The 265646-nt window shown below is 42.3% G+C and overlaps 5 protein-coding genes and 2 long non-coding RNA genes across 15 annotated transcripts; 3 read left to right on the top strand and 4 right to left on the bottom strand.

The window, feature by feature from the left end:
• The first annotated feature begins 43872 nt into the window (after positions 1–43872).
• TRIM71 (tripartite motif containing 71) lies at positions 43873–108971 on the top strand. 3 transcript variants are annotated; one of them, XM_075083315.1, is made up of 5 exons: positions 43873–44110; positions 45003–46649; positions 87244–87411; positions 98347–98481; positions 101241–108971. In XM_075083315.1, the coding sequence occupies exons 2-5, from the start codon at positions 45735–45737 to the stop codon at positions 102690–102692; spliced, it is 2670 nt and encodes an 889-aa protein (XP_074939416.1). In that variant the 5' UTR covers positions 43873–44110; positions 45003–45734; the 3' UTR covers positions 102693–108971. The 3 variants fall into 3 exon arrangements, with proteins under 3 accessions (XP_074939416.1, XP_074939415.1, XP_074939414.1); XM_075083314.1 differs by having other exon boundaries at positions 44998–46649; XM_075083313.1 differs by having other exon boundaries at positions 44932–46649.
• Positions 100277–111452, bottom strand: LOC142052753 (uncharacterized). Its single transcript, XR_012658967.1, has 2 exons — positions 111106–111452; positions 100277–102734 (listed from the first exon to the last, which is right to left on the bottom strand). It is a non-coding gene; the product is annotated as an uncharacterized LOC142052753 (long non-coding RNA).
• Positions 111453–113650: 2198 nt separating this feature from the next.
• On the bottom strand, positions 113651–175728 carry CNOT10 (CCR4-NOT transcription complex subunit 10). 5 transcript variants are annotated; one of them, XM_075083305.1, is made up of 20 exons: positions 150378–150556; positions 144962–145053; positions 143069–143252; positions 142068–142229; positions 141391–141541; positions 140286–140431; positions 139337–139423; positions 138430–138513; positions 137310–137427; positions 135435–135584; positions 134351–134553; positions 130248–130369; positions 129342–129518; positions 126641–126721; positions 121620–121733; positions 119637–119767; positions 118825–118860; positions 118610–118737; positions 115504–115579; positions 113651–113949 (listed from the first exon to the last, which is right to left on the bottom strand). In XM_075083305.1, exons 5-20 carry the CDS (start codon positions 141518–141520, stop codon positions 113795–113797), a joined length of 1938 nt encoding a protein of 645 aa, XP_074939406.1. In that variant the 5' UTR covers positions 141521–141541; positions 142068–142229; positions 143069–143252; positions 144962–145053; positions 150378–150556; the 3' UTR covers positions 113651–113794. The 5 variants fall into 5 exon arrangements, with proteins under 5 accessions (XP_074939406.1, XP_074939407.1, XP_074939402.1 ...); XM_075083306.1 differs by lacking the exon at positions 143069–143252 and adding an exon at positions 148868–148921 and having other exon boundaries at positions 150378–150546; XM_075083301.1 differs by lacking the exons at positions 143069–143252; positions 150378–150556 and adding exons at positions 148868–148921; positions 149819–150230.
• A 27-nt stretch (positions 175729–175755) lies between these two features.
• On the top strand, positions 175756–202242 carry DYNC1LI1 (dynein cytoplasmic 1 light intermediate chain 1). Its single transcript, XM_075083307.1, has 13 exons — positions 175756–175979; positions 176267–176340; positions 186775–186891; positions 188557–188787; positions 192038–192207; positions 193433–193526; positions 195160–195295; positions 195987–196098; positions 197417–197476; positions 197603–197647; positions 198521–198641; positions 198825–198983; positions 201288–202242. The coding sequence occupies exons 1-13, from the start codon at positions 175822–175824 to the stop codon at positions 201398–201400; spliced, it is 1590 nt and encodes a 529-aa protein (XP_074939408.1). The 5' UTR covers positions 175756–175821; the 3' UTR covers positions 201401–202242.
• LOC142052751 (uncharacterized) lies at positions 200518–209657 on the bottom strand. Its single transcript, XR_012658966.1, has 3 exons — positions 209576–209657; positions 208266–208311; positions 200518–200605 (listed from the first exon to the last, which is right to left on the bottom strand). It is a non-coding gene; the product is annotated as an uncharacterized LOC142052751 (long non-coding RNA).
• On the top strand, positions 209136–222626 carry CMTM6 (CKLF like MARVEL transmembrane domain containing 6). Of its 3 annotated transcripts, XR_012658965.1 has the most exons (5): positions 209183–209408; positions 215419–215595; positions 216461–216559; positions 218787–218994; positions 220233–220372. XR_012658965.1 is itself a non-coding variant. In XM_075083311.1 (4 exons), exons 1-4 carry the CDS (start codon positions 209286–209288, stop codon positions 218934–218936), a joined length of 549 nt encoding a protein of 182 aa, XP_074939412.1. In that variant the 5' UTR covers positions 209136–209285; the 3' UTR covers positions 218937–222626. The 3 variants fall into 3 exon arrangements, 2 of the variants coding, with proteins under 2 accessions (XP_074939412.1, XP_074939411.1); XM_075083311.1 differs by having other exon boundaries at positions 209136–209408; positions 218787–222626; XM_075083310.1 differs by lacking the exon at positions 218787–218994 and having other exon boundaries at positions 209180–209408; positions 220233–222626.
• A 7732-nt stretch (positions 222627–230358) lies between these two features.
• CMTM7 (CKLF like MARVEL transmembrane domain containing 7) lies at positions 230359–262213 on the bottom strand. The gene is made up of 5 exons (XM_075083312.1): positions 261935–262213; positions 240054–240227; positions 237115–237213; positions 233896–233977; positions 230359–233538 (listed from the first exon to the last, which is right to left on the bottom strand). Exons 1-5 carry the CDS (start codon positions 262088–262090, stop codon positions 233525–233527), a joined length of 525 nt encoding a protein of 174 aa, XP_074939413.1. The 5' UTR covers positions 262091–262213; the 3' UTR covers positions 230359–233524.
• Between the last annotated feature and the right edge of the window lie 3433 nt (positions 262214–265646).

Below are 265646 nucleotides of genomic sequence, written 5' to 3'. Positions count from 1 at the left end.
GTGTCATTCTCTCTGTCTTTCGGCATTTCCTCCATAAATACAGACAATCCTCTTTACATACACTTTAACAGATTGCAAATCCCACTCACAACACTTACAACCTGAGCAGTGAAATGGGACATCTAAGGAAAGGAAACATTGATTTGTGTGGGATCATCTGCAAAAGTAAGTACTCCTCCGTGAGAACAAGGAGTTTGCAGTAAGGCAAATGCGTGGATCATGGCTGGTACTTTATTCCTTGAAAAAAACGAAACGTGAGTGTGTGTCAGCATTTTTTCATTGTAATACATGCCAAGATGCGTTTTGTGTTTAGGTTACTACTTTGCAAAGTACTGTTTGAGAAGAACCAACTGCTTAACATTTCTGGACTTGAATTCACCTATAATAACTGGCAAAAAAAAAAAAAAAAGAGGAATTGTCAAATGCTTATTTGCTTTGTATTTATATTTGTATTGAGCAGGGAAATTGTTGTGGTTCTGTTTTCTCCTCTTCAAAAGGCTCGGTGTGGAGCTGTTTGTTGTATTGCTCAACTTAAAACAAAACCCCCTGCTGAGATACCAAACATGTCCATTTTAAAACATTGAGACAGAAGCTGTGACTTTCTCAGGCCTTTAATTCAGCTGAATTACTAGCAATTCCTGTATAGTTTCTGAAGATGACTTAAAAGAAACTATCAAGTAGTTAACTTCTATTGCACATTACTTCCCCTCGCTCCATCTAGCATTGATGATACTGTCCGTATCCCAGTCGTGCTAAGCGAGACAGTCTTCAGTCGTAGCCTGGTGATATTCCCTGTAATGGCTCTTTGAAAGTGTCTTCAGGAAAAAAAGCTGAGTGTAGTAATTTTTTTTTTTTCTTGCTTGAATTGAATGACCTCCTACAGTTTGACTGTCGAGGAGATTAAAAAAGTCTGAGGGAAGGTGAGTAGACACAAATGAAGAGCCAGACGTGATACTGTGAGGACTGATGCTAATGTCACAGAAAGCAGTGACTAAACCCAGAGGCCTTCTCTTTGTGGCATACAGAAGATGACTAGAACTGGCTGGAGGAGGACACGTAAGCTGTAATGAGCTTTTATGAAATAGAGCATGGGATGTTTCTGGAAATAAAATGGGGCAGTGGAGACCCTGACCTGGAATGGCGATCAGAGTAGGCAGGGGCAGGCAAGAGGGAAGGTGAATGAGCTTAAATGTGGAAGCAGTGAAAATAGTTGCTGTTAAACATTTCCAGTCTGGGATAGATGTGAAGATTCTCACCATTCCTTCTATGGGGAAGTAGCCAAAATCCTCTGGCAAAAAGTGTCAGCCCTCAACAGGTGGCACGGCAGCCTGCTTTTCTGGCGGTTACCTCCAGGCGGGGGTCTTGGGTCTGTGCAAGAAGCCAAGAGTTCCAGTCCTGCTGCTGTCCCACCAGAGAGGTGGTCAGCTCAGGTGCCACGGGGGTGGTCCTCTCCTTTTCTGTTAGGTTTTGGATTTTGTTTTCCTGAGTTCTGAAGGAGATGCATGTCAAAATCGCTAAATACAGTTATTTTGTAATGCACTTTCTGTAAGTCGTTTTTTTACTGCAGGATGGTCAAGTTGACGTGCCAAGCATATAGGCCTCCCAACATTTTTTAACATATTTAGAAAAGCAATGGGAAAATCAAAAGGATAAACTTAATGTGCATGTTGTAGGTATTTATTTTGACAAGTTTGAGTTACTTTGAAGGCTGTCTCAAAAGTAACAGAGAATTGTCTATTTAGGTAGATGTGTATGGGTTAAATCTGTCAATTATATTTATTTTCCAACATTTTAATGAGATGGGGGAAAAAAAAGGCTTAGAAATCTGAAAGCCTTTTGTCACAAAGGCACTGTGGAAATGGGCAATGATTTGCAACTTTTGTCTGTTTTTAAACTGCACAGAACACCTCAAATTCTGTTCAACAGCCTGTACTATCAGCTCATTGTGGAAATAGATTTGAGTGAATATTAACATCTACTGTAGTTTTTATTTAGTACAGAATTCCTGCTTGCTTTGTGGCCAACAACCAAAAACATGCTTGGTATAAAGTTTCAAAAAGCATTCTCTTGAAAAACAAATCCTAATATTAAATTAGATGGAGTTGATGTCTTGCTGTTTTAGTTGTTATTGTTTGGCTTAGGTCTGAGTTTTTATCTTCCTGTTTAGAAACATGGAACAAACATTTGAAAGATAAGTAAGAATGCCAGTGATCAAAGGCTTGAAACGTGTGCTGGTCATCTGTCATGAGTCAATAAACCGTGATGCCCAGATCGTGTCATTCAGCCTCTGAGAATGGTTTAGTATTTTAGTGCAGCTGCCAGAAGGAAATTCAATGCTAGATTCAATGCTAGAATAAGAGAGACGGGGACTTAAGACAAAATTTATCACCCTAATGCATTATTTTGGTGCTGTTTAATACTGTGACCTTGAGATGCGCGTATTAGCAAACAGCCGTTTCCATTTGTCACGTGTCAGCGTAATGTTTTACAGTATCAGTTCTGTATGAATTCCTGTGTTATGGGCTCCTGCCTGGGTTTTATCAGCTTGATATGTGGCTTTTATTCTTAGAGCTGTATATGAAAATTGTATGAAACTATGTGAAATAATGCCCATTTTGTTGTTGTTTTGGCTATTAACTGCTGTGATACAGTCTCAGGGACTAATAGGCGTGTATTTGTGTTTTCTAAGACATTAAAAATCTTGATAATGAATCTTAAGAAAGACTTAAAAAGGGAAAATCTTCCAGAAGGTCAGAGCTGATGTATCAAAGCATATCTAAAATTAATCAGAACTTTTCATGGAGAACACAAATCTCATCTAGTTTGTGTACATTTCAGCTAATAAACTTTGAGGAAACTGTAAAATTTTAAAGCTTATTAATTTAAAGTTGTCTTCCTGAGAACATACAGTATTTGTCTGAAGAGGGTTATCTGCGATTCCGTGGACGTATGCATGTACTGTGTGTCTGTAGTACATGTATCCAAAGATGTAACTTTCCTAATATTTCTTTATAAGCTTAACAGTATACATATTGGTAAGAGAGCAGGGCAGGTTTGGGTTTTTTTTAAAAAAAAATAGCAGCCTAGCTGAAAAAGAGAAAACATAACTGTAAATACGGTAAAAATGTTAATTTAAAAAATTCAGAGGTGGAGATCCTGCTTTTCTGTTGCATATAAATACTAAAATAATTTGACTTAAAAAGACAAGATTAAAACCTGGGATCTCGATCCTGTGCATAGAAAAAATGTTTAGCTATCTCCCTGGAAGGCCCTGTTCAAACTACAGTATGTACTGAAGTAACAGAAAAATAATCTTGTTTTGCAGTTTGCCCTTTTCAGCTACGTATTCCTTACACGATTGCTTAAATGCTGAATAATTTAGTACTTCATTTTTGCTAAGTCCTCCGATGGGCGCTGTGTGTCTAAGTAGCCAGACTGATTGATTATGATCTCAGTGATGTCTTTAAAACAAAAAAGCTTGTGAAGATATTTTATTTATTAAGAGCTGAAATTTGATATTTTCTTGCCAGCTTTTATATTCTCGAAGAGTCTTTTCTATGATCTTCTATTTCCATAGCTTTTGGCTATTGTGTGTCCCATAATTTAGCAAGTTTAAATATTTTTTTAACCCTTTTGCTTTTCCTAACACCTTTACCAAAAGAACACAGGCTTAAATTTGCCCCATCTATGCTGTGGACTGCTAACTACAGAACCCCTCCACAATGTGCCTTACAAGGAGGTTAAGCAGCTGAATTTAAACTTCTCTTGGATTTTAACAGGGAATAAGATTTCAGAAAAGTGAGAGTGGCCAAAGTGTGTGCCAAATGTAATGGCTCCAACAGCATGAAATGGTGTTTAACACCAAGGTTAGATAAAAAGAGCAGGGTTATAATTTTCTCCTTAATTTAGTTCCATCATCCCTACCTAGCTGCTCAGGAGAACAAAAGGCAATTTGATGTAGCTTAAGATACCAGTCAGTTTTAATTTCTTTTTGATTGTTTCTCTTTAATCATCTGCTTTGTCATTTGATTTTTATATGCTGCAGGGGCATAGTTGAGCAGTCAGCTAATGCCTGTGGTAGCTGTGTGCACCCTCTCTCTGTAATGGGATATTCTGGGACCATTTACTAAAAGCATCAATTGGATGAGAACCTGATGTCCTCCCTCAGGACTGCTCTGTGATCTGGCAGCCACAGTTCAAGATCAAGGCGTTTCCTTGATAGTGCTTTGTCCAACCCACACGCGATTTTACCCATCAGTTTGTCATGCTCCTGGGAACATCTCGGGCTGGGTTGGTTTTTTAATGGGATGTTTCAAGTTCATTGAGTCAATGGGTCATAGTTGTAGACTGAGTTTTTGAATCCTGCTTATGTTATAGTCCAAGGGCCCGTGTAACTCCTGTTTTCAGCTTGCATTTATTTCAGACAGTCCATTGAGATAAAGCTGTAACTTCTACACAATCACACAATGCTCAAAAAAAAAAGAATTTAAGAGTAAATGTAAATCCCTCAATTTCACACTTAATTAAAATTACTAGAAAGTACTTAACAAGGAGCACTACCTCTAACTTTAATTTGATTTCTCTCACTGATCTGCAGCCAAGGCAGCATTGTACAGAGCCTCCATTGTTTGGGGTTTACCGTGCTAGTGCAGACCTGAGAAGGTGATGTTGGCTCGGAGAAGCAGAGCTACTAAGGGTGAGTCAATGCCATCTCTCCCTCAGGTCTGCTGACGCAGCCCCACAGGAGGACATCCCATCACAGCAACCTCTCTGGTGGGGTGGGGTGGCCTGAGGAGCCCTGCTCATTTAAAAAAAAAAAAACAAAAACAAAAAAAAAACCCTCCACAGAAACAAAAGTGAAAAGTGGGGAATGTTTTTTCTGAAACTGCTACCTGGTTTTGTAGCAGTGTTGAGAGAGTTAACAGCTCGTGGTGTTATAAGCAAATTCTCTGGTGCAGTTTTTCACATTTCAAATAAGGGGAGATTCCTGAAGGATGATGCTACTGTTTTCAAAATGGACAATCCCTCTAGCCAGGTGATATTTAAACACAGGGCCGTTGGTGTATTGCATGATCAGATACACATTCCTCTCTGTTTAATCTTTGAGCTTGCAAGACCTTTCTCCAAAGGTCACAAAACGTTAATCTAAATGTGACTGACCAGTTTACAGTGGTTTTAGCAACAGGGAATCTTGTCTTAGTATTTGTAAGATGCCTGGAATAGCTGGGTCTCTTGCACTCTGTATTATCACTAAAAAAATCTCAAATTAATGAATCAGAGTTTAAAAGCCTGTATGGTTGCAAATGGTTTTTTCACTGCTCAGATCTTTGAAGTCCTGGTATGACAGACTTTGGAGGGAAAACAAACTGTGCTGTAAATTAGGGGGAGTGTACGTGCGTTGTGGTTTTAGCCAGAAATCTGTGCTGAAGATCCCCATCTCGATTCTGAGATGGTGAAAAGTGGGTGGGACCAAAGGCCCTTCAGGTCTGAACCCCTCCTGGCCAAGATGAGGACTTACATACATATATATATTTTTTTTTTTTTTTTTTTAATCTTTCTCACTGCTGTATGGTTCTTTCCACTTTCACTGGGTATGGAAACCGTAACTGTAATCTGGCAAGAACCAAGGTTTAGGATTGCTGCAGCTTGGCACTTAGCTTTTGCCCACCTCCTTCCTAATGCAGTTTGTCATTGCCAATACTGATCTTAAGAGCAGGTTCCAGCTGAAATTTTTAGGTAGAATTTAGTAGCATATCACTATCTCGGTGGCAGCCCTTTGAAAGCCATGGAGATCTTACTGCCTTTGCAGGTATCTTCAGATGTCTTCAACAAGTCCTAATACACCTTCTCAGCTCACAGGTCTCTCTTGGAAGCCTTGAAACTTAATTATGTTTTAATCTGAAAAATCACTAGTCTTCTAGGTCCTCTCTCATCCAAGTAAAGCTGTATAAGGCTGTATAGCGAGGGTAGTATGTCTGCATAGCTGGTTGGCACTAGACATTTCTTTTGGTTCTGGCTAGGTATGTGCGTCCTGAATTTCTCTCATTGGGTTATTCATGGTAGGTACAAACGATAGACATGTTTATTCTAAACGTCTCTGTTTAAAAGTGGTCAAGAGGAGACCACGAAGGGATTTTGTGTTGAGCACATCTGTCTTCCTCTTCCCTCTCTTCCATTTGTCATCTGAAGCACTAGTGCCATTGCACAAAGGCTTTCCCACCCTGAGTGAGCATGGACCATTCGCTGCGACGGTGGCAAAGTTTGTCAAGAAATTACAAACCAGGGTTTCCAAAACCGCTTTCTGCTTCTAATGAAATAAAAGCTTCGCTGGGTATAGGCTGTCACTCTGCATCTTAAACCCACATGCTCCATCATAGAGTTACAAAATGTACAGTACGCTACCTGCATTCAAATACGCTCTAGCACGCTGCTCATCTCGGTGGTCTGTAGAGAGTCTGTACAAATACTGAGTCATCCACAACACGGGATATTTGGTAGCTCCTCTGTTCTTTTTTCGTTTAAAGTTTGTGCTGATTTTGTAATTCTTTGATTGTTACCTTCTTTTATGATGTTCATTTTTTCCAAAGATAACCCTGTCCTCAAGAAAGGTTGGTTTAATGTTAGGCGAAACACTATAATGCAGCAATTAATGGAAGCCTACAAGCAGTTAGCAATTACTTAAAATGGGCTGGATTTCCTAATGATTACTTTGTTCTGTACAAATTTATTTTGCAGACAACATTATACTGAATTCTTCTTGGATAATGAACTTGTGAAACATTTTCAGCATCACCCTGAGGCACTGCCAGAAATTGCCTCCTCATTGACCATGTATGATAAATAACTAAAATGGCTAGGAGCTAGGATCTTGCACGGACCGTGCACGCTTGAAAGGCCCACATGATTCCTAGCTTTTTTTGGGGATGTGGGGGGAGTGACCGTATAAGTGAGGAGAACTGCACTGGAGAATTTGAGCGTTATCGTCATGGTGCACTGTTAAAGACATGGAATACATCTTTAGGTAAGAGGCATAAACAAATTATATGTGAAAAACAAATTGGAGTAGCTGTAAGCTCTCCTAATGTTTCCCCTTTCTCTTTTATTAGTCATTGTAAACCTCCTGCTACCCGGGTTATAACCTTGGGATTATTCTTTATACGATGAGCATATTTAGAGTGAAATTTTTTGTCCCATAACTTTAACCATAGCATGCGTTATTAAAATTTAATTTAATGGTCCTCTAGGATCCAACTCTGGAGGTAGCAAACAAGCATCTCGGTTATATATTGTCTTCAATTATTTATTAAGAACTGTGGGGATTTTCTAGAACATGTCTCTAGCGAAGCTCAGAGCTGTTCTCCTAATGCCAGCAGCAAAGCTCTGCTACTTAGTTTAACAGAAATGGACATGATTTCCCTGTTGGGTTTCTCTGTTTGAACCGTGTAGTATTTTATCGCATTTAATAAAGTTTATTACAAACATGCCTTGAGATGAGAAAATTCCTGGTGGTGAGGCTAAAGCATCATTTAATTTTCAGTGGACATTTTGCCAACAAGAATGTTAATATATCACTGTGTGTGAGCATAATAAATAGTTAAACACTCAAATTGCACAGCATCAGTATGGATAATCTTCTTGTACACTGGAGCCAGTTTCTCAGCAGTTTGCACTCCCGATCCCGTATCTTCTGTCTTTCTAACCAGATATTATTCTGGTTTGGACTTTAGTTGTTGCCGATTTTTTTTTTTAATCAAACCTGTTTTCCTCAAAGAAACTGCTTAATTGTGGACCTGCCAGTGCTGCATCCTTGCTCTGGGAAGGGCTCTCATTCTACCTTGTGCACCAGACACACAGTTGCACAAATGTACAAGGGTCCATGGGAAGGGTGTATCTGGGAAAATCACCACTTTGAGAGACAGAGTTGAATTCAGGGTTGTTAAAATAGCATAACCTCTTGCGTGGATACTTGTTTCAGTATTTAATTTTCTTTTTGGTTGTTGTGTTTCCTTAAATTTCTTAAATATTCCTTAGCCATAAGTAAACTTTATAAAGTATATGAACTGTTCCAGAAGTGAGTTCCCAGTGGAGAATTACACCAGAGTTACCCAAGTTAAACGTACATTTATAATGCTATCACTTTTGTGATGACAAGCCCTTGTGTGGCTTCAGTGAAGCTGTTTCTGATTTACACTGCAGCTGATGTGTTTTAAAATATTTTCCCATTCCTTAAGGATTGCATTGGAGTTCAGTGTTTCTGTAATCCCTGTTGGATGCTTTGGATCCAGAAATTCAAACAATAGTGCACCAAGTGTCCTGGATTTCTTTTTTGTAGATTTTCAATTCCTGCTATGAACAGGTCAAATTTGAGGAGGGGGGGAAGCACAGATTTGGGCGGGGTGGGTGGGAAGTTTTTTTCCTCAACATCCTATTTTGAAGGGTAGAGCTTGCTTTCTGCCATAATCTTACTGCCCTAACACGAGGACAGAGCACCGGGAGAGGTAGGTAGGGAGAAGATAGCTTGGTACAATTTTCAACACAATTATAATTGAACTTTCAACAAAAGCAATGTGACTTTTCCCTCCCACTGGAAGAAGGTTCAGCAGAGAATACCAAACCACAAACCTCGCACCGACAAACTCCCTCTCTGAAAGCAGGCACTGGTGTTGGAAACCTTGGCAGTCACTTGACCGTGCATTTTCATCGTGTGGAGATGTGGCTTTCCTGCAGGATTCCTCTTGGAGAAAGGTGCTGGCCACTCGTGTTCCCAATGATGTGCTGCTTCCATGGCAGAGGGGCTCACAACAGCCGAACACTGAACCCAGCCCTTTCCCTTTGTGTCTGCTCTGGGTATTTGCTTGACGATACCTCCAAAACCAGCCTAGCTGCATCCCTGCTGGTATGTGCGAGCACCTGCTCCTTTCCCAGTGGCACGTGTGTGACCTGGAGGGTGAGCGACTGGTGACACTGTATTGCAGGCTTCAGGGGAGCTGATCAACCACTGTCTTCATTGATGCAAAGGCAGGAGGGCTGGGTCAATGGCAGGGTGTGACCTCCCCCAGCAGCTGGGGGGGACCTTGAGCAGCTAGAGGTAACGCTGGTGTGGTTCCTGGTTAACTTGCTTGGGTGGATTTGCTGGGAGAAGCTCTGGATTTCTCAACCCATATTTTCTTTAATTAGCCAGGTTCATATCTGACATCGGTGTGATGCAAGACAACCCCCACCACCACCTCCCTTGTGCATTTTTTTAAATTGGGAAGGAGTTTTTAATCTTCGTGGCCAGACTTTGTCCCTTCCAGCTCCTTCCCTTTGTGATAGGGGCACTTATCACCTCCTTGGATGGTAAATGTCCTGCTAACGATAGTTCCTGTACTTTCTTTACTTGTGACTAATTCATTAATATATTTTGAGATAAAGCCATCACTTTTAGACCAAGTGGAGCATCCAAAGTACTGCTTTTCCACACACACTTTCTAGATTTGTCTTTATATTCCAGGTATGAGTGAATATGCATGTATTTATTTGCTAATCGTACCTTACAAAGCCGTGCAACAGGAGCAATGCATGCATGGAGCAGGCTCCTATCGCTCAAGGTGAGGAAAGCTGTGGACCAGTCTCTTTAGGGACAACAGGGCCCTTGGGTGAAGTGAACACCTTCACATACACAGTCCCCATGTATACCCTGCCTATGATTTGTTTCCAGACCTTCTGATTTTGAAAAAGCTGGGTCCTCTGCTAAATTTCCAGCAAACAAAAGATGAGTGATGGTATTACGTGATATGGCAGGTCAGAACAGTTCAGAGCCCACAGCCAGAGGGAAGCACTGTGAGTACACAGGCTGCGCTGGGACTGTGGGGACCCCCAGTCCTTCCCTGGCACCACCTCTGTTCTTCCTGCAAGGGGGAAGATTTTGATGATCCTTCAGTCCGGTCCTTGTGGGAGGAGATTCATGCATATTATTGAATTTCCCAGTCTCTATCACCTTTGCTACCCCTGGGAGCAACATGAACCAGCATCTGAAGGACCTGTTGATCTGCACAGAAAGATTGAGAAAACAAAGGCATTGCCAGTGGCTTCTGACCATCATGCAGGTCATCAGCTCTGGGGATGAACAGCGCTTGGTCCTATGATGTACATACGGTGGGGACCAGGTAAGGATCAAAGTCTGTCTGCAGGACTTGTGGAGACCTCAGCGAAAGGAGAGCATTTCAGTGGTCCTTGCAGCAGTTTGCTTGCAGGTCCCCTTCAGACAACATGAGGGACATTGCTGCTTGCTGGTCGTGTTGGTCATCTGCAATTAGGATGCTACATCTGTTGTTACACCTGCAGCTGCTGAGGGTCATGGGCCAGCAACACCTGGGGAGCACAGGAGCATGGGGACCCACAGTGAGCAGATAGGTCTTTGTGGGGTGAGGGCTGTGGGCAGCTGCTTTGCACCGTGTTGTGTGATCTGGAGAGCTGCATCCCTGAGGAAGCTGAAGGCTCAGGACCAGTGCCAGGGATGCCGATCCCTTCCTAGGGTGATCTAGGGCACATGGGATGGCCAGGCTCCTGCTCACTGCTTGTAAAAACCATGTGTCAGTCTCCTGGAAATGTTTTTTATAATGGAAATGCTTAGGTTTGGTATGGGAAAACTATAAGAATTGTAGTCATCCTGGTATGGAGGGGGTCGTACCTGAAAAAACCACACACTTCCAGCCAGCCTGAGTCTGCCCCAAGCTCTGGGGACAGGGCTGCTTGTGGGGCAGAGTGGGGTGAGGATGCTCCCCCCCACTCGCTCACACTTTATCTTCATAGGTTTGCCTTATCTCCAGGCCTTACAACTTGCTTTTCCTTCCCAACTAAGGGCATTAATAGTCAGCAGCCTCCATCCCTAAGGTGCTACTGGTAGAGGACAAAAGGGTTTCAGAGAAAGCATGCTGCAGCAGCAAAGCTGGATGTCGAGACCCCGACACACTTCTCCACTGCCCATCAGGCACCTCTCAGGATGGGCTGAACACCCCATGTCTCCATCACTGCTACGTGCTGTGCTCCTAAAATACAAGGCAGCAGTGCCCCAGAGCACAGCACCGTGCTCCCAACACCTTCGTGCACTGCCAAAGCCACATCCCCCTGGGAGTATGGCCAGGCCTGTCGGCTCCAGCCCCTTAAGTTGCAGTGCAGGACATGCTGTTTCAGGCTCCATTAGCCAGTAAAATGTGTCTTTTTTTTTATAGCGCATTCAAAGAGAGAAATATCCAGGTTATTTGTATATCTTGAGGGTTGCATTCAGTCTGTCTGTCCAGGTAAGCTCTTTGGGTCTTCTTTTTAATACAAAATAGAAAATGTCTATTTTAACTTATCTATTTTAAACATAAATATACTGCGAGGTGTGGTCTAATGCAGAATGAATCTCTAAAATGCTTTAACAAAGGGGAGGAGGGTGTGTGAGACCTGGAGCTCTGTCCTGCCAGAGGAGCAGCCCCACCAGCGTGATGAAAAATATTCCACTGGGGGATTTCTGACACACGCTGCCCCTACATTTCTGGAATTTATTATAGAGGGAAGGGAAGACAAAAGCTCAAGGGAAAACAAAAATCTAGGTCTGCCTCAGGTTATTATAAACTGAGAATTGATAGGCAGTCTCAATTGCCTGTTGCTAAGCAGCCAAGAGAATTGGTTGACCATTCCCTGGGCCTTTAAAAAAAAAAAAAAAAAACCAACCCAAAAACCAAAGCAGAAAGCTCTGTCTGTGTGTGGTGTGCACATGTGTGCGTTAGGGGTATATGAAATAATGTGTAAATATCATATTAGCATAGAGCCCAAATATTTTTATTGTTGAATCTGTCTGTGAGATGCCGGTGCCCGGGTGATGTGAAACAAGTCAGGCCATGGGTGGACAGGATAACCTTTGCTTTGCTCTAAAATAAAAAGCAAAAGAGGGAGAAAGAGAGATTCTGCCATGTCAGCAAGGCCAAGCAGCACTTTCTTATGTTTTGAAGAGTCCCTTTAGGACATGACCTTGCACCCCCCTGAAAAGCGGTGGGCTGATGGTCATGGGGACCAACTCCTGGGAATCCAAGTCGCTCTTCTCCCAACCACTGTCACTAAAGTGGCCTTCAGCACTATTTTTTTTTTCAAAACACTGATGTATAAAACAGCACAAAGCACTGGAGACCGCCCTCATTCCTACTGGCACTGGTCCTTGCTTTCTTTTGGCCAGAGCTGTGGGAAATGCAGGATGTAAAACTCACTCTGGGTGAAGTAACACCCACTCACCAGGTACCAGCAGCCCCCACTGCTGCCCCTGGGGAAGGAAGGGAGAGCCCAGCCCTGCCTGGAGACACCCCCCATGCTGACAGGTCCTGCTCAGGTCCCAGCTTTCCCCTTTTGCACAGCCAGGTACCTGGAGTGGGAGAAGACCAGTGTCTGCCTGGCAAAATAGTCTGCCAGAAGGTTATGGAGTTTCTTGTTATTTTCTTATTGCTCAGCTAAGCTAAAATGGTACAATAGACATTATGCTTGGTGAAGGGGATGTTGTCTTGGGAGCCAGCTTTGCTATCACCACCCATGATTATTTCACCCCCTTTACTTGTTTCTGCAAGTGTGATTTTGCCTGTCTTAAATGAAAAAAAAACCAGAGCCTATATCAGTTTGAAATAATCAGTCTCTAAATCCATGACTTCTGTGTTCTGCCTCTGACATCCCCAAGTCCCTTCTCTGCTCTGGTATCTTCCCGGCAGTCCCTGGCTCACCAGCAGCACGCACAGGGTTATCTCAATAAGGAACAAACACCTGGAAGTGGCCACACTCCTTTGCACCAAGCTTTGTCTTTCCCCTACCAGCCAGACCAAATCCCCTTGGAAGCTGCTCCCTGTCCAAACCAGCTGTGGCACGTGCTCGTTTTCCTAGCACACACCAAGCATGCAGGGTAGACATCATTTTGCAGGTGATTTGGGGTGGTGAAAGCACCCCGATACCAAACCCAGCTTGCTTAGGGACTCGGAGTGTGCACGGGCACGTGGGGCCATTGCTGCGACGTGCTGACAGGGGCACGCACAGGGGAGGGAAAGCAGTGGAGCCATGCTATCGGGCAGGGTCAGGCCACCCCTGCCCCCCCCTTCCCCAAGCACAGGCCTAAAAATAGATGTAATCAGGTTTCAAAGAGGAAAAGAAATGAAAAGGTCAAGTGTCATGACCTTAGACATGCTCTGAGGCTGCTTTTCTCCCCGCGTGGCTTGCCTTTGCTGGGCCTCCCGCCGGCGTTTCCGGACCAGAAGCAGCCGGGGCGCTTGCCCTAAGCACGGCCATCAGCTGTGGCCTCTGGTCAGGGGGTTCTTCCTTTTTACCCCTCCCCGTCCGCCTTCCTGCCGCCTGCAACCAGCTCCTTCCTCACCTGGGGCAAAGCACTGGCAGGCGCCTGGGGTTCCATCCCCCCTTCCTTGCTGCGGTTGCTTCATGGGGCTGACACGTTCCGCTGGGGTTTCTGCCAGTGCTGCGTTGATTTTGGGGTGCTTGAGCCCTGCTCCGTGCCAGGTGGGTGCAGAGAGGCACACAGTATTTTCCCTTTGCACACCCACAAGTGTCAGGTCTCTGCGGCCTGCCTGCATGGCTGCACTGCTCCGTCTGATTTTGTTCAAATCATAATGGAATAACGTGGCGCATTTGTTCTGGGAACTCAAGACCCGGAGTGGGGAAGGCAGAGGATATGGTGTCTTTGCAATTACGGTCTCATTTTTCCCAGCTGGTGAGAAATCCTTCCATCCTCCTTTGATTTTCCCCTGCTCAAATAACATCTGAAATTTTTGGATAATTGTATGTTCTCTGTGCGGGTACGAGTCAGGACTCATGCTTTGCCTTCTCTTTCCTTTTGGTGCAGTGAGGAGTGCACAGTCCACCCTCCAGGTCAAACCAAAGAGCAACATAGACCATCCTCTGTGTCCGCCAGCAGCGAGTCTACCCCAGCACTCTGCACTTACAAAAGCTGCAGAGGAAGACACCATATTTCATCATTTAACAGTGTGTACTGGGCCGGCCAAGTAACAAAAAACCTTTCTTGTGTTTTCCATTTGCAGATCTTCTTGTTTCCTATCAGGAGCATTTTACTCAATGGTTTGATTTTTATTGCAGCAGGAGAATGTAATAGCGCAGCAAAACCAATCCTTGGATGCTTTCAGCTCAGCACATCCCAGGGGCAGACAAAATCTGCACCCGCGTCCTGGCCGGTGCCTGCCGATACAGGAGCTGGTGAAGTTCGATTGCTGCAGGCAAAGCCCTGATAACACATCTCTTCTGCAGAGAGGAGAGGAGGTGTCTGGATTTCTGGGGATGCCATGCAGCATCAGCGTGGGAGGAGAGCCCCTCACTCTCTGCCAAGCATGCAAAAGGTTGCTGTTCCCTCCTCTCCAGGGCTGGGGGCAAGAGGGCAAAAAAAGGACATATTAAATAAACCTCAGATTTTCTGAGGTGTGAATGATTATTCTAACCACTTGCAATATTCAGCACTGTAACACTCTGTCTTCAGCACTTTGCTGTGCCCTCGCTTTGTCCTTGTCCCCTGCTTTTATCCTAAAAAGCTCCAGTGGCTGTATTCCCAGCGCTTCCCTCTCGCTTGCCTGTACCTCAGCCTCCTCCTGCATCCTGCATACCTGGGATCCTTCCTTATAAAGTGCAGCGGAGGATTTCAAAGCCAGTTGTCTCCATACCAGTCCACCCAACCTTGCCCAAGATAACCGTGGCACACGTGGAGGTGGTGACTGTTGTACAGAAAATAACTCTTTTCCAGGAGCAGTGAGTAGCCGTGCACACACTTTGCACAAGCCATCCTGCCAGCAGGTTGTGTCCCAGACAGATGCACAGGGGTCTTGCCAAATTTCCCCTTTTCCTTGCCCCTGCCAGGGCTCAGCTTCCCACACAAATCCCTTTCCCCACACAGAGGTCTCAGCTCCACTTTTACATCCTACACTGCTGCCCCCATCCTCTCCTGCCATTGCACTAAAGCTGAATGAAGTTCTGTGTAAGTTTATAAAGAAAACAAAAGTTATGTCGTATAAGAAGAGGTAGTGGAAAACAAGAATAAAAAAGTTAAGAAGCTGGTAGGCTAGAACTGAATTTGTGGCTGATGAGTACAGGATTGATTTGTTCTGCTTTCCAACTAAATATTTTTATTATATCGATACAATAAATCAACATATCAATATACCAATACACAGATCATATATAACAATATAGTTGATACTTGGTTAAAATCCAAAATGTTACTACTAGAAAATCACTCTGAAAGTGTATTTTCAGAACAATACTGATTTTTCTTTACACAAGAAGAAATACTTATTAAACAGGCATATCCTCTGCTTTCAGATGTTCATTGCTTCAGCATTTTTCTGCTTCTGGACATTTCTATCTATTCTGGGCACACACCTTCCTCCATAATGTTGTGTGGAAAACCTGGTGCATGTCATTTTACTGGTTGCTTCATCTGCTATACCAGGATCCCCCATCTGAAGCAGGATTTACCTTAGGATCCTTAAAAAATGTTAGCTTGGCAAATAAATCAAAGAGCTGCTTTAAAAAAATTAAAAACAAGCCCTTATAGTAGGAAGTTTCCCTGTCCCAAATGGGATCTGCCATGCAAACTGATGGAAAAGTTTCTGTAGGAGGCTGCCTCAGCCCAGGCGGTGGTGCCAAGCGGTACCTGGAGATGGCCGGTGTTGCACAAGCTCTCAGCATTCCTGGTTAAACACAAGGAAGTTCATGGCCATGGGCATCCTCAGTCCTGTAAGGTGTCTCCAGGCAGCAGGTACACCTGCTTGGTGCCCAAAAGAACGTGTGTGTGCCATCACCTCCAAAACATCCTACGTGACCTTGTGGAGGAAAGGCGAGGCAGTGCTATGAGACAGCAGGTTTAATGTGCTCGCACCCTCTTGACTTGAGGTTTGTAAAATGGGATCCATTGATTGTTATTTTTATTCTTCATACCAATCAATCCTTGCTAGAACTATAGATGCCAATGCTTTTTTCCCTCGTTCCCCCAGATCCACCTCTGGGACATCAGAAATAAAACCGCTCAGTGCCAGACCACGTGTAGTCCCAGGGAAGGATGTGGGGGTTCAGGGGGTGCCATTCCCATGGGGCTCCCACAGACCATGCCTCAGCTGATGGGGACATTGGCAGCAAGACCCCTGTGGGCTCCCGGGACCCCCTCAGGGACAGCAGCACCCCAAAGACTTTGATGACTGGTTTTATGGTCTTGGGTGCTGAGTGTGCTGCCTTAGCAACCCCTGGCACAGCAGCCCCATGCCAATGGTGAGCAGGAAATGCTATTTCGGGGATTGAAATCTTGTTCTTACCGAGCTGGGGGTCTGTCACAGGCTCACTCTTCCCACTGGAGTCGGGAGGGGTTATCCGCCAAATTGCATCTTGTTGGCCACATGACTGCCAAGTGTGTGGGGCTGTGTCAGTTCTGGGAGTCACAGGATTACCTCGTGTCTGGTCAAAAAAAAAAAAAGCTATTAATTTGTACAAGCACAGATTGCAACTTGTCCTGAAAGCTGATGAAAACTTTTCCTAAAAGCTGGCTTGCGTGTGCAAGGAAAACTTCCCTCTACATCTGTCTTAGCTGAGCATTTGGAGCAGCTTGAACACAGGCACTGAGCCTACCTGAGGAGGCTGGGCTCAAACCCCATGATGTGCGGCGTGACCTCTCCAGGCAGACAAAGAGCTGTGCTGGTGAGCTGAGCTCCGGATATTTTTCTCAAGGTTTTTTTCCACAGCGTTGGTTGACCTTGGCCAGACCCTCAGGTGTTTATGCACAAGCAGTGGCAGCATAGCAGAGCATATGTCAGGGGAACAAAAACAGGGCAGCAAGCAGTGCAGTGGGTTCTGGTACACAGAGCACCAGTGTCAATCTGTGTCAGGGCTTCTGACACGTTCAACAGAAGCCCAGGATGCTTGTGCCCCATCTGCTTCGAATTTCTGCTCCAAGTGGCACAATTACATGCAGACAGGGTCTGTGGCCTGAGCTATGAATTGGCTCGGTGTAGCCTGTAGCTCAGCCCAGGGCTTGTGCCATGAGATTGTCCCACCTCCTCTTACTCATCCTATGAAGGAAAATGTGTGCTGGAAGTTAAAACTTCCTGAGAGAAGCCTGGTTTAGACAAGACTAAAAATACTGAGGGATAAATCACGCTGGCTAAAGGAGAATTTAGCTCACCTCAAAATATTTCATGTGAAGAACACTGATTCCTCATGCCATTTTGGCATGAAGTCCTTAAGCTCCATCAGTTTCCCAAGCCACGAGTTTTGCATCAGCTGTCCTCGAGAAACTTCACATCCCAGCAGCCGAGTGGTGCTGCACAGAGTACAGCCATTGCCGTGGCAGGTGGAGTTCCATTAGCTGATGTGTTGCAACCATGATTTTCATGCTCCAGCTGCCTTGCACCTTAAGCAGGAGGGTCAGGAGCCATCAGCCCGAGTGCAGTTTCCCTACTGAACAGTTTGCACTTGTAGAGCAGCAAATTAAAAGCAAACCTCTGGGGCCAGAGGTTTGTCTTCCGAGGTTTAGTCCATACAATGAGTGGTTGCCAGTTGAATTCCTCCCGGCTTGTCAATCACACTGCTAATCCCTCTACGCCTACTTTTACCCATAGCAAATATAATGTATCATACTTCCCAGTCCCTGGCTAGACTGGTTTTTCTCCCTGGTGGGGTTGTATGAGGCATGTCCATGAGTACTTACCAAGCAGCAATACCCTCACAGGTAGTTTGGCTGTGTTTTCATGCCCTCCTGAAGGCGATAGGGCTTTCCCATGTACGCAGACCCTTGTGTACATGAAGTTAAAACATGACTTGGTGTACTTCGTTCCTCATGCTAGATCACTGGTCGAAGGGTGGAAAGGATCTGGTAGTGAACTGTGCTTAAGAGAGGAACCAGGGAGACATATCTGTTTTGCATGGGTAACTCTTCCCCATGCTTGATGGGAGGAGCATGGTACCTCTGAAACACGGAGCTCATGTTTCTTTCTGCTTCTTTGCCATTTGACTTAGAACTAGGGGACTTTCTTCCAGCCTGCAGAAGTGGGGTTGCCCCTGCTAATGTCAGGCACCCAGAGGACAGCACTGTTTACCTGAGACTGTATAAGCAGTGGAGGGATCTGCTCTTTCAAGGTACCCCTCAGGACCCAGCACCTTTGCTAAAATTGAGAGCCAAAGCAGGGTCATCATGCTCTGGCCTTTTGACATGGACACATTTGTAATCTACAATAGAGCAAACTGATGCCTCCAAGGTGGGGCCAATCCAGCAAGACAGACCTGATGAACTTTAACAGAAGCTTTTTATTGCCCTTTGGGTAATACTGATTAATTATCAGAAGGAAAACTTCTCAGCTAGGCATTCTCAGAAGGTGCAGAGCAGTGTCCAAGGAAGGTGGCAGATGAATCTTGCTGAGCTGTTCAAAGTCAACTTGGGTTAAAAAATGCAACAATACATAGCAGAAAGTAAACGAATGGCAATAGGGGGTCAGATCTGGTGTGTCTTCTCACCCCAAACCTCCCTCCAGCAATAAGTAGCAGACGTTCAAGAAAAGATGAGAACAGGGTAAATACAAAGTGACCTTCTCTTTTACTTCCTGCTGGCTTTTGGCACACAGCAATTTGGACAAAGTCCCAGGGAAAAATCACCTATGAGATCTTTTTTTATTCTTATTTCTGCAATGCATGATTATGTGATTTTTGTGCTGAGTCCACATGAGCTCATTCAGCCACTGAACAGGCTTTTCAGAAAGACAGCATTATCGCAATAGCCAGATCTTCTACGTGGCTTTCCGCATGACTGCTGTGGAAGGGCAGCCTGCCAGGCTATCTAAATCCAGCCAGGAAGCCTACCAAATACCACTCAACAAGTCACGTCAACTCCAGTTTCCTAGTGGTTACATTAATGGTTGCAACGCTGACCACAAGAGGAATGGTGTATACTCCTCTGCGGCGTGAAAGCAAGGCCACAACATTGTGTTGCTCAGTCCTCCAGGGCTAAAGGGCCATTAAGGTCTGCCGGGGGGGCTGCAGCTTGGTTGAACATCCCAAAGTTTTTGTGGAGAAGGGAAATGCCTAAAAACATAGGAAAGACTATCTTGTCTGTGCAGGAGGCTCTACCCGTGGTCTGGTGGATAGGTTTTGAATAAAATGGGCTCCTGGGAGCCAGTTAATGTTCACCCTGCACATGGAGCAGGGAGGATCCCTTTGCAAAATGCTCCATTTCAGCCCCAGGCTTTGCACAGCAGAGGACAGGGTGGGTTGTGAGTCGTAACCCCTAGAATCTCCCGTCCCTATGCCCTCGGGGCATCCCAGGGTACACCCCCAGGCACCAGCCCCCACGAGCCACTTGGAGAGTCAGTGGGGCTGTGGGTCAAGGAGAGGATGTGGCCACCCCAAGGGGCAGTCCCAGGCTGTAACCCACACTGGAGACACCTGCTCTCTTCCACAGGCTGAGCTGGTGGTAGGAGAGAAAGGGAAAACTTGGGGCAGCCTAATCCAGCATTAAAGTCCTCACTAATTCTCTCCTTCCTGAGGACACCTGAGCCCCAGGGCTGGCATGGGGGGGGCCGGTGGCTGCCGTCCCAGTTGGTTTGAGCAGCTGCAGCCATCTGCAGTACTTGTCTCCAGCAAGGTATGGTTTCTGTGGGATGGACACCACAGGGTCGGATTTCTGCTCCTCAGGAGTTGCCCCAGTCCTGGGGAGGGAGGGATGCAGCTTTCTGGACAAAAGGAGAGGGGTTATTTCACATCAACATCTCTGGTGCCAGGTGGGAGATGCTAAACCTCTGTGTCTCTCCAGTAGAGTTGCTTGGGAGGAGGGAGAAGTGGTTGCATGGAGCAGAGCTCTCCCCTTACCCCAATAGTTGGACCTACTGGAGGCCAGGAGAAACACAGATGCTATACTGAAAACCCTGCAAGGGGCAGGCAGAGAGAAAGCAGGGAAGTCCTATCCCATGGAGGGAATAGGGCAAGTCACGTTGTTAGCAGTTCATCTAGACATTTTATCCCCAGTTGCTGCCAATGACAAGAGAAATTGTTGAGTCTGTGAAAAAGCGAGATTAAAAAACTCGAAGTTGTTCTTAAATGTATGCTTATAAAGTAGCAATGATCTGTGAATTGTGGCTTTCTAGCCTTGGATCTTTATAACGTGGCAATGCACACACCCAGATCCATACTAACAGTAATATAAACTGACTTGAAAAAAATTCAGTCAGACTGATGCAAAACCTAAAAAAGAGAAAAGGTGTAAGAATAACTTGCTTTGCATTTCCCTGTCCTTTTGGGTGTGAGACCCACTGAGGCTGAAGAAACTTTCAAAATCAAAGAACTAAAAATAACACAAAATTATTAACTCATCCAGCTGTATATTCACAAGTGACACTAACTTTTAAAATAAAGGATCAAAACTGGATTTTCAAAATCCTTGCTATGTTATTTAAGTGCACCATAGGCTGTGGTGAGTATACATATCTATATCCTTCATTGTATTTGCTTTCTACCCTCCACACTGATTCTTTTTCCTCCTTGTCTTTATTTTCTGCTGCTTGGAGAATGAAATCAGCCTGGCCAAAGAAGCTTTCTGGTTCTTCTGTCCTTGCATGAAGTGGCTGGGCTAGTCCTCACCAGGGCATGAATATCCGTCTGGGGGCTCTGATCAGCCCAAGGGGCAGGAGGTGAGGTTCAGCCTGGAGGATGCTTGCATAGGGCAAGGAGAGTAAGCGGGGCATAGGAGCGACTCCCACAAGTTCGGGTACTGGCTCAACTGCAGGATTGCTGAGTGCCCTCTGGGAGGTCCTGGGCTGAGTCCTAGGCCACAGTCCCACATCTGTAAAATGGGGATAATGTTTTCAAAGCTTGCATGGCTTTTGGCAGGGGCATGACTATTAATGGTCGTGAGAAGTTCCACCATGGCAGAGCTGTGGACCTTATAAGGGCTGCTGTCTCTCTCTTGAGAGAAAAGGCTTAATTAAAATCAGCTGTCTCCACTGGTATTAAAATTGTTATCACTGTTTGACTCTTGGCTGCCTTGGTGCAATCTTCCTCCATTTAGAACTAAAACTGCATTTTAAAGCTTTAAACTGCCGTTTGACCTCCACAGCTTGGCCAGATTCCTTAAAAATAGGGGTTGGAGCTAGCTTTTTTATTTTCTTCTCACACTCCTGGCCACAACTGGGCTTGAAAACATAAATACCAGCCATCGGCATTCAAATAAAAATGACTCTGGAGTCTGAGGAAAAACAGTACCATTATTTGGAAGCCATACTACAAACTGCTGGCAGCCCTTCTTCAGAGTGATAAAATATGGATAGTTTTAGTAAGAAGTAAAATTAGGTCCTGAGTTTCTGGCCTGAGTTTCCCACCCCCGACTGCTATTCCAGACTGCAGTTTAATTCAGCTGTTTATGTGAAGATGCTCTATTGGGATAAGGCAGTGAATCTAGCCAATGTTGCAGAGATGAATGCCTTTATTCTTCTTGAAATAAAAATGGTGTCATGGGATCTTTCATGCTTCCCCGCAGACAGAAGCTTGATTTAAAATGTCATCTGAGGGATCACATCACTAGAAGCACATATTACTTCCTAGCTCAGTGCTAGGGTGTTGACAGAAAGCAATAAAGTGTCCTCAGCCATGACATGCAGTTAGACGTGCTCTGAAGTGCGGCTGAGCACCCAGGCACCTGCACTGCAGTGAGGGACAGTCAGGCTCCTTGGTCCCTGGACCATGCTGGCTGGACTGCACGCCTTCGTTGGAGATATTTTTCTATTTGATTCGGTATAAGTATGGCTTTGTAAAGAGCTAATGGACTTGAAACATCCCCACTGCAGCATTTACTCAGCTCGGCTTTTGACAGCATAATTTATTTTTCCCCATCCACACTGCTGTGTTCAGACACAGTTTGTACTAGTACGTCAAGTGTAAAGATCCTTGCTAAGCAGAAACTTCCCTGTAATTTATCTACTATTTAAACCATCCCTTGAAACGTGTTTGCTTAACAGTGTCAGCAACCTCCATCTGACGTCACTGGACATCACAGACCCCCATCACAACCTGGAGGAAGGCTGGAGCTGGGGCACTGGGAAGCATCGGTGGCTGCTCCTGCCATCAACTGGGACAGGTGGAGCAGCAGGCACCACCACACCTTCATCCACCCACTGCTGCAGGACTCTCAGTCCAAGCATCCTGACCCTGCAAAGAGCTACAAAATCTCTGGGAGTCATTTCTTTTTGCCATGGTCCCCACAGAGTTTCTCAGTGGGAGGAAAGAAGAGAAATATTTTGTGCTTAAGAAAGTAAAAGGGGCAGCATGCAGAGGAGTGAGGCTTCACTGGCTGGAGTGGGATTGCCCTGAGGAAAGCAGGTCTCTGACAGGCATCCAGAACATGCCTGGAGATGGAGGGCAGCCCAGATATGGCCCACCTGGAGAAGAACTTTGAGATGAAATGTGCTGCTGTTAGCGGTTTGTGACTCCCCAGGCTTTGGTAAACAGCCAGGCTGAGGGAAGGGAGTGCATTTCGTGGCCAGGTACACTTGCAGGAGTGACATTTTCACTGAAGTTGCCAGAAAACATTTTGACGTCCTGCCCTTCTTGTTGCCCGGTGTGTTTAGGAGAGGCAGGCAACAGGCAGCCAGGGCATTGCTTAACAAAAAGTTGGTCATGAGGTTAAAAGCTACTTTAGCCACAACATGAAAATCTCCATTGCACCAAGGGTACTACTGCGAGTAGAGCTGTCTCACCACCACCATGCAGCATGCTCAGCTTTCTGCCCCAGGAGCCCATATTCTCTGGAACAAACCCCTGCTCCTGCATCCATCCCCGATGTCTTTGTGGTAATTTGCTGTGTTGAACACCACCTCAGGACTACTTTCTTGGCATGGGGCCTCAGAGACAGCTCTGCTCTGTGATGGCTTCCTCAGGTGACCTCCAGAGATGGTTTCAAGATGATAAGTGAGCTGAAGAGATAAATTGCCCTGGAAAAAAAGGTATTCTTTGGTGATTTGCTGTCTTTACCATGAAGGCAAGAAGTAAATTAAAAAAGCAAATGGGCGCGTTTGTGAGGCCATTAATCTGAGAGGGAAGAAGATGAGCTGATGATGGCAAGAAGAATCCTCAAGCATTTATCACGTGAATAGGTTTAATGGCATGGCACTAGCTCCTCAGCGCATGAAATCTGGAAATCTCGTTTCGTTCCTCAAATCACTGTGTTAGTAGGCGTTGACCTGCATCACTGCTGACCATTTCTGCAAGCAGGGAAACCTGCTGGGCAGGGAGCAGAAAACTCTCATGGCTTTTTGCAGCCAGGCTAAGACAGACACCTTCCCTGCCTCTGCCTGCCCCTGCGCAGCATCGCTCCATCCACAGGAGCAAAAGGGCAGCTTTTCTGCTGGGTCAGGTCACAGGAACAGCTTCTGAGAATGGTCCCAGAAATAACTCCGTGCAAAGCATGCCGGCAGAGGCTGAGGCAGTATGGTCCCCTCTTGCACTCCTACAACTGCTGCTGTTGAAACACAACCCTCATTTTAAATCAGCTGCAGTGGAACGGAAAGCTTTGAGAAAACAAACTCCCTCCAAACATATCCTTAACTTCATTTCCTCTGGTGGCCCTCCTTTCTGGGCTAGGTTTCATGGGTCACTTTGTATTTTATTTTCTTCTTCTTCTTCTAATTTTAATTCTTGTCCCACCAGGGGTTGTTCTTTCATAGGATCCCAACCATGAATTCTCAGATGGCAATGAGAGCTGAGATGGGGACTTGCCTGTGTTCTCGCTGCTTTTTTCTTTTCTCTTTTTTCTAGGTTTTAAGCTGAGCTCTAACATAGCCCATATTTTATTCATTTAGGGGGATTCTTTTACACCATAAGAAAAGTAGATTGTCTGCCCGGTCTGTAATCATGCTAAAAAGATTAGAAACAATTATAAATACAGTTTTTTCTTAACATATTTTTTCCACCGAACTCCACTTCTGTTGAAATGCAGCCATTTGAGCACCATTTATTTAGCACGTTTCTAAAACCACAGTTAGATCATCCTTACCAACAGCCTCTTCTTACAGAGACAGCAACATCCAACGCCCTAAATGGGTAGGGTTAAGATGGTCTTGCCCGAGGAGTTCAGCTGGAGCAGAACCAGCAGAGCCTGGCACTATTTCTCTTGGAGCTGTCTTCTGGATAAAGACTTGGAGGAGGAGGACGAGTGGCAGGCTGCCCCCCACTCTCCAGTTAGCGCCCTCCTGGGTGGGCTTGGTGGCCCACGGGCTCCCATGGCTGCATTGCTCCGGCTGCTTTCCCCACCTACAGCAGACACCACCCGCGCTTGCTGTGGGCTTTGGGGCTGGTTCACACGAGCGTGCAGACCATTACTTGCTAGGCAGGATTAATGTGGTCTTTGTTACCCTAAGGCAATGGATTAAATTATTTTTGCCAGAAGTCTCTTCTTAAATGCAGTACTCCCAACCCAGGCGCTCTGGCAGGCTCAGCAACTCCACCGAAATGCCACTGACTGGGACTGGCGTTAAACCTGACAGATTTTCATCTCCCCTCCCATTTATCTTGCTGGCACAGAAAGTTGTAGTTCGCCTCTTGCAATCCAGCCCTGAAACACCGCTGTCCCCATCCTGAGAGGACTCCCTCGGGACAAAACAGGTGGGTAGAAGAACTGCTCTCTGATACTTGGAATAGCAAGAGAAAGGTCCCAAAGTAGCTCGCTTTTTTCCTCTGGCACCGCAGCAGCAAGCCCAGACCTCCCCTCCGGCTTCCTCAGGCCTCTGCCACTCCTTCGTGTGTGTGTTTTTAATTAAAAAAGAAAAAAAAAACACCAAAAAAAGGCAGTTTGCAAGTCCCTCCCGAGGCTGAGAGCCCTGGGCTGGAGCCCCACCTCCAGCCCGGCGGTGTCCCCGCCGTGTCCCCCGCCCGCCCCGCCGAGCCAAGCCCGGGCAGCGCTGGCCGCCGTCCCCCTCCGCAGCCCGGGGACGGAGCGAGGGGATCATCGTCACCCCTGTGATGGAGTCACCAGCCGCTGGGTGCCACTCTTGTCCTGCCAAACGCCGCCGAAACCGCCGCCGAGGAGGGAGCCGCCGGCAGCCGCCCTGCCCGGGGGGCTGCGGGAGCTGCCCCCGCCCGCCCTCCCCCCGGCTGCCCGCCCTCCCCCCGGCTGCCCGCCCGCCGCCACCTCAGCAAGCCAAACTGCGAAACCGGGGGCAAAAGCAGCCCCTTTCCTCGAAAGGGTGCACGGACAAGCCTTTGCGATGTGGGGAGGTATCGCCGGTCGCTGCCCGGGAGCATCGCCGGCTTCGCACCTTGTGTTTTCTGTTTGCGTGTGTGATTTCTGCCTGCCAACCAAGCCTGAGCGCTGTGCGGTCACTGACCTGCACCGCGGTGGAGGCCATCATCTCCCAGCCCCACCGCCGGGGAAAGGTACAGGTGGCTCTGCCCAAAGACCTGCAGTCGTGGTCCCTCTTTTCCCACCGTTTCCCCATCAAAAATGCAGGCTACGGCACTAGGCGGTGGTGACCAGGCCATGTGCCAAAACCCTATCAGGGTTATGCACAGTGCAAAGCTGGAGACTCTCAGACCAAGATTTTACAGTAGTATTTAGGTGCTTCACTCCCGTTGGGTTCAATGAGAGTTTGCCACTCAAATATCATGGTGGCTCTGAGCATTACATTACACCAATAAAAGGCAAAAGAGCAAGAGAATTAGGCTAACGCAGGCTTTGAAGCTCTTAACTTGGCAGCAACATTTTACGGTATATTCTTCTAAAGTGAATTCATTTTATCCCGCTGGTAACACCATCTACTGCATTTTTTCATGCTTTTTATTGAATGGAATGAACTTTTAGATGGAAAACACTTAATTGTGTAGCATCTGGATAATACTCTAACATCTTTTCACATTACTCATGGATGTTTATTTTTAAGCTGGCAAAGAGCAGATGGGCAACTATCAACAAACACAGGATAGTGGCAAGAGCAGCTGGACAATGCATTAGCTCATCTCTGTTTAAAAGTACATAATTGGGACTTCAATATCAGAAGTCAGTTAAAAACGGGAAGCAAGTTCTTAGTGCAAACATCAAACAAATCTTCCTGTGATCATCATTGGTGAAGTTCAGCAACTGATCGTACTCATGGGCATTTCAGTCTATTTAGAATATTAACACCGACATTTTCCAAAGCGAATAAGAAGCAGGACATGGGAACCGCTCAGTAAGTACAGACTTCAGATGTAACATCTACTGAAAAATTCATGAAGTACCTACCTATCTGTTTGACCCCAGGCCCATTAATCCCAGAGTGAAAGCTCTGACAGCTACCTCGTGGTGTGGGCTTTCGGAAATGTCTTTCTTCTTGATCCACATGCTCCCCCCACAAAGGAAGCCCCCATCCTGCATGTGCACAGCGGCCATATCCCTGTGTGACTTTTATATCCACTGGAGATTGATGGACCTGGATCTCCACTGACTTGTGGCCACTAAGCTCTGACATACCTTTCTGTGTGGCTGCCAGCTACACTCAATCAGAGAAATTCCTCCTGGAAATGTGTATATTGAGGGAGTGAGGAGCATATGGGATTTTATATGCTGTGGGATTAACCTTTACTCAGCCTATATGTCGGGGACAAGGATTTAAGTGATGTGCTGGAAAATGTCCCCTGAAGATACTAATTTTTCTCCTTTCTTATTTCACTTTAAACCTTCTTCAGTAAATTGCTTGTGGTTTAAAGGTGAGATCTCTGATCTACCAGCAAATATATCTCCCAGGGGCCTGGCTCTGCATTTCATACAGAAAAAACACTTTAGCCAGCTCAGGTGTCTGTCAAAGCACCAGCATGTAAACCAAGGTAAAGAAGAGATGCAGAAAAGGGAGAAATGTGCTCCTGGAGCCATGGCAGATGAAAAAGTCCATCCCCAGGACTCAGCAGGAGCTCTGAAAACCTGGATACAGCACTTGCGAAACAGTTTGAATGGCCAAAGAAACAATGATTCACCTGAATGAAAAATTGTTGAATGTTAGGCATGCCTTTTCTTGAACAAAAATGTATGTTATTGTTTGGGTGGTTTGGATTTCTGATACAGTCCAAATATAGCCTGAGTGGGAGTTTGGCCATTTATCGCCCTGGGAATATAAATCAGACCACAGACTACCCTCAAACTGCTCATTCTTGTAGGGCAATTATGAACATGAAACAGGTTTATGTGCTTCAAAACTGAGCAGCCAGTACTTAGCACGGCAGGCTAGAGAGCATTTATTGTCCCAAATCCTGCAATGAGCTGTAAAGATTTCAGTTGCATCCAAAACATATCATTAGGCCTTCTCCTGATTTTTGGTAATTAGAATCTTCCCAAATATCTCTAAGCCTTTTCATTACTTCGTAAATTTTCCCCAAATAGTTTAGACAAATTATTTTCAGCAGATGGCTTGTTATGAATAGCTTGTGAATTTTTCGCTTTGACATCTGTACTGTGTTTACTGGGTGGTTTAATCAGTCCCTGGGCTGAATGACTGAAATATTTGCAAGGGAGGAAAAATGAACACAGGATACTAAATAAGAAACAGTGTGTTTCAAGGACAAACATATTCAGCTGACTGTATTCACAAACACTTTCAGAGATTTCCAGCGATCACTGACTACCCTGTGGATGCTGGATGCCATGATGTCTGTACACCTGCAAATCAAACTCATCTTACTCAGCCAAAAGCGTAACCGTGAACCTCTTCTCATTTTTTAGCAGCCATGTTATGTAGTCAGAACTCGCTAGCAGAATTTTTGCTCCAACAGGTTATATTTTAACCACATGCCCATTCCTGACTGTCTCGACACTGATGTGGAGGTATTGTTAAGCAGAGCTGCATGTCCAAACGGGCTACTTTTATCTCCTTGCTTTGTCTTTCTCAAAATAACATTGGAAGATAAGGTACACTCTTTCTTTGATCACTAATCTCCGACTCTTGGATGGTGACCACAAAGGATAAGTATGCATTGAACAGAAGTCCTGATGATCAGCACATGATTACTGTTTCAAGGAATGGGAAAATTAAAACAGAAAGCAAAAACCCCAAACATGGAGGAGGCTGGAAAGGAGGGAAAAGGGCCAGTATAAAAAACTTCAAATATCATCAACAGAGCAAAACCATGAAACAAGCATATGTGTTTGCTGATGAGAATTAGCATAGTCTTGCTTTAGCAGTGTCCTCTTCTACCTAAAGATAGTTTAATTAATAAGAAAAATGCAGTAATAGGGAGAAAACCATTGGGACAGGGATTGTCCCTGCGGTATGTTCATATGGTGCATGGTACAAAGGGGTCCTGGCTCCTAGCACTGCCATCGCGCAAATATTAAATAAAAATAGCATTGGGGGGAGTGGCAGGAGGTTGTGAGACTGCAGCACCAATGGCAAAGCCATCTGCAGCAGCGCAGGCTGCAACACGCTCCAGGCTCCAGCCGTGCCTTTTCTCACGCCAGATGCTGCTGCGCCCACCTCCTCGGCTCACCCCTGTGTCCCCAGCAGGTCTGGCAAGCCACAGCCAGCCTCGGGTTTCTTGAAGGCTTGTGATTTCTTGTGCTGAGTTGCCATCCAAATGGTAAGTAATAAACACTTTAATAATTCATAACCCGTCAGTAATATCTTAAATAATTTAAGAAACAATTTGTCATCTTTCCTTGTGATAGAAGATGCTGGCTGAAGAGTGGCTGAGAAAGGTTTCATGTCCACCCCACCCCGCCCCAGGAGGGGACTTTGCCCCAGCCCAAGCTCAGCCAGATGGATGCAGCCTGCAGGGGAGCAACGGGAGCCCACCCCAACCTCGGGACGTGCCAGCACAGACCTGCCAGTTAGAGGAATGGGGGGAGCCACGTTCAGCAGTCTTCTCCTGTAAATGTTTGGTATGCTCAGAGACAATATTTCTGGAGCTGTTCTCCTACCCACTGCCCTCAGTGATGAGACACTGAATTCCTGTCTGCCTTGTCCCTGCTTTCCTCCTGCAGAACAGAACAGATGCTGGAAGCCACAGCTCCTGCTTTGTCACTCAAGCTACTAAAGGATTGCAGCAGGTCTAAGGCAGGCTAGCGAGTCAAATGGCCCTTCATTCCCATGCGGTTTAAGCAGCAAGTCCCAACAAGATGGATGTTATCTTCCAAAGGCATGGATGAGAGGTTGGAGCAACGCTCAGTTCAGCGAACCACCTCAGAAGATAAAAACCCAAGGAAAATAAGAGACCAAACACACTTGAGTCAAAAATGGTAGTTTTACCTGGTTAGACGGTAGCATATACCTGCAGCACAACCCTGGCATCGCATCAAACACAATCAGCATCCAGTGAAGCCAGCCAAGCTCTCCAGGTGCTTAAAATCATACAAGTGCTTAAGATTGCAATTGAGCAAAGCATGTAAGGAATACAAGTGCTGTCAGCTTTGGCATAAGGAATATGTAATAAGTCACAGAGAAGGACTCTTTTCACTATGCTTTAAAAGAAGTCTGTGCTCTTGTTTCCAAATATTTCCAATCCTGCTGATGGATATGATGTCCTGCACACAGGTTTTTTAAGGAGAAGATGTTGCATTGGCTCCAGTGAAGTTATGCTGGTAGAAAATGTGGTTCCCTGCAACTTAGCTGTTCCCCAAAACGCCCTTTAGCTAAGGCATTTGCCATATCTAAAAATTTATTTTCATTTAAGAGGTGTATTTTCATGTAATAGGGGCCACTCTGCTATTAAAAGCATTTAAGATGACCCCAACCTTGCTGTGAGCACCAGGCTAGAGCAAACAGGCAGACAGCCCACTGGAGTGCTGGTGAGCACTGAGAAGGATGGCAAGGGAAGCTGGACAGAGCAGCAAAGGGCTGCACTGCCCAAAAACCACACCAGAAGGAAGCGTGACCTGTTCCTCTCACCACAGCATCCATGCTGTGCTTTGCGGGTGAGAGCTTAGGTGTTTTGCTGGACCTGCTCCCAGGAAATGGTCAGGCCAGGAAAGCAGGGGAAACTCAAGCATCGTCATTTTTACCCTGCAAACATGTCTGCATGGCACAGCATTTTCAAAAGCACCAAGGTGGGACTTAGAGGCTTTACCCATCCCCAAAGAGGTGTAAACTTCTACACATTAAATCACTTTAAAAATTCCCTCTGAGCTTAAAAGTAATTTTGGTGACTCGTGACAGGGAGCTGCTGTTTCTGGGCCTTTTTAATGGCAAATTCAGGAGAAGGGAGAGCAGAGGGAGACAAGTTTTTCCTTGCACGGGAGGGTGCTAGTCCACAACCTGTGGGGAGTCTCCTTGCACAGAGACACTTTTGCTGAGACCTGGAAGGTCCCACGGACCCCTGGGCTCCTGGAGACAGGCCCAGCCCAGCAGGAAACAGCCAGAGATGGCTGGCAGCTAGGCTGAAATGGTTCTGGAGATTTCTTTGAACCCAAGGACTTGGACTTTATCCTGTAATACCTTTTCCGTAACGAGTGACATCTGAATTACCTCTCATAGCAGCTAGTGTGTGTGTCAGTGCTGGCTCAGTGCTGCCGTTTGCCAATGAAGAGAGCTTCTTTGGGAATTTCTAAATGGTCTCATAAATATGTGCCCTTGCTCACAGGTCTGCTCACCCACAAACACCAACGCAACACTAATTAACTTCTTGGAAGTGCTCTCCCAGCCCTCAGTTCCTGCTGTCTTTCTCCAGCCCAGCAGATGTTTCTTCTTTGCAAGATTTTACTGTGCTCAGGAGAATCGCAACATTGCAGGCAGCGCATGACAGCAGGGCTGTCCCAAGAGTCACTCCCAGTTGCTGGTTGCAATAGTTTTTGACTTCTTTTTGAAGCAGCCCTTCCTCCACCTTACAGGTTTTTCCCCTCAATAACCCCAGAACCCTTTTTGAAAAGATATAAGCTGACACAGTTGATGTCAGGAAAACTGTCAGTTACTGTATGGGCAGAAATCAGCCTTCTGGGAGACGCAATACATTATTCATCATCTTCCGAAGATCATCTAAAGGTCAGGCTATTTTGGCCTCAAGGTGGATAAGATACGTGTTCAGCCTTATGGGCTGGCTACAGTTCCTATACCTGGAAGCCTGAGGTATTACGCAAGGTGCTTGCATCAGAAATCTGAAAAGCAGAGATGGCTTCACAGCTTTGCAGATCACTGTTGCCGGGATCAGATAGCTATTTAGAGGTCTTGGAGACACCCTTGGCCTACCATGTCAGGAGAGAACCAGCACTCCAAGCTTTGCGAAAAGATAGCACTTTTCTGTTTTGCTGCTGAGGAACTAGAGTTTTTACCAGTTCTTCTAATTTTTGGATCTGTGCAGTCAGAGAATAAAAGCCCAATAAAACTTCTTCTTAAAAGACAAATATATTAATTCATTTCAGAGCAGTTACCTGCCAGGGCCAATGTGGCAAGGTGCCCAAGGGCAGTCAAGGCAGGGCAGATGCTGCCTCAACTCTCAGCTCCTGCTGTTGGGGTTGGGTGTTTTAATTTTTTGTGAGATGCACAGTTTTGCAGGGGTGCTCAGTGCTCTGGGAAGTTTTTTTATCAGTCATGTAGCCAGTCATTCAAAGTATCTTTGGAAGGTGTTTAACATTACAGGAAGTTTAAAGCATTTCTGTCTTAAAAACAAAATATAATTTCCCAGTTAGGTGAAAGCTTTTAGGGTGCTGTGTCAAGCAATATCAAGACAAAATACCAAATCAATTTTTTAAGTTTTCCATATCTGGGATTTAAAAAGAATGCCTGAAAGAAGATCAGGTCCAGTATAGCTGTTACCAAGTAGAAATACCATTTGCATTCAGGAAATACAAAGCATCCCCTGGTACCTCCAGAAATACCACGGTATTCTCTACCTACCTTTGCTTTTAGTGATTACGATAGCCACATTGGAAGGGCTTAAACTGAACCAGATTCTCATTTCCAAATTTGTATGTCTCATTTACTCTGGAATATACATGCAATTAAAAGGACTAACAAGTAGAAGTAGAAGCTGAAATAGAAACACATAAGGCTACTAACTGTAGCAATGGTGTAGGACAATGTGTCATCTTCTTCCGCTTGAGGAACATTTCTAAACAAAATACAGTGATTTCCTCAATTGTTTGAGAAATACTATAACACCATGGATTGGTCACTGGCAAAACTGCAAAAGTTCTGCGATTTTAATTGCAGTCATTGACTGTGCAATGCTTGCTGTGATGCTGTGAGCAGTGGCTTCTGCAGTTGTAGCTATCACGCTGCACAGGGCTCTTCACTTGCTCCTTTTATCTTACTCAAAGGCTGCTTTATCCATCCATCAGCTTCAGCCAGGTCTGTGTTTGATCTGCCAATTGATGCCCAACTCGAGGTCTGCCATTAGCGTCAGCCCATATACTGTCTTGTTTGGATTTGGTTGGTGAGACATAAAATGTGATATTGTTTTGGTTCTCTGCTTGGATAAGTGCAAAGCGCACCTGGCCATGATGGAAAATGCAATACACTTGCACACACACCACTGCTGGTGAAGGGCATTAATCTGTCCTAAATCCAGACTTAGAAACATGCTGAATAGCTTGGAGTTATGCTGGGGACCACTCTGCTGTCCCCCACCAGCAGGTGCGGACAGTAAGAGGGGGCTGGGTGCCAGGGGGACACCCATGTAATGAATTTTCTGGTGCAGAGTTCAGGTAGTCAGGCAAGAATTGTAATGAGCTGCTCTGTCTTTTAAATTACATCTCATTTTCTGGCTTGCATATGGGGCAGGCACCAACCCCACCAAGCTGTGGTATGCCCTGGCACAGGGTGTCCTACCTAGCTGACACCCAACAATGGACTTGGAAGAGCCTCATTCAGTGCCTTCTTTGCCTCACTTTTACTGGCAAGGTCTCAGCCCAGTTCCACAGACTGGGGAGAGAGGCACTCCCCACGCTACAGGAGGGTCAAGCTGTACTGGGGCCAGAATTGATTTACACTAATATCGCCAACAACGTGCACAATGGGAGATCCCATCCTCAGCAAGTTCACTGACAGTATCCAATCAGGAGGTGGTCATTACCCTGGAGGGCAGGGCTGCTGCTCAGAGAAACCTGGACAAGCTAGAGAAATGGGGCAACAGGGACTTCATGAAGTTCAACAAGGACAAATGTAAAGTCCCGTGCCTCATCTGGAATAACTCCCTGAAACAGTGGGGATCTATTACCTGGGCAGCAGATCTGCAGAGAAGGACCTGAGGGTCCCAGTGAGCAACAGGTTGAACATGAGCCAGCAGTGCACTCCTGCAGGGATGAAGGTGAACCCCGGACTGGGTTGGAATGGCAGGTGCATAACCAGCAGGTCAAGGGAAGTGATCCTTCCCTTGTTTTCAGCACTAGTGAGACCACACCTGGGGTATTGTGTCCAGTTTGGGCTTCCCAGTGCAAGAAGACATGAATATACTGAAGCAAGTGCAGCAGAGGGTCACTAAGTTGGTTAGAGGACTGGAGCGTGGTGTGTGAAGAAAAGCTAAGGGAACTGGATTTATTTAGGCTGAGAAGACTGTAAGGACTGTCACTAGTGGTGTTCCCCAGGGGTCTGTGCTGGGTCCAGTCCTGTTTAACATATTAATCAGTGACCTGGATGATGGGATAGAGTGTAACCTCAGCAAGTTCGCTGATGATAGCAAGCTAGGAGTAGTGGCTGATACACCAGAAGGCTGTGCTGCCATCCAATGAAACCTGGACAGGCTGGAGAGCTGGGCCAAGGGGAACCTCATGAAATTCAACAAGAGCAAGTGCAAGGTCCTGCCCCTGGGGAGGAACAACCCCATGCACTGGTACAGGTTGGGGGCTGACCTACTGGAAAGCGGCTCTGTTGAGAAGGACCTGGGAGTGCTGGTGGACAACAGGCTGACCATGAGCCAACAATGTGCCCTTGTGGCCAAGAAGGCCAATAGTATCCTGGGCTGCATTAAAAGGAGTGTGGCCAGCAGGTCGAGGGAGGTTATCTTCCCCCTCTACTCTGCCCTAGTGAGACCACATTTGGAGTACTGCATCCAGTTTTGGGCCCCCCAGTTTAAGAAGGGTGTGGAACTGCTTGAGCAAGTTCAGTGGAGAGCTACAAAGATGATCGGGGACTGAAGCATCTCCCTTATGAGGAAAGGCTGAGAGACTTGGGTTTGTTTAGCCTGGAGAACAGAAGACTGAGGGGGGGGTTTCATAAATACCTATAAATATCTAAAGGGTGGCTGTCAGGATGATGGGACTAGGCTCTTTTCAATAGTGCCCAATGATGGGACAAGGGGCAATGGGCACAAGTTGGAACATAGGAAGTTCCACCTCCATATGAGAAAAAACTTCTTTCCTGTGAGGGTGACAGAGCAGTGGAAGAGGCTGCCCAGGGAGGTTGTGGAGTCTCCTTCCCTGGAGACATTCAAAACCCACTTGGACGCATTCCTGTGCCCCCTGTTCTAGGTGTGCCTGATCAAGCAGGGGGGTTGGACAAGATGATCTCCAGAGGTCCCTTCCAACCCCTACCATTCTGTGATTCTGTGACAAAAGGCAGCAGTCACGAGTTGCAGGAAGGGAAAAACTACCTGGATGTAAGCAAAAACCTTTGTTGTGAGAGATGGGTCAGAGACGGGAGCAGGGGCACAGAGAGGCTGGGGAACCTCCACCCCTGAAGATTTTGAAAACCACCCTGGTAGCATTTTCTCTGCCTGCTACCAATGCAACAGCCACTCTTGCAGGGACTACAAGAAATAAACGTTTTTACTTGTCTTATTCCTAAATGCCTTGCAGGAGCCAGAGCAACACAAAGTACCATTTACTGAGTGAAGACTTGAACACCTCTTAGGAACAGAGATGCTGTGACTGGCCCAAGGGCAGTGTAAGGGCAGGAAGGTGAGTGCCTGGGGCTGCGGCAACACTCCGTCTCATCACCTTGGTATGGGACTTCATGAAATGATTGAGAAAGCTGCTAGTGGCCACAGTTTAGCTGGAATTTGGCCTGGAGTGAAGTCAACAAGAAAGAAAAAAGGCTCTAACATCAAAGCTCTCCTTTCAGGGTCAATTTACACTCTCAAATTATCTGTTGTCTGAGTCAGTCTAACAGCTCACTGCTGAACAGGGAGGGTTTGCTTACCTCCAAGGACCTCAACCCTCTCCTGCTTGTCCAGCTCCCTGGTCCCACCACCCCCTCTGCTCGAGCACTCATCAGACCCTGCTGTCAGCTGCCCAGAGTGTCCAGAGATGAGCAGCAAAGAACAGAAGCTAGAGGAAAGGAGCAGGACTTGCCCCTTTCTGAAGTGTTGAGCTGTTAGATTGGCTCAGCCACCTCCTGTCACCTCCTGCCAAAGGGCTGGGTGGGAGGGAGAAGGGCTCTCTTGCTGCAAAAGAAAATCCTGCCGCTGGAAACGCACAAGACCAAATTTCCTTAACCTATTACTGGTGAGATCACTTGAAGAGTCTCAGCACAGAAGAGATTCTCTGGTACATGGTGGCCGCAGATGTAGCAGTGGTCCTCCCTGAACACTCACCTCACGCTACTGGCAGTGGCAAGACAGCCACTGGTTGCCCTACTTGGTCTCTGCGCAGGGGATTGCAGGGCATATTTACCAGCCGCAGAGGGGAGGTCACCAACACTGTCCCCTCAAGTGCCTGCAAGGACAAAACCACAATGGCCAGATGGATGTTCTTCCTCCATCTACCTAAGGCTAAGAAAGCAGGATCTGCAGCTATTCAGTGTTGCCTGGCATAGAGACTGGCGAGAGGAGATTACTGACTAACCATTTCTTTTTACATAAAAGAAGCTAGCAACATGCATGGGTCAAATGGTCTTTCTGCTTCAAGCACCACAACCTAGAAGGCTGCTTTCCTACCACTGCTGCAAATCAATCCTTCAAGAGTTTCCTGGCTCGGTCTCCAAATCACTTATCTTTGATTATTTCTAGTACCACTGTACAGTGCATTGCATCTTGAGGCCATGGGACAAAAGCCAGGACTCCTACAGTGCAACTGCTCACTTAATTCCTTGGGTGTCTTCCCTGCTGATACATAGCAGAGATTGGCAACTAATCTATATATAGTACAGCACCGCAGCTGAGACACAATGGCTGCATTCAGCGTGCATACATGATGATGTCAGCAATGGCTGTTTAATTGCATCATGGGAAGTAAGGGGAGAAAAGAATTGGAAGAAAAAAGAAGAAAGGGGGCCCCTGGCCCCTCCACTTTACATAATTTCCTTCACCGCCAGATGGGAATGCATGGGAATGCTGGCCCTGCATCTCAGGAGCTCCCTCCCCAAAGCCTGGCACGGCCACATCTGTTTCCCTGATTTCCTACACTTCTGATCTTCTTCACCTGCCCTGCACCCCACCACCTTGGGTGAGCTTCCTGAGATGCTGCTACCGCCATTTGATTTGGCTTCCTGAGGCTCGCTCCCTCCTTCCTTATTTTCACTTCTCCAGCTTGCAGTAGCATCCAAAGGCCGGTAGCTGTGAAACACTGAGGAAGGGTAGGGTCTGCACTGCGGAGACCACACAAGCCCCTTGGCTGCTTTTATTTAAACAAATGAGCATCTGTACTGCCAGGCAGTGGTTCACAAAAGGGGCTGTCAGGCTCGATGCAACTCCAGTGCTCTGCGGCTAGCAAACAGAAGATATACAAACTTCTCTTCCCAGCAGCCATCCATCATCGTAAATGTACATGGGTTTTATTTGAAAGGAGAGACAACACCCTGCTTTAGTAAAGTGGAAAAGGGAAAAGATCCTCAGAGAGATCCTCAGAGTGACATTGTTCCCCTCTCTGAGACCTACAGCATCAGCCAAATCAACAGCTTTGAAACTTCCTGAATCCCTGCCTTCCCTTTAAAGTTCCCGCTCCTGCAAACAGTACCCATGGTATCCTCCATTTTAAGAAAGCTTCCCTTTGTCTTAGCCCCCAGCCTATTTATAGCTCCTGTGGCAGAGGTATACTGGGAAGGATTTACACCAGCAGGCGCAGGGCCCTTCTGCGCACAGAGAGGAGGCATGTTGCAAAGGGACATTTAATAGCCTCTGAGAAACACGTGGCTCCTTAGCGTGTATTTTCTGGGAGGAGGCTCTCACCCAAAGGGTTTCAGCCATGTTTTCCCAGTGGCATGTAAAGGTGAGAGGGGCTTCGGGCTGTGACAGGAGTGCTGGGTTGCTTTTGTAAGTCCACTTTTACGAAGGTCCGTAGGGATGCCATCGGGGTCTCATGTAGGAGAGGAGACAGCCACCTGCACCCACTGCCAGGGAGAGCTGCCCATGCAAGAGCTTCTCCCCTCTTGGATCCCTGGTAGAGCAAGAGAAAGGCCTCTTCATGTTTCCAGAGACTTTGCAGAGAAGCCAGGATCTAAGACTTCAACCTCTTGCATGTCCTGTGAGTGTGCAACAGCCTCATCCTGTAACCTTAGTCTGGAGGAACTGCGTGATGCAAGGTAGCAAAAGCTTCCTCTGAGTCCATCTTACAGCTTTCCCTACAGGAAACACAATTATAACAACCATAAGTACTCACATGAACCAGAAACTTTGATTATCAGCCTGCATGGCTGCTTGCTTGTTCATTCACTCTCGTAAAGGAACGTATTCCCCTTGCATGTACGGTCCCTGATCAGTGGCAGTTTCAAGATATAAAACCCTAAACATTTACGGTCCAGATTACCTCAGAGCCTGTTTCCTTCTAAGGGCAATGCAGAAATAGCTCCACTTTTCTCTCTCAGCATTCAGTTCATACTCTGGAACTGACCTGCCTTGATCAGTGCGACTGTGGGAGAGAGCAGCACCTGAATGCTGCTCAGGCTTAGTGCTGCACATAACGCAAAATCATCTGAGGACATGTGCCACTTTCCGAGGGCTGCGGTTTGCCGATGCTCAGGGAATTACATTGCATGGCTCTGAGGCAGAAGCAGTCTGCCCAGGTCTCCCGCGGAATGATGAGGAGGCAGAAGGAGACAGGCAGCCCTTGGATGCAGATAGCATTAAGATGTGGATGATGTCTCTTCACAACCAGCCGAAGAGATGGAAGATACTAGTGTCCCTCTGAACAGGCTGCACAGCGCTTCACCCTTCCCAGCACAAGGTCAGCCATCGCGGTGCTGCAGCATGTTAGGGGACACTCACACGTCCCAGTTTAAGGGCTGAACTGGGTGCTGGTAATGAATAGCTGAGGGTGCCAGGCTTCCCAGCTCCTGCAGCCAGATCTGGAGGGGAACAGCTGCCCACGCCCGGAGTTTACACAGCTGTGTGGAAGCATTAGCAGCTGACAAGCCATTCTCCCTTAAGCATTAGCGTATACCACCTCTTGCAGTTAAAAGCACTCCCCCAGCTGAGTAAAAGGATCTTGCGGATGTGAACAAGAATGAAGGCAGGGTGGACTTTTGAGTTACAGCCGAGTTAACTGTGCGGAGAGGATAAGTGCAGGTGAGGTATCGGAGCAGCAGCAGTGTCAGGAAACAGGACGCTAATAACAAAACATTTGCAATTATTAGCCCATAATGTTGGCACCTGCTTTCTACCTCCAGCTGCTCGGAGCTTGTATTTCTTGACCTGCAGAGCATGGCTACAAGACGTGGCTATTCTGGCAAGCTTTTCCTGAAAGGAAGAGTGATCTGATGGGAGATTTCACTGAAGGTGAGTTTGAGAACCCATACAATTCCAGCATAAGTTTTTGCATGTGTTTTGTAAAGTCCAACATCCAGACAGTGAAGTCACTCCCTTGTGGGCCAAAGCCTGGATTTAGGCCATTGAAAGCTGTGACAAGGTTAGAGCAGAGCCAGGGTGAGAAGAACAGACATTTGTGTCTTCTGGCCTTGAGCCCATCCTGGGGGGCAATAGGTGCACTGTCATCATAAAAGATTAAGCCCAACACAGGTACTTAGCCTAACAAGAGATCTGATTGAACAGATGGTGAATAGAGAGAGATTTGAGAATTCTGGAAGAGGAAACTAGTTTTAGAGATGCAGAAATTGGGAGGTAAAGGTGCTAAAATTCCTTGTGATACTAAATCCCACTATGTGGTTAGGAATGGATGGTTTTCAGCCAGAATTTCTGAAAGGAAGAGGGAATTAATGTGGATTCACAGGAGGAAAAGAAAAGAAAGGTAATTTAGTTTCCTTTCAGATGCATACCAAGTAGTAGGAGAGCTAGAGCAAGGCTTAAGCAGAAAAAGTGCTCTGGGACACTCTTATCAATATAAGTGAAAAAAACCCCTTTCTTTATCATGTCCAAAAATGACACCTTTGCATCAGTTGCCTGAAGAGCTCCATGTTGTAAGGCAAGACAGTAGGGGTTTACTTCTCTCTGGGACCGGAGAGCGTAGGATTGATCCCTAAACCTGGCTGTGTCTCTGGGGTTAAAAGTAATGCCAGCTGTTTGAGTGCAAGATCCCTGCTTTCCAAAGCCAGCCCGTGAAGGGTGTGAAGATGCGAAGTTCCATGCCACCAAGATCTATAGATTTCACTTGCACATGTGTATAGGGGAGGCTATCTCTGTTCTCCTCTGGATCCCATCACGTCCTAACAAGCACATCTTTAAACTCAAGGTGACCCTGCTGTAGGGGAGATGGATGGGTGGAGGAGGGGGTGTCAAGAGTTTGAATGAATATGCTGAGCAAGCCAGTTCCTAATGATTTATACCATGGGGACAACACTTACAGCTCCTTTGCTCCCCAACCCTCCACCCTGCTCAAGATCCAGCATACCATACAGGAAGCTCAGCAACACATGCAGAAAGTTGAACTTACTACTGTACTTACTAATGGATCCAATGACAGATATATGGTTGAGCGAGAGTCAGTGTGCAAGAGCAGGCATGGCAAATTTGGAATCTGAGGCAAATTTAGAAGTTTGTGCTCGCAAGAGGAAAAATGAGGAAAGGAGGGGGGAAAAAAAGCACAAATCAGCGCTAAAGTGGCTGGTCTTAAGTGGCACAGTTGTCCGTGGAGTACAGTCATGGTGAAAGCCAAAAAAAAGATGGATAGTCCTCTGAGTGTAATGAATAAGTTGCTAACAGTGAGCTGAAAAACAACAGCAAAACCTTCCTCTTTTGTTTACCTGGGACTGTTTGACGAATGTGAAATCCTCAAAGACTACATCAGCATCCAGGTCTTGCCGGAGCCCTTCACTGTGGACAGACCTGTTGGAAGTGCTCCCTTCATACATTGATTTACTGGTCGAATTCTTAAGCGTCAAGGGAAAGATCCAAGCAGGATGCAATGCTGTGTCTCTTTCCTCTTTGTAACAAATAAAGAAGGAATGGGCTTCTCAGGTGCACCAGGACAGGAAGAGTTTTAGGTCTTTATAATTGCTAGAAAATATTATGCAGAACTTGTAGCGATGAACCACTGTCTTGGCTTTTTACGTCTGCGGACCTCTTTGGTATAGCAATACCAGAGACGGAAATGTTTTCCGGTTCCTTAGGCACAAAACAGTAATAACAACAGAATTTCAGCCCTATACATTTGTTACTACCTGTGCACATTCAGGGACTTGCATCAGCTACTTCTGTTCACAAGCCCTGCCGACCTTTGAGGCTGCACACTGCCTTAGCGCTCAACATCACAGGGCAAACAGTATCTGGCTGCTGGACCATTTCACGCAGGTGGTATAGGGGAGAGCTCCTTATGTGAATGTTTGCCTCTAAAATTACAGTAAAATATCCCCAAACCCACAATTACTGTACCTGGTTCTATTTAACAAAGCTTTTAACCTCCAGACCCCTGGCTTTTCCAGCTGTATTGCTTTTGGCAGGAACACCATTCTGTTTGTCCTGTAGTGCTGCTGGTGGAAAGCAGATGCTTTCCTTCAAGCAAATGAAGCTTCCAAGTTCGGACAGTGGAAAGCACATCCCGACATTGGAAGCAGATGCTAGAGAATGACTCAGGTGCAGTCTTCTGCCCCAGCGTCCTATTTTCCACTGAAATAAAAGGGCGAAAGGATAAAAAAAAATTATGTATTTTTAATGTATAGTTTAGCTGCAGTGGTTGGGCAGTTAGTCAAGGACAGACTAATGTTGCCAAATAGAGATTTTCCAACTAGGTGGAAGTCACCCTGTATCTTCAGAGCTATTTTGATGCTCGTTGGGTGACTCTGAAGGTCTGGCCAGTCATGCCCAGATTTTAGCGTTGTTAGAATGTTTTAATGGTTAATGTTTTAACATAATGTTCTGATGTGATCTTGACGCAGTTAGGATTTCAACACGGTTTAAATGATGGGCTTGCCTTTAGTATAAACTACACCGTTTCAAATTCAGACCAGCAACAGCATATGAATGGAGGACAAAAGAAAGATGAGAGGAACGGGTGTGAAAAATACTGGAGAGAAAGGAATAAATGCGAGAAACCTCAGCAGAGCGACACAAAGGAGAACGAGCAGAATGCAGAGAAATGCCTCAGACGCTCACGTAAGCAGTGAGATTTCATTTATTTGGCACAGAGGGACAATAGCCCCCCTAACCAGGATAGCTATTGTTCCTTTGTTTTTAAGAAACAAAAAGGGTAAATGCAAAGCACTAGCTTCCCAGGGAAAAATCATAAAAATAAGTTCTCATCTTGCTGTCTACCGAGGAACCAGAAGCTTCTCGTACTTCACCTATTGCCCTCGCGCTGTTATTCACCCACGTGTTTGTCAGCTTAGAAAACAAATGAAATGTATTGAGGCCTCGCTCTATCTGAGGAGAGCTGAGGCTTTTTTTTTTATAGCAGGACAAGTTAATTGGATCGAAACCCCTCAAATCAATGCACTAAGCAGAAAAATGCATGGTGCTATCTGCCGTGGAGTTGAGGACACAAGCACTCCAGCAGCTAATGTTTCAGAGCGTAATATTGGTGCATTGCCTTTATCTTTATTTCAACGTTTCTCATAATGGAGACGGAACGCCATCCACAAACAGAGGAAGCCTCAAAATGTTGCATTCCTTTGGTGGTGGTGGTGGAGGGAGAAGAGAAGAAGGACTTTGATTCAGAAAGACAGAGGTGCTCAAATACGAGGATGACAGCTGGGGAATAAGGACCCACTGTTCAGGGACAGTGAATTGCTTACAGCCTTTTACAAGCTCAGGGAGGGTGTAAGTTATAAACGAGGTTTGGGAGCTTTGGCACAAATACAGTGAATCCTGTCAGCGAAAAGGACCTTCTGCAGCATATAGGTAGTGAACCCATTAGAGCCATTTGAAGCATGGACGCGCAGAATTCCCCTCTTCAGCCGGTTAGCTGGAAAGCAAACAGCTGTCACTGAGGAAGGCAAGGGTGTCAGATATGCCTGGAGACATGCATCTGGGAATTTCTGCCCAATTAAAATACTTCTGAATGCAAAAGATGACGGTTTCTACTGAGGGAGCCTAGTGGAAAGCATTATCTGGGAAACCTCAACAGATCAACCACACGTTTGTTGTTCGGGGAGTTACTGCTCTTCGCAACTAACTGGCTTCATCTGGAAAAGGACAAGCTCCGGAGCATCGTAACCCTCTGCAGCAACCACAGGACAAACAAACAGAGCTGAGGCAAGGCTTGATGATTTTTTAACCTCTGCTAGTCAAAGCTGTGATGGGTTTCACCTGCGCGCTCAAATGTGAACATATGGATACGTAATATAAAGAACACAGCCCCCAAGCCAAATCCTTTAGTGATACATAAGGCAAGTTCCCAGCTGAATGTACTACTGAAGGGCAAAATAAATATTCATGCTTGTTTACAACTTAATGTACATTTTTTGCCCCATGGATTTCATCAGTGGTTCCCATTGCTTGGTCTTGCATAAGGACAGGAGCGCTCTTGAGTTTGTCGGTTCTCTGAAGGGCTTTTGGCAAGAGACCTTCACAGTCATGGATCATCGCTGTGTTTAGTGCCCATCAGCAAAATACATTTTTATTCTTAAGTAGGCAATTTAAGTGAAGTGTTATTTGTGTGTCTGAGGCCTAAATAGTGTTAGTTGTTTGTGTGTCTGAGGCCTAAACATAGGAGGAATGTCATCTGAGCTATTTTAACAGCCTGTTTTCTGTGGTGTTTTTTAAAAATTTATTATCATTACTTAACACGAATTTGTTTTGAGTTTATTTTGCTCGTTTACAAATGCTTTCATTCGCAGTTCTGTATGCACCTTTTCCAATTTTTATTCTTTCCCCTATTTTTTGGCTTTCAAATCCCTGAGTCTGTTTCACATTTTAAAACTTTTCAGCATTTCCAGTTCCCTTGTGAAGAGTAAAACGCCACGTGCCCTCCCTTGCCAGTACAAGCCCCATGAAAACAAGAGGGTGGCCACTCAGCTGTGCTCCAGCTGAAACTCTCCTTTTAGCAGTTGCTGGTTGTGAAAGCTTTTTCACGGAAACGAAATAATTTTTGCGTTTTTATTTAAGTTTGGTCCGCAGCACTGCAAATGGCATCACTGGTGATTTTTTTTTTTCCCCCCTAACTTCATCGCGTCAGTTTAAAGGAGAGGAAACGTCTGCCCCTGGCTAGCAGCAAACCTCGGGCTCGCCCTCCCGGGCACGGCAGACCCGGCAGCAACCGCAACGGCGCGGAAAGGAGCCAGAGATCACCCTTAGACCGGGCGTAAGAAAACAATTAATCGAGCGACTTCACGTTTAAAGCTGCGTTAACGCCCCGATGCTTTCAAAGAACGGCCCCGCAGCCCCGCTCCCATCTCAAACTGAAAAAGGGGGGGGGGGGGGGGGGGGCTGGCAATCGCCTGAATACGTCAAATTAAGAAAAAAAAAAAGGGGGGGGGGTGCCCGGCGACGAAAAGAGCGATATTGAAAAACCGCGGGGGCAGTTGAGCGGCGGGGCTGGATGCGGGCGGATGGGGGCAGGTCGGGCAGGAGGAGGGCGAATGTTTCCTGCCCGCCGCCGCCGCCCCCCGGCCGCCCCCCGCAGCCGGGCGGAAGTCAGCCCGCGCCGTCGGAGCTTAAAAGGCTCCCGCACGCCGCGCCGCCCCAGTGCCGGCGGCCGCAGCGGGGCCGGAGCCAGCGCCGCCGCCAGCCCTGCGGGCCGAGCCGCGCCGAGCCGGGCCGGGCCATGCGCTGCCCCCCGCCCTGAGCTCTTCCCTCGCCCCGAGGGCCGGGCCGCCCGGCTCTGCCCCTCCGCACCCCGCCACGCAGGGGGAAGGCGCCCGGCGCGATGGCTCTCCCTGGATCCCACGCCGCCCGGGACGGTGCTGCTGCATCAGTGAGTAATTCCTGCTAATTCACCCCCCAACACACACACGCCCCCGGGGCCGGTGGGCTCCGGCGCGGCAAATCGCGGGGGAGGCGGGCGTTTTGGCTTTTGCCTTTTTTTTTTTTTCCCGCTCCTCCCTCCCCTTCTTCGGGTTTTATTTTATTTTTGTTTTCTCAATAAAACACCACGCGAAGAGGCGAGATGACAAAGGAAATGTGATCCTAGGCGCTGCAGGGGCTCAGAGCGAGCGAGAACCGGAGAGGAGGAGGAGGGGGCGAGCGTAGCGCTCTCGGATAGCATTGCACAGCGGCTCCAATTTGTGCGAGCGAATATAATACACCCCCCATGAATAATTCAGGGCGGCCGGCGGGGACCTGCCGCTGCTCCTCTGCCCGGCCGCGGCTTGTGCGAGCCGCCCGGAGCCCCCGGCGCTGCTGACCGGCCTGCCGCCGGCCGCGGGGAGAGCCGGAGCCACCCGAGCCGCCGGGCACCGCGTGTGGCGGGGCCGCTGCGGGCCCGGCGCTGCCCTCCGCGGAGGACCCCCGCCTAAAGGAGGGGGTCCGGCGGGAGCCGGCGCTCTGAGAGGCGAGAGGGGGATTGCTCTTCCCAACCCCCCCCCCCCACTCCCCGGAGCCCTTTTCTTCTTCCTTTCCCACCTCCTCCTCCTCCGTGTCCCGCCAGCGTGAGTCTCTGCCGGTGGGGTGGGCACCAACGCCGCCCTCCATCCCCACCCCCCAGTCATGCGGTGGTGGAGCAGGCGTCGGCGGGGGAGGACTGGAGCCGGAGAAGTCTGCCTGGCCACTGTGTTTCAGTGCCTCTCTCTCTCCTAGAGCTGCTCTGGATTGCAAAAGTGGAGGGGGGAACTGAAACGAAATTTCCCCTTCCCCCCCGACAAGCACAGGTTTAAAGGAAAAGCGGAAAAATCCCAACGCCCCAAGAAGAAAGAGCGAAACTTGAGTTAAAGCCCTGCTGCCCCCCGCCCGGCCAAGAGGGACTTGCACTGCCGCCCCGGCGCCCCGACCCCGTCCTGCGGCCGTGGGAACCGGAGCCGAACCCCGGCGGAGAGAGGTCCGGTCCCCGCTGGATGCGGTGGGGATCGGGCCATCGGCGCCCATGCACTTTGTGTTTAGGAAGAAGACGAGTAACCAAACCACGTTGTCAAACTGCTGACCCAAGGGGGAAATGAGAAGACTGTGTGAGGTATTGACCAATCGGGGAATCGATACAATTTGTCTAATGCAACGGGGGATCGGGGGTTAAGTACATGTGAGGGAAGAGAGGATCCATTTGCTGAGACAGAACGGGACAGCTACACCTTGATACCAAAAATACCCCCCGCCCCGCGGCAGCGAGCCCGGCAGCGGCAGCAGCGAGGTACGAGGCGAGGATCCGGCTCCCTGCAGACCGCCTGATCGATGACACCGTATTTGCAAAACCGGCCAATCGATCCCACTTGGCAAAACTACTGATCGATGCCAGCTTGCTCGTAAAGCCGCTTGCAGAACTACCTTATCCAAACGCCCCTCGTCTCCTCTATTTTTTTTTTTCGCCCACGCTTTTTTGTGTGTGAGGAAGGGGAGATTTATATACATAATTTTTTTTTTTTTTTTACACACACACCCGCCCATCGCAAATGGCTTCGTTTCCCGAATCCGACTTCCAGATCTGCCCGCTCTGCAAGGAGATGTGCGGCTCGCCGGCTCCCCTCTCCTCCAACTCCTCCACCTCCTCGTCCTCCTCACAGACCTCCAGCTCCTCCGGGGGCGGCGGCGGCGGCTCCTCCTGCGGGGGCCCGCCGCGGCGGCTCCACGTCCTGCCCTGCCTGCACGCCTTCTGCCGCCAGTGCCTGGAGGCGCAGCGGCACCCCGGCGCGGGGGACGCGCTCAAGCTGCGCTGCCCCATCTGCGACCAGAAGGTGGTGATCTCGGAGCCCTCGGGCATGGACGCGCTGCCCTCGTCCAACTTCCTCCTCAGCAACCTGCTGGACGTCGTCGTCGTGGCCGCCGCCGCCGACGAGCAGAAGAACGGCCGGGCCTCCGGGGCCGGTCCCGCCGCCGGTTCCGGCGCGGGAGGCGGGGGGGGCGGCGGGAATAACCGCCACCACGGCCGCCCGCCGCCGCCGCCGCACCGCGCCGCCGGTTCCTCGCCCGCCGCCGCCGCTTCGGCCGCGCCCTCCTCGACGTCGTCGTCCTCCTCCTCCTCGTCGGGCGGCGGCGGCGGGGGGTCGGCGGCCCTCCTGCTGCGGCGGCCCCACAGCCGGCAGGGCGAGCCCCGCTGCAGCTCCTGCGACGAGGGCAACGCCGCCAGCTCCCGCTGCCTCGACTGCCAGGAGCACCTGTGCGACAACTGCGTGCGGGCGCACCAGCGCGTCCGCCTCACCAAGGACCACTTCATCGAGCGCTTCGCCGCCGCCGCCCCCCCGGGCCCCGCCGCCGCCGCCGGCCCCGCCGCGCCGCTCGCCCTCAGCCCGCCCTACCCCGCCTCGCCCTACAACATCCTCTCCGTCTTCCCCGACCGGGCCAGCTACTGCCAGCACCACGACGACGAGGTGAGCGAGTGCGCGGCGCGGGAGGGGAGGAGGGGGGCGGTGGCGGCGGGGCTCCCGCCCCCGGCCGGCGCCAGAGGGCCCCCGCCCGCCGCCTCGCACCCGGCGGGCCGGCCCTGAGGGGCGGCGGCGGGGACCGGCCGCGGCGCTTCCTCTGCCCGCGGCGGCGCTGGGGTCCTGGAGCCCCGGGGGGCGCGGGGGTGGGAGCCGCTAACGGGACGGGGGAGGACGGGCGGTGAGGAGGCGGCGGTGTCCCCGGGCGCCCCGCTCCGCGCCGCCGCCCAGGAGGTGGAGGTGAGCCGGGGGAGGGGGGAGTCCCGCTGCGAGGTGCGGGAGCCGCTGTCCCGGGAGGCGGCCGTCGGCGCCTCGGGCCGCCCGTGCGCGGCGGGAAGGCGGTGCGGGGGGCGGCGGGCGCCGCCTCTCTGAGGGAGCTGGTCGGGCGCCTGCCGAGGGGTAGGGAGACCGCGGAGGTGCAAGCGAGGAAGAAAGTCTGGAGTCCCCCCCGCCCCCCAGGCCTCTAAGATTCCCAATGCAAAGCTAAATTATTTCGTGGAATCTGCTTTGTACCGCGTGTTCGGTGTGTAACGCATTGAAAAAAGAAATAAATGGGGAAGGAAGATAACTAACGAGGAAAGGATTCTTTTTTTTTTTTTTTATTGAAGCTAGTCAGAAAGCTAGCAAAGATGTTCACCCTTGCCTATAGCAGCTACATCTCCTGCTTTTGGCTAACATTTTAGCTTGCCCCTGCGGCGCAAACTGAGAACTTACGTGAAAATGGGAGCTTGCTTTACACGGTCTTCATTTAAAACGCTTTGCGGGCAAGTTTTTTTCTGATAGATCCTAAGTGTTGGTTCACAGATCTGAAAGGCTGCGGCTTCTTCAAAACGTATTGCAAGTGTCTTAAGTTTCATTGGGACATAGTTTCTTGCTGTGATAGTTTGAAACTTGATTTTTCATCTGAAACTGGAAAATGGCGGTTTGCTGTCCCCCCCCCCCCCCCCCCCGCCCCTTTCTGCTCTGGGGGTCAACGCAGGGGATTTCGCTGGAATTTTCCAGTAACTTCAGTGCTGGAGGTGGTTTCTTCCCAGTTCGAAATCGGACAACACAACAAACTGCTTCAGGGGAAAAGCCTGCCTGAGGACAGGGTAGTACAAGAGTGTTCTGTGGGATGCTTGCTTAACTGATAAGTGAAGGCACCCAGCCTAGTGAAATGCGGTGATGCCTTTGTCTTCAGTTCGCAAGGATGTGTTGCTTTTCCTGTTCTCCCCTAATGCCACTGCACCTCTGAAATTTCTAGAAAGCTCTGGAAGAACTTTTCTGGTTTCTTAAAGTTGCTAGTGTCGGAGGACAGAAAGTATGAGTTTTGTGGAAAAGGACAAAAATTACATTTGGGGGGTGGGGTATGCTGGTGGAGCTAGGAGTTAAAAAAAAAAAAAAAAAACCAAAAAAACCAAAAAAAAAATCAAAACCCAAACAACCTAAACTGCCTTATTGGCAATTGGGCTGCTTACAGCTTTTTGTGGTATCTAAGTATCTTCCTGCTAGTGGGCTTCCTAAACAACATGTATATAATGCTGAATGCCGGAATGAAATGAAGCACGGTGTTCTTAATGCACTGAAAAAAGCTATGTTTCTGCCTTCATTTTGGAGTATAACTCTGGACTTGTGGTATGGGCTAAAAAGCTTCTAGTTCTTGTGTTCTCAGTATTGTAAAGCTTCTTGTTGAAGTGTGTAAAATGAAACAATGGAGGGCTGTTGGCTGTTGTGTAGAGTATCCAGCTTCTAAAGCAGATGAATTCTCTACCACTTGGTGAAGAGTTGCTGGGACAGGAGCTCCAAGGTATTTTGTAGACTTGAAAGCTTAAGTTGCAAAGGGAAGAAAGACAATCTAGCCTTCTTTAAATTGTACAGTTTTTCTAAAGTAACTACTAAAAGTTGTTTGTTTATTTTAAATAACTAATATTTTGTTTTCAACAGTGTGCTTTGAAAAGAGTACCTGTCTCTCAGGGTTGGTTTTGGGTGTCCTTGTGTCCTGTAGATCTAGAAATTGTTTTAAAACAAGTGAGCATTTTCAAGCCTTTGGCTCCTGTTGAGAAAGGCTTTTATTCTGCAAATTAATGATCTACTACTGTTCTTGATTAGTGAGTTTTGGTGGTTCTTTAATGTGGGTGTGCCAGATCAGTATTTGCAAGTATTTATTATTCACTCAAGGGGAAATGTTTGGGAGAATCTATGACTGTTGGGAACAGCTTATACCACAAGTCTTTCTCACTTTCGCTAAAAATGTGGGCGAGGTGTACAGTTTTTTTTGAGAAAGGGTGGCTGCAAAACTGTGAGGGTTATTGCTTGTTTAATTCTAAGAATGCTATTTACAGCCTCATAAAAGGAACGATAATAGACAGGCAGCCTTCCAAGAGAGTACTTAAGTGATGCACTAAGTACTTTGGCTGTCTAATAGTGTTAAAACAAGCCTAAAATGCAAAGCTGGAATGGCAGCTTGAAACCTTAATATTAGTAGTTATAAACTCCAGTTCTGCTCAGTATGTGAGTGGGAAAAGCTGGTGACAGAACAGGGATAGTCCCACAGACTGATGTCATGCAGGTAAGTTTTAGCACAGGCAGATCTCAGCTTTAGTTTGGCTGTGGAGTTGTTCTTCCCGGGGATGTATCCTCCTCACCCTGTTTGAGATGAGTTATAAGGAGTTTGACTCTAACCTTACCCTGTCCCTGAGGCTTTTCTGGGCCAAAGCAGCTGGCTCCCTTATTTTCTGTCCCCTTGCCTAGAACATGATACCCCTGTCCTTCCAGCATTGCAACTTCACTTGTTACCTTTTGGTTCAGTTTCTCGTATTTCTGTTCCTCCTCCTGGAAAGTGCTGTCTGTTCCCCATAATTTTCCTTCTTCCCCACCCCCATTTTGAGACTCCCTCAAGTGAGGAGGGAAATAGCACTGTGGGTGGTTACTTACTGGGTGTCCCAAGTCTCAAAACAAGGCTACAGATAAGCATTTGCAATACAGGATCAACGTAGTTGCTCATCCTTTCAGTGCAGAGAAATGCAGATTTCAGCTCTTTGCCAGGATGTCTGGAGCAGCCTCTTTTTAATAGAGTTGGTTCTGGTCTTAGTTGAGCTGTTGACTCATGTAAAACAGCAGTAATCTGTTGAGTGCTAAAGAAAGTGGAACTCTAGGCACTACTTTCAGGGTGGAGAGTGCCTGCAAATACTGCAGCGATGCACGAAAGGAAAGTAAACTTTTCCTGTAAAAAAAAAAAAAAAAAAAGCCAATCTTTCTTTGTCACAGAGCTGCTGTTGAAACCCAGTATGGTTGCTTACCACTTGGAACCTTGCTGTCTGATATAAAATGTTATCAGGGAAGCAAGGAAAATGGTTCATCTGTCAGATGCTTCAAAGCATTCTACTGATGTAGCAATATTTGTGTTGCAACCCTGAAAATTTTCTCCTGTGTGACCATGTTTGTTGTATGGATAGAATTATCGACATTACAATAGTAACTAGATGTTATTGTCATAAAAGCCACTAGAACAGGACTTTAAACTTGGAAAATGTTTATCTTAGTCTTACCCATAATTAAATCAGATATACTACCTGCTATGTCAAAGTGTGCTTGATCGCCTCATCTCTCAGACTGAAAGAGCACCTCTACTTTTCTTTTCATAGAATTCTCTATAGCCTACCAACCAAACCAGATACTTAGAGTGTCGGAACAGCTGTAGGAAACTTGGCTTGTATAGATAAACTACCTGATTTTGAATTACTTTGCTGTTGCAGAAAGTGGAAAAGGCCACAAGCCTCAAGTTAAATAATGTGAGGTTTCCTTTATGCCAACTCTCAGCTGCTACACGCTTTAGTATCGCTTGGTGATAACAGTGGCGGATGGTCAAAACACTTCAATAGCAGACTTCTAACACTTTCTAGGGAAAGTGCAGAGTTGCCAAATTCAGTCAACTTAATGGTCTGTGACCCCTTAGTTCTCATACTGCTTTACAGATTCCATTTTAGAAATAGTTCACAGACTACAAGGCAAAACTCTGTAGCTTCCCCCCCACACTGCAAGAAAGGACTTTTAAAGCTTTCTCCCCTTCCCTTAAGCCACGCTGTTCCTCCTTTTGCTTGCTTCCAGATACTTCATTGATCAGATGAATTCACAAATTCAGAAGTTTCTTGCCAGATCAGTGAGTTGAAATGGCTTATGGGGTTATCAGTGTATGTGGACAAGACTGGCTAAAATTAGATTGCTATATTGAATTCTGGAGTTGTATATATTCCTGAATTTATTGTAATTTTTCTTTGTAGTCTAAAAAGACACTTCCCTTTATTTTGTCTCACAGACTCTAAAAGATGCAGCTTTGGAAAGCTTGTGTATGCATAGGGGAAGGCATTCAAACACAACTCTCAGATGAACTGAAAGCTACTTATCTGGTACCTTGGCTAAATTTGCTGATTGAATTTATACCTAATTTATACCTTAGCTGCTCTAATGTAGGGAAGACCTCTGGTTTCACAGTAAAGGAGCAAGCTGTCCTAACATCTTGTGGCTACTCAAAGAGGCAATCTCTCTTCCTCCTCGATTCTCACCAGCCCTGGTTGTGTGCACTCAGGAGATGCTTCTGTGAGCCAGTTTAACTTGCTTAATAGGGTAGAAAACTTTCTTCCCTTCCTCTTCCTTCTAGCATTGGTATAAGTTTATTTGAATTGCAGGGGAGTCTGGCCCAAACTGAATTGTTATGAGGGAAGAGGAGGAATAGTGTGGCTAGGAAGGAAGGGTAGGTTAGATATGGTCCCTGTTGTGTAATGGCTTGCCATCAGTGCCGAACACTGAGCTTGGTGCTCTTAACGCCATCCATCCACGTGTCTCACCAGAACAGTTGGCTAGCACAAAGGGAGTACGCCTGTGTCCCCACTTGTGTGTCTTGCTCAAAGGCTGTTTATATGAAACTGCAGTGTGTGATACAAATGTGATGCAGGCTCTGTTCCTTTTACTCATCATGAGTGTTTTTACCTCCTAACAAAAATTATTAAAGCTCTTAGGAGTGCATCCTGGAGGCACTGGTTCTAGTATGTAATACTTCATTGTGTTGCAGCTGTTGTGGCTGCTAGAGCTTCAGCTTTATAGGAGAATGTGCACATGAGCTAGAGAAATACATGCTTCCAGTATATGTAAGAAACTGTGCATATACTTATTATACTGATACATCCTTCATTCGTCGTATTTACTGTGTCTTTTGTGGTATCAAATGCACATGCAGGTATGTCAGATTCAGTTACTGACACTTGTGTTTTCCTTTTTAATTTTTTCCTGGTGAAGAAAGCAGGGCAGTGAGTTATCTTGTTCATGAGTAGTCTATGTAATGTGGACTTAACATCTTTGGAATGAAGGGTTGTAATCTCTAATTTCACACTTTTTTAACTTAAAATAATGTTCGGATATCTGGTGTCACCTCTTAGATTACTCTGCCTTAATTCCCTTTCAGCTGCCCCTTCCTCAGCATACCTTGAGCTCCTGGCTCTTCTCTGTATGTAAAAGTGTTTTATTTAACTGCTTCTGTTTTGAATGAGAACTTTGCTGGGCTTGAAACAGATTTAAAACCACACTGGGCAGAATCAAAACCTCCCCTTCTTTGGGGTGACTAATGTTCAGATACTCTCAACATCTTAGGGTAAATATAGCAAGGTTGGTTGTCTGGGTTTTTTGTCTTCCTGGTGATAACCTGATATCATTACAGTACTGGCCTAATTAAACATGATTTAGTTTCTGGTGAGGAAAAACTGGAAGAAACAGAAATGCCTTGTCTATTCAGACAACTTTCATGGACTGTTTTTAGTTTGAGAACGTCTTTGAAAAAAGCAGTGGTATCAACAGAGGAGAAACTTGCAGGCTGCAATGTAGACTCATGAGGTTATAGGAACTTCCTTGATGTGCATACGGTAAACAGGCATGAAACTAGTCTATTGTATACTGAGAACTTAATTTTATTTAGCTTCAGTTTTAGCAAAACTGATGTCTTGAAGTGTATCTCAGAACTTGGAGAGTCTGATTGAATTTTGCTTTGATTTAGTTAAATCTTGCATCATGTGTAGAAGTTTCTTCTTTCGGCTAAATCTTCAGAGCACATAAACATGCTTGCTAGACCATGCTTCCTTAGAGGAAAACTACCTAGTTCCTCTCTTTTAAAGTTAGGAAGGTATCATTCCTCTTTCAATACTGTCTTGACCCCATCTCTTCCTAGTTCTCCTCCCATACTCTCTTCCTTCCTGCAAAGTTGTTGGTGTCTTTCCATCAAAGAATCATGATGTGTTGAGAGCACAGATCTTAAGCTGTACGAGCAATGTACCAAATGCAAGACTAATGTTACCACAGATGAGATTTCACAGAAGGGGTTTATTGTCTTTAGCTGTAATCAACTTTCAACAGAGCAGTTACAAATATAATCTTGTATCACAATTATATAGTACATAATTTTTAGTAATGCTTTTACCCTAAGTCTTAATTAAAAAAATGTAGAAATACTGGATGGGAATGGGACTACTGCTTGGTAATGCAAGTATTGGTTAATGTAATGAATGGATGTCCTTGATCCTAAAATATATTAGGCATATGTCCTTGTCTTAGCTGAGCCCATTACAATAACAGCTGTAGTTCCTTCCACAGGCTGTTGTCTCCTTTCCCTGGCTGTGCTTGTTGAAGTGCTGTGTGGGTAGGATGGGTTTGGTCCTCTTGCCTAACAAATTATTGTTGTGCATCCAAATCAGTTTTGAAAGTCACAGGAATAGAACAAAAACATGATAAAGAATGGGAGCAATACTCTCTAACAGTGTTCTAACTTGAGATCAAAAGCTTCTTTACTATGCAGTATCCCTTTGGACAATTTTTATCTCTTCCTCTTCCCCTTTTCCCTCCCATCTTAAAGAAGAGAAATTCTATGTGGCTAATAAAGGATTAGTACTTTCTTAAAGTTCTTTTGACTCTAAGCTACTTCTTCCTCTTCTTTATCAACACTTAACAAAATAACAAAAATTTCAACTGAGTCTGTAGTTAGTAAGATTATTTAGAAACTAACGGTGCTGACCAGCTTTGAATACTCTAGCTGCTTAATATGAGAAGGAATAAAACTCAGTACCCACAGATGAGGCTCACAAATGCATGCTGTGTATTGTCCTACTGTGCTGCCTCTTAGACATGTGTGCAATACTGACACTTCCTCACAAGAATTAATTCATAGTTACATGTTCAGCTGTAAGAAATAACAGGACTGGAACTCTTATTTCACTTGAATGTATGCAGTGTGCTTCTAAAACCTCAGATGGTGAACTTGTTGGATAGGATGGTGTCTGGTCGGCAGTTTTGTTACATATGTAGGTGAAATACTTTTGAAGTGACTAAGACTTGAGCTGGAAACTCTAAATGAGAAGCCTGTTGTTTTATGATTCTGTACGCTTTATGCTATGCCTCTGCACTGGTGCTGACTTGGAGAAAATGGCTTACCTTCCAGCAGTAGGTAGGCAAGCTGAGGAAGTGTTTAAAACGCGTCTCACTAGCAATGGGTAAAAGTAACTTCTTGGGGTTGATTAATATTTTGGGGACAGGGAGGTATATCTTCAGTGCTGTAGTGGAAACGGTCTCTGAACAAAGAAATGTGAAATATCTTAAACTTTTTTCTGAAGTGAACAGATTAATTCAATCAAAGGCTGTTGTCCTTCTGTTTTTACCTCAGTAGTTATGTTTTACTTCTGTTAGTTACCCTGGTACGATCTTCACTAAGACCACACAAGTAATCCCCAAGGCTGCTCTGGGTACCAGTACTTTCTGTGGGACTGTCAGAATAGCAACTGCCTGCCCTTGGATCTCAGTGCTTTGGGGGGAAGAAGAGTCCTTTAGTGAGCTAAAGGTAAAAGCTAAACTTGCGTTGCATAATTTTTTCCTCTTTAATCTTGGTCTCTATGCATAACAAAAATATTTAAAGGTATTTTGTCAAGTTTGCTAAACCTTATCTTTTCTAGTTGCTTGCTTGTGTAACATGCCCATCACATACATTTTGTGGATAGCCAATGTTGTTATAAACTATTAGCTACTGTAAATATTTTCTTTCTCTAAGGTATTGTAAATGTACAGAACTACCAAATGCTGTGTTTGGCTGGATTAAAAGACTGGCAGGGACCTGAGATTCGGAAATCAAACTTCAACAGGATTCTCAGATGGTAGTGTTAGAGCTTGTTGCTGTATCTTCCCCTCATCCCATGTTGTCTTGGGGTTTGTGTGTTCTGTTTGCCTGTTTAGGTACTCACTGTGCAAAGTGGCAGGCATATCCTAAAGACAAATTTTATACAGCCTTTTGTTCAGCTGCTCTTGGTTAACAAAAGGCAAACTATTATTTAGGGGAAAATGTCAGCTATCAAACTTCAAATCCTCCCACTTTCCCTCTCCCTCCGCTAAAGTGGTTCTTACTACTAACGCCATTCACAGTGTCGGACAGTTAAGTGTGCAATATAAAAATATCTAGCCTTAAACCTTTGGTGCAAGCAAAGCTTGAGCTGTCTGCATTATGGATGTCTCTAAGCTTTGTAATCCATCCTACTGCCGTTTTGAGGGACTAGGGAATGCTGCTGTCCTATACGAGGGTTGGTAGTGTGGTCTGTGAATTGCCAGTGAACTAGTTGGTACTGGTCCCTGTTGCCTGACAAGGTTACTGTTCCTGATCATCTGTAACCTTGAGTAATGCCATGTCAGGTGATTGAGGGTACAGGAGATAAAGATCAGGTAGCTTTTAGGGGCTTGCGATTGCTGTGTCTTTCGGTGGTTTGGAAGTCAACTATATAGTTCTAAAATGTTTTAGTAAGTGCATGTATATGTGAGGCAGAGTCAGTCTGTTACTTTGAGGAAAAACTTGTTAGAGAATGGAAAGAATCACCATGCCTCCAAGCAGCCTTTTTTCCTTTAAAAGTAATGCTGGGAAAGAGTTAAATTTCACCCCCCTGCAGCACACCCCGCCCCCACTGCTATATATGGCATGCCCAAAGGCACTGGAGGTTTAATACATTGAAGTTGGAGCGTGAAGGGGGTCTGCAGGCTGCTAGACAAAGTCACTCAAATTTCAAGAATACTTGATCCATACAAGGATGTTACTTGAGAAAGGCATGACTTCTCTGTAAGAAACTGGTTGCCAAATGAGCCGGCTGAGTGTGTCCTAAAAGCAGGTTTTTTGTAGCTAGATGAACCACGATTGGAAACCAGATTTCCTTTTTAATTGATGACTGATAAGTAAGCCAGCCAAAGTTGTTGCAAGAACCATCTCCCTTCAGAGAATGATGGTTATTTGCAGAGGAAAAATTACAATTGTGCTTCTCCCATTGAAGTGCTTGCAAGTTATATAAATTATCGTGCAGATAACCAAATTATCTGTTGAATCAAATTGACTGAGCACTAGACTGAACAAATGGCAAATATAACTTTCCCCCCTTCTAGTTACTGTAGATGCAGCTGTAATATCATAGTGGTATCCCAACACAATTGGTGTCAACTTCTGTTAAAGGCTTTTAAATGGATGGGCAAATACTTTTGGGAAGAAGGGGACTGTTTATTAGAAAAAATTCAGAACTGGAAGTGTCAGGCTGTAGTCTGGAGTGGATTCTACCCTGAAAGAAATAACAACCAAAACTTCAAATAACAACAACAAAACTTCAGGGAACTGGAGAGGGTGAAATACAAAAGAACTACTGGAATACTGAGGTCCCAGTTTTCCCAGTGCTGCTCTTGCACTTAATATAATAGTAAGGGAGGGAAGATGTAATACTCTTACTGCTTCCTCCCCTCTTGTATTTAATACAATTGCAATCTCGCCCACACCACCCTCCTGAATATCATGGAAGCATTGATAAGATCAGAATTGGGAATTAGGTAAGGGTTATAAATGGTGACTGTTGAGCGTCCCAAAAGGTAACAGCATGCCCCCTCTTAGGAAGGTGTCATCTACTTTCTCCATTCTAGACAACATATTTTAATTGACAGTACTGTTTTGTGGTAACTGTTGCTGTCTTCCAGCACTACTTACTTTCTCAAGGACTCTGAGCCTCTTACTAGGGCAGAGAGAACTAATGTGTGATGCTTGAGCTTTCTGTTGCTGAAGCATGGCTCCCTTACTTGAGTTACCCTGTATGGCTGTTGGTGAGATGGTTAGTATGGAGGTTAGCAGGCAGTCTATGCAGGCTGGTGTGAGTGGAAGCAAGGCTGGAGGGCCTTCAGCCGATTCCCTCTGCATAGCTGGCATGCTGCTGGAGGGCTGTCTACTCCAAACCACTCTTGAGAGGTGCTCTTCCCAGTGACAGACTGTGTACAAATGCATACAAATTTTATATACTTTCTGGGATAAGTTTTAGACAATTGTCTTTTTAAAACAAACGTTATTTTATCTTCATGTTAATGCATTTCTGGCAAAGGTGATGTTATCCCATCTTTCCATCTTGTCAAAAAGTAGTTCAGTAAGTACCTCTGAACCTGAACTGTTACTCTCTAAACAGTAGCAGCTGTGTCAGGCCAGCCTAATGTCTTTGTACCAAAATCAAGGGGAAAACCTCTCCAGCAATATTCATGTGAGCCTGAAGTGATGGGTGGGGCAGCTTCCATTACAAGTGGCTTACTCTTGAAATGATATTTTCAGGGAGCCAGTTGTAGGCTTTGATTGCATGTGATGCTGCTAGTTAAAATTAAAACTTCTTGATGGTCCAGGAAGATAGGCCTTCCAGACAGCTATTGGGGAGATTCTGCTGGAAGTTCTGAAGCACTGCAATTAAAATTAACACAGTGTATACCTTCATTTCCCCTTGTGTGAGCCTTTGGTATTGACTGGATATAGGTAAGGTCAGGAGCTCTCTGAAGATTGGAGTAGTTGGGTTCTCTGGCTGGCCACTTAAGCTTGTAGTGGCATAATATACACTTAGGCTTGGATTAGATCTAAAAGCTCTTCTTTCACCTGGGCACTTCCTTGTCAGTTCTTCCATTACTTTTCCTATGCCTCTGAGTCAGTGAAGTAAGTTCAACTAGTATGTGCTAACTAGTGTTCCTAGCTAGGTCTCTTGGCAACAATGCCAAAAAAGCTTTCTACATTGAGAGTATAAATGGAAGAACCTTAATTTAAAAGCGCAGGTGTTAACATTAAGCTTACTTTTACAAACTGGAACAACAAATACCTGAAAGAATGGTTCAAGGTTAATAGCTTTATTTTCATATCTTGGTCCTTAGATGCTGCACAGCAACTTTAATTGTATTTATCTACAGAAAGAACCATAATTTTTATAGTTGTTGAAGTCATTTAGGGTGTTAAACTATTCATAACTTGGTTTTCTCTGGTTTTCAATTGGATCATCTAGCCACAGAAACTTTGTGGAGGACATAGTCAACTGGCTCATTCAGCAACCAGCTTCTTACAGAGAAGTAACATCCTTTTAAATACAATTCAGAGTTAGCAGTTTTATTCTGTATATAGTGTCACTTCTGAAACCTATTCTTAATGCCAGCGTATGCCATTCAGCAAAGAACAGGGCTGGTAAAGGAGCTCAAGTTGATGAACCCTTCAATGGAGGGGATTCCAAGCAGGGTCCAGGCATGAAAACCTGCATTCATTATGGGGGGAGAGAAGTGATAGTGTTTGATATGCAGGCAAAGCAAGGTGGCTTACACAAAACCCAGCTAGTTGCCTCACTGTAACTGGGCACGGGTGTATCCCTTGTCATCCAGATCTATTTCCTTTTCTGCTTCAGACAGTCTGTGTTCTGTATCTGATCACTTCACACATTGATTAGCAACAAGTAGCTGGGTGAACTGGCTTAAATCTAAGAGGAAGGAAGCCAGTGCCTGGCTGGCTGAAATGATTAGACAATGGAGGTAGCAAAACCCTCAGCAGAAGATACTGTAGGGCAGAAGGAGGAAAAGTACTGAAGTTCCCTTTCTCCTGTCCAAAGGTGTTCACTACTTCTTCCCGGCTCTGCCTTAAATCTAATAACGCAGACTTTGAAAGGGAATTAAATAACTTGGATGCTTTGAATGAATTTCTGGTTGAAGCCATAGTTCTGCTTTTCATTATAAAGCATTCTTGTGACCAAGCATCTCACTTATAAATTAAGTCTTTTTTGCTAGTCTGTGTCACTGTCTAAACATGGAGCATGTGTTCCATTCCTCTCAGCTGTTTAGTAAGATGCCTTTTCTGTTGCTATTAATTTGTCTTCATTATATATTGTCAGTATACAGATATAAACATTTTTATATAGTATTTATGAGGGTTTGGCTAGCATAATAAGACTGACTTTATTTTTTACTAAATGAAAGATAAGTCTTGACAGTTAATCAATCTAGGCATATTGTATTGAACCAGTATCCTGTCAGAACTTCTGTGTTGTCTTCACCAGTGTTCAATACAGCTGCTTCAGGGAAAAAAAAATCTGGTAGGCTGTATGGTATGTAGTTCTAGAGCAAATGGTCCACAAGGTGTCTTTCCATTTTAATTTATATCTAAAATTATCATGAGGAAGCCTTGAAGGTGTCCTGTCTTGCACTCTTTAACATTAGTTTTCTAATATAAGCATCAGAAAAAACACGGTCTCTACTGAAAATACCATATAATGCACGAAATGTAGTATTATCTTGGCTAGAGAAGACACTATTTTCATCAGTGTTTTTACTGTTTGAAGTTTAAATTCATTTTTATGCCATCCAAGGAGGAAACAAAAGGAAACCCTTCTCATAAGCTATGGGATATATTGGAAAGAGGGAGTGTAGCAGGTTGAAACAAACACCACAATAATAAAAAAAGAATAGTGATACCTCCCAGCTGAGATTACTGTGTGCTATCCAAATGTTATCGGCAGGTGAGAGACTCACTGAAGTGTTAGGCTGTCTTGGAAATATTGTTTACTGTTCCAGGTATTCCTCAGCATGTGAGAGAACAGTGTTACCTTCTTGGAGAATTCAAGTGCATTTGTATATAGCTTACCTTGGGATGGGAATCTGACAAACTACTCGTGATACTGAGTATATGCTCATTACAACTCTATTCTGTCAATTCCCCAAGAACAGACAGCTAGAATTTGTTTATTCCTTGCTTTGAGAACAATTACATCATTCTGTGTTGTAGCTTATGGTTTTACTACAAAGCTTGCTGGTATCAGTTTTCCTAAGGTGTGTGTAAAGAAATACAGTTGCCACCTCTATTAGTGGAGTCTCATTTTGGAACTACATTGGTAATTGTCTATTTTGCTCCTGTGGCAGAGATACATTGATAGACAGCTTATATAGACCCTTGCCTGAAGGAGGCGGAAATAATCCAAGGTGACTTCCACAGCTGTAAATCTAGTAACTTGTTTTAGATGCACATATTCTAATGAAGTAGCATGTTTTTGAGCAGCATGATGTGAAACTATATAAAATACTATACTTGTGATCTAAGAAAGGAAACTCCTCTTCAGAGACCCCTGTCTGACCCAGGCAAACTGCTGCCAGCAGTTCACTAGGAGCAAATGGCTGTTGTTGAAAGATACTCTCCTAAATCAGTGAGAGTCAGAATATCATGGTGTGTGGGTTGTTTTTCCCCATTTCATGTATCTGTTTTTCTCCAAGCAGGGGGGATAGTCCTGCCAAATATGCGTGCCGTGGCTTTTTCTGCTACAACTAGGTAGAAATGCTTTCAGAATGAAAGATCTTTATAAATCAAAGCTTAAACAAACAAAAAGAAACAAAACCAGCCAAACAAATTCTCAAAACACCCAGCTCTCATGTGGTCAAAGAAGCCACTTCTTGGAGTAAGCTGACTTGTTTCATGTTTGATCCCATATGGAGTTACGGAGGGAAACCATTCCTTGAGTGCTTTTGTTAAATAAAGCTGTTGCCATGAATTAAGCAACACTGCCCTGGAATGTTTCTGATCATGGTCTTGCAGAGCTTGTGACCTTTGCACTGAACATGTGAACTGAAACTTCATCTTCTAGTGTTCAATAACCATGTTAAAAATTCAGAGGTGAGGCAGTCTTGGGATTTCCTTAGGCTAGCTTAAATGCCAAGTGAAATTTAAGTACTGATCTATACAGTTACTCTTCCTTTTTTGTAAATCTAAGTCAAATTGAAAAAGCTAAAATCTCTTTTGCAAAGGTGAGAATTCTTTGTCAAGTTAAAAAAAAAAAAGCCAAACCCAAACTGCATAGACAATCTCTTATAATGCTTTCATTTATTGGAGCCTACTAAACCACTAAAATATTCCCACCTTCTTGTCTCGAAGTATCTAGATTATTTCTAATCTGGATGTTTGTAGTAGTATACCACTACTGCTACTTCAAGCAATTGCTTTTAACCAAGAACTGGATGTAGTGCCTGAAGAGACTTTTCAGTTTAACTGGGCTGCAGCTGTAAGGGAGAGAGGAGTAGCTTAAAATCTGTGCCTCTTGCAGTATATCACTGTTTGATGCCACTGGACTTTCTTCCCTACTAGAATGCTATAAACAATTGGTGTCTGTCTTGTTTACCAGGTAGAGACACTGCCACCTCTTGGCTATTCATGGTCCTGACCTTTTAAAAAGTACTTTTGCTGGTTTCTTATGATAATTTCTGATGCTATGTTTCTGAATAATGATGTGGCTGTGTGGTGAAAGTCTTAATATCATGTACTGTAAACGTGAGATTTTGTTGGAAATCTTAATCATTTGCTCATTCTACCCTGGAACAAAAGAAAGAAGGGGGTATTGGTAGGTTCCTCCACTCATTTGACCCATGTCTGTGTATATCTCCCTTTAAAAAATACATACTAGGCTAAGATGGGCTTCTGTCCTTGCTAGATTAGTGTCCAGACAAATTGGCAACAGTGCTGGAATCTGTAAGTAATGTCTGGCACAAGGGGATTCAGCTTTTATGCCCTAAAAAGGGATTGATAAAGTATTTCCTACTGATCTTAGTTTTGACCAAATTCAAACAATGTTGATCAAATACTGAATTCTGAATAGTTGGGGAAAAAGAGGGTCATGTTAGTTTCTGACCATGTATCTGATAGCGGTTTTAGTGAAGCTGGCTTGAGGGGTTGTTTAAAACATTGCAGCTTCAGTATTGCCTATATTGTGTGGGGTTATAATAATTAACCCTTAATTCCAGAAGACTTCCCAGTTGAGAGGAAAGTTATGCTTCTACCCAAATGCCCTTTCTTGCTGTAAGCAGCCTTGTCTTTTCCTGTAAGCATCCAGTGTTGTGCTGGCCAGGTGTTGGTCTGGTTATGCAGTGAACATTATTCCTGAGAATGCATAGAGAAGGGTGACTTCTTGAACCTAGCCTTGAGGAACACCCCTGATGCTGGTTCTTACTCTAACAAGCCAATCCGATGGGGTGCTGGGAAGACTTCCTGCTTAAAACCTGCTGGAGGGAGAGAAGTCTGACTTGCTGTTTTTCTGAGGACTTTTCCCATAGACCAAATCTGGTGGAAAGCAGTAACGCCCATATCCCAAAGGGCTGTAACACCGGTTAGTGCAATCCCCACCCCAAGCAGCAAGTTTTGGTGGAATGCAGAAACTTGAGACAGAGACCAAGGTACTTATAGAACATGAGAGGACTTCAGTGGTTGAGTGGGATTGTCAGGATGCTAATAACATCCTGACTTCTATATTAGCAAATGGAATTGATTTCTTGATGTGTAACTTAAGCTCCATGATGGGGATAGAGGATCTGGGTTTCCAGCATCTGTTCAGAAGTTGCAGCTCAAAACACTTTCCCAAAGGTAGTCTCCTTCTTACACCTCCCACCCCAGCCCCTTCAAGTGTGGGAGGTCATGGTTGGAGAAGTGACTTTGCTCTGTTGTATCCCTATTGTATGCACCTCTCAAAGGTGAGTCAGGTGTAAATCCAACTTCCTGTGAATTAACTTTCAAGTCTTAACTTCTGGGATGGTGGTTTGGTGTATCTTGTGGGAGCTGTTCAACTTTATAGAGCAGGACCTGAGTGACTGGCCCAAGAGAGCAAGGATGAGCCTGGCTTCCTCATCAATCGGGGGGGGGTGTGTGTGTGTCTGGGGTGCCAGTCTGTGCTCCAGTGGCTTCATATCACCAAATTCTTTATCCTGAGTTTTTTTTTAAATGAGGACTTTTGTATTAACTGCAGTATAAACTAGAAAATAAGCTGGAGTTGCTTAAAGATGTACGGTAGCCATAGCAAATAAGGTTTTACTGTGTAAGCTGTATGCTTCCTTTTTTTTTAGAGTGAGGAAATAAAAAAAGGATGAAAGATACTATACAAGCTTTCCTAAGCCTTCTCTCACATCTTGACTTTTTGTAAGCACCATTAGTTGTCTAGCTTTGAATCATAAGGTTTAGAAGAGCTCTGAAGTGTCAGTCTTGGATTTAAATGGCAAGTAATATGAGACAAGTAATATGACAATCCTGGAGGTCCCTAAAATTTTTGTTTAGCAGCAAAATAATGCCTATGTTGTGTTTAGTTTTGATGGCATACAGATTAAAGGTGTATTGTGCAGAGTGCTGATGCTGTGTCATCAATGAAATTGCCATTTAGTGTCTAATTTCCAGCATCCTTATTATTGCAGAGTCAGCCATACTATATAAAGAGTAGTGACTGATTTTTAAAATAGAGGTTTGGGAGGAAGGATTTGCAAATAAGGTGCATCTGAAAATTACTGGAAAACAGTAATGTTCAGAAGTGTGTTCTTAGTGGCAGATTCATTAGGATAAAGTATTAACGAAATAGTTCTGGCTAAATGGAAATTTCGGAATTGCTTACAGCTATTATGATGGGCAAAGTATCTTGAAAGGAAGAACAAAAACCTACCTTAAGATTGTTTTCAGGCTTTTTGACAAAGCTTAAGACTTTTAACATCTCAAAACATGTTTGACCTCCCCACCCTTAAGCCATTTTGACACTCTTTACCATTGCATTTCAACAGGAAAGAAAGATCCTTTTTATAGCCAAATGGCTTCCTCTTCTCTTCTCCCTCTTTTCCCTTCCACCCCCCACCGCAGAGTGCCTTTCTAGTGCTCAGGCTTCAGCTGCTGCCTGGATACTGGCTACATCTGTCTTGTTTAGATGGTCCTAAGGAAAAACAGCACAGAATGTGACCGGAGGGCCAACAACAAGATATGTTTCTTTTCAAATTTGAAAGGAAGCCCTGCACTTGCTTCTGCCTGTTTCCCTAAACTGTTTTTAAATCAATCATGGCTACGGCTGGTAAATGCTGTCTCTTCCCTCCCTCCCTGAAATGGTCAAACTCCAAAACATTTGAAAAGTCTAATGAGTTAAATATGGTGGTGTTCACAGGACTGTTTCCCCTTGTACAACTTCCAGTTCGATGAAATAAACTCTTTTTATGGGCTCTTTCTTTGAGACAGCCATTGGGAAAAGTTTCAAAGAGGATAGTGTTGCTCTGGGTGGAATTTGGAGGTTTGCAACTCCATAAAATGCTTGCATTGACAGCAGACTGGGCTTTTGTACTTGCGTTAAAAGGGACAGCATTAAAAACTGATTTTGGGTCTGAGCAGTGCTTGATGTTTTGTGGGGATTGTGGTGTAAAAGATGGTGACTGTCAAGGCAAGAATAATTATGTGGGGCAGATAGAGGACAGTGTGGTTCCTATTTCGGGGGAATTTTCTGCTGTTTTAAGTGCAGGATGAAGGTTGGGACAATGACAACCTATGCCAGTCAAGACTGGTGTTATAATCTTGTGGAGTGGTGGTTCTGTTTTTTAAAGGTTAATCAGCTTGGGAGGGGTGGGGGGAAATGGAGAGCAATGTGACTTGATCCTGTTTATAAAATTCAGTCTACAGTTGAAATGGATTTGTCCTTATGATGACAGTATCTTGTTACACACAAAATAAGAGGAGACTGTCTTAAAACATCAGCATGTTCTCATGCATTTACATCACAACCTGTGTGTGTCTGGCTGTTCTGAGGTGCTGGCTTTTGGTTAGCAGTCCCTTTACCACCCCCCACCCCGGGTAATGTGTATTATAATGAACTGCAGGGAACAGAGGAGAAACAAATAACAGCAGAAGAAATAGCTCTTGTAAGAACTCATGTTACCCCTCGTTTACCCCTCGTTTTAATAATGGTTACTACTAATTTTATCTGTCTAAGAACTTACTAGCCATTTCATTTTTTAACAAGCTTATGCTGCAGTGATGAATTGCTGTAGATTTATGATCTCTATTGTTCATTGTGACCTTTTAAAGAGTCATGGAATAAGGACAAAATATGTAAGCTTAGGAGATGCAGCCTAAATAGTCTGCATATTACTGGTGTGGCAGAGGTGTCCTTTTAATTTTGTGGAAACGTTGCTAGAGTGAGACTCTGGGTTTCATTTCAGTATTTCTTCTGTAGTACCAGTGCTTGAACTTTGGAATCCACTTTCCCGGCTTTTGTGTGGGGAGGCAGAGCAAAATGGATGTTTGCACTGAACTTAGCACGTGCACTGAGCTTCAGATAACAATTATTTGGCTTTTTAACATCCTTGTATATGGCATGTTCAACCAGCCACACAGGGTTCCCCTGTGTATTGGCACATGAGGCGCAGAAAGTAACCTGGTCAGTCTGCAGGAGCTTTTGCTTTCATTAACCATGTGTTGCTGAAAACTGGCCTGTGATTATGTGCAGAGATGGATAACATAACCTGGTTCTGAGGCTGCATTGGCTTGTGTTGGGGAGCAAGGATTTTGCAGCATGTGTCTAAGATGTATTATAAGGACAGTCTCTACCTCAAGGCAGTCCCTCTTGATACATGTTGCAGAACTTGTTGTAGAATGGGTAGCTTAGGCCTAAAACTAGAGTGCTTTTAAAATGTGTTTCTCTCTGAAAATGTGGATTAAATAGGGAAATAGACTTGCAGAACATGAATTTAATAACTCTTGACTCAATTTCTTCCAGACTTGAAGGGGGAAATTTCAGTTTTATTTACTGATTTAATAAAAAGTATTTGCCTAACATCTGATCTCTTTTCTTTTTCCTCCCCAGCAGACCTGAAAGAGGTCACAAACTGGAATAGGCTGCGCCTGCTTAACTGCGCCTGTACTGGTGGGATTTAAGTGCTGGCATAAACTGATGCGTACACTAGCTGGGTTTTGTCATAACCACAAGAGCTGTGGAGCCCACTGAGTCCAAAGGTGCTTGTAAATAAACTGTAGCTTTGTCTTCAGACTGCTCTTGAGAGGTGTGGATTTCCCTGGCTGAAATGACCTGCCACTGCCAAAAACCCTTCCTATTTTGAAAATGTGTACTGTTTTACAGCCTGTCTTTTCCCTGCAGAAAAATGTGGGTGGGGGAGGGGCATGCAGATTAATATAATAAAATGGTTAGCCCTTGCTTTCATTTTCAATTTAGTAAAAATGGAGAGATTTTGAGTTTCTGACTTCCCAAGATCATGCTGTGAGGACTGGTCTTGCTGCAAAAATCCTGCACTTAGCCCATAGTGCTGTGTGCAGTGATGGGGTGGGAGGACGGCTCAGTGCCCAGGTTACTGGGGAGGTGGACCTGAAGGATAAATGTCCAATATACTCAGAAGTAGCATATGACTGGGGGGAACGCTGCGGGCATTAGCGATAGCCTGCGATGGAAAGCGCTAATACGAATCTGCCATTTTTATTCCTAGTCATTGGAAGCTGATGTTTGGCCTCTCCAGACTGCCCTGAATGCCTCCAGCTCCTCAAAATGGAGGCTGTTTGCTGATACAAAGGCAATCAGCAATGCTGCCGGAGGGCGTTCCCTCCCCACCACTTTGCTCCTTCAGGCTGTGGTTCTGCAGTGGCCCCAGCGAGCGAAGTGCATGCTGCTGCTGCGGGGAGGAGGGGCAGCCTGGCCCCTCTTACTCTCCCGCTGGCTGTTCCCACCACTTGCTTTTACATTGGCACCAGCTTTTACACCTGTAGTAGTATTCCTAGCGCTTCCCCAACATCGGTACAACAAGCTGTATTAAGGAACTGAGCTGACTTGTGAGCAACTTTATTCTTCGTAGATTATGGACAAGTTCAGGGTAGTCTTCAGCTGGATCAGTTCTCTGATGGCACTACAAGGTGCTAATGCTTGCATGAGGGAGTTGACTAAACCGGGGGGGGGGGGGGGGGGGGGGGATGTTGATGGGTTGGTGGCTCTTTAATGATAGGAGGGTTTGCTTGGGCCAGCCTTGAAGCAGTTGTGAAACCCCTGCTGCGTATTTGCAAACACAAATCTGTGAGGTCGTACTGAGTGCTGCATCATGGAGTCAAATGCTTTATATAAGTTGGTAATCTCTTTGGAAGTAGAGCTGACTTGCCCTGACTGCTTCCACAGTGCAGCCCTGGGAACTTGTAATGCTGACTAGTGGGGAGAAATGGTGTGGGATTGGGATAACTACCTGAAGCTGAGAATCTCTCAGGATTGCATTGCTTCTGCTTGACACCATGAAACCACAGTACTAAACAGCTATCTCTTACAGTAAACCTTGAACGAAATGTACCTTCAAGTCCAAAGTATTACCTGCAGTGAATTTGCTGGTTCTTTTTTTTATAGCACATTGAACCATGCTGCTACCAGAAGAGCAGTCTTTATCAAGAAGAGGCATTGGTCCACTGCATGAGCTGAGCACAAAGTCAGTGTTACAACTGAAATCTGTAATAGTGGGTTCTTCCCTCCTTCGTCAGTTTACTGAAGACTTCTGCGAATACCATCTTAGAATGGAGCTCTTAACACTTTCAGGGTTGTTTGTAATCCTTTGGCTCAGACTTGTTGCTTGTGTCCTGCACCAGAGCTTTTCACCTGTCTTCTAATTCAACACTTGTTTTTTTTAATCTGGCTTTAATGAACAAATGTAACTTTGGTTAAGGGAAGAATATTAATGTACAGTGTAACTGGGGCTTCTGTTCACTGTAAGGGTCTTTTGACCTGCTTATTAGTGGGGGCATTGTTCTGGTAAGCCATTCCAGGACCCATCCTGCCAGTCTTCTGCGCAGGATTAATCATTTCCTCTTGACCTCCTGCTCTCTTTTCCTAACATGTTGCATTGATCAGAATCCTTAACTCGCAAGTTTGCTCCTGTTTTTTAAAAATGGGAGGAAAAGGAGGGGGGAAGGAATGCAAAGAAATTAGATACAATGTCTGCTGTTAACATTCTTAGTAAGCTTTTTCCTTTTTTACTTCTTGACTCCTCCCTTCTCCCAAGAAAAGAAATCCCTTCCTGGTATGTATTAGCTCCAGATCTCAAGCATCTTGAGTGCCTCTGTTTCACTGGAATTACTTTTTCAAGCATGCAACTTCCTGCAAGATCAGTTTTGCTCATAAAGGTCACATTTAAAGCTTTACCTAACTGAGGCTTTCAGCTACTGATCTACCAGATTAGAGCACTATATTAATCTTCTTGATCTGCAGTATTTGCATTGTAGGTAAGGCAGTGTCAAGAATACTGCACGTGACTCTTAATTTCTCCTTTTTTCTGCCAGCAGAGGAGGATATTTGAGATCATACATAGTACCTCCTAATAGAGAAAACCCCATGCTTGTCTTTACTGACAACATCTTTGTTATGCCTTTAAGGGAGCTGTTGACTTTAAGGTACAAGGGTCTGTTGCCAGCCAGTCCCAGATTATATCAGCAGCAGAAAGGAATACATGTTCAGTTCAAATCGCCCATGGGTCCCTGTATTCCCCTACTGCCTGTGGCTGGCAGCTGACCTGAACTTCCCAGGAGCAGACATATCTAGACTTCAAATTTCACTTCTGCCAGAGCTAGTTGTTCCGACCCACTGCGTCCCAGTGTGATGTGGATTTTGAGAAGGCTGCTGTGGCTTGTGCTTCCTCTTCTAAGCTGTTAATGGCAGCTCTGAGGGAGAGAGTTAATCTGAAGAAAGCCAGTGGGATAAAAAGCAAAGGTCTGTTTCCTCTTCTCCTAGAACCTCTTTCTGTGAGGCTGCATGTCAAAGGTAATCTTCCATTCTTGGCCCTTGCTTTTCTTCAAGCAGGAAAGACCAGAGTAGGACTTAGCATCTGGAAATAAATCATTTAACCTGCCTTGTATCTCTGAATCTGTGATGCTGGCTGATAAGATGTTCTAGGTTCATGGCCTTGCTCAGATCAGAGGAATGCCAGATGTTCCCTGTTCCCAGGAGCACTTTGTGGTACCCTGGGCTACTTGGAGAGTCATCTTTGCACCCCAGATTAGGCTTGGAATGGTTCCAAAGGGGACTGAGCCATGTGACTGACAAAGTACAGACCTGAACACATTTCTGAATAGCAGAAATGACAAAGGTAGAAGTAGACCATGAGCTGGAAAGTAAAACTGGATGTGGTTCTCCTATTGAAAGCAAACAGAATGGAAGCTCTGCCTCTGGTGAAACCCATAGTCCCATGGAGTGAGAGAGTGGACTAGAAAGCCCATCCACTAAGCCCATGGAGTCAGACACAATAGCCTTTTGTTCTTGAAACTGTGGGGGTTACTGGCTTTTGTTAACTGCTGTTTTGGAGGCATCTCCAAATTCCTTTTTGTTTCCTGCCCTGAGGTAGGGTTATAGGATCATCTTCCCAGTAAGAAAATTATGATGGCTAGTAATGTCTTGTCACTTCCCAGAGCAGCATGTTAAGGACCAAGTAAAAAGATCACATCCCAAAAAACACCTTGTTGTTGCTTTGTGTGCATCACAAAGGATTTGGAGGCAAGAGGGCCTTTCACACAAACGCCTACAAGCGGGCATGTTACCTGCTTGGTAATAGACAAAACAAACTACCTGCACTGAAGGAGGATTCAGGCTGTAAGTTCTGGCACTATGCATAAGAGGTCTGGGGCTAGGTGAGGGGGTCCATGTGTGTCTCCTGCTTCTCCTCTCAGAATGTATGGTGGTGTAGGGGTGCTTTCAGCCATCCCCAAGACTTTGTGTTAAGTAGTTGTTTTTAGCTGCTATTGGCCACCACACCCAAACATCCAGGCTATTGTCCCTTGCTTCTGCTGCTGGCTGTTGTGCTCTCCACTGGCTCCCCTAGCATCTGGCTCTAGTGATAAGAGACGAGCAGCAAAGATGAGGAGGAACATACAGTCCCAGAAGGGGGCCTCTTGGTTGCCCATCGTCTAACTCCTAAAGGTCTGTCTTCCTTCTCCCTAACCTTCACTGTAGAAGGATACAAGGTCCCTTACTGTCATTGGGTGATATCAAATGGGCCCCTTCAGTTGGGGTGTGGAAGGGGATAGTTGCATAACACTCTGCCCTTTTCATGTGTTATCTTGATGGACTCTTTTGGCAGTTATTACCCTATTCAATTAAAAAAAAAAGCCTATTGACTTATTTCTAAAACTTCAGCTGCGTGGGCGTATGTAGGATTTTCATCATTGAGACTGGATGCTCACATAAATCATTACATAGGAGTTTCTTGTGAATGGTTTAAAGTGTTATTCTCCTGTAAACTTGAAGTCCTGGTTCTAGTTCATTTACAGAGATTAGAATGGAGGTCTAATGGAAAAATAGTTTTTTCTAGTATAAACAGAAAAGATATTTTTCAGGTTTACATGGCAGAATAAGGCTGAGGCAAGATCAGGGCAAGTCAGTCACCTGGATGATTCCCATCTTGTTCCACTCCCATGCCATGCCATGTTGAAGAGCAAATTACTACCTTGTAATGCTGGTCCAGCATTTGGCTGCTGGTTATGGTCCAGAGGGTATACTTGAACCCCTGAAGAGCTCTAGGGCATAGTCTTGTCATATTTCTAGCTCAAGCAATAAACAGAACTATCCTTTCAGGAAAGGCATCCAAGTAGCTAGATTTCATAAGTTTTTGTGGCAGAAGCTGTGTCAGTGTAGTATCCAATTCCAGAAATAGCCTTACCATCCAGTCCAAAACCAATGTCATTTGGTGACTGGCATGTTTGAGAACTACTTATTTTTAAACTAGAAATGTGAAGAACAGCTATTTTTAGTAAGGTCTCTTTTTAGCCTTGTGCATCTTATGTCCTCTTAAGACCATGGAAGGTAGTGCAGCAACAACTGTAAGTTAATTCAAATTGGAGCTTGCAGACCTGATGCAAGCTTTGGTCTTTCTCCCTTGGAGGGAAATTTGCAGTGGTAGAACCTATCTTCTATCTGGGAAACTGTGGGCATGTGCAGACTGCATGAAGTGAGGGTAACACTTCCATGGTGTCTCAGTAGTGAATTGGAGTTTGTGCTAATGTGAGTAAACCAGAATATTAACCAAGATTTTTTTTTTTCTCTGAAAGGTCTTGAGGAGGAAATATGTGTCTCCCAAGTCTCTGTAGTAAAAGGCTTCTTGATACTTGTTTTGCTCCTTCAGTGCTACCTGGGTACTTGCAGAATGGGTTAATATTAATTGCCCATCTGTATATCTCTGATTTGCCAACTGGATGAACTTTGAAGTTGCTTCCTCTAAGAAATGATCAACATGGTCTTTCAGTGTTCTGTTCTGATTGTATTTATAACTAAAGCAGACTTAAGTATTATTTCACTAGTGCAAGCATTATAACATCAAGCTCTTTGGAGAGAGAAGTCTTGCTTCCTGTGGTTAGTGCTCTGACCTGTATATAACAGTCTGTATGTTCAGAATGTGTTATGTTTATATTTGCTGTGTGATCTTGAACCTTTCCTAGAAAGAAAGGGTGTGGGAAGAGAAGTTGTTCTGTTCATCCTTATTCACTGACGTATTTGTTAAGGGTGGCGTGCTTTTCACCTTGCCAGTGAAAATACTGATTGTACTTAAAAACAAACCAAACAAACCTGACCCAACATGTCCAGGTGGCTAGCAGCACAGTTATGTATTTTACTCAAGTCATTAATTGCCTAATTGCAGTTTTCTGAAAATACTATTCCTCCCCTCCCACCACCACCATTAGGGGTTGTGGGTATATGACTCGGTCCATGCCTGAAGTCACTTCAGTGACTCTCAGCCTTAATTTCTTGTGTGAATAGCTGGTAGTAACTAATACTAGAACACTGGGGCATAGGATGGGCAGAGGGCTCTTCATGTTCTGTGTGGACAGCTTGCTGCTCTCTAAAACACAAAGGAAAGCAATAGCACGCGTGGGCTGGGTGACCCTTTTAGACCACAGAAATAGCTTGAAATTGCCTAAAGATGCATAGAAATGTCTTAAATACACAGACATTTATTAACAGCTGATTGCATGCAAACTGGTTTTGCATGTGTGTGCACGTGCTCAGCTACTAATGGAGGATCAAACATGTTCTTCAAATGTACCTTGGTTACTTCGGAAACCCCTTTGATACCTGTGCTGATCCTTTGCCAAGCAGCAGTAAAACCAACCCCTTTCTAGGAACTTGGAAGCAGCCAGACCAGAATTCCGCACGTACAAGGCAGACGTTCATCAGGGCAGTTTACAAGGACCAGTCGGAAAATACTACCAGAGGGCAGTAGCAGATGAAATTTAAGATCATGGAGGCTAGAGAAAGGCAAAACAAGCTTGGCCTTTGCTTTCTGTCTTTGCTACCTCAACTATATAAAAAAGTGATCATTAATGAGGATACAAATATGCTAAATGCAGTGTTCTGGTCATTCTCAGTCTGAAGAAGCAGGATATCTGTCTCAGATGTATTGTTTCAAAAATTTGCAATGTGGTAAACTGCTTTCAACTGTAATTTCTGAAAGCTTAAATCATTCCAGGAAAGAAATACAATATTCTAGTATTCTCTGATGTACATTCATTATGTTCTTAAATTCTACTTGCGCTCCCTGCTAGATGAACAAAAGTTACTCGAATGATTCAAATGCCTGAGTGTCTTTGCTTTAAAGTTGATAATTTAATTTCATTTTCATTATTTGCACTTACAGCTTCACAGTGCAAATTTGGTCTGGAGAGATTAAAGAGTTTAATCTTTGCCTGCAAGACCTTAAACTCCTCCTTCCCTCCCACCCACCCCTTTCAAGGATAATATTCCACTGTGCCAGATTGCCCATATTGCCACCAGAAAATTGCTTGGACCACTTCTTACAAAATCAAAGGTCAACTCCATGCCTTGGTGGCAGCTGGGAAACTAATGATTTAATGCTGCTTTGACCTTTGGCTTCCTAGTCCGTTTGAGTCTGACCCAATGTTTTAATTTTCCAATACTGCTGGGCAGTTTGCTTTTGTCTGTTTCCAGATGTAACTTGCATATTGAGGCCTGTTACTGAAGTGAGAACAAAACAACAAAACAACTCGGCCTACAAGGGGAAGGAAAAATAACAGCACCTAAGGTTTTTTTTAATGCTACAAAATACAGCTGTCCAGTGAGACTGACTCTTCTACAGCTAACAAGGTCAGGTTTAGAATAACAAAATGTGAATATTTGTCCAGCATTTGCATCTAGATGTAAAGTATTTTAATGGCAGTCTTGCTGAAATGGTGCGCTTTTTACAGCTCTGTAAAAAGTAACAGAGCAAAACCAGTAGCTCTTTCCCTTTCCGCCCTGTTTCTCCAAATCAGTATTTCTTCTTTTATTAAAAGTCGCATGTTTGATCTGATACTGGGAAACATCAGAAAAATAACCAGCTGGTTCTTGAAAACGCACGTGCTTGCTGTTGGTGGGGGAATAAGTGTAAAGTGAGATGGAAAGCAGTGGTGGATTGTGCTTTTAGTGTGATTAGGAAGTTCCTTTTTTTCCTAAAGCACTGTAACATTTGCTCAAGAGTACTTTGTCATGGATTTTTGGTGCATATACAAGGTGAATATTGCATTAGGCTTTTGCACCGCCGCTAATTTTGCAATCGTTGCCAGTACAGTTTGAATTTGCTATTAATGGTGTGATAATGGTGGGGAAGGCACCCTAAGGTGGGTAGCCTTTTCTTAATGAAAAGACTACTGATTGTTTGGAAAGACTCCCCTTGAGTACTGATGCATATGGAAACTCCTCTTTGCCAGAAAGTGCAAATCTCCCGTTTTGTCTGGTCTGCCCATCACAAGTACCAGTCGGGCTTGATTCCTGCCTGAACTATGCTGCAGCTCTCAAAAGGTCAGCTCGTACCCCGGGCTTGTGTGAGAGGTTAGTTTTGCAGAGCAGATGGGCTCCTAAAACTTTTACGGTCTCCAGTCAAATCACCTCAAGCTGTAATCTCATTAAATCTTAAGTGAATCAGTGGGTCTGGTTATTACTTGAAAGCAGAGTTACAGGAAGCGATGTTCCTGATGCAGTAGGTCTGTCTTGCTGGTAAGCTACCAGAGGTACTTGCCTGTGTGTGGCTCCTTAAAGCTGCTCTGTTACTTTGATAGCAGAAGTGGTATGTGGGGTGCAGCAAGCTAACCTTTTTTGGTAGAGGGCAAATGTAGAGAGAGCGCTTTTCCCGAAACCCGTATTATGTTAACTTAGAGTGTTAGTTCTTCCATGCACTTTTGATCACACACCTATTACACTCTCCCAATAAGCCATTTGTGTCTTAGAATCAACTAACCTAATAATTTATTTAGGAATCATGCATAGCAGAGCGCTTAGCACTGTGCACACAGCTGCTGAAAGAACTGCATGACCATGCTGTCCAAAAGCCTATCTTTCATCTTTTTTTTAAATTCAGCATATTGTCTTTGGGAGTTCCTGTGCTACAAAACACTACATAGAAGAATATTCTAGAGGCAGGCAGGTAGCTTCCTCGAAAGTCTCTTGACTGAGCAAACTTGACTCAATAGGTTAATTGTCTTGTGCTTGGAAATCTGGTTAAACATGTTTTGTTCTTCTGCTTGGATTGCAGAAAGTATTTTCTTCTTTAGAGAGAATAAATCTAAACTATGACCTCCTCAAACTTTCTTCTTAGCAGGCAGGGGATGTATAGGACTTGTTTGGCAATACATAAAAAAATTAATGATCAGGGCTTAACGTGTAAGACTTGTGTATACACAGGAGTGTTCCTAAAAACTTTTGCTGATTCTGCAGAGATAACGATTTCTTCTGCCTTGCTGCCTTGTCTACCTGCTTCTTCCCTGGGGGGGTGGGGGAAAACAAGGACACTGTACCTTGTGTAAACCCAGCCTTTTGGTAAGTTGGTATACCCAAATGGCAGTCAAACTCCTGCTGGTCCTTGCCAGAAATAGCATATTTCTAATGTACGTGTTCATGGTGCACTTTCATGTGCTTTCACTGTAAGAATAGTCTCTTCCTTAGAACTGTATTATGATAAAATATTCGCTGTCTTGTCATATATAAAATAGCTTTTAAATAGTAAGACCAGTGCAAGGATTTTTAACCTTCTTGGCCTTCCCTTTTCCCTTCTTCCTTTGGTAAAGTGAGTCACATTTGACTCTTCCCCTCTAGTTCAACCTGGATAGCTTTTCTTCCCTTCACTGATGATTGAGCAAGCCTTCTATATTTACATTTATCCTGATTCAAAGCTCAGACAAAGCCACAATTAAGGTTTATGGTAAGGCTAACTTGCCTGCACAAAACGTAAGCAATCTAAAGCTAATGTTAGGTAGAATGGTTGATGCAGCAATTGAAAAGGCTGGTGCTTTCACTAAAGGATTTAAAGTATTTTAGCACTTTTAAAAATTCAAAAGGCTTTCAAATTCTTAAAGATCCTTGAAACCTTTTTCAGAAAAAAAAATACTGAACCATGACAGGGCAGCACCAAACCACTGTAGTTTGGATAGAACAAAACTGTGATGCTCTACAACAGAATTTATTTGGCACTGTATACTTGACCCATGGGAGCCCACTGGAATGGGTTAAATAGAGTGTGTGTATCAGTCATAACTTAAACCTTGATGGGGTAGAAGATTGTCCTTACTGTCCCAAAACTGAACCTACAACTCAATAATGGTGTCTATGAAAAAATGACAAAGTGCAGTTGTTAGTGTTTCTTATTCATTGTCTGTAAGCATGTCAAATCTACCCTGCAGTTTGAAGGAGCAGTAATTCTGCTCTGCTTCAGTTTTCACTTAATCGACTATTAATCCTGGAATGCTTATCTCTTCCCATCTCTCCCAAATTCAAAAAAGGTAGGCAATCTGAAGTCCTCTCCACGAGGAAAAGGGCTATTATAGTAGGACACCACAGCACTTAAATCTATGACAGAAAGGCAAAAGCTGCCTTTTGTGGTAGGTTGTGGGGTTTTATTGTGTGTGGTTTTTCCTCGCCTGGGGGGAGAATAAAAAAACTCCACCATGGGGGGTGGGAGGCGGGGGTGGGGGGTGGGGTGTGGACATAGACTTTACATTTGCTTGTACCTGTATTTCACCACTTTAAAAATAAGTGTGGGGCAGGTAAGTGATTAATTTAGAGTTCTGGTACTTCTGAGGCCTTGCTTCTACTCTGTTGTCAGAGGCAAACAGCTAGAGATATATGAAGACATACTTAAATTGTCCATCAGGACTTGCCTTAAATCTTGAGATAGAAATAAATGTCTCTAATTTTGTGTTAATGGCTTGTAAACAAAGGTTTATCTGTTGGTCTTACTGTTCTATAATGATGAAGAAAAAATTATTTTGAGTAAATACTTCTGACTTCCCAGAGCAGATCTCCTTATTCTTAGATATTTTTTCTTTTATGATTTACAGTACATTTTCAGCAGTACCTGCAGAGCTGTGTCACTCTATGATAGATGGACAAGAATTTACTCATTCACTTGCAAGGGATTAAAGAGTAACCTGCAGTAATGTTTGTTATATGATTATTGGAATGCCCTGTGGCTGTTAAGACAGCTAGGTCTTCCAAAACAAACATTAAATACTAGAGTTCAGTTGGAAGTAATAATGTACTAGCACCCATAGGATAACACTTCCATGAAGAATCTTTCATGTGACTGTATAATCCTCCTTAAAATTAAGAGGAATCATAACAAGTGTATTAATCTGACAAATTTAGCCTGGTATTCTACTACAAGCAGCAAAGCTTTGATCATCAAGGACAACATTGCTTCTCTCCAAATTAAATGTGCCAAGTCTTATGCTGGGAGCAGACAATGATTATTTTTGATATGGATGGTGTTATTTGATGGTATTAACTGAGGATACAGTGTGTATGTAATACTTTTAGAAACTGCTGCCTGCATCTGGAACAAACAATTTTTTTCTTTCAATGCAATCCAAATTTCTTTTTGCTTAATTAAGATTCCTCATTTATGAGGAATCCCAACCGAAACCTCAACATGTTGTAATTTTTCTTCCTGCTCTGAAACATGTGTACTTAAGCTAGTAAAAATTTTACACTTGCATATTTTAGTGTGTGAGCATTTCAGAGGATGATGGTATATAGAGAGAGCTTGAATGCTTTTTGAAAATATACCTGCCAAATGTTCGTGTTAGCCATTTTTGGGTTTCAGTAAAGAGAAGTTCCTTCAAAGGCCTTATTCTGTAAGGACTTGGTACGTGGGTGTATAACTCTTGTAAATATAATTTTTTGGACTGAGTAAGGCAAGAAGAGCAGGGAAGGCAAAGAACGGAGTGGGACAATTCAGTGCTGCCTTTGTGCTTTCCACAAAAGCTGTTCCACATAAGCAGTAACTAAAAACATTGCAGTATAAAACACTTGGAATGGGTTTATATGTCAGTTTTCCCAGACAACAGTCTTGCCAGTATTTCCTAATAAAAGGCTATAGTTGGTCATATTCACTTTGACCTGAGTTTGATGTGCATATGGCACTGGTGGTAACTGGACTTGGTTAATAGGCATGGATTGTTTCACAATTAAAGAAGGGGGAAAAAAAATTAACAGCTCCTGCTGTGGGGGTTCAATACCGTGGCTGTTCCTGTTACAGCTTTCCTCTGAAGACAGAAGTGCAAGGCAGAAGTGGGAGGAACAGCAGAACTAACTGCACTGTTCCCATCCGACATCCAGGCTGCAGTAGTAGCCAATGCCTAGTGCTGGGGTGGTGGCAGGAGGAGGAGAGGAGAGAAGGATGACGCTTTCTTCTTCCTGTCTGCTTCACTCGCTTGGCCAGCTGGGCAGTTTCCACTGAGCAAGTGTGTGAGGAAGGAGGAATTCTGTCCTGTAATATCCCAGGTGATCAGCTTATGCCCTAATGCATTAATTTATTACTGTTCTTTGTTTTTACTCCACATAATAGTTCAAACTGCCATAGGATCACTATGGTTCTGTTTCTAAATTTGAACTGATAGAGGTATTTAATTTTTTTGTGTATGCAGGAGCCTAAGTCTTATCACAAGAAGTCACTGCAAGCGGCCTTATCCCTTCAGTAATTGCTATCTCTAGTGACATTAGCTTGCATAATACTAGGCAAATCTCTGAAGAGCTGATATTGGAAATGGGGGGGGGGGGGGGGGGAGAGAGAGAGAAGATAGATGGGGGAATGACAGGGACAGTGTCTAGTACAAGTATGTGGGCTGATTCGCCTACCAGGCTATTATGCAAACTGGAATGATCAGTCTAGTAGTGGTGGCATTAAAAATCTGAATTGCTTCATTTTGCTTAAAGACTTGTTAGTCTAAAAGTTGATACATTTTCCTTTTTCCTAATGTAAATATTCCTTTAAAAAAAAGTGTAGAGATGCCTTTTTAGTTCTGCAGAGATTATGCAATGTTATTAAAATGATTTAAATGAATAATTGGTACAGAGACAAACCTCACTCAGAGTATGCACTTGGAGATATTAAAGATGTTGAGCTACTGTATACCTCTGGTTTTATATTAATGGTACCTCTGTATAAAAATGGCTTTACCTGAAACTTACTACTTTGAGCACTGTTCTCTAGTTTTGGTTCTGGGTTCTTTGGCTAGTTTTCTCATACTTAGCTTTCTAGTCTTCTCTAGCTACTGCAGTGAGAATTGCAGGTTAAATGTGGTGGTTAAACTGTCAGAGCTTTCAAATGTCCACTTTCAATCTTTTTCTTGTAACAAGTAAGTACTAAATGATGTAACCTGAACCATTACACTATGAAAGAATAAGCACACACTCATGTTCTAAAGAATATTTTTTCTGAACCAAAGTTTCTAGTACTGCTTAAAACAAAAAGGGGGAGGGAGCCACAAAAACACCAACCCAAAAACCCTACACAAAACAAACTCATGTAGAGCCTATCAGAGTTAAAATAGGTAAAGCCACGGTTTCTCTGGATAAATGTATTCTTTCTACTTGTACTCATTTTTCCCTAACAGTTGAGCATTATGAATTCAAGATGCCTGGCCTGATACGCTTTCTGACCCCCCAGAGAAGCCCTCTAAAAATATTAATGGGAATCTTGTTGCACCAAAGAAAATTTTCTTAGGGTAGTAGGTGGTTTACTACAGACTAGCCCTGTGAGGAAATTAATCCTACAAAACTACAAAAGACCTGTTTGTGCTGGGATCAGGAAACTGCTCTGGCAAACTGCATGCAGCCCATCAGCTTAAGATGTTGTTTCTCAATTGGTGTCAGCATTGGCTTCAGCATGAGGATTGCTGGCCCTTGAGTGAAATCTGGGAACTTCAGGGTTTGCTTCTCTTGCTGCTCCCTTTCCCCATCAAATCACAAGGAGTAAGGTTTTTTCCAGTATACTATGAGACAAAATGTTTTCTAGCTATTTGTTTGCAAGGCATATAATAGCATCCTTGCTGTCAGCTTTCCATGTGAAGGTCAACAGCTGCCAAGGGCCTGACTGGAGGTAGTGTTCTCTGCAGTGGTGTAGGAACATCAAGGAGTTGAGGAATATGGATTTGAGAGGTGAGGCCTATCCTGATATTAGTCACAGAGCAGGATGCAGTGGCTTTGAGTGTACCTTGACTCCTGTTCTAACCCTTCCTGCACATAGAACTTCAAAAGCTCTAATGCTGAGCTGTGCAGGATAAGAGAAAATGTGTTAAATAAGGAGTTTGTAGGGATGTTGAAGTTTGATTCTCTCTAAGAAAAAAATGCCATGTGCAATAGCAAAGCAATTGTCAAGCCATCACTATTTACAGCACCAGAGAAAACATGGCCAAGCTATGGCTGAAAACTAAGACATTCTAGCTTTGCAGAGAGCTGGAAGGAGGCTCAGTGAAGGATTTGCAGGGACTTAGAGCAGTGATTTGGACAGATGGGCTTGCAAGTGGGTCCTGACCCACTCTAATGTCTGCTTCCACAGCAGGCTATTAGCTTGCTTGCTTGAACTGTTGAATATTTAGATCCACCCACTGTCCCCTGTGCCAAGACCACCCTGCTGCTACTCATGTCATGTAGATTTGGCACAGAAGCTGCATTTAAACAGCTAATGAGTTGCATGTTGAAGCACAGGCCCGTCTCCCCTATTGAAATCTGTAAAAGAGCTGACTTACCACTGGCTAAGTAATCTACTAGCTACTGATACTACTGGATCTTTCCATAGATTGGCTACTTTACCTGCTTTAGTGCTGAAGTAATGCTGTGACTTAAAAGAAATGCAGATTTTTCTTTAAGAATTTCTTGAAAACTGTAGAATGTAGGCTTAACTGTTACGCAGTAATTAAACGATAGCACAGTGTGGGATCACTATTACATGTGCCACCTCAGTACTAACATTAGAAGAATATTAAGCCTTGCTTATCCCTATTTAGGAAGAATTTGAGTGATGAGTTAAGGTGTATGTGAGGTCTTCTTTCCAGTCCATCAATAGTGTGAATCTTTGAGAGGTAGTACATTAGATCAGCTGGCCAAGTTACCTTGCACCCAAGAGCTTTTAGAAAGCTAGCTGATGAGATGTTAATCTCCAAATATTGGACAAATTCCAGGTGAGTGGTATAGTGGTCCCTCCATATTTAGAATGGATGAGCAGGGGAGTGCTGCTGTGAGAAATGCAGGATGCAATTTTATAGTGTGCGGGAGCCAGCAGATCCAGTAACCAGCTTTGTCAAAGGTGTGACTTCCTGCTCCTCACGCCAGTTTGCAGCCTGTTGTCTCACCATTACGGTGATGATGTGGCCTTCAGAGTAAAGTGGGTCTTGATTGTCCCTTCTAACCCAAGTCCTTTTGCATTTGCAAATGCTGTTTGCATTGGCAAAGACAGTTTAAACAGCTCTGCTCCTACAGGACTGTTAACACTCACTGGGTTTTCTAAACTTGATTAATGGAACTATGTCTTCCAAAAATGCCTTGCTTTTAAACTAGATGAATTGACTGACCCAACTTGTCACATCACCGTTGTCTAAAATACACAGCTGTTTTTACTGGCTTCATGACATCACAGGAGGATTGGAGAAGGTAAACATCAAGAATTTTGAGAGTATGGTAGTCTGTTTGGTCTAACAGCCTTTTTAGTTTATCAGACTCTGCTCAAGTCTCCAGTTAGATACTCTTCTTCCAATTAGAATTTGAGATGAATGCTATCAATGAGAAGATTTAACTAGATTTCCAGCTGTGAGGTTGGCAGAACTGAAGTACCAGAACTGAACCATGTGGCTTAAGCAAGCACTGTAGCTCAGCTGATGCTTGATAGATAGTTGTCATCTGATGTCTCCATGCCCTTAGTTGTGGGTGGTTCTTCATCCTTTGTGCTGGCCCTACTGCTATTCTGATCCCAGAGTGGGCCGACTCAATAAAACTTTTTCTAAAATTAATTTTCTGCTCTTTGTAAAGATCCCCAAATCTCTCCTCTGAGACTGGAGGAGCAGTGAAAGCGGGGAGGAAAGGAGGAAGGCAGGAGGTATAGGGCTTCCTCCTAGAGTGGCTGTCAGTTTAATTGTGGAGTGAAATGACAGCCTTGTGCTGTGTGTGGTTCATATTGGGAGCAGTGCTGGTTAGATTGGGGGTTTTATAAGTAAGCTTCCTTCCTCCTCATGTGCTGGGCCTGTGTGGCTGAGAAACTGGAGCAAGTAACAGAATCCACTGGAGCACCTGGGGAAGGATGGGTATTAACACTAGGGCTGGAAAAAATGCATGTGGAATTACAGCTTTATTTCCTGCAAATAGACTTGCATGAGTTCTAAAGTCATCTGTGGCTTTTATTATTCCATGTGGGGTAAGGAAATCAAGCTGAAATTATCAGAAGGGCTGAATGATCCTCTTGCACTCGACAAACTTAAAAATGGACCAAACACCATCTCTGTTCATCCAAGTGACAAAGGAAGGTAATACTGGTTTCACTAATCTGACTTGATACAACTTTCTGTGTGTACTGCACGCCCTGTGTAATGGGATGTAATGCTTCAGGGAGCCCATATTCTTGTAGAAATTTTATAATTGAATATTGACCTGAATTTGAGAACTAACTCTTTGTCTGCTCTGGAGACCTTCTGGAGTTCATGTACCATTTCCCATTGCTACTGGATGCAGCGAGGAAAATTGGTGCTAAGCCAGTCTCTTCTACACCAGAGCATTAAGTCAAAATACAGATTCTAAGAGTAACTTGATCACTAACTGGTACACAGAAACATGAGGGTTTTAAGTATCTCTGACAGCAAAATGAGATATACTGGGAAATAGCCTGTAGTTCTGATGTGTATCATGTGGCTTGCTCATATCTTCAGTCTTTATTTTGTATTTAAATTTCAAGAGTTACATTAGTGCAGATGTTAAGGTTCCTAAAACTCTGACCATGGTGTGAAGCAAGTTAATTGTCACAAATTGCTGTTAAAATGGAAACTGAGGACCAGCTAGCTTCCTACAGAGTAAAAATATTACCTCTTTCCATTTAAACTTGCAACAGTTATCTGCACCAAGCTCTGAGCCAGTCATCCTGAGTGGTGTATTTATGTTTCTTTAAAAAATAAAAAAAATGCTGCATGCATGATACAGGGAAGCAGCTTTTTCTCCAATTGGGGGTGTGTGTGTGTGTGCACCAAAACAAACAAAACACAGTGCTGGGGGAGGAGGACAAAAATTCATTTGGAAAATTAGCTTATACTGAGTTCACAGTCATATAAGCTTTATATACTACCTAACAAAGCCACTGGTGTTTGAGTTATTGTCAGGGGAACTAGATAATAAAACACCTTAAGTAATGGAAAACTTTAGACTATGGTAAATATGATTTTTTGGGTCATAAACTCGAAACTAAGTTAACTTACAAATGCCATGCTGAAACTTTTCCAAAAGCAGAAACCAAGAGGCTACTGTTCTTCCTGTAGATTTTTTTATTGTTGGTTAAGATTACAGGGTAGCTTTCAGAGCATCAGACATACTTTAAAATAACGTGACCTTATGTATTGCTGCCTTGTATAAATTCTTAACACTGTAGGCTTAAATAAATTTGTTGCAAGACACTGAAATGTCATGAGAGAAAACAAATGCTTAAACATGGTTAGATTCCACATGGTGCTTTGACAACCACATGCATATATGCTCTTAAATGTGCTCTGAAAGGAGAGAAATCAAGTGTTTGCAAGCTGGGAGGAGAAGGGCAATGGGAGTATTGCTGAAGGAACATTTGTTTAAACACAGGTTAAGGATAAGCCTCCTCAACTGCTGTTTCTGCTGAATTTTCCACTGTCATGGTGCCTACTACATTCCATTGCTTTTGTCTGGGCTTGGTATTTGGGAAATTTTGGTGAGGGCTGGAAGGTGGGGGGGGACACATTGGAAGCTGGTCAGCAGTAAGGAGGGGAGCGCTGGTGTGGGAATTGTGGAGTGGGGTCAGGGTTTAACTTTAGTGGCCATTCATCAGATGATGATTGATTGCTGTGCAGTCCCAGGAGACGTTTAACAACATCTCCGCCCATCCCCCTGCCCTCTTTGAAAGCAGATGGACCAAAAAATGGGGAGAGCGACACCCAGGAATTCCTGCTGTTGTAAAATGTTTTTACGGTGCACTGTACAGCCTTTCCTGAAGCAATCACATTTATGGCCTTGCTGTTGTATTTCTTGGGCTGCTGTGGCGGTAAAAGATGAATAGCCCTGTAATATGGTTCACTGATTCTGTTTAAATTGAAGTAGGCTCTCTTTATTGTTTTGTGTCTAAAATTGTATGCCACCAATTCAGGAAATATTTCCTGTTTGGGAAATAATCAACCCATAGCTGATTTATTTTAAAATAAATCACTTTTAACTGTCTGTAAAATTATTCCCCTTTTGCTTCTGACTTCTCTTTTCATTTAATTTTGGTGGAAATTCTAAAATACTAAATGTACTGAAGTAGTTTGTTTGGTTTTTTTTTTTAAATCTACCAAACTTGCTTATGAATCTTTTCCCCTTACTAGATAGCTAGCAAAATGGGTGTTGGAAAGGCAGAAGTTCTTACCTTAAAACAATTGTAGTTTTACTTAATTACTTAATAATTACTACAGAAACAAACAATTCATTAAATGCAATTTACACAGTTCTGAATTTCTTCGAAAGGGGAGATGTCTTTCCTTCTCATTTCTCTCTTGCTGCCTATCAGAATATTTGTGGGTTAAAAGAAACAGCATCTTTGAAGGTTTTTGCTTGTAAAAGTTTTTCATACGTTTGGGGAAATTGTGAAATTAACAGGACAATAATTTACAGATGGGATCTTTTGACTGTATCATCTCTGCCTTTTCAGATAAGGTGGAGGGAGGGAAGTTTTAGGACTTTCTGTTAAGTACTGTGTTTTGTTTTGGTTTTTGTGTGTGTGTGTTTAAGCTCAGTATCATAAGCTGATCTCTCTGTTATGGAAAACTTAGTATTTCTTCCCTTCCTTCCCATTACCTCTGCCCATGCACAATCAAGACCAGTCTTGTTATTTGTCATATAATGAGTGTAAAAGGAGCAGTGCAACTGAAATTGGGGGTGGCCTTTTCAAAATGCTGAGCGTGGAAGAAGGGGGCTCTGCTAGCCTTTTAGGTACACTACAACTGTGTCAAATCTGAATTGAGAAACTCTCTTGTATTGTCCTACTTCAGTAGGACAATATCATTGCTATGAGTGTTTTTGCAGGGGATTGCTGGTTTTGGTGGATTTTTTTGTCTTATTTTCTCTCCCTTATGTTTAAAACAGGCATAGAAACTTCATCTAGTAATCCGTGACCTTTATTGACATGGCCTAGGGACTGGGATGGGAGCAGGCTCGAGCTTAATAAATGCCTGGTGGTGGTTGCAAGCGCAGGCAAGCTCGATGCTGTGCTCCAAGCTCTGTTAGCCCGATTGGTAGGGATCCCCCTCTCTGTTGCAGCCTGCACAGCTGGGTACTTTCCAGTTCAGTTCTCTGGGAGTGTAGTTCTAGTGCTTGGTAGAGCTGATGTACAGCCTGTTGGGTGTTCCTGACAGTGAGTATGTGAGCTTGACCACAGGAGGAGGACTGTCCTTGTACCTCTGCCAAGCTGGGGTTTCTGTTGTAGCCTTTATGTCCACAGAGGAGTTTCTGGGGGTTCCTAGTTCATCTTGAAAGCTGGGTGACTCTTCCGGTTCACTCCTGGTGACTCACTCACTTCCACACAGAGAGCAGTATGGATTGTGCATTTGTGCTTTCTCATGTGTGTATTTAAGGTAACTGTTTTAAATAACAATGTAATGATGGAGATCAGTCCATCACTGTCTACGTCCTCCCTTTCTCAGTCACACAAGCCTGTTAACTCTTTTTCTCTCAGACTCTAAATCTAGGTTGTTTTAACAATTTTGACTAAAACAAATACAAGGTTTTACCAATGGCTTTGTAGTATTTACCCAAAAGACTTCCCCTGCCATGCCCTACATAATCTGCGTATTTCTGAAATGAAATTATGCCTCTTGTCCCTCTTCATTCTAAATTCTGGAGTGGTGTTTTCCACCACATTTTGGTGGGTGTCGAGTGGATGACTCTCTCACTGGGTGCTGTTACCTTGCAGCAGGAGTGCTTGGGTGACAGGACTGATCTGTAGTGTTTTACCAAGCTTTTGCTTCTGGTGTCAGCTATTTTGGAGGACTAATAAGTTTTAATTTGCTTCTGGACTTATGTTCATATGGTCACCATTTTCCTTTCAGCTGCTCTGCTTGATTGAGGCCCCAAATCCCTGCTGTATGTTTTTTAAAGTGTATCGGATTCATATGACTTAACTTGATACCCTGTCTTGGTTTTCATTCTCTCTCAACCTCTCAGTTGTTTAAGTGGAGTCATTCAGCAACATGTAATAAACATTCCCTGTAATTTCAACAGCAAAATTACAGAACTGCATTAGCAAGTGAACATTGTACACAGATTTAGACAACCACAGCATAAAGAAAAGGAACCCTCTAGTTGAGGAAGATGATGCATTTGAATAAGGCATTTCAGAGCCAAGGCAGCTTTTTCCTTACAAAAGACAGAAGATCTGAGGCACTGCTTGAGGGTTTAGTATTTGAACAGAAGCAAAAATGTAACAGTCTGTTCGTTTCCCTACAGCAAAACTTTAAAAAAAAAAAAAAAAAGGGGGGGGGGGGAAGTGGTGGTTTAGTAAAATCTGACACGTGTGCACAAACACACACATACCCCTTTGAGAAATTAATCCATATACCACTTCAGCTGTTGCGCTTATAGGAGCTTAAAATGTCACTTTATGCAGCACAGGCGATCTGAAGGAATCACCTGTCCTGTTCTCCCCCTTCCTTTTGGGGGAGAAGGGAAAGGGGGAAGTTATGTACCATACCATAAACCGTTAGCTGGAATCAGGAGTGGCTGGATGACAGCTGTGAGAAGACAGGCATATCAAACACTTGTCCAGTCTTTTGTTCTGTTCTTGCTCTTTTCTGAGGTAGATTTCAAAATAGCTAGTGATGGAAAAATTGTACCATGAAACCTTATTTGCCATTGTATAGTGGATTTTTGACTCTTCCATAGCAATCTAGATTTTCCTAACGCTACACTCTTAAAAAAAAAAAAAAGTGGAAGTAGCTAAGAGCAAGCCTGAATACAGAACTTTCTTGCATTTAAATGTTGTGCTCCTTCACATGCATCTTTGAAAACAAACCATCTGATTTCTGCTTGCCTGTAAGAAAACACACTTCCATGGAAGATGCTATTTCTGTGTGCTGCTTCCCTCTACTGGGTGGAATGGGAACAGTTATGGCTGATTAATGGATCCAACTTCCTAGGGTAACATCTCGTGTAAGACTTTTATTGTGATTTGAATATAGGGTTTTTAAGTGCTTTGTGAATAGAATGGGGCTTTAGTGGTTACCCACAGTTCACCGTAGCATTCAAATCCTCTGATGGACATGCTAATGTTCCAGTCTTGTTCTCCTCCAACTCAAGCATCTCTGAGTATCACTAGCATAGAAACACTATGTTATAGCAAAGGTTTTTTTTGCTGTGCTGTTGGGAATAGCAGAAGGGAGTCTTGCCTAATGTTGTCACTACCCTGAACAGAAGGAATTTGCTTTTTTTTGGGGGGGGGGAGGGAGAGGAGGAAGAAAGAAGGATGGTTCTCTGGCATGCATACTTTGTTTTGCCCTTCTGGGAGGTGAGTGTGCTGGTGCTGTGGATCTCCAGTGCAGTGGTTATTAAACAACCCACTTAAGAGAATGCAGTGTTTGTGTATGCAGGAAAAGTCTTCACCTGAAACTTGCCATAGATGACATCTCCAATCTGCAAGTGTTGGCAGATGGCTTCCGCTCTTAAGAGGAGCTGATGTGGACACTCTTCCTAGTATTGTATTGCAAAGAAAACAATGACACTTCCATCTAACTGTTAGAGTATGATTTGGAGCTTACTGGTAGGGGTAGCTCTTCCTCTTTAGACAAACTATTGTGAAGTCTTTGCCTATTGCTACTGCCTCTAACCATCTCCTTTGTAGTTGAGCTGTTGGAATTTTTTTCATCCTGACACTGTTTTCTTTAATTCTTCATTAGATAGTGATACAGATATTTTATTTTTCATTCTAGGTACTGCATTTCTACTGTGATACCTGTTCTGTCCCCATATGTCGGGAATGTACCATGGGACGACATGTGGGTCACAGCTTTATCTACCTCCAAGATGCCCTACAGGACTCCAGGACTCTGACCATTCAGCTCCTGGCAGATGCTCAGCAAGGACGACAGGCTATTCAAGTAAGATACTCCCAACTTCAGTACTTTATTCCCCCGCCCCTTCTTTCCCCCACAGCTTGTCTGTTACAGGGCAAGGTGTCAAGGCAAAAAGCTCTTTGCTTCTGCTGTCAGTCTTCTCACCCCTTCTGTTCTCTCACATCTGACAGAAGTGGCTGTGGAGCTGAAAACAAAGTACTGTTATATGAATTTTGCATCCTTGCAATATAACCCTGTCATGTAAATCACATTATATATGAAGCTCTGTACAAACGCACTTGAGTGTGAAGCATTTTGAAGGAAGTTCTGATCTTGTATAGTAGTGCCAAGCCTAGCTTTGTCTTTTACAACTTAGACTTGTTTTCAGCTGTATTTCATGCCTGTATGGAATCTGGCACTGTAACTACCTATGAGTCTTGGTTATGTCTTTAGTGTTGCCACCAAATATAAAATACTAATCAGCTGTTGGATTAGTGTGAAACTTCTGACCTGCCTGTGCGACGGAGATAGCTCTAGAGCCTTATAAGGATTACTCTGCACAGACGGATGCCTACTGTAACTGCCTATTATTGCATTCTACCTCACTATGTTTTATAATGCAAATATTAACACTGGGCAAGGACTGGAAGGAAGGTAGTTCAGTGCTTCAAACGGCAGAAAAAAATTACACAGGGAAGTGACCTGTGGAGATATGTAGATAGTTATTTTTTGCTGAATAATAACTAGTAGCAATGGTTATATGATATTAGCAGTAGTTCTGCCTGTGTAAAAGACTTTGGGGAAAGCATTGTGGGAAGCTACACTCTATACCACTAGCTTCTCATTTTGTTATCCTCAAATGCTGTAGATTTGAGCTGGATATTCTGAAACTCAACACTTCTGTGTGATTTAACTAATGAGACTTTTTAAGTAAACATTGGTAGAATGCCATGTATAGAAAGTAAATGTACTTTCTGAATTGGGTGTACTTTCCTGGCATGTGCATGGTAGAAAAAATTTAAAAAATCTCAAACCAACCTGTTGTCCACCCATCATTGCTTGTTTTTAGTAGATGAGGATTTGAGTGGGTCTCTAATGTTAATTTTTTTTAACTAAATGTTAAAATGTCTGTTCTGCCATTGTTGTTGGCAGTGACTAGTACTTCAGTCTCTCCTAGCTCACTTTCCTGCAGTACTATGGAATTCCTGTGTACTCTGGGCAAGTTACAAGATGCAGAGCTTGTATGTCTTGGTGTTTTGAAGTTAGATCCCTTTCTGTGATGTGATTTCTGCCTCACTGGTTAGTGAGAATAAGCCGTAACTTTTAGCTTGTCAGATAGCTATAACTTTTTGTTCAGTTGGACAGGAGCAGCTAACTTCTCTCCTTAAGTCTTTGTACCTGTGGAATGAAATAAGTACTATGATGGTATAGATATTAAACTGTTGATGTTCCCCTTTAGCTTGTGATGTTATCCTGTTAGAACAGGACAGCAAACACCAAGTTCTTGGAGCTGGATGGATAATTTAAACTCTACCTTAAGACAGAATCTTGCAAACCGTAGCTTTTTCCAAAATTTGTTTTAAACTGGGTCATAAGGCTCTTCAGCAGTATCCGTAATGAAACATTTAACATGTCCCCAAAATGAGCAAGAAGAAAGGGATTATACTAGTTTAAAGAACCTCACTGGTGCAGTGTTCTGAACTTCTCCAGGCTGTTTTAGACAAGGGCTTGTCTGTTAGTAATTAGATTACTGCTTTTGACCTCCAGGGCTCTTAATCATCTAACTGGTGTGGATAAATCATCTAAGAAGGGACTGACTTGTAGAGTAGAAACTAGCAGAATATCATTGAGTACCACTCTACTACTATTGCATTAATTCTCTTGTGCCAGCTTGCTTCCTACTGGGTTTACTTTGCTTATTCCTCCCCCATTTTCTTCTGCCTTTTATGTTGGAGGCTCCTGCCATTGTAGTGAGCTGACTACTTTATGATGGTACTGGTAAAGGGGTGGTTGGTACTGGCTATGCTTGTGTAACTCGAACAAGCAGCTCAACTGAACTTAGTTTTGTGCAGTTTTACACTGGTCTAGCTACAGCCCACTCAGGTGAAGAGGCTGTCGTGGAAGTGTTGACTGGGCAGCTTATGTAAAGATTCTGTAAAATTAACCATGCTTTTCAGTAACTGAGTTGCCTTTTTAGTTTAGTGGGCTTTTTAATCTGGACTGCTGTACAGAAAAAAGGGTGTAGTGAGCAAGCAAATCAGTGATAAGATTTTGTGTGCACATGCAGGAAAGGGAAGACTGTCCGACTCAAGACAGCTGCCATTTGAGCAAGCAGCATCAGCAACAACTAGGAGAGCATGTGATGCAGTTTGAATTGGGCATCTCTGCTTTTAAGGTTGATGCAGTGAGTGTATGAAAGTTTTTATGGAGCAGAGCTTTCCTTGTTCTTGGGATGATAGGGCTGTGAAGCTATATATTTATCCTAGGGTGGAGACAGCATGTCAGCCTAAATTTAAAACTCTAAGCAACTAGCCTTTAAATTAAAAGAAATTGGCTCAAATGCTTTTGTTAAAGTTTGAAAACAGTCAACAGGGAATTAAATGCAAGTATAAGTTGCAAAATGAGGAACATAGACTGGAGCTCTATGAGGCTTTGGAAAGTAATGCAGTGTAGTAACACTTCTTAGTGGGACTGATTCATACTGCTGTACTAGTAACCATTTCTTAATAGGCTCTGACTGCAATAGCTTTCTGACATGAGATGTCGAGGATGAACGAGGAGGGGTAGTTGAGAGTAAAGGGGAAAAGGTGAAATTTGAAGGGCGTTGCAGGAGAGAGGAAATCAAGCCGTGAGTCAACTGGCTGGAGAGTATCTAGTTAACCAAAGTTGAAGGCTTTTAAGAAGAAATGTTTATTTAAACTCTTCCTGTTGCTTTGGAGGAAAGATTGTTTTTCAGACTTAAAAAAAAAATATGCCATGGGTTGGGATACATTTCAGCCTCTTGATCTACTGAAGTCTGATCTAGTCTGTCACTCCTGAAAAGTCCAGACCTCACTGTTCAAAGGAGTTGAAGTCCTCTGTAAGAAATAATAATCCCGGCAGCAAGAGGCTTGCTTTTTTCCCCTCAGTGAGGTTCTGCAGCAGTGGAAAGCTTCCCCTGCTTCCCTGTGCTGTGCCAGTCCTGGCCTGGATCGCACATTTCTAAGGCTTTCCCTAACGCAAGAACTTTTGTGTGCCTGGGTGGTGAGCTGATCCAGCGGAAAGGGTAACCGTTCTGTAGGATGACTTTTTGGCTGGGTCAGCCCCCTGGCTGGTTCACTGCAATGCTACAAGGACTGCTGATGGTACCAGGGAATGGAGCAGAAGCACCCAACTCTGTTGCTTGTAGGACATCTTTCTTGTCTCAGTGGAAAGCTGTGTTCCTTGCTGGGATGCTTTTGTAGCCTTTTCAGAGACCTGAATTGATTCACAGGATGACATGAAAGCCAAAGTTGACACTGGATTAATAGGGTGGGGGGAAGCAGGACTGCTGCTTATCTATATGGAAGAGCTTGTCCTGCTGCCTCTGTTTACCTCATGGAAGTGCACGCTTAGCTGTCTTCTTTCATAATTTTTTCCAAGGACTAGGCCACAAACTGAACGTAAATCTGTTATGATGAAAGATAGATGGCTTCTTCAAAATGTCATGTTCTTAAAATACATCTATACATGTGTAATTGTATATATGTGTGTGTGTAATCTAATGCACTTGCGTAACAGTAAAGCCTTGAGTGTTTATTCCTGTTTAGGGTCAATTTCCAGGTGAACATGTTAAAAATATAATTTGAACTGTTCATGTCAGTTGTCTTAAAAGTGGTTTTATTGGGGACAAACAAATTCTTTCCTAGCTGAGCCTATAGTGTTTTTTTGCTGGGATGTTTGACAGTGCAGGCTTCCACACTTAAACTAATGCAGTGAGACTGGTCATGTGCAGGACATGGAAGGAGCCACTCTCATCTACCAGCATGAAAGGCTTAAGAGTTGGTGGTGAGGTGAGTCAGCCATTAAGGCAATGCCTCTTCTCTCCCAGATTGTGGAGGAGGTGGTATGAAGTAGATTAACATCTTTATTCTAGGGAAGGGGGGAGGGAGGTACTGTAAGAAACTTGGCCAGCCGGACAAGGAAGCTGATCTGTTGCCTTGAGCCTCTGCCCTTCAGTGGAAGCTTCTCTGTGGGTTGCCATATGGATCTGTGCTGCTGAGAGGTCGATACCTGAGAAGGATGGCACTGCGGTGCTGCAAGATATCCTTCTGGGGCTGTCACATCAAGTTAGCTCAGGCACCCTTATGTGTGGCTTTGAAGTCAGGCTTGCAGGTTTGAGAATGTGAAATGAAGCCTTGTAAATAAAATTGATCCAATTGTGCTTTTCTAAATCTAGGATTTCTCTTAACAGAGGCTGAATTTCTTTGTACTTGTAGTAATTGTGTTGTGTTAGTGAGTTCTGTAGTGTAACATATGAATGGAGAGTTATCAGAAAGATGGATTTGACGTGTGTCACTGTCCAAACTACTGTTCTGCCTAAAACTGTAGGCAAACAAATCTGTTCTTGCACTATAAAATTAAGCGATTGTTTGCTTTCTGACATGAGTTAACCTGGCCTATAGCCCTCCCTCCTTCAAAGCTGCTTTTAAAATTCTATTTATGAGAATTTTTCTTTAAGTGAGGATTTTTTAGTGTGTTAAGGTTTTTTAGGCTGAAATCTTTCAATTGGTCCAACTACTGTGATTTGTGCTATATTGTGCTGCACCAATATTTCTGCAAAGCCACTGCTAAGCCTATTAATCCTAGTATATTTACTGAAACTATAGTTCATACAGGATCTTCCAATTAATTTCTCTATTATATCAGGAAGTTTATATCCAGTTCCTGACGCTGGAGAAAGTTGGCTGTGATGTCCTGATTGTTTTATCCTGCTCTGAAAGAGTGATAAGTAATTAGAAAAGTGCTCTGAAACAAGCCCTCTGTATTTTTTTGTTACCATAAGGAACTGAAAACTATCTATGGATGGAACGCCTTTAGCATTTGGTGGAAGAGGGCTAACTTGAGACAAAATGCAAAAAACTTAAGTATTTCCATGTATGTGCTTTTAAAAGCTAGAGAGGGTTTGCCAGTGAATATGTATCTCAAAGCTTTTTTCTCTAAGTAGGATTAACTTCCTCTTAAATTCCTTGGTGCTTGAAGAGTAAATCCTCCATATTGAGGTAGGGAAATGCGTATTTAAGGTTCTTTAGGCATTACCTGTGGTCTATTCATCCCTGAAATACTGAAGGATTCCTTGAAGAAAACAGTTTGCTTTCAAGCTCGAATTTTCTTTCCAGAGGTTTGCACCTTCAATGGAATTAATGCCTGAAAAATCATGCCTCCCTCCCATCTTTGGATGGATGGAATTTAAAACCCTAAGGACCTTTTAAAAAATGCTCATGGAAGCTAGCGTTGATGAGTTGCAATACAGTTACCATAAGCAGCCTTTACACATATCATGGTGTTGTGCTGAAGTTTGTTCAAATGGATAATTTTCTAAACTGAATTGATAGAGCAACTAATGTCATGGCTCAGCGTCTGGGTTAACAGGCTCTGCTGTTTTAGAGATGTAAGTTAGCCTTTTTAACTGTGCTGTGTGGACATAACTGAACATACTGATTTTAATTTGGGTATTGGACCGTGGAAACCATGCAGTGAGGTCATCAGCACCTTTACAGTAGCTCTGCATTTCTTGTTTGTTTGTAGTCTGTTGGAGCACATGCTTTGTGATGGTTTCTTTCTCCTGGAGTGTTGCATGCTTCTGATCATAATATTTCCTTTTTAAAAGCAGCACGAGTGAAAACTTGGAGCAGTGATATTTCTAGAATATTACATTAAATATTTCTATGGAGTATTTAAGTAGAAAGCCTTTTAACTTGAGGTTCCAGTTCCTAATGCCCAATAAAAGACAGGAAATGTGAAAAATGGCTGAAAACTGGCTGTCTACAAAAACCAGCTCATCCTGATTTGGGCTCCTCCTATATAGTCAGCCCAGATATCCAGAAGGGCAGCCAAGTTCTAGGATACTACTTTACTCCTGGCTCTTGCAGTCGGTTTCTTCATAGCTTTGTGTTGTAGCATCAATTGCCATGTCAGAGCCACTGTAGTGAGTTCGTTACTATTTTTTTTTTCCCCAGGTAGTTAAATGTAGCTAAAGGGGAGCTCACAGAGGTGTCCACCTAAAGGGGGCTTGCAAAGGAGACCTGTGGTCCAACTAGACTTTGCTCTTCACCTTTTACTCAAACCTGGCTGGAGCATGTAGGAACTGGCCAGGCGTGCCTGGGTCTGCTGCCTTGTCCTGGGAAGGAGTGTCTGGTTCAGCATGTTGTGTGTAGGCAGTGACACCTGGGTGCCAGTGACACTTTACATAGGAGTATCTTTATGCAGAGCTAGGTCTAAGATGATGTAAAAATGCTGTATGAATTACAGGAATAACTACTTTGAGGTGTTAACAAAGCCTTTTTGGTTTGTACAAAATGTCCAGAGAATAAAAAAACCTGAGACCTGCACATTTAATAATGCTCATCAAATGCTTTGAAATCAAAGTGCAGGTAATACTGCATGCCATTGTCATCTTCTGCTAAAGTGTGTGTTTTGAATCTTTTCATTGCTGTTTGGGTAGGTTTACTGATAAGAGTAAGAAATTCTGAAATGTGCTGGTAGCAGTAGCTACTGATGGGTGCCTGCATTGCTTTCCTTCATGAAAAGATGCTTGTCTGCCCCACTGGAAGCTCTGTTTGCGAGGTTTCCTTTTGTTGCAGCCCTCTGGAACATATCACCTGGACAAACCCTGTATTACTTAAATTTTGCTCTGAGGAATTGCAAGTACCAGTTTCAACCCTGAAGATTACAAGATATATTGCAAAGTTCTTTTTAACACAAGGCACTGATGCCATTTCTAATAGAGTGGGGAGTGTATTGGCCATCTTGGGGCCCCTGGAAAGCCACGAGTGAATAGGTACAGCTGCAAATAGGCAATTTACTGTATCAGCCAACAGCAGGAAACAAAATAGTTGTTATCCATCTCAGATTCAGTAACCCAAGGAGGTTCTCTGCTAAACACGAGCTTTGTCTTTTGTTTCCCAAGCATGCGAACTGGCTGACCATCTCATTCACTAGCACTGGTGTAATTATGACACACAGTGAGGAGAGTGAATCATAAAAGCTTCTTTTCTTCAAAAGGATTTGTTGTTAAAAAGATTGTACGGTGCCTGACCAGAACAAGAAATGTTGCTGCTTAACCATGTTTCCTAGGAAGCTGACCTCTCTTAAGGCAAGTTCTGCACAGGAAATGCCTGCAGAACAGCAGGAGAGTTATCATGGTAGAGCTGTGATATCTTAGAGTAATCAAAGAGAACAAGGGATTTCCATGTAAAGAAGGCTCCTGAAAGTTGTACTTAAAGCTCTTGGCTTTTGTTTCAGATAACCTGCCTATTGCTGTTCCCTCCCCACCATACCACTGCCTGCTGCTGTCTGTTTGATGCTGGTCAGCCTTCCTAGACTGTTCTAGCCTGTTTTGGCAGAGTGCAGGATCATGTAAATTTGACCAAAACTTTGTCAATACCCTGGACAGTATTAGAGCCTTAGTGTTCTGGGCATCTATCACTGATCTGAGCTGTTCAGACTCAGGCAAGTAAAAATAAATCCAGATGATGACAGGAGTTGTTGGTAGACAAGCTTGTGCTATTGAGTACAGTTACTTGCCCTACCATAACTGGTTCTTACAAATGAAAGATCGCAGCATCCACAGGGAATTAATACTTTTCCTGCTATGACGGAGTTCTTGAAAGGTGGACTCTGGTTGTGGTGACCAATTGTGAGGAAAGCTGAGGTTGCTCGTAGCTGTAAGGCATGAGGAAAGCATACGTGCAGATAGCTGTCCTAATGGTACTGCCGTACAGAAAGCTCAAACAAGTAAACCCAGACATTACTGCTTTCACAGACATGCTTGCTAGAATTGGAATGATTTGAATGCATAGTCTCCCTAACACTTCTCAAGGACCCATTTCTCCTTGCAAGAGAAATAGGGTGTTTTCAAGAATCCAGGCCTGTTTTGAAGAAATACATACCTTTTCCTTGCAGGAGAAGCTGGTTCTGTGTTTGAGTGGCAAAGCAGAGATGATAGAAGCACAGTATTGTTACATGTAGACTCTTCCAGCTAGGAAATGGCCTCAAGTTGCCTCAGGGGAGGTTTAGGTTGGAGATTAGTAAAAATTTCTTCACTGGAAGAGAGTGGTCAGGAATTGGAAGAGGCTGCCCAGAGAGGTGATAGAGTCCCTGGAGGCATTCAAAAAAACGTGTAGACATAGCACTTCAGGACGTGGTTCAGGAGGCATGGTGGTGTTGGGTTGACAGTTGGACTTTTAGGTTGGAAAAGACCTCTAGGATCATAATGATTCTACGATTCTATGACTGAGACTTACTGGCTTCTATGAAGCCTTAATCTGGGACCAGTTGTGACTTCTTGTCTGTGTTGCTGATCATTGTAATGAGATTTTCACTTTCTGTCAACTTGAAGTGTTGAATTGAATTGTCTGCCAGAAGCTTTGACTGAAGGTAGGTCAGGTCTGCCTCCTGTGGGACCTGGGATATTTAGACTGTCCATGTGTTTTAAGACATTCCCTGTTGAAAATGTAGGGAAGGTGACTCTAACCTGGGAGTTGCATGAAGGAGGAACAGCTGACAGGTATGCTCCTCTTACTGAGCCCTGTGCTGCGGGGCGGGGGGGGGATGGGGAGGGCTGTCACGTAGCACTCCTGTTTCCCTCTGCCCTTTTGCAAGAGGCTTCATTGGATTAAGACAAGGCAATGTTTCTGATCTTTAGATAAGACAAGGGTTGTCTTCATCTTGTCTCCAGAGACTAAATCTCACCTGACCAAGTTAGTCTTCCTTTTCCTTTCAGTTCTATTCTTATGTGACCTGGAAGACATACAATTCAAAATAGTTGTGTTAAAATAACTACCTGGAACAAAAATGTCCAAGTAACAGTACACTTCTGGTTTTCATGTTTTAGCATTCCTGTTGATGGCATAAAACTTGATGATGTTGAACTTGACAGATCAGACTTTGAAAACACTAACAACTAATTCCATAAAAGATAACAAAAAGCCCTGTCTGACCTTCTAGACAAAGCTGGATCATATTGGATAGTTCAGATTGTTGTATCAGGTGGTTCTTAGCTTGGTAGATACTCATATACAGAATTAAACTGAGGATATTCTCCATAAGGCCCTAAATGTACAGTAAAGCCTTTAAATTACATTTTTGCCTGCTTTACCAAGCCTGCATTTCAAAATATTAAAGATATTTTCTGGCAGAGCATTCTCTGGCTACTTAGTCTGAAACAGCTCAAGTCCTGAAGTGGACCAGTTCCTCAGACCAGAGTGAGTGAAAAGTGTTGTAAAGTCCATCTAAAAGGCTGTACTTAAACAAATACCCATGGCTATTTCCATGGCTCTCCATATGTAATGTTGAAAATGAAGGTGAGTTTGCTGTTAACTTGTTGAGCTGCTACAGTCATGCATAGTGTGTTGGTAGTGGTTTAGATGTCTTGTATGTTGCTTAATACTAAAATTCTAGAAATACTGTGGTGTTGCAAGCTTACGAAAAGAGAAAGTAAATGCTTGATGGTACGGTCACAAAATCACAGGATGGTTGAGGTTGCAATGGACCTCTGGAGGTCTTGTCCAACCCCCCTGCTCAGACAGGGCCACCTAGAGTCAATTTTGAATATCTCCAAGGACAGAGACTCCACAACCTCTCTTTGGGCAGCCTATGCCAGTGCTCGGTCACCCCCTCACAGTAGAAAAGTGTTCCCTGATGGTCAGAGGGAACCTCCGGTGTTTCAGTTTGTTCCTGTTGCCTCTGGGCCTGTCACTGGGCACCACTGGAAAGGAGCCTGGCCCCATTCTCTGTGTGTGCTCCCTTCAGGAATTTATATACATTGGTAAGATCCCCCATAGCGTTTCTCTTTCCTAGGCTGAATATCTTCACATTCCATCACGTTGTACTAGAATTTTATAAGTAATAAATTATCACTTTTTAACCTCTTACAGGTTCACAGCCTCATCAGCATGTAAATCTGGCTCACTATGTGACAAAAGTGTTGAAAAAGATTGTTAACTGATGCTGTTGAACCTTTTGCACTGGGAGCTGTGATCCTTCAGATTTCCCTGCTCTATCTTGTTTAGTTTTATGCCCTTTTCTATAATATTTTGTGAAACTGGGAGCAGTTTGGGAAGACTCAAGGAAACATTTTTTTCTTTGAGAGGAGATGTTCCTTCCAGATCCATTCTGCATATTTGCAGAATACTGCTACAGAACACTTTAAAATACTAGTATTACAAGCTTATTACAAAAACTTGGTCTCTATCAAGGTGTGAATAACTAAATATGTTTTAATGATAACCATCTAATATTTGGGTTTTTTCTTTTAAAGTTGATTAAATTAGTTCTGTTAGGGGTATATCTGCAGCTCAGATGCATAGATAAAACACTGTTCCTTACAGTGTCATTTCTTACTAGAAGCAGAACCATCACACAACAGTCTCAGCTGTTTCAAGGGACAAGACAAACTGGGTTCTCTATATGTAGGAAAACATGAGTATAAATTTCTGTGCAAGTCTCTAGTTTGAGTTTATACTAGTTGCTTGCTGGAATTGCACAGGGTAGTCCTGTGGTGTTGGTGCATGGTACAATGAAGGCATAAACTCCCTGTAATAGATGTATTTTTAAAAATTATGTCAGTTTTCAGGCTCTGATGTATGAAATGGGCAAAGGCCTGGTAAAAAAAGAGTTGTCACTTTATGCCTTCACCTGAAGGTGTAGTGAAACGTAAGCAGCAGTGCTCTGATGTAATTCTAATTGGTTTGGCTGAGCCCTAACTGTATTGGTGTTTGGTTTTTTTTTTTTTCTCCCCAGCTAAGTATTGAACAGGCCCAGGCTGTGGCAGAGCAGGTTGAGATGAAAGCAAAGGTGGTACAGTCTGAAGTCAAAGCAGTGACTACTAGACATAAGAAGGCCTTGGAAGAGCGGGAGTGTGAGCTGCTGTGGAAGGTATGCACCTTATATTTGTGGTTTGAACTGCTGGCAAGTGCCTTTTCAAACAGAAAACATGCATTTTAACTAGAACATGCCCAGACTCTGATATCCTCTCAAGGAACACTGAATTGAAACACTACAGTCTACTGTGAACTCATTTTTTGGTAGGTAGCAGGATGCTGGATTCTGGCCCTGGTTGGTTTTGTGCTTGAGTGTATCTTAATCTGAGAACTGAGTTGGGTTTTTGTAGGGACAAAGGTATCCTCATGCAAGCTCAGGCCCACAAGTAGGGTGGGCACTCCCCCTGCTGGCTCAGCAGCTATGCATCACATCAGAAGAGGTTGCCTCTAAACACCTTATTTAAAGAGCATTGTTAAAATCTCTTTACTATGTTGCTGTAGTTGGTACATAGTATGTGGGTTTTCTTATGTGATCCACTTCTCAAACAAAGGGAAGGAGCAAAGCTGTATATGCTGTGTCCTTGTTTGGAAAGACTAGTAGAGATTCTGCAAGCCTAACTTTCATTGTCCCCACACCTAAAAACTTACCTTACTCTCAGTCAAGGTAATGTCCCTCTGGGCTTTTTTTACTAGTAGAAGAAAAGAGCAGCAAGAGTATCTGCACAATCCCAAACTCCTGTATTCACTTCAGCCATGAGGCATGTGTGTTATTTTGAGAGGAGGAAAGGAAATAACAGCCAAGTTTCTTATTCTGGAAAGGTAACTTAGTGGTCATGGCTCTGCTTGTTTAGCGTTGAGTAGTTTGGGTTGGCCCCTTGGGCCCCACTTGTAGAATTGAACAGAAACCACTCTGATGTTGGATTAGGTCTTTCAGATCTGTGAGTCAAACTGACTTCTTCTATGACCACATGATTTCTTACTGGTGTAGGGGAGAGAAATCTGTGGTCAAGATGGGGTAAGTTGAGAATGCTCCTGTATTATGCAGTCATACCAGATAAAGCACAGCCGGAAACCAGGTGCTGTGTGGCCTTTGCCTATACTAACAGAGCCAGACAGGATGGCATGTTCATGTGGTTGGTGAGGCAGATGCTGCCAAGAAGGGGTGCCATCCTGCTCAAGTGCTTCACCCCTGCCTCTTCTCCATCAAATTTGATTGGAACAGTAACTTTCTGACTTAATATGTTGCCAGCCAAATTACCACTCTGATAAGAGTTTATTGCATGGAACTGCTCTAGCTACAGTGAGACTAATCCCTTAAGAAAAGTTGGGTTGTCTGTTGTTCTTTTGTAAGTGTCAGTGGCAAGATTAAAAATGTACTTTATATAGTTGCCGTACTTCTAATGCTGCTTTTTCTGCAGTATTGGATTGAGGGAGATGGAGGTGGTTTGCTTTCCACTGTTAGCCTTCCCCAAGAAGGTTGGCAGCCTTCTCTTTTGAGGTATTCTTGGTACAAATGAAGTAAGAGCTGCCCTTAAGCTATTTGTACCCCAAGAGGCTGCATAAATGCACTTTATTGGAAGGTCTGCACCGAGAGCAAATTCTCTTCAGGTTATAAAACATCATTTTAAGAAGGAAAGTTGTTCTTGGTAAATCATTCTAGAAAACAAACAAACAAACAAAAACCCTGAGTGTATTAAACCCTCATGTGAAGTGTGTTAGTTAATAGCTTTGGGTACCAAAGCTGAGGCCGAGGATAAAGCTGAGACCTAGGATTAGTAATCTTTAATAAATGTTTTGGAGGAAGCATCTCTGACTTTTTTCCTAACAGTCTGGTAAAACCTGCATGCCTTAACTTTAAATGAAATAGCATAATTGTACATCTGTTATCTAGTCAGTGTAAAACCAAGGAGTCTTCAGACAGTGAGTTGTCCCTCACTAGCAATGTATTTTAATATTGTTCTGCAGCCAAGCAAGTCTTCAGACATAAGGACATGTATTGTTGCAACAATAAAGCCATTACATGTTTCATTATCTTTACAAGGCAGGTGTCTTTTGCCAGATGGAGTAAAGTGACTTTTCACATGTAAAGATAAATACAGGCTTATATGAGATAGTTACAAACAAACCATTTCTGCTTGAGCTTCAGTCCCCGAGCAGGGACTGGCAGGAACCTTCTGTGTCATTTGAAGCATCGTGTTGTAAAGCACTAGCTCAGCAGGACTGCCAGTATTTGCAAGAAAATATTAAAATAATTGGACCCTAAAAATCCCTGGAGATAGATGCCTGGTATTATCCAGTCACATGAAAACAGTTCTGGCAGGCACAGGAATGACAAGAGCCCATATGCATTAGCTGATGATGACTGCTAGTCTCAGCTTTTGTGTGATGACAGCCTACCTTCTGAAATTGGTCTCAATTCTGGTTAGAGAAGCCTCAGCCTCTGCTTTTTCTTGAGAGCCTGCAGTAACCTCTGTCCTCCCTGGAGCCTAAATAAGATGTACCTTTGACAGATCATCCAAGTACCTTGCAACTAGAAAATGAAATGGCATTTGAGGAAGCAAATCCATTATTAGTAAGCAAGCGACTCTTCCTTTCAGATGGCACTCTGATGCAGCAGATCTGCAGAGTAAGAATGTATGATTTTGGCTGGAGGATGGGAGAGAATAATCCTGAATTTGGATAAATACTCCTCCCCATTTCTGCTTCCCTACATTACAGCTTTTAGAGGCTTGTTCTGGTTTTGTGTCAACATGCTGCAACAACTGCACAACTAGTTTTTATGTAGAAGAGCAACATTAGGAAATGTTCCTGTGTTACAGGTTGCCTTCCCTGATCTAAGTGTGCTTTTTCTCTCCCCTCCTGTCTCCCCCCAAGGTGGAAAAGATTCGCCAAGTCAAGGCTAAGTCACTCTACTTGCAAGTTGAAAAGTTACGTCAGAACCTAAATAAGCTGGATAACACCATTAGTGCTGTTCAGCAGGTCCTGGAGGAGGGTCGTACCATGGATATTCTTTTGGCTCGGGACCGCATGCTGGCTCAGGTGCAGGAGCTGAAGAATGTGAGAGGCCTTCTCCAGCCACAGGAAGATGACAGGATCATGTTCACTCCCCCTGACCAGGCATTGTATATGGCCATTAAATCAATGGGCTTTGTCAGCAGCGGGGCTTTTGCTCCTCTGACCAAAGCCACTGGGGAAGGCCTCAAGCGTGCACTGCAGGGCAAAGTGGCCTCTTTCACAGTGATAGGCTATGACCATGATGGTGAGCCTCGCCTTTCAGGAGGCGACATGATCTCTGCAGTGGTGATGGGCCCGGATGGAAACCTTTTCGGGGCAGACGTCAGTGATCAGCAGAATGGGACCTACCTGATCAGCTACCGTCCACAGCTAGAGGGAGAGCACCTGGTATCCGTAATGATGTGCAACCAACACATTGAGAACAGCCCCTTCAAAGTTGTGGTGAAATCTGGGCGCAGCTACATTGGCATTGGGCTGCCGGGGCTGTCCTTTGGCAGTGAGGGAGACAGTGACGGCAAACTCTGCCGCCCCTGGGGGGTTAGTGTAGACAAAGAAGGCTACATCATTGTTGCTGACCGCAGTAATAACCGCATCCAGGTGTTCAAACCATGCGGGACCTTCCATCACAAGTTTGGCACGCTGGGCTCCCGGCCGGGCCAGTTTGATCGCCCTGCTGGCGTGGCCTGTGACATCTCACGTAGGATCGTTGTGGCTGACAAGGACAATCATCGCATCCAGATCTTCACATTTGAGGGTCAGTTCATTCTGAAGTTTGGGGAGAAGGGAACAAAGAACGGGCAATTTAATTACCCATGGGATGTGGCTGTCAACACAGAGGGCAAGATCCTGGTCTCCGACACAAGGAACCATCGTGTTCAGCTGTTTGGGCCTGACGGTGTGTTTCTTAACAAGTATGGCTTTGAAGGGGCACTCTGGAAGCACTTTGATTCCCCCAGAGGTGTGACTTTCAATCACGAGGGTCACTTGGTAGTGACAGACTTCAACAACCATCGCCTTCTGGTCATCCATCCAGATTGCCAGTCAGCACGCTTTCTGGGCTCGGAGGGCACCGGGAACGGCCAGTTCCTGCGCCCGCAGGGAGTGGCAGTGGATCAAGAGGGGCGCATCATCGTGGCTGATTCCAGGAACCACCGGGTGCAGATATTTGAGTCAAATGGTAGCTTTTTATGCAAGTTTGGCACTCAGGGAAGCGGCTTTGGTCAGATGGACCGTCCTTCAGGTATAGCCGTCACCCCTGATGGCATGATTGTTGTGGTCGACTTTGGAAACAATCGAATTCTCGTCTTCTAATCTGTGTTTGAATTAGGAAGAAACTGTCTCAGGGAAATTCTTCTAAGAGAAAATGAAAAAATACAACGTTAATTCAAACCTACCTCATCTTTAATTTTTTTACAGATGAATGTACTTATCTTTTCTGCAGGGAGTGAGCCTGTAAAGTTAAATTCTATCTACCTCATTGTCCTCCCTTCCCTCCCTGGTTTCTCGCCCCCTTCTCATCCCCACACACTCACAGTTCAGAACGTTTTACCTCTCCCCCGATGGGGTTTCATGCACAAACAAGTGTTGCTGTGCACATTAGGTGTTTTGTGTGGTGAGTTCTGTAGACTAAGCCAAAAAAGGCTCTATGTAACTTTATAAATGGAGAAAATGATAGTAGGTGTTTATAGAGAATTTGTTCTTGACCATACTGCAGTTCTGTGGGTGGGAACATGGGAGGGGGGGACTTTTGTGTTTTGTTTTTTTTTTTTTTGAATTGCTGCTGCAGCAGAGAACTCTTTCCTGTTCTCCTTTTTATACCTCAGTGTGTTTGATTTACTGGCAAGCACAGTGTCTTGTTCCCAGATTACTTTGAACATTTTGCGAAAGTGAGTGGGATTCACTCGCTGGGAAGAGCAAGTTTGCATCTTTTTGGCATTTCTGTGTATTTTTTTTCTTAAACACAGTAATCCGACAGCACAAAGTGAAGCTGATGAAAATGCACAAAATTTCTTTAAGTTTAAACCAAATTGTTCATTTTAGCGGCTTAGTGCGGTCGTTGTAAAGTTTAGAGAAAAAGCAAGGCTTCCTTTAATGTATCCTGTCATTGAGTATTTCTTTTTACCCTTTCACCTGAAAGCTAAATTAGTTTTAAAGATATTGTTTCTTTTATCAGTGCACCTAATCTGGATAACAGAAGAGGTTACAAGGAGCATTGAAACAGGGAAAATCAAACCCTTTTGATTTACTTTCTTTTGAAATGACTAGCTTTTTTTTTGCCCCTCCCCATAGAGAGACTTTAAGGGAATAACGTTTGGATTTGTTAGAACAGAAGTGGTACCTTTTTCCAAAAGTAAGAAATAAGCACAGCTTTGGAGATTCAGGGTGCGTTTTGGAGAAGTCAACAGTTTGTGTTAAGAGGATTGCAATAACTCTTATCAGTGACAAAGACTTTTTTAAAATCTTCTGGCTTCCCTAGAGAGCTGGACTGAAAAATTTGGGATGGTTTACTGTAGTTTTTAGGGTGGGCTGGCCCCTGTGGGCTATGTGTATCTCTTGCTACAGATCCAAGTGAAGTTACCAGTACCAGCGTAAGGCAAACTGCATCAAGATGGAACTCTGCTGCTTTTTTCCCAGGGCAGTACCAAAGAATTCTGTGTAAAATAAATGCGTATGATACTTAAGAGCTTGGAGGCAGGGGGAAGTTAGCCCTTTTGGGGATATAAAAAACAAAAGCTTTTCTGAGAAGCAGAAACTTCTTGGGAGAATAGAGAGATCTCTAGCAAAATGTGACTTTGAGTCCCTGGAAGTATTTTATTCTTTGATTTCTTGCATTCCAGTTTAGCTGTTAATGCAGATATGGTCTCTACCGAGCTGTTGCTTCGCCCTCTGGATAAGGCCTTTGGTGGCAAATAAGAATGGTTAAAATAGGGAATAGAGGGCTTTTCTTTCTGTCTGCAGTGGAAAAACTAATGTATCAGTCCTCTTAGGTTTGGAAATGCCATGGGATTTACCTTACTGTTGGCAAGAGAAGATCTCTGAAACATAAACATGGTTGTTATCTAAAAAGTCTGAAGAGCCTTAACCATCCTTCAAGGAAAGGGTTCATCTCTCTGCCAGCCACCATGCACAAAAGTGACCCGAGATTGAAAGGCTCTCTTACAAGTTTGTGAGAAATCACAAGGTGCACTTTCCTTCTTGCTGCTTTTCCCCTCCAAGGAGTGTTAACTTTCTGGGTTTTGTAGAAATCCTGATGATGTGTGCAGACTGATAGCTGCCACTTTGAGGAGGCTTAAACTAAAGGACCGGAAGGAGACAGACTCATGAGATGGCAAAACCTCTTTTGAAAGAAAGGTGAGAAAAAAACACCTGAATTAAATAAGATAAAATAACTGTGCTGCCTTTCAGCCAAAGCCTCAAGGAAGCAAGCTCTTCAAAGCAGTGTGTTTCAGTTAGGCTTAATCTTAGGATAGCATGGTTTAAAAATAGTCTTTAAAGGATAATCTTTTTTACAGATGTCTCTCATTAAATTTGTGTGGCCACTCAAAATATGGCTATGAGAGAAAGCTAGTTTACTTTCAACTTCTCCAAGTTTTGCTTGTGTACATGCCTCCCTTCTGGGGGGTGGCCTTAGTTGTGACAGATGTCCACGTTTGTCTTGTATTATTCAGTCCAAGAATTATTTGCAACGGGCTGTGAAAACTAACAGCCTGCAAGATCTAGATACCAAAGAAAACTCGTTTAAAAAAGCTTTAATGTTTAGTTTGCAGTGCCCTTGCATTTGTCCTACCATGTCTTAAAAATGCCAGGTCTCTTAATATCTTGACCAGAGTGGCTGACAGTGTTGGAGTAAGCTAGAAATGCTCTTGTGCTTTAATGCTTGTTGGGTTCCCCCCTTCTCTAGGACTAGAAGGGAGATTTTTTTTTCCTAGGCATTAAAAAAGTGTGCATTCAGGATTGTGTTGAACTGCAGAAACCTTCTTGCCCCTCGCCAGCCTGCACCATGCAGGTGACAGACGCTGAAGCTGCCCTTCGCTATTTTGTATGGAGCCATTGCATAAACCCCCAGTCCAGCTCTGTCAGGTAGAGAAATGACTTTAACTTTTTAAGTTGCTGTCTAATTCAGTGGGATTTGCTTACAAACCAAACCTCAAGTGTTTGACCTCACATGCTGGGGAGCTTTCTTTCGTTTTAAAAACACTACTCTTTAGCTACCCAAAATAATTCCTTATCCTTGTCATAGATAGTGCTAAGCACGCTTGGTCTCATTGAGAAGTGGTAGTGTAGCTTATAAAATGGAGTGTTTTATATGCAATGAAAGTAGTGAATAATATACAATGCCAACATCAGATGCCCCATAGGGGCTTTTAAAAAGTAATACTTAAACGACATTCAAACCTTGCTCTGTTTCTCCGTGCATGTTCTCAGGCTATGCATGTTCTCAGGTTAATGCCCCAGTATCATAACATACATGGTGCAGAGAGAAAAAGCAAGGCTTTGAAGCTGGATTGCAAACTGAACAAGCATTCAGAGTAATCTTCTCAACTACTGGAAGTGGCCTGGAGAAGGGCGTGGTGAGCTTGTGCCCCTCTCTCTTAGCTCTGACATCGGGGAACAACAGATGTGGGTGACAGACCTGTCTACTAGAACTCCCAAAGGAATTTCACTATGCTGGGTTAAACCAGTGGCTCTTGGTAAACTTTTTGCTTGACAAAATGTTGTCAGCAGTCAGCATGGCTGTTCTGGGTTCAGCCTATGAAACAATCTTCTCCTTTCTCAGAACTATTTAAACGGGAACTTCAGTAGCAAACTGAAGCAGACTCAGTACTTGATAATGCAGGTCCTTCAGATAATCCACTCCTTTTTATTTAGTACCTTTTAAATATAACTTATTTAAGGAAGCCCATAAACCTCAAACTTGTGAAGAAAGCAAGGGAAGGATGACAGCACCTGAAAACTAATGCATATTGGGGCCAGACATAACCAAGTTGGGAGAAAGAAGAACAGGGCACTTGGATGTGGCATTCCCTTGGAATTGCAGGAAAATGGGCCCAGTCTGTTAGGTTACCGTTAAACCCAAATTAATTTCTGAAGACAGCAGACTTATAGGCTAATCTTGCCATAACTTTGTTCATAAGATTTCTTTGTTCAGTTCTGGTTTAAAAAAAAAATTGTGCCAAAGTGTTTTGCTTATTTTTTTTAAAGGAGTGTAAGCCAAATGGTGCCAAAAGGTAATAGGGTATTTAAAAGTATAGAGATATTTAGACAAACAGTTTGGAGCTGTATAAAAAACAAACACTGGTACTTGCGTTAGACAAATATTGTACCTTTGGTCTTTGAGTCCTTGGGAGTTTGAAACCCAGTTTGCTGTGGTACAAAATGCACAACTAGAGATGCCACTATCTTTTTCTTGAAGTTCTACCTCACTTTGCAGAAGTAAATCATCTACCTCAATTTAGCATCAGACAGGTTTCAGAAATAATTGAGAATCTGCCTGGGGGAAGGATTTGTCCTGCCTGTTGGACAAGCATTTTAAATGAAACAGAGATACCAAGTGTGTACAATGTGGTGACTGCTAGCTTTTGTTTTTTGCTGCCTGCCCATGGAAATACTAAGCTGCCCTTGCTAGAGAATCTGTAAATAAAACCAAATGTTCGGGCAAACTGGACCGAGATACCTGAAACACTTGTTGAGTTTGTCCTGTTTTCACTAAGAAGTCTGGAAATGTAAACTTTTTACAGTATTATGACATTACTAGCTGACATGACATACTTAATGTTCATCTGCAGTGTTCTTATGTCCATAAGACCTTTAGGTCTTCTCTCTACAAGAGGAACTTTTATGCACGCCTACAAATCTGTCCTGTTTGGAAAGACTAATGTTACGATTGCTGTAAACACAACATGATACCAAATGCTTGAAGGGAATAAGATCCTGACTTTTTTTTTGACTTGGTGATTGTATTAGTAGCTTTCTTGACTCAATGGGATTTTTTCCACCATGACAAAGCAACCAAGTTCCTATTCCTGGAGGGCAGTTTAGGTTCAGACTTTCTCAGGAGAGGCAGTTTAAAACCAGTATGTTGGGGTTTTATGCAACTTCAAGTGACATCCAACATGCCCCTTTTTTTATCTGTGGAGTAAAGTTGCAGAAGCACATTTTCAGGTAACTATATTGGGGGGGGAGGGGGTGGGGAAATCTCTTTTCCTCCCCTGCTCGTATTAGGAGGTGACAGAAATGGGTACAGGAGACCCCTAATAACGATAGGCTGTGTTGGGTTTGGTAAATGTTATGGTGGAAAATGTACATTGATGTCTCTAAGTGATCTTACGGGTTAACGAGCCAGACTGGCATCTTTTTTCCATCATTGTTTAACCAATAATGGTTCTAAAAATGCTTTGTGTACCTGCATGGTCTTAGACCTTCTATTAATGATTGTATCAACTTACAAACTCAGGTAGATAATTTTAAGCTCTTTTCGTAGAGCCTTACTGACTGAATGTTAAGTGTCTGTGTAGCGATGTAGCTAAGTAACTTCCTTTTGAACTACCAGACTAGTTTAAAAAAAAAAGTCCTTTTATAGGTTTGTAGAGTACTTTTCAGACAATGTAGTAGTTTTTTCCTTCAGAGGGAGACATGTCTGTTTCTGGGTTTTGTTTTTAGTTTCTTTTCTAAAATGACTAAAAAAAAAGTTTTTAACTAGTTTGTAAGGTGTGCTTAGTCACCTGAGTTGGTGGGGGTTTCTTACTGTATGTGACTCTTCTTTGTACTGTGCATTACCTGTCATGCACTGCTTGGTTCGTGCACAATTTGTTGGAGTAGTGAGGGAGTTGAACACGCAATTGCAATTTAAGTCAAGTAGAAATTGGAAGCCTGGAACAAAGTGGAGGTCATCCACATTGAAACCAATGCCACAAATATGCTTTTTTTTTCCTTTCCCTCATTTAATTGACTGTAGATGTATGGTTCCATCTCATAAAACTTCATTATCAGTGTATAAGTAGCGTTGTATTGGTGCAGGTTTGCATCGGGATCCAGAATGATTTTGTCAGTCCTGGGATGTTGGGCGTCTTGAGTAGTTTGGTTTTGTAGATTCCTCTTCTGTTGCAGTTGTTTCTCTTTTACTTTAGTGATTAATCATGCTGCTCTCCTAATAATAATAAAAATGTCTCAGCAGGACAGACAGTGCTCTGCTTTTAATGAGCTGCTCAGAGCTTTTATATCTAATTGATAATGAAACAGGCTGTGACAAGAACTTCCATGCTCCAAAAAGCGCATCACATTTCTACTTGGACAAAATTTGACATTTTTAGATGTCAGATGTTGAGTACTGCAGAGAAAAAAGCATGACAGGTTATGTGCAAACTTTTACATAGAATAAATGAGCAAAATGTTAGAACCGTTGTGTTAATGGAGGCTTCTGAATGTATCTTTGTGGTCCATAGGGAAGGCTGAAGGATGTAGCAAGGAGACGATGTATCAGCTACTGGCAGCCTTAAAACAAAGTCAGTGTCTCTCTGGACTTTAAAATGTTCCTATGCAGTTTATTTTATTTTTGTTTAATCAAATAAATGTGAGGAGGTTTTTTTTCATGGCAAATCTGTGTATGTGTGTTTCTGTTATTACCCAGCCAAAGACTTATGTCAGGATACAAAAAAACCCCTCTTGCCGGAATTCAAACCTGGCTGCTTCCAGGTGATGGCTACTGAAAACATTAACCAGAGGCACCTGCTTTGAAAGGAGGGAGGAAAAACGTTGGGGTGCTGTGGAAAGAAGTGTGTTAAAATTTTGATGCAGTGTCAAACGTGTAGTTGTCTGGTCTATTAAAAAAACAGCCTCACTGTCATGACTGGAGGAAATAACTTTAATACTGGACTCACCACCTGTATTCTGTGCAGTTTCCCCAGTATTTTTCCAGAAAGTTCATGGTTTAACCTTGTTGGGTCCTATTCTAGGTTTTCACTTCACCTTTGCAACTGTGAAAGTAATGCTTTTTTCTGAGTGGTAGTGCAGAGCAAAGCCATCGGAACATTTAATAGTGTATATCTGGCATCTTGCAGAGCAGACTGCTGACATAGGTTGGGTGAGCAGAAAAGGTGCTCTTTTTCCTTACAACTTTGGAAAAGGTCTGGAAAATAAATGGTGAGCATATAGGAGAAGCCCTTTGAGTAAGGTTTGAGACTTAAGTCTGCTGACTGAATCCTTAGTATGGGTAGAAATGGAGGTGGATTCCAGACTGCACTAGCTCTTCAAAGCTGAGATGCTTTCTGGGCCCAGCTGTGTACAACTGTAGGACTGCTCAGCACCATGCTGTGCTCTATCCATCAAAATCCTTCACCATTGCTCTTTCTTCCTGCTTGAGCAGCTGGCAACATGTCAGCAGTGCAGAGATAACTTCAGGTTGAAAGGAGGGGGAGGGAAAAGGCTGCTCAGGTGAGTTTCAAGGCTACTACTGTGGCCAGCTTTGTGTGGTACTGTGTCTGTATTCGCTTGGCTTCTCTGCTCTCTCCCTGAACAAAACCAGATCCTGGAAGCTCTCTGTGCACCATGAGAGGGCTCTGGGCACAGCTGAACAAGTGCTGCACAGTTTGTGCACCATGGCTATGGTCACTGCATCATACGCTTCCTTGCCTAAAATGCTTCAGCTCTGAGCCTGTGACAGCATGTGAGCAAGGAGGCTGTGATAGCAACAGGGGCTGTGGTGCCTGGGAGAAGGGGAGTGCAACCCCTTTCTCCTCCTGCGGCGATACGAGCCAGCACATGAGTGCAGGGGTAAGATCCTGAAGGCAAGGGCAGGGCAGGAAGAGAGGCACAGCCAGCCTTCCCTTCAACAAGCAGCCCAAACCAAAATAATGTGTTAAGCTACTAACGTCAGTAACACACAGCCCTGCCTGCGCTGCGCCTGCTCCCACTGCTTTTACCACAGGACAATATGCAGTGTTACTTGGCCTTCACTTTACTAAAAGAGCCTAAAAGCAACTGAGAGAAAAGGCAACAGTGGACTGTGCGTCTACGGCAACGCCAGAGGGGGCAGCAGGTCCTTGACTACTCCCTTGCTAGATGTGTTTTGATATTTATTTTTTTTCCCCCTCAGTTTTACCGTTAATGATGAAACCCAACAGCTGAAAGTCTTCACGACTCACCCCTCTCTCCAAGAAGCAGTGCTACAAGCGGGGAGGGGTGGGGACGACGACAACGACCAAAAAACAGAAGACAAAACCCAGAGCTGCTTTGGTCAATGCAGCTGCCTTAGGGCAGAAGAGCAGTCATTGTGAGGGGAGAGCTGGGGCTGAAAGCTCCTGCTCACATGCAAATGCAGCTGCGATAAGATGTGCGGTATCTGGGGAGCAACAACTGCATCCTTCATCCAGCCTCGAGGGGAGCGTCGGGTGCCTCCGGGTGGAGCTGGGCACTGCCGAAGCAAGGCATTAGCAGCTTTTGCATGTGAATGCCCCGCATTCCTGAGGGGGCAGGGAAGGGCAGAGAAGAATCTTCTCTATTCAGGGCCCAGGACCACACAGCGAGCATCTTGAACCTTTTTTTGTATTTAATCAGTCAATCTACTTTGACTTGGGGGATGTATCAGCTCCCCTTCCCTCTTCTTTCAGAAAGGTGATCTCTGCACACTTTTTTATTCTTAATACTCAGGAACTGCTTGCCCCACCTGAGGCCAGTGTAGGTGCCACCTTGCCAACAGACAACTTATTGGAAAAAGTCAGCTACTTACTTGGTCATGGCTCTGAAAGCCTTGAAAAGTAGAGAAGCCCGTTATCTGTCAGAAGAGGGATAGTAGCAGGTCTCAAGCTTTCTGCTGTACTGCTTCATGATGGCTAGCAGCCTGCTGAAGGGACACATGCTTGTATGCATTCCACAGCTTGCCCATTGTTTAACAAACTTGCCTATATTCTTCTGGCAGTTGTGGCTTGTTTGTTCACGATCTTGGAGCAAAGCCAGGAGGGTCCTGCTGACTTCCTCTCTTGTACACATCTGTACTACCTAATGCTCAAGTTACTGAGAGCAGAACTTGTGGGACCTGCATCCCAAATGGCCACTTGGAAGCGTGACCTTCCTGGTGGTGGCTGGAGGCAAAGTACAATGCCAGCAGCACAGGGAGATAAGGTGTTATCCCAGCTCTGCCCTGGAGATTATCTGGGCAAAAGTCTCAGAATAGCTGAAATGGCACAAAACAATCAGGGAGAAGTGATGAGAGTGGCTTCATACCATGTTGGGCTCTGATTAGCTTCTGCCTGGATTAAGTCCCAAGGCAGGATGGCTCATCTCTGCCTATGCTCACAATAAGTAACCAGAAGGTCCTTGCTTATGCTGCTATCTTACAGCCTCTTGGGTTGAGCAAAAGGAAGAAAATTTTCTGAAAGAAAGAGGTAGTCCTCTGAAGTGGAAATCGATTTTAAAAACAAAAAAAAATTCCCTTTTTCTTACAGCCAGGCACTCTTCCACTCTACCTGTACTATCACCCCTTCCTTCAGGACAAAGGAAAACCAGGGAGAAGAAAGGAAGAAAGAGCATGTCCAAAGAAGGGCAAAAAAGTTGGTGAAGGGTCTGGAGAATAAGTCTTATGAGGAGCAGCTGAGGGAACTGGGGTGGTTTAGTCTGGAGGAGGCTGAGGGGAGACCTTATCACGCTCTACAGCTACCTGAAAGGAGGCTGTAGTGAGACAGGTCAGTCTCTTCTCCCTAGTAACAAGTGATAGGATGAGAGGAAATGGCCTCAAGCTGGGCCAGGGGAAATTTAGGCTGGACATTAGGAGAAACTTCTTCACCGAAAGGGTTGTCAAGCATTGGAACAGGCTGCCCAGGGAAGTGGTTGATTCTCCATCCCTGGAGGTATTTAAAAGAAGGGTAGACGTGGTGCTTGAGGATATGGTTTAGGGGTGGACTGGGCAGTGCTAGGTTAGCGGTTGGACTCGATGATCTTAAGGGTCTTTTCCAACCTTAACAATTCTATGATTAAAAAAAAAAACAAACACAAACCTCTCCACTCCCCCAACACAAACAACTCCCACCCAGCTAAAGCCAGAGTGCTCTCCAGCACTGGTCCCTTCAGCACACCCACTGTGACCATTGTCCTGCAGCCTGACCACCCCCACCTTGCTGCACTGACAAAGGTTTAGCAGCTGTACCAGGTTCTGTCTGTGCTGACCAGTCAGCTCGTCTGCCTCGCCTGTTTTGGAAAACGGCCCTTCTGCTCTCACCCCCACTGAGGCAGGAGCAGGCACAGCCCCTCTAGTTTGTGGTAGAGAAGCACTGCAGCCTGCAAGCAGCAGAAGGGGCCACTTACCAACCAGCTCCATCACCCCCACGGTGTAGCATATGACAAGGCAACAGATGCACCCTGGTCCCAAACCCTAGCACCAGCTCCTTCTCCCACAGGCTCCAACTCTGCCATCTTAACCACACAAAAGGAGCACAGCTAGGTGGGGGTTTTTGTTTTGGGTTTTTTTGGTTTGTATATAATTAGTACAAGCCACCCTTGAAAAACAAACTAATGACAATTAAGTCACTGCTGCTTGGCCACATACTGCAGTGCAATGTTAAAAAAGGGCCTTAGCGTGTCCTTATGCCACAACTTCTTATATCCTGTCACTTGCTAAACCCATCTGGCCAGCAGCACAGCTGCTAGCTTTAAGGAGGATAGAAAGATTATGTGAAAGCCACTGCCAACCCTGGGTGCCAGGGCTTTGCACTGTTAACACTTAAGTGCAAATAGCACAGCTCCAAATTGTCTTAATAAGGTAACCACAGGAAACTCGAGGGGGAGGGAGCAAATGGCGCACAAACCTCTTCCACCGTTGGCTATGACCTGCAGGGGAAAAAACCCTCCCCGCCTTACAGCTGAGGTCATTTCCCCACATACATACACACACCCACCCCTCCCCACATACACCCTCCCATGTGCCTCTGAGAAGGGCCAGCTTCAGCTACATCAAGGACCAAAGGCTCAGCTGCTGCAGGGTAGTGGACCGCACCTACATCAACACAAAAAGGTTGGGCAAAAGGCTCTGAGGGGTGCAACACCATAGCTCATGTCAAACCACAGCATACACTGCACAACTCAACTGCTATTTCAGCAGGACTTCAGGTAAATGGCATTCTCCTTCCAGTCACTTCCCTCATACGTATTCTCTTCAAAAAGAGCTGAATTACACACTCAGTTAACCACTTCAGTTTTGGTAAGTAAAATACCATTCACACTCAAAACAGATGCCAACCTCTCCTCCTTTATGACAGAATCTTTATGAACACCACTAAGCATGCCTTTTTGTTTGCATATTTTATTAAAAATTTACATAAGTGAACACACTCCAGCAATTGGGGTATGCAGGTGTCCTAGGTTAAAAAAAATATACAAAACCCCAAGCCCTCACAGCCCGGGCAGCAGCAGGTTGAAGCACCACCTCACTTCCTTTGAACAGTGGTGAAAGCTGGCATCTGAATGGGCTGGATCGAGTGGACTGGCTGAAAAACAGGCTTCTTCCGCATGTCAGAGAGGGTTTTCACAGAAGGGAGAAGCTGGTTTCTCTTGATGATCTGCAGCGCCAGCTGCGTGTTACCTACAAGACAACTTTCAATTAAAAAAAAGTACCTTTGTGAGACTTATGAATCCCTGTTCTCAGAACAGAGCTGACAAGCCAGCCCTGGGCCCTGGCCACATACACTAGTTGTCCTCCTCTTCAGTGAAATGCTGACATGGGCATGAGAAGTAAATGTGAAATAACAGTATTTTTTGTTTCTACCTATTCTTAGCTGGAGACATTGAGCTTTTATCTCAGAGCACCTTCTAACTTCCTGAAGGGCACCTCTTCTCTCTCCCATCTGCACAGTGAGACTCGAGAAATCACACAAAATGGCCTCAAAATGTGACATTACAGACAGTAATGCAAGTGTCAAGGGTGTGTATAAAAGATGTTTTTAAAACAAGAAATCTGTTTTTCAACTGTATGTATGGCCCATCAAATAAATACCTATATAAATGGGAAAACTATTGTTAAAAATTAAACTTACGAAATTGTAGAACACCTGCCAAGTCCTGAAAAGATCATTTCTCCCTCTTCTCAAATACTTTTCTTTCACTAAAGTTTTAGATTCAGAGGAGATGCACCATTTTGCTGCCACTTACAAAATAAAAAAATGTTTTTAGCTCCTTTTGGTTCTATACTTAGAAGGGGGTGAGAGACATAAATCCCGCTTTCTTCTGCTCTGTACTTTGTTGCAGAAAGAAAGGTTTCCAAAATTCCAACTTAGAAACATCTTTATAAGAAAGCCTTTGTAGAAGTCTCAATTCTGAATACAAATGCTCGAGTCCCCTGCCTGCCTGCAACGCAAGACAACTGCAGGGGAACAAGCACACTGAACATTTCACAGCGCTCGGATATTAAGCCCCAAGGGGCACAGGTCCGCAACCATGATGGCTTCAATGATGCAGCCGTACCCATCTGCTCCCACTGCAGAATTCAAGTGCCATCTTTCCACTTTCCCATTATGTAGAGTTTTTTTTCCCATGCAAACACAGTGAACTTCCCAAAGGAAGGATTTTGGAAGACAGTTATCACTATTACAAGCTTTGTTACAGTACTTGCTACAACGCTCCTGACATGGCTTCTTTGGGAAACTTGCATTACAATTGTCTTTTAATGAAAAGCCTCTCAAGCCCTCTTTATAATATAAACCTCATCAAGGGTTTTACTGAGCCTATCCAAGGCTGCTGATGTCTGCACAAAGTATAAAGGATTTCAGCTCAGACAATGAATGTTTAGGAAGTCTGGACTGTGTATGATCAGGACTGTGATAAACAATGGAAATGAAGGTGTGGATACATGGATTCATACCAGTGTGAAATGGAGACAGGGCCTAAAGGGTGTCTTTCAAACTACTGGCAGAACTCTGTAAAGACTAGGATTGATGACTACTGCCTTCCTCCCCTCATATCCCAAATCTAGGTCGACAGAACATGTGAAAGCTTCAGAATTTAACATCTTGCCTATGAGGGCTAGCTGTAAACTTCAAGGAAAAAATCCAAAATGTTAAAAATACCAAGTTACATTCAGCATTGCAGCTTACATGTTAAAGTAGGGATTTTAATGTTGTGAAAAAATTCAGTTCCTTACCATTTTGTAATTCAAGATACACAGCCAGCAGAATAGCCTCTGGAGGGATCTCTTTGGGGTGGATCAGTGAAGCAGCCTTATTGAAAAAGAAGAAAGGGGTAGGGAGAGGAAGTGCTTAAGGGAAACATTCAGCTCAAAGAAAATACCTCTTGACAAGATTGTTACCATAATCTGAGCTAATAAAAACAAATAATTCATAAACTAAGATAAGATTTTTCAAACTAATACACTTGATCAGGTTTATGTATGCAAGGAGAGACCGAAGGATTATCTGCTATGCAAGACTGTTTCACACTAATTAGCAGCACCATCTGCTGTATACTTAAGTTAATATGAACCGGTAATTCTCAGGCCAATCTACCACATTTTCCTAGTGAGATGACAGGTGATGAAGGTAACCTCCACCGCTCCAAAGCTCAGACTTCAAAGTTAACAAGGATCATTCATTAGCTTTCCATATGCAAGTATTTTTCAGCTGTGAAGTCAATGAAGCTGTCTTCTACGTTAGCTCTGGATCCAACTCACTACTATTGATCTACAGCACACTGGGTACACGCCATTGATTTAATTTGGCTTGAAGGTCCCTGTGCTCCACCTGACAGGTGTCCTGAGCTGAGAGCCTCCAGAACAACACAGCTCTGCAGAACAACCTCCAGACAGGTCCCTGCTTTCTGTCTCACCAGCTTCTACACCCAGAGTCATACCACATATCACCAGACTCTGCTTCGCATCCCCTTCAGTTCAAATAGAAGGGCACTCTGCTGTTTTAAATCTTAGTCGGTAAGGGGTGGAAAAAGTAAGGGGCAGGGAGGAGGAACATAAAAAGAGAGCAGGCTACCAGGCCTTTGAAAGGAAAACATTATTTCCCTCTTCCTTATCCTTTTGCCTTCCCTCTTCCAAGGTGACTGAATATTGTCATCATACTGGTAGTTAAGTGCCAGACCAATGGTTCTGCATGGCAATGCCCAGCCATGAATAGAAAGAAAAATGATGAGTAAGGAAGAATTTCTGTCTCAACCCCTGAAACTTAGTATTTTCAACTACATGTCAAATGTCAACATTTGATAATCCTAGTACAAGGATGATTCCCATGATCTCAGTAAGACCAAATCCTTCAAGTCCACCTTTTCTGGAAGTGCCCAGCCCAGAGGGCAGGAAAAATTCACATTTGTACAATTAAATTGCAAACTCATCCATTTCTTAAGAAAGACAGGACACATCTGCACAAATTACACAAGATAACAGGACTGATTCTGTATTAAAAACGAGAGCAAGAAGATGATTTGCCACAGGGATACCTGGTTGTGGTTCCTGGTACCACAGGAGATGGTGGAGATGCTCCCTCAGAAGAAAACACTTAGGTAACAAGCTAAATAAAACTTGGCTGATCTGGCCATCCACGAAACAGCAAAGAAGCCATTCTACACAGTATTTCACATCTGACAGTTCAAGATTCAATACCCAGTAGTAACATGGGCTCTATTCTTCTGGCAGAGGAGGAGTGAGCCGCTCCTGACAGACACGATCTCACCAGGAGCTTGTACTGGGGACATAGTTTGACCACTAATAACAGAGTATCCTTCTCATCCCTCTATAATCTGCACCCCATAATCCAGAATCTGAACTCTTCTTAAGGCGTATTAGGACATAAGGAACATAAGAATTAGGAAGGCTGAAATGCAAAGCAAATTACTTCCTCTAGTGCTTAAAAAAAACCAAAACACCCAACCGAAAACCAGAAGAACCCTCACTCCAAAAACCCCACCACAGCCAAGATCTGGAAATAACCTGTTCATCAATCCCTGCTTCCTCCCTTCATGCAAGGGCTAGTCTCTGCAAGCACCCTGGCCCTGACCTGCTGTACCACTCTGGCTCAGAACTCTGAACCACCACATAAGTTTTTTTTTTTTGTTTTAGGAAGTCTTTCTAAGGTGCTCTTCAGAATGGACAACCGGTAATTATCCATTTTTAAAGCTACCTTAACAAGCAGTTTTCAGCAATTACCTCAAATGCCTCAGCATTTCAGCAAGCAAACCTAGAGTCTCACTCATAAATTAAACACTTTGTAATACTTTTTTGGCCTTTATTCTGTCGCTCAGTGGGGCCCAACTCACCATGGGAGCCACACATCTCATTTCAGTGAAGGATATGCGCTCTCTGTTGCTCCCCCTCATACAACGTAGCTGTACACAACAGAATAATTCATGTGTGCATACTAAAATGACTGAGGCTTCCCAAAAGCACTGGATTTATTGTAAATGCAGAGACCTACTACACTTTACATCCACAGATGGCCTTACGCTCCTTTGGGCTTTACGCATGTGCTACAGAGCCCAAGTACAGACACCTGCCCAAGCCTGAGAGGCCTCAGGAGGAAAAAGTGCAAGACAACTACCTTAAGCAGTTGAGAACTTCACAGGAGTTGAACCTGTTCACCTGTACAACTAGTATGAAGTAATTTGGAAGACTGCTGTTTCAGTTTGCAGCTCAACAATATATTTGATTAGTCTTCCTGACAGACAAGAATGGTTGCAAAAAGAGACAAACATATCATCATTGAAAGAGATCAGTCCCAGCCATAAAAAGAACCAAATGACACAGGCTAAATGAAGACAGTTTCCAAAGCAGTACTTGAGAATTCTTGGGGCAAGAGGCAAGAAACACCTCCAGCAGAACTGTAGTTGTTCTCACAGCCCTAAAGTTGATAGTTTAGATGGTGACTGAACAACTGATTAGAGAGAAGTAAACTCAAGGCCCTCAAGAGCTTTCTTCTCTGAAATAACAATTACTATTGGATCATTTTAAAAAAATAAAACCAAAACTTAGAAAAAGTGAAATGGCTTCCTAGTCATATTCCATGTTTTGATATGATCTAGAGGGGGGGGAAAAAAAAAAAGCGTCACATAGTGGTACTGGACTATTTAGACAAGAAAAATTTGGAATTTCTTTACGTTACTAATATAGGCTGGTTCATAAAGACAGAAGAGAGTCACCAAGTCTGCAAATAAGCCTGAGCTATGAAACCACCAGGATTTCCTGGCATCTAAATAGCACTTTGAAGGAAGTACATTTGTCCCTAAAGCTGTCTTCAGATTGTTTTCCATACCTGATGTAGGCACTTTCGAGCTTTGTCGTATTCACTCCTCAAGCAGTAAGCACTTCCAAGGTTAAACAACATCATTGTTCGTGCAGATGTGACCGAACTAGGATAACACTGTGGGGTCTGCTTGCCAGCTGCAATTAAAAAAAATTGTCTTTTTCTTACACTTCTATTTCAAATTGGCCAAGTAAGCTGTGCTGAATATGGTGGCTGGTACTTACAGGATTCCATCGACTCATTCTCGCCTTTGTCAGACCCTACAAAGAAAAAAAAAACAACCCAAAACACAAAAAACATCAGGTTCCATGAACTTTTTGTATCATTTTGTGATAAGCTTTAAAAGATATGTTTGCTTCTTTCTTCATGGTCTACACTAAAGAAGGAAAACGCACCAGTTTGATCAAGAGTTTACACCATTTAAGACTTCCTATCTTTAATGTTTTGCTTTTAGATTTGCAGATGAGTACAGTGACGTTTAAACAGTAGACTTGCCACTGAAATCAGAGTTGCTGTAGACTTAACTATACAGATGGGCTCTAAAGTATTTTTCTGTTACAGAATACACACTCCCAGCTGGAAGCACTACAAGAAGCTTAAGATACAGATTTAACTAAGTTCTCCCCACTCCTATCTCACACTAAACACAGTAAGTAGACTTCACTGGTATTCCAAAGCCTGGTATAGAGACTAAAATGCTGGAAAAGCAGCTATGAAGCCCAAACTTAACCATATTTGCACACTTAACAAAAGCAGCTTTCAAAAGTTACCTTCAAACAAGCCACAATGCTACAATACACAGTTCTATTTATGTTACAGAATTAGTGACTTCAAAGGAAGGACAAACATGCGAAAGACACCAAACATGAACTACAGCCAGGAAAACGAAAACACAGCAATGAAAACAAAAACCCCCCAAACAGCCTATGGTCTTAAAACAAGATATCTTAATTATCGTTATATTTGTATATTGAAAGTTACAGGAGGAAGGCATCTAAAAGCATAACCAGTTCTAATGAAGTGTGGATTCATTAACCTTGATCCTGCTCATTTGAAGAGATCCCAAGGGAAACATCAGTGACGTTCTCAGGGTTCAAGTGAGTGATGGCATCAGATATTCTGTCTAGAGAGATGAGAGCTTCTGCTGCATACAAATGCCCAAGAAACCTACAACAGCAAAGGGTTAGGTACAAATATCAGCATAACCACCCCCACAATTTGTAATATAAACCAAAATGAATGCAGTGTTTAATGCGAGCACATTAAAACCTTAAAGACTTGCATGGAAGTTACCTTGCTTATAAAGTATTGTCATAATACCCAGTTCTGCCATTTACTGCTTTTAGGCACTAATGTTGTGAAAAAATCGGCACCCGAGTAATGACAGTTCATTCATGCACAGGAATTGCCATTCCAGAAAGGCAGGACCTTGGTATAGCTTTATCTCAGAGAATTAAAAAAAGGAATCCTTTCAAAAACACCCCAGGATAGAGATACATCTATAATTTCAGGTGTTAAGTGACTTTACATTCAATAGAAATCAAACTAATTCTGTAAGATAGCTGCATTTCTAAGGACAGCAGCTATACAGGCCCGCCCATGGGGCACAAACACCTTTCCAACTGCAGGTCTTGCAAAAGAATTAACCAAGTCTGATGTTTGACACTTGTAGTTCAGCTCAGCTAATCAGCAGCTTTCCTTTTCAACTTTGGAACAGATGGAATCCTGTCAATCGACAGCATAGTTAGGTTGCAAATATTTAATTTGAAACAAAAAGTTGAGTAAAGGAGTTCACACATGTTCTGTGCGCCCGTATACAGTACATTTCAAACTGACTGTATAGTTGGTTGTAACAAATTACAAAACATCAGGTGAAATACCAGTCAACAATCCAAAATAACTTCTGCGCCTTAGATCTGATACAGCAAGCAACTTTCTACGTGCAATTTATTTCACTTCAGAAAACAGGAACAGGTCAATATTCCCAATTTGCACAAAAACCTAGTTTCCTGGGACCAAGGTATACGGTGCTCTGTCTTTGCAAAAAGCTGTCATCTAGTGTTTCTTGCATTACATAGTGGTAACAATGCCTTCACAAAATTATGTGTTACCTTGCAAACTCCTCTAAGATCTTGCTTATACAACTGTGCAAAAGATGAACTTCTGCAGTAGTCTGACACGTGGGGGCCAATGAATTTAATTGGCATGGACCATTTTAGAGAATGCTGCCAGCATATAAAAACAAGCACAAGTTAGCCTGCTTTCCACTAGTACATTACCAATTTTGAGAAATATAATTACTACCATAAAAACCTCCGCTCCATTTTATCCTATGTATGACATAGAAATTAAATGCACAAACAAGGTCAGAAGGATGGGGCTAAAGCTGCCTTTTTTGAATTTGCAGAGATGTCTGAGAACTGGTGGGTAGAAACAGAATGAGCTTTGAGTATCTTTCAAAAAAATATAGTGCCAAATGAGAACTGAAAAAGAGAAACTAAGGAATGGAACCTATATAAGCAACAGTAGCAGGTGAAGTGACAGCCCTGCACACCCAAGATCTGGTACCCTAGTGACTGAGGAAACCTTCCCCTCTGAGGCTGTAGCTTCACAAGCGAGCTTTCAGCAGCATGCTGGCTTGGGCTGATGCTGTCCACCCCCAGTTGCCCATTTCTGCCCCTTCTGCTGTGCCAACACCAGCACGTGCAGCCCCACAGTGAATCAGGACAGAGACCTGGCAGTCCTGCCACTCCTTGGGACCCATAGCTGGAAAATAACAAATAGCAACAAAAGCAGTGATAGATTCCGAATTATGTGGAATTCACGCACAAACGAGGAGACTCACGTTCCCGCTTATCAATGAACATTTAGTCAGGGCTTCAAAAAGAACAGAAGCAGGGCAAGCAATCCTTTGCATCGGATGCAGAATTGGAAAGCAGCAACAGACATTGAAAGCTTCAACTCAGAACTCTCCAGCAAAAAGCAGGGCTGAGAGAGAAGAAATGAGCACATCACTTACTTAAGAGACCCTGACAGCTTTGGTTGCTGAAGAAGTTTATCTGCGTGACTCAATGCCATAAGGTTATCACCCAAAGCCAGAGCCACGTAAGCACTACACGCAAGTATTGAGCACCTGGAGAGGAAAAAGGAGAAAAAAAAATAATGGGAAAAAGCTAGTATGTTAAACGGAGAACTCTGATTCCAAATGCAGCTGTTAAATTTCTTAAGTGCTGAAGAAATAAATAATGATTTTCAATAATGTCTTTGCATCAAACTATAGAGCTAATGTTTAATTATCTATGGCCTCAATCACATTCTCTGAATTAGGAGATACATAGTGTTCTACCAGTATATTACTGACCAGTGTGCTCAGTAAGATTTTGCAATTTTAACCAGAAATAACAGATTAAAAAAAAAGATGGATCCCACCATATGTGCAATTTTTCTCATAGACAGTCTCCTTTTCCCACCCTCTTTTTACCTTGCACTCTCATTTGTACCTCCCTGCCTTCCCCTCATGCTGCAGCAAAGGGTAGCACATTTGTAGTTTTCTATAACATACGGTCTACAAACACGTAGTAGCAATTAATGAAGTTGTAACATATTTCACTCACACTCCAAAATGTTTGCACACAGGGAGACAATAAACACTGGCGAATTTGGCATTTCCAGTTTTGTGTTCAATTGAGAGCTGTAATCTGCTGCCAAGACTCTGACTGATATGTAGCATTTTATTGCCGTCACAGACTTTATCTTTCCAAAACCACAAAATCTCTGACAGTTCCTGTAATGTAATCTGAACTACTCGCAGTTTCCATCTTCAAACAATAACCCACGTCAGGATGCCATCATTAGGCCAAGCTTCACACTCTGTAATAACTGCCCCCCCCAACACAGCACTTGGGGATATTTTCCGCTTCGTAAGACATAATTCAGCGCAGGCTGCTGTGTCCTCTGGGCACAAGCCTCTGCCACGACCCTTGCTGTGAGCACAGACTCTGTCCTTCTCCAGGGAGAAAGAGCGGATCCTCTTAGTGAGGTCTCACGTTGGGAGGAGGGCCTTCGACTCTCCCGCCAGTAGGTGGGCTATTACCACGCCAACCTTCTGGCAACTGTCAAGCCCACTTTCGGTCCAGCAGTAAGTCATGTAATTTGTGGCAGGACCTGGGGTGCCTTTATTCCCCTTTCCCAGGAGGCATGCTCCTTAATTATGCACAAGAAGGATAAGCACCTTCTCCAGCGTTTCTCCCTCCCCCCCACTTCCTCTCCACTGTGCCCAGATGTCACATCAAATCTGAACACATACAAAAGCTTGAGAGAGGGAGAGGAAAGCTTCCCCAGCTCAAGTCCCAAACCTAAAATATTTGTGAAGGGTTGTGACTAGGGAGGGGGAGGGAATAGGGGAAAAAAAATCTCTAACAACAGCCTGCTTCTAACTAGCCTCTTTTCGTCTCTGCCTCAAGGAAGCACAGCTTTTAATCCAGCAGAGATGCTAAGTATCACCAGCTAAATAGGCTTAGACACAAGTCAAGGCCTGCAGCGTTGGTTGCTACTACCCTTTCATCAATATGTGCCTTCCATTTCCCACTTTTTTTTAAAGCCTGTTTTTATTTCTGAAAGTGTAAATTCAAACACAAGATGCACTCCAATCGCACAACAGTTAAGTTCAGCAAAACGGAAACCTACTCCTCTGCTCTAAGGACTCGTCACTGTTTAAGCCACGTAAGAGCTGGCAAGATTCTTCAGCAACAGCCATCTAAGAGGAAAACATTCAGGTTTTCTTTCCTGCAGTACTGTTCTTGTGCACATGGATCCATTGTTGAGCCAGCTAAACCAAACGCTCAAGAGAGCTGACAGCTAACCGGAGCAGAAGAATTGCACCACAAGGGAAAAGACAAACTAGTTTTTCACCCCGGTCAGGATTCTGACAAAACTCCACAGGTCGCCTTTGAGCATGGCAGACTTCCAGCATCACTGAGCCTCTGCATGCCCTAAATAAAACTGCCTTTGCACCAGGAAAAAGAAAAATGTTTTTTTAAACTGCCAGATTATGTCAAACAGCCTCTTGTGTAGGTCTAGGCAACAAGATTTGTCAGCCCACACTCCCTGCAAGTTTACAGAACCCAAACTCCACATCTGACTTGGCTTATTTCTCAGGCAAAGGGCGAGCCAGAGCAAATCCAGTTGTTCAAAAATTATCAAGGCACCAAAAATGGCACTTCTAAACCATTTAGAGAACATCACCGAGCTGAAATAATTTCAAATAGCTATCTAAGCACAGTAGTGGATATAAGCTATTTTTTGTTTCAACATCGACAAGACTATCCAACATATTAAGAAATACAAAATGCAGACTGTGCTTACTCAGTGAGGAAATTCAGCACCAGCAAAGGGGAGGTGGGGAAGGACTACGCAGTGGCTGCTGGTGAGGAAGAAGAGAGTGGAACAGCTACAGGTGATAATCATTGTAGGCTTGCAGGATGGTGACAGGGCCAGACAGTACACTGCACTCGAAGTGGACAAATGAGGTGATACTAGGTAGGTGTGGAAAAGAGACATGGTATATTGGTGGGCAATGGTTGTCCTTAGAGTATTACTTGTGAAATTATTAGCAATATCAGTGATGCTCCTGGAAATACTAGGATACACACACTTCAAAAATACATAAGTAAATAAAGCATAATGATGGACTGGAGAGGGCCAAGAGTCAAAAGAAAAAAAAAAAATAGTAAAATTGTATCACATGCCTTGTAGCAAGGGCTTGCAGTTCAAATCTACTCAGGACAAAGGAGCTGATCAAACTATTCCTTTATCTCTTAGCCGCTTTGACGGGGAAAATTAACATTTTCACACAACGTTGTTCAATCTAGGGAGAAAAAGACTACAACAAGGACTGGTGCTCTACTTTTACAATAAAAATCCACAAAATTTTCCAAATGTAGCACTGTGGTCTACCAGAACTCCTTTACTCTTGATGTTGGGTTGTTCTGGCATGGTAAAACATACCACAGGCTGACAGCAGAGCAGGGGGATCAACTTCTCAGAGGATGAGAAGCAGCAAGGACCAGAATTGTTTAAAAGAAACTCAGAAAAAAACTCTGTAGTTTCTGCTTCCTATGCATAAATTCTTAGCAATGTTTGGTGTCCCCAGACTTTTGCTTGTTGCTTTTAAAACCTTGCAATTGAATTACTGCTAATTATGAGAATAGTCTGTCAGCTAATTTGTACACAAGTACCAAACAATGCATATGTCACACAAGCCTTTTCTAGATATGTTTAATTTGTAAGAAATATTTAGAGGCAAAGTCAGTCAGTCATTTTAAACTCTTATTGGGATGTGCAACCATACAATAATCATGCAAAAAAGCATTTAAGCTGCCCATTTCAGTTCTAGAAGCAATAGAGTTTTTTCAATCCAGTGACTTAACTGGGAAAAACTGTATTGAATGGACACCTGTTCCTCAGGATAATCCTTGCTGGCATTTAGAATTTTGTCTTAGTTTTCCCTGACTAGACGAGAATTTTAGTTTTCTCACTTAGCTCCGTAGTGAGCAAGACCACAGAAATATACTAACATTTGAGTATAATGTATTCTGCTTTTCACAGCTATCTGCAGAAACCTAGAAATCGTTTTAGCAGAATCACTCTCTACGGATGTCTTCTGGATTTAACCACCAAAGCAAATACCGCAAAAAATAAATAAATGCTTTTCCTTTCCTTATATGATGTTCTTTACCAGAAGCAGTGTAATTCTTGCTAAAGTGAGAAGTTTTTCCTGACGTGTTGCCAGGTTTCATCAGTAGATAACAGCTGATTGTGAGAGAAAAGACTACATATTAAGAAAAAAAAAAAATATCAGTGTGACACCATGTAACATTGACATGTGGCAACCACATTTTCAACAGCCAGGAGGAAAAAAGAAACCCACAACCAACCCACATCACTGTAATTAATCCAGTGCTTTATTTTGAGTAGCATACTCTTGTACCACTTCAGAATAAACAATCAAGGTCTCAGTAACGTCTCCTCACAGATTCCTGCTAAATTGCTTTTAAACGAATACAAGTAGATTTGCTACACATAGTGGAGCAACGTAAAGGTTAAGCTGGTCGTTATAAAAACACAGGTTACCTGGGGTTAGGCTGGAACAGAGTGTTTACCCAAGAGTTTAAGTGGGAAATTACTGTATGCTTTGTCCATAATGGAAACTTAAAACACATTTCTTTCTTCTAAACAGGTGCAAGCTTTATAGGGAGAGAGATTTTCAGCAGGCTGGCAGCCACCTGAAATAATTAACATTGCCAGCAAATGATAATCTTGTTGGGAAAAAGTAAAGAGGTTCCAGATAACATGATATTTATTTAGACACATGGGATTTACTCTGTTTGGAGAGCACTCAGACTGCTGAACAAGTAGTTTAAGGATCTTTGAGAACATGAAATCTACAGTCAACTTTTACCTATGTTCTTCCATAGTGAAGGAGTCAAATGCCTGGAAAGAGGCAATTTTTCTTTCCATTTTATGCAAACTATGGATTTACTCCTGCTGAAAAGGAGAACCATTCTTATTTGAAAGCAGCATAGCTGCTTTTACCACTCATTTTTTTTCCATCCAACAAGCATATAATGTTGGGGGGGCTGAATTCCAAACTAGCCTTACCAAGGCCTTACAGGGAAATGGTACCATACAGTAATTTCTACCCCTTCCACGAATCACAACCACTACTGTCAGGTTTTTAGCTTTGTCATTTATAGGACTTGTTTTGTTTTGCCCAATATATAATGCCAAGCCCATAATAGTGGGATCCAAGACAAATTGATCTACCTTCTGAATTGAAATTCTGGATAGTTTCCACCTGTTCAGACTCAAAACCCAGAAGAAAAAAAAAAGCATATGCATTTGAAATAGGCATCTTTAGATTAACAGCTACAATTCAATGTTGTAAATGCCTAAAAAAATAAGCTAGAAATGACTCCAGAATCATAGCACAGTTTAAGAGAGGGCTCATTCAGTGGTGACTATTTTATATTATTTACTTGCCTTAAATTTTCTAATTCCTGTTTCTTCAAAGGTGAAGAAGGTGGAGCTGCAATGAATTTATCCCCTTCATGACTTTTATTGCTAGAATAAAAACAGTGTATTAATTATAGGGAGTGACTATAATTAAGTAAAAATTCTCAGTGTAATAAGCATTGATATTTATTAACTCCATTTAAAAGGACAGCAAAAATTCTATAGCCTAAAAACAGGGAAAAGAAGCTACGCAGAAATTGAGGCACATGCTCTTATCCTAAATGTTCTATTTGAGAAGGAGGAAGGGGGACATTTGCTGGGAAGGATTTGACTGACAGGCCAAACAACCCTCGCCATTCTCCACGGCCTCAAGCTATTTTTGAAGTTTGGTGTAGGACAAGAACTTTAAACTGGAGAAACGCAGAACCTGCTGCATTTGTAGCCTCTCTTCTTTTAAGCCTGTAAGAAAAACAGTAAACTAGTTTTTAAGATGTCTAGGGAGAGAACTAATTACATAAACATTCTAGAAAAATAATCCATTAATTGCTACAGCTTTCTTTAGACTTCTAGCTGCCCTTATTAGTAGTATTATTTTAAAATGTCTTTTTTTTGTTGTTTTTTATTTTAAATAAAATTCCACTTAAAGTTACTCTTGGATTTTTTGGGAGAGCAAGTATTTGCTCTATTTAAAGAGTATGCACCTTTGCTCTCCAACAAGCTGAAAGACAACCTCCTTCTGGAATGAGAATTGAAGAGAAGGTTAACAGCTGCACTGTGGCAGAAAGAGACGCTAAGGTTTTTTCTAAACAGACTAAAAAAATCAGAATTGTAACAGAGTCTGTCCACCTAACAAGAACTTTTTAATTGACGTAGTTTCATATCTGTTTATTACAAACAGGTAAGATAACCCCAACTTAGACCTTCAAAACAGACAGCAGCAGACACCAAGGAAACCTGTACTCAACATTGTTGCAGTGTGTATATACCTCATGCCTTTGCCAAAAATCAGATTAAAAATACCCTTAACCACTGAAAGTATTCACTGTTTTCTTGCGAAGAAGAGAAGACTATCTCAGAGTCAGCCTGCTCAATTAGTGGGATTTGCTTCAAAACCATCCTGTTCAATTAGTGTGATTTCCATCAAATGCTTTATCTCTTTTACCGTTCTCTTGCAGAGCGTCCCTTGTCAGAAGGGACAAATCCACGGAGAAACTTTCAGAATGCGACACACAAATTCAAGAGCAGCCTGCTTTGTTGCTGGATATTTTGAAATTGGCAATGACTACAGGGAGATCTGATGGAGTCTCTTTAAAATTTCTTTTAAGCTGAAAAAGCATCTGGTTTTGAAAGCAGAAGGTAGTAAAGAATCTTCCCATACAGGGCATGTTTTCTTTTCCTCACTCCTACAAAAACCCCACCAAAAACAAAACAAAAAAGGGGGTCTCGTCTGAGTAAGGACCACCACATTGTTTTCATCACTGCCACTCAGTGGGCCTCATAAGCTTAAAACTGAAATCGCGTTTAAACAAGGGGAGCTTCATCTCAACAGGCTGCATGCAACTTGCCACAGGAAGTTAGTTCACAACCTCCAACCTCAGTAAGGAAAAAAGAAACACTTCCCTCCTCCCAGAAGCTTATAAATCGTTTGGTCACTTGACAGGAAAGACTGTCATTAGGAAAAAAGGGTTACAGAGAACAGCCTTGAAATATTGTTGCAGCAGTAGCAGCCACTGACTCCAAGCCCTAGCCTATCCCCAGACAACCTCAGAATATACGGAGATGTACCTTGTGCCTACACAACAAAGCATACGTGCAGTAAGTCCTGCCATGTGACAAATGGATCTTATCTTCTTAACATTTATCTGTACTTGTGTATGACAAAAACATTGTGGTTTTTTCATTATTCTCTAAGTAGTCCAAGTTCTAACATAGCCACTTTTTCCAGATTAGTTATTTTAACTCTCCCCATCTCAAAATGGTCATTAACGAAAGTGCAGGCTACAGCCCAAAGTTAATTTTCAAAAGGAAGCTTGGAATGCATCAGGATCAACGCAAAAAAAATCAAAACACCTTCCTGCTATTTAACATTTGACATACATTGTCTACAAATTACATTTTCTGAAGCTTTGAGGAAAAAGATATTTTTCTGAAACTCTTTTGTAAAATGCAATTTATTAAGCAATAGCTTCATGCTGCTTTCCTACTTATCTTCTAAATCTAGTTTCCCATTTCTAGTTTAAAACAAACACAACAAAGCATGCTAGGGCTGATGGATGTCAAATCCGATCATGGGGAAATGTTTACAACTGAGTTGCTGGACATTTATATATTGGATCAAGTATATGGCACATGTGCACACACACAAAATCATTGTAACATGTGAAACTTCACTTACAATTAGAGAAATACCAATATGCACTGTGGGAGGGTGTGGGAAAACATAACATTTGCAGCACAGAAAAAAAGATGGCCAGTAAAAAAAAGTGAATTTCATTGTTAAATTTATTAAAGTTGTTAGGAATGGCAGGAATCAACTCAGTATTTTATTCTTAAGTTAGCATACCAGCGATTAAAAAAAAACAGGCCAGCTAAACAATTTCCTTGGATATCCCAACACTGCTAAGAGAATTTACAAATACATTATTTTTTTCTACTGGCCAAACAGGATAGGTAACAGGCATAGGCTGTCAGCCCAGAGTTACTTTGGACAAAAAGGAATTCTGTTTACCTGCATGCTTCACTGCTTTCACTGTTTTCTGTATTTCCCCCCAGCTGATTACTAGTTTTAGATCCATTTTCCTGCTTTGGTTCCTGCTGATCTTCTGGCAGTAGCAGCAAGGCATTTCTTAGACAAATCGCTGCAAATTCCATACTGGCTACAGGTATTGCTGAGGATTGCCCATCACTTAAAGAGACACAGAAATTAAACAGTAAGTATCAATCCTACTAAGTTAAAAAAGAAAAGCAGAGCTCCAGTAAGATCTGAATGCAGAAAAAACTTTATCCTAAGAACGTTAAATCATGTTTTAATATAACACGTTTAATTTATGAAGATGTATTTCTCTTGCTGTTCTTATACATGGAGTGCACCACGATGCCCAAATAGACTGAGCAGATTCAACTACATAATTCAAGACGTTCTCTTGTTTTTCTTGACTTCCTGAAGTTTTATGACAGAGCAACTAGATTCTTCCTGCACTTCTCTAAAGTTTTCACTTTACTTTATCTTTTACTTACTTTATCTTTTCAGATATACTTTTCTACTGACAGAATAGATAATAGACTAATAAAGTGAAAATATTCTTCTACTGAAAAAACCTTTTAAAGTGAGAAAAAGAGGGCAGATTTAGCTAACTGGAAATATAAGTTTCAGATAAATAAATTTTAAGGTTTAATGGCCTTCTTAGTTACAATGAATACACAGTTAAGCCCTCTGCTGGCCATCACAGAGGAGGCATCCAAATGATGTTTAAGTAGGACTCATTGAGTATTTTAGCATGTCTCTCTCCACTATGTTAATAATTCAAAAATTAGCAGTTATTCCACGATAGTTTTAAAAACGCCTGTTAAGAGTATGTATCTGTTTATCAAAGCTATGATAACAAAATAAGGAGCCCACAGAAAACATACTTACTTATAAACGACGTTCTGTATTGACTGGGACGCTAGGACTATCTTACGGTGGTAGCCTTGACCTACTATAGATTGCACAATTCCCTTTTTGCTGGGAAGACCTTTAGTCTCTTGCTCTGATGTCTAAAAAGGAAAAAAAAGGACTAAAATATCAAGGCTGTTGAATGAGAGCTTGACAAAATAAGTGAAAGCTGGAAGAAGACTTTGAACCTTGCTAAAACGTAAAAATTAATAGTTTATATGGGTACAGTTTTAAATCTTAAGTACCATGAAGGATCAGGCACCTTCTATTGTCTTTGTGTTGCAGAGGGATTTTACGGCACACAGTGTAACCACAGATTAGTTCTGACAGCTTGTCTGATAGCCTACTGACCTAGTTTCTCTTCTGTTTTGAAAGCAGAACAATGAACCTAGTATTAGAAGAACTGCTAGGATATCTAAAAAGAAGTCATATGATCAGCCAAATAATATTCAGATTTGGCACCGTAACACTTGCCATCTTCTCTCCCTGCTTACACAGCAGTCAAAATGCTCTCTGAAAAAGCTGCTTTCAAACTGTCCCGTGGGGAACTACAACATATGTGATGTTACACTAAATTAACCTGTTTAACAGATTTTTTTGAGTACACAGACATTCTGGGGGGTCAAACAAACTTAAAGCACGGTAACCATCAGTCTCAAGAATTATCTCTACACCATATTTACTGGGGTGTTTTGTTTTACCATGAGCCATCTTAACAACTTTGTTGGTAAGTGAAGTTAGTGATAAAGAGTTGCAGTTGTAAGGAAAAATTAATCCTAGACCTGTATTTTAAATATAACATAAATAAAACTTTTCAGAAAATTTACCAGAATCTGTTATGAAAAATATTGACATTATAATGGCATTTACTGTCAAACAGAAAAAAACTACATACAGTTAGTTTGGATACGAAGAATATATTTAAAAAAATGTATTTTAAAAAGTGCAGAAAGGGAATCATCTTCCATCTGTATTTTATAAACTAAAATACTAAAGCAGGTGAAAGTTGCTTCAGTGAAATTACTTTTCTGTATGGTTTTCAGAGCATAAATATGAATCCATACTTTGATATCAAGGAATATTATAGCAAATTTAATTACAAGGTCAAATTAAACACACTATTGATTTTAGGGCCTCGCTTGTCATGCTGCAAACCTATCTCATAATTAAAAACATCTCCCCTTTGCCACTAATATTAACAGCATCCAAAGTTAATTTTTTTTCCTCACAAGATTACAAACTTAGGAAACAGCAAGCTGTTCTGGTGACGTGAATTCAAGCTCTGGTACACTACACAACACCACAACTGTAGGAGGAAGAAAGCTAGGCTTCAGAGCCTGGCATGATCTATTGCTTTGGCTAGCCTGCAGTAAATGTGTCCCATAAGGGTCTGTATTTCCCTTTTGCAGACTCCTAAGCACTGTCCTTGTAAACAGAATCCTAGCTTTTTTTTTTTCTTTTTGCCATAAAACCTATGCTAATCCAGTCTCCCCATATCCAGCTTTCCACTAGAAATGATGAGCTGTGTCTTCTTTATCTATATGCAACTTGTAACCAGGAGGATAGACACAGAAAACTGCAAAAATCAGTATGAAGAAAGCTGTTCTTCCTGCACTTGCTGTGCTTTATAAAACCAAGTACTCAGAACTATGTGACAACAGCTGGCACATACACAAAGTCAGTGCATTTTTGACCCAATGCTCTTGAAGCTTCAATGCTGTCTCTGTGAAATGGAGATATAAGCAAACCTCTCCTATAAAGCTGTAAACATCTATCTAAAATTTTCTGAAACAGACACACCAAAATAACAAGCACCATGGAAATTCCCAAGGGAAAAGTTACAAATTTTGTATTTGGAAGGATTTGGATAACATACAGTAAATAAAGGTACAGAGGCCACCCAGAAAGGGAAAACGGAGAATAAACAATGAATATAGCTGTTCAATTAACCCCACTATGCCATGCACTGAGTGAAACGGGCATACTGTGGAAATAACTGCATGGGATCATGCAATTACAGATTACATCATCATGCCCACACACTAGAGGGGTGAATTACAGTTTCAGAGGCAATCAATACAACATCTCTTAATTTCACAGACATACTATTTTGGTGCAGTTTTCTGTTCAAAGGAATGAACAATGCCTGTCCCCACTACGCATCTGAATTTTAACAGTCTTATCCTAAACAGACATGGATCAACAGGTTGAAACTAAGATTTCATTGAAGCCTGAGAGGACATGCAATACATCTGCTGTCAGCTGGTTTCCACAAACTTTGCCAGCAGAAGCTCCCCAGCAGCTACGATCACAACAGCTTCAGATGGAGAAGGCTGATCTCTGCTTCCTCAGCCTATGCCACTTTTATGGTAGCCACACTAGTCTCACCTGCTCAACCTTCAGCAGCAGTTAAGTGAGAAAATAATGACTGGCTGGCTGACAAGAAGGAAGAACATATGCAAAGATTTCAATGGAAATCAGAGCACATCTTGTTATCTATATCCAGCTTAGTCCTATAAAATGAAGCCACATCTGAATTAGGATAGTGGATTTACAGTAGACAGAATTAAACAAGAAGCATTTAAGGAGTTTATATTACTTGTACATCAAGACAACAGTAAATAATTAATTGAGAACATCCCAGCAAGAAAGCTTCTCTTTAATCAAATACTTTTAGCAGTCCTCTACAAGAGTCTTTGCATCTTCCAATAAAGTTCTAGGACACAATGTTGTATTTTGTTTTTAAACAAGATTATTCGCCTGTCTGACCCAATAACCATATTCATGAAAACATAAAAAACCTTAACTTTACTGCCTGCTAAAACAGTAGCAACATACTTTCAGCTGTACCTTTTACACACTAGTATATAGCCTTAAAGGTTCTCTACTGGATAGTTGTATGTTTTCACCTACTGCTACAGCTAGACCTTGAGATAGAAACTCATCATTTCAGAGGCTGCAATGTAATTCTAAGACTCTACTGAAAAATCCAAGATGTTTTAGTCAAAAATTTTCCCCAAAACAGAAAAATCCCTTCCCTCCTCAAACCATAAACAACAAAAGCTATCACAGTTGTTTCTGTGCATCAAGCCTCAACTCTAACATCAAACCTGGAAGAGCAGCCATGAAAATTTTCCTTCCTTGGATACTAGAATTGGTCACCAGCTCCAATCTCACCTTGCTGTTTCTGCAATCCAGGAATAGAAATCCTTGGAAGTACAGAACTTAGTACAGAGAAAAGATCTTGCGCAAGTTTAATTCTGCTGTTCACACACAAGAGAGAATTACCTGTGGAGTTTTTCTTGTTTGGTTGGTTTTAAATATACACCATAGATACATAAATATATAAACCCCAAGATTTTTCTACCAATACCAAGTGAGCGTGGATAGCTGAAGCATCATAAAACACCCAAAAATAGTAGGTCAAGCTGTTAATGTTAGTACCTACATTTTAGAGAGCACGCACTACAGAAAGAACATATTGCTTCCAGAAGTGATGCCTCATTAAAGAGCAAAACAAATTTCTCTCCAAATAATATCTTTATGTTTATTTCTAAAATTATTTCAAGACAAAGTAAGGTAAACCATCAGGTGACTTCAGACAAAACCTAGCATGCTTCAAACCAATTCAGGATTACCCTTTCAGATTATGAGTTGGGTCACCAAAGGGGTGCAATGGTAAACTGCCAAAACAAAATCATGGTTAACCAGTCTCTCCAGCAAAAACTTGTACCTTTATAGAAGAGCTATAACAGCAACTTAGGTGCTTTCTCATGCCAATCTTTCGAAGAGCCTACTCAAATTCTTCTGATCTTAGAAAAGTCAAACACTTCATCTCAAGACACTGTTTCTATGGTAATCTTCCTCCACCTGTCACAGCTTCAGATTAAACATGCAAACACATATATACATAAAAAGAATGAATCTGAACTTACACAGAGGTGTTGCGACACCAGGCCTTTAAAAAGCATAGTTCAACTCGAGGTATTATTTCCTCCTGTCTGTGATTCTATTATTCTTCGTATTTTGTGATTTCTATTTTGTTACTACAATCAAGATAAGGAATTTACAAACCTACTTACCCCTTTATTGGCAGCAATGCAGCATTCTGCTATTCTCAGCCAAAGACGAGGGTTCGAGTGATAAACCTGGACTGCCTCAATCAGGCATTCAAAGGCAGCTAAGGGCCTCCCAATATGCAAGAGTTGAATTCCACAATTGTAGAGCAACTCATACCGTTTGTTCGTCAGCAGCGTACACATGGGTCTCCCTGAAAATTTTTTACCTGCAGAAAAATGATAACATTATACTGGCTGTGCAGGTCAGGGGAGCTGAAAACATAACTCTGGGAAGAGGAAGGAAGCTGTGGGAAACACCAAAAAATTGCCCAAAAACTTCACCCTCCCCTGTAAATAAATTCCTTCCAGACCAAAACTGATACCAAAGACAAATTAATTGTATTCTTAATAAAGGCTGAAGTACATTAAGTACTTATCACTCAAGGTAAATGTAATATACTACTGAATTCCAGAGAATCAACATCTTTGTTACTCTCAAATTCCAGAAGAAAACCACTTTGCTGTTAAAAAGGATACAAGTCTGGGAATTGTTCAGTAAGAAAGTTTGAGAAATACACCATCTTCTAAATGCTAACTTAATGGTATTGCACTCCACATTTTCTAGATCTTCCAAGTTATAAAATAAAACAAAAAAAAAGCCCCACCACTAAACAAGCAAGCAAAACTCACAAAAAACACCAACACAAAACAAAACACATCCTTCAAGTCCTGATGATTCTACCTACTGTCAGCAGGACTATAAATAACATCTTTAAAGACGCATAATAGGCCACAGAAACTTTCTTTTTGTCACATCTCCCTGACTGATGGTCAAAGACTATAAACAAGAAAGAAGTTATTGCCCCAGTCCTGCTGCATGTCAAAGAAAACAGCAAAAAAACAACATATTTCATCATAATCTATTTCTGGCAACAGCAACTATACTTTGAAATAAAGTTACAATCAAAATTCTCACCCTCTCTATCCTGTCCTCTGCAAAGAGGTGAAACAGGAATTTTACTGATAATTACTGAAAGCTTCTATCCTCTATTTTCTTGTTTCGCCCACCCCTCTTCCACTACCTACATTTATCTCTTAAATGTCTTACCTGGATCTGAGTTACCCGTTCCTAGTTGTGCACATGCATTATCATTTTCTTGCAAGGCTTTTTTAAAGTAAAAAATTCCTAAATTGTGCTTTCCCATTGCAAAGTGGATGCATCCAAGATTGTTCCAGAACATACACCTTAAGCATTCACCTGAGAGAACAGCAAAAGACCATTTTCATAAACTGAAAAAGTGTCACTGAGCCCACAAAATGCCCCCACCGCTCCCTCATGGGTCAGCATATTATGGTACTTTATTGAAAGTGTTCTTCAGCGAGATGTTAATGGATTATGCAGTTACATCCCTGCCTCACAAGCATTTTAATAACCAGTATTTTTGTATACAGCTCTAGTTCTCTTGGACAGTTGACCTGACATGACCTGTATATAAGCAGCCACAGATTTCCAGATCTTATGCACCATATTCTAGGAGAGACAGGAATAAAGCACGTTTGGCAGACTGCAAGTTGAAGTAAATTCACCTGGAGGTTTTCGTAGCATTTAGCATGCAAGCACTTCATGTTTTTTAACAGATGGCTCTTGTAAAAAAAGGAAATTCTCAAATTATGTTACCTGCCTAAGTTTTGTAGAACAAACAAATACATCAACCTAACCATACAAGCAGGAAAGCCACTCTCTTTCCTAGATATATCATATCCAGGTAACACTGTAAGAAGCTCCTCCTAAATAATACAGGACAGAAAATTAAACTTTTGACTTGTCTGCTGGTAATTGAATCTTTACAGGGTTTCTCTTTTTTTATCAATGGTAAAAAACACTAAATAATCCAAACAACCAAGAGAGACCATTCACAAATTAACCAGACATTATGTTAACCATAACCTAGGAAGATTATTAAGTGAACATTCTACTGTGCAAAAAAGTTATATGAAAATAAAATATTCCAGAAAATGTTAAGTTATAAAAAGAACTTTAAACATAAAAACTCTCAAAAAGATAAGATACAGTAAATTCTAAAAGAAGTATCAAAAATATGCTAGACTGAGCATTAGGGCAACTATTTTTAATGTTTTTCCATGAAATTTATCTGTAAATACAGAAGTTTACAAGATATACTCTGTCTTGTGATTCCCAGGGCCAACTCTGCAATTTCTATAATCTAACTGCAATCTATGCACCAATATCTACTAGGTAAAAGATCTTACAGCACAAGAAATTAAGAGTACTATACAAAAACAGCATTGAACAAAGTAGTAAAGAAATTCAGTAGTTTTACAGTGCACGTAATCCTAACTCTACTGATGCAAGACAGCTTTCTCCCAGATTTTTCAACTGATGTTGTAAAGTCGACTACAATCTCAAATATATTTAAATAACATTGTATACAGTGAGTTTATATATACTATAACAACTTAGATATCTAAGAAGTATACACATTTATGTGCTGTTGTGTCTGTGACTGTGTACACATATACGCTTTCTAGATATAAAAGAAACTTAAAATGGCATATAATAGAAGTCAAACCTTAACACTTCATGAAACATTTGCATTCCCCCCCAATAATCATTATAACTGCTTTAGTCTCCTCTGAGTACAATCTGAAATCTCATTTCTAGATCTAGTACATTGCCTTTTGTTTCATGTCTTGATTTAGACACCCAAATAAGCCTTGCAAATATTATATTTACACCTTCACAAATCCATTTGCTTAGAGAACCACTGCACTGTCTAGAAGAATGTTCAATGAAAAACACAACAGTGTTACGTGAAGGACCACGACAAGAAAGATGGAAACATATCCAGCATAAAACCGCAATGACGTTCAGGGCCTACTCCCTTAAGTAATCATTAATATGCTTAAAATTAGTATCAATGAGTAGCCCTATTATACTACATATTTACATTTTCTATTTTACCTGTTTTCATGAAGCCTGGATGTTCGGCAATGTTTGCACTGTTTAGAAGTTTCACTGCTTTACGATAATTGCCCCTCAAATATTCAAAATTGCTTTTAAGAAAGAGAGAAGGAGCTGACTGTGAAGGAGAAAACAAGAGTTAATTATGTCTTGGTTTATGATTTCTACTGCTAGTGCTAAATCACTCTACAAACAGCTTGCCCCTGCTGCTGTTTTAAAAATACATGGGCTTAGGCCTTAATTGTTTCATGAAGTAGCATTTCTTTGTTGAGCACATGATTAACTCATGTCCTCCAAACTACAAAACTATGCATACTCTTTGTTACTGCTCTAAAACCCAACATTATTCTAGAGAACTCTCATGGGAACGCTAAACGCAGAGGATCTCTTTTTTTCTTTATGAGAATCTTTCTTCAACCTGTCTTCTAGTACACTCCTCCTCATGCCTCTGTCCCTGCGAAGTTCAACAACTTCCTCCTAGGCTGTGATCTTTCTGGTCTGCCAACAAAGACCTCATGATCCAGAAAGATTTCTGTCAAACTAGCAGCTGTGGAGACTGGCAACAAAAGGGAAGTGCTCTCCTCCCATTCCCTGCTCCTCAGTTAATGTAGAATTTATCTGGCAAGGTGGACGTACTTCTGAGTTGAGAACTCCTATACAAAAAAAAGGAAGCTACTTTCTAGCAAGAGGTAGGCCTCCAAAAATTACAATAAGAAAAAACCACATATCCCAGCATTGATCTTTTATGAACTATAAACTTTTAAACCACCAATGACATCAGAAGCTTGTAATACCTGTAACATTTATACCAAACTAAAACTTGTTTCTCATTGCTTAAATTATAAAGCAAGCTGAACCTCTTTATTATACAGTGTTTTGCTGTTAGTTTGGTATCATTAACCATAAAGTGCATTTTTCTGAACAACTGAAAACAACACAAATAAGAAAATTCTATATCACACTTGCAGAAAAGAGATTACAAACCCAACTGACTACATGAAGCATTATTTCAGACATCCATCCTCAATAAAACCTTTCTTTGTAAAGAAAGCTAGCAAATTCAGTTTTAAAATAGACGACAGATCTAGCTAAGAGAAACAATAGCCTTAAGAATACTTACATTCCCAGCTGTATTCATAACAGACTTGATCTCCCTTTTGCATGCTTTTAGTGACTTCATCTGGATATAGGCTCTCACCTTATACTGTTAAACAATTAAGTTCGTTAAATAAAAACCAATAACATGTGCAGGTTTGCACGATGAACCATATCTAGAGATTTATTACAGAATAGTTTATATACGTCTTAAAAATAGGTAGCAAGAAGCTGTTCAAAAAGCCTTTTCAAAAATGAAATTCTATTCAGACTTTCAACAACAAATTTATAGGCTTCGTATTTACAGTATCAGATGCACATTTTGTTCAAGGGTCAAGAGCTACTCTATATTCAAACACAGATACTAGCATGTAAAATGACAAACTAATTAAAATAATCTAACCACTTAATCCCAGATGTTCACCTACTAAACTGAAAACACCAATAAGAGAACGCTGATAGAGAAGCATTTTGTCTCTTCACGTATTTTTCCACAGAACTGTACAGTGAAATAAAACATCAGATGATTTGGACTGTTGGAGGTCTAACAGATATAAAGTCAGTGCGACTAACTGCAGTTTAAAAAAAATTATGGATTTTTTTCAGGGATTGAAATTGGAGATTTTTTTGTGTTAGGTCAGTTTTTCCTGTACATGAATCTTACAAGGAAGAGTTAGATAAATTCATTCTTTAGTTTCACAAGATGAAATTCAAGGAGAGACAGACTATCACAATTCATGCTGAACTAGACATGAAGCAGATAGCACTTGGTTTTAAGAAAAACTTGAACTGATGTTCTTGTATAAACATTGTGGTTTAGCCCCAGTCAGCAGCCAAGCACCACGCAGCTGCTCGCTCACTCACTTCCCCCTGGTGGGATGGGGAGAGAATCAAAAGAGAAAAAGTGAGGAAACTCATATGCAGGCACTTACCTGATGTATCTTAGATTTAGCAACTTCTATTAAAGCTCCACTTTCAGTTTTTTGATTCGAGGAATCTTTATTTGTATTATTACCTGACTGGGCGTCAAAAAAAGAAAAGGGGGAAGGGAGGAAGTGTTATAATAATCACATTTTAAATTCCATTTACAGATTCTTTCATAAGCTATTTTTATTTTTTTTCTTCATGTGAGATTGATAAGTCAAAAAATACACACCCCACTAACTTGAGCCTAACAATCAAAATCCAAGAACAACTGTGCCAGCCTATGAAGAGCGGCATTCTATATTAACATTAGTGTTATGCTATGTTGCTCTACAGTCGAGGTATTTTAAGAATTCTCTTTACACAGAGGGATGATACGCATGTTCTAGAGTCTCTTCAGTAGAATTACTATACGCTTAACAATAAAATATCATCTTAAGTGTAACATTCCATCAACAGGAAAAGACAGAATTGTCCTCACTTCCAAGCCACTACTCATTCTGCTGATCTTTCCAAAAGACATATCCAAAAAGATTTAACTTGAAAGTATGCCTCATACTTTCAGATACTATGTAAAAAATTCCCATACTATGGTATGCAATTGCAATTCTTCTCTGACACCAACTTCCCTTTCAAACTTCGGGTCTCATGTGGTGATAATCCAAGACAAACAAGGATAACTACGTATATTTGACCCTGAAGACAACTGTCTTTCCAATGCAAGTCTCTGACTTAAGAAATACATCTTAAGACACTTAGTAAGAGAAAAGGGTGGAAGAAAGGGAACAAACAGATGATGTGTACAATTAACTCACTAGCATGTATAAGTTGCTCTCTGAAGTTACAGGTGACTTAACAGTTTTATAATTCCCAAGTATTTTTAAAGAGTAATTTTGAGCTGAGCTAAAGCATACTTCTGGGAAAGACTTAGCGGCATTCATATGATTTTAAGCTTACCTCATTTTTTCCGTTCTTGCTGTTATTGTTGCCCTGTGAAATCATTTTTTCCAGAACAGCAAGCAGATGCAAGGCTTTCTCAGCTTGGTAAGTTAGCAGGTATAAGTCTACAAGCAAGAAGCACACAGCCTGGGCAAACTTCTCTTCTGTGTAAAGCAAAAAAAAAAAAAAAAAAAAAAGATTTTACAGCTCTAATAAAAATCCTTCCAGACACGACTGAAGAAAAAAAATTGACTATAAAGTGCATCTATGTAACATTATGAGAAAAATAAATATATTACATAAGAAAAAATGCAGACATCTACACAATGCAGATAAGTATGTGTACTGATTTAAAAAAGAATTCATTGAATCAGCGTCAGCATGAAAGCATAGACTAAAGACAGCTATAAACATGTATTTCATGTTTATAGATCTTGAGAATTGGTCAAAGCAGATCAGCACCAAAGATCCAGTGTTAAATAGACAGATGGATACATAGAATCCCATAGAACTTAAAAGAATTCCATACAAACACATCTCTGCTTGGCTGGCTTCACGGTAGCATGGTAGCATTTACTTAGTTTATTGTGGGACACATATATACATCCTTCAGCCTTGTTGCCTCTGAAGTTTAACAAGGATTATGAAGTTATTTCATACCAGTATGGCAATTCCAATACACAGGGTGCCATAGCTCATGAAAGCTGGAGACTTTATATTCAAATATGAGCACATACAATTATGTATGATCTAATGCAGGCATGTAAAAATATGAGTGCCCTGACATATACACACCTACCCATGAAGTTGTATGATGACCCAAAATACTAGCTCTTAAATAATTTTATTAGCTTGTACATATTATTTACATAAATGCCTTTTAAAGTTGTCAGAAATCCATCTCAGTTTCTTTACAGTTGCCTGCTAAATGTCTCTGAAGTACCTTCCCCCCAAATTCAATTGTTGGCCTTGATGTAAGTAAAACATTCTTCATTCCTAAGCCTACCCCACTTTTTTAGAACTGTATGAGGCACTTTACAGTCTTTCTCATTATCAGACAAGTGATTTGGATGATCTTTCTGTAGTTATTGCATGAACAAAACTCTTCTTTCTGTCTACATACCAAAAGGCTCTATAAACTGGTACAGCTTCTCCCCAACTGATATAGCTTCAGTATACTGACGCAGATGATATAAAATAACAGCTTGATTGTAGTACAGCATACTATTTTCAACATCATCTAAACCATCCATTTCTTCAACAGCAGAGTGAACCTGAAAAAACCCCACTCATTTCATTAAACTTTCAATACCTACGATTTTTAAAAGTGTCAAATATTAAAAAAAAAATATCCAAAGGGATTAATCTGTCTAAAGACAGATCAGTAAGAGTCATAAGCTAATAAACTTTATTGTTGTTCAACATAAATCCAGCAAGAAAATTTACAATTGAGAAACCCATCAATGAGTAGTAAAGCAGCATTTTCACTTTTTTATTATTTAACAAACTATTTCAGCTTAAGGAACTGCCTATTGAAAGAACACAGCAAGTCTTTCAACACTTATAGTCTCTGAAACATTTCAGCTTCAGGTCAATTTCAACAATAACTAAAAACATAACTATAAAAGAAGTCCGTCCTAAATGATTAAACAGACTCAGATTTAGAAGCAACATTATTTTCTTATTCCTTTATTAAATCTAGGGGAAAAAGGGCAGAAGTTTTACTCCTATTTCACTGGAAAATCTCACCACCATTAACAGCACTCAAAATCAAGTACCATATCAATATGTTCACATTACCTGGTTCTTCAGCTGGTTGAGGGTTTGTCTCAAATTGTCTGTTGTAGTCTGGTTACTTTTACAGAACTCTGCAACAGCTGTATTCAAAGTAATTTTGTAGTCGTCTTTGTTTATGTCTTGAAGGGTATTTAGGTGTTGTAAACAAGCATCATAGTTTCCAGCCTGGAAATTGCACACACACCAGAAACATGCATTAGAAGATACAAAGTTTAAGCTGGCAGGCTACTAATGCTCAATGACAGTATCTTCTGTAAATTTAGAGAGCAAAGTAGTTTTCCCTTTATCAACAGCAAGTGAGGCATACTTCATTATTTATGCAGATTAATATGTATGAGAAGCAAGTCTGAAAGTTGAGGTCATAGCCAAACTTCAAAAAGAATTTTGTGGAGGAAGGACAAATGGAGTAGTCAATTATTATAAACAGAAGTTTCAATGAAAAGTGTTATCCTGATTTCTCTTCAGCATATTATTTTGAGCTTCAAGATTCTGTTTCCTGAGTTTTCATAATCTTTCCCCATAACATGTACAGTGAGCAGCTGCAGTTGCTTACTTAAGTCCCAGCCTATCATTTTATGTTCATTCTTCTCTTCATCTGGAGAGACTGGGAGTTACAATTTTAGTCTGTGGAAGTCAGCTTAAGGCAGGTTGGAAAAAGAAGGTGTCACTTTCCCAGTACAGGTTTAACTAATATTTTTACAAGTTTTAGCTGTTGAATAAATTATCCTATCATCTAGGCATGCCTAAACAGAAACTAGGACCCAAGCATGATGCTCCTTTGAGGCGTGATTTAACCAAGACATCCCTTTCTTTGACCTCAGGAATAGGCAAGGACTTCAGAATGGCTCACCTCTTTCTGCTTTCAGCTTTAGTCTTTTCTGTGTTTGTGCTGGAGGAATTTAGTGGCATCGAGGAATGAAAGAGAACTCCAGACTCTTTCAACTATGTTAAGCCTAAACGATCCTTCACTCTCTACTGTTCAATTCCTACACAGGAGTAATCACCTTCACCTCTTCTGTATCAGGGTTACTTCCAGTCTGGTCAGTCAGATAAGCAGATTTGTTTCCATCTCTGTCAACGCTTCACAATCAAAAGCTATGCTCTTGAGTACCACGACCACTCTCCACTTCCTCCTCCTTTTTAAGTGCTGCTCCATGTAGCTTCTCCTGGGCTCCTGCCTAACTCCCTCTGTTAAGGGAAGAATTACAACAGAGAAAGGCTCTGTGGTCCTTCTGCTCTTCCTGAGAAAGCTGCCATTCTGTGGCTACTCTCAACAGAACCATCCCAGTCCCTTCAGTCTCCTGCAAGAGCACAGTTATACAATATACAGAGAGATGTAGCAGGACATTGACATGCGGTATTTCCACAACTCTAAGTATCAACAGCATGGATTGTCTAGCGATCGCGTGCATAAACACAGGGACTTGCAACTCAGCTCCTGGCATGCTCTTTAACTGAGGCAGTTCATCTCCCAATGATTTTTCTTCATGTGTTCACACTCAGAACTTCTCTTTGACAAGAATAGCTTTCAGATCACAGCCAGAAGGCTTCTAACCATGGCTGGACTAAAACCTTGAGCCCTTAAATGCTCAGCTTATTTTGCTATGTTTTTCCTCAGCCAGTATTTTCTCTATTAGACAGGATCTAGAATATACGATTTTATAGTAATTCTATCACAACAGAAGTTGGAAATGCAGTATGATAAAGCAGCATGCAAGGCAGTCCACAAAGCTATTTAAAGGAAACCAATAGCAAGGAAATTGAAAAACAAGGCACCAGATTAATTCTGCTGACATCCATCACCACCTTACAACATCATAAACCTAGGGAGTTCTTAAAGCAAGAAAGAGATAAACAAGACACTCTGGACCAGTATAAAAACTAAAGATGAAGCTGTCAACAGATCAAAAATATTTTAGGTATGTAGATCGGTGGGCAAGGTGGAAAACAGGCCACCCTTTCCTATGCTTTCAGTTCTCAGTATCAAATGTCAATGAGCAAAAACTTCCTAACAAAGAACAATTGGGCTAGAAAGCATTCAAGAAGACATCAGTGAACAACAACAGCTGTAGGCAGTTTAAGGACCAGCTACGTGCACTTCAAGTAGCAACGTTCCAGACAAAATAACAGTAACGAGTGAAACAAACAAGAATCTCAAAAGACAGTATTTCAATTCTTCCTCTGATCTATTTAACACATCCAAAATGGAATTATGCAAGGCATGTGGAGATAGTGGTACAACAATTGAAATGAAAAGCAATTATACTTCCTGTCTTTTCCTATACTAAATGAAATTAAGAGGCAATACAAAGAAAGAAGTAAATTGAAAGACTTGGTGCATGAATTTTAACACACACACAAACACAAAATCTTCCAAGAAACACTGTCCATAGGTATTATGTGTTGAAGAATGTGTTTTAATGCAAAGTGACAGAACAGTATAAGATGCTTTTTGTCAAAGAATATAGCAAGATGCTAAAATGAAAAAGGATTGTTTGGTTGCTGTTTGATACACATGGCTCCTTTAAACCCCTTAACACAAAATTTTTAGCTTGAAGCAATTAATTCTTCAGAGGAACCATGCATTCCCAATGCTGATACAGAACAGCAACCTGCTTCTTGTAATTGACTCATTATGCAGCTTTCAAGGCTACTAAATTTTGAGAACTGAGATTAAACGTGCTCTTGCGCGCTTCATTCAAATATTCCCTTCAATCTCCTTACATCATAGCAGACAGAAAACGCATGTGCTGGCTTTATAACAAAAACTAGTGCTACTTTTGATATAATACCTGTTAATACCGTTGCAACTGCTACAAAAGAAGAAAAATAATTATATGAACCCATTTAGCAGTTATGTGGTAAATTAGAAGTCTCAGAGTTTGGCTTTCTCTTACCAGAAAAGCTTGTAACGCACTGCTCGACAATTCCTTTTCCTGATCAGTAATCCCAGAAGTACCTGCTCCTTCATGTTTCTCAGTACCTTGATCTGTAAAGCGGACAGAAGATTACATGGAAGTTTGCAAATGTGATGACAGCTATTCACCTTAAAAATTTTGTTTCTTTTAGTTCTCAAGATCCTCCTGGCAGTACAAGTAACTTTCCAGGTAACTGCAGCACTGTCTCCCTACTACACTAAAATATCTCAAGTTCACCTATACTCCAAGTGAATTCCTCTCCAGAAAATGTAAATGTAATAATCCCAGCTAAATTACTGTCCCGTAAGTTAACGGACAATGCATACATTTGAGACTTCTTTCAAGCTGCAGCCATACACTAGGATTGGCTTTATCTGCACAAAAATTAGCAGTGATGGCCACACATCATAAAACAAGTACCACACTGGGTGAGATAGAAAACCCATGCATCCTCTCTGTGATGCTTCCTAAACAACCAGCAGGGGATGCTTTACAGACAATATAAAAAACAGAGCAAACACTGGAATTTCCACCCAGCTCCCTGCTCGGGAAGAATAAGTCTCCCTAAATAAGAGGATGCAATCAAACCATCATTGTTAATAACTACTGACTGATATGATATTTTTAAAAATACTTTATGCTTTTGTACTCTTCAATATAGTCCACCAAATGCTACCTAGTGATTATACTGCAAGACATGAGCAAATGCTGCCTGTTCACTTTTTCACTGATCTTATAGATCTTTCTTGGAATCATCTCTCCTCCGAGGTGAGCAGGCACAGTTTATTCTGCATCTTCTTCACATGGTTTTTTCCCCAGGATCTTCTCCAGTTCTACCATCTCCCTTTCCAGATTAGGACAACAGGAACAGCATGTAGCAATTATGATTGTGGGTGGCCCCTTTGAGCATTTATATAGTAATATAATGAGGTTTTAATTGTCTTCCATTTAATTTACATAGAATTCCTAACATTTTACCTTTCAGTCACTGTTGAGCTTATTTTTCAGAAAGGAATCTACAGAACCCTTTTGTCATCATGTAGTTAAGAATCCAGTGAGGTTGCATTAGAAACTACAGTACAGACATTCTATGTCAAAGAAGCTGAAAAAAAACCACCAAACCCTTCCTTGCACTGAACACAAAGTACTGGAGGGAGAAAAAAAATCCACAACACAAAATACCACACAACCATCACACCAGACAGCTTATTTCTAGAATCATTAACCCATGCTAGAACATGCAAAAATCTTTTAATGTTTTTGAAAAAAGGACTTTATAAACCAGAAACGGTTTCCACTTTTGCAGATAATTTCTTGAATTTCACAGTGGAAGCTTTGCTCTGACCTACATTTTGCTATATTAATTGGCATGGTAGGCTTCATAAATTCAGTGCTTCTTTCGCTTCCTAGAATTCAAGGATGTAACACAAACTCTGCTAACTTTGGTTTCACTTTGAACAAATGAAAGCACTTATCTGTGAGCTCCCCTGCAAATCCATTCCTCATCATCACCATTACATCTGGATCACCCGCTACTGACTGACTATGAAAGTTTACAAGTACGGTAAGATAGACAACAGTAGTAAGGGGCAAACAAACTTCTTCAGAAGATTCATCAATTAACATCCACAGTAGGAATGAAGCAGACTTAGTAATCTATTGGTAGTTTGCCCTTGTTCCTGAGAAGACAGCAAGACCCCTTCCATTGCCCTATGCAATAACACATTTGAGCAAGAACTACATTATTTGGTTGTGACTTAAATCCTGCATCAAGATGCCAATCAAATTAGGATTTTAAAATCTCAACAGTCTTACACCCACAAGTTAAAGTGACCCACTGTGACTTAGACAAAATTCAGGATTCAGCAGTTTCAGTACTCCAGAAGGACAGATCCTCAGGGGGCTACCGAACCGTATTCACCTGCTATAAAATCTGACTGCGCATAAGGGGTTGATCAACACCAGTTGCACTGCCTTCTCCTTGAAAGGGAAAAGCAGGGAAAGGCAGGAGGGAACACTAAAACACAAAAAAGTTCAGAAAATTGTTGATGTGCCAAGGTTTTCCTGCAGCAAAAGAGGAGAGGAACAAGAAGCACCTCATCTTCAAGCTAAATATAGAACAGATCCAATTCCTGCTCTAAATCTTGTAGTTGTATAGCTAAACAGAAAGCTATCACCCTCCAAGGATCTCTAGAACAGCAGTGAATAAACAAACACGTTTTCCCTCAAACTTCCATGCTAACAGTTACGTTATCTGCTTTAGTTGCCGAGCGTGCCTTTCAGATTATGCTAGCAAAAAAATAACCATAGTGCAGACTTGGGACTCAAACTTTTGAGGCTGATAACACTTGGTCTGGTCAAGAGGTTCCTCACGTACAGGTTTAACTAGCAGACTGTCATCAACTACTGAGTGCATTACTGATTACAGCCATTGTATGCAGGTTCATAAAACAAGCCTCTCAAATGAAGGTGGAAGCCTGAATCCTGAAGTAAAATGTCTTCAGTTAAGTGAAGGATAAACCAAAGAGACTGCTGTCCAAGACGTGGAATAAAATCACCACTTATATAGCTGTTTAATGGACTTTTCTCTAGAGAAAAATCAGGACAGGTATACAGATTTCACTATGTCTCTACATCTGCCGGTACGTTAAAAAAAATTAAACTGGGGAATACTTCAGTGAAAACAGAACTGTCCCTCAGTTTTACGCCTGTAATCCAATCAACTGCACCTACTACAACTCAGTAAACAAAGCAGATTTGCAAAACCTGAACTGGAAGCTTACCAAGATAGAATAAAACTGAAGTCCAGTTGATGTAGTTCACAGCATAGCTCTTTCCTTTGAAAAAACCCACTTCAGCTACTCTACCTTTTTTGCCCAAACACAGTTGAAATCTGTTAAAGAGCTAAAGGTCCTTCTAATCTACTGTAATCCTACCACTCTTGTTTAGACCAGGATCTACTGCTTCAGCTGATGTTTATTATCAAGAGGTCTCACGGGCAGGAGTCACCTAAAAGCTGACTGGTACAAGATACTGAAAAGGAACCCTCCAGTTCCACTTAAATGGGGGGAGAAAAAAGTACTTCTGCTCTCTGCGCTGCAAATGGCTATCAAGTGCTTAAAAATAAAAATATTATTTCCATATTTCTTGAGGCATTTGAAAACAAAACAGGTAGGTGCACTGCTTCCTGGCAAAACATACAGCATGCCGCTTGCTTGTTCAGATCTAGTGATCTTCAGCACTCTTGCAGGAGCATGTGGTGTGTGTGGGTAACGCACAGCACACCAGTCACTACCAACACGCTCCTACAATTATCAGCTGAAATATCAGAAACAGTGCAGATTCTCTGCTTTACAAATGACAGGACTTGATTTCTCTGTAAACTGTGTTTACACATGGACCTGTTTGTTTAACTTTTCATTTTGAGTACAGAGCAACTCTAAAACTCACACTTGTCAGGTGAGTGATGAGGGGCGAAAGGGGTAACCTGGAAAGGGATGTGAAAAATCAACTGCTCAGGTTTTGATCTGGTGGAAGCTGCTGCACTGAGTTTGAACTTAAAGAAGCAAGTCAGGAAATTATCTTCCTAGTTAGCCATCCTGGGGCCAAGCAGCAGAAACACTATGTCAGGGAGGCTTGTTCGCTTTGCTCAAGCAGGCAGCTGTTCATACTGGAGAAGTTACTTCATGGTGAACAGCAGAACTTTGGGAAAACTGGCTCTGTGAGATGAGAATGAGGAAAAGCATGAGACTACTACCTGAAGAGGCAGATTGCTCTCCTTGTTGGCTTGCTGCCATAGCATATAAGCAACAAGAAGCCACATCTCCCACATACACATATATGAAGACACCTGGAGAGTGATTGCAATCATTATCCATCTCCTACCTGTTCTCCGTATCTCCAAGGACTGCTGTTCCTGAGCTCTCTTGCTCCTAGGCCCTGTAAATTACATCTTGCATGAACTGTGTTGTTGGATACCAGAGCATCTCTGGAATTATTTTTTATTTCCGAACTCTACAGGCAGGGGGATAATCTCTTCCTTGAAAGGGGGGGAATCTATCACATGACTCTTGTTCCAAAACCATTTTGAAGGGTATGAAGGCCAGCCGGAGTGTTCAGCCTTTAAGATAATGACAGTCTGTGGCAATAAGACTACATTTTTCTATGAAGCACCACATTCATATAGTATACATGAAGTGTATACTGCACTATATATACTATAAATATAAGAGTTCTCCATATTGTACAATAAAAAGCAAACACTTTTCAGTGGAAAGTTACTTGTAACTCACTGCTATGAACAAGTACAGTATGCAGAATATCTTGCCATAGCTCATGCCTCTTATTCATTTGGGCACATACTTTTCTTTTAAGCTAGGACAATTGAAAAGTTCCTTCAACACTTCCAAGAACAACAAAAAATATAAAAAACTTAATGCCAATTTTTTTTCTTGTCGTTTAGAAGACACTTACAGTGCTTATAAACAAACACTGGATAGTTTAGTACACATCCCTCAGTTCAGTACACTATTTTTTCCCACAATCATTTTCAGATACTGAGAAGTTTCATATTTAGTATCCAGAGAAAAAAAAATGCTCGAGGCAATTTTAAATAATGCTACCACCAACTGAAAAAACCCGAAGAACACAAATAGATCCCTTTGGCTTTCTTCCACATCGCCCTCCTCCCCGACCCCTGAGCTACCATCTGAAGGCAGGACCTCTCCTGACAGGACTTCTTGCAGGAAGGGTGATCTTATGGGAGATGGAAGAGTAGCTTAGCAATGCTATCGAGCTACACAGCGGCTGCACTTGAGATTTATTTCAAGTATTTACCAGTATATTTGGTTTTTAATCTTGGTGATTTCTCTCTACAGTGTCTTTTCAGGCCCGAGTTGACGAAAGCCCCGCTCACCCCCTGAAACCAAAGCGGCAACTCGGCGGGCATCGGGCTGAGCTCTAGACATTAAGTAGCGACACGAGCTGTTCAAAGCTCCCCAGCACCTTCCGAATGCGCCAGTTTAACAAATGAACCCAAACTAACTGCGGAGCCCTGGCAGACAATCCCCTCCCTACCGAGCCCTTCCAGGCCAGGGGGTTGCCACAGCTCGGCCCCCCTCCCCGAGAGCACGGAGGGCCCCGTCCCCACACGGCCCGGCCGGTGACCCGCCAGGACACAGGCCGGCGGGCGCCGGGCCCCACGCAGGCTGCCGCGGTCCTGCCGCTACGGGGACACTACTTCCTCAGCGGAAGCAAAAAGCACAGACCAAGCTGTAGCGCACTGCTCCTTCCGCCCGGGACGTACCGCCGCTCACCGCCCCCTATGGGAGCGTATCCCTCCGCACCGGGCGACCCAGGCCCCGGGCGGGCGGACGCCGCGGCTCCCCCCACTCACCGGCAGCCTTGTCCGCCGCCATCTGTCCGGCCGCGGACTCCCAGCGGGCCGATAGGGCTGAGGCCGCCCCCTTCCTCCACCGCGGCGAGCACTGACCGCACCGCTGCCGCCTACCGGCCGCTGCCCCCTCCGCGCGCCGAGCCCGCCCTGCTGGCTGCGCTGCTTGCTCCTATTCGCCCGCCGCTTCCGTATTCCCGGCGACCTCACGACGTCTGGCTGTTGCTGGGGGACCATACGCATGACGTCAAGACGCCGCAGCACTTCCCGTTGTGAGGGGTGTGTGTGGGGGTGTGTGTGTATATGTGAGCATATGTGAGGGAGTGAGGGTGGTGAGGCGCATGCGCATCGCGTCCCGCCATCGCCGCGGAGGCAGCCATATTAGTGGCGGGCAACGGTGGGCAGGTTCTGTGTGGCCGTGCTCCGGTTCTTCGCCGGTGCTGAAGTGGCTTATAGGGCTCGGCTGCTGTCTCTAACGTGTTTTGTTTCTTCTGTCCGGTCTAGGTGTGCCGGGATTGCTATTGCCGGTAGCGGGGACCTGGGGGCTTCCCCTAGGTGTCAGCAGCCGGTGGCGAGGAAACCTTCAAAACAGTCACTGGCTTGTGTGGATTTATGAGGCCTTAAGCTTGAGCTGATTTTATCCGGAGTTCCTTCCCCGCCCCAGTCCCACAGCGCCGCTTCGAGGTGTCCTTGGAATTCAGGGCGCCGGGAGTGGAGGGCGGTAACCCTCGCCAGACTGAGGGCTCTAATTACCGTTGTTATCATCTTTGCCATTAAAGTACTAGATGTGGGATAAATGACATTTGCAGCGTTATAAATATTAAATAGTAAATGCTTATGACTTGCATATACTATACATAGTATTTAAGAGTTCACCTTCATACACTTAATGTATATAGCAGGGGTGGGATGAGGTTAGGATAAAAGGCCTCAGGGGTGCCCCATCTCAGGCACCAAAAGGCTCCCTGTGCTTCTGTCCCTTGGAGTCAAGCTGCTGAGGTGCAGGGGCAGTCACCCTTCATTGCTGTTCTGTGACCGTGAGTTTTTGTCATCGTGCTCTCTGGGCGGTTCCTCTGTGTCACGGCGGGGCTCCTGTAAGACACCGTTTCCGTGATATTGTCATTTGTTAACTTTCTTGTATTGTTTCTCCAGATGTGGTTCTCCAAGACTTCCCCCCTTCATTGTTTATTCCAGTTAAACATCAACTTGTTTTTCCACTTATGACAGTAAATGTGGATTCACCCGAATCTGATCAACAGATTCTGCATTACGTCATTTTGACGTTGTTGCCAGGTGGACAGCATTTGTCAAGAAAGACCAGAATGGAGGATGAAATTTGACCTTGGGGAACTCAATGGCAAACGCGATTTAGTGGCAGCAGGATTCCTTCTTACTAGTCTTCTTGGGGTAGGCCTCCCGCTACAATGTCCTCCCTAACTCTACTGCCAGGCACCTCTGAGACTTAAGGTTTGTAAGGAAAGGAGATACTTTGTTTAACAGAGGGATACAGTTGGAAACAAAGAAACAAGTTTGTAGCCACTCCAGCTCCGAACACCTTTAAAGCATTGCAGCTGTTCATGAGCCGGGCCCTGTAAAATGAAAGATTCTGAAAACATTATTTCAGGAATTTCAAAAGCAGCATGATCCTTTTTATTTTGTAATTGAAATTCTGAGTACTCCAAATTATGTATGATGACTTCTGTTAATCACCACTTCTCCAATTCCAATTCACTAAGCTCTGATCTTCAGACTTTCCTTTAGACATATATACACACACACACACACACACACACACACACAAAGGAGAGAATCTGGCAATCCTTATTCATAAGTATCTTATTTCAAGTTGCTGAATTTGTTGTATCTTCTTTTGAAAGAAATAGCTGCTGTATCTGTATTAGAGAATATCTGCCAATAAAGTTGTAATAGCAAGCCCTCCTAATGTCTACATATTTACTAGTGTAATTATTTATGCTAGCATACTGTTTATTTATACATGTATTTATATACACATACATATACATATATGTAAAAGCCATGCTGTTTTGGTAAGCAATAGAACCTATAAAGGCAAAGGCACTGTCCTACTAGTGTGGCTGCATATACTCTCTGACTTCTATCAAAACAAGAAAGTCACCAAAAACCCACCCGAGTGACAGAGCAAGAATGCCTAACATGGACCTGATGCGAATGTACGTCTCCCTCCCTCTCAGGCTTGGTACACTGTTCATTGCCAGTACCTGCACAGGAGCCTGCTTGTTCCAGAGCACGCCGCATCAGGATGGGCACCACGTGAATTTACTATTCCCTGCTGTAGTTTTTCTATAACATTTTTGTCAAAGCTTATTCAGCTTCAGGTATGGCAGCCTTGGTATCCAGCTTCTCATCTCCTACATCATGATGTCTGGACGACAGTTTTAAGAGTTTGCTCTGTCCATCATGATATGATTTTACCACAGGGCTTGTTCACCTGAGGGTGCTTACGGAAACCTTTGGTATATCTTGCAGCATCATTTTGCCAAGTTTGTGGCTTGTAGCTCAAAAATATTTTTCAATTTCTAAGGCACAGACAAAGCAATTTTTGTCAGCTGGACTTTTTTCTTTTTTCAGTGTGGATGATTTTAAAAGGGAATGAACTTAATAAGAATAAAATCAGGTCTTTCCCCCCCTTCTTAATAATACTCAAATCTTAATTGCTTTTGCGTGTGGAGGGTGCCAAAGGAAGGGAAGATACACATGCCCTTCATTAGCACTACAGTTCAAGCACAGAGTGATGCAATCAAAAATGCTGTTGATGATTTAGCTTGAAAAATACTGTGAAAGCATCACTACCTTCCTCTAAGGACACGGGAGAGAGTTTTTTGACTACATGTATGTATAATTTGCATTCTGCCTGAGGTATAGTAAATCTTGCCAAGCAAGCAGATCACAGTGTGTCTGGTCTCAGTGAGGCAGGTGCGCCATCTGCTGTGGGAGATACAGAATGAAATAAAATACCATTTCGGAGAATAAAAAATGTGAAAAAAAAAACCCCGTTTCTCCTAAAATACTAGCTCTTCTGGAATATTTTTTTTTTTCAGGAAAGAAATGACCACAATTCAGGCTTTTAGCCCAAAACTCAGTTTGAAAAAACAAACATGGTAAGTGATGGGCAGAGTTTTCTAAGTTTCTTTTGCCTGTTTCTAGGCTACATCGAAAGCACCCAAAAGGAGCCAGCTGTAATTGTAATGTGCAAGAGGGCAGGGGAAGTTTCAGAAGCAATAAGGCATATCTGCTCACAGACAGAATAGTCCCAGCATCTCCTTCCTCCCTTGTACAGTACCTTCCTTTAGTAGACTAGATTAAATGGAAGCAGGCCAGGGTTTCCGCTCTGATTTTGGCCTCACAAAGCAAACTTTTCAATGCTCTATTCTAAGTTCTTGCTGACCTAAAACCAGGAAGAAGCAATCTCCTAGCTGGCCTTGCAGCAGTAGGTATAGATAACCTCTCCACTGACCATACCAGCAAGACCTGGCTACTAGAGGAGAAAATCAGGATTTGTGACATCCCCCAGTCGCTGCCAGACTATGGAAGAGAAAGAAGGGTATGGCCAGCTCCAAAGGGAACTGTGAAAGTTACAATTCTCTTGCCAGTTACAAAGTACGGAAATCTCAGCAGCACTTTGTTTGCCTAGTAAATTCCAAAATACAAATGATTTTATGTAAGAAACGCTTTGCTGTTAATAGGGCTTCCTATCCTTTGTCACTCTAAAGTTTAAAAGCTTTTAACCCCTAGGTGGCACTATTTAATAAAGTAAGGGATGTTTAAGTACTATTTTTCTCCCTACAGATGGAGTTCCCATTTAAAATGTAAACTAGTGTAAATTTGAGTATGTTAGATGCAACTATTAGTCTCAGCTTGGTAATCCTCTTTTTCTGAATCTGTCTCTCAAAGTCAATAAAATATACTGTTATGAATCTCATTTAAATACAGCATTTTTGTTTCAGAGTGCTATGGAATATATTTCCCTGGAAAATTGTGGTGCATCACAAACTACTACAGTTTTTGTTCTGCCTGTGAGCAGTGAATAAACCGGCATAGGCTGTGTTTACTTTAGTCATTCACTTGGAGCAGCAGGAGTAGACTGACAGCTGTAAAAGCTGGTGCTGAGGTTCCACACATGTCCAGAATACCATTTTGCATCAGGTGGGGACTGGGCCAGTACCACACATCTCCGTTACACATTCTGAGGCTCCCTGAAGTAAAGCTATCTCACAAAACTTTACTTCCTCAACCATAGAACTTCTAGGAAGCAGGAAGTTCCCCTTTTACCTGTCCCATGCAGATGTTTCATACCAGCCTCTGCCGTCTACATAGAAACTTCACAGGCAGAAGGAAGGAATCCCTCTAATTTTTCTCACTCCTGCAGTTTCTGAGTGACACTGGCTTACTTGTTTCAGATCCTGCTTTTCACTCTGATGCTGGAACATGCATTGTTTGGTGGTGCAGGGGAGGAATGTTCACCTTCACCCTGTAGCCACAGTAGAAGTGTCAGCAAAATACCTTGAGTAAGGGTTTGTTAGACCTTGCTTTCACAGACAAAAAAGAGAGGCAGAGTATCTTTCTGGTAGTGCTTACCACCGTGACAGCTTTGCTTACAGTCAAATAGAGATGCTGAGCCTGGGAGACAAACTTAGACAGACAGGACCTCATCAACATTGGGACGTGGAAGAAGAAGCAGGTACAAAAATTCTGGGTGCAGGGGGGTACCACCGAGAAGCAGAGAGAACAATGGCGGATAAGGGGTTTGGTGGAATGACGCTACAGTATCCTCAATAAATTTCTGATTCCCCTTTTGAAAAGAGGCGCTCATCTTTTCCTCACATCATAGTACCTGATAACTCACTCCTTCATGGCATGACGTACCTCCCCTCTTCCCTCATTCTGCATCTGCTCTGATTTTGCTTGTATATGGTATTGTTATGTATTTTCTTTCCATTTGGCTCTTAAGATAGCTCTGTTATCTTTTTCTGTTAATGGTTTTAAGTCAAGATCACCCAAATTGTGCTATGTTTTAAGACTCTCCTAGGATAAGAAACAAAAAATTGTTTTATATCATCTTTGTCATTTTTCCCTTCTGATGTCATCCAGCAGAAATTGGTGCACCCAATTACAATTACACTGGAAACTGAGGTAGTTGTGGAGAGAAAACTAGACACTACCACCAAACATTTTGTGTTGTTTACTTTCCTGTAAAGAAGGCTCACCTAAAGCTTATGGAACTTTGGCTTCCACTTAAATGCTCAAATTGACAGGAAAGCCTTTGTTTCAACAGAAGTCTACTAAGGCTCAATACTCAATTTGCAGAATGGCAAAATTTTCCATGTTACACAGTTAAGAGTAAAAGGATCAGGTCTCTAAAACATATAGTGGTTACATCAGTGCCTTTTAGAATCATAGAATCATTAAGGTTGGAAAAGACCTCTAGGATCATCAAGTCCAACCGACAACCCAACACTGCCCTGCCTCCTAAACCATGCCCTGAAGTGCCACGTCTACACGTCTTTTGAACACCTCCAGGGAGGGTGAATCCACCACCCTCTGGGCAGCCTCTTCCAATGCCTGACCACTCTTCCAGTAAAGGAATTTTTCCTAATATCCAATCTAAACCTCTCCTGATGCAACTTGAGGCCATTTCCTCTCATCCTATTGCTAGTTACCTGGGAGAAGAGACAACACCCACCTCACTACAACCTCCTTTCAGGTAGCTGTAGAGAGCAATAAGGGTTAGCACAAGCACAAATTGATTTATTCATAACAGTAAGATGTCTGCATACTGTATGTGTTTATGTCCAACATGCCAAGCATTACTTTATGCCCTTCTACACTGCAGATCACTTTGACCCTTTCTGAGATGCAGAAATAGAAAGCGAATGTATCTGTGTCAAATCAGAGGCTTTGAGTAAACATTGGTTTGCCCAGTCTTAAGAAATCTTTCTGTGCTGGCCTAAGCTTTGTAGGGCCATACATTTTGTAGGGCAGTCTAGTGCTTGATATCCTTCATACTGCAACAGTTAGGAAGCTGGAGTTTATTGAGAAATTATGTTGTGTCTCGAGGCAGGAATAAACTATAAATTGGAAAAGAAAAGTAAATTCTTACTAATTACTTGTTTATGGTAGTTATTATTCTCAGTATTTCTCCAAACATTCAGAAAGAGATGGCTTCTCTCTTGAGAAGCATAAAGCAATTCTTTTTTCACTAAAGATACAAACAACATATTTCACTGATAAAGCTTACATGAGATGTTGCAAAAGCAAAAGAATGGATTCCGTACATCTTTTCTACCTTCACACAGTTCAGCAGAATTTTTGTGTATGTCCTCATTAAGCTTCCTTATCCTTAAAGTTCTTACAGACATTTAAGTAAATTTAAAGTATTTTTTCCTCCAAAACTTTCTGGAACTGAAGAACATAAGAATGAGTGTATTTTGTGTGTCACACAATTTGCTGAAAGATGTTAAGACTATTCTGATGGAGTTGATTTTTTATGAGACAGGTTTGTTTCTCTGCTTAAAATAGTAGGCCTCTGTAAAACTTGCGTCTAAATGCTTTCATACTGCACATCTGCAGATCATATGAATATATCAAATATTTTTGTTTGTTTGTTGTGAAAACCAACAGGAAATACCCTGATGGCAGCTACCATTGTTCTCTGTGTGAGACTGTAAGGTTCTGACTCAGGCAGTCTCCAGTTCAAGTTGAAACCTCAGTATTCAATGACGCATGATTAAATAAAAAGTTTTTCTCTTTTTTTGGATTAAATTTTAACTTGCTGTGTTACATACCAGGAGTAAAATATTGTATATGATCCTGGATGAGTCCAGGACAAAAATCCCAATCCATATAAAGTTTTCTTTACTTACAAAGACCAATGTAGATTTTATTTTTTTTCAGTAGTTCATGTTGGCTCTTCAACTTCCAAATATATTTGACTGTAGTAGTAATTTCTGAAAGCTATTTTACCTTCTTTCTATCAGTCCTTTCTGCCTAATCTAAGTCAGTTGTAAATGCATGTAGCTTCCAAGGAAGGAGAAAAAAAGCATAATGAAAATAGTCACACGTTCCAAAATGTTAAAAAGATGGAAAGCTATTTAGAGAACGAAGCATGTTTCAGGAGCTAGAGAATCACTGTGGACTGACATATGGTAATCGTATGTCAGCGTATGCCTTTGCTGCATCTACAGCACACATCCGTTTGCTAAGTTCTATTTGTGTCCAAAGTTGCAGCAAGAAGATCAACTTTCATTGCAGTTAGAAAAATGTAGAAACATGATGATACATTCAATTTTTAATTTTCTGTAGAAGCAATCTTGCACATTATTTATTCTTTCCTTGCTCCTTTCCCTGACCTCAGGGACCATCCTGACAGTTAAAAGAAATTTAACTCATCCCATGTTAAATTCTCAGTGTCAGGAAAGATGGGACCAACACTAAGATTAACCAGAAAACAGGCACTACAGACTTTCTGAAGTTTTTACTTTTTTTGGCCTCTATGTGAGAACAAAACTCCAACCTCTTCAAGTTGCAGGGGGAAAAGAATCAAAAGATGCAGTGCATACCAACATGTGGAATTAGGAGAGGAGAAACAGTTTCATCTCCCTACTCCAAATCTAATCATTTAATAACCTAACCACTGAGTCATTGAGTGTATTTGTTTCTGGTTTCTAGACCAGAAAGCCTCTCTAAACCGGAGAAATCTCCCTTTGGAAAATTTTGATGAAGTTAATATAATTTTAGTTTCAATGAAATAGAAATATTAGAAAAGTACTGGGAAATTTCCAATGCTAGTCAGCTGCAAACTAGCTGCGAGATATGAGCTAACCCCAATTCTCATGTTGTTTCCAAAAGAAAGATTCCTTCTTCCATCCCAAAGTTGAGGACAGCTGTTTCTTCCAGTTTTAAGGCCCTAATATCAGCTCTAATATGAGCTAATAAACTGTATGTTTGACTACTCTGGCAACTAGAAAAGTAGGTTATTATGAGTTGCAAATAACGTCAACAATTAACAGTAATAATAGTGAATATTGTGTAATCCTGATGGGTCTAAATTTTCTACTCAAGTGTAAATGGAAAGTGAGCATTTTACTTGGGGGTACTGTAGGACTGTGAAATAGGTTTGAGTGAGATGAGAGACAAAGCTGTACAGCTTCCAAGTGTAATACAGTGTCGTTTGAGTTACACAGATAAACTAAATGGAGTATGTATTTCCCTTCTATGCGGAAACATGTGGTGAAAAATTTGGATTTCTAGTCAGGTCAGGGAATGGATTCTCCTCTCAAGGTAAATCCAAAATAATTTTTCCAAAAGAGTACCACTTGATTGACACCGCTATACTCAAGGTGAGAAATTCACTCACATTTTTGAGTCTCAAGCATGAATGAATGCAGCAGACTAGGGAAGCAATCATTTAATCACTCAGTTTCATTAAATGGGACACAGGATAACTACTTGTGTCAAGAGCTAGAAAAAAGAAAGCTACTTTTAACATGCATAGGTCCTGGGATTAGACAATCACTAGAATTTCTGCCTGAGGATTTTTGCACTGAAATCTGTGGAAGGTTAGTATCATAATCAAACATGGTGGTGGTGGTGGTTGAGGACAGGCTGTGTAATGTTAACTGTGGTTTCTGCTTCACTGCATTACCTTGTAATGACATTAGCCCATATTTTACATTCTGTGAGGGGAATGCTTTCCTCCTCCTCTCTGCGGCTTAGAAACTGTGAAGAGATGAGATCTGACACTTAAAAATGCCATAGTGCTGTGACCTCATCAGAGTATAAGATGGTCTTAGGGGATGCAGAAAATTCAGCTGCCCAGAGTATTTTTGCTTTGTCCAGCTGGGGTCCTACTATCTCCAGTACAATCTAAAACACAGAGCTGCTTCCAGAGAGCATTGCTTTGTTACTCACTTGACTTTACTAGCCTTGTCAGAGTTAATTGGATTTGTGGCATGGTCAGATGTTTATTTCTTGATTCTCTTGTCCCTTGCCTTACAGGACACATATGCCAGAGCAAACTACAGTACATCTAGCAAATACTAAAAACATTAAGAGATACATGGATATGCTGTCAGCATTTTTAGGAACTAAAATTTAAGGAAATGTGTGCTTAAAAAATATTTGTTATACTAATCCATGCCAATATTGTCACTTAGCTCCTGTTTTATCAAGATAATTAGAGCACTTACAAATCTTTTTATTTAAATATATCCATAGCTCTCTAGACAATCTAATATCACACTCATTAGTTTGGTCAGGCATAAATGCCCAAGTAAATCTTATTGTAGAAGAACGCTATTTTGGGGAAGAATGCACATAAATCACGGAGATATGAGGTTACAGTTCTGGTAAAATCTCTTAGTTAATTAAGTATTAGAAAAACCTATACTGTTTATTAAAGCAAATATCTACAGCCATAAATTTATTATACTTTGTGTAATAACTTTTATGTTTTGTATATGAGATGACAGACTCAGGCTATAAAATAGCTCCTGTGCAATTCAATTTCTAAATCTTTGCTACTATTACTAATGAAATATTTTGCTGTAAATGTTTTTAAATACCATTAAAAATGGATATCAGTAACTGTGATAAACATTAAGTGACTTAAAATAAAAGACACAAAGGAAGAGGACTTCATTTACATCTCCTGCAAAAAGCACGAGTTTAGGAGACGATTCGCTAGAAAGAGTTTATTCTGAAATGTGATCTACCTGATTACAGAAGTTTTGGTTAGACAAGAGGCCTGTACATCACCTTTGAGAATAGATACACACACACGCTCACACCCAGAGCACACCACTATGGAAGTCACAGTGGATACAGTCTTTTCTTGGGGCTTGGAACAAGAGTAAATCAACCACATTTTCGGGTGCTAAGAATGTATAGAGATAGCTGAACATTCATTCATATGTCAGCATGAGCTAAATTTCAGAGATTTGATATGATATTAAGAGCAATGAAAGAGGGAGAGAGAGACAGATTGACAAAGCAGTTAAGCATGGGCTTAACTTTTAAGTTTATATCTAAATCCTCAGGAAGTCAACAGCTATGCAGTTGGAGCTACGCCAGTAAGTAGCTGAAGACACGACCATCATAGTCTATTTCATATAAGCATGTTGTTATTAAGTTTGTAAGCAGAAATGGAGTTAGGCAACTACTTCTAATCTGTTAATGTTGTGAAAAACATATTAGCAAAATGTTTATATTGACTGGTGTAAAAGAATAATAAAATCAAAGAGAAACTACTTGTCATCATTTCAGCAAGAAACTGTGTATGATTTATCTCTATTTCAGCCTAATTTTATTAATAGCATGGCTCCAATGCTTTCAGTACACATAGAACTGGAGTAGCACAGAGGCAAATCAATTGAGCTCAGTTTCATTTTGGACAGCTCACTGAAGTATTTGCTGAATGCACAAGGCTAACCTTCTCCACCCCAACATATTGTATTAGCTGAGAAACAGGAGAGGAATTTTATTTATTTTTTTTAATTATAGTGCTTCCATCCTTTGTTCTGATTCTGATGAGCCATTGATCGAATCAAAGAAGGCAACATTTGGTTCTTCAGTTCTTGCACTGCTAGATAACAGTGTATAAGCAAAAAGATTATCCACCTAGATTCTGAAACCATTATTCTACCTGACTAGAACTTCAGGAATGGACTTACTAACTTCAGTGGGGCAAGGTATGAAGTAAAGTTACTAAGTAAAGTTGCTGAAAAAGTTACTAAGCTGGAGAAAATCTATCAGAATGTCATCTTTTATAGTCTCATTGTTTCTATTTGACAAATTAATGACAATAAACACTATCTTATGCTCTAGTGTATTATGTTAATTAAAAATTCTTCAACAAATTTTCTTGAGGGTAATTATAAAAAAAAGCAAAATCTCCAGGCAACAGTCTATAAAATATTTGGTTCACAGTTGCTTCACTACATCAACACGTCTCTTTCCGTATCATTACTAAACTTCAGTAAAATAGAGATTTATTTATTTATATGGCATCTAGTAGCAATCTACAAGCAATAGCTGGAGCAGAAAAGGTTCTTCTCCAACCATGCCTACTATTGTGGAGTTGATTTATTTTTGGAGTAGAGCTCTGTTAGAAAAGATACGTTTTCTAACAAGCTATTTAAAATGCAGTGAACTATTAAACAATAATCAGAAAATGAAAGAAAAATTGTTCTGTGTGCTTTCATCATTTATTAACCTGTTTGAGTAATGGTTAGCACTTACTTTTATAAAAACATGAAGAATTACAGTCCCCAAAATTTCACTAGCATTGGTCTATGCTATTAAATTGTGGAGTTCTCAGCACCAAAAAGACAGGAGGAGAGCTGTTAAGGTCAACAACCATGTACACATCAACATAAAGTTTATCAGGTTTTATTTATTATTACAGTCCTTCCACAATACATTATTAATACCAAGGGTGTATTAACTACCATGAATATCTAACTGATTAAAAAATTGCGTGTTAGTCCACAAGATATTGCTGAGGTCTAGTTCAATCTGAAATAAGATTAGATATTTATAGGAGAAACAAGAATGTCTGTTAAGATAAAAAGAAAACCCAAACCTCCAACAAAACCTAATACCCTGTCAGAAGCTAAATTCCAACTTAAAAGCAACATTCCTCTAGACATGCCATTGCGTTTTGTATCATTTCTACACGAACCTTGGAAGCAGGACTGCTACAAAGTGATGTGTTAAACTCTTTTCAGATACAAGATCTTCCTTACTGGCAGGAATAGGATGTCCACTTATAAAATAATTTCTTAGAAAACTACTAAAAGCTGGAATGAGATAAACCATCTTCATACCTGAAAGTTCCTTAGCCTACCACCCTGCTAGGAGGCTGTCTGCACAGCGTATCACCTCACAAAGATGGGAACCCTTTGGGTGGTACCTGAGAAGAAGTCCATCTGGCCACCCGCTCTGGAGCCTGGAAGTGCTACCGACCTTGACGCAGAGGCAGCTGCAGCTTTTGGAAGGCTGGGCAACTGGCCAAGTGGATGGGTAGATGAGCTGGCAGGAAACCAGCAAGTATCTGGCAAAAATCTGAGAAGCTTGGGTTCCACAAGATTCCTTATTTAAAACATAAGAACGCTAGTTTCTATTCATACCAAAGTACCAAATAGTATATATTTTAGACATAAAGTAGCACATATTAATGTTAATGGAGATATATTGCTTAATTGATCTGAGCTAGAAGCTTCAGCTTCAGCAGGAAAATATACAGCCCTTCCATCACAAAACAGCATAATAATTAAGTAATTACATAACAACTACTTAGCTCTTGTAATAGCTAAACTCTAAAGGAGTTTAGCAGCCTTTCTGTGTAAAATATTATTTTGGGACTGAAGGTTGAATCCATGCTGATGAATCCAATTTTCCTCATGCACTTGTGCCAATGCTTTACACTCTGACCAGGTGGCTGGCAAGCCATGACCCAAGAACATGTTGCTCTAAAGTCAGGAGTTCATTATAAGTAATGATGACAGAGTTGCCCCTGGTAAGTGCCTACATCTCACTGCATTTGGTTTTCAATATTCTTCCTTCATCATCTCAGAACAAGGCAGGACCCATGCACCCACCTACGTATTATTTAGCCTGAGGCCTATCACTTGGGATCAAAGTAGCTTTATGCCATGTTATGTTCGTTCAGCTCTTAACTCTGCTAGAACCAGTTTCAGCTGTTACGTACACTCTAACTTCTGCTTTTTTGCAGAAACATAAAGAATCTGTTAAGGAAGGTAGGAATCACTGTAGCAAAGAAGGATCCACATCAGGTATTCTGTCCTTTGACAACAAGAAAGTACCAGCATGTATGATGCCCTTTTGCAACCCAGAATTTCTGTTGTACTGGTACAAGACTTCAGAGAGAAAATATTTGGCAACAGACAGTGAAAAGCCTTGTCTCAAAGTTTCCATTTTATATATTCCACAATTTAACTTCTTTGGCCAAGGAAGAAGGTGAACGCCAAGTCTTCTTCTCTAACAGCCAGCAGGAACAACAGACTGTAGAGGTAGTCAGTACACATTTTAATGTACTGCTGTCTCATGCACTCCCTGGAGCATCAAGAGTAACTGTGCATTCCTTGTAAGGCTTCCACCATTGTGAATCTCATCTGTTTGGCTCCCTTCCTAAAAATATCTAGCAGCATCCAGCATACATGCTTATACTGTATTAGAATATAACAATAATTCTGTAAATGTGGAAAAGATCCACATTTTCTGAAGTCAATGACTGCAGCTAGCAAAAGCTGTATCATACATAAAGGACTGCACTGCAGGAACTGACCAGACCACCTTGTGTAAGTCATGGCCTTTTCTGCAGAGGATACCTTTATTTCATGCATTGGTATTAAGATGATCTTCTTTTCCACCTTATATGTCCTTGGTCACTGGCATTTTTCATGAGGCAAAGCAAACGCTGATTATCTATGGGCTGTAAGGGAAAAGAGATGCTAGTTATAACAGGGGTTTTGAGAGCGCTTGGTCAGCCTGAATCTTCATTGAAGGTTTAAGTACCTCCAGACGGTATTACGCCTGTCAAAGCGGCAGCAAATACAACATAAAATGTAGAGTAGGTCCAATTTTTAGTGTGTCAGTAGAATCAGCCTGCAGTTATTTATAACTGCCTTGGAAAGCTTAGCAGGCAGATACAGTTAATCCATTAAAGGATTTGCAGGTATTCCTAGCTTAACAAGTAAGCATAGTGGATTAAACCAGTAGCAGATTGTAGACAGTCAAAGACAACTTTTACATGCTAACATAAAAAAATAAAAGGAACAGTTTATGTACTTTTTCCTGACAATCACTCTCAATTGTCAGTTTGTGCCAGCATCCCATATTCTGATGAAATAAAAATGTTAATTAGAGCCATTAAACTCAATGTTTGATAATTAAATCATCAAATAGCAGTGAATTTCTGTTGTCTTGTTTTCCCATTATCCTAAGAATCCTTTGAAAAGCAGAACTACGTTGTGAAAATGCTGAAAACACATCTACTTATGCAATAAATAAACAATGAAACTGAATTGGTAAAAAATCATTTTAAGACGACAAAAAAAGGATGAGTGATTTTTATAGGTCAGATTTTATATTGCTTGTATTCTTTGCTTTATAAAGAAATATTCATACTAAAAAAGTGTCAGGATTCACTGACATAGGCTCAACCGAGAGATCTGGGCCCTTCAACATATTAATAAATTATGAGGAAAAGTACACACACAATAAGACAAAGAAAAAAAATGAGATGACACAAAACTATTAGGCTGAGGGAGTCTAAAGCTGGCTATGAGAAGCTTCAGAGGATGGTTCAATACTGAATGGGTGATAAAATGCCAGAGGCTATTTGGTGTCAGTAAGTGTAATGCACATCAAGAGAGGAAGGGAAAATACACATATATGTATGGGGTGTTAGTCAGTACCACCAGCAAAGAAATCCAAAACCATCTGGTGCTTAAAGAAGCAAACAGAAACTTAGGAATTATTTAAAAATTAACAGAAAACAAATGTGAAATGTCTGCCCTGCATACATTCAGACCACAGACACATTATGAATACTACATGCAGTTTTAGTCATTCCATTATCAAAAAGGGTATGGTAGAATTAGAAAAATATCTGAAGAAGGATACAATAGAGACATATTAAGTAATGAATTTTAATAACAAGATGAGCTGGGAACAGTTATTCACCAGTTTTCATAATATCAATATTGGAATATGTGCATTGTTTTTGGTAATAATAAGCTAAACTCATTTTCATTAGACTTTGTGAGGCCCAAACTGTACACGGATCAAAAAAATCATGACTTCATTAATTCAGCGGTTCTATTCAGTAGGTCAGCAGCAACTATTAAACAAAAGAGTCTCCTAGCCACTGAAGGCTAGAAGAGCGTGATGGAAAAATCACAGTAAGCATGACTGCCTCCATGCAGTTTTTCCATAAGTATCTACTTACTAAGACAGGATAGTAGGTTAGGTGGACTTTTTATCTGGCTGAATTCAGCAGTTCTCAAGTCCTCGTGACTAGAATGACTGAAATCATGATGTATGTTGTTTGGCATATTTTAACAGTAAATTTGTCCAGGACTCCCTGGTTCTATCACTGTTATTTAAAAAGAATCAAGATTAAACAAAATTGTTTCACTGACTGTACAACTGAAGAAGCCTAATTCCCTACACATTTTTAAGGTTATATACCCTGGCTACCAGAGAACACACTCCTTTCAGCCCTCAGCCCTGTTAAATGAAATATCTATATATAATAGTTGAAATATATGTACAAAGTTAAGAGCAGATTTTTAGTCCACAGGGTTATAATTAGGACCCTGCTCTTCCCAGATTATTCAATAGTGGAATTTATTGTTGACTCTGCCACTTGAACAGAATTGTGAGATGTAGGAACATAGGACTAGAAGGGAACTCCTGAATCACTGCAAACAATCCACTCCTACGCTTGCAGTCGTAATACTTAATCCCTTTCAGAAACTGACCAAATCCCTACTCGATCAGACAGCAGTCTCAAAGCGTCTCTGCCCTAGCAGGTAATTCTTTTTCATTTTTAGACTCAACATATTCCTAGTCAGTCAGTGACTTTTGCTCTTCTACTAACACTGTCCCTTAGTTTAAACAGAGCTTTACCTCTCCAGTGGTATATTCAGCGAAAGAAGTCATATCTCCTGTTGATACTCATTTTGCCTGGCTGATCAAGTCAAGCTCTTTTACGTCACAACTATTTTACAACACACTATGCGATGTGAAGAGGTTCAAGCTGATTGGGACACCACGACCATCAGTGCTGCACACTGCTAACACACTATACTCACATGTCCCTGGTTCCAATAGCTGTATAGAAATGCTGGCACATTCCTTTCAAGCCGATGTGCCTTGTCACCAGGACAGCCAGTCTTCCTCAACTTGTATGTGATGCCAAACTAATGCGGCTGTACTAATTCACTTCTGGAAATAGTTTAGTGGTGGTTAGATCAATTATTTCTATACCATACTTCACTGTGCAGTGTAATTATGCTCCTAATCTCACACTGCACACTTCTAATTCCATGGATCACCATACTCTTTCTCCTTACTGGCTCTGTACTGACTTGCCTTTCTAGAATGCAGAACTTCCATGGAACAGACTCTAATTTTTTCATACATATCAAAGTCTGTGATAATCTTTGATGTGCAAACTGAAAAGATTTTCAGAGTTTGCACTGACAGCTTTGCTGGAATGCTTAGCCCTACGAGTCATCGCAATGACTCTGAAGCTTAGTGACAACTCTATTATGAGAATGACATCACTTCTTATCATTTTAGAAGAAACATCTCATTGATATAGTAGTGTCAGAACTGGTATCATCATCACCGAGTTCCTAAGAGATGCCTGAGAAGGGAAGAAATGCAGTTAAGAGAGTAGGAAATTAAGATTGACAGAACACTCGACAACGTTTCTGCACTTTTTTTTTCCTAACAGCCTACCTTAATTTCTCACACATTCCAGTCTCTCCCCCATACAATCCAATGTGCTTAGCTAGCCTGGACATAATTTCTTCCCAGTTTCTCTGGCTCTGTTCCACACTGCAGATTTGTTACTGCAGGTCACCCTTACTAACAGACACTGCACAGAGAACACAGTTTCAGGAAGTCTACCACTTATCTGGCTGAATGCTTCACTGTCATATTAGTTAGCACTTCTTTTAAATTTAGGAAGGGCAGGGGTCTAGGAGTGGGAATGAGAACAATTGCTTGGACAGTGGACTCTATCCTGACACAAGCATGAAGGGAAGACCAGCACAAAGATGAACACAAATCTTAAAAAAGGATTTGAGGGCAGCAGAAGGCTTGAAAACACAGGGACATAGGAAGAGCTTTATCACAAAGCAAAGAAAACATGAGAAGCTCCAGGACCCTAATGGCCCAGAGTGACTTGGTGGATGAGAGGATGAGGGGTATTCATGTTTTATAGATGAATTAGAAATGGTGGGAGGAAAAGGGCTGTGAAAGACATAACAGATTAGGAGAAAGGACATCCTGAAAAACATTTAAAATGGAGATTGTTTAAAAACACACGTGGCCTCTGCGCGAATTTAAATTTAGTTATTGAATATAACCACATAACACTAATAGCTGTATATGCATATTTATTCTTAATAAAGCAAGGCAAAATGTTACCAAAGTTGAATATGCAGACTATATGTATTTACCACAGTATGAAACCACAAAATTTTTATTTTGAAGTAATTTATAATGGTTACAACTTGCAGCCTTTTACATGTATTTTAGAAATCTGTAACACATATCTGAAATCAGACTATGTAATTAGAGAGAGATCTGTATTTGCTTAGCAAAGGAAGCAGGGCAGTGGTACTTCCTCATTCCCTTTCTGTCTTCATGATGGATGTCCTGCTGGCCCTGTATCTGACTTCTGTGTTCCTCACATGTTGAAGCAAAGAATGAATAAGAGGAAACAGCCTGCAGCAGGTCTCAGTGCTTGACTATCTTTTCACGCTCACTTTGCATTGCTGCAATACATCTGGATTAAGAGATGTTTCACTTGATTTAGTTCGTGAAGAAAAGAATTGGCCCCACGATGTGCCTCACCACCACTGAATCCCTATATCTATGCAACAAGCCCTTAACGCTCCTGACTCGCATTTTGAATGTCTGTCCAAAGGCAAAACAAAGCAATCAGATATTTCAGATGCAATCTGAATGTAATGTGATATGAACCAGACAAATTCTGAAACTGAAGTACCACTGTTAATCTTTCCAAAACCTGGAACCTTGCATTAATAAATATCAATACTCACTTCAAAGCCTTCAGAGTACCTAGCTGAAATACTTTTATGGTATTCCTACAGTCAAGGGTCAGCAAGTCACCACCATAAATCATTATCTTAAAGACGGATGCTAAATTGGCAGTTTGCAAAGAATTTGGAGAAAAAAAAAAAACTCAACCAAACCCAGCAACCGCCAGGGAGAAAAAGAATGCTGGACAATCAATAGACACTTTTTTGACAATGAAATCTGAATTTCTAATAAAATATGCCATGTTGAATAAAACAAGAATCTTCCTTTATTTGATACTTCTACTCACTCAGGTATTTTTGCTGTGAATCAGTTTCACAACACAGTACTTCCCTGAATTAAGATTTGATCCTTTTTCTTTACACAGGCAAGATTCTTACCAAAGTAATGAGAAATTGTTTTTATTAGCCATGAAGTGCAAGATTTATTCTTTTATTGTAAATAAATTCATAAAATATTCTGGTTTGGGTTTTTTTATTTTATTTTTCTATAAAAGGCTGAATCATATACTTTTAAATGCAGATAAAATTGACGTTATTTTAAAAGACCTGTTAACCATCAGCTACTTCCATAGATCTGCTCCCATCATATAGGGATTAAGAACTAAACAGAGGCCCTTCACTTGAGTGTAGCTTCACTGAGCGAAGGATTGGGATAAGAGCCTGGGAGGGTGCTGTGAAAGGGCCAAGAGCAGAGCATCTGTTCCTGTGTAGATTTTTCCATCCTCCCACACATTAAAGGGAGAGATGCATATGAAATGTGTACAGTGTTTATTTTTAGCGACTCAGGCAAAGGGCCATCACATGGCCCTGTCCCATTACTCTGTTTAGCTCAAGGACAGCTACAAATGCCTGGTGCCGAGATCTGATTTTCTCCACTCATGACTTGATTTTTTTCCCCCATTACTTTTTAAATATTGCCTTACATGTTAAAAACATGTCTGGACAATACACCTTCTTGACACTCTGGGTGCAGTTCTGCTAATTGTTTTTGCTCATAATATCTTTTAATACAACGTAAGGATAGGTTTCTTCAGGACTTAAATAAAAGCTAAAAAACACCAAAACAACCAGGCCTCCTTCCACTCTAAAGAACCTTTATAATTCTGTTTACTGAATATATTATTTCTTTAAGGTTTGCTTTCCAGTCAGAGCTCTTACTGCCAGTAATTCTCCTCTCATCACATTAATAACTTTTCTTTCCCCAAAAACATCCTAAGACACTGTGAGGCTATCCTAAGGTAATTATCTATATTGCCAGTTTTTATTTTCTATTTGGGCTACATTCTTCTTTCAATTCACAGAGAGTAAAGTACAGGTTAGTCTTACATTCATGACTGAATTATACTAACCAAAGTCATCCATTTATGCAGTTCTGAGGATGAGGATGATTTTAACAGGCAGTTTTATTGAAAAGGACATCATCCTCACCACAGATATTACTCACAATGCATAGAAAGAGAAATATAGAAAAGAATATCTTCCTCCAACACGTGAAACAACATCTTAGTTAAAACAGCAATTTCTAACCCAGTAGTTTAAGGAAGAGTGTATGTGCATATGTGTGGGTGTGTATATAAATATATATATATTTCTGAACTCTGTAGACCTTCAATGACTAAACATTTAAAGGCAAAAATGGAGGGAATCACATCAATTTGTGTAAGTAAATAAACTTATTCCAAAGTTTTTGCTTTTTAACAGACAGCAAACTGAAAATAGAGATGTCTTTTGTCAAGTAACAAAACCAGTAACAAAACAGGTAATCGCTCCTGTGCAGAGGCAGGATAAAAATGAGAGTAGGTCTCAGGATCATTATGCCACGGAGATGATGAAAACCTAAACCCGATATATTTAATACGATACTTACATAATCAGAATATTGTATTAAATTGTAGGATTGTAACTCTGTATTAAATTGTAAGAATTGTAGCTCTAGAACACTTACTTAGGTGGCAGCTAAAAATGCTTTGTGTCTTCAAAGGAGGGCTCAGAATTTTGGCACATTGGCCCCCTTTAAGGTTTCTATAAACAGTTTTGGAAATACCACCCAAGGACGGGGCCAGGGGGAAATGACCAATTAGAAATCAAGACCTGTAGATGACAGATTCTCAGACCATCCAACAGAGCAGTTAGGTGGCAGTTTGGCAACCCCTGCTTAGAAAAGCATGTTTACATAAATTATTGCAAGGTAGCCTGAGTACAGGTTTACACATTTTTAGCTACTCTGCAGTAACTGTCTCTATAAACATACTTATTTTGCAGTAAATGGAAGATATCTTACCTTATTGCTACTGAAGCCAGAGCAAATACAAATTTCTTCACAGACGCCTTGAGACAACATGCATGAAGTAGCTACCACACCACAGACACACATCCTTCCTTGCTTTATGGTAACCTACCCAAGTAGCCATGCCATCTGACAATCAAAAAGCCAGTATAAGGCAAACCAGCTACTTGAGAAGCAGTCACTCAGCTCCATGAGGTAAAGAACTGACTAAAGGAGCAGAATTGTAAACAATGCGCAAGGAAGTGCTTGCTGCTGACTGTCTCTACAGTAATCACAGAAATTATTCATTTGTATGTATTTTTTCTGAATAAACAGTATTGCATTTAAAAAAAATTAAACTAAGACATTTCTCCCTCTGAAAAAATGATCCTGCTCAGACCAAAGGAACAATCATATTGTCTAGCCCTGAAAGAGCTGACTGTGCCTTGAGAGTGAGTATACCTGCTCTCCCAATGGAAAGCAAAGGCATGCAGCTCTTGGCTGATCAGATCCTGCACAGTTATCTTCTATAAATGCATAGCAACCACATATTTTTAATCATCAGCCAGACATGGAAGGCACATTTTCAATCCCATTGATTCAAAGAAAATTTAAGTGTGTACTTAAACATATGTTTGAGGTGCTTTGCTGCATCTGCTGCAGAATGGTAACAAATTTAGATTAAAGATATAAAACATGGCCTCTGTGAAATAAAACAGTTGTCGCCTCCTTTGCAGCAGGCCATAATACTCTGCTTCATAAAATTAGTTAGCCCTGCACGTTCTTAAAAATTTACAGTGCAGTATATACAGAAAATAAATTTAGAAGTGGTACATTGCTGCACAGTCTGCAGAGCTTATATTACCACCCAGCAAAAAAATTATTGGATGAATAACAAGACTTATACTTGGTCAAATGAAAAATAGACATGTGATACACAAAACTGGTCATAGTCTAATATTTCTTATCGATTCATCCCATTAAGTCTCCTGAGACATGTTTGTTATTCCTAAGTATTATCCATACAGTTTACATTAACAAATTTAAGCATACATATTGAAATATTAATTCTGTGTCAATGCTATCCATTTGCAATTTGTGCTATTGTTGACTATTCAGCTAAGTCATACAATATTTTTTCATTTCCTGACAGAATAACTTGAGCATTGTAAACAAGAAAATAATCAGTAATTCACTTACAAGATTAAGTTTCAGATGACTACCCGTAAATACTACAAAAAAGGCACTTTCAAAAATCATTACCATCTTCACGACTGCCTTCTGAATATTAATTGCACGCAAAATCAGATCAACAAATAATGGCAAATAACACTTGTCTTTCTCTTTTTAAGGTTTACTGTTGTACTTTTAAATAAACTACAGCCGAAGGCAAGAAAACATCTTGTTGGAAATTCTGCTACTGTATTCTGCTTCTTCATTGCTGCCTTTCCAGAGAGGTTTTCTGCACAGTGAATTACTAGTATGTATTGAGTGCTGTGACCTTTATGATTTTGGTTTCAGCAAAAAGGTCAACATTGCTAAGAAGCCAGTTTTGCCTTAAAGGCAAAATTTCTCTAACAACCCAAAATGGATCTTTTAAATGTAATTGAACTATAACAATTCATTTCCTTAGGCTTATGAAAAAAATGCCTTCTAAATTTGCAACCAATTTTATAGCATTTGGCCACTGACAATACAGGCAGACAGAGAAGCTGGTCCATTACTTTTTGAACTTCATACAATGCTAACTCAGACAGAAGTTTATGTGAAAAACAGCATAGCCAGCTCACAGCTGTGCAACTGACTCCCTCTCAGGGTCTGTGCTTTGGCATCACTCCAGGGCAGCTCACAGAGGGATGCGGATCACTCCTGTGTTAGGAAATGATGTTATTTTCCCAGTGAGATTTTGTCGTAGTTTGCCCTTACATACACATGTAGTTAAGCCATTGGCAATGCTTTTTCAAGTTAAAACTGTTGCTAACAATCAACAGCTGAAACAATGTTATTTCTCATCATAGTTGATGGACCTGATTCATTATTATCTTCGTACGCCTTGTATAGTCATACCTACCTCTGCAAATGTAAAGTGGCTGGGTATAAGATACTATCAAATCAAAATGGTAGTTTTAAGTAAGAAAATATACTTTAAACTTACAACTTTAAAACTTACAGTTTGATAGTCAGGGAAGACCTTATATTTAATGTGCCTGGATAAATTGCTACAAGTTGGGTGAGGCAGGAGAAAATGAGGCTTTTATGTTTGCTGGGCGTCATTAACATGAGTTCCTGATCACAGTTACCTTTTGGAAGAAGCTGCATGGAATGGTTGTTCCCATACATTCACAAGATCGTTTTGCCAGACAGAAACTTATTTTACAGGGGAGAAAAAGAAATAAGGTCTTATTGATTTTTTCCCCCTTTTCTATGGTTGCTTCATCTTCATTACAGGCTTTTCCTAAATTTCCTCTTCCTATCATGCTACACAGCTAACTCCATGAATAATTCAATGGAGATACTGTAACAGCATACTGCACATCTGCTGAAGACTTGATTCTATCGAGATTTTCGTCTCCCTCTTGATTTTTTTTTTAACCTAAGCTGAGAGTATGATGACCAAGCATTTCCATTTTCACCTTCTCCTCCGCAGCTCCTGAGAGAAATAAAATGGAGAGGAGGCAGAGTAGGAGGAAGGGATTACTTCTGGTTAAGGTAGCAAATATACCACACAACCATCATCAGAACTGTCAGGTGTGACAATCTGGTAAGTGAATCCTCAGCAGATTTTGATTGTACACATCTCTCTCAAAGGCACACAGCAAAATCTTCCATTACAAGAGGATGAAACAGTGAAAGCCACCTTAAAAAGACTCCAGATTGAATGGATGTCAGGGGAGGGAGGAGGAGAGAAAGAAGAGGTGGTCTGTCTCTCCCACTGTGAATAATTGCTGGTAGATATACAATCAACAGATATTTTTTTTTCCCAGTTAGCAACATTAGCCTCCATAAAAGCAGACGAGCAGGAAAACTGCTTAACATCATGTTCCCTACTCAGCACAAAGCAATATGCTCTTACTATCATTCGCCCATCTAGCCTTTTATTTTCTCCTATTTTCATATATTTAAATACTACTTCCTGTCATACATTCTGGTTTCAAAAAAGTCCTAGGGAATATAATTTACATACCTCAATTTAATATCGTTCATATGCAAAGAATACGATATGGAACATCATTTAAAATAACGAGCAGCATGAAGTAGCTTAAAACTCTCATTATTTTCAGTGCCTTTGTGAGAGAGGTGTTAAAAGCTAATTCATTGAATTTTAGAGATTTTCCACTTTTAGTAAAGCTTCATAAAAATCTCAAGACCACACACCCCAGAAAAATAGCAATCTATTTGTCAAATTGTGTTAAAACCAATGTTATCCCTTTTGATCGAAGTAGGTAGCTAAAGTTGGGACTCTTGGAAGTTGTTTCTGTTAGGAAATGTATTATAGAATCTGTTGGGGTTTTTTGTTTGTTTTTTTTTCCTTTCTCTTAGAACTGCAACTTGACCTGCAGCTGAGCTAACTGCTTGCTGTCACTGAAAGGGCATTCCCATCCCACTGTTTCCCAAATGCAAACTCCTTCCTCCTTCTGCTCTTCCTTCTTTCCTTACTATCTGGTCAGTTCTGTTCCCCACCCTTTGCTCTGGCTCTGCCACTCCTCAAACCCTTTCCCCAAGCTGATTGTACTCACTGAAATGGAAGAGTTCTTCCGCCATTCTAGTAATCCATTTTCTGCTATTCTATCAGTTGACCCAACAGTGATGAAAACCAGAGATAACAGAAGAAGAGAATTCATAGCAGGCCAAATGGAGAGAGGGGAAGAGACAGGAGCAGAAACACCCTCTTTCAACTGTAGGAAGCTAATTTGCTCTGCTGTCTTGGGAAAACTTATGGTCACGCAGCAAGTGTGTTCTTTTGGTGGCTTTTCAGCACCATTCCTGTATTTAGTGGTCACTGTTTACTGGACAACGCATCTCCGCCAAAACTTTGCCAGTTTTCTGCATTCCATCCACAACAAAATACTTCTGACCAATAACTGTACATCTGTTATGTCAAGTACCTGTAAATCAGTATATGGCTACCGTTATTTCAGCCGTTTTACACCTAAAGGACCTTGCTGAAATTTACTTTCATGAATGGTGATGTACAAGTCCCAGTCCCTGATCTCTGCTAAAACAACATATGAAAGGAATGTCCAAAGTTTGGGTTGCAAAGCAACAGAAAGGTGTTGAGAAAAACCCATGGATTAGAAACATTGATAATTTTTTTCCTATTTTAAAATACTACTTTAAAAGCAGTCTTTTTCTGGGAAAAATAAAAATGAAATGCAGCAGCAAGAAAAAAACTTAAGTACAAACTGCTGGCATACATAAGTTGCTAATGCTGCCACTACCTTTCTGTATACCCAGAGGCGCTGGGAACGTGCATCCTTTGTTTGAAAGACAGGCACACAAGGAAACATCTTGTGTTAAGTTTCTCCTGAATCAAATGGACAAAACTTATCAATTGAATTTTTATGGAATTTAAAGCTGTTCATGTGTTACCCTAGCACACATGTTACCACTGTAAATTGAGGGAAGAGTTGACATGCTTGCTTGCTTCTTCTATGACTTCTACTAGCAAAAGTCGAGTTGTGAAAGTGATGGTGATTTGACCCGGTTTTTCCCAACTCTAAAGCTATAGTTATGAGAGAACAATTAGTGGACAGGCCTCTTGGAGAAGATAAGACCACCAAGTCCCCCCAAAAAGGCACGTCTCACCCCTAGCCACACTTACTTTTCTTGGATGCAAGGTGCTTCCTTCAGGGCTGGAGCTGCCTCGGGAGCAATCACCACTGGGCACAGAGCAGCAAGCTCCCTGCCCCGCAGAGGTAACCGGCACACAGGCAGACGACAGGCCGCTTCACTCCCCTTCACCGCGGTGGCCCTGCCTGCTGGGCTAGGACCGCACTGGAGACAGTCCAAAGGAAAGACACTCGCTCCCCGACTCGCGGCCTCCCTCTCCCCTCCCGAGGCGGCTGATGAAGACCTGGGAAAAGGGGGGGGAGCCTCGGCACCCCCAGACCTTCGCTGGGTGAGGGGGGACACCCGGCGCGACGCCCTCAGGACGAGCAGCTGAGGGGGCAGCGCTCGCGCAGGGGACCCCCGCGGCCGCCTCCGCGCACCTCCCCCCCCGGGCCCCGCCCCCCGACCTCCCAACATCCGGGTTCCTGTCAGCCGCCACCGCCCGCTCCGTCCCTCAGGGAGGCGGCGGGGCAGGGAGGAGGTGGCGAAGATGGCGGCGGCGGCGGGGAGAGCCGGTTCCTTTGGCTCCTCTTCGTCCGGTCTCGGTTCGGCTGCTGGTTTTTCTTCTTCATCCGCCGCTGCGGCCACGACCAACAACAACGCGGAGCTGCGGGCGAACGGCGATGAGGACGATGGGCAGAACCTCTGGTAACCGCCCACCCCGCCCCGCGGCCGGGAACCGGGGCGCGCGCTGGCCGTTACCGCCCTCGCGGCGCCTCCTCGCCCTGAGGGGGAGGCGGGGGGTGGGCTGGCTAATCCCCCCTCTGGCTCTTGGTCCTTCTCAGGCAGTGAGCTGGGGATGGGGGGGACCGCATCCGCTCGGCGGTGGCGACCCCTGGCCTGCCCCCCGTGCCTTCCCCCTCGGGGGTGGTGGGGGTGTGGGGCCGGGAGGAAGCGGGAGCCCGCTCCTAAGCCTTGTCGTCTCTCCGTATCAGGTCCTGCATCCTCAGTGAGGTGTCCACGCGATCCCGCTCTAAGCTACCTTCGGGGAAGAACGTCCTCCTGCTGGGTGAGAAAAGCATCCCCGTCCCCTCCCTGCCGCAGGCAGCATTGCTCCTTAACCCTCTCGGGCGTCTGGACCTTCTCTCGTCTAGTGCCCGAAGCGGTGATGGGGGGTTGATAGTGGCAAGGCTTAACCCTCTCGCTTCTTCCCTTGCGTGTTTTTGCTTCATTTTGGATATCCAGAGATGCTTTAGATATCCTACTCATCGTAGTACCTCGCCATAATACTCCTACAATCCTTCCCCCGCCTTAGTTCCTGAGGTAGAGATGGCTTGGAAGGGTGGTTTTTATTGTCTTTCTCCCCGATGCCTGTTGACTTCGGGGTGCGTGTGGGTCCTTTAACCTTCTTTGAAACCTCCCTCGTTCGTGCAACCAATGCTGCTTGCTGGTCCTTATGGTGTGTCATACAAACACGAAAATTGCTTCCGTGGCTCGTACGGTATCAATGACGGCTGCTCCCTGTTGGCCGGAGGGCGGGGTAGGCTGTATGGGCGTGTTGGTTGTGTCCTGCCCACATGCACCCGGCTTGTCAGCAGCAATATCATCAGCAAGTTGTGCAGCAGCAGAGGCATCGTTTACTGCTGCTGGCTTTCATTGTGTTCTGTTATCTCCACCCAGTGCTTTAGTCCAACCTTGCGTTTGGTAAGGGTTAGGAGTTACAGAATGGGACTTTGATAGGGTGATAATCACAGAATCAGAGAATGTCCTGAGTTGGAAGGGACCCATAAGGATAATGAGAGGCCCAGCTATTATTCAGTGTTGAGGGAAAGAAGAAAAATGATATGTCAAGCAAAATTAAAAACTTCATGGGGGAGGGGGAGAAATGGATGCTCTCAAATGTGTGTGTGTATATTATTGCTGCTATCATTAATGGGTTGGGGTTTTTTTTTGGTTGAAAGACTGTTAAATACTATTACCAGTAGACAATTTAATGAATCCGAGTGGATGGATCTGTTAATTAGCTGCTTCTTCCCTCCTTTGCCAGTGTCTCTGTCCCCTGAAAGAACTGTGTGATAGCGTTTTGAAACATGGTTAAAAACATGTGGACTCTATGCACAGTATGATTCTGTGTAGTCTTGTGGTTTGTGCTCTCCTGAGGTTTTGCAAGGTATACTTTTTCCTCCATAATCCTAAAGCAATCACTGTGACCTCTTTCTTCCTGTTTTGGTAAGCTGAGTGGTGACATAAACCTGACTATGAAGGAGAAAATGGTTCCAGGATGATGGGATGGTCTAGTGAACATATTACAAGATTTACTACCCTTTAATTTGTTGCTTTTTATGTTAGGTAGGATATTGAGATTGTCATTTCTATTGATACTAAAGAAAGGAAAGATTCCATAAAGACTGACAGCTTTTTATGTGATATTTTGAAACTAAGTTGGATGATTGTCCTTACTGAAGTTGGACGATTCTTCTTCAAGCTGCGATCCATGTCAAGATTATGCTCTTGCTTTACCTCTCTCTTCATAGTTAGGCAATCCTTAGTACTCAATAACTGGAGATGGTGCTTCCTTCAGAATTAGAGAGGGCACCACAGATTGTTTCCAAATGCTCACTTAGTTTGTGATGTTTAATCTGTTGTCTAGAATTTTGGGGTTTTTTTTACTCATTTACGTAGCACTTACAGAATGACTTAATGTAACGCTTTTTTTTTTTTTTCTGGCTGATGCACTTTTTAAAAGATGTGCAGATTTGTAGAAGGAATTCTAGTTCTTTCTTAGGAGTTGTGTTTTCTGGAAGGCCATGATCCAAGGAAGAAAAAAAATGTTTGGCATGTATTTAGGAAAAAAGGCAACAGATCTGAGGACTGGCCAGTGAGGACCATGGCTGTGTTCTTTGTGAGAATATGTAATCCATGTATTACACTTTGCTCTTCACTTGCAAGTCATGATGCTGCCCCTGAAGCACACTGGCACAGGAAAAGGAGAGGTCTTATGTATTCTGTATTGGACAGTCAGTATGTGAAGTTTTGTCTCTTCAGGTTCTTGAGCTGTGTGTTTGCAGTTTCTCTGTTATCTCACATTTTCTCTATTTTTAACCTTTGTTCCTTTAAATAGTTTTGTACTAGCTTTTGTTGTTAGTACAGATCACTTCTTGCCATGAGTATTTTCACTTTCATCATTCTTTGAATACTTTTAAGTAGGAGTTATAAAGCTGACCAAGCTCTTGATGGTTTTCACTCATTTTGTGGTAGGCAAATATTTGCAGTACAAACAGTTATATTGGACAAAACTTCCCAGCTGAAACATGATATATAGTGACAAATTAATGCTTATTTTCAATACAAACTGCATTTTTAAAAAAAACAAACCCTAAGCCTCCAACCCACCCCACAGACAAACCAACCAGAAAAACCCACCATTTAGGGTTCTTTTGTTTGCTAGGACAAGTTTTCTTATTTGCCTACAGCATTTATATTTTTCAAACACTACATATATTTGTATGCCTAGTTGTTCTGGGAACCTGGCTATGTCTGGCATGCCAATTCTGCTATTTCAGTGTTTATTTTTAGCTATGTTAACACCTCATTTTTAAGAACCTGGAAAGCAGTTCAAGACATCACAGAAATAACTAAAGGAAACTGGAATACCAAATGTTAATCTTCACATATGGCACATAGTTTTGTGCAGTGAAGATTAGCATATAATGCTGGTAATTCTCTGCTCAAAATCGGCCAAATTAATTAACCTATAGTTTTACTTCTCCAAAATTGTTTCCCATACAGACATCTTTTCAGTAACTTTTTCTGTGAAGTCTTTAAACTTTGATTGGCACCACATGTAGCATAAAAGCATTTTTCTGTTCCTGTATGAACAAATAATAAATATGCAAGCTTTCCTAAACTTTTCTGTGAGGCAGGTTCACTCTGATTCCTAGGCAGTTCTGTCATAGTGACCATAGCTACTTCAATTAGTAAACTATATCAGCAGAAAGCATAAGATGTCCCTGCTTTCTTAAGGAAATTGGATGCTGTCAGTAACATTTCTAGCTATTTTTTGTGCATAGCTAAAGGATTGTGGTTTTGTTGTTGTTGTTGGGGTTGGTTTTTGTTTTTTTTTTCCCTCCTGGACTGTCTCTTCTGCTCGGTTTTGTCATGAAGGTAGCTGATCAGAGGAGATGCTTTTTGTTGAGTGTGATGAGAAAACTGGTGCTTATGACTGGGAGCTCTCTTGTTCATTCCCTTCCTGATATAATTATACCTGAATCAGCAAGTGGAATAGAGGGAGCCACTAAGAAGTCACCATTGCAGGTTACAGATGGAATCCATAGTGCTATAGAATGTGTGAAGGCTTGGATTCAGAGACCTGAACTAATCATTTATCCAATAAACTGCAGCATGCATTCCGGCAGTGGTGTTCAGAGTCACTCCAGGAGGCACAAGAAACCAGGCTCCCAGTTCGCAAGTGAACAGAATAGTTGCTTTCTATCTGGCTTTGTATTTCTGTCTCTGAAGCATAGTAGACTCTTTGCCTGCAATTCTAATGATGTCAAACCATCCAGTGACACATGTACACCTGACTCCAAGTGTCTGTATTGCACACTTAACGCCGCTACTGAATCACTAGCGTTTTGGTTTTCTTTATGCAGTTTACCGCACCTGGTGATAAAGGCTTTGAGCTTAGTGGGCAGTGAGTGTTCAACTGCCTTGTGTCCACATTTTCTCTTTACCCCAGACATCTCGCTTTTCAGGGCCAGGCCTGTTTGTTTGAAACTTTGAGCTCTGCTCCTGTCCAGTGGCTGTCAGGATGCTTGAGAAGAAGTTTCCACAGTCTACAGCTAATTTACAGGTACACTCTTCTGTGTGTACTTTATTGGGAATGGCTGTTATTGTAGAAAATGGTACATCTTGAAGTGCAGTTTAGCTTGCTACTTTCTTTTAGTGGACCCATGAAGTATAGTGAACTTCAGAATTAACGTCTGTTACAGCAAATTATCATAAGAGTATCATTAATATAAAATCTGCTTACTTAAATTTGTAAAAATGTAAAAATTACTTTTCCACTTTATTTTTTCCTATTCAAATAGCTGAAAATTTTGCTGTGATCATTTCATTACAGCTGATGAAATACTGCTTGTTGATACTGCCCATATTGTTCATCCCAAATGTTCTTAATTCTCTAGTACTGTAGAAGCTAAGTCAGATAGCTTCTTCTCCTCCTCTTCTTGCAACTTTTTAATCTTCTACAGGCGATGAAAGCCTTCCAAATGTAGCCAAGTTTTGTTTCAATCAGCAGAGTTGTACTTCTGAAGTGTCAATTGTTTTGATAGGGCATTGACCTAGATAAAATTCTAATTCCTTGTTTTGCAGCTACATTTTTTTAGAATGTAGTCCTTCCTGCTATAACACCTTTCCAAAAAGCCAGAATTACATGGATGCTGTGTAGCAAAACTTACTTTGAATGGCACAGGAAGTTCTGAAATCCTGTTGTAATGTGGAAATGCAATTAAGATGCTCCTCGGAAAAGTTATTAAATTTTTCAGCCTACAAAGATACCAACTGAATCATATGTGAGGGGAAAGACTTCTCTGGTGGAGTAAAATAAACTTAGAGGAGGAGAAGGTGTTTTTTTGTTTTGTGTTTTGTTTTGTTTTTCAATGAGTAAATTATAATTTAGTGGCAAGGTATTTGAAGACTTGTGTCGTGCTTCAACCCCAGCTGACAACTAAACACCACCCAGGTGCTTGCTCACTCTCCCATGGTGGGATGGAGGAGAGAATCAGAAGAGTGAAAAGCTGCACAACTTGATATGACCTACTTATTGTGAACTTCCATGTTGTTTTGAAGGATTTCAGAGAGGATCTCATCAGCATAATTAATTTTGTTCTTCAGTTCTCTGAAAGCAGACTAAATTTGGCCTACTCTGATTATTTTGGTCTTGTTCTGCAAAAGGCATTCTTCAATTACTATAGTATGTGTAAACAAGTCTCTTTCACTAATATGTGGCTGTGGAAGAAGCAGTTATTAACTTCTCAGAAGTGTTTTATCTTGAAAACAGCTGTAGTACACATGCTTGGTTCTAGTAGGAAGAACACTGTTATGCCTCCACTATATTTTCCACATGGTGTGGAATACGGTTTCCTCTGGGATTCTAGGAAGGCATCTTTGCCCTGTTCAATAACTCAGGTTTGGGTTTGACATTGTTCTGTCACATTTAAGTGAGATGGATTTTTTCTATTAATAAAAATATTCAGTATTTTATGTTAGAAATATTAGATGTCGTGAATTGTTCTACCCAGAAGCTGTCTTTGTTTTGTAAAAAGTATAAAGCTAGTTCACAAAAATATGCTTTTTTGGGGAGCAGAAGGAGTTAAGTAGGACCATTGTCTCTAGTTTTGCTTGGCCTTGCTTGAACATACTTTTTAAGAGATGAGTTCTATAATTCCCATATCAAGCTGAATTTCAATTGATAAAAGCAAACAAAAAACTCTGTCAAGAAACCAGTAGGATTATAGATTACACAAAATTAAGTGCATTCAGGGCTTGTCAAAGAGCAGCTGAAAAAAATCAGAGCCCCGGATGGAAAGGGGCAGACCAGCAATACTGATGCAACAGAAAAAACATTCACGTCTTACTTCTTTGCTTTGCCAGATTTTAAACACACTTGACGCTTCACAGTGGAGAAACGCTTTTAATAAAAAGCCAAAACTCACGTCTGTCCTGGAAATAACACATTGATTGCTCTTCCATTAACAGACTTCTATGAGAAGTAAGAAATATCTTGAGACAAGCAAAAATCTACTTCTGCTTTCATTTTCTAAATGGAAAGAAATGTGAAAATGGCATGAATAGTAAATATTCTTAATTTGAAATGTTTAATTGAAAGTTTAGAGAAGATCTGTAATAGAGAGCCTAAGTTCTCTCTAATGTGATAGTTTATGGTTTTACAGTTTAAGGAGCAGCTTGTAGGTAAGTGCTTGCTTGCCTGTGTTCACAGAAGGTGATTCATTCATGTCATTGCCCATCCTTCCCATCTGTGAGTGACCGTTCTGCGAAATTCTGTATTGTAGCAGAACACTTAGTGATACTCCATTTTCTGCTCAGTAAACATACTTTTTGCCTGGAGTAGTGACAAGTGAAGAGGCTGGGCAGGGATTTATATTATGGCTTCCTATATCTTTGAGGGCGGGAACAAGAAAGACTGTCATCAAACTGTTTTGCAGACAGAATAGCACCTTGGACAGAGAAGCTTTGAGGAGCACAACCCCAAACTTGAGAGGCTCATCAGAGGAGTGAAGCGTACTGGTGTGGGGATAACAATGAAATTACTTTTGTGTAGTTGAGTATAAGACTCTCTAGTTTTTTAACAAGATGGTGAAATACAGCATGCAAGCAAATCAGTTTGGCTTTGTTTCAGCTGCTTCCTAGCCCAATTTGTCTGCAAAATTAAATCCGTTGTCCCTCTTTTACTTGTATTCAGCCTTGGTGTGTAGCACTGCTTGCTGGCAGCACCGCTTTTGTGTCCTCACTGTAGCATTAATGTGTAAGTGCGCTTTGACGTAAAGGAGAATTTTAGTCCTTTAGAATTTACTCTGGAAAAGGAGGACCTCCTATGTTACTTACAAAGGAAGGATGCAAAATCCTAAATTTGTGGCTGCTTGATTTTTATTCTACCTTGCAATTCTATATCGAGAATTGTGTGTCAGAAATATTTGCTCTATGAGCTTACATATGAAAGTCAATTGTTAGTTTTATTGTACACAATCAGAAATAAAGAAGCTAAAGAATTTTCCACAAAATTCGTGAGGGAAGAGGAGGAAGAGGATGACTCTGAAGGTGCATGAGGCTCTGTTTTATCTATTCTTTCAGTAGCACTTAAAAAAAATACCCTCTGTTTCATAATATTAATATGCAATGAAGCTTAAGTCTGAGGAATATGAAATTTCCCTTTAGTCTGAAACTAAGTAGCATTACTTTTTTGTATACATTAGAGATATCCAGAGGCAACAAAAAAGAGAAATATACTTAAATGTCTTAGGGTTTGTAATTTCAAGTGCCATAAGTGCATGCGTATATATATGTATTGTTATTGAGAAATTATTTTTTTAAAAAAGCACATATACTTTCATATGTGACTTGCATTACTATGCTGTACGTTATCCATCAAACCTAAAATAGCTAACAGACTTTAATTTTCTCACAAATATTTTGCCCCTTCTCTGGTGGAGAGAAGCTTCTATACATACTAAAGGCATTTACAATAAAAAGTTTGAGTTTTGAGAAGTCTTAAAAGCTAGCCTTGCGTGCACTTAGAATTAATTTGCTAATGAGACTTGTAATAACTACTCAGGAGTTTTAGATAAGCACTGGTTTAAGATTGATTTGTATTTTGATATTCTTGCTGAAGAGTAACTGCAAAGCAAAGTTACACTGCTGCTCTTTTCCCAGCATAACAATATATTCGAAGTGTGTTGACAGGTGTTTTATACTGAAGACTTTAGGTTAGAAAAAAGAAATTAACAACAAGTGTACAAATACACTTGCAGCTGTCACAATTTTAAAAGTTATATGCAACATACTAAAAATAGAAAGTAGAGGTAGATGGAACATCAGGTCTTATCATGTTCTCTTGGCCAAGGCAGTTATCTTTTCCTAACTTTCTATGAAGTGTTGTGTGGGCAAAAAGGAGGAAGACCTTGTCTCTTATACAGTGGTCCTGATTTTACTTTCTGACAGATTTTTCCATAATATTGACTCTAACTTGGCTTAAATCTGAGAACTGTGGGTCCCCTGTGGAGGAGAGCGCATTCAGCTCGGCAGCTGTCTTGCACCCTTGCAACTGAGTTGTCCTATTTGTAGACCACTTGGTTTATGCATTGCTAACTTGTTTTGGACCACTTGTCAGTGTTGCTTCTAACCCTTTTCTCCACAGATCTTTTGGTTTCTCTTCCATCATCTGCAAACTGTACTGTTCTCTTAATTTACTGCGTGATTAATGAAAGTAGTACCAAACCCTTCACACTCCACTGATGCATCATTCTGGCTTTCTAGTGAATTGACGAGCACTGCTCTCTGCATGCAGTAACTTGCATGATATGGTTATATATGTTGGTGATCCACCTACCTGATCTTTGTTTTGAAATGGGTGGATATTTGCTAAGGAGAAGGGGGTAGAGATTCTTCTTCACAGAACAGATTAAATTTAACTAATTCCATAATGGAAGGCTGAAATGACTACTGTGCATACATATGTGTCCAAAGGTACTAATTTTACATCAAATCAACTTGTCTTATGCTGTACCAATACAATTTACTTCTGTGTAGGCTCTGAAGATAATTACTGGAAAACTTGAGGAGGGAAAATAAAATTCCAGCTCCTATTTTGCAGTAAGGTTTTACCTTAACAGTACTGAACTTCAGTTTACTTCAGGCATTTGGAAATCTGGGGGTGGGGAGGAAATCACACAACAGACAGCCATGATAGAGGACTTGTGGGATGTATATTTCCAGTTTGCCTGTATTGTTTAGCATGGGCACTTTCAAACAATAAAGTTGCATAGATTTTCACATTTGTATAGGTATGTTTTAGTTTAGACTGCTCAAGTGTATCTTTTGTCATGTTTAGAACTTTTTATAATCACAGATGTTTCTTAGACTTAAGTTGCCACCACAAGTCTTATTCTTATGTTAAGAACTGGCAGATGTACTTTGCAGAAGATGCTAAACTTTCCCAATGCAAACAAGTTGTACTCTTTATTGCCACCTATATAAAACAGACTAGTATGCAAGGGAATGTAGAGGTCAGCTGTTCTCAGAACTGAGGAAAGCTGTTAAGTGCAACCCCCTCTTTAAGAGGAATAGCAAGTCTTGTTTTGTTTTGCTGTTTGAGCCTTCTGCTGGCACAAATGAATTGAAGCTGCCTGTTCAAAAAGGTAAAATAACAGAATGAATCATACAGAAATTGTTGGCAAAAGCAATAGCAACTTCAGCAGCATAACATGTCAGTGCAGCAGCTCTTAATGAAGTCTTCCCAGTTACTTGTAGATGACAAATTTAAGAAGCTTGGGTAAGTACTTGGGTGAGGGCAGAGAAGGAATTGTAATTCATCTCTGGTAAAGAAGGTTGAACCCTTCACTCTTGGGCAGGACTTTTATTTAAAAGAATATTCTCACAAGAGGAGGAAAAACTTAGCGTATGAATAGAAAATAGCTGATTTTAAACAAACATTGGAAAGCACAGCTATAATGTTTTCTTAGGTGCGTCTTGATTTAATAAAGCTAAGGACCTAAGCTGAACTCTAAAGTGAAGACTGTGTGGTTATGTTGGGAAAAGATATGTTGGGTAAATTAAAAATCAGTCTATGAAAGTGTGATTTTTCTGCTCTTTACTGTGGTTATATCTGTAGTCTTTTTAATGTAGCCATAATACTGTCTATACGATCATGGTCAGTTCCCTTTAAAGGGAAAACTTCATCATTGCATTTAGCAGTAAAAGTTACTGTCCTTGAACTCTTTCTTTTTATGTAGTTAAAAGCAAGTGTTTATACTCTCCCTGTATAGGGGAGCCTTTGGAAAAAAAAAGTTCTGCATAAAACTGATAAGATACTTTTTAGAAACCTGGTTTTAATCTTAATTTTATAACTTGTGAGTTCCAAGTGCTTTTGAATGTCTAACTGCCATGCGCCCATCATGCTGCTAAATTGGAGTGGCAAAACCCTGCTTCATGTACAAGTTCAGCTTGGTTACTCTTCCAAACTGGAAAAACTGCATGTGAAGGTTTGCAGCTCTGGGACAGGTGGTGACAAATAGAAGTTTTTCAAGAAGAATCTCTGGAAGTAGTTGAGGTGTTTACACTGCACTTATGCTGTAAGGCTCACTGATTGTCCGAGCTCCCTTTGGAGGGGAGAGAATAGGAATGAATGGATCTTGTCACTGTGTGTGTACCCAAATACACATGTATTGTAAGGCAACGGGTTTACTGTTTGTCACCTCCTTTTAAGGTTTCTTTAGACCTGTAACAGGAAAGATTCAAAGAAACCAATCCATAAAAGCTAAGGAAACAGATCTGCCTTACTGAGCCTGGTATTGTGTGCTGTTTGATATGAGAGAGTTCTAAATAGTATTCTGATTGTGAGATGAATTTACTGTGACTTGAGCTCTCCTTTAGAAAGACTTCCGTAACACTTTGGTTGCAGTTGAAAGACTGAAATTGTTTGAGGTGTTTAACTACTCCTTAAGATACCTTTTTGAAGATACATATAAGAGCCTATTGCAGATAGGATGGTTAGTGGCATAATTGCATTTATCAGTAATTAGAAATAAGATTGGAAGCTGAGGCATGCACTTTGAACAGATGGATGAGTTGGGTAAAGCCTGCTATATTTCAAAACTTTAATGAGCTTAGTCACTCTGTTAGTATATGGTTTCCCTCTTGACCCAGGTGGGTTTTAATATGTAACTGTGATTAAAGACTGAGCGGTATCTAACTTCTGTCTCTCCAGGTGAAGATGGAGCAGGTAAAACTAGCTTAATAGGAAAAATTCAAGGAATAGAAGAATACAAAAAAGGAAGAGGAATGGAGTATTTGTATTTAAATGTGCATGATGAAGATCGAGATGGTAAGTTTGTGTTTCTAATAATATCTTAAACCAATTTGAAAGTAATGGTTCGGTAGTGTGATATTTGGAATGACAGTGGGATGGTTTTTTCTTTATAATTGGTAGGAGTCCAGCTTAGGCCATGGGTGATTTCTATCATGAGGAAGTTTCTCAGTGTAATTCCTTTAGTAAATACCAGGAACGACCACTGAAGTGGTAGCAGAGGAGAACCACCAGTCAAGATAAAAGGCTGGAAACAGAAGACCAGGAGAGCAGTCTTAGCTGCAACATTCTGAATGGATGGTGGGCCAAAGTGCATTCCTTAGGCTTAGAGGGAAAGGTGCCTAGGCTCTTGACTTGCATATCAATTTTTGTAGCAAGTACTTGTCTTTTTGAACGTACAGAGAAACCTTTGTCTTGGTGGTATCAGAATCTGCAAGACTACTTATGTATTGATGGGTAGGAAAATGTGCTCAAAGCTAAAGGAGATTTTGAAAATAAACAACAACAAAATACCAAAACCACCAACCCAAAGATTTGAAGGAAGGAGAAAGTAAAGTAGAAGCTGTGTTTCAGCTGGCTTGAGTTGGCTTATGGCCAGACAGTAAAACAGATAAGTTTGAGATCCAGACCTCAAATACCTGCAGCTATGGAATGGATGATTGATGCTTATATATGGGGGAGCAAGGGGAGAAGTGTGACCAGGAACTGCAGAGGTGCAATGAATTATCTAGAGGCAATACTTAGAGGGAGTGGTGTGTTAATAAGGACATACTGGAAGCTGGGGGGAAATAGCATGTGCCCATGCTATAAGGACAAATATAGATAGAAGGAGAACCAGAAGAAGTTGGCCCCTTTTGTTTTTTTCTGAGATCATCTGCTTTCCTGACTGTGTCTGGCTATTGGTCTCAAAGAAGACTTGACCAAGGTTAAGAGGATTGGGAGTTCAGTCTACATGTCTTCCTTGGAACTTCTGTAACAAGTAATAAAAACTTGCCTGAAAGCAAAATGTAATTATATTAAGTTACCTAGTTTTGAATCACCAGGTCTTCATTCACTGCAGAAGGGTCTCTGAATATTGGAGTGTGGTGCTGGGGTGGGGGGGCATAGTGCCATGGTCTATTTGTATGGTGCCTGTCCTTTTGCAAGTCTAAAGAATAACTCTCTTGCCTGCTAACTCCATCTGAATCATTAAAAAATTGCAGTTCTGCTCCAGTTTTCTGAAGGGCCAAGGTACATTCTGTTTTTTAAGAGTTACATAGGCATATCACAGTAGAGTTTTGAAGGGGAGTCCTTGAGAGCTGAGCAGACCAAGGGCTCAGAAGGGATGGCTGAATTCAGCCAATTCCCCCCTTGTAAGTTTCATCTTCAAGAAAAAGTGTTCCCTCTCTAAAATGGTGAACATGAATTTTGGAAATGTTAAGTGCTATCTCTGGATTCTCACTTCCAGGTAATGTATTTAAGATCTTCAGTTAACAGCCATAAAACATGAGGAGTTTGGAATGGGGGAGGGGACAGTCTCAGCAAGCTCAGTTTGCTGTGGTGTTATGTATGTTCAATTGACTGATAAAACATGTCATCTGCTTTATTCCTTGTATTTTATGTTGTATAAAGAAGACTTAATAGCCATTATATAGCAGACTGTTTCGAGTAAGTTTCATAAAATGTTTTCCTTTTTTTTTGTAGACCAAACAAGATGTAATGTATGGATTTTGGATGGTGACCTGTATCACAAAGGTCTTCTTAAATTTGCGATGGAGGCAAGCTCTCTAAAGGACACTCTAATTATGTTGGTAGTAGACATGTCTAGGCCTTGGACTGCACTGGATTCTTTACAAAAATGGGCAAGTGTTGTAAGAGAACATATTGACAAGTTAAAGATTCCTCCTGAAGAAATGAAAGAAATGGAACAAAAGTGTGAGTATTCTGCAAATACATAGGAATCCATTTAAATCAAATATGCTTAATGCTTTCTGCACCATTTAATCTCTCCATTGCAGTCTTCTTCATTCTTTGGAGATATTACTTAAAATTAGGAGTTGTCAAGCTTCAGATAAGTCTCAAGTAGCTGTATGAAAAATACTAGTATTTCTTTCTAACAGAAGCACTATAATGGCGGGGTGTGGAGCTTTCAAAATGAACACAGCTGGGTTGAATTTACAACCTTGCTGCTTACAGATTTTTCTAGGTAAGATTTTCCCAAGTGAAAAAACTTCTTAGCTTTCCATTTTTTATTTTATTGATTTTAAAGGCAAATCGCTGCATCAGCTTCTTAACTGTTCCTATAATCAGTCAGTCTAGAGAATTTGGGTTCTGTTCCGTGCCTACCAAAAGTGTAAATTTTGAAAGGATTTGTGGCAGCATGGTAATGTCTGGGGGCCCCTTTCTATTTGAAGAGTTTTATTGTAATTATAGCTGCACTAGTGTCAATAATATGTTTGTTTTGGCATGGATATGATATAGCTCTGTCAGTGTCTTGTCTTTTTACTTTCAAACATGTAGAATACACAGATTTTGCAGGATTCCTTAAACTACTTGGCTGAACTTACCAACATCATAGCTCTGTGCATTACTTTTGAGTAGCCACTGTATTACCCTTGGGGTACTAAAACTTGAGTCTTTCCTGTTCACCTCTTAGGCAGAGCATTTGACAAAGCTGTGTGTTAAGATCAAATAGCATGATTAAGCTTTGTTTTTAAGTCTGAAGTTGCTCTCTGGCACTGCTGTGTTCTTAAGCAACTGACTGCCAGATTGCTGAACAGCTTTTTCAGAAATGCAGGTTGTAGCCACACTGTGATAAAGTAGCCCGTAAGGTGACAGTTGCAGATACTCTGGAAGGGTGTGGGGGTCTGTGTGTGTATTTTGTTTATTCTTTTGAGAGAGATTCTTCTAAGGGAAGTCTTATCCATGAGAATCCTATCTATCTTCCACAGCAAGAACTTGTTCAGCAGAGAGGAGCTGAGCTCTTTTGGGTGTGGTTTTTGGTTGGGGGAGTTGTGTGTGTGTGTGTTAGAGTATGTTTAGATTAAACACTCCCACCCCCCGAACAGTTTCAGGATAGGATTTTGCTGGATGAAAGTAGTAAGGGCATGATATCTCTGTTATCAAAAATGTATGGGCTGATAGTTTTGCTTCTCTACTGACTGAGTGAACAGAATAGTGACACTCTACAAAATCCAGAAAATTTAAGTGATTAAGTGACTCAAGAAAAGCAGCTACTCATTAAAAGTTTTGTGTGCTTTCTTGTTCTTTTATCATCTGGTCTAATTCTTATAGATATTGATGGTCTGTGTGAGTATAATAGAAGCAGCAGCTTGACACTGCCAAAAGGAGGAGGGAGGACTCTTGCTTGCCTGACTCTTGACTGTGTGGTCCTACTTCTATTCTTATGTCAGGCTCAGTGCTCCTGAGAAGCTCCTGCAAGCTGATTTAGCTTGCTAAGAGGACTACTGAGGGTTTGTGCGTGTAGTTTCCTGGAGGTGTGCTGCTGTGTTTATCTTCTAGTTCCAGCAACTTCACTCCAGGACAGACCCTATGAGGGCTAAAAAGGCATTAGGGGATACACAGCAGCTGTGTGTGATGGGTTGGAATGCTCTTCCTGTTACTGAATTCAGCTGTGTCTAATGAAGCCTTGTGGCTTGGTCATTTTAACTGTGTCTCTAAGGAGGACCTGAGATTGTATTCCACAATCTTTGAGCTGTGATATACTATACTACATCAGTCCTCCTTTTTACTGTTTTCTGTACTTGTTTAAAGGTTAGTATGTCATGACTGTACAACAGGAATTTTAGGAATCCACTGGAGGACTTCTAGCACTAGAGTAGTGTGATTTGTATTTTAGCATGCCATTATCCCAGAACAGATAGGATGCTGTGTAGGAAACATTCCCTTGAGTGGATGGCATATCTTGGTGAGAACTCTGGATTTAAAACACCATCAATTTGGGAGGCTCTCAGAAGCTCTCAGGCTAGACAGATGTAGCAGCATGCCCTGAATAAGAGCCTGAGCTGACTGTTCAGTTAGAGGTGATAATCTGTGCATGTGCTTTTTGTTATCGTGAGCTCCAAGATCTGTAGAAAAGTTGAATAATCTTGGCCTAATGCATCTTTTTCTCTAGAGTGTTAAAATAAGTCTTGCTCTGTTATTCAACTTAAGCTTTTCTAGGTATGAACTCGGGGGCTTCAATCAGTTCAGTGACGGTAGTGGTGGATTAACATAAATCGGGACAAAGCAGTGAGAATGTACTGGAGTAGTTAGCTGCTCGTGTGTGTGATGCAGCTGAATTGTCTTGCTGCCTGATTTTTTTTGCCTGAATCAGGATGTGCTGCTCATGGAAAAGTAATCAGAGGTGGGGATTGGTAGAACCCTGTTTCTGCTGTGTGAAACAGGACATGTGATGTGAAAGGTACGGACATGTTATGCCTAGTATTGCATCCCTGACTGTAGGAATAATAAGTGACTGTGTAATTAGAGGCTTGACTCTATGCATCAGAAGGTGACAAGAGAGTTACACTTGTAACTTTATCTTGTCTCATTCTTGTTACATTCTGACTTTCTACTTGAAAATTCAGCAAGGAGGGCATTTGATCTATTGTTAAAGCATACCAACTATTTAATATGCTATTAGGTAATTATAAAGCTAGTTAATAACTAATGTTTGTGTATTCTTTTTGCTTGTTACTACTGTAGATTCGCTGTACAGAGAGAGAAGTTTGGACAAAGGGGTTTTAGGTAAAACCTGGTATACAGTAGCAGCTAAGTAATATGTGTAAGGCTTAATTCTGCTTATTCTAGCAAACTGTTCCGTTAATTTTGCCAAGAAGAGCATAAGAAAACTTATGTCCTTTAGGAAATGTATCAAGCAATAATAGTTAATAGTAACTGCCCAGTGATTCCACAATGATAAAATAAAAATGGGTTAATGCTGTCCCTATGGACACTTTTTATCTGATCATGTTCTGGCTGCTGATAAAAGAGATCTCAGACTTACTAGTTCTGTCTTGTGCTGCATGGAGCAAACAAATAGTCAGCACTTGGTGCATGCTCAATTTTTTCAACATAAACAGAAGTACTGTACAACCAACAGTGCTAGAGATCAATGGCAGTGGAAATCATTGTTGAAATAATGAAGTAGCTGATCTTTTAATATAACTTTTTTTACTTTCAGTGGTAAGAGACTTCCAGGAGTATATAGAACCAGGCGAGGATTTTCCAGCTTCTCCACAGAGAAGAAATACTTCATTACAGGAAGACAAAGATGACAGTGTGATTTTACCCCTGGGTGCAGATACACTAACATGTAACTTAGGCATTCCAGTAGTAGTAGTTTGTACAAAGGTTTGTTTCACATTTTAGGTTTTTTGTATATTTTATTTAAGCAACTCTGTCAATTGTGGTTCCGGGGTGGGAAGCACATGGTTCTTAAGTCATTCTGAATACCTTGGATAAGAATTCCTTTAAAATATTTAATGTTGAAGGTTGATTATTTTCTGGAAGCTGTGATTGCATCTAGTTTGAGACTAGTTTCTCCTCTAGTGACATCAGTTTTCAAGGAATTGAGAAATACCTCAGACCTGGTTTTGTTCGTAGAAATGAGCTAGTCAGTAAGCAACTAGAATTCCCTTTGATCTCCACAGTTGTCCTTATTCTACAAATAGTGTTTTGGTAGGGTTTGGGCTTTTTAATATTTCTGATCTTTTTATGAAGATGAATATATTTGAGGGTTCTAGTTAGTGAAGTGCTGCTCTGTTAACTTTCCTCAGTTCTCAAGGTGTTTCTGTGATCTGTTTTGGTTTCTCTTGGATATGTAACGATATTCTTAGTCTAAAGTCTTAGTCTAAAGAAAAAATGGTGCAATTCTCTTGTGGCTGTTCCCAGTTTTGTTTTTTTGTTTCCCCCCCACACCCCCTGGCTCTTAAGTTCTCATTGGCATCAAGCACACTGCATCCGCAGCCTCTGCTGGCCCACAGTGAAAGAATAAACCTTTTGATGTAAATGCTGTTCTTTCACTGGAAGGCTAACTCTCTCATTTTAAAAGCACCCTTAATCTCACCTGCTAGCTCTCCGTTGTCCTGCCCACCCCATTGTGTCGTCACCCCCCACCCACCCCCCTTTTTTTTCCTGCTTCCACATTTCTTGCTTTTGACTCCCTTTCCAAAGGGCTAGTTACTAACTGGGTAAAAAATAGTATGTCCTGTAATACTACAGTGTTTAAAAAAAAAATATTGTGCAGAAAATGGTGGTGTCATTCAGTGGGTCAGGCCTCAAAAGAGAGTTTGAGTTATTGCATTGGAGGCTGGGAGGGGGAGTGAATGAAAAATAGCAATCAGTTTAACTCCCAAGTTAATGCTGACCACAGTATGTGCACATCAAGTTATATTATTACTTCTTAAAAAAAAGTCTTCCATTATGTTTCTAAACTATCTCGGCAGGTTTTTGGTTTTTTCTGCACCACCCACCCCACTCCATCCCCCTTGCTCAGTTGTGAACTGGATGTGTAGCAGCACTGCTATTTCAACAGCTACCTGAAAGTGGCATGTTAATTTTGTGTTTATCTTGACAGTGTGATGCCATCAGTGTTCTGGAAAAAGAGCATGACTACAGAGATGAACACTTCGACTTCATTCAGTCACATATCAGACGGTTTTGCTTACAATGTATCCTTTAACAGATCATAAAGATGATAATGACTCAATTAAGTCATTGTATTAATTAAGACCAGCTAAAAAGAATATTTGCACCTCTATCAAAGGAGTGTGTAATTCCTTTACTGTTGCTGGCAGTCTACTGCTTCAGCTACCCCGAGACAATGTTAGGTTTAATGTCTGTTTTCTTTTTTTTATTATGGAGCTGCAAGAGTCTAGCATGTCCCTTACCATTAATTTCTTTACTTGCCTTCATTTCCATATTTAGGAGTCAGTTTGCAAATCGGCACATCTTAGCTGACAAGAACCGTAAAAAGTAACAAGATAATTCATTGAAGTATGATCTTGCTTTAGGTGCACATAAGGCGTGTTATTCTTTCTGACTCAAGTATGCAGTCTCTTCAGTGTTCAGTAATTCCATAGGATGAGGTGAGGAAGGAAGGAAAGAAGTGTGAATTGCTGTAGGAAAGATCCACTGGCTTCTCTTGTATTGGTACAGAGGCAATGCACATAAGCAGTCGCTGTACTGTTATTATTTTTAAACTCCGTTTTTTTAAAAGCAGTGCATAAAATACTGTTCAGTGGTGTTTAGTCAACTAGACGTGCTGAGATCTAGATTTCAGATGCCAGTAATATGCCTACATTGTGTCATCATCATTAATGCTGTGGTAAAGGGAACTTTAAATGCTATTGGAGAGACAGAAGTTAGAAAAACTTGTTCAAGAACCTGAGGCCTCAGTTGAGTACCAACATCCCACTTCCTTCAAAAGACTTTCAAAACCTAATTTTTCAAAATGGAATTATGGGTAACAGTAGTAAGGCTTGTGGATGGAGGAAGAATACAAAAGATTAGTAGGAATTAGTCTCTGATTGTATATGCCATGTACAACTTGGAATTCTATTCTGAACTTCACTGAATGGGAATCGGATCCCATTATGTAACTTTATTCTAGAATTTGAAGCGCATGCATGTAGAAATAAATTAGGGGGTTTGGCATTTTTATAATCCCAAAGTAAAAATTACTCAAAACTTCCTTGGCCGCTTTTATTAATCCTGTGGATAAGATGTGTTAACTTGATACTGAACCATGCTGGAATACTAAGCACTCTCTTGGTCTTTTAGTAACTGATATACAGCACAACTTGTTTGCTTTGTTTCATTCAAAAGCAGATCACTGTATAATGTCAGAGCTTGCTCCCCTAATTTAAAAAACCAAGTAGGGAGGTGAAAGATCTCTGGCATTTTTGAAGCTACTTGTGTTAGTGCTGTAGTGTCTGTGTTGCGGGATGTGATGATGACAAGATACAAGGATACGGCACAAAAATTCTTGTTTGCTAAAAGCAGAAGGCAGTTTTGAAGGCATCGTAGTGAAGCCATTGGTACTGTGGGCTTTGAAAGTAAGCAGAGCCTGTATCTACTTTAAAAGCAGTAGCTGAGTTGGCCTAAAACAAACACAGAAAGAAAGATTTAAGTTGCTAAATAGCTTATGTCAAAAATTAAGTGTTGGAAGTTGTTTGACCTACTTAATTTCGTATTTCCCCTCTAAATTCTACCAAGTAGATAACCTTTAAAGTAACAAAAAAGGGTCACTTCAGTATCTCTTACTAACCGCTAAACTGAGTTTTCTTTAACAAGTTTATTCAGATGGGGCAGCACTTATTTACACTTCAGTAAAGGAGAACAAAAACATTGATTTAGTGTATAAATATATAGTCCAGAAGTTGTATGGATTTCCTTTCAATGTTCCAGCTGTTGTTGTGGAAAAAGATGCAGTATTTATGTAAGTTATCGGCATTATTATGTCTATAGGGCTACAAAATGTATTTGTGCAAGACTCTAAAAGAGCATTTAGAGCCTTTTTTGTTTATGCTTGTTAATTAGAATTTTAAAATTCTCACGAGTTGGAGTTTGGTGAGTGCCAGTGGGTTGAGATTACAAATACTCACTGCCCCAAAGAGATCTGTTAAACCCAGAGATTTTGCTCTTCTCTGTTATGGTGAACCAATCTCCATCTAGTTGTACTAGCCAATAACAGAATCACAGGTTGGAAGGGACCTCAGGGATCACCTAGTCCACCCTTTCTAGGAAGAGCACAGTCTAGACAAGATGGCCCAGCGTCCTGTCCAGACGACTCTTGAACGTGTCCTACGTGGCCGAGTCAACCACTTCCCTGGGGAGATTATTCCAATGGGTGACTGTCCTCAGTGTGAAAAATTTCCCTCTGGTGTCCAATCAGAATGTCCCCAAGAGCAACTTGTGTCCGTTCCCTCTTGTCCTCTCCATGGGACTCCGTGTAAAAAGGGAGTCTCCATCTTCTTTGTAACTACCCCTTAAGTACTGGTACACGGTGATGACAGCAGAGTGGGAGCTATGACAGCTTTCCTGGATTTCAGTTCTGTGTGGGTCAGGATTGCATGCAAGAATAACCTGAAGTAACAATAGAATTTAACGCCAAATAATCCTTTATCTAGTCCTGCAGGATGGGATAATGACAAGAAGATAGGAATATTGCACGAGAATTTTCAGACACTAAAAGCAGAAGACAGTTTTGAAGATATCATAACAAAACCACCAGTCAGAAAGGTAAATTGAGATGTTTTGGCATTCAGCTTCTTATCTATTTATTTACCTGTCAGTTTTTTGACTGTTTCTCTTTCTCTGAGACTTTGCTTCCAGTTTAGCATAACTGTGATAAACCACATGTTTGGTTTTTTTTATTTTATCTTCTTATTTTGTTACAGTTTGTTTTGTTACATTTCTTCTTTAGCTATCAAAAAATTGTTATGTATTTTTACTCTGTATAGTGCTTTTCCAGCTTACACTGGGTTTTTTTCTGCCTGTTACATTGTTCAATACCACAAACAGACTTTTCAATACCAAATATGTATTAAAAGCAAAACAAGTATAAGTGTCATTTAACTGTTGATCAGGTTGACTTAGTGAGTTAGTATTTTTTAAGACCACTCCATCTTGCTCCGAGTTGCTCATAACTTCATAATGCTTTCTGTTTCTATTGGAGTATTTAAAATATGAAAGCTTGAGACAGTGTAAAATCAAAAATAAATACATGAAAATGGATTCGACATATATTCGGCATATTTTCCCTCTCATACTATTTAATAAAAGGCTTTAACAGAACTGCCTGAAAAAACGTGTGGGACTGTTGAACAAAATGCCAGGAGCGGTGGGCCCCGTGCCTACAGAAGTTATTGAAGGCAAATATTTCTATGGCTTTTTCTAACAAAGCTAGGAATTTGGGACTGATCATATTTCCAGGTGGAATTATTTTAGCTGAGAAAACTAATACTATATCCTTTCTGCAATCTTTAGGGGAAAAAAATCAAGACATATATTGCAGTATATTAAATCATAAGTGTCCAAGGAAAATATAACTGACAGGTTTGGGGGGTCTTCTTGCATGCTTATAAACTTCAGGCCTGGATTATCAACTTTCATACTGATATTTGCCATGCTTGTTTTGGCAAAGCTTTTGTGGTGAGCTTATTTGGAGGGAGAATGCTTGCAATTTGATGCATAGGCCTGGGATCTAAGATGTCCGTGTTCAGTTCATGTACAAGTCTGATGCAATTAAGGTGCAGAGTCACTTTTGCCATAGTTAACTATAAAATAGTACCAAGGCTGGACATCAAACAGGCATGAGCATCCTGCAGAGTGTGTGCATCTGTGAACATTTCTTACAGATCCTGAGATCTATTTCACTTATTAATTTAGCTTAAATGGAATCATGAGATAGCAGTCTTAAATATAGAAAATGTGGTCTGTGGTCAAAATAGTACTTGACACATTTACTTCATTGCTGAATATCTTGGTCATATTCACAGGGATGTATAAAAGGAAATACATTTGTCAAAATCCTGTTGATGGTTTTTTTTAATTGCAGTTTGTTCATGAAAAAGAAATTGTAGCAGAAGATGACCAAGTGTTTCTTATGAAGCAGCAGGTAATTTTCTGTCTATAAAACAAGCAGCCAGTGTTTCACTTAACCACATCCTCAATAGAAATTTGGGGTTGTATTCTGAGTTACTGTAATATCTAACACTGCCTGGGTTTGTTTGTGTTTTTGCAGTCACAGTTGGCGAAACAACCACCTACTGCTGCAGGAAGGCCAGTGGTTAGTAATAAAAATTTTAAATATCATCACGTGGAAATTATTCACTTTCATATGTTTAGAGAGTTGCTTGTTAAACTACATAGTGCTTAAAGTCTGCATCTTATACTGCTCTAAAATTATGACACTTCTTCACAGTTAGTCATGACAACTTGTATTGACAGCAAGGGCTAAATGTCCTGGCTTTTCTTCTTGTATGTTAGAATGCATTTAAGCAGTTGGTTGACTCTCCTTTCTGTCCCAAGAGTGCCAGGCAGAATTGCCTTGGTGAGTTTTATATTCTAAATTTGGCACTATCTCTCTAGGAATATTAAGACTCTGGCATAAAATTAATGTCAAATGAAAACTATGACATAATCTACATTTAAAATAACTAAAAGGTAACACAAGTTTAATGGGGAGCACATGATCTTGTAAAGGTAGTTTTACCTCTTTAGGTGAACTGCAGTTTTGCAGAAGCATAACTTCTTGTCCTGAAGTAACGAATAATGCTTTTTCTCCTGGGCTGTATTTAGTCCTTTCCACAGGACTGGCGGTATGTGGTGTCTTTCCAAGAAATTTGCTGTAGTTCCTCTATAATCTAGTCAGTGCCGTTTTCATTACGGTCAGAGGCACTACTGAGTAACAGGTGGATTTTCAAGTTTCTCATTGACATGAAATGAAAAGCTAATATTTTTAAGCATGCTATACAAGTGTAAAAAAACTTATACACAATCATCAAAATCTAATCCTCTGTCATTTCAGTTGCATGGGATAAGAAACAAAAAGATGAGGAGCTGTGAGAATAAAAGGCTTCATTTCACGTACTCTTAGACTGCATGATTTAATTCTGTAGAAGATTGACTAATTCAGCTTTGAATTTTTTTTATTGCATAGGATGCCTCTCCAAGAGTTCCTGGAGGATCTCCTAGGACACCAAATAGATCTGTAACGTCAAATGTTGCCAGTGTTACACCCATCCCTACTGGGTCAAAAAAAATTGATCCCAATATGAAAGGTAACTTTTCTTATGAGGGCACAAATACAGTTGGGGAAGTAAACTAGCTGCTTTGCCGGCTTTCTTTTTATATACTTATTTAGATTGACTAAGACACAAAATCAGTGTTTACTTAGAAAATATGCTTGTTTTGGTTTTGTGTTATGTGGTGGGGTTTTTTTTTTCCTCTCCTTCCTCTTGTAGCTGGAGCTACTAGTGAAGGAGTCCTGGCTAACTTCTTCAATAGTCTCCTGAGCAAGAAAACTGGTTCCCCTGGTGGCCCTGGTGGTGTTGGTGGCAGCCCAGGAGGGGGTGGCACTGGAGGTGCTGGTGGCAACTTACCACCATCGGCAAAAAAATCAGGTATGATTAATGATAAAACATCAGCTCAATCTGAATTTGGAGGGGGGGATATAATTCGTATTAGTGTTGGTTATCTGAAGTATGAACATTACTATATTTAACTGAATGTTTTATTTGATATGGTTTTTGCTTCTGTTTTCACAGCAGTTTAGTATTACCTTTTTATAGCTCTCAGAAGATCAAAGAAAAACTTTCCGTGTGGATGTTTAAGCATGAATTATGTCCACATAACTTATTCATTTTTTTTCTTTGTTCCACACCATCCCACTAAATTGCTTATGGTATAATATTATGTAGACGTCAATACTGTCAGAGTTAAAATAGCTTTAAATTGTCTTTTGCTAGTGATCTAGCTCTGACGTGCTGAAGGGTTCGGTTGATTGTTTGGTGACAGCCTATAAAACCACTTACCTAGTTTCTGTTGATAACCTTTTTTAATATGGTGTGATTAATAATTAGCATTAATCTAAAATATCTACTAGTGACTGCTGTAAATCTAGATGTGAGACTACTCTGGTGCTTCTTGCTATTCCAGATAAAAATGTTCGTGTTACTTAAGAACATACTGTACAGACACCTTCCCCTCCCCCCCCACCCCCCCACCCCCCCCCCGCTTCCCCAGAGGTTAGCAACGCTGCACTTCAATGACAACACTTGTGATTCGTTGGTACTTGACATTAGTGTTTACATTTATATATAAAGACGATAAAACACCTCCCCTTGAACTAAGTTTTTGTGTAGTCTGACCCTGAATATTTTTTACATGTGTGTATTTCCGCTTTTCAAATGCAGAGCTCAGCTGGCCTAGCAAAGTTTATGAGCGCTTCCTAATCTGCTGCAGGCAAAGTCAGTGGTGCTGGTTTGAACGGCCAGTGGAGATTGTTCAAACAAATGCAGCTGATGCAATGTGAGATGCAGAGAGCACCCACTGAACACTCCTGTGGGGAGTGGCCACCAGTGGGTTCGGGTGATGCCAAGGAGACGGAGGCAGCGCTCCAGAAGAGTGTGTCTGAGGCTGTGGCAGAAACTTCATGAACGCAATTAAAGTACTAAGGAGAAATATTTTATCAGGAACTTCTTACCATGCAACAAGTGAAGGGTTAGGGTGTAGCCAGTTTAACATGTCAAAGGACTAGGTTTTCAACGAATTACCATAAACTAAAAATGTTTGGCTTAGATGTGGCCTCTTCACCTTCCTTAGTATTTCCTGTCTTGTGTTTAGTGTTATTTATAATATTCACTTTTTTTAAACCTGAAAATCGGCTGTTAAGACAGTAGCTTGGGATTTGAGAATTACTTTCCCCCACAGCAGCTATGGGAAATTCCTCTGCTTATTACTTGCAACACTAGCTGCTTTGATTTGGATACGGTCGTAGCTGGCTTTAAATGATTTGAAGAGCAGCACAGTACCTCTGGCAAAAATTCGCTTTGTGGATAGTTCCTGTTAATTTGCGTCTTCAGAAGGGATGCTGGGACATTGCTAAAACAGCACATGTGTCAGAATTTTCCTTTACAGCCTGAGGTACTCTGCACGCTTGTCACGGCGTTCGACTCTAATGTTCTGCACTGCCTTTTCCCGTTTGTCGTCTTCTCCATTCTTGTGATAGAACATGGCAGGAAACCTAGAAAGAAAGAAGAAACCTAGCCTGGGGAGTAGCAGTTAAGACTAAAATGATTGGTGGGGGGCCCAAAAATGATGTGTTTTAAGCTTGGATCAGGTCTAAGAGCGACTGCGCAACTGTTAGTGCCATTCCAAGTTAGCGGGGAGGTAAGCGGGTGAGGAGAGAAAGGGATTTGCCATCCGCAGGTTCTGCGTGCGCCCCTGAACAGCGGTGTCAGGGTTTATGCTGACCAAGAATGTAGAACTGACTTCACTGGTCGGTGGCGAAACCCCCGATTTACATTCAGAATTACTTAAGATATATATGATGCAAAAAAAGTGTAGAAGTATTCATAACTGCTATCCCTAATGGACTTTTCTGCATTTTATATTTTATATTAACTCTTCCTATACCAACAATTAATATATAATTATGGAAGTTTCTTTGAGAAATTGGAAATAGGAAAGGATGTGACTTTCTACTGTTTCCTTTCTGTTTCTTTTGGGTTTTAGCCTTATGCCTTTACTCTGCACTTGAAGCGTGCAGTACAAATTTTAGGATTTGCCTGATGCAAAAACTATATTTTTCTGAATTTTTGCTTTTTTGTTCAGTTTGACAGGTGTTTCTTGAAAGGTAAAGATACTATAGGCTTTCCCAAAACTGTTTCATAAACATGACTGCATGATGCACCTTTCTTTTGTAGGTCAGAAGCCAGTTTTAACAGATGTTCAGGCAGAATTGGACAGAATTTCACGAAAACCTGAAATGGTCTCTCCTACATCACCTACATCTCCCACAGAAGGTGAAGCATCTTGAAGACACCAAATAAAACCAGTTGTGTTCAGTTTTCTGGGATAATTCAAACTTGCCTCTGCCTCTTCCTTCAGTGACTGGAACTAAAAGAACTGAAATATCTTTCAGAACAGAAACAGTTGATGTCTGTCTGTCTTCCGTATGTGTTGCCCAACTTTACAAAAGGGAGCTGTACAGCTGGAAAGCAGTTATCGCATCATGTAGGAGTGCTGTTCACGGTGCAAGAATAGTAAATGAATTTTTTTCTGGGTTTTGTCAAAAAGTCAGTATAATTCTGTAAAATTGCAAGTATTTCCACTTCAGTGATAGGGGTTGCTTAGAGCAGGAACATGATACACACCACAGGCACTTAATTTATATTGATTTCCCAACCTGTTAGGCAAGTTTATTACCATCTTAAATAGATTAGCCTCTAAAGGAGAGAACTATGGCTAGTTTTTTGGAAGAGAAAATTAATCACACAACACTATAACAACAACAAACTCCAGTTACACTTGAACACTTCATTTGGAGTATGGTTTAATAAAATCTGTTTTATCTCCTCTGAGAATTACAGTGCATTCAAAAACCCATGCAAAAATTAATTCCAGATATTAGGCTAAATTAGTGGCCAGGTTTTTTGGGGTTTTTTCTTTTTGATTCATTTCAGACACTGAATAAAAGATGTATAAAGAAAAAGCAGAGGTTAAATGTACAGATTATCAGTATCCAGATTTGTCTATATATATATGGCTCGGCCTTAATGTCCCCCACTATGTTTCCCACATTAGTTACGGTTTAAAATTGGTCATCAAAACTGTAATCAGTTAATAAAGTATTCTCTGCATTCAAATTTAAATAACTTCCATCGAAGCCATGGTGTTCTTGTTTGTTTACCATTAAATCTAAGGACGTGGTGTGGAACATCTTAAAACATGCTTTTACATTTTGCCTCTCAGCGCATAATATCGGTGGTAGATATTTAAACTTCTTTAAAACACTGTTTCTGCAAGGAAGTGGATAAGTCTGCAGTGTTTGCTCCTAGGAGTAAAACCAGCTTCTCCCACTGGGGTGGTTTCTGCTGTGATGTGTTTTAAAGGCACGCTAGTTGTGCTACGGATCCTGCTGATGACTCCAGTATATTGTCTAAGGAATAGTTGATCAAGGTTAGGACTTTACTTAAGCTTTCGGAACGCAAATGTTGAGCATCACTTTACTGTTTTGTTTCCAGTATAGGGTTGCTTTTTCCCCAATAGCCACAGAATAGTAAGCGTAAAAAGTATATCCTGAGCAAACGATTGCCGAGAGACTTCTTTACTGAGTTAAAGTTTTTCAGTTTTTTAAATCAACAAGTCTTATGTTAATTTCTTTGACTATTAAAAAAACTCTGGAACACTGAAGAAGAGGGGGTAGATGCTCTTTGTTTTGCACGTGGTGGGACCACTACTCAAGTAGTGGAGTGGTACTCCTCCAAGTAGTGTCTTGCATGCTGTAGCCGTTCTAATGAATTACCTCTGTATTTTCAAAATACCTAAATTTACTGAAGAACAACATCCATTTTGTTGCTTAACTTTAGAGAGTTCAGCATGCCGACTAGTTAAAATTGACTCAGAATGTTGAATTGTGGACTGACAAGTTTTGGTAGAGTCTCTTAACCATGGTTCAGTTGTTCAAACTGGAGTCCTTAAAATAGTGCTTAAGGCGGTGATTTGGTGATGGTGGCACAGGGAGATGCAGGACCTGCTGATGAACAATGGCATAGAATAAATTATGTCTTGGAAGGGGAAAAAACCCTAAGTTTCAGATCATGGATGCATGGCATACATCAGCATCGGAACAGTTCCCTAGATTCTGTATGTAAACTTCTTGAAACAGAATTTGAACTGTGCTTGAGAGAGCGGGTCCTGCCCCCGTCATCACCAGGCCACTTCCTCGTACAACAGCAATGGTGCATGTTGGTAGGGAGAGGCGCTGGATATTAGGGCGCCGTCGTACACTAGGTGGTACTGTCCAGGTTTTTGAAAGAAAACTTGAGCTCCTGCAATCTTTAATTTAGCTCATTTGAGCACCTGTCAAAGCACAACACCCTTTCCAAAGCCAGAAAGCTAGGTGTGCAATATATTAAGAGCTATTGCACTAGGTGCCCTTTTTTTGAGGAGGCTGGCACAGGGGAAAACCTTACTCATGACTCGTTATAATTTCACTTCTTAAAACAAAGTTGGCAAAAATGTTACTTCTGCATATTTAAAGCTTCTAAAGGTATTTCTTCCCTAAACCCTGATCAGTCATGGGGAGGGTGGGGGGGTGGGGTGTAATGTTTACAAATTATCATTTACAAAAAGGCTGTCTCCCTACCATGCCTTTTTAGTCTATAAGACTAAAGTAGCCTGCTTCCCTCCTTAAAGTCCAAATTCTCTTAATGCTGCTGTCCCTGTCTCTCTACAGCCTGCTCATGCTGCTTGCGGGGAAAAAGACTTAAAGCTATCTTTACCACAAAAGGAAAACATTTGCGAATGTGTTGCTGTGTAACCTCATGGCTTTGGCTTCTTGTTCGCCTCTGGTGAGACCAAGGCTACTGGGCTGGTTTCTTTGTCCTCTTGAGTTGCAATTCCCCTGACTCTGCTTTGAGGAGAGCAGCCAGTTAGGGTGGGATTTACCAGCACTATCGTGCAAATCGTGTCTCTGTGACAGGAGGCTCTTCACAAAATGTAGCGGCAGTGACTCCTTCGCCCCATTCTCTTCCGTTCACTATCAAGTCAGGCACCAAAACTAAGTAAGAAATTGGGTAAACCAAGGAAGCTAATTCAGCAATGATACTTCTGCATAATCCTCTCTTGTGCTTTCATGCCCTAAGCTGTAGCTGGGTGAGGTTTGTGATGATCACAATTTTAAAAAGAATAACAGCATGAATAATTTTAGTTTTGCTTCTAATCACTCTCGTGTGCCTTTAACACTTCAGTGTCATTTGGTACGAAGTTTCGGTCTAGCATACGAGATGCGGAAAGCAAAGGGGTCATACAAGAACTACAGGGGATCATGTCTGATAAAGAAAAATAATTTTTAAATGCTTTGCAGTCTGAATACTGCAAAAACACTACAAAATAAATAAACCAAATAAATGCCTTTGCATAGACAAGGAACTTGCTAGCTTCAGACTAAATGGTTCTGGGGGAATTTTACAAATCTCCTCTTCCTCCTTCTCTCTACCATGTTCCTACATCAGGTTTTTTGAGTATAATGGTTATAATAAAGCTGTTCTGCAGATTTTAAGCTTGAAATTTCTGACTAAATGGCCACTTCATTTCCAGACAGTTCCTATTTTTCAGCTGAAAATGGCAGTGTCTGAAACATGCGTGTGACTTTTAGGTTATACAGACTAGCTACCATGCTATACTAACCTTAAATTTCTAGTGATACATCTGAAATGCAAGTACCACCCTGCTGGGCCGCAGTCTCTTCATAGAATCATAGAATCGTTATGGTTGGAAAAGACCCTTAAGATCATCGAGTCCAACCGCTAACCTATCACTGCCAAGTCCACCACTAAACCATATCCTCAAGCACCATGTCTACCCTTCTCCGGGGATGGAGACTCAACCACCTCTCCGGGCAGCCTGTTCCAATGTTTGACAACCCTTTCGGTGAAGTTTTTTCTAATATCCAACCTAAATTTCCCCTGGCGCAGCTTGAAGCCATTTCCTCTCATCCTATCACTTGTTACTATGGAGAAGAGACTGACCCCCGCCTCGCTACAACCTCCTTTCAGGTAGTTGTAGAGAGTGATAAGGTCTCCCCTCAGCCTCCTCTTCTCCAGGCTAAACAACCCCAGCTCCCTCAGCTGCTCCTCATAAGACTTGTTTTCTAGACCCTTCACCAGCTTTGTTGCCCTTCTCTGGACACACTCCAGCACCTCAATGTCCTTCTTGTACTGAAGGGCCCAAAACTGAACACAGGATTCGAGGTGCTGCCTCACCAGTGCCGGTACAGGGGCACCATCACTTCCCTACTCCTGCTGGCCACACTAGTCCTGATACAAGCCTGGATGCTGTTGGCCTTCTTGGCCACCTGGGCACACTGCTGGCTTGTGTTCAGCCAGCTGTCAACCAGCACCCCCAGGTCCTTCTCTGATGGGCAGCTTCCCAGCCACTCTTCCCCAGGCCTGTAGCGTTGCATGGGGTTGTTGAGAGCCAATTGCAGGACCCGGCACTGAGTCTTGTTTAATTTCATACTGTTGGCCCCAGCCCAATGATCCAGCCTGTCCCTCTTGGGGAGCAAACTTAATTTGTGGTAGGGCACCTGCAGCTGCAGAACCGTTGCCTATCAAATACCTCAGGGCTTTATGCTGCTCTGTGCCATACAGGTGCATGCAGAAAACTGCTGACAAGAGTTGGCCTAACCCTGCATTGGGGAAATGTGAAGAATTGAGGATTTTTTTTTCTCATGTGCCATAAGGGATACTCTAGAAATAGCTGTTAAAGATGCTAATTCTTCATCTTCAGCTGTTTAAAAATCACACATTCTACCACGTTAGTATGGTGATCGGGGTCTGTGAAGTTCAGTTGCAATACTGAGCCCAAAAATAGAGCCTCAAGAGCTGGAGAAGCTTCAGCAGATGCAACACGTTCAATTCTTTTCTGAGGTCTTTGTCGCAGTCCTTGGAATATTCCATTTGCCAGCTAGTCATCCTGTATTTACTTCATGTAATGCACGGGGCTAGAGTAATGAACAAAAGCTGGGGAGATGCCCATGTGGGAACACCAGAGCCGAGACCAGTCAGCCTGGCTGACTTCAGCAGAGCTCCCCAGATTGTGCAGTAGCAATAAACCTCACCACCCTTCAAATGAAACCAAGTCCAGCTCCTTCAGTGGTTGAGCTTTTAAGCTGCTTTCCCAGTCCTCTACTTCCTTCTCCACCCTCCAAGAAGACAGGCAAAAAAAAACCCACAACTGCACTTAGGAACAGGGGAAAAAAGAGAACATCTGTGAGCTCGGCAGAGCCCTGCTGCCAGTTCGGAGTGTGGGGGACTTGGGTTTTGGCATCACGCTGTAACGCAGCACAAAGCTAGTGCCAAAGAGACGCCAGGGCGTCACTTCATGAAAACAGTGATGCAGCCCTGGCCTGTCTCCGCCTTATTCTGGCGGCTGGCATTTACTCAACTGCTTCGAGTAGCACCAGTCACACATTTTTGTGAATTATTTCAACATCAGCAGCAAGGAGCGGTAACTGTTGCACAGCTGTACTGTGTACACTGTAATCTCCCCTAATGAGGTGGCTTTCTCAACTTAATTGGTATTGCTTTTTGGTCACTATCGTGGGTATCTTTGGAGAAGATGTAATGAAGGAGAAAACTAGGTTGCCCGTCACTAATCTGCTTCCACCGATCTCCCGGTCTCTGCCTGGTTGGCTGGAGATGTTACTGCAGCTCTGGATCTAATGCCAGGGCTGCTCCTCTGCCACCCCGTCCTGCCTTTAGCTCTGGGCCTGCCACCCCAGCAGAGGCCGTGGTGGGGTAAGAAAGACTCATCTTTTTGGAAAACTCTGTCAGGTGTAGCACATAAACAGAAGGAAATTAATAGATGTACATCTGGAATGGGATTTCCATTAAATCACAGCCAGCTAATTACAGTTATTTGCATTAAACAGGCTTGTTAAATATCATAACTATCATTTTGATTTGCATTCCGTCTTTAAAGGAGAGATACTGTACTTGAAAGACAGTGCTGATGAAAGGGTGAAGGACACCGGCAGTTTGTGTGAATAGCAGCATTTGTATGTTTTAACCTAATGCTTGAAGTATTTTTAAGCTATCAGGTCCAATGCTCTTGTCCAGTTTTAATTCCTTCTCTGTCACATGTTCCTGTAGCTTTGCTGTTGTTTTTCTTTTCCTGCACCTCCATATAAACACATAAATAGAGGCCTAAATAAGTTAGGCTTTAAATGGCAAGCTAGCCTTTGCAGTTCATGCAGCATTGATATGTATTTCCTGGAGAAGGCCTGAACAGAAAAAGCAACTCTTAAAGACAGCAGGAACTAGAAGATGGTTGCCATACATTTTATTTTTCGTAGGCTTGTGTTTCTGTGACTGCTTGAAAAGCAGTCTCTCCTCAAGACAGCTGTCTTCGACACTAACACCTGTACTCATAGCCTAGCAATGCTGCATTAAGACACTAGTAAAGGTTCAACACAGAACAACAACAAAATAGCCTTAGATGCTACCGAACACCCTAAAAGAACAGACAATTGCATCTATCTACTTTAAATCCTGTCTCCCTCAGACCACAGCACAGTCTCATCACACACTTTGTGGCTTTGGAGTTATTCGGCCAGTTTTGAGACTTTATCAAGGAAGAAAACAAAACAAGAAGGGAATTTCCTACAGAAGAGAGATGCCAGCCTCTGTAATGTAATCCTATTTCTAATGTATTCATGTAAAAAAAAATGTAATGAAGGCACTGGGGGCTTGTAGGTGGTAACAGTAAATGTTACTGACTACACCTACCTGCTCAGTCCTGCAGTCTGGGATGCTGCCCGCAGAGCTGTTAGACTCATCCCAGCCCCAGGCAAAAGTGAGGGCACACCCATAGAGATGCCTTAGTTATTTTAGCGGAAACTCCCATGCCTTGGGAATTACAGGACTTGCCCTACTCAGTTGCCTCTCAAGCCAATTCCTGCAGCCAAACATTGTTTATGGCACAGACAAGCCTGCACCATCCTGCCTGGGGACCCCGTGTGTTCCCCTGGCTAGTGTTGCCTTACCTGGCGAGGTCACACGTACGGCCTGCTGGTACGTGTTCGGCACAGAGCGCAGCCCGACGGCTGTTACCTGGCCCATACTACTCCACCTGTCCAGTTAATGGTGGTCCTTCATGGAGTTAAAAACAGCACCTACCTTGTGAGTCACCATGGCACGCATCCTTCCCCTTCATTGTGTGGTTCTGAAAGAGAAGGCAGCATCTGAACAGCCCGCTCTGTTCCCTAAGCACGTAGAAAGCTAAGGTTAAGAAAGCAAATCCTCCTCATCATTATGGCCTCAAGCTGTGCCAGGGGAGGTTTAGACTGGATATTAGGAGAAACTTACTTCCTGAAAGAGTGGTCAGGCAATGGAACAGGCTGCCCAGAGAGGTGGAGGAGTCACCAGCCCTGGAGGTGTTCAAAAAATGTGTAGACATGGCACTTCAGGGCATGGGTTTAGGAGGCATGGTGGTGTTGGGCTGACAGTTGGATGTGATGATCCTAGAGGTCTTTTCCAACCTTAAATAATTCTATGATTCTATGATCTTTTCCATCAGTAGATTGTATTTGACTTAAATTAAGTAAGTGAAATGTATCTGAACTTGACTGTGAAGGACCATAGTAGTTATGTGGACAATACATTAATAAGAGCAAATATGACACACCTTTGCTTACATACAATGGGCTCGATCTACTCTTAGGCAGGCGCCAAGAGCTGTAGCTTCTTTTAAAAAGTTGTTCTGGGCAAAGGAATGGAAGTATATTAGCAGATAATCAGAAATACCCGTGTTTTCTCTCACTGACCACAGCGAATGCGAGCAGGGAAAGCTTCGGCTTAAAAAACCCTTCTGACATCGCAACCTCATGTGACAACGGGGAAGTAAATAATCTTGTAAACTCTTCCTAATAAGCACCGCTTGCAGAACTGAGAACGGCCCCAGGCCTGAGGCGACCCCTGCGCGACTGTCCCTTGGCGCAGCCCCGCGGGCCCCGGCCGATCCCCTCACGCCGCCCCCCTCACGCCGCCGGGGGCAGCGACGGCGCTGGCTGCAGGAAGCGCCCTGGTCCCGCCGGGTCCTGGGCGGGCCGCCGCCACCTTCCCTCCACGTCCCTCCCAGAGCCGCCGCCGCCCTTTTGCTTTCGCTTTCCCCAGCCAGCAGCTGGCGGCGGCGCGGTCATGCAGGACGGCGCCGTCTACAACGAGACCACCGAGCCGCAGGCCAAGCCGACCCACTGCCCCTTCGGCTGCACCCTGCGGCGCCTCTCGGGATGGCAGCTGGGGGCCAAAGCCTTCCAAGCGGTGAGTCCGTCCGTCCTCCCCCCTCCCTTCCCCTCCTCTCCTCAGCCCGGCGGGGAGCGGCGGGCGCGGCCGCCGGCGCGCGAAGGTGGGGGGAGCGGGGCTGGCGGGCGGTTGCTGACTGACTGACCGACTGACTGACTGACTGACCGACTGACTAACTGACTGACCGATAGACCGACCGACCGCCTCCACGGGCAGCGGCCGTGCCTCACGCTCCGTCGGCGGGACAGAATGGCTGCCGGCAGCCGGGAGAGGCCGAAGGTCTCACCGGGGTGGCCGAGACCGGCCGGGCCGGGCCCGTTCCCGCCCCGTCACCGCTCCCGCCCTGTCACCGCTCCACAGGTGTCCCCGCTCGCCAAAAGTGCCGCTTTGGCATGGGCGTGAGCGTGCTAGGATGGCCTCCGGCTTTAGGGACAATCCCTCGCCGCTTAAAAATTAAACTCTTCTCTGGCAGAGCGCAGGCTGTGGGAGATGATGGCTGCACACGGGCTTCACGGGAGTTACTTCTGTCGGTGGGGAAAGCCCGGCCTCAGGCCTCGCAAAGGCAAAGCCCACCTTTGCTGTTGGGCACTAAAGCTGTGCAGTCTTACAGCTCAGATGGAAAGCAGGTGTCTTACAATGCTTTCGTCCCTACAAGTTCAGATTATTTTATGGTGAGGAGGTAACAGGGTTGTTCTTTTTTCACGTTCTAGCTACAGGAGTAGGTGCTGGCATCTGAAGGTTCAGTGCTGCACCCACATGGTTCAGCTATGGTTTAAAATGAAAGGGAAACCTCACGGGAAACTCATTATTTTCTTGTGAGGGCTACATTGGATGAAAACAAGAGGTAGAAGCCTTTGGTTGAACCTCAGGGTAGGGCGGTAGAACTGGGAAGAGCTTGCTGGGTCTTCAGATCCGGACCTCCTTCTCCTGCTGCCCCTGCAGCCCCTGTGTAAGCTTATCATGCTGCGCTGTCTGTGCTCAAATCAGGGTGCTTATTTCTTCCATGATCTGTGGTAGAAAATTGTACTGGAAACGTGTGGTGTTGGTGGTGGCCTATTGTACAAGACATCGCAGTGCATCACTTCATGTTGGACAGTCCTGTGCCCACCAGGAAATGAAAGGCTTCTATTCTGCTTGCTTTTTTGTTGCGTGTAACGTTATTCATGAACACATTCAGCAGCTGGATTCCTGTTCGTTCTGTGCTCGGTGATAGGCTCTTCCAAAAGGCGCCAGTGCAACTACTGATAAGGACGCGAGGAGCATAATTCTTAAGTACTGTCGGGGAGGTAGTGAAACCCACAGTGGGAAAGGGCAGATGACTGTAAGTGTGTGTCAGAGTATGTTTTCCAGCCAACAAAGTGGCATTTTAGTCATATGTCACATGCTTATAGGACTAGTAGGTGATTTCCAACCCTTTCTCTTTACTTCACTGTTATAGAAAAGAGGATGTTCAGTTTTTAAACTTTGTCTCGCACGCAGTCAAAACCCTCAACCAGAAACATAAGATTCTTGAATGCTGGTAAAGGTAACAGTAACACTGCCAAAAATAATGTTTTCTAAGAACATTTTAAAAAATCACACCCAAGAAGGCTTTAAATAAATGAATGTAATAGCACATAAATAAATGTAATAGCACATAAACTTTTTAATTAATCTACTGGAGATTAATAAATATCTGCTGGCTGTTGCTCTCAGACAAGCAGATCACTTGTATAAGTAGTTCCACCAACTTAAATAAACCATTATATACAAAAATTTACTGGTGTACCAAAGTTTTGAACTGTTTACCCGAACAGAGGCATTATTTAAAAAGCTTTCTAGGTAGGACAAAAGGAAAATTATGATTATCCTAAACAGGATGAATAGCTGCTTGATATGTTGCTAAAGAATTAGCAGTTTATGGCCTGTACCTGTCCTTCAACAAGAGGAAAAAGAAAATGGAATTACAGCCATTCACCCTCCTGATTTGCAACAGGCTTTTCCCCCCCCTTTGCTTCTCTTTGCTAAAATGCACAGATCATAGAATTCTTGGTCAAAACACATTAAACAAGCTCCAGAAATTACTGAAGGTGGAAGTGTCGGTATCTCCAGTAAGAGAAATGTTCCCATTCTGGGAAAGTGTTGATTTTTGGAAATGCCAGTGATGGTGATGGTCAATTAACATCTGTTAGCCTGGTGACACAAGAGTGAGTATGAGTTGTTATTGGGATTACACACTGATAATCACTCAGTTGGACTGCTAAACACAGTCTTGCACTCAGAAGACGAGCTGTCTTCGTTTTAGAAGTGGTCAAGTATTATACAAAATGCTGTGAAGTCACCTGCAGAAAACTGGCTTATAGACCTTAGAAACGCTTTTCTTCTGATTAATAATAGCAGACATCATAATCTTAGCCTGCCTTATTAAAGCTTTTGGGGCAAATGAAATAAGGAAGATGTGACTGCCAAAAGGATGCCTGGATGCATGCTTTTTGCAGGTTTTTCTAGATTATTATTTCTTTCATTTTTTATTTAGGTAGAATGTTTTTGTTAGTCCATGGCTGGTTCCGATTCTGCATAAAGGTAAATGGGACAGCAAATTTTGTGCCAAGATTGAGGTAGAAACAAATTCCTATCTAAAGCAGAAATACTTGTCATCAACTGTTGTTTGACTTTAACAAAACTGCCGTAAATGGAAAGGAGAATTGTAATTCAGTCTTAAAACATCTGCTCTTTTTCTGAGCTGTTCACTTCCTATACCAGCCCTGAATGTGAAGACTTACAGAATTAATATGTGCACCCATCTGAACTAGAAGATTATGTGCTGGGAATACCACTGCTGAGCATTTTCACAGGCCTCTTGGAATGTTCTTTGATCTGCTTTATTTTCATAGCATTCTTGTAGCCTTTCATTTATTAAATCTAGAAACTTGATGCTTGTGTAGAAACTTCCAACAGTAATGTCAGTATCAATGAATAACTTCTTGCTGGTAAGGGACAGATGAAGATGTTTAACTTCTGGTGTACATATGGACAAGTAAGACTAATAATTTAAAAAAAAAGTTAGAAACCTCATCTCCAGTGACGCTTTTCCATTTACCGCACACAGGAAAGCAAGCAGTGCATGCATATGGCGAGGTGTGGATTTTCCTGCAGGAACCAGCAAGCCTGGTGCCAGCCTGGCCGTGTCCACTGCACCTCTCCACAGCGTGTGCATGCTCTCAGCCGTGCCTGACCTACCTGCCGGCTGACCTCTGCCTCCCCACCAGTGCTGGCACTGCACCTGCAGCAGGGCAGGGCCCTGGGCGAGAGGCAAGGAAGGTGGTGGTGGCTGCCTGCTTTTGTCATCAGGTGTCACCCTGAGCTTCAGGGGGAAAGAAGATCTGCCCAGAAGGTTTAGCTCTTAAGAAAATTAGGAACTACTGACCTGCCCTTCTCCCCTTGTTACTGGTGGCTCAGAGAAAAGCAGTAGTGATATTCTGGGCATTGGTTGCTAGGGATTCTCCATGGGATTGGTGTGGAGGAGGCAGATACAAAAACAAAACAAAACAGAAGGAGCTTTGGCAGCTTCATGTGAGTCTGTAGAGGTCTGCACGCATCCTGGGACTAAGGCTGATGGACAGAGGTGGATCTCTGGCAGAACAGTTCTTGGGGAACTGAGGGAAATGTGGAATCTCCTGGCTTGTTTAAAGTGGTTCATATATTTACACTGTATCTAATAGTGGGATGTTACTAAAATGCCGATGAATAATAGAGATTATAATCTTCTGGCTGGTAGTAGAAAAAACTTCTTGCTATGTAATATAGTTGTAACTATATAAACTGAAGTTAGGAACTAGTTTTTTAGTTGTATTTAAAACTATTCTTTTTTTTTTTTTTGTAGTAGGACAACAGAGTAATCCCTTTTGTTTCTCATATTGATACCAAGAAGCAAGTTAAGAAACCCAAGCAGAACTTTCTGGCAGCTTATAAATGTGCTGCTGATACAGTACTTTAAAAGTTCTTCAAGCCAAAGCTTTTTTAACATACTTTATTTTGTTATTCAGCTTGTTAAGAAAAATTGACTATTGACTTGGACAAGTCCTACACAGGACTCCACTTGGTAAATCTCATTTATTTGACACTGAACCCTTTATAGCTACTCTTTGAGTGGCTTTTCTTTCTATTTGTTTGTATGCTCAGCAGAGAGGGATTTTTCAGTTATTTAGATCATATAATGGCTATCTGGGCTTATAAATTCTTTTAAGGGCAGGTTTATTTCCTTTCTGTTCTGTTTCATCCCAGGTGAAAGTGACGGCATTCAGTTTTCAGCGCTGATAAAAAGAACTAGAACTATAAATGAAAACTTATCTCACACTCAGCTGACCTTGTGGAAAATGTGAAATTGAAAGTAATTGGGCACAGCTCTAAGCAAATCTTTTGAAATGCAAAAAAACACCCTTAAATATTGAAATTCAGAGTCCAAACATCCCTCGGACAGCCATTGTAGTCACTTTTTTAGGTGCGAGGGCTGCTGAGAAGTTTGTCTTGCCAGTCTCTGTGAGTGAGAAGGGAAGTGTGCAGAGGCCTGATAGTAATACTGCAGTTTCCCAGCTCGGGTTCTTTCCCCTTCTGAGATCCTGTTTACTTTACATGGTTGCAGGATATTTTAAAAAAATGATGCCTTGAATGCCCTTCTGAGGTCTGGCACAGTGGGGGCAGTTTACAGTTCCCACGTGCTAAATTGCTGTTCTTGTTTTTACTGTCAGAAAACTGAAACTGAAGGCTGGTGGTTGTTTTCCAAGAATAAGGTGCAGATGAAGCATCTGCAGTTGCTAATAACTGGAAAATAACAATTCTGAATTTTAGCATTTGGTTTGTTTTTTTTTTTAAAGAAGAACTGTCAACCTTATTATTGCCCGTATACTCTTATTAAAAATAGGGTCATTGTCCTTGTATCAGTCTCAATTTTGTGACTGATTCCTACTAATGTTTTTGTTTTGATTTGGTGAACTCCGTACTACAAGGATCTATAATCCTCTGTCAACTTTATGGGATGAAGGAAACTAGCAGGAATTCACCAAATTAGTATCTGATTATATTGGATGTTAGGAAAAATTCCTTTACTGGAAGAGTGGTCAGGCATTGGAAGAGGCTGCCCAGAGAGGTGGTGGAGTCACCCTCCTTGGAGGTGTTCAAAAGACGTGTAGACGTGGCACTTCAGGGCATGGTTTAGGAGGCAGGGCAGTGTTGGGTTGTCGGTTGGACTTGATGATCCTAGAGGTCTTTTCCAACCTTAATGATTCTATGATTCTATGAAAATGAGAGATCATTTAAATAAAGTATTATTGGTTTTTGTACAATAAAATAGTAGAAGATCCTGCTGCAGATGTATGGTGACTGTACAGGAATTGACTCATGTTCTTTCCTCAAAACGTACTGTGGCAGGAAGGTGAACATAAGCTTCTGCATAGATTAAACGCTGTCCAACATAGCTTAAACATAGTTTAAAATGTTGGTTCCTACAAGTACAGCTGAGCTTTTGTTGTTACTGGGTCATAAGCACCTGAGCTATTCACTACGTGTGCTTTCTTTGAAGTTTATCAAGGGAGGTAACGTCACCTGTGAACTTTCAGAGAAGTAGCTGACAGTGTCACTGCCATCCTCAATTTCCCCCTCCACCCTGAACTCAAATGCATTTAAAATTAAGTGTGGTTCTAAGTAGTAAGCAATAGGATTTTTGCTTGTTCTGAGCGGGCCGAGTGCTGCTCGCCACGCTGCCTGCCTTGTCTGCGTCCAACTGGCAATTGCACAAACCCACGAATCAGGAATCTTGACTGTCTAATCAAGAAGCCTGTGTTTGGCGGTGTGTGCTCTGCTTACAGCAAGGGTAAACCGTGTTACTGTGTAATTATTTCTGCCTGTAAGAAAGTAGCGCAGAATTTTACCAGGTTCTTTGTAGACTGAGGATTTTCCTCACAGCTGTCTTTATTAATGTTCATATCAGAGATGTCTGTTTGCTGAAGATATTAGAGACTTGATCCAACTCAAGCATGTTATTTGTTTGCAGATACTCTCTTTTTTGGCTTTTATTTGTGAAGAAATCGTGGAGGGTTGTATCAAGTGTGCCGGACTTTACATCTTTGAATTCATAAGCTGCAGTGCCTTGCTTTTGAGCCTCCTGACCTTGTGTGTGTATTGCACTGATATATACGAAAGATTCGGGAAAAATAAAGTACAGATTGCGGTAAGGAATTTTTTTTCTTAAACCATTTCTTGTAAGTGCTTAAAGACTACTGTGGAGTACGAAAGCTATGCAGAATGAATCTCCTTTTCTTCTCTATTTAAAGGGTAGATTAAAGTAGCTTATAGTTAAAAAAAATGAGTCAGTGTTGAGAGTCCCTTTTATATTGACAGCTTTTGCAAAATTGTCATGTTGGTTACCTGCAGGATTTTAGGACGGTGAAAGTCTTTCATGCAGACTGATGCTACTGCATAGTCATTGCATGTCTGTACGAATATGGAACACAATTTACTGCCAGCATGACACTTGTAACTTGCCCCTTTACCCTGTCTGTTTTCCTACTGGATGTAGCCTACCTCCTTCTTGGTAATAATCATACTTGTTAGAGTTCATGCTTTTTTATTTCAGAAGATCTAGCGGTGGCACAAAGTTGCTCTGTAAAGTCATAAGAATATTATAGTTTCTTATGAGCGTCCCTTCCTATTTGTTTTCAGAGCAAACAACAGGTTTTTTTTACATGAAGGTACAGATAAGGGAGCGTAGCAAGAGATTTGGATGGGCACATTTACATACAGGTTTCTGCTTTCCTAGATGTTTTCCATAGGGGATAATGCTAGCATGGTTGACCTGAGCCTGACAGACGAGAGAAACGGGGGAGTATGTAATGCACGCTCTCCTAAATAGTTGATAGTGTTGAACGTTGTTTGGAATATAGCTGTAAAAATTTTTTTCTGAAGCTCCCGTTAGCATCAGATTTTTAAAGCATAAATTCACTGGCAGATTAACTCAGCTGTTGTTAACGATGCTTGTTCTTTTTCAGGTAGTATATCTACAATTCTATAACACTCAGTTTTTTTTATATTTGCAGAATCTTTTGACCATTGCAGTCACAGGTGTCTGTTTTCTGTTAGCATCAATAGTGTTTGCTGTGACCAGCTCTGGGTCTAGTCTTGAAAATGCTGCATGTGTAAGTCTTCAAATTGCATAATTTACTTCGTATTTATCTTGTATGTTAATTTCTCTGCCCTCTAAATCTTACTCAATTTGCAGGGAAGAAACTGGGCAGGGAACAGAATTCAGTGCATTGCAATGTTTCAGGAGGATTTAGCTATTTCAGACCTTCCAGAAACTTACTATAGGAAATCCAAAGAGCAGGCATTCCTCAGGACTGCTGGAAAGCTCTGCGTGCACTTGCAGCTCCCCAGCATTTGCGGCTTGCTTCTGGGTTCCTCAGACTCCACTGTCTTGGCTCCATATGATTCCCTGTCATCTGTCACTGTTTCGACATTGCCCTCTCTCACAGCTTGCCCGGTTCTCTGGTACCCTACCTCTGAAATGCCTACTCTTTCCCTCAGTTGTCCTTTCATAATGCCACTCCCTCACGAAGTCAGCAAGAAACCACGTCTTTTGCCAGGCGTTATAAAGCATATGTGGAGAATGCAGACTTGCAAAGGCTGCAATAAGAGCAGCAGTTTCCTCAGTGACATAAATAGTTAGAAGAGCAGCAAGGGCATGCATCTCCTGGGGAACACTGAAGAAGCTGAGGGTAAGGCACTGAAGAGGCTTTAGGATGCTGTGGATGTTGCAATTCCTCACTCATTTGGCACATCTTTAGAATAACCTTGGAAAAGTGAATATGTGAGTTTTAAAGATCAAATTTTGATTCTGTTCTTGAATGAGAAAAAATAAACTAGAAAAGAAAGCAAAGTAATTATGTTCCCCAGGTGGCACAAACTATTAGAGAGACAAACTTTTGTGTAGTCATCTTCTGTGATGTTGATATATTCAAACCTAATGGTTTGAGTATAAAGTCTTTCAGGTGGTTTTTTCTGGTGCTGAAAAAACAATAACTATGGTGATTTAAGACTTACTAGCGTCAAATTGCTTTGGAGCAAACCAGTTGTGTAAAATTTAGGTAAAAGTTAGAACAATGCATGTGTTTTACATAATCACAGACTGGTAAGGGTCCTTGTCCAACCCCCCTGCTTGAGCAGGGACACCTGGAGCAGGGGGCACAGGAACACGTCCAGGTGGGTTTTGAATGTCTCCAGGGAAGGAGACTCCACAGCCTCCCCGGGCAGCCTGTTCCCCTGCTCTGTCACCCTCACAGGAAAGTTGTTTTTTCTCATATTTAACTGGAACTTCCTGTGTTCCAGCCTGTGCCCATTGCCCCTTGTCCTGTCATTGGGGATCACTGAAAAGAGTCCGGCCCCATCCTCTTGGCATCCGCCCTTCAGATATTTATAAGCACTGATGAGATCCCCCCTCAGTCTAATCTTCTCCAGGCTGAACAAAACCAGGTCTCTCAGCCTTTCCTCATAAGGGAGATGCTCCAGTCCCCTGATCATCTTGGTAGCTCTTCACTGGACTTGCTCGAGCAGTTCCCTGTCCTTCTTAAACTGGGGGGCCCAAAACTGGACACAGTATTCCAGTTGTGGTCTCCTAGGGCAGAGTAGAGGGGGAGGATAACCTCCTCAACCTGCTGGCCGCACTCCTTCCAATGCACCCCAGGCTACCATTGGCCTTCTTGGCCACAAGGGCACAGTTGCTGGCTCAGGGTAAACCTGCTGTCCACCAGCACTCCCCAGTCTTTCCCAACAGAGCTGCTTTCCAGCAGGTCAGCCCCCAGCCTGTACCGGTGCAATTCTGTGTTTGTTTGAAAGAAGCTGCTGAAACCAGCGTCCTCCTTATCACTATCTTGCCATGACTAATAATGAAATGTCATTAACAAAATGTCATTTCATTCCCCCTTGCTGACACAGTAAGGACTTGCTTAGGCTCTGCAGATCTTCTTTCCCTTCACCTTCCATGTGTTACTCTTCTTCACTTAGTCTCTTGAATCAGCAGCCATCTTTTGGGTAAATGCTCTGCTATACCACCAATGCCACACTTCTTCAATAACTAATTTTTGCAATAAAATGAATATACTTTTAAGGGCTGTTTAGAACATATTAAATGGTTCAAGCTTGATTAAGAGAATGAGAACTGTGAAAACTTTTGCATTAAATGTGCTAGAATTATGATTTCTGATCTGTTTCTAATTTAAATGGAACCACCGATTTAAGGTGGACTGTAATCTTAATATATAAGCGCTATTAATGTATGTAAATAGTCCAGCAAATCTCTCCTAACAATGTTAGAAAACTGTTAATGTTTGTACATTTTAAAATCATATATTCCTTTCACTTTCACAGATATTTGGATTTCTTGCAAGTTTTGCATTTTTAGCTGAAAGTATTATAGAGTATTTTCCCAATCGGAAACAAAACATTGACGGATGCTCTGAAAATCCTGGCAACACTCAGACTACCACAGAACACCAACCACTCAATACACACTGCTGACTTGCTGGGATTTTTTTTTTTTTGAATGGAGCAAAGTAAAATGAACTTTCAGTGCACTGTAGGTAACAACTTCTGCCTCCTCTTCCTAATCCATTTTGTACGCATTGCTCGTCACAAATTTTTATAGATCCTTAGGACAAGTAATGGCATCTTGAGCATCATGTTCTAAGGTCCTGCTTATTAACTGGCCCTGCCACCTGTCCAGGTGACATACACTAAAAAAACTTGTGTCTAAATAGAGTAACAGGAGTGTGATGATTTGGTTCTTGACAGAGGTGACTAATAGAGGTTAATGTGTGATGCATAAATTCTGACTTATACCCTAAAGATACTTTCCATATAAATGGACCAGCTACTTCTATTACAAGTTATAGATTAGTACGGCAGAATTCATTCTTGTACTTACCAGTCAAACTGTGAATGTAAAAGCAACACCTAACTGGAGTCTTACAGAAATGCTTATCCTTACATAAGGGGCTTTGTTTTGTTTTCACTAGTCATATGCCTCAGTTCTGTCTGTGGAGATCAGTTTAATGGAGTAGCGAGTGTAGGGGTTTTATGGGGAGAGTAATGGAACGGTGTGTTAAGGAGACAGTTCTGCACCCCATGGTTGTCAAAAGTTTGGACCGGTATGCCAGAATCTTCTTTCAGATTGTTTCAGAAGCCACAAAAATTGCAGGAAGAAACTTGAAAAGCCAACTAGTCAGAGGGAAAAGATGAAGAATAAATATTTTCACAAAGTAATCCACAAAGTGGCAATCTGAACATCAATGCGAAAAATGTTACAGCATATTGGTGCTCTCCTGGTGAATATTACTTGCAAGGTTAATACTGTATGCAGCTTGTTTATGCGTAGTAAATGGTAAGTTTTGCCAGAATGGGTATGGACCCCACCATTTTCTTTGTTTATAAATATGGCACTAGCTTGAGACTTCTTGCTACTGACTACATCAGTTGGTAAACAGGTAAATAAGCACTTGCACCCTTAATTTGTCTTAAAAGGGACAGGCTGTAGGACTGCAAGAAACACTACTGATGCAACATGTATCAGACAAGTGACAGACATATCAGACCAGATGTTGATGGCTGTAAAAGAAAAGTGGCAAAAAAGGCATTTTTCATATGTCTGAGGTAGAAGCAAGGCTGCTAGACCTCACTTAAGAGAAAAGGCTTCAAAAGTCAGGCAAATCGCTGTAAACCAGGAGATGTTCCAAAATACCAAAGCAAATGAGAAAAAGCTGATTATGCAAAAACAGCTCTTGTTTGAGTGCTCTTGACATTTGCTGTGTCTTCCAGGCGTTAACTCCATTTCATCAATACCCTGGTCTGACAGATTTATAGTCCTGTAACCTGTTGTGGCAGCATTGAGACTAAGCCCTCCAGAAACTGGCTGAGCGAGCGGTATTTGAAGAAGGATGAGGAAGCTGTTGTAGGACAAAGGACTGTAAAAGAAGGTCAAAGCTTTTTTCCAGTGCTGCCACTTTCTGATGAATGTGAGTTTGTCATGTTCTAAGCTCTGAGACTTAAGCCTAACACTACACTTCGCTTGGAGGGTGTAAAATTTTGACAGGTGGTATGAAGCATCAAGTTTAAGCTGTAGCTTGGTTTCAGAGCCATGCACAAAATACAAACTTTCTTTCATAGAATTTTCTGCTTTGCAAAAAAGAAATGTTCTTTGGTCTGGCTTTTCTTTCTTGTATTTATTAGTGGCCATTTGCACTAAACCCTGATCTCAGTCTAGGTGTACAGAGCTTGCTGTACCTGTCTCTGAAAACTGGGTAGATGAGAGATGTTTTGTTTACAAGCAGTGTTACTGGTGATATGAAACTTGCCTTAATGAGTAATATATCTGCTATGATTTACAGTGTCTTTCTTTGGGAATTGTGTCTGTATCTACTGTTAACATTCTAAGGGAGTTTTTTTTGGGTTTTATTGCCCAGGATTCTACTCAATTTGTTTTCACATCAAAATGTCTGTAGTATCTAAATCTTCATCTATAATTAAAAGCTGTAAATATAGTCTAAGAGTAACACTGTGCTGCTGATATTTATTAAGCAATGCAGCACCATGATGGGACTTTTATCTTGAGGTATTTTTTCTTGTAATTCTTCTCAGCTTGACAATATATGAACAGAGTTCTGGGTTTTGGTTTCTTTTTCTATGGACTTTTCCCCACCTAAGTGCTTTGTTATTGGTGTCCATTCCCAAATTGGAAATAACTGGTACTGAACGGGATCTGCAAAGTCATCTCTGCCTTGGCCGCCCTGTCTATGATATGTACTGCTGATACTTCACAGAGAAACCGAAATACAGAGCAAGCAATTATGAAAAGGTGCCACAAGGAGTTGGTGCCAGAAGAAGGTGGCTCTGACTGAGATCTCCTGACTCCCATGATCTGACTATTAGGCCTTTTGAAACAAATACTGCCAACCTTTGCAGAACAGTTTGATGGATTCTCCTCCTGCATACATGCTGGCATCCCTGGCGTGGTTTGGGATGTGTGAAAAACATGTCAAAACCCCCTCACTCTTTTTTGTTTTTGCTGTTCCAAGTAGGTAGTTTATAGCCATTCTCTCACCGACTGACTGATCCACGTATAGATTTGAAGATCAGATTCCATCTCTGACTGAAAGGGATGCGTTGCCGTCAGCTAATGGAAACGACAAACGGTAGTCTTTGGGAAACTGGTTAGTTGTTTTCCCATATGTCACAGGAGCTTACTAATACCAACAGTCCTGCTGCTCTTTACAGCAATACATATTGCTCCATTCCAGATACTGTTTAGCTGGTATTAATCTGTCACACAGTAGTTCAATACTACAAGCAGACAAGTCACATACTGGTTGTAGGTTTAAGGTGATTGCTAAATTGTTTCTTCCAAACCAGCTCTTGGCTAACAAAGCCATTTCTGCATGGTGGTACTATTAATCGTAGGCTTCTGAGTATGAGGTGTTCTTTTTGTTCTAAGTAGTTGAGAAGCAGGTTTTCTAGTGTGTGCGCTGTTCTGTTCTTCTGTGAGTTCATTTCCTTAACTTCTCCATCAGCTTCCTGAGATAAAGGGGCAGGTGTGTGTCCCTCCTAGCTCCTCTGCCCTCATGGGCTAGTGGGTGAAGAGGCTTGCTGGCCCCCATGGCTGAGCAGTCTGGTCTCCTGCAGTCTTGACATGCCCTCTTTGACGCTTCTGGGGTCAGATCCAGGCTTTGAGTGTCTTGTCTTTTAATTAGACTGATCCCAGAGAGTGGCATTGGAGCTGGATTAAAAATCTCTTTCTGCAGGAGCGCTGCATGTGTGGCTGGATGTCTCTTATCCCTCCCGTGCTCCATCGGCAAAGCGGTCTGCGTGTTTCCCAGCCTGCTGCTGCTGAAACCAGCCTGCTTTATTTAAACCAGCTACTTAAATTGCTTACTTTCAGTTGGCTAATTTTGACTGAAGTAGATTAGGGGTTGTTCAGGAGAGTGGTGGACGCTCTGGCAGAAGTGCTCTTACAAGCAACGGTCTTAAATTTCTTCATCTGTGTGCAAAGTAACTATCTCTGCACAATCTTAACTGGTAGTAAAACCTGTGGAAGGAAGCAACTGTCCCAGTATGTCTACCTGGGAATTGTCTTCTCCCTTCTTCACTGCGGTGCTTGGCAGTGGTGTTGCGAGTCTGCTCAGCCACATTAAAAGCTTTCATCTTTCCCAGTTGAGCCCGTCCAAAAAAATACTTAAAGGCTCTGCACCCACTTTCAGGCTTTGTTTACAGTGCCTTGAGAATCAGTACAAGGACTTGTTAAGAGCTGGACTGTCAGTTTCTGCTCTGAAAATCTGCACGTGCATTATGTAGATTGTGAATGTTAATTTTTGTGTTTGGCGTTTAGCCCGCATTAAAATCACAATGCTACCATGCCTTTTGGGCTCTAAATACGAGGCGGAATTGTGCCTTACGGTTTGCATGCTGTGCTTAAAAATAGCAGGGAAGGGTTGTGGTCTGTTACCTTTGTACCTTCCGCCTTGGAAAAGCAGTGAGCTATCGTCTCACACAGTTCTTGGAGCTCTGCACAAGCTGTTTTTGCGTAATGGCCATCATGGTGATCCTCGCTCAAATTTGTGCAATAAAAATAGCAAGCTTTCTATGCTGGAGCAAAATAAATACCTTGTGAAATTTTTGAAAGGTTATATAAAATTGTAACCAGTCAAGATGCTGGTAGTGCCTTTAAGATGGAAATTCATCTTTGCTCTAGTCTATTGCTGTAAACATAAGCAGATCTCTAGATATTAAATTTTATGCTGTTCAGAACTATCACTTTTCATACCTTTGAGAATTTAAGTGACTTTTAATGATTATTAAATCAGGATGATAATACAGTAGTTTTATACATACAAAATAAATTTTTTATACAGTTTTGTTGCCAGTGGTGCCTTGAATTTCCATTTAAATAATTTTGAAATGCTTAAATATTTTTTCCATTCTAAACCTGTGGTCTTTTTTAATGTATTATGCTTTTCTGGTCTTAAGAACTTCCTAAAGTATTTTGTAATCATTTTAAAAATAAAATACTAGTAAATAACTTCAGTGTTTCTCGTTTCTGCTGCCGCGATTCGCTGCCGCTGTGTAGTTCTCCCAGAGCCAACCATAGGAAATAACATCATTCTTTGTTCCTGGTTCAGAGGAAAGAGCCTGCGTTATGTTTGCCTGTTACTGGGGAAAAGGGTCCAACTTGCAAAGCTGGATATTCTCAGTGTGAGTTTCCAGGAGGGAAGGTCTGGTAAGGTCAGTATTGCCTCTTACCACAGGGGCCAAACTAGTTTGCAATAGCCTTTACACTCAGCATGGTCTATAGGTTACTGTGACAAGCATAATTCATGTGCCGCTTTCCCGTTGTCTTGACTAATTGGAGTGGAAAAAAAAATTAGGCTGTAGACTTGTTAAAGAAAGGAGCGAAAGCTCTTAATGGAGCAAATAATTTCTTCTGCTGTAGAAAAATGCAGGTGAGCGAGTTAACGTGGTTGAGGGGGAGCCGCTGGATCCTTTAAAAATGTTTGTCCGATTGTCAGTGGTAGGGGTCAAGGAAAAGGAAATAAAGCTGCATGCCTTGTGGCAGGGTAGCTTTTTTTGCTTCATAATCCTACAGACTGTTTATTACCTGGTGGTGATCTTTGTTGTCGGCACTGAAATTGGAATGCCATGGTATATTTTCCTTTATATCGTAACATTAAAGACAAAATTGTCTCTTTGATGAAGTTGCCAAAGATGAGTGTAACCATAAGTATTCATAGGGGAAAAAGGTCTCTAATGCTTTTAATTACATTTGAAAACTAGATGCAAGAAAACAATTGAGGCAAAACATTACATTAAAAGGGTACGTCACTGATGGATTTATACAGCATGAGAAAGTAACTCCGAAGTCCTAAGATGAATAAAAATTTAATGATTTGGAGCATGACCACACAGTTTTAAGTCTTGTTACTGCTAGAATCATGACAACTTTTCTCTTGGGAGCATAATTCAAGTTATTTTAAATTCCCAGAACACTGCAGCCGGGCAGAGTAGAGGCTGGTAGCCTGCGGCTTTCCTTTGCGAGTGCGCAGGCACCACCTTGTTGCTGCTGTCTGTGCGTCCACTGTTCAAGGCACGTACGTGTTTCCTTGCTTTCCGGTGGGCTTTCTCCTTACAGTGAGGAGCACGACCAGCCACCTGCTTTATCACACGGCCTCCTTCATGCCGTCGTGCAGGACCGAAGCACGAAGCAAGGTTAACTACTTGGCTGGGTTTTGGTTTTGACTTCTCTTTGAATTCAGAGTTGTTATTCTTTGCCTGCTAAAGGAAGCACAAGGAAGGCCAGCGATGTTTTTTGCATTCTGTTTGTGCCATCTGCACGGTGCAGTTCTCTCTGCAGGAATCGGTTGAGAAGCTGCAGAAGAGAAGTTTGCCCACAAGAGGGCAAAGATGATCCGGTGATTGAAATGATTTGGTCTGGAGGACCTCACCCTCTTCCCACCTGTATTTTCACTGGAATTGAAGTCCCCTTGCCCCCTTCTTTTGTCAGTGGGGCTATAAATGCAACTGTGCGTTTTAGTGATACTGTTTCCAATAATTTTCTTATTTCTCAAACTGTAGCCTGAGGGGTTTTTGATAATATAATCAGATCAATATTGTCTCAAGGAGATACTTTACCTAAGCAGTTTGAAAGGGTTTTACATTTATTCTTTTTGTTTTGTAACCTGTCAAGAGATGCTTTTAAAAATTCCTTTTTGTTACAACGTCAAACTTCAGCTGCACGACTCTGTTTGCACCTGTAACACTGTGCTGCAGCTTGGAAGATTTTTTTTGTGGTCAGTACTACCCTGTGGTTTTTGATGAAAGGACTGGATCATTGGTGGGAGAAGAAAGGAATGGGGCGTACCTGAGCATTTCCTGGGTGCTCGGGAAGTTAAATGAAAGCAGCTTATAATAATAAAAAAAAAAAAGGCAAATTATGCATGTTGGAAAAACGCCAGGGTCCACAAGCAGAAATGTTGGCAAACACAGCTGTAATGCATGCCAGACAGGGCTTCTTGCAATTCCGGTCCTCTCCAGCCACCCCAGCGAAACTTACTTTGACCAGCCCGCTTGTCCTGATAATTCAGTTTGTTTCTTATGTCCTATTATCTCTTGGCTGAATATTAGAACAGGACTGGGAAAATAACACAGACTTGGCTGTTTTGAAGTTGGCAAGTCCTGAGGTGAGAGTCAGGGCTTTGCAGGGAGGTGACAGCATAAGCACATTATTCTGTAGCGTGACTCATGTGCAGCCAGAGGACAGCACACTGCAGATATCCAGTCAGGTATCTCGTGCTAGATGCGCCGCGTGAAAGCATGTAGTGTTCTGCAGTGCTAAGTTTGGGGTGTACTTCAGAACTCTCTTTTTAGTCCTCACTTGGACTTTATTATTATATGCCCTACCCTTGCTTAGAGAATGCTGGAATGTTGCTCAAAATAATGCAAGTCTGTCTGTCTTCACTACAGCCCTCCTTTTAACTACTTTCTTTGCACCAGCTGTCACTCTTCCAAAAATATCAGTACAGACATGATTCTGAAATCCTCGTTCATGTGGAGCTGTAGGTAAGGAAGGAAGAGTTACTTGGTTGTTCTGTGGCCTCTGCACACCGCTAACCAAAGACGTGGAGCTGCTTACCCTGGTGTGATCAACAGGGCATCCTCGGAAGGGAGGACAGACTCTCACCGCCTCTATTTTTATTGTTAACACACATTTTCACTCTCCTATGCCTGTCTGCTCTGTTTCAAAGGCTGCAGATCGCTGGTTAGTGATACTCACATTGCTAGAGCCCTGCTTCCCATCCCTGTCCGTCAAATCTACATTAAATCTCCCTATCGGTGCAATTCACAGCAACGAGACCTGTGGCTAAAGCTCTGCCTGCTAGTTTCTCAACACAGCTGGGATAAAGTGGCTGCGGAGGTCTATCTGAGGGGGTAAAATACAGGTCTAGAAAAAACTGTCTTGCTGACATAAGCCTGTCTGTTTTCTGCCTCATAGTCCTCTTGGTCAGGATGGTTTGTTTTATGAATGAACAAATGTTGTCCTTGACTTAATACAGTTTTTCGGTTGTAAATGCTTGCTTCTGGCAATTGTGCCTCTCATTTGAGGGTAACAAGGGCATAATTATTCAGCTCTCATGCACCACAAACTGCTGAGCATGAGGTATTAATGGAGTGCTTTGCTGCCACCATAGCTTAATAGCTACAGCTGCAGCATTGTGCTCTTGTTTGGCAGGGCTTCATGAAAAAGGGGGATGCAGCTCATTAAGTTCTATGTTAAGAGTGATTTACAGATGTAGAAGTAACAGTAGACTGTGCTAGCTGGACAAAGCACTTCTGATTTAAAAGGAGCTCTTACACCAGCAGAGCTGTGATTCGTACTCCTGGTGGTACAAAGCCACCAGCACTGGTCCACTTCATACAACCCCCAATAATCTCAATAAAAGTAAGCTGTGTGAACGTAATTGTGTGTGCTGGTAGAGCTGTACTGGGGGAGGGGGGTAAATCATACCCTGCCATCACAGGTGGCTAGCAGATGTAATAAAAGGAAGCTGCAAATGGATGCTTTTGGCTAGCTACAGGCTTTGAGGTGCTTTACAACTCCTAGCCTCGTCTTGTGCCATCCACCCAGCTATTGCATTAGCTCTGTGAAGTGCTGAGAGGCAAGTGCTGGAATTAAGAAGTGGGTGTTACCCCAGCTCCATATGGGAAAGCAAAAGGGGTATCTCCTCAGCCCTACCCTGAGATGTTCCAGCTGGGAGGCCAAGCTCCCCTGGTAGCTGATGGAGGAAGAGGCACAGCTAGAGGGTGAATCAGAGGGGGAGGGCAACTTCTGCACTCTGAGTCACTGCTGTTGTGATTCACTCTTGCCCTTCTGTTTCTTCATTGTCTATGCAAGGGAGAATGGCTGGGTGTTAAGGCTAGTCGCATGCGAACAGCCTCCAAGAGACAGTGTTTTACCCTGGAAGAATGGCATTTACTCTCTTTGGGCTGTAAAAATATGTGCAGGATGAGTGCTGTCTCTATTTTCCTAGTCTGTCCTTGGATGCCTAAGGGTTAAGTGCCTCTAAGTCTACGCCTGTGGTTTTTTCTTCCCCCCCCAAGATTTCTAGAGCCTTGCTGCAATGCCTCCTATCCCAAGAGGGCTTCTTTGCTGTGGTTCTTCCTGCACAAGTGCAAACGTGTAAGAAAACAACAAGTGGTTCAGACATACTTAATTTAGCAATGATTTTCTGTTAGCGGCTTGGGGATATTCTCCCCTGCAGGGAGAAATGCCCCACCATTCTGCTTGGCCTACCATGGCATATACACACACGCATCAGCTCCACTTCAAAAGCTGGCATGTTCTTGTCTTTCTCTAGCCCCTTCATCAGCCACAGAAACACGCAGGTGTTTCCTTCACCATCACACATTACTTTTTTTTTTTCTACACATTATCACACACCCAAAGCACAGAGTGCTTAGTTTGTTCCTTTTCTTCTGTGCTATTCCCTTTTCCCCAGGTGCTTGGTTTGCCACACAGCTGCCTGTACCTTCGCAGTCCCAGCCTGTGGACACACCTCTCTGGAGTCACAGGCAAGAGGGGCTTTGCAGGTGACATACATGGCGATGTCTCTGTGCTCCAGGTAGGGCTGAAATCCATTTAGGGCCAGCCAAAGTAACCCGGGGGCTTTGTAGCACCGTGTGTTGGCACGAGGACACCAGTGCCTTCCTGTGGTACTTCGCACTGGTGGCTGAACTTCTTGTCACTTCATACTGAAGCTGTCCTGAGTTTCCTGGGCATGGCCAAACAGCTTCGATTTCACTGTCAGAGCAGCTCAGACAGAAGTTTGGCAGAGGACAAAAAGCAGATTTTTTTTGCCAACTGTCCCAAAGCAGAGGGTTTGGTCCAGGCAGGTGATGAGAGCTTGTTTGATATTTAATAAATTGGCAAGTCATTAACACAGTAAACCGGTGCAAATATGACATAATAAGAGGATAAAGCTACTTCATCTGTTGTTTATGGGCTTTTTTTTTTTTTTTTTTAATGCAACCTCCTGGATGGTGGGAACCCGCCGTATGCTGGCCAGTGCCTAGTAATAAACACCACCACATGCTTACCACACTGGCTGTGAGTAACCAGGGGACTAGCGAAGGCTGATGGGCTCTGGGCTCGGGGCAGGCAGGATAGAAACAAACTCTGGAGAGGCAGCTGTGGGTAATCAGTGACCTCTAGAAGGGAGAGGCATAGGAAGGAGCAGCCAAAAGCACTTACTACTTTTCCTGTTTTCCAGCTGCTGGTGTGCTGGAAAAAAGTGATCATCCTTCTCCAGGAGAGGAGGATGACAAGCACCACTGTGACTTTCCAACCTGCTCCCATGTAGTGGGGTTAAACAAGTCCTGGGACCAGGGTGCGAAACCAAGGGCCGCCTGTTCTTAATGGGATGGTCTTGCAAGAGTGCAGCCCTGCACATCTGCAGAGGAGCGAAAGGTAAGCCAAGGGCATGGCGCCTGCACCTGCGCTCCAGTCTGAAACAGCCTAAACAGGAGGGTTGCTTAAGAATACCCTAGAGCTTTGTGGTGAGGGCTCTCTCCTGCCACCTGGGTGTAGGTAGAAAGAACAGGATGTGGGCCTCCCACAGCCCCTTTCTCTGGTACCTGCTTCTCTCCATCTCACACAACTAGCAGCACTTCCTGAATGCCAGCCACTGTCGAGCTCATCAGTAGGGCCCAGTGATATGTAACTCCAGCGTTCTGTGACACTCAGTCTAAAAGCAGGTCTGTACTTCTGCCCCAGCCACAGGGATGGCCAAGGCCACTGGCCAGCAGGCAGCCTCTCATGCTCAGCAGCAGCGGTTTGCTCCATGCTGTCTCTAAGGTCGGGGAGCCCTGAGCAATTTTAAGTTAAACTGGGCAGAACATGTAACAACTTGATGCCGTGCTCCACAGCCTTTAGGTCAGGTTTAGTGCACCCTCCCACAGCTTTAGCAGAACATGAAAATCCCAGGCATAGAGCAGGGAGTGTACATAGCAGGCAGGCAGAAAAGAGACTTTTCTATCACTCCAGGCAGGTCTGCTCTTTAAGTACTGACTCAGCCAGAAACTGTTGATACCTGCCAGCATTTCTGTTAGTGCATAATGTGCTCACATTAGTCCCTCCTCTAATAAGCTTTCTACTGATGTTTGCACCTGCTCTACCTTGTCTCCTGCTCCTTTTTGTCCTAATAAGCTCCTAGTCCTCTTCCCTGGAGCATCACTAAGCACCCCTGCCACCCCTTAAAGGTTATCATTATTCTAGTGACCTGTCATCCCCTCTATACCCCATGTAGTGATTTGTTCCCAAAGCCTTTTAGAAGCAAAGAACCCATTCTTTTGTAGTTCACACAATGCAAAACAGAACCATTTCAGTGCAACAGAAAAAGCATGCAAGCTGCCATATAACCTGCACTGTCTTCATCCAGCACTGTGGTCCTCAGGCTTTTCAGAGCCACCCTTCTTCTTTTTTTTAAAGTTTCATTTCCACTTCTCATCTTTCCAGTTTCTACCCCCCAAAAAAATCATTATTCACTCTCTAACTTATCTCAAGGCCCCAGAGCTCAAACATCAGAGATTTTTTTCTCAGTATGAAACAGTTTATACTACCTGTTTTCTTCTCCCAACAGTTATATTTTAATTTTCAGTAAAACTGACCTCTACCTGTGTTGGCTCAAAGGCTATACTACACTTATCTTGGAGCTGAAGAGGATGGACAACATTTGGGTGGGACAGTCAGAGACCAGCACATCCAAACACAATGGCAAGGGAACAGTTTCTTTTCTGTGGCTCCTACCTCTTGTCCTCCAGTTACAGGCTGTATTCCGACATTCCCCAGAGAGAAAGTCACTGTTCTAGTAGAGGAAGGAAAAAAATGAGCAAGACAACAATCTGATTCTCAAAGCTGTTACATCATCCAAATAGCAAACATAGTTTATTTCTAAAACAGCTGGAATCCCATATTTCACAAAGTTGCAGACAGATGGAGCTTTCAGAACCAGGCGGACACTGAAGGAAACTTAAAACACTTTTGCTGGCAGAGCTACAGTAGTGAGATGCCAAAGTCCCTGCCAGACAGAGCTGTCATTCAAAGACTCCCGGTAGAGCTGGTGATACCAGCAAAGCCTGTGCTTTTCTTGGTAGATGTGTTTCACAAGGAGGATTTGGGGGAAGTGAGGAAGCTTTGGCAGCAGAGATGTCAGTTTTCCAGCCTGAAAGCATCCTGCATTAAGAGCATCTGGTGGGTCTATGGACCCAGCACTGTCCCAACAGCAAAAGCTGCAGGCATACCTTAGACCTGTCGCTAAGCACAAAAAACAAAAGGGGACTTGTAGTTTATTTCTTTTGAGCCAGTATAAACAAGTGCACTTGCAGAAAAACCTATTTTTTTGGGCAATCACAGAGCATAGTTCAAAAGTTCTTTGGTTGTCAGACTGCATGAAATTCCCCCCAGTTTTTTTTCCCCTTGCATGGTGATAAGGGACAGAGTGATGTAGGAGGCTGAAAAAAAAAGATGCTAGTGTAGTGCCAGGAGAGTGGGCGCAATTCCAGCAGAGAGTGGAAACAGCCTTTTCTTCAGAGCAAGCTCTGGCTGCAGCCGCAATCCTTAGCAGGTGCTTCTCCCCACTGCCACCACAGCGCTGAGGTCTCAGCTGCATTCATGCTGTGTGTGGCAGAACATTGGCTTCCCACAAGATTGCCAAGAGGGGGTAAAGCTTGTAGGAAGGTGCCTACTATCTATTTGAGGTGATATCTCAGGAGATGAAGGAGAAAGAGCACTTCTCTTTCCTCTGAGGGAACAGAAGACATTGTATCCTTAAATATCTACATGTCAGTCCAAATTGAAGTCAGAGTGCTGGTTTCCAAAAACTGTAGTTAAGTCAGCCTCGGCAGGAGAACTGGTGATCAAGCACCCCTGTTGCAAAAAAATACGTGCGGCGCGCACGTGTGCGTACCATCTTCTGCAGGTATTTTAATTCAAAGTGCCCAGAGTGAAGTCCCTTGTCAGTATGTCCTTTGGACCGGTCTGTGCTGGCAGGGTAAGGAAGACTGAACCATCGCTGACTCTGCTGACAGTGGATTTCTAGCTGAGAAGGATGGCTGTTCTTTTAAGCCAGGGAGGCTTTGAGGCATGCTCAGTTCAGGTTGTTAAAAAAGTGACCCATTTCTGACCAAACACAAAATATGTCATCTGAATATATGGGGCAGAAAAGCAGGGCAAAGTTGGACATTGTAAAGAAATAAAAAATAGTCAATATGAAATTAATAACATTATAACTGCCTGTTATATAGTTTTATTTGAATATTCCTCTAATTAATGTCAAAGCAGTTTATCCTGGAATGAATATATGTATCTTCATCCACAAACGGCAGACTTTTGTGCTTTCAAATTGTTTCCCGCTCTGTGTTGCTGTAAATAGGGGACTTATGGAAAGGAATAGCAAGAAGAATCACAGAAACTGTGCACCGTAAGGAGGTGGATTTCTACCTTTCCAGGTTATTTTCATTTACTAAAAATTTTTGACACTTTAGCAGTTGGCCAATTTCTCTTATCAGAGAGTAAAAAAAAAAATCAAAGAAAAGATACGCATATTAGGGTAAGAGAAAAAAATAAGATGGCAACAAATGGCACCATATGATGACATGCTATGAGGCACAAAAAGAAATCTCTGAGAGGACCGTTAAATTAGTTAGCAGTATCGACACAGAATTTCAGACAAATAGAAGAATGCAGAGCAGGCCAGAAAGTGCTTTTTTCCTCCAGATTGGACCTGGTAAACTGTATAAATCCTACTTTTTGCAGAAACCTGCTGCACCGTCATGCAGTTGTCCTGACAGAAGAGACCAACTTGTAAGTACAAGTTCTACTTCACAGCTAGACGTGAAAGGGGAAGCACTAAGGAGGCAGGGCCTGCGCTTCCCTTTTCCCTGCAGAGAATTTCCAGCTCGCCAGAGACAGACTGCGAAAGGAGAAAAAGACAGAGGTGCCAAGAAGGCATTGTCTCAGCCCTGAAGTTACATAGAACTTTATGACAACACCAGGTTGGGCAAAACTGAACTGTTCCACCTGTCCAGACTCAGGGCAGAGACCCCAAAAGTGCAGATCCCAGCAGCGGCAGAGGAAGGGAGAAACTGCATGTAAGAGAGAGAACAAAGCACATTGTTCCATTCACAGTGGGCTTTCCATAAACACTGTTAAACCCCAAGGAGAACAGTTTATAGCAAACGCACAGAAATTTTCTACAGAACAGGTCTTACAGATACCCATTTTACAAATGAGTATTTGTGAAAAGGAAAAAGAAAAGATCCCACAAAACATTAAACAGATATTCTTGGGTATGCATTTTCCTGTATTTGGCAGAGGGATGTTTTTAAGAATGATCTTCTATTGTTAATAACCTGTAAAAATTCATGGAGGAAAAAACCTGATTTCATCACGTACGGTTGAGGCTAGGAGGGAGTGTTTGCAGTGATGTATTCAAGTTGCAGTTCATAATTTTTGATGTGGCTGAGCTGATGTTAGAAAAAGTCCACAGTTCTGATAGAAAGAGGTAACAAAGACTCGGGTCAGCTTATCCAGGCACAAATCAGTTTGTAACAGTTCCTTTGTTAAACAAATCATCCTTGGAAGTTAAGAATCAGGTAGGAATTTGCAGGATTTCCCTTCTGTAAACAGATGGAGGAAATCAGGAGCAATTTTTCCATCCCTCTGAAAGGAGAACCAAACAACTCTCCAAATGAGTTTTAAATCCACTTATTGCAACTAGCTGGAAATGACCACAGCCCAGCTTGTGAGACAGAAGTTGTCTTTCTCTGTAAAGCTCACAAGAAGCACGTTCTCCATTATAAACTTCGGGGAGGGGGGATGGGGAGGGGGAAGTGAGGGGAGAAAAAAGACTTTGGTTCACAACATTGTTTTGCATAGGCATTCAGGAAGATCTTCAAAAGCTACCGGCTGTCCAGGCTAGTAACAAAATACCCATCCTCTCTCCTCAGTAGTGGACACTCCTCTTTGGTATTCTATCGTGTAAGGCAGATGTCTTGCAGAGATGAAGGAGTCATACAGATGCATCTTTGAAAAGGAAGACAGTGTCACTTGCGTTACCACAAACAAATTCACCTACTTGATTAAGGAACACACAGGAAATCTTATTTTGGTAGGGGTGGGGGAGGGAGAAGAGAAAGCACTGATAGGTTCACTACTTGCTAGAAGCAAGTTATTTTGCTCTTTCAGTTAGTAGTTAACAGCTGTCAGTAGCTGTGATATGTCTATGTTGACAGAAAATATGGAATTACTGCTTTGTGAGTAATTTTGAGTAACAAGGAACAGGACGTTAATAAATCCTTCCAGGTACACACAGCCCTGTGGCAGAAAATATAAATATTCATTTTGGGAAGCATTCTGGCAGTTACTAAGCATGACACTTACTTGTTGACTGCGTGATGCATGAAACCTTGTAGGATGACCATATGCTTAAAACACAAAGGATTGTAGCTAGGAACCCGAAAGTCTGGATGAGAAAACAAACCACAAATACTTACAGAACATTAAATGACACATATTCCATGAATGTATGGACACTCTTGCATATCCAGCTGCGTATTTTATGACATTAACAGACCAAAAAAGGGGATTTCTTACTCCATTCTGCTAATATACTAAAAAGATAAAAGTTTCCATAGTATCATAGCGGCTTATGTCTTGTCAAAACAATGACTGAGAGACTGACAGTCGTATACAAGGTGGGAGAAAACGCTGGACAGCAGCATAGAGTCTCACCTTCTAGATTTCTAACTAGGATTCAGCAACAAAGAAAAGACTTTTTCTAACTCCTCTGATTACTGTTCTTTTACTGCCCCATTCAAACTAGTCTTTCCCCACCATCTGCCAACTAAACAAGTCAGGTAAGTCTTCTAGTCCGTTTGCATCATCAGGACTAAGTTTCGGAAAGTAATTCTTTATTCTGGAGGAGTTGTATTTCAGGTCCTGCTGCTGTGAAAATACTGTTGCCCACACTCAGAAGTCATGCCTCTCTCTATAAAGCCCTGCAGCCAAAAGAGGCAGAGAGTATCTTCCAGTCTATCAGCCCAGGACCCCAGTGGGTTGTCCTGGTTTCAGCTGGGATAGAGTCAAATTTCTTCGTAGTAGCTAGTATAAGACTAGGTTTTGGATTTTTGCTGGAAACAGTGGTGATAATGTGGAGATGTTTTAGTTGTTGCTAAGCAGTGCTTACACTGGTCAAGGGCTTTTTCAGCTCCCTGTGCTCTGCCGGGTGCACAAGAAGCTGGGAGGGGGCACAGCCAGGACAGCTGACCCCAACTGACCAACGGGATATTCCATACCATATGATGTCATGCTCAGTATATAAAGCTGGGGGAAGAAGGAGGAAGGGGGGGATGTTTGGAGTGATGGCATTTGTCTTCCCAAGTAACCATTACGCGTGATGGAGCCCTGCTTTCCTGGAGAAGGCTGCCCACGGAAGTAGTGAATGAATTCCTTGTTTTGCTTTGCTTCCGTGTACAGCTTTTGCTTTACCTATTAAACTGTCTTTATCTCAGCCCATGAGCTGCCTTACTTTTACTCTTCCAATTCTTTCCCGCATCCCACCAGGGGGAAGTGAGCGAGTGGCTGCGTGGTGCTTGGTTGCTGACTGGGGCTAAACCATGACAGTCCTTTTTGGCGCCCAACGTGGGGCACGAAAGGTTTGAGATAATGACAGATTTGATTGGCATGTGCTAGATGGAATTTATAGCTGTTATTGCTGTTTAGCTATTAATTGCCAGGCTTCTGTGCTTGCTATGGGGCTTGCCTGACTTACTGTATATATATACTGTATGCCTTAAAGTCTAGTGCTCATTAGTGGTGCTTTTTGCTTTCACTGCTTGCTGTACTGCTTATCACCTTACCCTGCTGTGCCTGGGAACATTCTGATAACAGCCATGGCGATGCGCCTGGGCTGGCAGATGGCCAGGGCCCCGCTGCTGTTTCTGTGCTGCTGTACTGGACCGGCTAGAACTCCAGTGTGAACTTGAGTCAAAGGGACTGTGACCTGTGGATGAGTCCATGTGGGAGCAGGACACCCCAAAGCATCTGTGTCTGTGTATAAGCCCATGCCAGAGCAGGTATATCTCAAAGCATCTGTGGCCTTGGTTATGTCTGTGCCACAGCAGGTATACCTCTGAGGCAATTGTGGCCCAAGGATAAGTCCATCTTGGAGAAGGTACACCTCAAAGTGTCTGTGGCTGTAGATAAGTCTGTGCTGCAGCAGGTACACCCTGAAGCATCAGTGGCTGTGCATCAGGTCATGCCAGAGCACCTCCAAGTGCGTGGCCATGGATAAGCCCACAACAGAGCAGGTTTACTTCTGGAGGGACTGCAGCCATGGGCAAGGCCATGTTGGAGCAGGTTTACTTCTGGAGGGACTGCAGCTGTGCGTAAGGCCACGCTGGAGCAGGTATATCTCTGAAAGCACTGAGGCCCATGCAGAAGGCCACGCTGGAACAGGTGCACCTCAAAGTGACTGTGGCTCTGTATAAGTCTATGCTGCAGCAGGTGTACCCCTGGAGAGACTGTGGCTCCTGGGCAAAGCTCCACTAGGAGAAGGTACAACCCTAAACGACTACAGTCTGTGGATAAGTCCAAGCCAGAGCAGGGGCAAGGGGAGGATTTCATTACAGTGTTAAACCTGATGGTCTGGTCCAAATGGACAGGGGTGGAAATTTTAATGGAAACACCTTTAAATTGTTCTAACCCAGGATTTGAGTTACATGTTATGGAAATTACTATAGTAGAAACCCCTTGTTGCTAGCCAGGCTGGGAGCAAGGGGAGGAGTTCATTGTAATGTTAAGACCTATAACCTGGCCTGAAGGGGCCAGGGGTGGAGATTGTAATGGTTCTACCTTTAAATTGTTGTAACCTGTGATTTGAGTTGCATGTTATAGAAATTACTACAGCAGGAACCATGCGAACCCACAGAGGACAAGCCTTTCAAGAAGCAGTGCAAGTGCAGCAGTGACCCGACCTGAGCTGGCTTTGGTGCCCAGTAACTCCACACAACACACCACCTCTCCTGTCCTGAGTGACCACAACAAGAGATGGAGCCCAAAGCCGTGGACTAAATGATATCTGTGTATTTTATCAAAGGATGGGAAGGGGGGGTGGAGGTTAATGAGGTTGTATTGGATAGTGTGGAACCTGAGCATGATGTAAATGGTATGGAATAAGGGGTGGTTCAAGAAAAATTATCTTGAACAGGGGCCTTTTCAGGAGCAGGAGGTGTCAAAAGCCAAAGACTGGGGTGAAGTCCTTTAGGTAACTTCTAGCTGCTACAACAACCATTTGTCAAAACTGAATTGTCTTAATTCTTCCCCAAAATACATTAGTTCCTATGAATTAAAGCAGGAGCCTTTGGTTTCAACAGGACAAATACACACTTTAGTGGCAAATCTGGAGTCTCACAACAAAATATTTTGTTGGTGTAGTGCTACAGAACATTCACTGAAATGAGCTAGAGGGTAGTTCACCCAACCAAGATATAAGCAAGGCAAGTCTGTAAGAAAATAAAATTACAAGCAATAGATTTCCAAAGCCCTACTTAACATATATTGCAATTTAAAAAGTGTCAAGACTAACAAACACAGTCTTACCGCTCCAGCCACGAGTCCATTCAAATTGTAACTCCTGGATGCTGCTACAATCGATGCAATGAGAAGCAGAATTGTACCAATTAAATAATGAAGAAACTCCTGTAAAGACAAGGACAGCCTGCATCAGAAGGGAAACTTAGCAGGAAAGCATTTTGATATGGCTCAGAATGAAAAGAAGTTAGCAGAGGTTACTCAAACCCAAAGGACAAAACACAGCAGGGGCGGGGGGTGAAAAGGCAGGGAGGGGGCGAGAGGGAGACCTTGTGAGTGGATTTTGTACCATACCTGACCTTCTGTTCAAAAAAGGAGAGAGGGTCAATCTTCAGGTCTACTAATGTCACTGGAATATGATCTACTTACTAGATATGGATGCAATCCTTTCAATTCAACATGGTACATTACTGAGGGTGAAACATATCTTTTATTGCATCAAGTACGCACCTTACTTAGACAGTTCTGGAGGAAGGAAGAAACCTTAAGGGCATGTTTCTCTAGCTTATATGAAATGACAATAAATGGCAGAAAATGGTGTAAGTGGAAAACCAAATGCTCCTACTTCTAATACTCTAGAAAGCAAGCAGTGGATCTACCATTGGATTTACTAAGAACTTAAATCAACTGAGACTGGAAATAGGAAGGAAGCCACAAAAAGCACAACTGTGCAGACACTCATAACGAACATCCAGGCTCCTAAGTCTGCAAGGGTGGCTGCAGCTGTCCTACAGTAAAACATCATGCCACAGGTTATTCTGAGAGAGCACTGAGGCACCCCATTTAAGCGCTTCTCTAGTGTGACAAGTATCAGTCCAGGAGTCAATTTTACCTTGTTAAAAGCAGGGGTTATCTGTGGATTCAGATTTTGAATCCTCACAAAGCTTATGGGAACCAATACGGGTGTTTGCAAACTGAACATGGGTTCTTTCTTTTGCATGGTGGGGTGGGCAGGAAGGTATCATTACTTTATCTGCATTGCACTACCAGCATGAGCCAAGCAAATGCCATGTATAAGGGAGAGGAGAGATTCCATCTCAAACCAAAGGAGAGAGAATATAGTTCCAAAAGGAAATTTTTCAAGGAAATCCCAGAAGATAAATAGTTTATCATACCACACCACAGTTTTCCTCTGCTCAGGCATTTATAAACAGCTGAGGAGGATCTTTGCCATAAACTAGGCTGAGACTGCAACTTACTTTCCTCATTTGTATTCCTGTTTCAGGTAATCAAGATCTCAACCCTTGCTTTTGCTAGAATAAATTATTTCCATGAGGAGGCTTCTCTGGCTAGTCCACAATGCAGCAGGAAAATTAGGCATGCCCTTGTCTCCTTAGAGACACCAAATAAAGCAGTGTACAAAGGCCACTACTTTAGAGGAGTCCAAGGGTTGGGCAAAGGTGCAAAAGAATCATCAAAGGCTAAATTAGGTGGAGAACCAACCCCCAGCAGGGCTGGGAGATAGCCTCTCTGGAGAGATACTTCCCAACTTTAAAAGGTGTCAGTGCTGAACAACCTCCTGAACCACTGCAACTTTGGTGACTGTAAATCACGCCCCTGATTGCAATGTAGAGTTCCTGCCGGGAAACTCAGCCAAACACTAGCTGTAGTTTCCCAAAGTCTCTTACAGGTCTTCCTATTCTGTTCTAAAGATACTTAAGTATGCGACTGGAAAGGAGGTTGGTTGTAGAAGAGTAGCAATGTTCAAGCATCACATCCCATAAAGCTATCTGAAGCTGAGCAGCCACAAACCGCAGTGCCTTAAACTCACTAGTGACTCTGAACATTTAGGAATGATTAAACACACGACAAAAACCAAAAGCAGCCTGTGCAGAGGTCAGAATGGCATAGTCCTGTTACACCAATGCACACATTAAATGCTGCTTTTCAAAAATGCCATTTATTAGCTTATTTCAATCCCTGCATCTGTAGATAACGAAGTTCTTTCTAGAGACAGATAGTGGTTGTACACATTTGAAAAAATGAAAAGGGGTGCAAGTCTAGCCATATTCTTCAGCTAAAAAGAAAAAGAAAATTAAGCTTTTCTCTCTGGTTAGAAGTAGATGGACGAACCACTATCTTAGATCTGTAAGCTATTTGTGTAGCTTCCATTAAATGCCATCCAACCACTATTTGGATTTCAAAATCCCTCTATATCTCTCCAGTTGGCTTTCCCCTTCCCTCTGCTCCTTTCTCTGTGGAACTAACATGTCACTATGCATAAGGGAGACATGTTCTAAGAGGTTATTAAAATCCATCATCCCACACTAGGACGTAGGACCCTTCTGTTAGCTGACCTGACCCAAAGCTACTGAGGAAGTTCAGGTCTCGCATTTTCTGTGCTGCTTGTTAGCTCTCTGCTAGGATATGAGAGATGGATGTGCAGGGGAAATGTGGGAACAAGGCAGGAACATCCTGCAGGATATCCCAGGAATGGCCAGGCTATAGCAATCAGGCCGAGACTCCTATTTCTTGCTATTGTTTAAGTTACCTAAAACCATACCAAAAAGAGGCACATTTGACTTAAATAGCACTCATAGACTTTATTTTGGGACAGGATATAGTACATGAATTCTAATGCTATGATTTGGTTCTCTAGCAATCCCTTAGCCGTTATAAATGACCTGAGCTAGGACCCATCTGCTGAAGGCTTGATAATCAGTAGCTTCTTTTCAATTGTCTCAGAATAACACTATTGCCTTCCCTGGAGTAAATCTGGATTTATATTTGTGTAAAGGAGGGCAGGATCAGATTCAAATCAGCTTAAAAAAAAACCTTACAATTACAGAATTTGCTGAACTTCATACTAATAATAAAAGCAACAAAAGGTTTTGTATACAAGGCAAGAAGAAGTTGTATGTGAAAGACAGCCTTGTGCGATAGCACAAGAAAATGGACTAAGTAATTGAGACATCAACCCACAAGAGATGCAAGGAACCCAGACTTACCGCAAGTGGCCAGCTAACACAAGTGAGCTTCCTGTAGATTCTGAAAATGTGGATAATGTAGAAGAACAAAATCATAACCAAGTCGCACATGGTGACAATCTGAAAGTAGCTGTATGCACTGTAATCTGTCCATGGAGAAGTATTTACACTGATGAATCCGACCAGCAATGAGATCTGAAAGACAAAAGACATGTTAAAGATTTTTACAGTGGTGCTCAGAGGACCGTGGAGATTATTTTGAACACAACAAAATGACACTTAGAGACAGAAGACAAATATCTAATGTAAATTGGATGGTCCCAACAAAATAGAGGACAAAGTAACAAGCATGGTAATAATATTTTAAAATTTGCTGTTAAATGAGCTAAAACAACTATTAAGAATGATGGAAAGAGCCAACTGCAAGAAGGAAAGCAGCAGTTTCAGCCTGAAGAATCCAACCTGAAGAAGTCTCTATTTACAATACAAGAGGTCTCAAATAGAGAAGAGGCATTGAAAGCCTGGAGTTGCACCAGCAACTGAAGCATCTAAACTCCACAGGCTTTCAGAAGGAAACAACTGAAAGCTGTAAAACTTAAGATGCCCATGAACATATGCGCCTGTACTTCCATTTAGTGAGAGTTCTCACACACAAAATTGGAGGACCTGACTGTAACTGAGCTAACAGTTTTACCCTTCCTTTTCTACCACTTTTCTACCACTTACAAGAGCAAGATTATTAGCAAAATATAAAGCAGTATCATACCAAATAATATAAACATTTGGAGGAACAGATGAAATCATCCCACCCCCAATGCAATAGTTATAAAGCTTTAATATGTTAAAATAGTCGCATAAAGCTATAAAGCATTATTGTACAACTTCTTTCAGTTGTAGGCTTGCAAAGGGCAAAAGCTATTTTCATTTTTTAACCTAAAGCTACTTGTTTATCTTATTAATCTTGCTGCTTCTACCTCTGGCTAGCCTGGATGATAAAAAGAAATCTATTTTTTCTTATTACAGACTTTGTCAAGGCATGCTTTCAGCCACTGTGATTTTTAGTTCATCCAAAGTCAGCCAGGAGCAGCAATGATTCACATTTTAAGCGTTTCTCCAAGACATTAGAAAACTATCTGAAGAAGCCAGCACTTCAAGGCTGTACCATCCTTTACTGCACACTCACCTTCTAAACTCCTAACCAACTGCATCCATTATCAGAATAACTTCCTTAAGATTAAAAGGAAAAGAAAAAGCACCCAACACCCAAAAAACATAGTTTAGATTCTTCCTGCTGCTGTAGTTTTAACTGAGTTTCACCTGCTCATTTCTAAGCAGACAGGCTAAACATACACATCCTCAAGTGTGATCAAAAGCTCTATACACACCTAAGAATTTCACAAAAAGTTCACAAGAGCTTGCACTTTGGCCAAACTCCATCCAAACACCCACATCAGTGTTGCAACAGTGAACCACCTCAAAAAGTTGGTTCCAAAGAGACTAGTCAGTGCCCTGGGATCCTTCCCCATGCAAGTGGCTAAGCCGTTGTTAGACCCGGTCTGGCTCCATTACTTTTACTGTGGTAGTTCAAGTAGTTGTTATTAGCATTGTAACTGACGCTCAGGGCAAGCTAGTGACAGGCTTCTGTGCTAGAGTAAGCCTACCTCTCCTCCCACCTTTGACACAGATATGGGATAGGGACAACAGGAGTTTGAGGTGCAGGGCTGGATTGTGCTCAATGTTTCCCAAGAATGGAGGTTACGCATGCTTTTGAAAATTCATGGTATTGCTCAGTCCCTGACCCCCCAAATATATTCCTGACCTCCGGTGTTAAAGTGTAACATCATAGCAGCATCCTGCTTGTTTAGTGCTTCTGTCTGTACCATGCCTATTCTCTGGGTCTCACAGCCTAGCCACCGGGGAATCCTAAATGCACAAAGTCTTGCCTCTTGTGCATGGCAGAACTGTCTGAGGTGCTACATTTCCTAGAAGAGAACAAAGCAATACTCCCCACAATCCAGCATTTAAAGACTTATGGCCCAGTTCTTCAATTCTGAGTTAATTCTAATGAAGTTTTGTCGAATCTATGTCTACATACACCAGGTCTACATTAAGCTGTGGTTTCATGAGGAACCACGGCCTTTGTCATCTTCTTCTCACCCTGATTTCATTCCCCATCATGTACTGGCTCCTCCACTCATCTGTTCTGAGCCACCTCAGTGTACTAAGCCAGCAGAAAAGAGAACTACTGAAAAAAGCAAATAACTTTACTCTTGACTCTGCCATCACACAAGGCAGGGTCAGGTGAGCAAGGGAGTGTGAGGGAGAAGGTAGGACTCCAAGGGAAAGAATAGGAAGGACTGAGCAGGCAGGGTGGCAGCAGCCAGTAACCACGCTGGCTCAGGCTGCCGCAGAACATCCATCTTGGTTCCTTGAATCTTAACGTCAGTTAAGCAAAGGGTCATCTGACTTAGCTGTTCAATAAGTTGATCAATCAGAAGGAGGTCAGCAAGTCATTTACCCTATAATCTAGAACACTTGAAGTGATGCAAGACACAGCTATTATTTTAATGAGAAAATGAAAATTAAACTTAATGAAATTTCATTCTGTAGGAAGACTCAACAAGAAGTCATGGCAAGCACTGAATCTTGCTCTTGGATAAAGATGAGACGAGGACAACACTTCTCTAATCACCAAAACACTAAAAAAGGTCTCTCTTATTCAGGTGCCTTCATAATAATCAGTTCTCAATTTCAGTTACAGCGTACAAATCAAGAAGGAAGTCCTAATTCACAATAGTATTAAACCTGCCTATTGACTCAGTTCATGCTTGAACCATAAACTTTATCAACTTTTTTCCTGTGTACAAAGGATAATGAGGACTGGATTCTGGAAGTACAACCACCATCTAAATAATAAGATGCACCAGTAAAAAAACCTTTGTTTCAACCAGACCTAGTCCTTTCAACTTCATGGAGGCATGGAAGTTTTTTTGTTTTGTTATGTTTTCTCCCAGCTAGAAGGTATAAAAAAATTGAGAAGCAGAATAAAGAAGAATGTCAGCCATCCAAGGATAAGATCAGGAAATTCATCTGAGGTGTTACATTCCTCAGAAATAAGACACAAGGTACCAACCAGTCAGTGAAGAATCTGCTCAGCTCCTAAGAACAGGGTAGAAATGTGGACTTGAACAAACATTCTTTCCATTTCATATGTAATCCACAATTAAGTATTCCAAAACAATTAGTAAAGATTCTCCCTTGTTTGATTTTAGATGTACCTCAGCATATAGGTAGGAAGAAATCACTGTGTGGCAAGAGGTATTTCTTTCAGAGATTTCCTTTCTTAGCATAAATTTCACAACGTGAGATTTACATGCAGTTTCTAAAGAGGATTCTCTGATCGGAGACACATAATGCTATTTCACAGGACAGATGAAAGGGGACAATATCAACAACTTTTATATAAAGCTATACCACATTTGCCACACTATATTGCCTGTATGGCTAGCAGGTACAGTCAGAGTTTAAAACTCACCTCTTGAAAAAGAATGCTTACAGATGTAGGAAATAGAGCCACATAATATTATTTTTCCTTTAAAAGTGACAAATAGCAAAGTTCCTTCATGAGATATCAATTTATCATGATACACCAGGTGATGACTGTATCTTTTCCCCCCCTATAATTTTTGTTTCCAGAGAACTTGAAATTGAGCGATAAAACGATTGATACATAACTGTCGGGATACAGTTCAACATATATCTTAGAAGTCATTTTGTGTCACAGAGAGAGAGAGAGAAATGAATGGCAAAGCAATGAAATGATCAAACATTAAGAGTGCTCTTTATGCATCTGTGCTCAGAGGAGTAGGTTAATACATCTTGAAAATAAAAACTAGAGGCACAAAAAAATTAGAGCACTGCCATTTCCATTTCAATATGGTATTTCACAGATTGTGAGGGCAGCAGACATGGAACCCATCGCCAGCAAGCCAGTCAGACCAGAAGTACAGGTCAAATGATGGTCAGTCTCATTAAAAGATTTCAATATGTTCCACACTATATATCCAGGCTTCAGACCTGCATTACAAAAGGGGTGGAGGACACATTGCAGGACACTAGTATTTAAGTGCTTTCTGGTTTCTGAAAAGCAAAACAGAGAACATACGCAACAATCAACACCAAGGAAGGATTTCTGGATTTAAATAAAGTTCTGTATTTACTCTGTTTCATGGAAGTTGATCAGCTTAAACTAATCCACTTGACTTTCCACTGGACCAGATATTTGAAGTGAGTCATGAAGCATGCTCAGGAATACTGGTGTATATCAGGAACTATCTCACAGTGAAGACAAGATGAACTAAAGGCAGTCAGCCATTGCCAGGAAACACTCAACACCTTACCAGACAGAACAGACATCATAAAAGAAAGGTGGTAAGAGTCTGCATTCTCATCTCTATTTTGAGCTGGAGACAAGGCAACCACATACTCTGCAATGTGCCTGTGGAAAATATTGGCTCTTGAATAGCACTATTAGCTCCCAAGCCTAAAATCCATTCTGATTTGAAGCAAGCACAGCTCTACCAAAAAATAAACTTAATTTGCTCTTTCCTGACATGGACTTCCTTCAAAAGCCAACCCATGGCCCCTAAACAAGGCTGAACAAGTACACATCTTTCAGGGATGTTAATGAGAGGTGGGACATGGGCTGGGAGATCTGATCTTCACAACAAAAAAGGGCCAGAGGTTATGCTGCTGCTGCCTTTAAGTGATGGAGGCAAGGCTCAGGACCCTTTTCCCCCTGTGCTGTGACACCACTCGCTCAGTGTGCCAGGCATGGGTGAGGTCATCCAGCCACACCCAGGGCTGGGGAGTGAGAGAGGGGCTGTAGCAGCACAGTGCATCTCCCAGCCTTGCAAGAAAGGTATGGTGTGATCCAGTTATGTGTCTCATGCTCACAGCAAGGATCACAGAATCAGAGAATGGTTGAGGTTAGAAGGGGCCTCTGGAGGTCATTTTGTCCAACGCCCCTACTCAAACAGGGACACAGAGCCAGTTGCCAAGGTCCGAGTCCAGCTAGGTTTTGAATACCTCCAAGGATGGGGACTCTAAACCTCTCTGGGCAACCTGTTCCAGTGTTTGAATCTCTTCACAGCAAAAAAAAACTTTTTCTGATGTTCAGATTGAGTTTCATATGCCCACTGCCTCTTGTCCTGTCACTGAGCACTATTTAGAAGACTCCATCTCCCTCTCCTTCACTCCCTTCCATCAGGTATTTATATACATTGATAAAATCCCCCCAAGCCTTCTCTCCTCCAGGCTGAACAGTCCCAGCTCTCTCACCTTCTCCTCACTTGAAGGATGCTCCAGAACCTTCATCATCTTTGTGGACATGTGCTGGACTTGCTCCAGTGAGTCCATGCCTCTCTTGCGCTGGAGAGCCCAGAACCGCACACAGCACCACAGATGTGGTCTCACCGGTGCCACGGCGAGGGGAAGGATCCCGATCCACTGGCAACGTTCTTCCTAAAGCAGCCCAGGATGCTGTTAGGCCGCCTTCTCCACGAGGGTGCACTGCTGGTTCATGGTCAGTTTGCTGTCTCTACCAGCACCCCAAGGTTGTCCCTGCGAAAGCTGCTTTCCAGCCAGTTGTCCCTAGCCTGTACAGGAGCAGGGGCTTACCCTCAGATATCCCCGGATGCAGGACTTCACATTTCCCTGTGTTGAACTTGATGAGATTCCTCTCTGTCCAGCCTGTCAAGGTCCCTCTCCATGGAACCACAACCCTCTGGCTCATCAGCCACTCCTCCCAGGTCTTTTTGTTAGCTACAGACTTGCTGAGGGTACACTCTGCCCCATTGTCTAGGTTATTAATGAAGATGTTGAACAGTATTGATCCCTGGGGTATACCACTTAGTGACTGGACTCCAAGGACCTTCTACCACAACCCTCTTGGTCCCAGCCATTCAGACAGTTTTTAATCTAGCTCACTTCCCACTTAACTAAGCCATACCCTGTCAGCTTGTCTATGATGATGTTATGGGAGACCATAACCTTAGTAAGATCAAGGTAAACAACATCCACCACTCTCCCCTTGACCACCAAGCTAGTCACCTCATTATAGAAGGCAGGAAGGCTGGCCAAGAGTGATTTCTCCTTTGTAAATCCATGCTGACTACTTGGACGTTACCTTCTTGCCCTTCACATGTTTGGAAATGCTTTCCAGGAGTAGTTTCTTCATCACCTTCCCAGTGCCTGAGGTGAGGCTGACCAACCTGTAGATCCCTGGACCTTCCTTCCACAGAGATGGCATCAGCCTGTTCAAAATGTCACACTTTCCTTCTATACTTCTCAGACTAGAGAGGATAGGGAAGACTAGAGGATAGACAAGAGTGATAAATTCTTTCCCTCTACTATAAAATGCTACTTGAAGTATTCCCTGGAAATGCTGTTCCTTTTTAAAAATCGGCTGTTTTCCTCCCTGTTTCTTCTTGTCCCCATTGAAGAAAATGCATCTAAAGACCACTGATTATTGATTAACACTCAGTAAAAAACATGGAAAATATGTCCCAAGGCTTCAAGGGAGTCAATCTTCCCCTGCAGGAAAATTCAACAAATTCTTAAGGAAAGGAGAGGAATCATCCCTTTGTATTATGAAAAGATTATATATAGGGGGAAGATCCAACTTCCAACTACTCTCAGGGCAAATGCACACTGGAGCAAAGGCCTGTGACATTAGGCCCAGATGCTATTGTACTCATTTCAGATGGTTTGGATTCCACCTAACTCCCTGCACTTGCTCTTGGCTGACTGTAGTCCTGCAGATGCAATTAGTTCACAGAGAAAGCTTGGCTCCAAACATCCTAGCTTCAAAGGATTGGACTGGGCATGATGCTGGGACCAAGAGCAAGCCAGCAACGCAATCCTCAGCTTCTCTGGTGGATAGATCCTCTTGCGGTTTCCAGTCCTGTTGCCAGTCACATGGGCAACCATGAAACTGCCCAAGAGCTGCCTGCATCTCAGGACTAATTGTCTGGACTCCCCTTCACTAACACAATTGCACTGGAGTGTACCAGCAAAGACGTAAGAAGCAGGACCAAGCCAGCAGGTTCGATGCAGCTTTCTAGAGAATCACCTGCTCCAAGGAATGGGCAGGCAGAAGAGATTACAGATAGCATTTTCCTCACTAGTGCCCTGAAGGTAATGAAGGAACCATAATATAAGAAAGGACTTGTCTTGCCCTCCATGTACCCATAGGCCAGCTGGCACCACTAAGCATTTTCTGATCAAGTGGTAGAAGACTGTAGTTTGTCTGACCACAGAACAATTTTATAACCCAAGAATCAATCTGTGCAAGTGCTTTGCATGATCTTTTTTCTACTGTCCTGCTTTAATGGATGTAATAAATAAAGCTCTGGCTTTATTACCAATACTTAATTCTTTTGTAACATTTGGAGAGAACTAAATTTTCCTCAGACACAGCTACCTGCACAAACATAAATCCAGCATGATCTCCAATATTGACAACAACCTACTCTAAGGGAAAGCCTAATGTTCTGAGCATTAGAGATACATTTCCATAAACACTGACACAACAAGGGAGGAATTCAATGTCATTGGCTTTTCTCAATTCTGACCACAGTTTTGTAACCATCTTACTTGTCTGAACTTCAGCAAATCATGTATTTCGCTGCTTCAGCTCCCCCGCTCACTAGTTGAGGGCTAATAAAGACTTCACATGCACTGTGCTAAAGTTTTTCACCTTCAAAACACTTTAGACTTGTAAAATAAGGCAAAAAGTTGAGCGCTGCTAATAAACCACTAGGTCAAGATGACTGTTTTTCTTCATAGTCTGAACGAGTTTAGATGCCCACTAAAAAAAAAACCAAACCCACAGCCCCTACCCTCAGAAAGGCCCAAACCAAATCAACAGCTCACAGATGTAACAGACAAATATGGGTGAAAATACATGTAGGAATGACCCTATAACATCCAAAGAGGAAGTCACAGAACAAGTAAAACTGTAGGAGAAGGTTGGTCCTTTGGGGATTGCTTTTCACTTGATTTGTTGCTGTTACACAGCACAGGATAAATAAAAATTAGAGTCCTAGGTCACCATAAAATGGAAATTGGTATTTATTTCCTGACTGCCACTTACTTACTTAGACTTTGACAGCATGTGTTGCAAAAAAACCGCCATGCACAAGACACTGCAAATAAACTGTTTTCTAAATTGTAGTGCAACCTTTAACGCTAAGGCTATTCCTCCTCTTGACCAGCCCTGACTGTTCTGTACTGCACATTATCACTCGCCTGTGTCTAGATGTTCTTCCACAATTCTCTTAATGACAGCAAAATAAGGGTTATCCTTTCCTACTGTGCTTGTACAACATCCTGTACAGTGGTGATGTACTGGGTGTGGCTGGGATACTTAACTGCCTTCACAGCAGCTTGTATGGGCGCTGTGCTTTGCATTTGTGCTTAAAACAGTGTTGATAACACATCAATCTTTTGGCTGCTGCTGAACAGTGCTTGCACAGCAGCAAGGCTTTCTTCGTCTCTTCTCCCTCCCCTCACCTCAAAGCAAGTAGGCTTGCAGATGGGCAAGACTGTAGGAAGGGACACAGCCAGGACAGCTGGCTCCGACTGACCAAAGGGATATTCCAGACCACGTAATGTCATGTTCAGCAATAAAAGCTCAAGAGAAGGCAGTATAAGGGGAAACGTTTGTGGTTATGGCATTTGTCTTCCCAAGCAACCATTACACATGGCGAGGGCCTGCTTTCCTGGCAGTGGTTAAACATCTGCCTGCTGATGAGGAGTAGTGAATGAATTCCTACTTTTGCTTTGCTTGTGTGTGCAGCTTTCGCTTTCCTTATAAAACTGTCATTATCTCAGGCCATGGGTCTTTTCACCCTCCTTTTTCTCCCCATCCTGCAGAAGAGGGGAGTGAGTGAGGGACAGGGTGGGTGTTTGGCTGCTGGCTGGTGTTAACCCATTGCAGGTACCCCACTCCTTGCCCGGGACTTCTAGCTGCTGCAGTAGTACAAAGAACAACATTAAAAAACTTCATTGCAGAAAGGAAATCAACATGACTTTTGCAAATGTCAAACAGACAGGCTGAAAAATTGTGTTACTTTGTAACTTTCAGCTACAGATATGAAAGGCCAGGTAAACTGCAGGGAGGAAAGATAATGTCGTTAAGAAGCAAAATTGCCTCAAGGTGCCCAGCTCTAGAGAAACACTACAACTCTTATCTCAAAGATTTACCATAATACTGTGACACACACATTGTCATGTATAATCCACCCAGATCTTTTCATTGAATTATTTTGCCATGCAATTTACAATTCTTTTCTCAGAATATGTTTTTCTTTCTTGACTGTACTCCCCTCTGCTACACTCTCTTGTAAGAGGTTGTACTATGACTTTTTGCCTCCAGTGTTTCCTTTTCTTTTTTATTCTTTTTATTCCCCTTTCCTCTTCTTTCCTTACATTACACTCCATATTTCTTCTCCTTTATATCTCTCATTCTCTCCCATCCAAATTTCCCCCTACACATGCAAATGCACCATAATTCCCTCTCTTAATGTTTCCTAGCTATCTTCCCCACTCCCTTGCATCAGCACATGCATTGCAATTAGATAACTAAAAATTGGCACCATTTAGGGGAAAAAGGTCAGAGGACAGAATTCAGCATGGATACTATACCTGTATAAAGACTTTATGCAGCAGCTCTGGTTTACAAGTCTCCCATTTGTTGTTGGCAATACCTGAAAGTGCTTTTCCTTTCCATCCTTCTCTGACAGTTTAACCCTCCAGAAGACAGAAACAGCTTCCCCTGCGCCTCCGCCCCCCAGTTCTGTAAAACAGCATTGAGAGGAGAGCTTCTCCACTGCACTTGCTGGAGCACTGATGAACCTTTGTACTGCTTTAAAGTCCCTCCTCCTGAATCTGAAAAGAGGAGGACCCTGAGAACTGTCCAAGAAATTGATAAAACTGGTTCCTTTCCACTCTCTTAAAACTTACCCGAGTTCTAGTGCAAGCAACAGTACAGAAACTGTCTACATATTTGGAGCAAGGGACAGCACTGACTCATATCCAGTTTTATCACAGCCTTTTTATTTTTAAAAATACAATAAGAGCTAAATGTTTTTTGTATTTGAATGAAAAAAAGTCAAAGTTTCCAGCTTGTGACACCAGCCAAGATTGTATTGTGCAACTTCAGCGCCATTTTCCATCCCTAAGCAAGCCAACCAGGATAACCATGCCCTGGAGAAACGACACTGACTGCAGCTGTATATTTCCGAATGTTACACCTCAACACAGTGAAGCAACACCCAGATATTAATAAGTACGTATTTCTGGACAGAATAAAACAATTTTTTTAACAGCTTCCCAAAACAGAAAGATGAGCAAAGAGCAGGCCAAGGTTACAACTGTAGTTCATACAGCACTGGGTCAGCTACTACAGGCAACAACGTTGACTGCTGCTGTAATTGAGATTTCCTTCTTCCAGGGTGGTGTTGGAAATGTGAGCTGTAACAGCCAAACCCCTACTAGAAACAGAAGATAAAAAAAACAGTCCATTTAATAACTTCATTAATGACAGATTAAATCACCTGCCTTCAACTGCATGGTTCTGTGAAGCAGTCAGGCTTTGGTTGCACAATAATCTTGCAGCCCCTGCATCTGGGCAGATTTCCTTCTTGTCTGGCTGTTTGCTAAAATACGGAGGCTGCCTGGCCTGTGGTAAGTGGCTTCTCTTGTGCACCCCCATCCACAAGCTATGTATGGAAGATAAAAATCTTTTTCAGATCCTCTGTGACACAGATAAGGAACAATCCTAAGTACAAGCAAGTGGTATTCTTTATCTACTAATAAGAAGTTGTCTATCTGCTCAGGCAGAGGCCTCAGTGGTAGAAAAGGATGTGGGGTAATCACAGAACCAGCATATGAATGACATTATTAGAGGGCCCTTGTTACAGGGTGTTAGCCATGATCATTAAAAAGGCAATTCTTTGGAATGACTAGCTACAATTGAGTCTTGCCTACCACTGATCACAGTGTATGCAATACTTCAATCCCAACACAGCCAGCTTAACTAGCACCCTGCCTCAATCCCCACAACTGCCTGCACCATCACTGCACCACACTGAAAGTCACCATACAATTATGTACGTTATTAACTGAAAGCTGAGGACTTCACAGTTATAGAACATATTCTTTGCCATATTCTCATTATGCAGATAATTTAAAAAAACCCAACACAAGTTTGTTACCAATGACCACCTCATAATTTTCTTTTCTCTCCAATCCCATATTAACAGATTTGTTTTAAAAATCAACTTAACATTTAAACTGTAAAAGCATTATCAGTATGTTTTTCCAATCTACATAAAAGATGCGCACACAACACACAAAATACTGTAGTAATGTAAGTGATAATGGAGTAACGCTGCACAAGTGCCATATTCAAGTCACAAACAATTCCCAAAACACATAAAACTTACTGCAAAACAGTATTAATGGCACAGCTGACTGTTACCATGCCTGCAAAGGATAAGAAGAGAACTTTAAATACAGCAAATGCCCTAGCAGGCTATTAACTTTGGGAAACACAGCTGCTTTCCCTCTAACTCTCAAAAGAGGTGCTTAATGCCTTTCTAGACACCTGCAATGACTGAAGGTACTACTCTGGACAAAGCCAGGAGACCCCTATATTTTTGCAAGCATGTAGCTTGACCATATATTACTAAGGAATTACTTCCCTGTGGAGGTAACAGCCCCCATGTAACAGCTAGCCTTCTACCCACTCCAGTGGTCTCTCCTGTCTCAAATCAAGTCATAATCCCCAAATTGTAGATGAACCTCCCCTTTCAGGTAAGAGCAGGGACACATCCTCTATAATTGGTTTTCCCTGCAGATGCACAGATACAATCACTGGCTCAGCCTGCGCTCTCTGCCCTCCACCCAGGTAAGGTACCGATTGTGGTGCTCATTGGGAACCTGTCCCTCACACCACCAAGCCAATTGCCCATTTAGAAAAACACTACCCAACTGCTGCAGAAAGCATGCATGCATGTGACTCCCACTGTAATTCACTCCACTGTAGAAGACGAGCAAGCTGTGACTGTTACTTCTCTCCTCTGCAAAGCAAGCACTTCCAACATCTAGATTCTCCTGGAGAGCCATGATAACTGTTCCCTCAGTCTGGTAAACCCAAGAGTCAGACAGAATGACAGGAGAAGACAGTCTACAGCATGGGTAGGTTTGTGTAAACAGAGAAAGACTGCTTCAAGCACAGAAAATACTTCTTAGGCAAGAAAAAGAAAAGGACTGGGAGGAGAAGAAAACTGTAGGACAACAAAAGTGGGTTTGGTAGAATCTAAAAATTAAGAGCTTTGGGCTGTCTTAAGGAATGGCAGAAAAGTGGCTTTTGATGGCAGAAAGGAATCCAACAATCCAATTTCTTTACAATGATGTACAGGAATATACATGCTCATGGAGGTACAAAGACACCTAAGGTATGTAAACATTGCTGGAGAACTTTGCCCTTTGCCTGGAAAGGGAGCCCTCCTTGGGGACAGGAGATTGCCCACCTCACCTGCCACACTTCCTTTTAGTCAGCTGGAAAGAACAACAACTTGCAGGAGCAAGGCATCCCTGAAACCACTGCTCTGAACCGCTCTCAGCCTATATTGTTTGGGTTCTTTGTACTGTTTGCCCTTCAGATAGTCAGTAATGTCCCATATTGTCAGTAATCTACAACACAGAAAGAGCTTAATGCTTACTTGTGAGCTATAGAGCTCTCGTAGATAAAGTTCATGGCTGTCTAAAAATGGATTTACCAACCATGCATGGCAATACCACCTACAGAGTAGGAGCCCACGTTGGCTGACCAGCCAAGCCTGGCTCAGACTGGCTGGCTGCTTGAAGCCCAGGGTACACAGTGTTTATTATTAACCAACACCCACAAACTCTGCACAGCAAGCTGCAAAGCTTCCCCCTTGACCTGGATATCCAATGTATATCTAACAACATACAGCTACTTAAGACTCAAATAGGAACATATAACACAAACCCAGTACCTCATGGCAACAATCATTCTAGTAACCTAACAAACTAGATGCACAAAAAATAAAAAGCATATGCAATCTCATCTTCCTGAAAGTTGTTACTGAGATAAGGAATACCTTGTGAACCACTCGGTGAAGTCTCAGTGCCTATGCCTGCTAACTCTCAGCAAGCAATCTGTTCATTGCTCACCCTTACAGATGCTGCACACAACACAACCCATCCTCATTGTCTGAGGCATTTATTGCTTGACTGATTCAAATCTTCAGTTAACACCTGCCATATCTCTCCCTGCCCCAGAGAACACCACACTGACATCTGGCAGTCGCACAGACAGCAGTTAAAAAGTTTGTATCTGTCATCTCCAGCAAAGGCTTTGTTAGCCACAGCAATGGAGCCTTGAGAAAGGTCTCCTCGAATAAGAGGAGGACTTCTTTACATCATCAAAGTCCATATTGTTGGCTCTGCTGGCACATCATAATTTTTATCGGGGGAAAAAAACAGGTGAGAGTTCCTGAAAATGCTAACATCGTTACAATTTCCAGACCAATCTGCATCATCACAACCTGGCTGCTGGATCAGATCGAGCCTTTTCTAAGTGCAAACACTTGATGCTTGGCAAGGTGCCAGAGGAGTGAAGGGCAATGAATGAGAGAGAAAATTGAGAAGAGATGAGATTCCCCAGTGGCACTGTTGCAGCTGACAGCTTTCAGTGACCGCCTGGAGACTGCCAGGTCTCCCAAACACACTGGGACAGCACTCCCATGTCTACCAGGAAGCTTCATTCAAGTAATCTACAAACAGCTCAATTAGCCAGCAGATGACAGGCAGCAACTGGGGACCATGTTTTTCTCAAACAGATGAGAGAGCTCTTGAAGTGGCCTTCCCAGAGCGTGATTACAGACTTGCAGGAAAGTATGCTAAGTCATTCTGTAGTTCTGCAGCTGCTGCTGGTCATCTCAGGTTAACAACATACTTCTCCTCCAGCAGTCAGTACTTGCTTCTTGAGCACACTAACAGCATTTAAAAAAAAAAACAAAAACAAAAACAAAAAAAAAACCAACAACAACAACAAACCAAACCAAAAAAAACCAACAAACCACCAAAAATATTCTAAGAAAATTCCCCCTTGACGCAGCTTCTCTATTGTGTCATCATTGCATTTCCATTTTCCTTAAGGGAAGCTGTGAGCAGGAGAGGAATCCATACACGTTGCAGCTGCTGCTACTGTTGCAAGAAGAGCAGCCAAACTGGTTTTAGCTTTGAAAGCTGCAGCCACCCAGATTTGACCAGTCAGACACATCTGTACTCGCCATTACATTCATCAAATTACCAGCATTGCAGCGCAGGGAGTTGTTTCAGCTGTGATGATCCCTTAAGAGCCCGAGTTGCACAAAAAAGCAGAAGCTCACAGGTGGGTGAAAGGAAATCAAAGCAATTTTAAAGTTTGATTTCTGCGTACAGAAAGTAGCAATTGCGGGCTGCTGTATACATCTCACCACAAAACAGGAGGACAAGGCCACAGCGCACATGACGTGACAACAGCACAGAGGAGACAACTCAGCCACGGTACTGAGTGAATGCCTCACAAGGACTCCCCAGGGAGGGAGTGGAGGAAACACTTACTCATAGTAAGCAAACACCGTCTGACTTTGGGGGACAATACTCCGTCACCCCAGTAACGCAGAGCAGGTACCTAACAGAGCCTCGCAGTCAGGTGTACTACCCTCACTGAGGTATGGCCACGGCTTTACTGGATCATGATGAGACACAACAAATTGATCCAGCATCTACAGTCCTGGAACCCAGTGAAGGATGTTTGGCAAGATTATAATTTAAAGGCTCCGAGCAGACAGAGACCACACTTGGAAAGAACTGATCCCCTGGCTTCTGTTCCTCTGTGGCAGGAGAGGAAGATGTTCAAAGGGACACCATCTGCAAAGAGAGTGAAGACGGAATATACCACACTTGTACGTCTTAAAGGAAAGTCACAGAGCAGCAAGAATCCATGCTTTTCACCACATCTTATTACCCACAGACACCATGTACACTTGATTAAGATTTTTTATTGGCATTTGCAAATCTAACCTCCTGTTAAACAAATGTGCCTGGAAACCACTGCCAATACCTCACTCTGCTCTTTCAAGCATACTAAACACGTCTCAGGTGATGTGGTAAATTTCTAGGCTTCATTTCCTTTTTTTTATGTTTCAGAAAATGTATTTGCTAGCTCTTGTTCAATCACCTCTCCACAAAGAGCACTACATGCACTCAGGTTGCTAATAAATGTATTGCAAGAAATCCTAATGGATGGGTCAAGAGAGCAATGAAACATAGCTCCAACTTTGTGCTTTTAGAAAGCCTCTTTTAGGATACAAATAAAACATTCCCTGACACATTCAGAACACAGATTCCCTACTGTTTAATAATGACTATAATTGTTTTTTACAAAAGGTACTGGAGTTGATTTTTTTAGCCCTCTAAAGCAGTTTCAACAACAGAAAAATTACTAGTTTCTCTTTTGCTGAAAGAGATAGAAATTAAAACAGATGGTATAAAACCTTCCCCCACCCAAGAGAAAAAGGACTGCTACATTTTCAGCTTGTGGTTTGAAGCACATAGAACCACTTCAGGCTTATGTAGTTCCTGCCCTTATATGCCAGACACTTGCTCTTGCTGACAGTAGTCTCTATGGCTGCGCTGTTCTTTAAAAAGTCTTAAGGGAAAAAAAAAAAAAGAAGGAAAGTCGAAGTAAGGCTACATCAGTTCCCTGGTTTGGTTTACTGCATAACCTTGTGAACAGCTGTACCACTGCAGCTGAGAACGGCTGCATGGAGGTGGGACCGAAAGAGAAAATTCCTTAAACTGGTGTTGCTTGTGAGGTTTTGCCTCATCAGATAAAACTGTGTCAGCCTACCACCAAGCACTCCTTGGTTGACACACAGAGAACACACTGTTTGCTCCCCGCAAATACCTGGGCAGAAATTGTGAAATGGCTACCCAGAGCGGAGGCATGGAAAAATAACAACTGGCCAAGCCAGCCTGTTTCAGTGATCTCAGAGTGGAAATAACAGGACTTCCCAGACCTATTGGTTTTAATTACTAGGCTTGGACATTCCTCGCTCGAGTGCTCCCGCTTACTTTGGATCCATCTAAGACTTAAAAAATTTTTTTCTCTCTTGGCTCAGTATGCCAAGCAAGGTCCTTTTACTGCAGCTTCTAGCAGAACAACAAAAATAATTAGCAGCTACAACACATAGCTCTGACCTTGGCCTGAAAATAACTTTGCTGCTAAAAACATGTCCCATTTCTTATTGCTTAGCCAGTAGTTTATCACAGTTGCAAACTGAAGACACCTGCACACTCTTGGGGTGGTTTTCCTCAATTATTTTATTCACAAACATAAAACACCTCCTGCATGCCTCAAAATAAGATGTTTTGTATAATATGTCATTACATCACTGAGAGCTGTTACAGCATTATTTTCATGTTTCTGTTATCAGCCAGATGAAAAGTCAAGCAGAACACAGAACTGTTTGAATCTAAACTTTGTAGGTTAGCATCCAGCAGCTTTCACCAAGCTTGTTATTTCTGGCCATTATTTTCCTTCAGAAGAACTATAGACAGAGTGATAGTAAGGGAAAGTTGGAAAGTGCAGTCTACACAGGACCCAGTGACAGGTTTACAGTCTCAGAATCGCTGCGTGTCACCAGAATCCCTCTCTTCTGGCTGAGCAGCATTATTATCATACAGGCAAATCATCTGTCACTGACATGCTGCTGGAAACAATTAGATGTTTTACTTCAATCACCTCCATGGACAGAAAGATGTTTCAGGCTCAAGATCAAGTTAGAAGACTGAGTAGCTCTCAAATCATGCCAAGCATCATTTGCTTTTGTGAATTTCCTTTTCCTGTATCAATGGTTTTGATTAGTAATTGTTTTCTTCCACTAACAGATTTTGCCTTCTTTTCATATTTTAATTTCTTCTGAATTCAGCTCCCCAGTAAATTTGTCCGATAGCATCCAACACATTCAGAAATTGATCTTGGCTCCAGCAACCTAACTACTGGCATTTTCTAGCTTTCAGTGTTAGACATCTTTATATTCTCTTGAATACTATTATTCAACTGTATGCTAGTATACAAATAACCCAGAGAGGCTTCAACATACTTCAAAGTTACTCAGAATTACAGACTGTCTTGTTGGTCATTCACGTATCAAGTATGTAATTGCTTTTGTCAAGACGTACATTGGAAATTAAATAGGTACTCAGCAGAAAAGCTTTAACTATTGCCTTAGCATTTTTAACAAGTTAAAAGGATGTTGTTAATTCAACTTTTATTGAGTTTATCCTTTTTTACCTTGCATTTGTTTGCAAATTTTTTCTTCAGCCTTGAGAAGGTAATTTTGGTATTCTTCTTTTCTGTCTGGTGAAACTGCTCTTTACGGGTTCATATCAGGCTGAAAGAACCATCACTGGTTTTAGCTTAAAACACCCTGTATGCTGAGGCCATGCTTACTGTGTCAGAACTACTGTCCACTCAGTAACTACAGTGTTATTGTGGGAACAATCCCTTCAATGCCTTCAGTCTGAACTGTGTTCAAAGTTAGCTTGGCTCAACATGAAGGAGGTGAAAGAGAGGCAGAAAAAGGCCATGGGCCACCTCTACACCTCTCAGAGTCCAGAAGCAGTTTGAGAAGCCCAAGAGACCCACACAAGCATCCACTGTGCCCTGATGGCTCCCCTTTTACGTGTGAGCTCTCAACACTTCTTTTCTCTCTGCAGTCTGTATTGGTCACACTCTTGCGAATCCCTGCATCAGACGTTTTGGACAGGTGATACAATCACAGACATTCCTACCAGCCAACTGCCTGAGATGGTGGGATACCTATATAGGCTCCACTGTCAAACACGGGCTGTGCTGAAGGCAGGACCTACTCCAATGCAGAGTCTGAGGCATCTTCCAGACTTCAGTTGTAAAAATACACAAGGGCTTCACAAGAAATTCAGTTGAATCAGACTTGTTTCAATCTATGAACGCTGCCACTTGAGCCACCCTGGTGACAGTACGGATGCACATTCATACTGCTGTCTCTAATGGCACAGGATGTGTCAAAAGGCTTCCAAGAACCCACCTACTGACACCTCACCAAGCTAAGTAACATAGAAAGTCTTACAGTAAAACAAGCCAGCAGTAGCATGGACACAGAATAAATGTGCTTCAAACAAATCAGCACAGTTAGTGTGGCATCCTGAAGATTGCCACGTGTGTTGATTCTGTCACGCTGGATAAAATTCAAGTTATTTAGCTTCTCTGGTATAATTGTACTGTGTGCACGGAAACACACGCACTCACACTTAGTGAGTACACACCCACACTTACTTTGTACACTGCTGCTATAGAATGAAGGTGGCCACAATGGCATCCTGCATATATTTTTACTGTGAGGGCGGTGAAACACTGGAACAGGTTGCCCAGAGAGGTGGTAGATGCCCCATCCCTAGGAACATTCAAGGTCAGGTTGGACGGGGCTCTGAGCAACCTGATCTTGTTGAAGATGTCCCTGCTCAATGCAGGGGGGTTGGACTAGATGGCCTCTAAAGGTCCCTTCCAACCCAAACCATTCTATGATTCTATATCCCCATTAATATGGGAGACCTTGGAAAAACTGCAAATACAAAAAAAAAAAAAGAAAGAAAAGAAAAGGAAAAGCAAAAGCTATGTTAATCACCATCAAGTTAAACCAGTTGAAGTGGGTTAGATGTTGAAGATACTTCATAAAATCCTGTTAAAATCATAGCGTCAGTTCAGATTAGATTTTGAAGATGGAGCCCCTAACATTAGTAATACTCACGCATGAAAAACAGCTTTCAAACCGTCTTACTGCCATGTAAAATACTCAAGTCACAGAACTATGTTTTCTCCTGCATTTTATTTCAAAATATTTACAGACCATTCCCTAAGCATTAGAAAGCCAGGAACTCAATGCATAAAATGCATTATCTTTTCAAATCTATAATCATTGTGCAAGGTTAAAGAAATTCTCTAGCAAAAAAGTAAAGGAATTTGTGTAGGCTTAGAGGTGAGAAACACATCTTTTTACTTCCTAATTTCATTCTATGCTAGACACCGTAGCACCCAGAATTTAAAGAGAAAGCACTGGTAACATTTAGACATCAACAACAATTCAGTAATCATGAGATTGCTGCACAGTCTCTTCATCTTGTCCAAGACTGCTGAGTTTTAGTCCTTCTGTTATGATCTTTCTTACAGAAGAACAGCTGTAACATTATCTCCTATTTCCTTAATATAATTTCCACAGCATATTCTTGTCATCTATTAAAATTATTTCATGTATATATACATACAATTTTTTTTTAGCTTGCAAACACTGCGAACAGCCATTAACGTTTCAGTAAATGATTAAATGTTTCTTCCTTGTTCACTCTCGTATAATTTCCTCCTTGGTGAAAGGGATTGAGGAAGAAAGAGAGAATAGCAACAGTAATGTTCCCTCTTCATAACCACAACCATTCAGAGGCCCAGTACGCAGTTTAGCACGACCTATGTCTAACTCAAAAGACCTTACCTTCGTCTTCTGCCAGCATAAGGGTTCTCCTTCTTAACATTAATGCAGGAATGTTTACAGATTTAGCATAAATAATTCTTTGCAAAGACAGACTTCTTTCTAGAAGAACTGAATGCAAATACAAATGGACCCATTGATCCGTATTTTATTGGGTGCAGGAGTTAATCTAGAACTAACCTATCCTGGCTATTTCTACACAGTACAGCACAAATGTCTAGTTTTCTTCAGGAATTATTTGAGAAGACGACACTATTATGATACCATATTACAAGAATTTAATTTGCCCGAAGTTCCTTGGACACCTGAGGTAACTCCTACTGATGTTACTTACAGGCAAGCTGGAAAGGAGAAAAATATAAGAAGGTGAAGCTGGAAGAGTGCTAAAGGGAACTAATTTACATTGTTTTAACTTCTGTTAAAATCATCGCAGAAAGCCACTAAGCTTAAATTCTGACGAATTTGATACTGAACAACATTGATAAAATATTACTTTATGTGAAGTATTGCATAAAAGTAATAGATTTACATACATTACATAAAAATATGTAAAGTATGTAAAGTATAGACACACACTTTATATGTGCACCAAACCTTAAAACTTCAGGACAAATAAGTATGCTTGTGCTAGCTGTAAGGGTAGTGACACCACAGCAGGGTGGAGAGCAGAGGGGAGGACTAGGCACTTCTAGTCCATAAAGGAACTGTTCTTTCCAGAGTAGTGAAAGCAAAAGGTTAAACAGATGTTTAGCTAACCAGCAAAGCACGAGTCTACCCTTTTAGGACTACAGGTTCATTTGCAATGTAAACATGCTCAAAAGAATGTCATTTGTCTCCTGAAAAGATACTCCAAACCCACGTGATGGTTTGGGAGCAACCCAAGCAAAGAGAAGGCAGGAGGCAACTGTTTGTATTCCTACCGAACAGAATTCACAGTGAGGGACAACTCTCGCAGCGCAGTACAACCGCTCAGCAGGTGCAGGTAGCCGTGCCCAGGCACATTCAGTTACGTCTCCTGCCACAGAAGCTCATTTCTAAGGGCAGCTGATGGCTGTTAATGAACTGGAAGAAACTGGGCAGCTTTTCAAGAGGAACTTTACAATTTGATGTTACTCCACAGTAACCTAGAATAAAATGATTCCTAACATCTAATGTCAATTTAGGACTCTGGATGCTAATAACTTACATAAGTTTTAAAAAAATTACTAGACAAATACAGGCAGGGGGACTAAAAAGGCATTGGAGTTTATAAGAAGTGAAGGCAACAACTCCAGCATCAAATGTTGTTGAGATACAAGCTCTTGCGGGATGAGAATGTACGAGAGTAGGTATCGCTACAAGTTGTCTTCCATGCTCTTTCCTACCCCATTATTCACTGCCATTACTGGAATTAAGCTGACACACCACTCCATGGACAATTACGTGCCACAGAAATGAGAAAGAGCTTATGTATCTGTTAATCCTCTCTACACCTGGATGGAGCAAAATTTCCTGCACCAAGTCAAGTTAAAGCATCAGCTCAAATCCTAGCAGCACTCCGCTATCGGTTTCACTTGAATTTCTGCTTTTCAGGTGTACATCTCCCAGTTCCCTCCGTGGGTCACTGGGTCACTGCCTGGAGGTCTCCAACAGATGGGGCACAGAGCCAGCTGGGCCATCAGTCTCAGCCGCGGTGCCCACCTGTACCGGCCCGCCGCCATCGGCGCTGGCACTTGGCACTGCTTCCTCCCAAAAACTTACCCGTGCTCAGGACTGAGGCGTTTCCCTGGAGCGTGATGTGCCTTCGCATCACGGCGTTACCGTTGTTATTAACGGCAAAGAGTTGTTAATACTAATCTTTACCGTTAGCTACCAGTATCAAGGTAATAGCGCAAGTACTTCGAGGAAGCGGCGTTACTGCGGGCTCACACGCGTCCGTCGGAGGAGGAGCGCGCACCGCTGCCGTTAGAAAACGCAAAGGCGGCTTCTGACAGACCTTAACGCTTCGCTTTTTTTTTTTTTTTTTTTTTTTTCCCCCAGAGAACACGGACTTTTCTTCTTCCCGCGAGCTGCGAGAGCTGAGAAGTGAAATCGCAGCCGCCAAAGCGGCAACGAGCTGCGACCCCGGCACCCCCCGACGGCGCTCGCCGACCCGGCGCCCAAAGAAACGCCCGGCAGAGGGGCGACTGCGACGCCCGCGCGGGCCGAGGGTCCCAACGGCCCCAGCAACGGCCGCCCCCCGCCCCGCTCGCCCCTTACCATCTGGGCCACCTTCAGCATGCCGGCGCAGGAGCGGAAATAGGCGCCGTCCATGAGCTCCGCGTCCGAGCCCGCCGAGGAGGAAGCGGCGGCCGGCGGGGCCGCGGGCCCCCCGCTGCTCACCCCGGTGCGGATCACTCGCGCCCCGTGAGACATGGCTCCCTCCCGCGCTCCCCTCGCCGCACGCCCGGCCCGGGACACGGCGACAGGACGGGACGGGGCGGGACGAGGCGTTGAGGGGCGGGCGGTGGCGCCCCGGGGCCGGGCGGAGGGCGGCACCTCCCCGGCTGGCGGGGGCCGAGGAGGAGGAGGAGGAGAAGCCGCCGGGGGTTTCCCGCGGGGGAGACGCCGCCGCACCCGCGCAGGGAGAAAAGAGAGAAGGAGGACGAGGAGGATGTGGCGGGCCCGGGGCGAAGGCCGGCAGCCGGGCGCAGGCTCCCAGCCGCACCCCGGCAGCACCCCGCCGCGGCGGGACGCCCCCGTTTTGCAGCTGGGTTACGTGGAAATGGAGGCCGAAGCGAACGTTTCCGAGCAGGGAGAGGGACCCCGACTGCAGGGTGTGGGGGGCCGGGAGGGGAGCTCTCCAACCAAAAGGTGTTACTCGAAGCGGTAGGAGACCCCATGGCCTGTCAAAGTTTGCCGGCGATGTTCGGGGAGCTGTACCGGTGATTCGCAGTGGAGGTAGAGCTGTGTCTTCCCACACAACGTTTATTCTCATAAAAAAAAATAAAATAAAAACACCCCCAAACCTTCTGATTCACCATCTCGTAAAAGATAAAACATTTCCATTAAATGGGCAGCAACAGGCAAAACTGTAATGACTGTCCAAAATGTCTCAACACCGTTGTTTGAATTAAATCATGTACAGATACTAGCAAAACTCAGCAAAGGAAGCTATATATTTCCTCAAGTTTAAAAATAACTTGTTTTGCTTTCTGACAAGTGAGGTAATAGCGGGCCTGTGAGCTGGGCATATGCCGCTTTTATTAGAGTAGTAACCTCATCATCTGCTGCTGTTCTGCAGTTAGGACGCACATTCTGTTCATATTCAGTATTTAATAGCTCCTTCAGCAACTGAAATTGTCTTAGGAGGAAGGCAGGTAAGTTCAGATATCTCCAACACAAGTAGGGGGCTGGCGTAAATAATTTACATGAGCAAGACTGGGTTTGCCCCGACAGTCTGTAACAGACTAAGCAGCACGTGGTTTTGGGCTTCTGTTGAGCCAGCTAGCAGTTGCAATAAAAGGTATTACCCGTCCCACCAAATTTTATCTCATTTCATTCGCTATCAAAGCTACAACATTGCCAGTCTACACACAACTAAAATGCTAGCTGCTGAGAGAGTGCTTTTTTCCCCCCCATCCTCTTAAAACAGCTGCTTTTCTCCCCTCTTCTTACAGCTCAAGCTCAGAAGCATGCACATTTATAGGCTTCTTGCAAGCCCTGTGGAGGAAGGTTCTAGTAATTTCTGTACGTCCTATTAAATGTATTTTTCTTACCCGCTGACGCAGCTTCTGTAGCTCTTAACTTCTTTTCAAAGTGTATAAATGACTGGGGCCCTGCTGATCTGAGGCCAGCCCCATGAAACAGAAATACCTTTAAATTAATACAAGTAGAATAACAGTCATATTTTCTACTCAGAAATACAGGCACCTTCTGTAGACCACTGGCACAAAGTCAGCCTAAGATGCTGCTGAATTTGAGGTTTTTATTACAGTTCTCATGCTACTTACTTCATCTTGGTAAGTGCATCACATATGATAATGCCGAGGGTTACCAACAACTCCTTAATAAATGAAATTTGATGGCCACAAGTTGATGTCAAGTATCCTTATGTATGTGGGTGACCTAGATTTTTCAGAGAGACTGTCCGAAACAAGTTATTTATAATGGCAAATGCCTTCATTTTGCAAGTTGTTTAGCATTTTGTTTATTCTTCTAAATAGAATTTCACTAATGATTTAATTACTTACCAGTCGTTCTTTTAAATAAGGTTTCTTTCAATCTTATGAGCACTAAGCAATGCCTGCAACCACAGATCTTAATTCTTATATGATAAACCATAGCTAGCTTATGTTCTTTATCAGTATTAGAATATACAAAGGCGTAAGTCATAGTTTGCAAATCAGTACTTAAGACTAACACACTGGAAGAAACAGATAACCTTTTCAGACCTTTCTTCAGGCCTGAAATAGGAGGAGCAAACTTCAGAAGTAATTCTCAGCTTGTACTGATTCCTCCGATTGTAAGTAGATATTCAGAACACTTGAAAAACAGACAGTTGGTACCTGGGGAACAGCTGAGAAACAAGACAGATGAGAAAGAGCAGGGGAAGTAAGATAATTATCTTTCTAAAAGGAAAGAGCAAGGCAGATAAGTTCTGGTTCGTGGAAAAAAAAGCAAGGCCAAACATAAAGCAAATTTCTGCCTAGTACGTATTTTATAGACTTCACAATTAAGGATTCAACTCACAGATTTGCCTTTGGAAGACATTCCACCCATCTCCTGTTGAGGATCAGCACTGAAGACTCAAAGAGGTGGTAGATACTTTGCCAGAATCACTCCTTATCTGGTAATAGCGTGGGTTTGCCCTTCATTAATGGGTTTATTCTGACATACAACACACAGTTTCCATGACAGTCTTTGGTAAATACGATGAAACATATCACTCCCTCTTACTACCTCTGTCCACAAATGCTGCCTGCGTTATGACTTTAGACCAGAGCATCGCATTTGTGCAAACATAGTCCCGTCCTTTGGACTTAAGATAGGTACATCAAATATCGTTTAAGAAAGAATTTCTATTACTACAAAAACATTTTACTGATGAGAAATCACTGATGAGATTTTAATTCTGGCTATATTTCTAGTTACATTTTATCAGCTGACATTCAGATCACTTTTATGCCTTTGATTTTTTTCCAGCAATGGAAAAGAACATATGGGATTTTAATGACACATTTTATCTGTGTAGATAAAATGCACTGTTGGTAGCCCTTCTTCCTTCTCACAACTGGATAATTTTAGCAAGCAGCAGACTGCCTGACCTTTGTTGTGCGGGCCAGATGCAATCTGCAGACAAATATAGGTTTTTAAATAATATCTTGGCTTCCCTTACACTGAAGTCCTGTGACTCCGACAGATAATAAAGAACAAAACAATGTGATCGAGAACAGAATTAGCTGGCTGCTGATAAATCTTCTTTGCTGCAGGGTATGCACATAAGTAAGCACACACACCATTTAGTTACAGGGAGAAATAAAAATGTTTTTAAGTGCTAAGATTTCTCTACTATCATATATAATCATCCAACTAAATTTTTGAAGACTGGAAGAGTCCAAATCATCTTAATCCAGGAATAAAAGAATTACCAGTAGTTTTAAATGAGGAACACTTTAAATAATATCGCAAAATAATTATGACCTTACACTCCCCATGTAATTCCTGGACAAAATTCCTTAGGTAATTTGTATTTGAAAGTAATTTTCAAAGGTGTGTGTTTTGAAAGTCATAATCTTCTGTCATACTTCTGCTTGACTCAAAGGTATTTAAATATGAGCATCAAATTACAAACTTCATTTGTTAAACTAGCAACTCACAGATGATGCCAGTAGACAGGAAAGGAGGGAGGAAATTCTTCATTTCTAGCACTGGTGTCTTGACATTCTATGGATCTAATCTTTATATCATTTAATGGGATTTTGAAGCCCAG

The sequence above is a fragment of the Phalacrocorax aristotelis genome, chromosome 2 (genome assembly GCF_949628215.1).
Source record: "Phalacrocorax aristotelis chromosome 2, bGulAri2.1, whole genome shotgun sequence".
In the NCBI taxonomy this organism is placed as follows: domain Eukaryota; kingdom Metazoa; phylum Chordata; class Aves; order Suliformes; family Phalacrocoracidae; genus Phalacrocorax; species Phalacrocorax aristotelis.
The sequence above is the reverse complement of the archived record's forward strand: the minus strand, read 5'-3'. Positions and strand labels throughout refer to the sequence as shown.

Bases quoted from the DNA above. Each gene is read 5' to 3' on its own strand.
- CNOT10 (XM_075083301.1), bottom strand. From the start codon at position 149,930: ATGCCCGCCGAGTTGCCGCTTTGGTTTCAGGGGGTGAGCGGGGCTTTC. The intron at 135,585-137,309 runs GTAAAATAGAAA...CTGTTCTCTCAG, and splicing joins TCCAGGCTTCATGAAAACAG to GTGAATGCTTAAGGTGTATG. The intron at 115,580-118,609 runs GTATGGAAAACA...TTTTTCAATAAG, and splicing joins CTCGAAAGTGCCTACATCAG to GCTGCTTCACTGATCCACCC.
- TRIM71 (XM_075083315.1), top strand. From the start codon at position 45,735: ATGGCTTCGTTTCCCGAATCCGACTTCCAGATCTGCCCGCTCTGCAAG. The intron at 46,650-87,243 runs GTGAGCGAGTGC...TTTTCATTCTAG, and splicing joins GCCAGCACCACGACGACGAG to GTACTGCATTTCTACTGTGA. The intron at 87,412-98,346 runs GTAAGATACTCC...TTTTCTCCCCAG, and splicing joins AAGGACGACAGGCTATTCAA to CTAAGTATTGAACAGGCCCA.
- CMTM6 (XM_075083311.1), top strand. From the start codon at position 209,286: ATGCAGGACGGCGCCGTCTACAACGAGACCACCGAGCCGCAGGCCAAG. The intron at 209,409-215,418 runs GTGAGTCCGTCC...ATTTGTTTGCAG, and splicing joins GGGCCAAAGCCTTCCAAGCG to ATACTCTCTTTTTTGGCTTT. The intron at 215,596-216,460 runs GTAAGGAATTTT...TTATATTTGCAG, and splicing joins AAAATAAAGTACAGATTGCG to AATCTTTTGACCATTGCAGT.
- CMTM7 (XM_075083312.1), bottom strand. From the start codon at position 262,090: ATGTCTCACGGGGCGCGAGTGATCCGCACCGGGGTGAGCAGCGGGGGG. The intron at 240,228-261,934 runs GTAAGGGGCGAG...TTTGTCTTTCAG, and splicing joins TGCTGAAGGTGGCCCAGATG to ATCTCATTGCTGGTCGGATT. The intron at 237,214-240,053 runs GTAAGTCTGGGT...TTGTCTTTACAG, and splicing joins GTGTTAGCTGGCCACTTGCG to GAGTTTCTTCATTATTTAAT.
- DYNC1LI1 (XM_075083307.1), top strand. From the start codon at position 175,822: ATGGCGGCGGCGGCGGGGAGAGCCGGTTCCTTTGGCTCCTCTTCGTCC. The intron at 192,208-193,432 runs GTTTGTTTCACA...TTATCTTGACAG, and splicing joins TAGTAGTAGTTTGTACAAAG to TGTGATGCCATCAGTGTTCT. The intron at 196,099-197,416 runs GTAAATTGAGAT...TTTTAATTGCAG, and splicing joins CAAAACCACCAGTCAGAAAG to TTTGTTCATGAAAAAGAAAT.